This window comes from Pomacea canaliculata, linkage group LG3, assembly GCF_003073045.1.
Source record: "Pomacea canaliculata isolate SZHN2017 linkage group LG3, ASM307304v1, whole genome shotgun sequence".
Classification (NCBI taxonomy): Eukaryota; Metazoa; Mollusca; class Gastropoda; order Architaenioglossa; family Ampullariidae; genus Pomacea; species Pomacea canaliculata.
In genome coordinates this window covers 26,623,592-26,911,949 of record NC_037592.1, presented here as the reverse complement: position 1 = coordinate 26,911,949, position 288,358 = coordinate 26,623,592, and the positions used below count along the sequence as shown (strand labels likewise).

At 40.8% G+C, this 288,358-nt stretch overlaps 17 protein-coding genes and 2 long non-coding RNA genes across 29 annotated transcripts in view; 10 read left to right on the top strand and 9 right to left on the bottom strand.

Moving 5' to 3' along the window:
• LOC112560860 (putative eggshell protein) overlaps positions 1–621 on the bottom strand; it is a 1,736-nt gene extending 1,115 nt beyond the window's left edge. Inside the window, exons 1-2 of one of the 2 annotated variants that reach the window (XM_025232954.1) lie at positions 546–621; positions 28–102 (exon numbers count right to left, since the gene is read on the bottom strand). In XM_025232954.1, coding sequence (XP_025088739.1) covers positions 28–102; positions 546–548 — 78 coding nt within the window. In that variant the 5' untranslated portion in view covers positions 549–621. The remainder of the gene's footprint in view (positions 1–27; positions 103–545) is intronic. The other variant, XM_025232953.1, reaches the window with a different exon arrangement.
• A 2,334-nt stretch (positions 622–2,955) lies between these two features.
• On the bottom strand, positions 2,956–5,194 carry LOC112560852. 3 transcript variants are annotated; one of them, XM_025232946.1, is made up of 4 exons: positions 4,780–5,194; positions 4,264–4,338; positions 3,522–3,827; positions 2,956–3,086 (listed from the first exon to the last, which is right to left on the bottom strand). In XM_025232946.1, exons 1-3 carry the CDS (start codon positions 4,780–4,782, stop codon positions 3,549–3,551), a joined length of 357 nt encoding a protein of 118 aa, XP_025088731.1. In that variant the 5' UTR covers positions 4,783–5,194; the 3' UTR covers positions 2,956–3,086; positions 3,522–3,548. The 3 variants fall into 3 exon arrangements, with proteins under 3 accessions (XP_025088731.1, XP_025088730.1, XP_025088729.1); XM_025232945.1 differs by having other exon boundaries at positions 2,956–3,089; positions 4,780–5,190; XM_025232944.1 differs by having other exon boundaries at positions 2,956–3,827; positions 4,780–5,187.
• A 7,737-nt stretch (positions 5,195–12,931) lies between these two features.
• LOC112560562 (calcium-binding and coiled-coil domain-containing protein 2-like) lies at positions 12,932–15,535 on the bottom strand. Of its 2 annotated transcripts, XM_025232484.1 has the most exons (3): positions 15,380–15,535; positions 13,869–14,316; positions 12,932–13,838 (listed from the first exon to the last, which is right to left on the bottom strand). In XM_025232484.1, exons 1-3 carry the CDS (start codon positions 15,380–15,382, stop codon positions 13,579–13,581), a joined length of 711 nt encoding a protein of 236 aa, XP_025088269.1. In that variant the 5' UTR covers positions 15,383–15,535; the 3' UTR covers positions 12,932–13,578. The 2 variants fall into 2 exon arrangements, with proteins under 2 accessions (XP_025088269.1, XP_025088268.1); XM_025232483.1 differs by having other exon boundaries at positions 12,932–14,316.
• Positions 15,536–20,637: 5,102 nt separating this feature from the next.
• LOC112560630 lies at positions 20,638–23,926 on the bottom strand. The gene is given in 3 exon segments (XM_025232575.1): positions 20,638–22,482; positions 22,484–23,191; positions 23,788–23,926. Coding segments are annotated over 3 exon segments (2,247 nt in total). The 5' UTR covers positions 23,794–23,926; the 3' UTR covers positions 20,638–20,949.
• Positions 23,927–30,312: 6,386 nt separating this feature from the next.
• LOC112560121 (fibroin heavy chain-like) lies at positions 30,313–34,361 on the bottom strand. The gene is made up of 4 exons (XM_025231709.1): positions 34,205–34,361; positions 33,112–33,360; positions 32,573–32,718; positions 30,313–32,346 (listed from the first exon to the last, which is right to left on the bottom strand). The coding sequence occupies exons 1-4, from the start codon at positions 34,208–34,210 to the stop codon at positions 31,413–31,415; spliced, it is 1,335 nt and encodes a 444-aa protein (XP_025087494.1). The 5' UTR covers positions 34,211–34,361; the 3' UTR covers positions 30,313–31,412.
• Positions 34,362–51,005: 16,644 nt separating this feature from the next.
• On the top strand, positions 51,006–99,264 carry LOC112560423. The gene is made up of 6 exons (XM_025232280.1): positions 51,006–51,958; positions 72,652–73,046; positions 75,392–75,735; positions 98,154–98,325; positions 98,657–98,716; positions 99,086–99,264. The coding sequence occupies exons 3-6, from the start codon at positions 75,505–75,507 to the stop codon at positions 99,262–99,264; spliced, it is 642 nt and encodes a 213-aa protein (XP_025088065.1). The 5' UTR covers positions 51,006–51,958; positions 72,652–73,046; positions 75,392–75,504.
• Positions 99,265–112,508: 13,244 nt separating this feature from the next.
• Positions 112,509–131,924, top strand: LOC112560867. 2 transcript variants are annotated; one of them, XM_025232962.1, is made up of 19 exons: positions 112,509–112,556; positions 113,356–113,576; positions 113,791–113,934; positions 116,560–116,630; positions 117,313–117,499; positions 118,044–118,118; positions 118,685–118,776; positions 119,317–119,390; positions 119,761–119,822; positions 122,397–122,480; positions 124,892–124,956; positions 125,191–125,268; positions 126,230–126,290; positions 126,469–126,613; positions 127,003–127,155; positions 127,451–128,127; positions 128,366–128,416; positions 128,742–128,831; positions 129,854–131,924. In XM_025232962.1, exons 2-19 carry the CDS (start codon positions 113,469–113,471, stop codon positions 130,019–130,021), a joined length of 2,385 nt encoding a protein of 794 aa, XP_025088747.1. In that variant the 5' UTR covers positions 112,509–112,556; positions 113,356–113,468; the 3' UTR covers positions 130,022–131,924. The 2 variants fall into 2 exon arrangements, with proteins under 2 accessions (XP_025088747.1, XP_025088748.1); XM_025232963.1 differs by lacking the exons at positions 112,509–112,556; positions 113,356–113,576; positions 113,791–113,934 and adding an exon at positions 115,662–116,371.
• Positions 131,925–132,072: 148 nt separating this feature from the next.
• Positions 132,073–144,320, bottom strand: LOC112560868 (serine/threonine-protein phosphatase 6 regulatory ankyrin repeat subunit C-like). Of its 5 annotated transcripts, none has more exons than XM_025232967.1 (8): positions 144,239–144,257; positions 137,194–137,362; positions 136,608–136,702; positions 135,588–135,705; positions 134,930–135,125; positions 134,398–134,505; positions 133,714–133,880; positions 132,073–133,081 (listed from the first exon to the last, which is right to left on the bottom strand). In XM_025232967.1, the coding sequence occupies exons 3-8, from the start codon at positions 136,629–136,631 to the stop codon at positions 132,372–132,374; spliced, it is 1,323 nt and encodes a 440-aa protein (XP_025088752.1). In that variant the 5' UTR covers positions 136,632–136,702; positions 137,194–137,362; positions 144,239–144,257; the 3' UTR covers positions 132,073–132,371. The 5 variants fall into 5 exon arrangements, with proteins under 5 accessions (XP_025088752.1, XP_025088751.1, XP_025088750.1 ...); XM_025232966.1 differs by lacking the exon at positions 144,239–144,257 and adding an exon at positions 137,928–138,118; XM_025232965.1 differs by lacking the exon at positions 144,239–144,257 and adding an exon at positions 137,940–138,118.
• LOC112560871 (carbonyl reductase [NADPH] 1-like) lies at positions 138,144–144,501 on the top strand. Of its 2 annotated transcripts, none has more exons than XM_025232974.1 (9): positions 138,144–138,162; positions 140,339–140,388; positions 140,914–140,995; positions 141,364–141,542; positions 142,366–142,478; positions 143,326–143,454; positions 143,567–143,702; positions 143,922–143,985; positions 144,253–144,501. In XM_025232974.1, the coding sequence occupies exons 2-9, from the start codon at positions 140,368–140,370 to the stop codon at positions 144,348–144,350; spliced, it is 822 nt and encodes a 273-aa protein (XP_025088759.1). In that variant the 5' UTR covers positions 138,144–138,162; positions 140,339–140,367; the 3' UTR covers positions 144,351–144,501. The 2 variants fall into 2 exon arrangements, with proteins under 2 accessions (XP_025088759.1, XP_025088757.1); XM_025232972.1 differs by lacking the exon at positions 138,144–138,162 and adding an exon at positions 138,411–138,792.
• A 3,175-nt stretch (positions 144,502–147,676) lies between these two features.
• Positions 147,677–151,434, bottom strand: LOC112560874. The gene is made up of 2 exons (XR_003098613.1): positions 151,305–151,434; positions 147,677–147,932 (listed from the first exon to the last, which is right to left on the bottom strand). It is a non-coding gene; the product is annotated as an uncharacterized LOC112560874 (long non-coding RNA).
• On the top strand, positions 150,627–151,460 carry LOC112560872 (carbonyl reductase [NADPH] 1-like). The gene is made up of 3 exons (XM_025232975.1): positions 150,627–150,768; positions 150,989–151,052; positions 151,319–151,460. Exons 1-3 carry the CDS (start codon positions 150,661–150,663, stop codon positions 151,414–151,416), a joined length of 270 nt encoding a protein of 89 aa, XP_025088760.1. The 5' UTR covers positions 150,627–150,660; the 3' UTR covers positions 151,417–151,460.
• A 447-nt stretch (positions 151,461–151,907) lies between these two features.
• On the top strand, positions 151,908–159,111 carry LOC112560870 (carbonyl reductase [NADPH] 1-like). The gene is given in 10 exon segments (XM_025232971.1): positions 151,908–152,061; positions 153,622–153,671; positions 154,157–154,238; positions 154,601–154,779; positions 155,536–155,648; positions 157,229–157,305; positions 157,308–157,356; positions 157,467–157,602; positions 157,823–157,886; positions 158,150–159,111. Coding segments are annotated over 9 exon segments (819 nt in total). The 5' UTR covers positions 151,908–152,061; positions 153,622–153,650; the 3' UTR covers positions 158,248–159,111.
• A 5,143-nt stretch (positions 159,112–164,254) lies between these two features.
• On the top strand, positions 164,255–228,344 carry LOC112560873 (inverted formin-2-like). The gene is given in 19 exon segments (XM_025232976.1): positions 164,255–164,455; positions 198,696–198,811; positions 203,800–204,946; positions 217,102–217,217; positions 217,799–217,961; positions 218,398–218,576; positions 219,809–219,888; positions 220,100–220,628; positions 220,631–220,853; positions 221,677–221,819; positions 222,145–222,309; positions 222,554–222,673; positions 223,177–223,314; positions 223,844–224,025; positions 224,142–224,262; positions 224,415–224,579; positions 224,766–224,850; positions 225,583–225,654; positions 226,969–228,344. Coding segments are annotated over 17 exon segments (3,462 nt in total). The 5' UTR covers positions 164,255–164,455; positions 198,696–198,811; positions 203,800–204,282; the 3' UTR covers positions 227,286–228,344.
• Positions 178,116–184,091, bottom strand: LOC112560869. The gene is made up of 6 exons (XM_025232970.1): positions 183,881–184,091; positions 182,163–182,267; positions 181,511–181,737; positions 180,655–180,872; positions 180,239–180,461; positions 178,116–179,864 (listed from the first exon to the last, which is right to left on the bottom strand). Exons 2-6 carry the CDS (start codon positions 182,248–182,250, stop codon positions 179,547–179,549), a joined length of 1,074 nt encoding a protein of 357 aa, XP_025088755.1. The 5' UTR covers positions 182,251–182,267; positions 183,881–184,091; the 3' UTR covers positions 178,116–179,546.
• Positions 228,345–234,099: 5,755 nt separating the features above from the next.
• LOC112560117 (inverted formin-2-like) lies at positions 234,100–256,428 on the top strand. The gene is given in 17 exon segments (XM_025231704.1): positions 234,100–234,369; positions 236,556–237,088; positions 246,449–246,564; positions 246,994–247,153; positions 247,834–248,012; positions 248,164–248,243; positions 248,783–249,005; positions 249,442–249,570; positions 249,573–249,811; positions 250,159–250,312; positions 250,703–250,867; positions 251,223–251,480; positions 251,838–252,019; positions 252,229–252,349; positions 252,584–252,747; positions 253,239–253,320; positions 253,651–256,428. Coding segments are annotated over 14 exon segments (2,391 nt in total). The 5' UTR covers positions 234,100–234,369; positions 236,556–236,751; the 3' UTR covers positions 252,632–252,747; positions 253,239–253,320; positions 253,651–256,428.
• Positions 256,429–259,129: 2,701 nt separating this feature from the next.
• Positions 259,130–261,500, top strand: LOC112559590 (anti-sigma-I factor RsgI2-like). The gene is made up of 2 exons (XM_025230922.1): positions 259,130–259,291; positions 260,172–261,500. Exon 2 carries the CDS (start codon positions 260,211–260,213, stop codon positions 261,498–261,500), a length of 1,290 nt encoding a protein of 429 aa, XP_025086707.1. The 5' UTR covers positions 259,130–259,291; positions 260,172–260,210.
• On the top strand, positions 261,349–266,521 carry LOC112558876 (FH2 domain-containing protein 1-like). The gene is made up of 8 exons (XM_025229608.1): positions 261,349–261,678; positions 262,002–262,125; positions 262,441–262,602; positions 262,759–263,010; positions 263,639–263,822; positions 264,193–264,644; positions 265,470–265,503; positions 265,930–266,521. Exons 2-5 carry the CDS (start codon positions 262,030–262,032, stop codon positions 263,807–263,809), a joined length of 681 nt encoding a protein of 226 aa, XP_025085393.1. The 5' UTR covers positions 261,349–261,678; positions 262,002–262,029; the 3' UTR covers positions 263,810–263,822; positions 264,193–264,644; positions 265,470–265,503; positions 265,930–266,521.
• On the bottom strand, positions 266,375–267,882 carry LOC112558877. Its single transcript, XR_003098244.1, has 2 exons — positions 267,744–267,882; positions 266,375–267,186 (listed from the first exon to the last, which is right to left on the bottom strand). It is a non-coding gene; the product is annotated as an uncharacterized LOC112558877 (long non-coding RNA).
• Positions 267,883–267,998: 116 nt separating this feature from the next.
• Positions 267,999–288,101, top strand: LOC112558875 (H(+)/Cl(-) exchange transporter 3-like). The gene is given in 22 exon segments (XM_025229607.1): positions 267,999–268,499; positions 275,686–275,904; positions 276,229–276,377; positions 277,003–277,161; positions 278,324–278,530; positions 278,924–279,004; positions 279,232–279,318; positions 279,320–279,415; positions 280,234–280,323; positions 280,461–280,516; positions 280,981–281,049; positions 281,667–281,808; positions 282,258–282,343; positions 282,718–282,839; positions 283,223–283,337; positions 283,575–283,670; positions 283,976–283,987; positions 284,965–285,023; positions 285,758–285,865; positions 286,161–286,282; positions 286,466–286,560; positions 287,124–288,101. Coding segments are annotated over 22 exon segments (2,412 nt in total). The 5' UTR covers positions 267,999–268,348; the 3' UTR covers positions 287,215–288,101.
• Positions 288,102–288,358: the final 257 nt, after the last annotated feature.

The window sequence follows — 288,358 nt, the reverse complement described above, 5'->3', positions numbered from 1 at the left end:
CTATAATTACATTTATGTTGGGCTTACCTTCAAAGTGAGGTAGGGCACTTGAGCGAAGGCGAAGTGCAGCAGGCAACATAACAAGACACAAGCGGCAGACAACTGAAAAAGAAACAGCGGACAGTGTGATGTTGGTAGCAGCCCTTGCACTGCTTTAGTGGCTGTTTACTGTGATGTTTACTTATTTCTCGCAAAAAGTAACATTCTTCAGCTCAGTTGTTTAAAGCTGTCAAAACTTTAACCGGGAAACTTACTGATAATTTTCAGGCTGTACAGAATTATTTCTTAGTGACGTAATGGTAGGCTTGATGTAGAATTTTCTAATAATTGTTATTGTCCATCATTTTACTGAGTCTTGGAAATAACAATGAATTTATGATGCTGTCAATGGATAAAAATAAAGATAAAGTACGATCAAAATTAGTACAATTAACAGAATCTGAGTGACTGCTGGATGTGAGAGCTGATTGTTTTAAAGTGTGGGTTAACACAGGTACCATGCATACCCGGCCAAGACCAGTGCATGGACTAAGCTTATCACTCACCATTATGGATGATGAACTGTCTCAAGCTCTCCGATGTGTATGGCTCAGATTCCTTCTGTAGATGTTAGCTTTCGTCTCTTCTTTTATAGAACTTGAAGGCGACTACGAGTTTAAACTACCAGTTAATAGTCTGATTTGTTTAGCATTTTCTTTCCTGAATTATCCAAACTTTAACCCCCTTTTGTAAAAGTCACTTAATTAAAGTCAAGATCCACTACGATTAAAAGAAAAGACACCAAAGTAGTAAGACTAGGTATTGGCATTAAATTTCTGAAGAAAGAGGGTCAAAGTTTTATATCGTCACGAAGATGCCGTCTATTGGCAGGAGACAAGAACCTTTATTCACCTGAAAATATAATTTTAAAAAAAATACATTTCGACTACTCTAAAGCCTTGTCATTCCCGTTGGAAGAAAGGGTCTTTAATTGTGAGCATTATATCCAACCTATAAGAATATCTTTTAACATTATATGATGATACAGATCATAAAAGCATCATATTAGTCTGCTAAAGCCTCGATCGGGTTTTTGAAAATCTCAGTTGTTAACAGACTCATTCTAGCAAAGTCTCACAAATTTATTCTGAATATTAAGTTATAAATTGTTATTTAAATAATAATAGTAATAATAACAACAATAATAACGGAGTTGATATAGTGCACTTCCCTTTTTAATAGAATGCTCTCGCCACTGGGAAAACTCAGCAAAATAAAAAGTTGAGTTTGAGAAAGGATGTTAAATCTGATTCAAATTTTCGGGTTTGAGGTAGCTCACGGAATAAGCAGAAAATAAGTAGTCATTGTACTTAAGAACCCAAGACTACAAGTGTATGATTCTGTGTGTGTTCGTGGGTGTTCGTGCATGTGTACGTGCGCAGGCACGCATTTAACCTGTTTGATGAAATCTTGGTTTCTTTTTTCTTGTGTGCAGCCAAATTATGGGCCAATGAAAGACTGCCCAAAACTTTGGCACACCTTTCTCTCACCTTTTACGTGAAAAAAATCCTTACATGTGAATAAATGTACCCACATATATTCTGTGGCCTCTATAGTTTAAAAATCAGAGCCAACTTTCGGTAAAGTATTGTGGCCCATAATTTAATGGCAAAATAACCCCGCAAAAATATTTTGCTCATTTCTTTCTCACCATTTAATATCAGGTCAAAATCATAAATTTACCTGCAGTAAGAACCTTAAAATAACTGACAACACGAACCTTTATGTACGTTGTATAATTTTAGAAGTACATCAAATAGAACTTTAATTCGACCAGTCTAATGTGGACTACATGCAAGCAGAAAAGGCAAATAAGATAATTGTGGGATGGAGGGGTAATGACAAGATTCCAGGTAAAGGAAGCTCAAAAGAAATCCGAACTTTATGTCCCAGAAGTGTATAGAAGAGTTTTTAGCATGTTTGCTAGTTGTCTTTGTCAATATCTAAAAGAAGTTATAATATAAAAGACAATAGTAGTTTGGGGAGGAATTGGGGTAGACAGATAATACTGCTGACAGGCGGTGAATAAGAAAAAAGGGACTCACTGGAGGCAGGCAGGCAGACGAGAGGACAGAGAAGAGTATACAGTATAGACACTTTAAAAAAGATTAAGATTTGTCTTGTAAATCTCATCGTGAAGAAAACAAAAGCAACAAAAAGAAGTGGTAAAGAAAGAGTTCTCGTGTTTTATAGTTTGTGGCTTTATAATTGTTTGTTTATTTGTTTAATTTCTTTTTGTCTTTGTTTTACTGGCAGGTTTCTCACACTGATTAGAGAATATCCGCGTTTTACGTAAAGCACTGTATAACGTTTATGGGTGACAGAAGAAAATTAAACATCTAGTAATTTTCCCACGTGTACATTTGTTGGATATCTGCGTATATTTGTGACCTTCTTCTTCTATACACAGCAAATAGTACAAATATGTGATGCAAGAGGGGAGAGCTAGAGACGAAGATAATTACATAGGGAGAGCAGGTGGACGAGAGAGACAGATAAATAGTCCTCGTGTCAGATAACAGCTTTGATCAATTAAAAAAATTACTCTGCTGCCAAGAGATTGGTTAGTCTGCATTTATGTTCAGTATTTGTTGAACAATCCTACAATTTGAATTCTTAATGACAAAGAAACATACATTTAAAGACATGATCACAGAAATGTCCTAGACATAGACCGGAGTGGAAACCAAACTGTTTTAAAGTCAGGTGCTACATCTGTTGGCGTTCATTAACGATAACATTATGTTTTTTGTGTTTTCTTTCTAATTAAAGATGGTCTTACAAAGATACTAATTTTCCCACTTTGCTGTGTTAGTGGCTTCCAGTTTATTTTCACACTCACACATGCATCATGCAAACACAAAATCTGAGACAGCCAGCTGCAGAAATTTAAAAATAAAGTTCTGACGATTCGTCTTCGAAACATGAACACTGTTTATTAATTATAACACAGTTTCTTATTAGCCCAACAAAAGAATGACATTTTGTTAATAGTCTAGGTGTCCTTTAATGATCCAGATGCTCACGGCAGGGTGACAGGAAGAAATAATCTGCGATCACACATAATTAATACTAAGAGAAAAATCACAACAATAACAATTTGGAAGAAAACCTAGCTTCTGAAATCTCCATCCACATGGCAAAGATTTACTGAATATTTTTTTAAAGATAGGTAGCTATTGTATGAGGAACGATATCTCGTCTTTGGGACGATAAAAAAGCCGCATTTAAGTATATAAGCATCCTTTTAGAAAGATGGTCATAATATATGGGCTTACAATAATACTTCAGAAAGCATCCGTTATCGTATTAGTCGTTTTTCTTATCCTCTTTTGGAGGGTACGCGCTTACTGCATCCTTTTTATTGTTGTAGCTATATCCATCGTTGTCATCTCAAAAGAGCTTGTAACTATAGTTCTCGTCGTTAGGCTTGTAGTCATTCTTACAGCAAGAAAAAAGACTGTTGTCATTCTGATAGATACCTGATAGATAGGCTAGCTGTCATTCTGTTAGCCAGAGGGGTCAGAATTGTCATCATTTTGGTAGCCAGAGGGGTCAGGTGTGTTGTCATTCTGGTACCCAGAGGGGTCAGGTGTGTTGTCATTCTGGTACCCAGAGGGGTCAGGTGTGTTGTCATTCTGGTTGACAGAGACGTCAGTGGCGCCAGGTGTGATGTCATTCTGGTTGACAGAGACGCCAGGTGTGATGTCATTCTGGTTGACAGAGACGTCAGTAGCGTCAGGTGTGGCGTCATTCTGGTAGCCATCGCCATCGGGATTGTCACCGACCTGTAAAATACGGATATAGAGCAACAGATCATGCAGAAAGTAAAGCATTGAGTGAAAGATAATAAGGGAGGCCCTTCGCAAATGTTTCTTTAACGAGGTACAACGGAAGAAAGAAGAGTCTACAGCACACGAATGAAGCTAGTAGTACTAATAACTACCACTGTACTTGAAACAACGACAACAGAAGTCTGGGGAGAAGCGAAAGAGCTTACAAATCTCATAATCACAGAAAAGGTTGTTTTTTTTTAAGCACAGGCTCTGTGACCGAATCACTACATCACCTCTGCCATTGTCATCGCTCTCGGCGTCGACTGTATTTTCATTCCTTGGCATCCTTTTCTTTTCAGTTTTTTCTGCTATTCTGCTCCTCTAAAGGATTACGAATCACATTTGTATGATAAGCATTCGTTTTCGCTACCTTTAGGGGTAAACTCACCGTGTATGGAGTGTTAGAATCTTGAGCGATTACAATCTGCACCAGACAACATAACAAGACCCAAGTGGAAGGAGACTGAAAGAAAACAATAGACAATGTGTCGTTCATAGCAATTTACCGCCCAGCCTTAGCTATAAGTCTACTTTGAAGTGAATTTTACCATTCTACTATCTAATATTTGAAGCGGTCTTAACCGTTAAATTTACTGACATTTTGCACTTTATGTAGATAATAACTTATCAGTGGTTTGATGTTAAGCGTGAGGCACATACTTTGTAAGTGTCAATGAGTAGCATTGGACTCAGAACAGTGAAGTCGAGGTGGCAACAATAAAATCATTTTTATGATGTTGTAAATGAATGGAAATAAAAGTCAAGAGTAAACAAAGTGAGAACTATTAACAATATCTAAATGATCTTTTTAAAGACGATTGTCTAAAAGCTTTGGGAAGCAACTGTACAGACTACGCATTGGTAGCCATTATCAACGCAAGGAGTATCCTAATGATTCACTCACCATTTTGGATCAAGAACTTTCTCAAGCTCCGATGGTTCAGCTACCTTCTGTACATTGATTAACTTTATTCTCTCCTTTTATAGGATTTAAAACGTCATCATTCTTATGTAGATAAAAATACTTTCATAACTTTTATTTTTCAACTCTTCCTGTACTGAATTTTCGAACTTATACCCTTTTAAAAATCACCTAATGTCATAAAATTAACAAATCCTACTGGACGTACTACGCATCTGGCATAAAAAAAAGGTTAAGAAGGGGAGTTAAAGTTTTACATCGTCACGAAGATACGGTTCACAGACCTTTGAGAAGGAAACTACTTTATATTGCAAGTGTTATAAAATAATATTCTAGAGACTGCCAATCCTCAGGAAGTTAATTGTAGCTGACTGCTAGGCGTTATCCATCTACCTGGAGACGTGAGGCGAAATGTGCATCCGGGCTCTGAGTGTTTCTCGTAGGCAAAAGGGGAATAACTCGGTCAACAAAGAGTTGTCGATTAATGGCGTGAAAGGCAGTCGGGTTCTCTCATCCGCTTGTAATGTTTATTTTAAAAGTGAATTTCAGTTTTTTTTAAGATACACTAAATAATTTCAATAATATGGGAGAGAGAAGGCGATGATGCGAAGAGATACTAAATCCTAAATCTCGCTTACTTCGTTCCTAAAAGTTTTTTTTTTTTTTTTAATGTAGATAATTTATTCTTAGGTAAGACTTTGTGAGAAAAGTGGGAGTGAAATTAAGTTTTGCTTTTATCCAATTTTGTTGAAAGAGGTACCAGAATCTATAAAGAGAAAACTGATACTCGAAAATGTGGACCCAGCAAAACTAATAATTGGTAAATATTTTTGTAGCCCGATTAAAATCAATTCAAACATTGTTTATATAAATACACTTAAACTTAATACGATCACAGTATCGTCATATTCAATCATTAAATCTATATGTGGGACCAAGCTGTATTGATATATTATGCTTTGATTTTCAATGTTTAGTGTCTTGCTATAATATCTATCACACTACAAAAATAGCTTTTAAAGAAGAAAAAAAACCAGCTTTGTTTCATTACCTTTTGCAGTAAGATTGTTCAAAAATTGGCTGTTCGTAAAATGTATATGCACACTCGATATTGTTTTGTGGTGCGAAACGAATTTCTTTGGTGAATAATGAAAATCCTAGCAGGTCATTCTACCTCGTTAAAACCAGTGTGGCCCACACCTGTACCAGATGTGACTCATATCTAGCCCTTGCTCGATGCAAAGACAAACGAAAGAGAAAAAGGAAATCAAGAAATAATTAATACTTTCACTTTTTACTTTTAACACGATGAAGTACAGCTATCCGCGTCTGCTTTTCTCACCGCCCACCCTAAGAAAATTATTTTTAGTGGTCTGACAAACCACAAAAATACGCTCTCTCTCTCTGTCTCCACACACACACACACACACACACACACACACACACACACACACACACACACACACACACACACACACACACACACACACGCACACGCACACGCACACGCAATTTTAATAACATTCAAACCAACCTGATTAGCCATTTATGCCATCCTGTCAACTTAAGTTTTCAGTGTCGTGTTTCTCTTCAACAAGTTTTATAGTTTGCCGACAGTTTTTAGGATATCACATTACAGATTCTGTTGGCCCAAAAACGTTTCATAATTTTCCTGTCATGATTAATACACTGGTCTTCCCTACTTGCGTGAAAAAGTTAATAAGCCCCGACTTCTAACGCATTTCCTTCCACATTAACGGTTTTCGCCAAAGGTCGCGTAGTCTCCTAAAACTTTGGCCTCGCAAACCTCCAATATTTAAATTCTGCAGAACTTAAAATGTCATAAAATTCCTTGTTATCTGAATATAAAAAGAAAGAAGTGCGTCACTAGTTTAATAGCAATGGCTTACTCCTACGTGTCCTCTGTCCTACTCTTCCTCCGTAGAATTCTTAATAAACAAGCGGAGACCACTGAGTCACACGTTTTGTTGTATTATGTCACATATACACAATCTCTCATGTACGCATGTACACTTTGACAGACAGACAGACAGACAGACAGACAGACAGACAGACAGACATATAAAGTTAGTGTAGCAAAAAAGGAAGGTAGCTCCACCTACAAGTGCGCATGAAAATTTTCATGGCTGACATACGCTCAACATGGGACCAGGTGACATTTACAGTTTTTCCCCTTAATTTTCATTATTCATGAACTGCTCTGGTTCGATGTCTTTGTTTTGTTCTTTTTGTTGTTGTTTTGTTTTGTTTTTTTTGGCTGCTGCTGCTGGACTCCTCTGTCAGCACGCTCCATTGCGCCAATGGTGACTCCTGTCGCGCGGCCGTCGTATTTCTGTAAGTCTTGCCTCTTGTCTGGCCTGGTCCTGGAATTCGAACTTTTAACTGTTCATAGGGTACATACTCTATGAATTTCAGTCCTTATTGCAACCAGCGCTGCGAGTAAAGTAAGGATAAATATAGAGAGCTGAACACTGATTAGGTAGTTTATAAAGTGCGACATACGCCGGTAGATTAAACGACACAAACTGACAAATAAAATTTATAAATAATGCTAATTGCCAAACTTTTAATCCACAAAAATCAGATAGTTTATAACGTAATTGTTATTTTTCGCTGTAAGGAGTGACTTATTCAGTTTGCAAAACTTTTCAAAGAACAACTGATTATTTTGTCATTTGCTACACGTAAATGTTAACAATATTTTTCAAAGTGTTTGTTTTATCAGATAGTGCTATAAGATTCAGGTAAGACAAAATGCAAACTTGTATAATACACTGCAAAAGTATTTACAGTACAGAGAAATTAGGAAGCAAGTCACATTTATAGATGATAATACACAAAGCCACATAGAACAACACTAAACACCCATTGAAGGAACTGGCGGAATTGTCCTCAAAGAACATGCACAGCTTTCCGTATAGTTGTCACAACTTTCGACAATGATTACATGTTACAGAGAGTCTGAAGGTCACTTAAATCCAGAATCTGTGAACCAAAACAAACAAGTGAAAGAGAATATAAACCTCTATATCTTTAGGACCTTACAAAAGATTTTTTATTTAAACTTTTTCATGAATTCCACTATTAAATAATTAGTAGTAATTGTTAGGTAGCCTACACTATTATTGAGAGTATTTGCAGGGTGAGTTCGATATCTCTTACCTTCATTTCCGAAGACGTGAGAGACTTGGACTGACGGTTAGAAAGAAAGTGGGATAGATTAAATTGTAAAGGACATTGTTTTAATGAGACCAACGAGACATCCCACGGTCATGTCAAGGTCCTGTTTCCGCAGGGGCACTGGGCGCCAATAGCAAAACATGGAAGACTGTGCGTGATTTATGGCTTTCTAATTGTTATCGAAACAGTTCATGTTATTTTTATGATACCCCTTCGGACTTTTTCATTGTTGATATACTGTGGTGATCCCCGAAGGTGTGTTCCGGTACCCATGACTCCGTACTGGGTATTTAAAACGAACAAAGGTTGATGACTTAAAGTTGATGACATCCTCTGTTGTATCTACATAAGAGACTCAGGGAGGTCACACAGTCAAAAGAATTAATGTTTAAACTAAAACTCATACCAGCAATGAAATTAAGCTTTTTGTCGAAATTTTCTTCGCCTCGCAAATAGTTGCGTGATGATGATGATATGATGAGGATGCGGAGCAGTAGGAGGAGGATTATTGAAAGCAGATTTATATAGTGCATTTCTTAACCACAGAGTCAACTCACTTCACTTTACAAAACAAGTAGCTTTAAAATACAGATTTTACACTTTCAATCACGGAGTAGACTTCTAACCAAACAATTATACAGACAACATAAAAAAGTAATCATCATAAGTCGGGATTTATATAGCGCAATATCTCAGCCGAAGGCAAACTCATTGCGATGAACAAGGTCACGAAATAATTACAAAGATGAAGAACGAAGAACAATGCAATGACTCGCTGTGGAGTGGAATGCAACCAACAAATCCAAACTATTATCACGTCCACATAACATTAGATACAGTCCAGTTGCAAAACAGAAGAAAGGAAAAAACGCAACAGAAGCACTGGTAAACATGAAGGTCCAACACTTTTATCTAAATTGAGGTATGACCACAACACAGAAACAAAGTCAAGAAAAACAGATCCCCTCAGCTTGTTAGACGAAGGGACATAACTTTCATCATAGTATATCTCATCGTATATCAAATACAATATACAAAAAGAAAATGCTGCGTGCAAGTGAACATATTATCAAAAGGACAACAGCAATAAAGTCGCGGCGATACGAAGTCTACCGGTGTGTGTGTGTGTGTGAGATAAACCATCGATGAAGCAAGATGGCAAATTTCTCAGAAAATTTTTAAGGGATCAACGTGTGATACTTCTAGTTTTTTTTTTTCTTCTGTATCCATGTTGACAGGCAGACACACAGACAGGTCAGCCAGTCAGTCAGACACTGAGATAAAACTTTTACGCATTTCTGAACAGATTTATCGGACGTATATAAAACTTAGCAATAATTTGTTGGAAGAAAAGACTATTACATTAAGTAATTATATAGCGCAAAAGACCTTGTCAGAGTTTACTGAGATTTTAGACCTGAAATATACCCAAACAGTCAACAACGAACAAACAGACGTTCATAACGACATAACAAAATAAAGTCGCAGATGTACTTTTGTTTGGCAGTTGATATCTATTATATATCCCGTACGTTAGGCTCAAATTGTTTTGGTGTTTATGTGTGTATATACGTGTATGTTCACATATGTAAGACATGTGTGTGTGTGTAGCTTTGTGGGTGTCTAGGTTCGTCAGAGCACTATAAATATTCATTGCTTCCTCGTTGTCAAGGAATTATCACGATTTTATTTCAGGCATTCACGATCTCTACGTCCTCGCGAAGATTCGAGAAAACTCGTAACAGCAGGAGCGACGACTGTCACCCGGAAACTGTGAAGTCTATGAATGAAGTGTTTAAAACTGCTGTGCACATCCATACCTGAGGGTTGACAGAAAAAAATGGTTGTTTTATCACGCACTCTGTAACCTGATGAAAACCCATCTGTATGTCCATCTAACACATGGAGGACAGATGAGTTAAGAAAATGACTTGTAGAGTCGTCCCTGCCGACTGGTTCCTTAATAAATTTTCCATTTTCGCCGCCGTTGGTTCTGAACTTCTTAGAAAGGCAGCATGTGACACTATCTTAGAAAACCTTTTGTTCTCTGAGGAAGAATTCTCTCTCATAAAAATTTCTGTACTTTTTAACATAACCGTTTGGCTTTTAGGAGCATAATCAATTAAAATTTTAATAAGTATAAACGTATAATTACCTTTTCGTTAAGTTCAATTACATATTACAATTGTAAACATTTAAATACAGGTAAAGATTTTTAAAACACTGTAATATTCAAGTCATGATTTTTTTAATAGAGAAAAATCGAATATATTTAAATGCGGAAAGGAAGAAAGGTTTGTAAGAATAGAGAGTTAGATAATGAAGTCTTAGCTACGTTAGTTTTATTTTTAGTCATTGTCACACTATGAAAATTTCCCAATTGATACAAGTGGATGATGGTGTCCGGTCACTTAATCCCCAGACACTTCATCCCCGACACTTCATCCCCGACACTTCATCCCCGAGACTTTTAATCCCCAGACACTTCATCCCCAGACACTTCATCCCCGACACTTCATCCCCGACACTCAAGAACAATTTTCATATCATATTGTTGAAGAACATTAAATTTACTAGCTTATATGAACTTTAACTAATGTTGTAGATGTTCAAATGACGTTGAAGTTAATAGCGTGATTTTAATTTGAATTTCAATTAAATTTTTCGCTGACTTCATAATTTTTATAGTTAAGGATATAGTTTAGGGATTAAGTGTCTGGGGATGAAGTGTCTGGGGATTAAAAGTCTAGGGGATGAAGTGTCGGGGATGAAGTGTCGGGGATGAAGTGTCTGGGGATTAAGTGACTGGGAACCGTGGATGATAGACTCGAAGTTTGCTACGAGGATCAGGCAAACTTACTAGATATCATGACATCACGTTTGGACTGCAGAACTAAATAAATTGTTATAACTGTGAACAGCACTGAATGTTGTTGTCCGAGGCATTTTCCTTCTCCCTCGCTTCCATTCTCTTACGCACTCAATAGCACTACGTCATTCTCATTTTACGTAAGGTGTTATGCTCAAAACCCGTCACTGGCAGACAAACTACGTCATTTTCATGTTTACATGACGCGTTATGCTCAAGGCCGGCTCGTGCCCGTGTACTTGTCGCACTCATAATAGTAGATGCACTTGAGGACAGGGTCAGCGTAACAATTCATCTTCACCACCACAACTGCTACACCGCCAGTATACGTCATCACCAGCAATAACTCCAGCAGCACTAGCAGCAAATGTAGTAAAACAAACCCAAAAAAGGAAATAAAATGTTTATGCCCTCTTAGTCCTGAAGCTATTGGACACTTGCCTTGGCGTCAGAACATTCCCTTCTTGTCCCTTACGCAGTAAATTGCTGTAATTTATATATTTTATATATATATATATAAATGGCCTTGTCCCTAATACACGACTTTCCTCTCATTACATGATGAGAAAAGCAATACCGAGCTTTAAATTCCAGCCTAACTTATATATAATACACGTGCTTCTGCACCATTTGTTTTTATGATGATTGTTAGGACAGAAACTTCTTGTAAACAATGTTGAGAGGGCAGATAACGAGAGAAAGAAGTTTTGTCCATACCAGACGTGCACCAGCAGCCAGTTGAGATATTGTTAGAATGATGCACTCTCGTCTAACAGTGAATATAGAAGCTGTGTGGTATTATTTTATTTTGTTTTTGTTTCTTTTTGCCTACGATCTGTTCTGATTTTATTGATTTCATTTTGCTTTCATTTTACTATAAAATGAAACATGTCCTCTTCATCGATGCGATACTTAAGGCGTGTCATGCTTATATTATTGTCAAAATATCGTAAGGCATGTCCTAATGGCTGCAAATTCCAAATCGAAGTATCTCCTATTAACGTCTTGTAAGTCTATTAATATCTAACTTGAAATACATCTCCCGTGTGGGCGCAGAATGTATTGACTTATAAAAGGTAAATCTGTCACTGCTATTGATGATAATTATAATTCCACTCTCGCAATTGACAATTAATAATCCTTTATTTGAAAAGTTTGATAAACAGTTTTCAAAAAGTCATTTTTCTGAGTACGAAATAGAGTTACAGATAAAGATATGCAATTTGTATTTACTGACATGAAAACGATTGTAATTAGTTCTATATAAACAGCATGTGAAACAGAAACTTTAGCGCTATTGTCCATAATGAAGAAGGAATGTCGCCCTCTCACATCTCCCATGATGTATTCCCCAAATTTTAACCGTTTGTGAAAACAAACTTAAACTTAATATAGTGTGACCGACTTTTACACAAATAATATTTTCTGAAAGATTTACCCAAAATCATGCTAGAACTTAAAAGAAAATATTTTGTGCCAGTAGTCTGTTTGAATACAGTAGCCGTGACTCATGTTTTTGTGTCTCTTGTTGCCTGTTTCTGATTTATTATATGAAAGGTACTCATTTTATTCAACCTCTGGATATGTAATTTTTCCTCTTGGTTTTTATGCTATATTTTTATCATATTTGATTAACCCTTCTGTAACTCATGGTGGTGCGTGTGTGTGAGAGAGAAAGAAAGACGCCATTACGCTTACAGGGTTTTTATTAAACCCTTGTACCCTGGCCTCAGTTTGAGTGCATTTTGGAAAATCCTTCAGATTTCGACGCATTGATAGAAACTTGTGCTGCCCACAACTCTACGAAACGTGGACAGTCTGCCGGACAACTATTTGCGTTCCCTGGGTAGGTAATTTTACTAGTTAAAGAAAGAAAGAAAGAGAAGAAAGAAAGAAAAAAGAAAAGAAGAAAGAAAGACGGAAAAAAGAGACAGACAGAGAGACAAACATAAGTACAAAAGGCAGCCAGAAAGAAAGAAGAACGCCAATACAAGATGACAAAATACAAAATGACTTAAAAGAACTTAAAGAAAAAAGTTATATATACAAGGAAATCAGGCCAAGTATTGAAATAAACATCAACATTTATTTGAGACAAAAAAATAAATCCATCACGTAGAATACAGGAATATCGATAAACAATTTATTTTGACAAGGTTGAAAGCTGGTTTTCTGTTCTTATAGTTCTTACTGTGTTGTCTCCCCGCTTTTTCAGTAAGAGACAACGGATATAAGCACCACGACATCATTGATTTGTGTCCTACTAAAACTGTCCTCACGTTGGTTTCCCATATTTGACGTCTAAGCAATAAATATATTCAGAAATTGCCATGAGAACATAAATAGCCCATTTCACTGGCCTGCGGTAAATTAAGTGCAAAATAATTAGCTAAGAGAAACATTTTGTCGTCCAGACTAAAAATACAACCTCCCTTGAGTCTTTGTTTTGGGTTGGCTTTGAAGACATTCGAATTAACCTTGTATACTTTTCCAGAAGTATTTATTTTTTTATCTCATTAAATCTTTATTTAGTCAACCTTAGTTAACTCACTGTTCGCATTGTATAGGTATAATGTATTACAAACACTGAGCCGGAATAACAGCTCCTTTCGAGTGCCTCACTTACAAATCATTCTATTTTCTCTCTGTCCTTTGTAAGGTTAGTATTTTTAAGGAATGCTTTCATTTGGTTTTTCTCCTTCCCTTGCTTTCTAGTCTTTCTTCCATAGTTTGTTTTGCCACTGCCCCTCTTTCCATGGATCATCTTTCCACTGATCGGCTTTCCATTGGTCGCCTTTCCAAACATCGCCGTTCCACTGCTCGCCTTTCCATTGGTTGCCGTTTACTTCACCTTTCCATGGCTCAACTTGCTTTTTCTCGTCTTTCCATGGTCCAATTATCGACTGCTGGCCATTCCACGGTTCACCGTTCCATTGCTCGCCTTTCCATTGTTCACCTTTCCATGGTTCGGCTTTCCAAGGACCGGTTTTTGATTGCTCGCCTTTCCAAGGATTGCCTTTCCAAGGTTTGCCTTGCCATGGTTTCTGGTTGCCATCCCATGGTTTCTTGTCGCCGTCCCATGGTTTCTTGTCGCCGTCCCATGGTTTCTTGTCGCCATCCCATGGTTTCTTGTCGCCATCCCACGGTTTCTGGTCGCCATTCCATGGTTTCTGATCGCCCTTCCATGGCTTCTGGTCGCCATCCCATGGTTTCTGATCGCCCTTCCATGGCTTCTGGTCGCCATCCCATGGTTTCTTGTCGCCATCCCACGGTTTCTGGTCGCCTTTCCATGGTTTCTGATCGCCTTTCCATACATTTCCATTCCATGGATCTTTATCCCCTTTCCATGGATCTTGCCAAGGATTTACCCCCTCGCCTTCCCATGGTGGTTTGGGTAGGGATCCTAAAGCGGAAGATGTTGCCAGCGCGGCAACGAGGAGTACACGTAGCTGGAATTAAAAATCAACACATTTATTTTAAACGACTTCTAAACCATTAAATGATGGTCGACATTACGTAAAGTCAAGAAAATAGCAATATTTATATATATATATCAGTACGAAACAATTGACCTCTATATTCACTATTACCGTACTGTAATATTGCCTACAATTCCTCATATGTTATTAATAATACGAATACACGTAAAATATTAAATCGCACATAGACTTCTTTTAGACTTTTTTCCTAGTATTACTCACTAAGTGCAGCACTACTGACATATTTTGTTTTAAAATATTTTGGTACTATTGCCTCGTGAGTATTTCTACACAAAAATTTGCACGAAAGTTGAAAGTTTTCGTGCTTTTTGAACAAAAAATAATAATAAATAAATAAATAAAGAAGAGAAGGAAGCGTACCACAAATGCATTGTTTAAAAACAAGGTCGAGGTAATTTATCACTTCTACGTTCACTATCGTAGATGCTTATATCATTTTGACCAGCGGTACAGTGAGCCAAAGTTTGCAACATTGCGAACCAGTCACGTTTATGAGCCGAAACATGTGACTACCACTAGCCAATCACGTTCAAGCTGTTAGTTAACCTTTCTTTTTTTTTTTTTTTTTTGCTTGACTTGGTGTCAGAAAAGTAGCGCCGTTTCTTATGGTACACGGTCATTCCGGTGGTTTATTGCATTAATTAACATTGATAGTGTTGACTTTATTCGTCAGTTTTATTTAATGCAATCCCCAAAACATAACATTTATCCTATTTGTCCGACAGATTATCTTCCCAATACGTGCTGAATAATTCAGGACGAGTTATCTTTATAACTTGCCCCTGAGGATCTTCGCTCCCATCGAAAAACTGATTTACGATAATAGAGAAATATATAGCAACTGTCACGGCTTACCCTCCTGGTCTCCAACACATTCGAAATTTCATTTGCTAAATTCTTACAGAAGAAGAAGAAGCAGTGACTAAAAGCATCGACGGCTCTTCCCACTCAAAAGCTCTGATTGAATAACTGTCAACACAAATGAACGTATAAACTCAAAAGTCTGTCTTACCATTGCTGAAGGCGATCGAGAAGCCCACGAGATGAAGTAAGGAGAGGGGCAGATGGGTCTTGATCGTAATGTGGATGATCACTGGTGTGGATTTATATAGGATGGTCAGACCCGCCACCCACCAATGATCACGTTTGTCCTCCTACAGTTCACCACGGGCAAAGTATTAAAACCAGTAATGTCAGGACAAGATGACCCAGGCCGGCCACAAACTGGGGCACCCTCCTCTCTCACCATTGAATGCGACACCGACAGTATTAATGACTTGACAGAACAAAAAATTTCTTTGTAAATATTTGATAGCATTAAAAAGTCTCTGTGTTCTATAGTTTTAGAAAAATATCAAACTGAACTTTCATGGGGGTCAGTTGAGTTCACTTTGATCTGGTAAAATGGTGGAGGAGGGTAGGGGTGGTGGTTGAGAGAGAGAAAAGGTACGAGATGAAAGATAAAGCATATCTCAAAATAACAGGAATAAATTATATCTTTAATCTCCAGGAAGACAATCCCACCCCGGTGGTTAGCACTATCTGCCCTGTCTGACGTCTTTCCTGTCTCGTAAAGAAGTTAAAAATAGACAGTGGATGACTAGGAGGATACGGATGACAGGTAGAGAATGGAAGGGGGGATGGAAAGCAGGCAGACGACGGGTTACCGTATATTTGCAATCACTAAGAGCCTTCGTAAAGCGAGTGAAACAATAAGCCATGTAGAAACAAAAAGAGAAATAGTTTCAAAGTACTACTGTCGGCTAAGAGTAAGCTGTTAGACGTTTGTTATTAGTGTAAGCTGTTAGAGTGCTTTGGTGAAAAAAAAAGAAAGATAACGGTCATATTAATGTTAAGAAAGATGTACAAACAGTCCGTCGTCCAGGGAGCAAATGGAAGCAAGTACGGTACTGCTTCAATTGTCTAAGATCTTTTCCGATGAAGACACTTGTATCATTCAAAAGTCTCTATTTCTTCACATCAGCTTTTAAAAAAAGGCATAGACCACTTTAAAGTCAAGCCTGATCCTGCAATGTCATCCAAAAGAAGATACATAGGTAAGAAGAGATGAGAAGGCAACATGCAGGAAGAGTGTTTCCATTTAATTTTTACATCCCAGAGAATCGAGCACACATTCCTCGAAGTTAAGAGGGAAACTGCGAAATTCTTATCTCTAACATCTACTACATATTACCACGCCCTGTTCTCCTTTTTCAAAAAAAAAAAAAAAAAAAAAAAAAACGAAAAAAGAGAAAAAAAGTTAAGAAGTCTCCCTCTCTCTACATTAATGCACAAATGATTTTTTTCTTTGAAAGTAAGAAAAAAAAACGTTATCTAACATGATAATTAAAAGCGTGCATCTCATTTTCTTTCACTGTTTGGGACCAAAAATGTACATTTCTGTGGTTCAACACTGGTTCTACACTCTTTGTGTCGTCAAGTGGGATGATATCGACGTCGTCGTCAACGACAAAAGTATTGGCCTGCAGGGTCTACAAACTTTAATGACGACAGAGTTGAGAATGCCGTAAAATGTCTTTTCCTCAATATACTTTCAAGGAAGAATCGCATCGTTGGTTTTATTGCCAAGATTTGTCTATTCGACATCACGCAAGCCCTCCTTTAAAGACAGTTTTGAAATAGGACGAAATGTCTGGGTTAGCTGTATATAAAGGACGTTTTGTTACATTCTGTTACATATATACACAGTCTGAAGCACGAGTCTACATTTACACTTGGAGAGGTGAGGCAGGCTGACATGCAGTCAGACACGCAGAGAAACAAATTGAAGGAAGAAAAGAAGAGAAAGCGAAAAAATTGTCAACTCTTCAATAAAATATACATTGCTGACAAACTGACAGATGATAGAAAAGTAAAGTTAGTTTAAAGCAAACACAAGTGGTCGGTCACAACACCGAAAAGCTCACGACACTCAGAACAGAAATGTTTTCATGTCTGACACAAACTGCACATAAAACAACATCAAGATTCCAGGTTGTCCTTTTATATTTTCATTATTTATAAACATCAGGAACAATGCATATTGTTAGCCACTTACATGAGTAATAACAAGAAAATAAATATCCATAGAGATTCCAGCCATTTTATTCGTCATGGACCATCTCGAAACATGTAGTCGTTACCGAAGTAAAAGTCGAGAGACACCATGTCTGTCTAATCCTGAGTTTTCTGTGGGATTCTTCTTTCTCTCTGGTTCATATTTTAAGAATTTTTGTGTTTTGCAACTACACAAATACACAGATCGTTCATACATAAACAGCAATAATTATTTATAATTTAGTAAGCGATGACAGTAAAAAAGTAATCTTTCCTGAGACCATACTAACTGTGGGTAAGTTTATACCATTTCTAAAACCACAATATGTTGTGGGGCAATATGTGGCATCTATTAATAGCACACAAATACCTTCTTGGAAACAGTGACTCCCATTTAATCAAAGGACTTCTTAAATAACGGAACTATTTGTAATGAAACTTTTTCCTAAATTGTATTAAATGTATTATCATATTTGCTAGTCTGTTATGTATATTATGTTGCTTGTGTATGTGTAAGTGGCTTAAATCTTGAAATAGTTCTATGTATTATTGCATGTGTTGTACATGTACGTATCGTGAAAAAATGGGAGGAGGGGAATCCGCTTCCCGCCAAGTGGAAGAGAAAAGTATTCTCAAAAGATCGACTTTCTTCTCTTTCTCTCGACGCGCGTGCTTCATTCTCTTCACATTTAGTCTATAAAAAATACACGTTCTTACTGATAACTCTGCAAACTGTGTTTTTGTATATTCTTTGTATTTTTGTATAACATTGTATTTTTGCACCTATCGTTTGATAAATAGAGAAAAGCATGCATGACAGTTTTTTTTCACCGCTTCAGATCACTGTAAGTGGATACAAAATTCCAACAACATGAGAAAAACGAGAGAAACGTGCTTTCAGCATCACAGGTTACTGACCTGTCGACGGGAGGTGAGATTTAATCACCCACCACACTCTGTCCCTGTCACACACCTCCAGTATTCCAGTCACGACACTGGAGGACAAGCCTGGTGGTCTCAGCAGGAATCTGAGTTCATGGAGAGGTCATGCGTACGACCACCTTCTAAAGTTTCTATTAAAAATTACTTTGGTTTCCTGAACATTACCTGTGGAGTTCTCGATCCATCAAAAATATCTGAATGTTGATAGTAACAGTCTTCTTCGTGGAAAAAGACTTGCACTTACAGAGGTATAGACCAATCTATTCGGACATGTAAATAATTACATTTGTTAAATACAATTAGGATATTGTACTAAGACAATATTTTACTATTATGTCAGTTGAGTTCTCGACATTTGTTTCCAGCCCTTATTGATTATGGATGGATTTCTCTTCTTTTCAACAGTTCTTTTTTTTTTTTTTTGTTTTTTATTTATTTTTTTTTTTTTTTTTTGTTTGTTGAACACAAGTACAAGATCAAATGCATATCTTTCTCTGCATCCATTTTTGCTTGCATGAGAGAGTGTGTGTGTGTATCTGGGTATGCGAGTTTGTGTGCTGGGCATATGAACGTGCATGAGAATGTATGTATTATACTTCTAGCTGTTAGTATCGTTTTTCCCAAAAATAAACAGTACTGAAAGAAAAGGAAGACCGGTAAGAAAAGGAAGGAGAATCAGAATTCAAGGCTACGTGACGGCAAGAAGAAAAAAATAAGAAAACACGAAAACAATCAGCCAAATAAAAAAAATTAAAAAGAGATTAAAAATTTAAGGAATAATTGACGCAGTAGGATAAATTATTAGTGACCTTTTTGCTGCTCAAAACTCTCACAAATGGACAGGTGGCAAACCCAAGATGAAGAAACGACGGAAAAAAAGATAATTGTCATATTCGTAGGTATTTCTAAGCTGAATTTTTGAAATAAAGATAATAAGCAAATATAATAGACAAATATTTTTAAATCTTGATTTCAACTATACCAAGCTTTCTTCTAGATTTTAAATAGGTTTCTAGTAATTAAGTTTTCTTTTTTTCACTTTTTAATTTTGAGTAATTTTATACTTGAAACTGAAAAGGAATAGAACATTTGAGGCTTGGACAACGACAACCCAAAAACAGAAAGTACCGGTTAAGTACGCCGACAGCGAAACCCTCTGTGCGACGATACCTGATGTTGATGTGCACGTGAGCTTTATCAAAGCAATACAACAAAACATGAAATAATGTTAGAATTTAGAACTATAATAAAAAAATGAACTTACAAAAATAAAATGTGCTTTTACTGGGTACTTTTAATTTACTTCCCTAAGCCGGACAGAGCCGCAACGTAAGGATGCAAGAGCCGTGGGTTGCCGACCACTGAACAAAACCATTTAATAGGAAAAAATATTATTTTCTGTTCATGTAGTGGAAAAATGCGATAACAGAAACGCACAGCATGTTGAAAAGTGAGTGATTTTTCAAGAAGCTACATAATATTCACAGCAGCTCTATCAGTTTGAAGCAACTAGTATTAGCTTAAAGAAACATTCACCTTGTCAACCTTCATCAGCCAGGTGTTCAAGTAGTTGTTTCCTTTAATTCATTCGCTGCTTTGACTCTACCAGCGTTTGGCGGTAGGTTTTTTTTTTTAAAGAACACGTTTGAGATGAAAAGACTACATTTATAATGAACAGTGTACAGAAAAAGCACACTTAATGAGAAGTGCAGGATGAGGATTGCTTGACCACTAAGAGTTCTAAGTATATCAAGTTTAAAAAGAAAACTAAAATTTAAAAGAATTACTCGCACGAGTCTCTCCCTTACACACACCAAGAGAGAGAGAGGAGTTTAGACATGTTTGCTTGTTTGTGCGTGTGATTTTTTTTTAACCGAAATTAATTACTCTTTGTTACGAAATCTTGTTTTAAAAAAAGAAATTTTTAACAAGATTTTAGTTCTTCTTATTAAAGTACACTTTTGTTTGATAATTGCTTAAAAAAAGATATAGGAACAGTCGCTTGGACACGACAGACTAGTGATGCAGACATTTATATTCTTGTCAAGACAGAGAAGGATGTGATTTGCAAGTTCGTCCATTTTTTTTGGTCATACTTCCTTCTGCATAATTATAAGTTGTTTTTTTTTTCGTTTCTTCTTCGTCTTCTTTTTCTGCTACTGTTGACATACAACGACCACTACCACTTCCACAACACCAGGATAGACTCGGCCACATCAAACATAAAAAAGATGTTTAAAATCTTACCATTCTCTCTCATGTAAAGACAAGTTTGCAAAGTAATTGAACTGTTTATTGGGACGCTTAATCAAATATTCATAATTTGATTATTATGTACAACGACTTCCTATAAAACATCTTTTCTTAAATTCATTTTGAATTATGTTAACACATCGCAAGGTATTTCTGCTTAAGACCTGCCTGAAAGAACACCTTAAGTGCAAGCGAAAAAGAGAAAATTGTCCGTCATTTGGATCTTGATAATGGAATCTTAAAGTGTTTCTGGCATGTCACCCAAAGTCTTCAAAGTACATATTTGAAGTAATTTTATCTTCACGATGTCTGAAAAGTTTACTAAAATGTTCAATATAATTTGTTGCCGTTTCCGTAAGCACTGTAAGAGTTCGACAAGTAGGACCCGCCGACCTTGCCAGCTGAAGACGAGGCCAAGGCGCCAGGGTAATTGTACCCAGCGCCGCCAGGGTAATTGAGCCCAGCGCCGCCATTAAACGGAAGCTGGAGACCTAGCGACGGCCAGCCGCTACTGAAGCTAGGATAACCACTTGCTGTCTTGCTGCTAGGCAACGGGGAGTAAGTCGGGTTTTGAGCAGGAGACGGGTATGAATATGAGCTAGGGTAGGCCTTTGAGGCGGGTAAGGGGTAGCTACTGGAAAGCTGAGAGGCAGAAGACGGGTAGCTGCCGAAGGTCTTCTGCAAAGTGGCAGAGGGATAGCCGCTGAAGACCGGAGGGGCGGGGTTGTAGCTTGGCTTGTAAGAGTTAGTGCCCCGCCAAAGGTCGTCGCCGTTGCCATAGTTGCCGGATGACGAAGGGTAGCTGACTGCGACGGGCTTTATTTCCTGGCTGAGGTGATCTGCAGAGGCCTTGTCGTTGAGGTTCTGATATTTGCCGTACGAGCCGGACTGACTGTCGTCCTTGTAGGCCTGGTAAGCAGCCTTGTCAGAGCCATCAGAGGCCGAAAGGGCGCGTGCCGAGTCCTGCGCCTTCTGCTGTTCAAATCCGTTGGCATAGAGGGTCTTGGCAGCGTTCTCCTTTTGCCCGCTGTTGCGACTATCGGCGTAGTCATCGAGCTTGAGGGACTTAGCCGCGGCCTTGGAGTCGTCCTTCAGGTAGTCGTACTTGTTCTGCGATGCCGTGCTGCCATCTTGGGCATTTCCAAACTGTGCGGCGTTCTTCACGTGATCAAACTTCAGGATTTCGTCGGTATTTCCTGCTTCCTTTTTGTTGTTGTAGAAATTTTTCTTCTGGGTTACTGTCTCGCTGTCTACTGATTCTTTCAAGCTGTCGAGCTCTCGATCTTTCAAGTACTCGGAATTACTCTTTTGACTGTCTGCCACGGCGGATGCTGACTTTGCTGCTTGATTTTTTTGGTCAAGATCATAGACATGTTTGACAGCTTCGGCGTTCTTGCCGGCGTAGCCATTCCCGGAGGCGTCTTTCACGTCCTGCGCGAATCCGCCTTCGTTGTAGTCCTTCAGTCCTTTGATCTCGTTGTAGTCCTGTTTTGCTTTGTTTCGGTTATACTCGTTCAGCGCATCCGAAGAACTCAAGGCTTTATCTAATGCCTGTTCGCCAGCCTTCTGGTGTTGTGCCGCGTTCTCTTTGAAACCTGAACCATACACACCACCCGCGGCCTCTCCAGGCCAAGCTGAGTAGCTCCCGACTCCAGCTCCCCCACCGTAGAATTTATTGTCTGCAGCGTTGCGGTTGGCGTCAGCGGAAACTGCAGCATCTTTTTCATATCCAGCCGCGTGCTCGGCGATATCCTTGGCCAGACGAACGGCCTGGTCCTTGCCGGCCTCCTCGTCCAGATAACGTGAGTCCTTGCGAGCGTAGTCGATCAAACGTCCATCGGACGTCTTGCCGGCCTGGTCCAAGACTGCGGTCATTGAAACCATACTTGCCGTCCTGGGCCTGCTTCTGAGCCGCGTCAGACTTGCTCACAGCCTCCTTGGCTGCCTGCTCCTCGCTCTTCTGGGCATGTGACGCAGACGCATCCTTGCGATCGAGGATGTAATCCTTCTCCTTCGTTTTCACGGTGTCCGTACGACGGTTGACGCGCGCGTCCTCTGTCTCATAACCGCCGTTCTCGCTGGAAGACGTGTCGTACTTCTTCTTGTACGCCCCGTTAATGTTTTCTTGGAGCTTGTCACCGGTGTTAAATCCCCACTGATTGGCTTTGGTGGCGTCACCTCCAGCGGCCGCTTTGTAGTCGGTGTACTTGGACCTCTCGTCCTCGTTCAGTGCCTTTTGGTTCCTGCGTGCTTCGTCAGCAATAAGCTTGGCGGCGTTGTTGAAGGACTCGCCATTGAGACCAAATTTCTGATCGGATGCCTGCGATTTCTCTTTCTGTTGTTGTGCGTTCTGCTGTTGGGCGCTCCCTGACAGAACGTTCTGACCCGCCCAGAGTGACTGCTGCCCTGTGGCCCCGCCATATTTCATGAAGTCTTGACTCTTAAAGACCTGGTCCTGGGACCCGAACCTGGCCAGTCCGAAGGGTACGTAGTTCTCTTCACTCCAGGGATTCCAGTTGTCAACGGCACCCGCCACTGCTATCAGTACAGCAAGCCAGGCAAACGTTGTGTGCTGAAATATAATCGACAAAATTAATTGAAGATATAATGCAATGAAACAGTCTGCAGAGAATTACAGAACCTAAACTAATGAATGAAACAATTTATTTAGTGACGGAAGCCAAATATTAAACCACACAAACATAGAACTTTGAAAATACTTTTGAGGCCAAATGCAAAATAAATTGGCATGTGGGTAGAAGAATCATGGTAGTTGTCTTAGGATTAAAATGTAGTGAATTATTATCCTCTTTATTAAAGTCACAACACTTGGCAAAATGAATTTTTTTCTCAAAAATATTACTTTCTGCTTTTTCTGAAAAATTCTAGTTAAATCATGATACTTATTTCGTTCTCAGTCAAGAAGGAGTTTGAACAAAATTTCCAACAAAAGCTCCTTATTATTGTCATAATCAATTTAATTAAATTTTTCAGAATTTTTTGTCATATAAAAGTGCAATAACATCAGACAAGATCAAAAAGCATGTTTTCTTTTATTTCCCTATGATCGGTTGTATCGTGATTTTTTAATCAAACTTGCACATGAATTCTGCTATAAAAATTGTTAGGTTGTCTACTCTTTTTTTAAACACTACTTCGATCTCTCACCTTCATTCTGGAGATGATCTGGCTGTTGTTTACTGGTAACGAAAACCTGAGCGGCTCAGCTTGTTTCGATTGAGAGTAAAGCCGAGTCCTTTATATAAGGGATAGAAATCAGGAAATGTACTTCAAAGCCGGATTGAGGATACTGGATAAGACTCCAGTTTAACGAGGGTTGGACTAAAGGACATGTTTCAGTAGGGGCGCAGGGCGCAGCAGAGAACATGGGGCTCTTAGCGTGTGATTTATGGCTTTCTAATTGTGATTGGAGCTATAAATGCTATTTCAGGATGCCACTTCGTATTTAAACATTTTTCATTGCTTTCATACGAGAGTGATGACCACAAGACTGGGTTTGATTGGCGTCGCATGCTTCTTGAGAGCGCTGCTGGTGTTCCCACTGTTCATGAGACGACTGTGTCGTGGTTGGCGTGGAACGTGAACAACGATTGGTTCCTTGACGTTAACGTCTTGAACATTTGCATTTACGTGACTACGGGATGTCACACAGTCTGGGTCCCTTCTACATGCTTTATTCTTCTACCACTCCTTGCAACACTTTAAAACAACTTTATTGCCAAAATTTTCTTCATGGTAACCATTTCATGTCTGACATTTTTAGGATAGTGATTTTCTGAGAATAGAGAAAAGTGACATTTTTTTGTTTAGTTCTTTTAACTGCATACGTGAAGCAATCAGAAATAAATACTGTCAGACACAGAAATAAGACTTCAATACATTCTGTATCGAAAAAAATTTAATTCATTGATTATACCAAATAAAAATCTCGTTCAAGATGATTAATTCTTTTGGAGCTAGTATGTAGAGATAAATAATACCTCATCAATATGAATTTCAGCTGAAAAAAATATTATAAACAAAATAACTTCAGGGATAAACTTTTGTTTCTAATACTAAATTTGTATCATTATTGAGTTGTTTTGCTGTGTTTGTGATGGAGGGAGGAGGGGGAAATCTCGTGGTGTCTAAATTTTTCCCAACGGTATAAATATTAATCGCTTACTCGTCTTCAATCAAAATTTGATCACGATTTTATTTCAGGTTTTCTCAATCTTTTCGTCCTCGTCAAGATTAAAAAAAAAATGCTCCTAACAGCAGGCGACACAACCGTCATCCGGAAACTGTGAAACCTGTGAAGCGTTGTGCCCATCCCTCCTAGATTCCTGTGGGTTCACAGAAAAATCCGTTATTTTATCCCGCGCTGTATAACCTGACTCAAGCCCACCTGTATGTTGTCTGTCGCCCACAGGACAGGTCAGTCATCTTTATTACAGCAGCGTCTGGATGTTTTGGGGGGACGTTTCTTCAGTTTTTCAGTCTTCATTTTTGTTGCCTCGTTTTGGAAAGGCAGAAGTCGACTTTTTCAAACTATTTGTTTTTGTTGTAGTCTAGAGAATGATATCCTTTGTTCTGTGTGTCAAGATGTCCTTTCCGGGTCCCACTTTTTCATTTGTTGTACCTGTTTACACAAGTAAACTAGTTTTCCTAGCTGCTAACATTTAAATTTAAATTCCCTATAAACTGTCCTTATTAGAAAAATTTATTTGTTTTCAGAGAAAGAAAGAATAGGGGAAATAGCAAGGAGGAAAATGAATGAAAGACGAAAGGACAACAAAAGAATTAAATTAAACAAGGTTCAATTAAAATTTTTTAAACTTTAACCATTGTTTTCCCAACAAAACTTCTGAAACGAATTTTTATTCTGACTTGTTTGTACTAGCTCTGAAGTAACTGTCGTTTGTGTCGGTAACTTAGTCACTAACCTCAGTTCAGATGGAAAAGACTAAAGACACCGCGATCTTTTAAAAATCTCAGAGACTTTCAGAAAATGTCAAACAATTAAACTCACAGCAGACTGTCTGGGAGAAACAATATTTGGTAGAAGTATCAACAATAGGAATAAAAGTGTGTTTATGTTTTTATAAGTGCATATCTATGTGAGCGTGTATTATATTTGTGTCTAAGAGAGAAAAATAGAGAAGGGTGAAAAGCACACAACCATCATTCCTAAAAGTTGATGGACGTGAAGTAGGTATTCTATAATAATTCATCTTACCCTTTGATACTACAGCCTCTTAGCCTAAACACCCCAACAGGAAGTGTGCTTTCGTATTTATTGTAATTCCTACTTAGACCATTCTCTCTCTCTCTCTGAAGCATCTTCAGTCTCGAGCATCTGCTAACGAAAAAAAGTCTCATTTGTCTTGTATGTCATGTGCTGACTTACAAAATTGCGACTCATTACATATACTATGGCTGTATCATTGTCCTCCTTATCTTTACAATCTTCATTTCGAGTAACATGTACTTCGAGTTTGTGTGCGCAAGTGTGTGTGTGGTACAGAGAGAATTTATGCGTGTGTGTGTGTGTTTTTTTTCGTTATTGTCCATAGGTGGCTAAATTTCGCTGATAAACTTTATTGTTTTCTAGTTTATGAGTAACGGTAACGAGAATACTAGTAAGGAGCGTGCTCAAGTTGGCGTCTCCGACATTTTCAATACTTATTCATAATCTTGAGAACTCACGCATGAAGCTTGTTGTGTTTTAGAAAGTTCCGAAAATTACAGATGCACAATGTCTCTTACGTAGGCACGAATGGCAGGTGACAGATTTGATATCCTGCACCGTACAGGCACGTGGAATATAAGGTAGCTAAACAATAATAACGACATTTTTGAAGGTCTTGTAAATAATATGTAAGTCTTTTGGATTTAAACTGATGATAACTAACAATAACATCATTAAATGTATAATCATGTGAAAAAAGTTCAATTCACTTAAAGGTGTTAAGAACACAAGAGGCCAACGCACACTCATCAAGAAAAATTTAAACACTGCTACACTATTCTGTAAAGCCATCATTTCACAAACTAGCATTCAGTATAATTATTAAAGGTAAATATCGAGCGTTCAGTGATCAATCGTCACGCCTGAAGGACAAGTTCTTGCCCTGGGCAGGGATGCATAAGATCCACTTGCATGAAACCAAGGGTGTGTACATGAGTCCTTTGGAGAGCAGGTCATCGAGTTCACGCCACTCTGATTCGACTACAGTATGTTGTACAATCGTCTTTGGAACAGAAAATTCGAGTCCACGTCCTAGTTACCCTTCCCCTACTGTAAGTAGGATTCACTTTTATGCAGTTTGGATGCAAAGGGCACTCTTACCCACCTCTGACCAATTCTTGATCACAGTTATCAATTGGAGTAAAGGGAGGTCAAGCCAGAGACTTTTATTCTCATTCTATAATGATGGTCTTAAATCACAAGAATGAAAGAAGTCAGTCAGTCGTCCCTTGACCGGCACCTGTCATTGGGGGAGGACGTGGACAGACTCAGCAGCTGACATGTCCACCACTCTTGCCTTTTGTGGGCGATAGTCAGCAGGTCCTGTACAGGACGACCAGTCCAGTCTTTGACTTTTCGCAAGACAGTTCTTCGTCTGGCCACCGCTACGTCGGCTTCCTTCCAATGTGCCTTGTAGGATAGTCTTATACAGGGTTCGTGGTTTGGCTACCGTGCCTCGCACAAAGAAGTAGCTGGTTCTGTGTTGTTTGTATGAGATCCGAAGCAGTCTTCACAGGCACTTGTTCTCGAATGCCTCTATTATCTTTCCCGTTTCGGCGAGCAAAGTTCACGTTCGGATAGGTACAGCAGGATCGATACTATAAGGATCTGTTTTGTACAGATTGTACTTTGTAGTAAGCCTAATGTTATAGCTATGACTGATCCTATCCAACTTATCACAAACTGGACAGCCAACATGGAAACTAATGATTTTTTTTTAAAAGAAATGGTCACATCCTGAGTCAGTGTAGTTTAGTAACACTCGTCTGTAACAGTAACCTCATCGTCACTCATTTGCTGTAGTGTTTATTAACTACCTTGCTATGGCGGTAATATAGTATGAGTTTAACTAGTTTAAAATATTTCCTCTATACCTGTTGTAAAGGAGAATAATTCATGCCTGAACCTCTCTATCTAGATTTCCTTTTTTTTTTCACAGCCAGTTTGGTTCAGTAAGGGTAAGTCTATTTCAGTTTGCGACCGAAAAAGCATAGTGTAATATTTATTAAATAAATATTTATCAGTGATCAAAAATCATCATTGTGAAAGGTATTTTTTCTCCTTCTTTCCTTCCCATTTTCTCTCTCCATGTTTATTTACTATGTGTCAGCGCGTGCTCATGCTTGCATACACCAATGCATCCACGGTAGCTAAAACATAGATTTATAAAACAAAGAAACATAGTGAGACCATCTATAGCTTCTACTTCTGTTCCCTTATCTGGCAACTGAGGTACGAGTTGTAGGGGAGACACGATAGGACGAAGTGTAGTAGGGCCGGTCTTCCGTAATGTGAAAAGGTCCTCCAGTGGACAGCCGATCCACCAGACTCCTTAGTCACCCAGCCTTTCTTCTGTATGTCCCGGCTTCGTCAGTCTTCTACGTATCATTGGAAAACCGTCTTTGGCAAGGTGTCATGTCCGACGACATGTCCGAATCCACCAACTTCGTCTCTTGACGGTAGCAAGACCCATGGACCCAACAAACAGGTGGCTAGGATGCAGAAGAAGTTGTTCGTATCTTGCTCCCTGCAGGAGAACTACAGAAGACCTGGATCAACCGCTCCGATTCCATGAACAGTTGTCCATGTCTCGCAGTCCTACACATGATGGGAACAACAACCGTGAAACCTGATTTTGGTGTGAATACAGATATTTCTGGTATCAGATACTCCTAAAGTCTGGCCATCGCCGCTGTTGCTGCAGTGATCCTGAGACATCATTTGAAATGACTGTGTCCAGGTACTTCAAAGAATGCACCTCTTCCAGTTCTACACGTTTATCCGGTTTTCCGCTTTGCAATCCAGTGATGCTTACCATGACTTTGCTCTTGAGCATGCTGATCTCCATCCCGAATGCGCTCGTGATGTTAGCGAAGCTTGTCGGTGAGGATCTGTAACTCTCTGTTGCTGCTGACATCAGATTGACGTCGTCGGCAAAGCCTCAGCTTCCTCCCTCCGATAAAGGTCCATTGCGCACGATTTTCTTCAAGTAGATGTTAAACAGCATTGAGCACAGACGGTGCACACCTACAGTCGTTAGAAAGAACTAAGAACAAAGAACAATGAACTCCAGGAGCCGGTGTACGGTTCTTGATAGTGAGTACAAGGCCATCTACTACGGGGAATGCCCGTAGCATATTCCATACCCTTCGTGTCATACTCTATCGAAAGCCTTCCTGAAGTCAAAAAAAGTTATGGTAGATATACCATGTCATGCTGCCTGTTCTTTTCAACGAGGACTCGGCTGCTGAAGATTCATTCAACAGTGTTCTTGTGGGTCCGGAATCCCGCCTGTTCCTCAGGAGCACATGGAAGGCAAAAAACATTAGTGCTGAGGCGGTTTTGGTAACACCTTACTTGGATCAGAATCTTAAGATGACCAAAACCATCAGTAACAAGCTTGATCGTTCTTCGCACCAGATGCCTCAGACCTAACTCTTTTGGTAGAAGGGTGACCTGAGATTGTCTTCCCTCCCGTGGCCACTGCTTGGATGATCAGATCTTTTGATACAGTGTGACACATTGCGTTAACTAGTAAGATAATTTTTTAATCCCCTATTTCCTCAAATGTTTGTCATAAGCTGCACATCTGTAACACGCAAAAATGTGTTGTGTAGTTAAGGTGAAGGCATATATTGCAAGTATTGCATTCGACCTCAGTTATCATGTTAAACACAGTTTTCTTTAAATCTTTTCAATAAAACTGTGCATTTTATTGAGAAAAACCGATACTGTATTTGTTTCTTCGGGCTTTCAATTTATTCTATCGCTGACGTAAGTTTCTGTTTAGATTGTCCTTTATTGGAGAAATTATATAACAGTGAATCAGATTTTTTTTCCTTCCTTTTCTTTTTTCTGTTTTTTTTTTTTTTTCAGGTGTGCAGGGGTCAGCAAGGACGTTTCTTTTGTGCACCTCACTTTCTTCACGAAACTCGCCATGTTTCACGAATCAAGGAAGGCCACAACACGCATTTGCGACTACTGTATATTTATCAGGTGCCTTGTCAGTTGCCTGCTCACTGGTTCTTGTTTCTGCAGGTTCATAAAGAGAAACATATTTTTGAGAGTGTTTACATGTCAGAGTCGGTCTCTGCAGTGCGGCAAACATTTGGCATTGTTTTCAGTGTTGCTAGCGTGTACTGTTCATATCGAATTTGTTTGCTTTGTCGTTGTCTTTGTCATCTTTGGCTTTGCTTTTTTAAATCATCTTTCATTTTTTTTCTCCTGCTTTCTTCCTTGTTCCACTTTTTTTCTTGTTCTTTGACAAGCTTATAACAAAACTTGAGTTCGAGGTGGATTCTCTTTCGATTATTTTCGTTAGCCATGCACGCATCAATTGCATAACCCAAGTACACATTCAGAAAAACAAATTTTTTAAGCTCTCTCGCAAACAAACATACTCTTACAAACATATATTGTAAGCAAAAACAGAAGATTTGTAGTAATGTTTACATCCAACTCCCCTTTATTAAATTCGTGGTGATCTCTTGACATCAAGCATATTGCTGAGGTATTTACACGATCAAACTTACGACAGACTGGGGAAAAAAGCGAGAGGGCTAGTTGTCTAAGACCTTTGAGTACATCAGTCATACTAATGTCTAAAGTTGCGCTGCTCGCACTCCTAAGAAAAAGAATTAAAGAGTTCCCAAAATTTTTATTTTCTGACAAGGAAAGACTCAGGACGTTTTCAATTTACTGGGCGCTTTAATAGCCGCCTTTGTAGGGGCCAGCGGCGAAGCCACCATATCCCCCAAGGCCACCACCATAGACACCGCCAAAACCTCCTCCGACGCCGCCGAGTCCTCCGGAGCCGAATCCACCGACAAGACCATCGCCAGCACCAGCACCAGCGGCTGCAGCACCACCGAGGACACCACCAAATCCAGCACCAGTGCCTGTACCAGCGCCAGCACCGGACCTGTTAGCAGCACGATCTGCAGCGCGGGCAGACTTGACGGCGGCATCGTTGCTGGACTGGATTTTGTCGCCCTTCCAGGCCTCGTTGGTGTAACCGTCGTGTCTGGCACCAGCGCTGTCCTTGGCTGCGGCGTTAGCATTCTGGAAGCCGGATTTGTCCTTGACCCAGTGGGCGTTGCTGGCGTCCTTTGCAGCCTCGCGGGCGTTAGCGAGTGCGGCCTGGCGGCGTTGGCATCGTAACCCTCGTTCCAGTTGTTAGCGCTCTTCTTGGAGGCCCAGTCCTGGTTGAAGGCATTGTTGAAGCCGAAGACATCGTCCTTCTGGTCGCGGTCAAAGTTGAGGCGCTCCCAGTTGTCACCGCCCTTGCGTTTGTTGTTGTAGTACTTCTTGATGATTTTCTTCTTCTCGTCGCGGTCTTGGAGGTTCTTCTTGGCGTTCTCCTTTGCCCAGACGTCCTCGTTGAAGTCGTTGCGTCCCTGATCTTTGGCCCATTTGCTGGCGGCATCAGCTCTCTTAACATCAAAACCGGAAGCAGCGTTGTCGGACTTGCGAGCCCAGTCAGAGAAACCAGCATCCTTGGCATCAGCTTTGTTGTTCTTGTCGAAGGCCTGGTCGCGGTGGCTCAGCCAGTTGTCCTTGCTGAAGGTGTTCTGGTTACGCTTCTCATAAGCTGAAGCATCGCTGTTGCGCAGTTTGGAGGCGGAAGTCTGGTCCCAGGCAGCAGCCTGATCATTGGAGCCAGCGGCTTTAGCGACTTGACCATCGGCGTATCCGGCAGCAGGGCCCACAGCGACAGGGGCAACACCAGCAACGCGATGCCAACACCGCCAAGGGCGACAGGACCAGCAGCATAGGCGGCACCAGGTCCGACGAGGACAGGGCGGGCAGCGTAGCCTCCAATACCTGCAATACCATAAGCAACAACACCTTCACCCTGACGGACTCCTTTGCCTCCAAAGACTTTGTTGTTACGGCCATAGCTGCTGTCGGCGAGGGCGAGGTCCTTGTAGATGTCGCTGGCGGATCTGCGGGTGTCGGTGAACAGACCGCTGGATCCCTCGCTGGTGTCGAGCTTCTGGGCCCAGTCCTTGTTGCGTCCGTTGGCTGCGTTAGCACTGCTGGCACTGCGGGCAAAGTTGTCCCAGTTGGAGTCGGAGTTGGAAGCTCTACGTCCGGCGGCGGCTTTGCGGTCAGCGCTTTGAGCATCAGCAGCGGAGGCCCAGGCTGCGTTCTTGTCGATGTTCCTGTCGTAGGAAGCGCTCTTGTCAGCATAGTCATCCAGGGCGTGTGCGCTGGCTGCCTCGTCCACCTCGTAGCCACCGTTCTCGGAGTCCCTCAGATCGAAGCTCTTGTCGTAAGCGTAGTCGATGTTGTCCTTGTTGCGGCGGCCATTGTAGAATTGATCTCCCTTCTTCCACAGCTGAGCGGCATCAGCAAAGTTCTTGTCGTTGCGCTCTCCCCATTTGTTCTGAGCGATGTCGGAGAAGGCAGCCTTATTAGCGGCACGACTTCCAGCGTTGGCAGTGTTGTGCCAGTCGCCAGATTTGGCCCCAAATCTGTGAAGTGAAATACATTATTCTCTTTAAACGAAACAGTCATAAAGTTTCGATATTTTTTCGAAGTCTTCTTAGTGATATGCTTTTTTTTTTAACGTTCATTCCTTTCTCCGATTGATAAGATGGTCAGTCTAGTTTCTAATTATTTCCTATAAAATCACAAAATACCGTTAACTTTTATTTGTAATGAAATAAGAAATATAATTATATAACCCGCCATACGTACCCACTGCTGGCAGCCTGAGCCTTGTCACCAGAGCGGGAAGCCCGGTCACCGTATGCACCGTTGGTACGTCCGTAGTCGGAGGCTGCGTTGTTCCAGGTGTTGGCGCCGTAGGCTTTGCGGAGGGAGTCGCGAAGAGCTCCTGCAGACTGCAGACAGAAAGAGGAGAACAACGTGTAACAGCGTCAGTCAGTTGAGGGCAGATCACCCTCTGGGTATTCTTGACATAGCATGGTAAGTCTTTACAAAATGAATATCCAATATTTTTCTCAAAGAAATGCTAAAAATTGGAAATTAAATCATTACACGAACATTTCCATTCACTGTTACAAAATTGTAGTCGTTGTCAACACATTCTGGTTCTTTTTGTCCTTTTTTATCTGTGTGTGTCCGTATGTGTGAGGATTAGCGGAAAGATGTGCAGGTGAGTGCGTGAGTGAGTTTTCATGCTTGGGAGAGAAGATAGCAGGTCTGGCAATGAGAATGATGCGAGTAGTAATTAATCAGCATGAGTGTGATTTTTTTGCTGCGCATCCTCTTACTCTTGCAGCGGCTCCAGAGGCGGCTCCGCCACCGACGCTACTGGCTCCAGCGCCGACACCGTTTCCACCTCCCACAGCGTTTGCTGCTCCAGTTCCGAGGATGCCAGAGCCTCCTAGGACTCCCACAGGTGCAACAACTCCTCCGACGAGTCCCCCGACAGGGGCAACCACTCCTCCGTAACCACCATAGGGACCCAGGTATCCACCCAGGCATCCCGCCACCATGGACAAGCAGACGACTAGAAACAACTGCAAAAGAGACAAGCCTTGTGTGCTATGATGTCAAACATTCCGATGATTTGATTTGCTCTCATGTGAAGGGTATGAAATAAGTATTGCGGTTTTCTTCAAATCTTTTTCCCTCGACTGACCGACACTGTTTTGCTTGCAACAAACAGTTAAACAAACAGAATTACGCAGTTAGTTCCTGAACCGGAATAGCCATCAGAATAGCATTTTTAGCTTTTGTTAGTCCTCTTCAAATACCTTTTCCTAGTAAATTGCATTTAAAGAACTCAAATAAAATTATTTTTCGTATAGTTTTCTAACTACTACCTCGCATTATTTCCTTAGTTTCAAACTGAAAACTGCAGAAAGAAAATTATGTCTCCAGAATTTTGTTCAAGATTTAGTGATCGCCATGTCGGTTATTGACCTAAAATATCATGCCTCCCACGAAATAAAGCAATGTAAGCTCTAAATTTAGGTAGGAAAATCTAACTGATTACCTGAAAACAACACTCATTTTACTGTCATATGGCTAGCATATGGTAAGAAAGGCTAACCTCAAAAAAGTGACGGAAGACTTCTGGCAAAGGTAAAATACAGAGAAAAACCTATCTGTATTCTTAAAAAAAATAAAACTTTTGTCTTTTATAATTTTACAGTTATGAAAAATAAAAAACATTTTTGCAACAAATAAGTTATCAGTAAACCAAACAAATTGCCTTGTCGGAAAAAAAGTCGAAAGAAACTACGGTTTTCTCAATAAGACGATGAACTGAAAGATTACAAGATTGAAAGCGTAGAAAGAGTTTGAAAGATAAACTGTTAGCCAACAGATTAGGCACAAAGAAGGGAAAAGAGCTCAAACCTTCATGGTGTCTGTTTGACTGGCTTCAACCACTCAAGGACTGAGACTTGGCTGAGCTTACCGCTCTGCAACTGTTGGCCGAGGGTCTTATAAGGCAAGCAGCCTCCAATAAAGTTTACGAGCAGAAGACATAAAATTCTCTACATCTGACGATTGCTCACATAACCTCATGAGCGTAACAAGTGAAAATAGCTTGGCCATGCGTAAATTGGGCTGGAGAGGGGTTTCACAGTTATTTTTCTGTGGAAGAGGGTAGAAGACAGTTATCGTAAAAAAGAAGTAAAGCTGGAAGAGATTGAATAACACAAAAGGATGATAAGACTGTCAGAAGCTTGGACAAGCCAAGGTATTGCTGATCTGCACAAAACGAGTGAAGGCAAATTATCATATTTAATACGCCTTAAACTTCTGTTGTCCTTTAGGCATCCTTCTCATTATTCGTGAGCGAAGAGTTAAAACAGGATTTTAAGACTCTGGCTTTGCAACGAGAAGGGAAGATGTCAGAGAACATTATCGCGTGAAGATGCGAGAGTTGGCGGTCTCAAGCAACTTTGTTAGGGAAGTTTACTTAAGATAATCCTTCAAAGAAACTTAGGATTAGTTGCTTGACGAAACTTCAATTACACAAGTCCTTCGTTTAATTTTGCTAAACTGTAACTTAAATTTCCTTTTTTCAAATACATTAATTTCACACTATGAAGAGTAGAGATGTGCTTTTTTTTTTCTTCGTTAGATTGAGCAAACAAAAAGCGTTCTCGGGTCATTATCTTTTTATGGTTTGCTGACCAAGCAGTGTCCCTTAATTACATCTTCAAAGCAAATATGTGGGTGCAAAATGCGCCCCAGATTCCCCTGACATCTAGACAGAGATGATAAATAATTATGCGTTTTTTGTAGAACGATGTCGTGTTTTATATAAGAACATCGTGGATACAGGACAGGCTTTCTTGAAACTCTGACCAGAATGTTAGCGGTAGGAGGATGAGGTGGGGTTGGGGAAAACGAGCATTGGACTCTGTCTTCTTGTCTGTAGTGAGAAACGATAGCAGATGGTCTGTAACCGTAGACAACCTGAGCTCCTCTCTTCTACAGTTTGCTCGGCTGTAGTCGACATTCGCTGATGGCGTGAAGACCATCTTTGAAAATTGGAAAAAACGCTTATCGTCCTCCCGAGCTGGTACTGCAAAGTCACTCCAGGTACTGATAGCAACTTCCGGACGATATTTTGGATTCGGACTAAGACTTCTGAGTTTCATTTGGACATTGTTTCTCAACCTCGTTTGTGAAGGCTCCTTTCCTCTACATGTTTTCGGTTTGTAAGTTCCCTGTCAGTTATAAATGTACTTTGTCAGACTCTAAATTTCATTTTGTGATTAATGAATACGCGGATTTCCCGTGATAAATTAAATGAACTGTTTCATCAAATTCTCAATATTAATTCTTCTGAAATAGCAGCATAATGAACAGCTCATTTCAGTAGCTGCTCTCAATCTCCCTGATTGCATTTATTGTACATTAATTTTTTTAATCTTAAATGCTTTATATTATTTTCAAAAAAATGATTCTGACACCATTTTATTTTTGTCTTTGTGTGTTTTGCAACTCAGTAAAAGAGAGAAATAGATGTTGCCTATTGAGATGTTTGTCGTGACGTCATCAAAAGATGTGTAGAGGACAGCAAGCCACTGCTCGCTCAGCTCGCCGTTACGGAACTATCACGATGAAATAACTATAACCATGCTAATTACTTCGCTGTTTTTTCATGCATGGACACTAAAGCATGTGGGCTCACCCGACCCACACCCTATTTACATTCACCGTAGCATGCGCACACAGAAATAACAACGAGTTTATTCCACGCGTGCATACGAACACAAATAATTGGCCGCTGTTAACAGAGTTTCCTTTGAAAAAGTCTATTAATATTCCATACACAATTTTCATAATAAATTTAGCTTTACTGACACGTATTCTAAACAAAGTCACATTTACGTTGTTGAAATTGAGCACGTCCACCAAAGTAATACATCTTTTGATCACAGAACACTTTACTTACAGATAGCTGTTGTCAATTAACAGGACACAGTAAGTTCTAGAGTACAAATGTAAAAGATCATGTACACATCGGAAAACTTTGAGGATGACCCAGTTAGCTGAAATCAGAAAGTTATGACTTTTATTTTAAGGGTAAAATTATTCAATGCAAAAGAATTGACTCCCAAAGAAAATAAAAATATCACAAAGACAACTTTGCAAGTTAAATAGTCAATGTGATATTGGCGGAATTCTGAATAATTTTCGTTGTGAAGACTTTGTAGATTTAAGTTTATGTGTCCCTTGTTTTCTGCTTGTAGTTGTGTGTGTGTGTGTGCGCGCGCGCGTTCATGAGCATTCTAGTAATAGGAAACAGTCTCAGTGACACACATCTCTCTCTATATATATATATACAAAGAAGCGAAGCATAATCAAATAATAAAAAACCATTAAGAAAGAAAAAGTAATAAAATGTGTAATAATGCTTTCACGACATAGGGTTATAAAGGGAAAGATTGATGTAAGAGACAGACGCACACACTCACACGAGCGAACACACATGCAGACACGCGTCACAAGGCAACAAACACACTTTCTGACATCAAAAGAGCACAACTTGCAAAAATATGTTCAACCCACATGCATCAATATGTTCAAGCATGCACACTCATGCACACATAGAAAATACAAACACCAATATTTCTGTAATTAATAAGGCCGTTGGTCCAGATCAAGAAAATAAATTGTCACTAGGATGCTCGAAAAAAAAATCCCCCAAAACAGTATTACAGTTTTGATGCTTCCCCCAATCACACAGCTTTCCACAACACACCCATCGGTCATACACAATTTTTTACACAAAATTGTTATTTTATAACATTTAATAGACTTGCTGACCGCATTTAACCCCTACAGAAATTCATTCTTTACATATATATATATATGTAGACAGTAGGCACTACACTTACATATATATCCATCTCATGTATAGAAAGGACATTAAAAAAAGAGAAAATGCATGTGGACTCTCTCTCTCTTTCTTTCTCTCTGTCTCGCAAACACCCAAACATTCACCCAAACATTTTCTGCAACCATAGCCTGCTATGCAAAGTTAAGCCAAACCTCCATTTTATTAAGAATTAAAAATACATTATAAAAAAACTGCATTATTATCTTTTCAGATCACATAACCACGATTAAGTATTGTTCATACCTATCTCTCAAGTCATGATAAAGAGGACAAAAATATAAGTATTTTACCCTCCAGTTTTCTAAGCAAATAGACAATGCCTTGCTACTAAAGAAAACGGTTCTTGTGGCAATAAATTTATGAATCACCAATTGTAAAACGAGCCTAGGCCTTTCTTATGTAAATCTTGCTTATAATGTCAACATATAATTCTCGCTGCAAGAATATTTTAGAACTTTTAGTTACATCAGAGCGGGAAATACTTTCCAGTGTCCATTATCCAGTGTAATGACCTGCGCTCGTCATCCGGATAATCAAAAATAGTTTTAGAAGTTTGCAAATGTTAGAATTGGTGAATTATCATGCACTGTTTGACTTCCGATGAAAGATTAGCAACTGATTCTCTACCTTCTGCACCTTCAACAATTTGTAGAAATTAATATAACAACTTTGTTTCTTTTCACTCCCACACCGGACCCCGACATCTCGGCAAAAATTTTCTCACCTCGAGGTGCGGAGACCAACTCAGAACGAGGTGTCGCCTTCACGGACCGTGCGACCCACACACAATCTTTTCCAAGAAAAACCTTGAAGCAAAAGACAAATGTCAAAACTTCTTGACGAATGGCAGTCATCAAGGGAGGAGAGTGTTAGGAACGAGTCCTCTGCATCGGATGAAGTCTGATGGTTTTTCACAGCAAGTGGATCGTCTGACTGGTGCACAGATGCTATGCTTTCAATCCTTTTAGAATAATTCTCAGAAACCCATCGACAAAGAAAACTTAAGCAGTGACAAATGTAGTGTACATTCCTGTAGTCGAAATTCTTGGTAGCAAAGTCTTGGCGGTCTTGTGATGTCTGACAGTTTTTTAGTTTGTTTTGTTTTAACCGATCCCGGATACCGAATGCACGGTTAATCGAAGACTCGATAATCGAAGTTCTACTGTACTTATTAATGACTACAAGTGATTTACATCTTTAATACATTCTGTTGATACAATTATTCATCAAAGAACAGCTTAGATACTGATACATAGGTTTTGCTGTGAGAAAATGTTCCATCTCACATACGAATGGTCATAAAGAAATCCAACTCGTTACATGCTCGTAGAAGGTAACAAAGGTAACAACTAAAGGAATTAATAACGGCATTGTCAGAGGGACAATGAAGGCCATTTGGTATTAGAAACCTTGAACACATCACCAATTGCCTATACAATCATTTTCACTAGAAGTTTTATTAACATCACTGTGATTTATGAAAAGTATTTATCATGCGGTTTCTCGGGGTGTAGAAGGCAGTCCTGTCACTGAGGAAATGGTGGTGTGGACGTGGAACTAGTCTTTTACTCCAGGTCAGCAGCTAAGGCTTTAGCACGGCAAAACAGCCGACCCAGTAAACATGCTACACATGCTGAGAAAGTAATGTTTGCGTCGAACGAGATCTGAACACACGACACCAAATCCTTGTGTAACATTCTATCACTGAGATTCAATTCGAGATATATATATATATAATACAATAGTTTGTGTGGAAAACAACTAAATTGTTACCTAACAATACATTCTCTTTTTCAGTTTAAAAGAATATTTCTGAAACGCGCACAGTAAGAATATCATATAAAGATATTTGAAAATGGGAGCACACGCTTAGTTACATCATGACATACCCATGAACGGATGGATAAGTTCTATGCATCTACATACCCACTTAGTATAGGTATGAATGGACACGGTGATCATTCATAATTGGTGCTTCATAATCCGGACATTTTATTTCCAAATTTAAGTAAACAGTTTATATGTATATTGATATTTTTTACCATGTCGGTCAAATTTACTAATATTTGACTATTTGAAGACTGAGTCGCTGGCAACAAAGTGGACAAGTCTTTTATTTCATTTACTCTTCTCTCTCACACACACACACCAAGGGGAGAAAGAAATAAATATTTTACACCGATCCAGCAACTAAGGCCTTATAAACAATTGCCACGTGTGGACAGAAAACAGTCTGTAGAGACGAGATCGTAACCCAGGACAACCATTCCTTGCTAACCGGACCGCCTCACCGGATACACCAACACAGACAAAGAGTAGAAAGATAACGAATGAACAACATTTTTTTATTGCTTAGTTCATGTGGCCTCAATATTGCAGGCAGTGAGCACAGCTCACACAATTTTAAGGATAAAATATTGCTATTCAAATAAAAAAATCTTAATACATGTTTGAATAAACAATTCCATCAAAAGAGAATAAAAATAACAATAAGGAAATATTCGTTTAGGATCTGACAGTTTTTACGTCTTTTACAATAGTAGTAAAATAATTAGGCTTGGCAGGTAATATATGGTGTATCATTGATCAAAGTTGAGAAGGTGCAAACAGATTGGGGAGATGAATATTCCGAAGGCAGGAATCTACATCTGAAGCTTTTAAGGTGAGTGCATTGAAAAAGTAAGTGTATTTCATTGTCTTATGAAGGTGTGGCAAAGAGAACATTCCAAATTTGGCCTTAGGGCTGTTATTTACCTTTATTTGTGGACCTTTAGAGAAGAGATTACCATTTGAAATCTGATTAGAGCAGGGATGCCCAACCATATCCGGCCCGCGACGCGGCGCCATCCGGCCCGCGAAACTATGCCCACTGTGCAGGAAATCGGCATGTTAGTAATAATAATATAAAAAACCGAAAAAAACGAAAAAAGGGAAGAAGAAGTATTTATCCCCACGTAGGGGCGTTTCCCAATCTTTTTTTCGATGGACGAACATTTCGATTCAGTTCTCCGACTTGGTGTCTCTACGATGCAGCCGGACATTCAGAAGTTGGTTTCGGGAAAACAACTTCAAATATCCCACTAATTAGTACATAATTAATGATAAGTACAACTTGTTTCTAATAAAAAAAATGGTATCTGCTCTATTTTTTTTTTCTTTTTTGCATTTTTGCGGTGAAGTGGCCCGCGACACGGCTGTCCGAAATAGATATGGCCCGCGACACGGCTGTCCGAAATAGATATGGCCCGCAGGCCGAAAAAGGTTGGGCATCACTGGATTAGAGCATCTCTCAAAGCTTTGTTGTTGACAGTATAAATAAGGTTCCACCTGCAATTCCGACTTAAAGTTCGCATAGAATTAAACTTAGAGCTGTCTGTAACATGCCAATACCAGTCTTGTTTATATGACAGTCAACAAGACACACAGAGAACTTTGTCAATATTTTGAACACCTTGATTCTTCCAGACATAGGCCAAGCCATACCTGTACAGAGTGCTCAACCAGCGTGTTACACGTTTTACGGGGAAGTCTGCTGGAGTCAAACCCCTTCAGGTGTAATCAGTAGCGGATGCACGAGGCTTTGGAATACAGTCAAATCTCCCTACTATGCCACCTACCGGGACCGAGCAAAAGTGGCATAGTAGCGAGAGTGGCATAGTAGCGAGGGTTCGTAAAAACGCTTTATTTGTTCAAGTTACCCGTCAGTCCAAGCAGGGTGGGCAATTAATTTTCCCAAGGGGCCGCATGAGAAATTGGATGGTTTTAGAGGGCGGACTAATATATTAACTCAGTTTTACCTAATACTGTATGTATAGTATATATACTGGCGGGCGGGTGGGCGGGCCGGTCAGAGACAGGAGGCTTTGCCCAGGTCTGGTCCAAGCTCTCAAGAATCGTCGGCTTCGCTAGCTGTCTCCTCTCATTCTCCCCTCACCTCTTCATCCTCCACCCCTCCCAACCACATCCGCGCACCTGCATCCTGTCGCTAGTCGACCCCCTCACACCTTCCCTCTGTCACGTGGCTGTCACCGGCCAGCGCACCACCCCACATTGCAGCTCCACCTCCCTGTGTGCGTGCTATGTTCCATCACCTAACTGCAATGTCCCACACTACCATAGAGTATAGTAATCGAGCCTGCGCGAATTTCACAACTTGTGTCTTTTAACAGTCACAAAAAAGTGGCATAGTAGGGAGAGTAGGGGTGGCATAGTAAATTTTTTTTTACATTGAATTTATAGTCGGGACCGAGCAAAAGTGGCATAATACTGAGAGTGGCATAGTAGAGGGGTGGCATAGTAGGGAGATTTGACTGTAGAGGGGAAATGTACCTGTCACCTAGACTATATCGTTTGGGGTTCTGGAGCTGACATCCAGACATTTTTTAAAATATAAAAGTATGCACCATTTCTACTGGGATATTACTTTTAATCCCCATATTTCTGAACGCAGCATTGTTATCTGGCTATCAAAAAGTACAAGATCAGGTGTGAAGTCTTGGATTTTCCAAATAATTTGAACAATCCCTACTTTCGTTCTTGATGTCAGATGAAAATGACAGTAGTGAAAAATAAGCCAAGATATTCATAGGAGTTTACTTTCACTATGTTATCATTGTATGTTTCTTGCTAAGTAATTATATTAGAATTCTCAAGGTAAGGTCTATAGTGCTTAAGCTAGATCCACGTGAAGGCATACGACTGTGCATACAGACTATCCTATGCAACCTGATTTTATCACTGTCTCCATCAGCTGCCCTACTTATAATTCACTACTAGCCTCATCTCTCCCTTTACCTCAACACCCATTGTGCTTGGACACTTCCCTGTGTCGTCCTTAGCAACAGGGATGTGCACTGTTTACTCACCACTACCTCCATCACCACCACCACCACCACCACCACCACCACCACCACCACCACCACCACCAGTCGGTATGGCGTTCGTTGTGGGGCAGTGTAAAAACATAGTCGCACTAAAAATAGTTGCAAAAACGCAAAGAGACTGCACCCTGGTTGTCTGTGTCCACACCCTGATATTATGTGACATCATATATTCGCGACTCCCGTGTCGTAAACAGTTCACTGTCTTAAAAGTGGGAGCGCTTTCTCTCTTCCCACTGTTCGTCCGGTTTATTGTTGCCCTCTGCTCTTTCCCCTTTATTCTTCCAATGTTTGTGTCCCTGCTGTTTCTTCCATAAGACTTGTTGCTTTTCCAGTGCTCTATATATATATATGAATAGTTTTATGCATATTGTTATAAAAGCCGTCACTTGTTGTTCAATGTCAGATGGCGCCGCCCCCTGCACCTTTCATCATCTCACTTATGGCTTTCTCGCGACTACATTTCCATAAGAAAACGTCTATTGTTCTAAATGTTTGTGCATTTCGTGTTTCCCCATCTCTCCCTGCCTCCCTTTCTTTTTCTCTGTCTCTCCATCTGTCACACACAGTAGGACACCTCACCGTCCGTGTGTCCGTATTTTTCTGTGCGGGTGGTGGCGATAGTAGTAGAAGTGTGTGTGTTGTGTTTATATTCATGCTTGTTTTTGTTTTGTTTTTTGTTTGTTTTCGTTTTGTTTTTTTTTTGTTTTTGGTTTGGTTTTTTTTTGTTTTTTTTGGGGGGTTTTCTATAGCTTGTTGTAATCTCTCTCAAACGTTACTCCTTTATTGTGCTTTTTATTTTTACTTTTTTACTTTTATATTTTCCTTGATTTTTTTTCTTGTATATTTATTATAAATGTGCATGTCTTTGTTTTATATGTTACACAGAGTATGTAGTCAGTTTTTATTGTAGATGTGCATATCCTTATTTTTTAGAACACACAGAGCGCACATTTATCTTTGGTCTCTAGTGCAGCCAAGTCGACCCGATAAGAGCAACGGCCTCTCCCATTTCGATGACAAGGAGTAAGAAAGAGAGGGAGCTGTTACATAATCGCACTCAGTCGGGAGGCCGGTGACCGTGAACGATCTCGCCCCATGATGAGAAAGGACAGCTGTGACAGGCGTCGTATGTCTACGTCAGCCATTGTGAGGACAACAGATCTCATCTTGATGTTTCATATTATTAAAATCGTATTCTGAAAATCGTGAGTGTTTGCGTGATATCCCAAGCTCCTAAGCAACATCCCGGATGTCCTAAAGAAAAGGGATACGCTGTAGACTCTTTAATTCGACAAGGTTATTATTGTTGTTACTGTTGTTACTGTTGTTATTGATCATCTGACTATATGTAGAAAGCTATTCTTGGCTCTGTATATCATCCATGACCCAAAAATCCGACGATTGAAAGGTCAGGAGCTTAAGATCTCAAATCCCCCTAAATTATCTGTATCATTTTTTTTTTTTTTTTTTTTTTTACCCGCAGAGATGCATCTTTCTTCGCAGAGCTGCGATTTCAACAGACAGCATCGTAAGAAACTGTTCATAATAAATCACAATTGATGTTGTGCTATTATGTCCATGTTTGTCTTTTCTTGTTTTGTTTGTTTATTGTCTAGGGATTTCTTACTGCTATGTGTTGGTCTGTCAGTATGCTGGGTCTATCAATCGTATATTTGCATTGTTTTTGTAAAACAAATTGTATCGTATGTTCAGAAAGCTATATAAATTCACTATATCCACTTTTTTATCATCATCATCATCATCATCATCATCATCATTATTTAAAATACATTTTATCTATTCTCAAGTGCTCATAAACAAACTTGCTCACATGCATTAAACCTGTAAATTTTTGTCTTAGGTTTTTGGTGGTGGCAAAATTCACTGCTTAGAGAACGCCTTCTAGCGAAAGGTCGGCAAAATAAATCAAGTCTTTTTTATCCAAAAATGTTGTGGATGGGAATTTTCTGTTACATGCAATAAATTTACAATAAACTTTTGAGATGTTCCCAGATTGAAAAACATCAGAGTGTGTTCGTGAGAAATGTTTGCCATAAGTTTTGTCTTATTTATTGCTTTTTTCTGGTAAAATGTATTTAGTTTCAATTTAATGAATCCCGTGAAAAAGAATTGTAGTAACTTATGTTTTATAACTCGTCGACATAGACTGGTGTAATGAACTTACTTTACTGCAAACACTTGTATTGCATTTCTTCCTGCTTTACACACATATACACAAAATATAAAACACCCACACACATACACAAAATAAAAACACACACGCACAAAATACAAAATACAAAATACAAAACACACACATATATATATATCACAACACATACACACAGGAGATAAAGAAAGATGATAAAAAGGAGACGAAAACATGCCTTAAGTCCCTCAATCTAAAAAGACAAAGTTTCAGTTGACATTCGGTTTATTTAGATACGTTTTGCTCGACATTTTGTATATTTTGTTATTGAGACAATGTAGACTTCTTTTGTTCCTACAATGTCAAAGTAACACTAAAACAACCTAACACTCTACATCTCTATGTTTTGCTGAGTATTTTTGAACGCTCCAGACTAGTCCTATGTACGAGTGCAATGGGTATTTTTGTTTCAGGTAATAATCTTGTCTCATTGCTGCCTGTACTTAAATTTTATGTCTTACATTCAGCAGGGTGCAGGAAGACATAAACAAGTCTGCTTGGGAAAAGTATACGCAAGACTGCCCAACTTAAACCAACCCTTCAAAAAATAATTACGATACGAAAATGTTTTGCACATTCAAAAATGGTTGTTTTTCTGACACATGGAAAAGTTGATGATCACAAAAATGGTGATCATCACAAGGATGCTGAAACAGACATAAACTGCCAACATGTCTGCCTCATGCACAGATAACTTTATAAGGATACATGCGAAAAAAGGAAAATAAAAGCAATTACTCTTGCAGATTCGCAATGAGCTAATGCAAGTTGTTTGTCAGTATCTGGGAATATAAAAATGACAATGAATGTAAAACGTTGGTAAATCATATTTTGCACTTAAAACAAAGGAAATTAAGCAGCTTTATGTATACAATAGACGTGTGTTTATTATTAAAGCCGACAAGTAATTTACACCGAGTTTTATGCCCATTATTTTTTAATAAAGGAACAAAGAATGAATTGATCGATACAAATTAAAGGAATATGGAAGGGAAGAAGGCATGATGGAGAGAAGAAAGCATTAATTAAAGAGGAGAAGAAACTTAGACACCATATTGTATTAGACAAAGCAGGATGCAGATGTGGTGTGTTGTGAGGAGCGCAGATGCAGCAAAGAACAGACCCTAGGTCCAAATCGGCAAGAAAACTGTTAGAAGTAGCTTCTTGTCATTGCAAATTTATATACAAATCGCTGTCAACTGTTTTCACATCTACAGTCATTTTAATCCTTGGTCCATCTACTTCAGTGGTGACAGGCTTTGTGATTTAAAAATAGAGAGACTAAAGGCTCCACGGTGCAAGGGGAATAACTCTGTTTTGTCAACAGTGCTTTTTTCTTACTGGAGTTGATGAACTTTGTGACTTCGTGTCTCCTCTGACATTCACTTTTTTTTTTCTTTGTCTCCTCAGTCGGCTTTTATATTTCTCAGTTTCATTGATTTTCTTTTTTATTATATTTTTGTTCGTTTACCGTTCTTGTGGCTAAATGTCACGAATACTCTCCAGCGCAACATTCACTCACACCTTGATATTTGCGTGTTGTTCTGTTGTAACAAACGGCATCTGTCTCTTGCAGGCCTTGTCTACTTGAAAAGGCTTACAGGAGATACATTATCCAAAGAAAATACACAAACTAAAATACCTTTACGCTCCAACACACGCGCGTGCACACGCAAGCACACAGACACACACACTGCATCTCCAAGTTAACTAAGAAAGACAAATTTCAGTCTAATGGCAACTCTACAATGCAAAAAAAGTCACATAGGAATTACAAATCTAAGAAAAAAATAATCCTTCTGAGTTTCAGTTAAAAAGCAGGACTGGGTTTTCTTTAATGGAATAAACAACTGGACCCCTAGGAAGAAAAACTTAATGATGTTTTGGACATATACACACGAACTAACCACAGTCGTTAAAGGTTAATAGACACAGGTAAAGACAGTTGGTGCAGATGCACGAACGAAGCTTTGACGGTTTGGGTTTGTACTGGACGCTCTGATATAGGTTTCTTCGAGGTGCCATGTCTGTCGGACCAAAGTAAGTCTCACACCGATTCTCAGTCCAGCGGTCCTTCTATGTCGCAAACGAAGCTAGAACCTTCTCGGGTGTAGCTTTAAGTCTGACGACACTAATACTGTACTTATTTTTAAAACAAATTTATAATATTTTTAGAAAGAGGTCTGTATCAAAGACCTTATTTTGCAATTCTAACTGCAACTCTTCCAAACCGAAAAACGAACAAGGTGTCAAGATTTTTACTGAACCTTGCAAGGAAGGCAGAGCTCCACTCCCTATTCGTAGCTCGTCAGTGGGAATCTGTGTCTCGATGGAGAAAATTTAGGTATTACGTATCCGGTTACCCCTTCTAGAAGCTTCTAAGTATTTATTTTTTAAAAAGACTTCAGACTCCTCTTTCAACAATCTCTCGTTTAGCAGGTGTGGCTCGACCCTCCACACAATAGCCACACAGCTTTCACACTAAAATAACCCTTGTGTCCATTGTCCGTGATTTTAACGTATTTCCACGTCGTTGTTACGTTGACTGAAACTAGCCATGACTTGCCTTGTTATTTTGGCAGAACAAAAGAAAACAATGAAAGAATCCAGTCCTAGAAATTCTTGCAGACAATATATTATTTTGTAGTTTTTGTCTTGCGCTAACATTATCGCTGACACCAAAGCCCAGAGACACATTAAACTCACCCAACACTGCCTGCTACAAAATGTCGTTGCAGGAATCTTAGCCAATATCATTGCGCCGTATCATGTAGCCTCGCCAAAAGTCGGGTAGATGACTTTTTAGAGTGCCTCAGAGATGGTAAGATGGATCTAGCACTTGAAATCTGAGTTGTTGTAAATTAACAACTGGTGGGAACTGGCAGGAAAGAAGACAAAATGTTGGCATTATGCAGTTTCTCTGGCTCTCTACCTATCTGTCTCTCTGTCTATCTGAATACCTGACTCTGTGTCTGACTGACCAACCCTCTCCTCTCTTTCTTTCTCACTTTCTCTCCTCTCCACCTTCGCTCCTGCAGCTCACCCTGGTAACTTTGGAGCTTGTTTTTTCTGTCTTCCCCTGGTAATATAGCTCTGGAAATCCGACACCACTTCCCTCTCCATTTCCTGCTCTTAGGCGTGTGTCCTTCTACGACTCGCTGTTCTTAGTTGGCAGGAAGAAATAGGATAGGTAGGGCAGGGTAGGATGAAGTTTGCAGTTATAGACAATTTTTATTTCTCAACTTTGGAACCACCAGACTCTTAGACTTGTGGTTTATTGTGCTCTGCAAACATATTCGTATACAAAGTCACAACACATATGGAGACAGATTTGCAGACGCACTTACATATATATATATACACATAAACAAACACATATATTTATTTAGAAATATATGCACATATTTATATCTGTAAGTAGAAAAGAGCAAACATTGACATGTTAAAGCAAATCGGCATTAGCGCAATCATTCATAGGAATACACTTACAAACGCCTTCATATAATATATATACACACACATGAGCAACCAATCACGCAAACAAAATATATGGTGGAAAATCAGTTCAAGATGTTGCCTGTTATCAGATTTTTACATCCTTCTTTTATATTCTTAATTTCTGTCTGCATTTATAAGTGTAAGGACTATCGCCTCCTCTGTTGAGCTTCTGTCTAAAGAGTTTGTCACACCTGTCGTTGTACCACGTGCCACGTAGTCTGTCAACCTTTGTTAGAAGGAGTATACAAAAATATCCACTCTTAGAGTTTTGAGAGATTACTATTTAGTTATACCTGAATGGAGATCAAAGTATTCTCTTGATGTGGAAAAAGGCAAGATTAGGAGTTTTCATGTCTGCAACGTTTGTTGATCAAGCGAAGCACCCCTATATAAGAGTTATTGTTTATATATATATACGAGGATATTTTTTCTTAAAATAGCTGTTATTTTGTCGTCTGACCTTATCACAGCTTTCAAACACATGGAAGCATCAAAATTAAGCATAGGTTTCTGCATAAGAGGAAAAGTCGACTAAGACTGTTTATTTCCGGTGAGCGAGTTTCCAGAAAATTGAAATCTTGAAACTTCAGAAAAGTTTTTTTTTCTTATAAAAGTAAAGGATGCTTATTGCTCCCACGAAGGATAAACAGCTGGAAAAAGATATATTTGTGTGTTGTCGAAGAACATAGTAACGTGGTTGATCATTACTTCGACACACTAGAGCTTGTCACAGTTTGAGACAGACGCAGCGGTTGACAAAACTCGTCCGTTTGACCTGTCATGGGTGGTTGTGAGCAGATCTTGCATTGAATGACCAGTCTACTCCTTCACGCTGACAAGACACTGGCGAGATAGGAAATGAAAAAGCCGACAGGACATATTTTAAGTGAAATTTGATGGAATAACTACTCGGACTCTTGAGAACTTCCTCTTGCCCTACATTAACAGTTATTTCATTCAGACTCTAACTTCTGTGTGTTTGTCTGCGTGCTCGTGCGACAACCCGTTAGCACTTGTATATGAGCTCGTAGGTGAAGCAGGAACTGCAATTCTGAAAAAGGGAGATAACTAAAGTAGTAAATTTGAAATTACAAAAGTTGCACTGCGCTTGGAACTGAATGACACCAGTAAGATACTTAAAGACCAACCTGAATGGTTTGCGGTTTTTTCCAGATATCAGTAGATATAGGCAATATAAAACTAACCTGTAAAATTCAGCCTCCAAAACCCATCCGTTAATTCATTATCTGCTACGATTAAAAAAAAATAAACTTTGCCACATAGACTTCACGTGGCCGAAAAATACTTACGCTGTCTCTTCAGTGAAATTCTCTGATATTTTGCCTTTAATATCATTGTTTAACTTTTTTAAGCATCGTATGCCGTTCTGGATTAGGACATTCCAAGACGAACTTGGGCATTATGTAATCTTATTTTTTCTATAGAATGTCTTTAAAACAATGTACAGCTTTATTGCAGGATGATTTCTTGATTTCAGTCTCAGCGGGTGTCTTCATAACCTCTGGAGTTCCATACTCGCTTCTTTAAAGCCTGTTGGCAAGCGAAGTTTTGGCATTACTATCCAGCGCATGGTGTTTGGTTTCAATTCATCTCTCTTTCGCTGGTATTCCAGCCTGCTGTCTGCAGAGAATTAAAGACCAACCTGAATGGTTTGGGTTATCTATTGCGCACACTGAAGAGTAATATTACAACCTTTGAACGCAGAGCAAATTGAAAAACATCGTAATTTTCAAGAGTACCTCATGAAAGAAACCGAAAAAGATAGCTAAACGAGTGAGCAAGTGAGTCTTCTATATATATATAATTGTCATTTACAAACAATTATATATTTGTATATGACAATTACAACAATTATATGACCATCCTCTCATATTTGTCATCGGGAGGAATAACTGGACAAACGGACTGACTGAGAAGGCTCGCCCCTAGGGCTTATCTTGAGAGGGGTATACAAACCCTGCATGGTATGGCAAGTCCATATTATATTAACCAGTCAGTTGTTTTTCTCCGTCCACCTTGGCATCGACCACCCTCCAAGGTACTTTGAAGAACGGTCTTCACAAAGTGTCGTGGCGCACCAGACCAAATTCAGCAACGTTGCCGTTGCCAGGACAAATTTTCCAGAGCCCATGAGGGTAGACACATACATTTGTTGGTCGTCCATTATATGCAGAAATTTAGGAATAGTCTCTTCAAGCACTTGTCATAAATGAAAGATTACATATTAAGGTTGTATCAGCCGTTTGTTCTTCCATCTCTACTTGTGTGTTTACGTGCTTGCGTGCGTGAGTGTGCGTGTGTGTGTGTGTGTGAGGGGGGGGGTAACCTTTGGTAGGCTAACTTTCCTTTTAATATTATTTATTTAGTTTGCTGCTATGTCTCGTGGCGAAATTTATTTTAACATGTTTCTGTAAATACATCAAAGATGAGCACATAATTGACTTTAATGTCGCTAACATCTCTATGCCCATCAAAACTACTTTATAAACCTCCTCAGATTGATAAACTTGTCTTCAGAATAACAGTGGCGATGTCTCTGAGACACATTTCTCAAGAGCAGTGAATGCGTCTAAGGACTTCATTACTGGAAAAGCAAGCGGCTGCCGCATGAACATCAAAACGAAAAAAATGAACACATAAAACATAGCCACGTATAGAAAGATGAGATCATTACAGTTTCAGACAACTATTTTACCTCAGTCGCCTTTTTAGTTTTGTTTAAAATGTGTCTACGTTCAGAGATTTTGTTTGTTTGTTTTGTTTGTTTGTTTGTTTGTTTGTTTGTTTGTTTGTTTGTTTGTTTGTTTGTTCCCAATAAGTCTTCTAATTTGTAAAATTCTTCTGCTCCTTTCGCAATTCCTCATCATTGATCATCTACATTGCTCATGTTTGCACGATGTCTGTTGTTGCCTGATTTACCATGTAGTTCATTTTGTAGTCCTTTGTCTGTGTACTGTTGCTTGTTTAGATGCACAGTCAACGCTCTTTTCCCCCTTTTTACAAAGACAGGTATTCAGCAAAAACATGTTTCTCCAATGCCGTGAAACTATTAAAACATATGTTTGTTAAAACAACTGAATTCGACTGCACTAAGCTATTTCCATATTTTTTAAAGAGAAACTATTTTAGAACGCCATCTGCACAGCATTGTGGGTTTTTTTTTAAAAGAGTAGCACTGATTATTGACACTGTAGAACCGTAGAACTGTAGAAAAATACACAGAAAGTGTGGAGCTACCTACCTAGACATACACCACACATACGTACGTACACACATCTGTATCATCTAGCTGGACTGTCCGTCACCACGTTGCCTGTTGTTTCCCAATGACAAGGTCCTCAGCACATCCCTTCCTCTCGCATCCTTCAAATCTGTGGAATGAAACCCTGATGAAGCTGCAGCCCTAACCGTCAGTTTTCGTCGCCGTCATGTAGACCACTTTCAGTCAAGCATCTTCCCTGCAAACCCTCGCCAGTTCTCATCGATCACAAGAACCTTTACATCAACCTCAATACATTTTTGAAGGAGAAAAACCAAGACAGTGTGCTTTATGTGCAAATGCATCGTCTTTCACTCTTCTCCTTGCTTCACCTCGTCTCGAAAAGTTTCGCAAGAGTCTTTGTTGGTCAGCGAGGCTTAAGAAGGAAAGGAGGGGGGAAGGGGAGGATGACAGTTATGTAGTTTAGCCGCCAACAGGGAGGGACATGACAGGGCGTTTGGGGAGGGAGAGTAGACTGCATCTAGTCATGCCAAGCGAGAATCACTTCTCCCAGTAGCCCTGGTCTCAGCATCAGCAACTGAGCTCTCTCCTGACACCTCCGCAATCATTCACCCTCCCTGTCTCATCCACTCCCCACCGCCAAAGGTGTGCAGAGGTCTGAGCCTCTGTCTCCGTGTGTCCCCGCCTCTCCCAGCTATGTTTTTGTGCACCGTTGTCACCATCACTAGTCCGTGCCCACGCAATCACCTTCCTACCTCCCCTTGGAGCAGCTCTCACGACAAGGAGGACGGAGAGCAGCGACACCAACAGTCTGCCGTGCGTCGTGCGCCGTGCGTGTCTACGGTGCTGCGCGGCTCCTCGGCGCCGGTTACGTTTCTTCTCCGCGGGGGCCTTTGAGCTGGTGCCGCCTGACTCACAGGTAAGGTGCAACACTTAGTCGCCTGACTGTCGCAATCCTTTGCTCTTCCTTTCTTCTCCATTCTCGTGTGTTGGTTTGCGCTTGAGTTCCTTGCCGAGTGTTGTTCTCACTTTCAGCAATTCCACTTCAACTTTTCCTGTCCGCCCTTCTCAACTTCCTCCATAAATACTTCATGCTTCAAATTTCTTGCACTCCGGAAATTTTGAGAAAACGTGTGTTTAAATTCTTTAATTTTTTTAATATTTTTTTAAATAACAAATTAAGCTTAGTATGCATTCGTTTAAGATTATGTTTAATTCTACTGCTTATTTCAAACAAAAAATTTAAATTAAACAAGGAATAAACTTAAGAGCCAATGACTCAAGTCCCTTGTTCCTTATTGACTTATTAAATCTTGTTTATCCATATGTTTATTCTTTGTTTAGTTGTAGTGCATGATGACGCATGATATCTCCTTTCTCTCCTTGTAAGATGTTTAAAAGGTTTGGTAAAAGTCAAAAACTTATTGTAACTCAAACAGATCACTGCCATTTGTATTCACTTCTGCCACAGACCACAAGTTTCACACAGTGTGTTCTCTTACAAATAAACTAAACACTTTTTTGCAAGCGCGTGCACGAACACTTTATGTCTGTGCTACAAGAAAGTAAAGGGAAATTATTTCCACTCCGATGGAAGCAGCAGGCAAGGAACCCTGATTCTGGAGTCTGCTGCCTATGGAGTCAGAGGACATAAAATGAAGACGTAGAACACAGTAGTTGCCGCCTGCCTCACAGACCCACATTTTCCATCGGGAACAAGGGACATTCAAAGGTCGTTCAGAAGGCGATCAAGTCTGGTTTCGATCGCCTCTATGCAAAGTATCGGCAGGGCCTTGATAAATTCCTACACCACGTTGTTTTTCAAACTTGCTTCTGTTCGGAGGCCACAACTCTAGTGTTTGTGGAAGGTTCTTTTGGGTGTTCTGGAGTGAGTACAGTGTAGGCGCCGTTGACAAAGCTCCAGAACAGATTACAGATTTTTAGGTGAAATTTGCTCAAGAGTAAGTGATCTTGTATGCTTTACAGCAACAAAAAAAAAAAAAAAAACAACAAAAAATGTTATTAGAAAGATTTCTGTCACAACCGCGAAAAGAAAAAGTTCCTCAGTGTCACGGGTGTGTTCAGTCCTTGTCACAAACGTTCTCCACAAATATCACGTGTTGTTTACTTTTAACGCTCTTAAAAAATTTAAAAAAGAAGGAATTTATTTTCATGTGCATTAAGAAACAGCTGTTGTCTAATAAGAAAACTTGATATTAATATTAATAATAACTAATCTTTTTTCTTGTTGAGAACTAACGTGGTGAATGTAGGAAACCATGCTTAACATGCCAGTGTCATGACATTTTGTTTTTTTCTTGTAAGAAGATGTCAGTCAGCGTGAGATTGAGAAAACTCGTGGGGTTCTTGTACCTTCAGCGGCCAAGCGACTGCAATAAAGAATTTCCCCAAGTCAGAGGAGCGATCAGACCAAGCTCAACTAAGATTGATTTTTAATTACTCGTTTGCATATATTTATTCTATGAAGGAAGAAAAACCACATTCAGTGTGACCTAAAATGAGAATAGCATTCTGTGCCACCCACCACCAACCGTGTGTAATGACAGATTGTTTATAACCTGCTGTTTGTTAATTCTCTGATGTCAGGGATGCTTTTATATTATTTGTTATGATTTCTTTTCCTGGTTTTGTGTGCATGCGTGCGCGTAAATGCTTTGTGTTCTCTTCTGTTTTGTTTTTTTGGGGGGCATTAATTTTTTTTTTTCCACCAAACTCGCAATAATGTGACATGTGTGATATAGTGAATGTCATCAAACTCTGTATAATGTGGCATGTATGATACAATGTAGGCGTGCGGTAGACGTGCGCGGTTATGAAAGGTTGGAGGAATGACATTACCATTTCCTGCTGCAGTCCACCGAATGCATGAGGTGTGCAGACATCATGGCAACTGCGCAGTTTTACCCATTTCTCCACCACAATCTCTTTCTGTTTCCTCATCTGCGTAATTAGATTTTTGTGGAGCTGATCAAATATCACTCTACCTTCAGACCTCGGTGCTCCAGCTGTTTGACATACGTACCCCCTTGCCAACCTCCCTAATCTGTTTTTCTCCAAGGCGATCGTTGGGAAGCAATTCATTTTTTTTTTCGTGCTCCCCAATATGCACTTAATCAGTTTTATGAATACTAGTCAGGTGTCCTGGAAACTGGAATTCCACCTAGCTACCTCAGAGCGCGTTGTCCTCTTTGACGCCTGCCGGAACTGTCTTTTGTGTAGCTCTTCTCATCATTCCTTGCTCTTCACTTTCCAGTCCTCAAAACTGTCGTTTGTCAAGTCGTTTTCGGAGTTTAAAAGGGGATGAAGTATTGTTTACTGAAGAAAAGGCGCCGAGTGGTGATCGTCAATGAAGCGTGGAATCCAATCAGATCACATTCCCTGATACCATCTGAGGCGGTACAATGTCCTCCGGGATCTCTCTTCGTGTCCAAGCGTTCAGAACTGTACTTATCTGACCTCGTTGAGCACATGTCGAAACAAAGCATAATGCAGCTGAACAATGTAGAAATATTTTTTTGCATGTGAGAAAGAGAAGGAAGGCAGCAAACTCAGGACTCGTTGTCACAAGCTGCTTACCACTTGACAGTGACAAGACGAAAGGACGCACAAAGCTTCTTCCAAAGACAGGGAATCGCATCACTTGTCTCCATGTAGGTGGACAGGTCAGTGAGTATGATCTGTCTCACAATCGATGATCGGATCTGCGCCATTCAAAAATAAACAGAAAGGCGCGGATCACAGATGTTTGTCCTGAACCTTGTCATTTCCTCTTCTGTCAAGATGTTCATGCCATGTTGTCCACCAGCGAGTGCTTCAGTAGCGATTTGATGGAAACATTGCGTGATCCCAACAGAAAACAGACAAAACGTGTTGGTCAGGGTAATTAATTTATAATTAAACAGACCGATCTGTTTGGGGGATTTAAAAACATTGTAGATGGTAAAAATTTGAATCACACCTTTACTTGATGTATTTACTTTGAAGAAGCAAAATAAACTAAGGTCGCAGTAAAATAACTGAAGAACAAAGAACAGAAAAGGATGAAAGAGGAAAAGAAAAGAAGGTGTTTTAGAATGTGACTCAGATCGATGATACAACCTAATCAAAGCATTTACTATGCATTGTAAGGCCGTATCTTATCAGCTCAGGGCATTTGCTTGGCTTTGCTGTGTTCTGCTCAGAGCTGGTTTGGGTTAACGATGGATGAAAAAGATGTTTTGCAATTATAAAAGGATAAGAAATGTAGACTTCATTCTTTTATTCATTCATTTATTCGTCCCTTTGACTAATTCGGTCGTTGTGGGGGAGCACATGGGTAGTTTTGGCAGCTTAATAGATTCATTGTTGTCAAGTAGGGTGATGTCCTGTGAGTGTGGCAACCGTGCTTCGTACAGAGTTATTGTCCTCATGTTCCCTGGATCCGCTTTCTCGGGTACTTATTCTCGATACCTGGATTTTCACCTACAATACCTACGTCATTGTGTTCTCCTGTCACCTTATTTTCAAAGCACATTGACTTGTCCAGACTTGTACAGCTAGTACTTCTTTGCGATCCTGATGTTTTCCAGGGTACATGGGGCATCCTTCACACACCCATTGTCGTGTGAAAGAAAGCTCGTAGAACTCTTAGAACCGTTTCTATGACTTGGATTCGATCCTCTTTGATGCTGAATTTTTGTCTTACATGCTATAACTCAAAATCCATTTTAAAGTCGATGAAATTGGGATAGAGGTCCAGTTGATGTGATAACTGTTGTTTGTTTTTTTTATCAGAATGCGATAGTTGAAGATCTACTCAACTGTGCCTCTGAAGCCAGCCTCTTCTTCTTCTGTTGCTGGCAGGTTCTTGGTGCGATTCTTTATTACTTTCAGCAAGATTTTGTTTGGGTGGTTGATTAGGAGGATTGTGTCTTAGTTTTGACACTGATTGCTGTCTTTGGTTTGGATAGGGTGTAACTAGTGTCTGCTTCTATTCTTGATGTTCTTTTGCGTTCCCAGATTTTCTGTCACAGAGCAGTGAAGACCTTTGTTGTTTTATCCCCAAACCACTTGAGCAGCTCAGCGAGGACATTGTAAACATCAGGACACATTCCTCCCTGTTAGACTGCTGACTTCTTTTGTACTCTTTCCCGTAGTGGTAGCTTTGTAAGTTCTCTAATTCTAATATAGTTCTGTTAAGAATGTTAGCTCTTTTCTTTAGTCGGCAGTTGTGCAAGAAAGAAGGCGGCCTTTGCTACGATGAGATCTTATGTTACCTCTCTCGGTAGGATGTATTTAATAGTTGGTAGGCCTGTTTACTGTCCTCCCTTGCAATTCCCTTAACGTCCGGAACTGGCCCTCCATCCAGTTCTCCTAGCTGACTTCATTCTTTCTGATGCGCAATTCACTTCTTTGTACTTGCAAGCTGCTCCTGGTTTGCTTTCCCTTCTCTCTTTTAGTGCCTTTAGTATTCACTGAAATCTGGGATGTCGTTCGTGACCTGTCGACTTAATAATTGTTTCTTATCAAACCGTATGAAAATTATTGAGCTTTACAGATCAAGTAAAGAGTTAGTCTGCAATACAAAGTAAAATCTCATTGTCTGGATTATGAATAATGATTTGATAATGGCTTATCAAATACAAAACTTGGACATCACGTATAACCTAATTTGTTTTTTCTATCAGTGGCAAAAACATTACTTTATAATAACCTTTTATGTGAAGATTTAAAATTAGGAAAATGTAAGTGGGCGGAGCCTAGACACGAGTGGAATCCACTCACAGACCTGTACTTTCGAGAATTAAATTAAATTTAAACTTTGCCCGAAAGCAAGTATCCTGACTACGGGTGAATGTCACGGATTTTCAGTGTAAATCGTAATGTAGCTGCTACACGAACACGAGCACAGCAAATACCAACAGGTGGGACCGGGAGACATTAATTTCAATTATAAGTCGACATGGCTTCCTCCCATATGGTGTGTCTGTGTGTGTGTGTGTTGTGTTTGTGTGTGTGTGTGTGTGTGAGAGAGAGATAGCATAGACAACTAAGAAAGAATTAATTTCAAATATTTCCGTGGGAGACGAGAGGTGACTAGGAGTATGGAGGAGAAAGGGAGATGTGTGTGATAATGAAAGGATAACCGAGTTTTCACATGCATATACTTGTTAGTGGGCGCTATCCAAATGATATGATCATGTTTTCTTACAAGAAACAACTCTTACATTTTATGGATTATTGGATTGTTTACATCTTCAATGACTCCTTTATTAATTTCTGTTTGAAGAAGTGATTGTTGATTATACTTACTATACAATATCATGTATATCCATTGTTGCTACTCAATTATATTGTCAACAATGGTCATCGTCAGTCCCAAGAGATTTTCTCTCATTTCCCTTGTCCTGGTCCTGTTGAACGCCATAGGTCTTCACAGTTGGGCTGTCTGGAGGGTGAGTTCTGGGGTTTGCCACAGGGGCATTGGTCAGCGAGACAACACCAGATATGTCAAGATTCATCAGTGGCCAGTACATGGTCTGAATACAGGGACCAGAAGACATGGGAGGGCACCGATGTCTGCACCTTGTCGTTCTCTCCAGGATTTATTTTGCCTAATGGAAGGGGGGAGTGGTCTGGATGTTTAAAGTTTTGCCTTTTTTAATGACCCGGATAATTTTCATCTTGTTTGTTTATTACTGTGTTTTCCATGGGATTGTTGAACGGATATGGGGAATTGTAGGGTTAAAGAATTCATCCATTTACAATTGCAAAACCATGATGGGTTAATATCGCGCCCAGGTTTATTCTCATCATTTCTCATTCTCTTTTGCGAATGTAGTTATCTCCTCGTGTCTGTGGGTGCGTGTGGGTTGGGGTGGGTGGCTGTGTAGTTGCTACTCCGTCTTTGTCTCTCTTTTAATGTCATCCTCTCTTGGATTTTTAACTGATGATATTTCTCCTCTCTCTCTCTGTCTCTTTTGTCCCTTAGGTGTATCGGTTTGTCCTTTCTGTTTTTCAATAATCTAATCAGTCTCTCTGTACCTCCCCTTCTCCACTTTATTTCGCTTTTCCTCTCAGTCTCGAAAGAAACAATCCCTGGCTCGACAAACAACAAGTTCACCAAGTTCACCCAGTGCCCAAGCTCCTCGTGTCTCTCCATCTGGCGTGAGTCTGCATCCTTCCTGTCGGCTCATTCCTGCCTTTACGAAAGCCGACTCCGACTCCGGACAAATCTTTTTGACAGCCGGCAACTAGTTCTGCCAGAGTTGCGTGCTGCAGATCTTTTCATCCGAAAGAAGATGATAATAATGATGTGTATCTAGCAGGAGTCTTTTGTGAAGGCATTTATTTTTTTCCCCCACTTAAACATACAATTTCTATTAACATGATGTTAGCGGCGGTCACGTGACTGCCATAATTACCTTTCAAGGATTGATGATATGTCCACTGGCTACGCATGCGCCGTGAACTGGCCGGGCTAGACGGACCCCCAAGCTTGACAGATTGCCTCCAAGGAGGAGTCCGAGGGTGTGAGGGAGACTTGGGCGGAGATGGACTGCCATGCAAACCACTTTCTTCCGTCGGCTGCTGAGACCTTTCCTTCATTGCCCGTCCGACAAACGCCGAAATATCAGCTTTCCTTTGTCTTCTCCTGAACTTGTGTTTCCATGTCATGCATCCCCACTCCACCCCTTTAACCTCTGGGGAGTCACTTCAGTTCTAATATCCCTCGCAGTCGTCCTCCATCAGATACTGATGTCCAATCAAGGATTCTTCGTTACAAGGGAAGCAATTAGCTGTGTGCGGCTCGGCTCAGGTGACGTTAAGATCAGGTGTACGTCACTCCATCTTAACTGATCCCTGATGCTGACAGTTACGTTTCCTGCAGGACCAGATAAATTCCAGACAGATGGCCAGAATCTCTAATTAATTCAAGCTCTTGTATCATGTTCTAGTAACATTTCTAACAGACAACCATACTCCCTGTTGTGAAGTCTAATCCCGGTTGCCATGACAGTGACGGGATGGCGATAATGAAGCCCTAGAACTCCTCTGTCGGATTCTGCTTTAATTTTACTCAAAGTGCCCTACCAATCTAAGCCCCACCGTCGATGCCATGCACGCCTGCAGAGTTGGTCAGTAGGGACTTTGACTGATTTAAAGCTGTTCGTAAGACTCGTGCTGTCGGAATAAATCGCGGGAAGAAAGATGGACACCCGCCACACAATTCCCAGCACTGAGCTTAACGTGCATCATAAACCAGACCGAGTGTTGCAGACTGTAATGGGATGCTCACCGCTGGACCCCGATGTCTGCTTACTTCTCCCTGGCGAGGCTTCTACGTGTCTGCGTGTTGTAGTGCTTATCAATTGCGAAAAGAAATGTGTTTGGAGAGTTTGAAGGAGTAAATATTATGGACACTTGTTTATACAGGGTTCGATGTTTACGTGTTCTATTTGCATGTCTTTGAATAAATATATTTACATGACATAGTATTTTGTGTCACGTGTACAAAATTACCAACCGCATCGCTCAGTAGTAACAAATCAACAGTTGGCTGTGAATAAACGGTCATTGTATGTATCTCAGAGAAATCACAGCCACAATTATTACCTCGAAGGCTGTTTACAAGAGAAAAATACAGAGTCTGTATGTCTAAAATATACTCAAGCATTATTAAACATATTAATGTAAGTCTTTGGAGCAAACGGCGTCCTAACCCGGTATCAGCTCTGTATTGTCTTCTTTTTATTCAATGACTGAGAGGAAAATTAAATAAAGATGATAATGACATTATCTCCTCCTCCCTCTTTCAATAGATATGCCTGACGTTACTTGTATTACGAACTCTCTTTCAGAGAAAAAGGTGGTTCAGACTTAAAATCTCAAAAAAAAAATAGTGACATTTGGTTTTGAATTTTACATATGGGCAGGGTTTCCTAACTAACATGTATATTGTCTTTCAATATAAGTTTCCAGTCGTTAATTAAAGTCTTTTTTATTGCAACAATGTCAAAAAGTAAACTATAGCTTTCTGTACATCATACTTTAATTTCGATCGTCCATAATAGGTAAGTTCTGGAACTCGATGGAGAGTTGGAAGAAAGGTTACAATTTCCCTCGCTGTAAACAAACACAACCTCCTACACACGTGACATAGTGGGTAGAGCGATAATCTTGTGTGCCCTTAATGACCTTTTGTGGCTCGGGAGAAATTTATGAGATCAGTTTATGCAAAAGTAAGCAACATGCCGCACACAAATAGCTAGTTGCCACCTAACAGCCTGGCATTGTCGTTGTCTATGTTGCCTCACATCTCCTCTTCTGAGAGCTAAATCGATGAGGAGCTTGTATATCAACTGCAGTTCAATTTATAAATCGCATATTAACGTCCACGTGAGGCCGGACACATGTCTGTCTGTGTGCGTGGGCGCTTGTTCTTACCTAGACAGCTGGACAAAGAGTATGTCCAATATGCACGATAAAAAGATCTGAATACCTCTGATGTAGGTTTTTTGAGTTCTGATTATTCAGTCAGCACCTGACACAGCTGACGGAGGACGGGAAAAGTATTCAAAATAATTATTAAATTTTAGACGAGAAGTAATTCAACTTTTACATGTATGTACCTCAAATTTTACCCAATGATGGCACAGGATAGTTTTATGTGGGAAGAAATGTTTCAGTTAATGTTTACAGATTTTTATTTTTATTTTTATTTATTTAACAATTTATTTATTTATTTTTGTTGTCAACCTCGATTTTTTGCAGCAATTACAGAGTTCTTTTTGTCGTCTAAATATTTGTGTTTGCTCGCGCTCTCATGAAAGAGTGAGAGAGAGAAAGATGAAGACAGAGAAAATGGACGAAAAGAAGGAGAAAGGATGCGAACCTGTGCGAGTATAAAGGTGTGTGTATAATTGAATCAATCAGTCCCTATATTTCACCTCCCGTCTATGTTCCGTGCCCCGGAAATGTACCGCTAATGGCCCAATCAGCACTGTGGACTTCAGTGGTCATGGAGAACAGTCGCTGGCCGACAGACCCTCCCTCCTGTCTGGACACGTCGCCATAGCGCCAACGCACTCGCATCATTAGGCTCGACCTCTCGGCTGAAAGCATCCTTTGACGGCGAGGACAAGTCCGTGGCGGCACTTCAAAGACAAGGGTGGTTATGCGGCTAACAGAGATGCAATTGCCACAGCGGTGGGAGGGCAAGCAGCCTGAGATAAGAGAGGAAAATGATCTCCAGACCATGTTCACGAACACCATGGAAACAATAATAAAACTATCTTGGTCTTCGTAGCATGGCAGGCATGATCGTCGGCGTGTCTCTTGTTTCTTACTTTATGGAGGACAAGAATAGGAGTGTCTTGGGTAATTGTTTGGCTTCCCAAGGCCTTCACCTTTTCTACTAGGGAATATCTTTGTGGAATATCTTTCATCTGATCCGAGGCGCAGAAAGTGGGGGTAACACAAGTAGTCCAAACAGATTGACTGGGTGTAAGGGTGTGGATAAAACAGGTGTACCGAGGCGAGGTAATGAAGACACTGTGTTGGTCTTTTAATTAATACCAGCTCGGACAGGCAGTCAGTAAAGCTCGTGGAGGAAGGTGAATGATGCTCTGCTTTTCGCAGAAAGACTATGAGAAGGGTATTATTATCATCTCTTTGACATCTGTCCAGTAAGTGGTTAGGAGAATCGACGAATAGAGAGCTGCAGTAATCCACCCGGGACAACAAAGCAAACATGAGATTTTGATATCAGAAACTGACAGGAAAGGTAAGATGAGACTGATTTTTTTTTCAGAACAATGGACTTAAGACTCAATGATGTGAGATTCATGAGACAAAGATGAGATGTGTTGATATTTACACTGAGATTCCTGATGGTCTGGGAAATCTAGATGTCCACCCCAAAGAAAGTAAAAGTAATAGAGGAAGGCGTTCATTTCCTTTATCTACAGAAGCTTTTGTATTGACATCAGTTTTGTAATCATTCATACTCAGCTTGTTGGTGGACATCTACAGGGTCCATCGTTTGCTGTGTGGTGGTGCGGACCTGATGGCATGTATGGATATTAAAGGTTAAAATGGCAGATAACAGGATCAAGTAATTGGATGTCCACAGGAATAAAAGAGTTCCAAGAACAGAGCTTTGCGAAACCCTGTCAAAGTAGCAGCCAAGATGTATTGCCTTCAGTCACCACACACTAGATGCAGTCAGTCAGGTAGACATGGAACCGACTCAAAAGTTCGACGAAGCTTTTACTCTTTGTATTTTCACCTCAGGGGTGAGTCATAGGGTAGAGGGGCAGTTAGTAATGGAAATAGGAGTATACCTGTCCAATTCAGCAGCTAGTCTCAGATTGTAGACAGACACCAAGACATACGAGATGTCCCTGACCATCTTGAAGACATCAGCTCAGGAAGACGGCGAGATCAATGAAGGCAAACTTTCAGGAGGCTACAACATGTTTTGTCTGCCCAGACCATCCAGACTGATCAACATTCGAAAACGGTCCACTAGTGCTCGGACACAGAAAGATCAGGGCAAAGCAGGCCTTGTCTTCACGCACAATCAATCTGTCGATGACATGATGGTGCTGTACCATGCTGTACTGTTCTAGAAGTAATTTTAGATGCTTTCAGTAATGAATGGAAGGGAGAATCGAACTGAACATTTCAGTCGCCGATGAGTACACGGTTGGTATTCGCAAGCTGCGAGGTAATCCAGGATTTGGAATGATTTAGGGAGAAATTCAGAGTGCAGAAGATTGTTCTTTCCATTAGGACACAGACCAGAGACACAAGTCAATGCTGGTCATTTTTGCCTTTCAGATTTCAAAGGTGTTGAAGTCGCTGTTGGACGATGATGCACTCTTTCAATGATTGCAGTTCAATCGGCGGGGTACTGGCACAGGCATGAAGATAACCTCGGGAAGAAATGTTCCGGAGCTTGACCTCTGCCAAATTTTTTGTTCACGTGACAAACGATGAATATTTTCTCTTGAATATAAATTTCTTCATTCCAGGCAATTCATAGACCAGGAAGTGCTAGTTTTGAACCAGAAGTCTCTATTTTCTTTAACACTTTAGAGACTGTTGGTAGCCTTCCCATCCACCCCAGAATTCCTCTAAGCCATATTGCAGCCTTCGGGTAGCAGTTTTTTCTCTCTTCTTAAACCTTACCTACGGCCTATAAGTAGTCCCTGAATCTTTATATCTAGTTCAAATATTACTTCCCTCAGATAGAAATAAATACCTCCGAGATATCCTCCTGCTTCCATTATTTCTGGTTCGTAGCTGCATCTGAGGCTCTACTACCTCCGGTTCATACCAATAGCATCCTCAGAAATTCGAAAGTACGAACCAAAAAGCGATGTGATACAAAAAAAATCAGACCAGTTAGCCGACTAGCGGTCGTCTTGTGATAAATCATCTCGGGTCTTCCAAAAGAAAGATGAAGCCAGATTCTCGAATACCGTCGATCGATGGAATATTTCTTTCTTTGTCTCCAGCCAGCTGCACCCACGCAGGACCATCGCTTGATGTAATAAATTCAGTGTTGAGCCGCCTTCTGAAAAAAGTGTTGGTAGGGAGGCTGGAGGATGAGAAGTGCTCAGGGTGGCTGTCATGCTGAAAGCCTCGTAATGCGCTCCAACGGACCTTCAAATGCCATTTTGGTCTTATTCTTTTTAACAATATATGTAATACATAGTTTTTAAGCATCTTTGTGGATGATCTTTCGAACCTCCAATGTCTGTACCTTTCAGAACATTGTCAGCATAAGAAAGAGCTATTAAGATGTTGTTTACTTGATATATTTTTACTGATAGAGGACTCGTGTTTCATTATGTTTGCATTTAAAAAAAAACTAGTTTGTGATTTTTGGGGGGAATTTTTCAGAAACGTGTTTGATTTGTTTTATCAGTTTTGAACTTTAAACTTTTAGAGAGAAGAGATTTTAAATTATTTTTGTATTACACTTGCAGTGTCACGCAAATCGTGGTGCGATTAGGTGAGATATTGTTGTATATTGGGATGGATGGAATTTAAGTGTGTTAATATGTACAGTACTCCTGAGGAGTAATGAAATAGTAAAGAACTCAGAATGCATGTGAAGGACAGTGATAGAAAGATAACAAAAGCATGTTTATCCTTTGTTTGCGTGTGTTCTCATACTTTAATTTACTTGACTACACACGCGGGTATACATGAGGAGGATGGAAGAAGGAAAGATTGAATGGATGATGAAACTAATTAGTTTGTTTCCTTTTTTTTCCTTTTTCCTTTTCTGTTGTTGCTGTTGCTGATGCTGCTGCTGCTTCTGATGGTTTTTTTTAAATTAGCTGCCATAAACCCACCCATAAGTGTGTGTGTGTGTGTGTGTGAATAATAGATACTATTGATAAAGATAGGAATGTGTGTGAACATGTATGGATATATATTTTTAATATTTCAATACCCCTTAGTGCGTGACAGAATAAAGAATCTTGAAAACTAGATATAGAGACACATAAGCCAAAGAGAAGGAAGAGGATGGTAGGATGATACAAGAGGAATACATGATTCATGGGTCGTCGGTGAGTACCCTGTGGGAAATCACAGACCCTGTGACTGATGTGTGGGTTGTCTGTCGTCTTACTTACAAGGAGTCCATGAAGAATTGGTTTCAGGGCTTTGGCTTACATTCCATTTCACACCAGAAATGTCTCACCCGAGCTGTGAGGGCAGAAAAAAAGAATGAGAAAAGCAATGAGTTCTTCTAGATTATGGCCCAGCACAAGCAAAGTTCGTGTTACAGATGTATCTGAGCCTTACTAGCCTTATGATCCTAACATTGACATGTGATGTATTCATTTGATAGTTTTTGCGTTTTTCTCGGCTCCGGAGTGTAATTAATTTAAACTGGCTGCTATACATTTTGAGGGAAATTTCCATAGACCTCTCCAAAAAAATTCTTAACCAATAACAGAGTCTTTTCCTGCCTCTGTGAAACTTCATGTTGGATTAAAAACCTCTGCGTGATCTACAGATGAAGGATTTTTTAAAGAAGGAAATAAATACTCTAAGTTATTAAGCGCCAAGTCGGTTTTTGTTGCCCGAGGAGTTTTTTTGGATGACATTTCCATTTTTCTTGCGGTTCTCATCGTCTTGAATAAAGTCTGAGCATCTGAAATAGGATTTCGAGGTATTATTTTTCTATCACATCTATGGAAGTGAAATTCATCAACGGTGCTTGCTTCGTCAGATTAAAAACATGTTTAAGAGCTGACGGCGTTCTCGGGCGCTCCAGGGAAAATTTCATCATTAATTAAAATACTAGAGGGGAGCGAAGTACCTCAAAACTTTATTCACAATAGAAAAATGTATGATCTGACTGAAATACATTTGAAAAGGACTTATTACCCTGTTATATGTCCACGCTCATTTTGAAGAACAGCAATTTAAATGGTTTTGTGGCGACGTATTTCCCGATCAGTATGTATGATGGATAGATGGGTGTGAGGGAAGACTGGAAAACTTTTTCTGCACAAAAACATAGAATACTGTGGTTGGATGACATTTCCCCCACACCTACCCTCGGGAAAAGTATGTTTGAGGGGATTAAAGTAGGACTGACCTATCCACAAACTCAAGGATTCAGCTCCTTGATATCTCCATCTTAACATCTCCTTTTGTCTAAAGACATGATTAAGCCTGGAAAGGATCATGGCATGAATGTTGAAAGACGAATAAAAATGGATGCTGTTCAACAATAAAATGAGGTACACTCGTCTGTGCCTATATTTCTGGCACTACAAGAGGAACAGACCTGATGGTGAATTCTGAGATCTTGTGAAAGCATTTTACCGCAAAAGTAATATGTGTAGGGGAACCATTAATAATATTTAACTCACGATCTGTAGATTTCTCATGAGCTGAAGTATGGTGTCATTATGCCCGTAATGTCAGTCACAATACTATTACTGCTTTGTCAGAAACGGGTAGTGAAGAAATAACTAAATGAAGACCCATCTTTCTTTCCCTCTACATACTGAACACCTGTTCATTGCCTTTTCCTTTCCCTCTCTGACCGCTTCTGCTTCCACCACTCTCTCAATCACCATTAGTTCAGGTAGCTTGTTCGAATTTAAATGTAAAAAACTTACTTGGTTTATTTAAGCGGTAAAGAAATAAGTTTCTTTGTACAATACACTTAAAATAACTCAAACTTTAAAATCAATCACTTGAGGGCGAAAGAACGATTTTTCAATTGGCTTTTGCTCTAAGAACATATATCAACAGATGAAAGATAATACTAAATGGACAAAAAAAAAAGATTTCATATTCCAGTACAAAATGTCTTAGCATCTTTGAAGTGAGAGAAGAACCGTCCATCTGATCTGTTTGCTGTCATCCGCTCGCTACCCTTTGTTGTTCTGTAACGCTTCGCCCCCGTTGTTCAGTAACGCACCTCGGGATCCAAGCCCTGCCATCTGTGGACCGCATGTCCGCCGCCATCAGTCTTCGACAATCGATGAAAGCCAGGGGAGGTGAGGTGAGGTGAGGGAAGGGGAGGGGAGGCCACACACAGGTGCAAAAATAGACGCCGGCCTTTGACGGAAGGAAAGGGCAAAGAGTGGGAAGTCAACTGCATTGACTGCGGCCGTCGAGCCAAAGTCATTAAGTCAGGTGATTTGCTCGTGATTAGCAGATTTAATGTGTCCCCTTGCTTTCGTCTTGAAAATATTTAGAAAAAGGAAAGACGTGCACTATTCCCAAAAAATGACTGGCTAATGTAAGGAAGAACTATGTTGCTATAAGAGGCATACCCGCCTCTCCGATCTCAAACAGGTTTGCTAAAAAAAAACCTACTTAAGTTGTATATTTTTAGATGTTCAGACACAGAAGAAAATTAGTTTTCTAGCTGTTGTCTCTTCGTGTTGGATGGAGTAAGGTGGCGGTGGTGGATGGTAACATTTTATTTTTAGGTATAAATGTTCACTAAACAAATGAATCAAATTAGAACAAACAAACGAACTTGATTAGGCCATCGACCAATTTCAAGGGGCAAGAGGGTTGCAGGTACACAAAGACATAAGCTCTTAAATTGTTTGTAGAATCACTAGTGAAGACGAATAACAACGGCCAACAATTACTTTAACACTATCTTATGATATATTAGACACTTCTGTCGTGCAAGAAACATCCATGCGAATTCTGAAATCCTTAAAAACAAATAACGATAGTTTGGAGAAGATATTAACGTGTGTAGTGCTAAATAACAAAACTTGAACCGCCCTCTGAAAGGCCCTCTACAAAACTAAATGGATATGAATTTTTCTCAAAGACTAGCACAGGTGGACAAACAGAAAATGCAGCTCTGACTCTTCGGTGTCATGACATAATGGACAGTTACGATCCATAGCAACAGGACTAATTACATGTCTATGGCATGTCTTGGCGTGACACGTGGTCTAAATCTCGTCAGGGTGCTTGTAACACCATCATTACATTGACTGGAAGCAAGATTTTAAATATTGAAAGTGTTAAAGGTCTTCTTTGGACCTAACATATGATCGTTAATCATGTTGATAACACCCAAAGCCCCTTTTTTAAAAACCTCTTGTCACTGCCCAGCATGTTCAAAAACATTAAATAAATAACAGAAAGCATACTAAAAAAATAGATTTTTGTAACTGGCATTTTTGGATGGGTTTCCCACAATCAACAAGATTTCCAAACCCTGAACGGGATAGTGCAGAGAGGAAGACAAAAGAAGACAATGTCCTGACAGCAGTTCAGAGAGGACATGTTGGCTGTTCAGCTCATTCCGTACAATGGCAGGGAACCGAGAGAGTCCCTTCCTTCATCTGGCGGCTGAGGAACTGATGACGATAACTATGTCGATGAATCAATTATTTCATTCATACTATGCTTAAAAATTGCTGTCGGTGTATAAATACAATTCAACTCTATATTTATAGAATTGATTCTATTCTACAATTAATTTGTAAACAAAAATTATGTAATTAAATTCTACTTTTATTGTTATAAAATAAACTGTATAGCTATAGAATGCGTAATTGTGTAACTAAAGAGTGAACGATACACAATTATTTGTCTTCTTGGAACACTCAAACCTGGAGCCGTTTGTTCAGGTTGCGGTCTGTTCCCGCCTTCTTGGTTCCTGGGACTGTCTTAGTCTACACATTTGTTACATTCTTATTTTCACCCTCGTGCCGCGTGGCAGGCCCGCTGTACGGTCTGCTGCCTGAATTATCCCAGCAAGGCGCCCAGTCACGTCCACAAAGTGGCTCACAATTCACACAACCTCAGTGCGCATGCTCCAATTCCGCCGCGCTGACCGTCGCCACTTGCCTTCTGACGTGTTCAACAGACGCTCGCGCCACCAGCGCTAGACGATCACAGCATTCTGCTCTTGTGTTGTTGCTGTTGCTGTTGTAGTCGTAGTCGTTGTTGTTGTTAGAAAAGGTTTTCATAAGCCGGAATTTCGTGCCTAGAAAATTTAAAGCGAGGAGCTTTATAATAAAGATACGTATTAGCACAGATAGCTATATAAAAGATGAGGAGGAGGAGGAGAAAGAAGAAGAGGAGGAGGAGGAAAAAGTCATTTTCAGTGCATTCTAACTTGACATTGAGATCAGTGCTCTTGACCATAAGCAGCACGAAAAACAATAGTAATACCGTTCACAAACTACAAATTATACGCCAAACAAATAACAGGGGAGGAAGGAGAGAAACTGGAGGTATTAACGAAAGAGGAGAGTCTTAAAAGTCGGGGGAACCAGTTAGCCAAGTGGTTATAGCGCAGGCGTCCAAACTGAAAGGCGTATCGGTTCGATACCTGTGTAGCGCAGCTCATTTTTCCCAATCGACCCAGTTGGCGGGGAATGGTATTTGATTCCAAAGAATGCTGGAGAAGGTAAGGCAGTTAGGGAGAGGAGAAGGACAACACCTCATTTCCTAACTATCTTAAAAAAGTAATGGGACTACATTTACTTTGAAGGAGCCACTCTTGCCTATTGTGGGCGATATTCAGCAGGTCTTTGATGCTCCTCCTCTATCAACCAGTCCTGGTATCCATTCTGTATGCATTTGAACTGTCACTCAGTCTGTTGGTGAGGTCTTGTAGTTCTCTGATAGTGCCTGGTAACAGGTCTATGTCGTCTGCAAAGAGTAGGCTGCAGGTCGGTCTTCCTCCAATTGAAGTGGAGGTATGATAGTCGTGGAGAGTTTCGAGGATTTCAATTTGATAATGGTGACATTGTAGGGGCTTAGCTAAGACACGTATGGATACGGGTGTACAACTGAGGACTGCTCCTGCCACCTTGCTGTGTTCGAGGAAGCCTACGCCATACTGTCTGACGTCCTCTCCACTGTACCACTGTTTGTACCCGTCTTCCGTTGTTGTTTCCCCAAATCCTGTCCACCTGACCTCCGCAAACCCATGGTCCTAATATTGAACTTTATACAATTGGTAACGACCAACTCCTCTCCAAGTGAACCACAGCCGGTAGTCGGCCTGGTCATGAACTGGACCCTGGCCGCTACTTTCATCGGGAAAAGTACTGATGCCGTGTGAGCATCAAGATTTTCTGTAGGAGTTTACTCCCTCAGCCTTTATCTTTCCCAAGATTTCCCCTAAGGCAGTGGGGCCATTTTCCTTGGCTAGGATTGTAGTATAAAAATGGTGATGGGGCGTCTGTGTCGGTCGCTTCCCTTGCCGGTTAATAGGAAAATGGCGGTAGTGGCGACCACGTGGTGTTTTAAACTAGCCAATCAGGGCATAAAGCGTTAAGCTCATGGTCCTATGCAAGCCTCAGAGTGGTTTGAACATGCTTCGCTCTTCAGCATTGTACAAAAGATAAAACATTTACAATGATGTATAAAATAATATAAGATGAACCCCCATTTAAGACGTCTGTGTCGGTTGCTTCCCTTGCCGGCTGATGCCGAGGTATAGGAGACTGAAAGTATGGCTTGATAAGTTTTTAGCTGATCAGCTAATAGTGCATGACATTGTGCGCAAGTTTTTAAAGTGTACAATAATATTGCAAATTGGGGCTTTGCATTAGCAAGCTAATGGATATTCACTTATTTTTAGCTATTACGGAAAGATTGCGTTTTCTTTACTTAAAACATTTGAATTTTTCAAACTGTGGAGTTTAAGGACAGGTTCGCTTCTTATGCTTGAAATTATTAGAGATTTTAGAATGTGTTTTTGTTTTCCTTTAACCAACATTTTGGGAGGGTTAAAGTTACTGAAGTGAATAACACTTGCTAAAGGCTTCAGTTGTTTTTAGGTTTGTTTGTTGTTTTGTTTTTAGACAGAATAACTAAAGAGGGATACAAGCAGTGTTCGTGGCGCTTGTCCCCCCCCCACACCTATACCCCACACCTCCACCTACCACACACATCCCTACACCCCACACCCGCACACCTCTACAGGCCTACGACGGAGGGATGCGACATGAAGAGACGTCAGGGGATTTGGGGAAAGGTGGTAGGGGAAGCAAATGATGGCCGAAGACGATAGTAGCAACCCTTAGTTCGTCACGTGATAGTCGCTCGAGCAAAGAACGACGAATTGTGTGTATTTGATTCTTTTTTTAAGATTTCGTGGCGTTTAAATAAATGTCACATGAACCATTTTTTTAAAAGTTACCTTTTTTGTTTAGAGTTAAACACCACAATAAACATGCGAGCGCTGGCAGGAATGTTCTCGCTGACACCTACGTGTCATCATAGATGTACAGACTCATCGTTTCTCACATGCACGCACACAGACACACATACATCTACAACAAACCTGCTCTCCTGCATTGATATGGGTTGCATTTCAGTTCATTTTAGCGCACAACAAGCCAGTAACATCAAAGACCATATATTTTTGTCAAGGGGTGGGCGGGGTGAGAACTGGAGCGCTTGGCAGGAAGCTCTGGCATCGGACCCTCGCCAGACGCAGACGAGACGTAAACACGTTATCTTGAGGAGTCAGAACTTTATCTACCCGAGTCCTCTGATGAGGTCTTACTCACAGTAAGCTGACCCTATGCGCCAGGCAGCTAGAGGCAACACTAGCCAGGGGTACACACCAGACTGGACACAATCAGGAAACTGGAGTACCCGAGCGTCAGGATCACACCCTCGCGGTTACAATTTGCCATCATCGCCGCCCAAGTCGAATTTCGAACCTGACAGCTGGTGCAGAGTTGTCTGTGCGTAAGTGCCATTGCTTTTAGCGAGTAATATAATCAGCTGTTCTTTGTAGAGAACTGGTAATAAATACTAATTAAAAATATTTCAGTTCTCCTTGTTTTTCGAGACTTCCTTGGCTCACATGTAAATTCTAGCAAACGTCTTGTCATTGCTGCTGATAGCTGAGCGCTGTTGCCGTTAGTAAAATAATTTATAATTTATAATTGTAGTGGTAGTGGTGGATTGAGTAGTTCTAGAAACAGTAGTAGGTTTAATAACACAACTTAATTTTAAAAAATTGGAAATTACACCTAAGTCAAAAATACCGAAAACGTAAAATTATATCAAGGTGCCTGACTTATGTCTGCTTTTGTGCTTACGTGTGATGTCTCTCTCGAGATATATGTATATATGTGTGTGCACGTGTATACATCTAAAAACATGTGTATGCATATATTCATGAGCTGGTGTCCAAGTATGTTTATCTTTCGTTGAATTTAATTATTAAGATTTCGTATTTTTATTTTTATGAGATTTGTTGTAGAGGGTGTCCCATCCGCTATAGTGTTTGTTTTATGATAGGTTCCCCCAACTTCCTCCCCCAGATATCAGAAACACGAACACTCGAGATTGTAAGATGAAGAGAAAGTGGAATGGCCAAAATGACCGGTGTGAATCGCTCAGGGGGAGAGGAAGGCTTGGCGTTGCCATGGAGAATCGATGGCAAATCAGCGGCGGCGTCCTTAGAAAAAGAACCCGCCCAAAGTGACAAGCTCGCCCCACCTTATATCTCTATCATTTCGCAACTTAGCTCGCTATATTTATCTGAGAGGTCGACATAAAACAGCTATTTAACACCGACAACAACACAAGAGGCCGGAGGATAAGAACCCGGTGCGAAGACCTTGGAGTTGAGGGGTTGTTTATTCCAATGTGGACATTTCATCAGAAGTAAGCAGTTTTCCTAGAAGCAGGTTGGTCGGTTTGTTTAAAATGAATTTATTCCACCGTGTGTTTTTCAGTCGTATTGGCACTGTTTTCAATATTTTTTTATCGAAAAAGTCATTGCTTAAGCATACGGAGGGGGAGGAGAAATGCGAAAAACAACCTCAATCCAAAATTGTCATCAACAGCCGGTCGTTTCTTGTGTGCAAAATCTACGATGTTTTCTTCCCATTAAAAGCCACAGATAGCTATCATTATCCCAAAATAGAAATGTAAATTGTCTCGTGAATTTTCCGTCAACCATTGGATGCTTCCCTCCAGAAAAAAACGTTTATGATCCTAAGAGTGATGCGGACTTTTAAGAGTTTTCTAAATGAATAGTCTAAGCCCAGTGGCATCCATTACCACCTGTATACTTTACAGTCCTAATGGCTTCTTTTCGTCTCTCTGTTTCAGCTTCCTGTCGACATTGCCGGACTGTTGAGGGAGTTAAAATGGTCAAGATGGGAGCGTTTTTCAGCCCCGTGCGCGAGACGGCAAAGAAATGGCGAAACATTTCCCCAACCCTCGAGGTTTAACGCGTTTCCAGAAATAGACTACACTCCTGGTGCTGACTGCTACTCCATAGAAAAAAAAAAAAGAGAAAGTGAACAGGAAGCAGCGAACCCTGACCTCTAGAAGCTTGTTGGTGTTGTCTGTGGTTAGCTCGGGCTGCAAGTCATTATCCCGTCATGAGAAGAATGGTGGGCAGGGACGGCAACTGTCTGGACACTGAGCACCTTGTCGACCTGAAACACGAGCGGAAAGAACGGGCGACATTACCCTCGGCGAATTACATCTCATTTTAAAAGGCAAGTGCACTGCCGATGCTTTTTCTAATTCAAAACTCATCTGAGATTGCGGAGTTACATGGATTCTAGAATGTCTGATAATGAGAGAAAGAGTAAGTAAAAACAGAGTGAGATCCTGCGTAGCATTGTTTGTGTTTGTGTTGTGTGTGTCTTTATGTGTTTGTGTTTATATGTATGTGCGTTTGTGTGTGGGTTTGTGTGTGTGTGTGTGTCTTTATGTATTTGTGCGTTTGGGTGTGTGTTTGTATTTGTGTGTGTGCGTTTGTGTTTGCGTTTATATGTGTGTGTTCATGTTATGTGTGTGCTTGTGTTTATGTGTTTGTGTTTATAAGTGTGCGCATTTCTGTGTGTGTGTTTGTGCGTGTGTTTGAGTGTGTTTGCATTTGTGTGTGTGTGTTTGCGTTTATATGTGTGTGTGTTCATGTTATGTGTGTGCTTGTGTTTATGTGTTTGTGTTTATAAGTGTGCGCATTTCTCTGTGTGTGTTTGTGCTTGTGTTTGAGTGTGTTTGTGTTTATGTGTGTGTTTGTGTGTGTGTTTATGTCTTTATGTGTTTGTGCGTTTGTCCGTTTGTTTCTGTTATATGTGTGTGCGTTTGTGTGTGTTTGTGTGTGTTTGTGTTTGTGTTAGTGTGTGTGTTTGTTTGTGTGTTCGTGCGTGGTTTTGTGTTTATGTCTTTGTGCTTTGTGTCTTGTGTACGTGTGTGTGCGTGTGTGTGTGTGTGTGTGTGCGGTAAAGTATGCAGCGAAATCGTTTCCTATGTTCACTGAGATCGATAGAAGTGACACATCACACTCCTACTGACGTGCCTGCTTTCTTCACAAATGCGCGCGTGTGTTTGTCAGCATAATGACAGTCACTTTTATTGGCTCTCTGTCAACTTTTGCCTCACTTTCGCGAGGAGCTATTACGCAGCTGTAGAGGGCTCTCAAATCTCGATAGATGGAGAGAAAAAAAACCGCGATATCCCTCTCAGTCTTAATCTGATTTTGTTTTTGTTTAATAACACTGCTCAAAATCTGTTTACAAAAATCATGTTACTGGAATAAAATTAGTCATTTCTTCTTATCAGTTTGTGTGTGCTCAACACGACTATAACAATAAAATGCCAAATTGGCTTTCGTTTTGTTTTGTTTTTGTTTTGTTGTAATCTGCAATAATTATTGTGTACAGCAGACAATGCATGCTGATACTAATTGACCTGTAGTTAATACCTGTACAAAATCAAGTCATAGACTATCTTACATTTCTTTGTCTGTGTCTTGTACAGCTGTTTTGAAACATCTCTAGGAGTGTCCGGCAGTAGAAAGTCAGAATGTTAACGGACCATTTTCCCTGGTATCTTTTTCCCACTGTTGAAATATCTTGATGAAAACGTTCGCCATGATCATCACTAACTATGCCACAATTATCAAAAAATAAAAAAAAAAAAAATCCAGATAGGGAATGAAGGAAGTGGATCTTTAGAGACATATTGCAACCCAGATTTTGATACTGTATTAACATGTCTTCTACCTTGTAGTTTTCTGCCCTGACATTCCCGAGAAGGTCAAGGCTCAGACTGCTGGTGGTGCTTTCGATATGAATGAAGTAATCGTGATGTCGTCTTCTAGAAGATTCTATTGTTGGAGCCTTGAACCTAGCAATTCTGCCTTATTCTTGGATAAGTCCAAATCACGAAAAGTTCATTTAGTTCTTCGTGTGCTATTCTGAGATGGGTTGATGAATGCATCGTAGTGAAAACCTGGATCGCTGCATGCTGACTGAACAGCAGAAGAACAGGTCAGCTCACCTTCATCAGCAAAATCCAGAGAATATTCTTCTGGAGGTTCTGAAATACAAAGTCCCTCACCATATGAAACTGGTCTCGATGCAGAAGATCGTTTATTCCGTTAGCTCTGTGTTTTTTGGTGTTTTTTTTACAGAACTCTAATATTGAAATGGTAAGATAAAACACACACACCCACACACAAGCGAGAGCTTACTTACATTTAATTCACAAATTTATATAAAGAGAACATGCTCATGATTGTGTGTATGCGTGCCCACGTGCACATACACACATACGTATGTGTCAGTGCTTGTTTAGAAATCAGTTGTAAGTCTGAAATGGTGAGAAGCACTCAGCTAGAATATCAGAGAAACACAGACAACCTAAAGAGATTCAATTAGAGTATCATCTCTCTTTTCTCTCTAAAATACTTTCTGGTGACTAATGCACGGCTTCTACGCCATCTCCATTTCCTTACAATCCAGGACTTATTTATGTCAGAATGTATATTCTTTTTCATAAACTCGTATCTTGCCTACAATGATATTATGTCTCTTCTGTCAATCTGTTGTAGCGTTCACTACCACGGGAATACTCGGGTTCGGTGTGAAAGGCCTTGCGCCCAAAGGACGTATTCATTACAAAGACTGGGTTCCTTGTCTTGACCGCCAGCTGTGACCAGACAAAATGTTTGTGAGGAAGGGAACCACAGTACGTCGAGGCCGCAGGTCCGTCAAACGACCACGACCACCGCCTGGCGCGTCGTCAACTGGTCCGCCAGTGGGGAGACACAGCCTGACCCTTGACCCTGAGGCTGGGAGTGACAGTCGCAAGGCGACTCCCGGAGAGGCTGGTGAGCATCGTCCCTCGACCAGCACCATCCTGACCAGCTCCGGCAGTCTGACCAGTTCCCTCCCGGTGGGTGGAGCATATCAGGAAGTCTCACTTCCTCCTCTTTCTCTCTTCAGTTTTTTTAATAGTTTCTTTCCTTTTTCTTTCTCCTTTCTCGCTCGCACTCTCTCTCTCTCTCTCATTTATCAGTAACTCTCCTCTTCATCGCTCACTCAATCAGGGTAAGATATTCATCGCTTGTTCTTTTTTTCGTTGTGACATAGTTTATACTTTAACCGCCTTATTTCAGTATGATAGCATTTACGAAACGACTGTCTGGTGTAGTTAGTTGTAATTCTTTGTTCTTTAGAACATTATCTGTAATACGGACAATATGTTTTCTGTAACTGCATAAAATATTATTTCGTTTGCATAATTGATCTCTTTCAAAGGGGCGGGGGGTGTGGGGACAATTCAAAGTTCTTCGCATTGTAGCTTCACTAAAGTAAAGAATAATAAAGACAGAGTGAACTTACATAAATTCAGTATCTGCATTAGAAACTTAATGAAACAGTAAGTCTTAAATAGGAAAAAAGTCGTCTGTTTGCTGTAATGGCGAGGTTCTTCTCCTGGTCGTTTTACCTGTTTGTTGTTTTGATGAATCCACTCTTTTGAAGTGGGTTTCAAACTAGACAGGAAAGGTGCTCTACTGTAATAAAAGGTATTTCGGGCTCAATAGATGTCAACAAATAAACTAGCAAAGCTTTCAACCACTCATCCCTTACCTCGACTTGCTTTTTGTGTCTGTTTATCTTTTGGGTGTTCAAAGATGCTTTGATGTGATGATATGTTGTTACTTTGTTATAATAATTACAGTAAACCTTAGTCTCATCTATCTCTGTCGTGGCCTGTTAACAAAGAAATTATCATACTAAATATTTTTAAAATACGCAAAAAGCACGAAGACAAGGAAAATAGAGAAAATAACATGATATCTAAAGAAGATCAGATTTAAAGAGATGAGATGGCTAAACGAGGACCAGTTCCGAACCACAGAATAAGGAATGGCACTAATAAAAATCCCTATTAACCCTGAAGACGGCAATAGCATCCTCTTGGGGAGGCAACATTAAAAGGGTGTGTGAGCTGAGCTTAGCTCCTAACTCAGATGATTTAATTGAAATGTGCTTATTTTTTGCTAAATATTTTCACGCCGTTCTTGCCCGAAATCGCTTCAGATTTGTTAATCACTTTTAGTGCCAGATGGGAAGAGGTATAAAAATGAGAAACCCAGGGCAATGAGTGGTTAGAGTGTTGGGTTTAGGAACGATCGGCGCACACCAATCTCTCCGTTTATCGTGTAATAAACACATTGATTATAAATCATGTTTAACAGACGGTTTTAGTCGTGTTAGTCGTATGCAACACAGTGCGACTGAGGTAAACAAACAGTTTTGTATGTCTAAAACACACGATTCATCATTTGTAAACACTTGTTATCACGGGTAAACGCGGATAAACGAGATTTATTTGTAATCGTTCGCGTTTTCACACGTGGCTTAAGTCATCACAATGCGGAGCCAAATAAACGATTGGTCTCCTGAAATTTTTATCTTTCTACTTCCCAAAGCTCTACAGTGGGCTCTGGGACTTTCCAATTTCATAATTTGCAGCCTGCGGCTCCTGAACACAAGAAATGTAGCTCGGGGCTCTTGTCGATTGGCGGGGTAGAAGAAGACCCGTTGCCTCCAGCGATGCTGGGGCAAGATTCCCTCTCCCATCCCCTATTCTCCTCCCTTCTTTCATCATCCACACGGAGTCAAGGTCGATCATTTTGTTTAATTTAGCTTCCCGTTTTGGGAACAGAATGTGCCCAGAACTGCCGCGTGTTAAAACTGCTTTGAAAGGAAGGAGGAATAAGGCCTTTCCTCATGCAAATTATATTGCTCATGGCAGATGAACTAGCTCCGACAGCAGATTGAACAACCTGTGTTTCTAAGCTTCATTGAGAACGCAGTGAACTAATGCATTCACAAAAGAAGTAAAGGCTTGTAAAGTGTTTTGAAAAGTGGGTTAGTTTTGAAATCCATTTTTAAGCGGTCGTTTCCAAATTTGATGAATATTATCAGCGCTAATAGCAATATAGGAGGAATGCGAGCATATGCAAAATGCTGGAACAACTTAGAAGATCCTTTAAAACAATGTGCATGCTGGCAGCTAATGTTGTGCCCTTTGAGTAGATTGATGTCTGAAGCAATATCGCAACATTCTAATGAATATGGCAGGTTTTTTTGTTTCAATTTTCAAGCAACAATTTCAGCTTTAAAATATCCATTTTCTTAGTAAGAGGAGAGTATGAGGGCGGTTGTTTGTTTCATGTAAAGAAAAAACGAATAATAACATCACCTACACACACGCGCACGCATACACACACAAGCACGCACTCGCGTGCACACACACACCAACACACACACAACCACGCACGCACACTCTGACAAACATTGTTATTGTCATGATAACAAAATAAAATCAATACTTACTCTCAAGTTCGTTATTTTCAAGATCTCTCGGCAGCTACCTCGCTATCATTTCGTAACCAAGGTGATAACAATGTCTGCGCGTGAAGTGTGTCGGACATACAACAGTCTTGATCGTCTGTCACCGCCAGCCTGGAGGTTCCTGTGTCTGGAAGAAATGCGTTCCCGGGGTGCTGACTCTGGTCCTTATAGCTTATTATTCCTATCTCAACCCCTACAAAAAAGGTCAAAGGATGACAGGAACTGATGTCATCCGGGAAGGGGTCAACCTTTTAAGGAGCAGTACAAGGGAAATGTCAAAGGCAGCAAATGAGATCCAGACCCATCTCACACCAACCATCAGAACACTGGTGTGATTCCCAGCCTCATTGGAAATGTCAGTTGGAATCGTTTTTATTTCAAATCGAATTCACTGAAATGTCAAGCGTTTATTCTTTGTGTTTGTTGGGTGATTGGAGAGGGCAGTAACTGGGACTTGAGGTACAGTTCACTTTTTATTTTTCTTAGTGACTGGAGCTGTAAGGTCCGCTGTCTCGCGGTTAACGCCCTCAATGACTTCCAAGTAGATATAGTCGGTTCAAGCTCGGTGATTGAAATACTTCTTTTATCCGCCAACAGTTGCGGTCAATGATTTGCCAGGGAGAAAAGGTAAACCCCACCTTTGACTATTCCGATCGCTACTAGGCATTTTATCTTCCTTTCTACAGTAAAACCAGATAATACATTTTCAGATCGGTTTATAAATTAAGGTGAAATCTAAATTTTCTATTAATTTACAGTGCGGAAACGATAGCAAGCACTGTCTATAAATACCAAGCCATGGATAATGCATCTTTCCAGAAACCAATTAACAAAGACAGAAATAGCGGAAGAAAGATGTCTAAATCAAACAAATGGACAAAAAAATAAAGAAACAGGAAAGGAAAAAGAAGAAAATAACAGAATTAATTAGTTCACATTTTTTTACCATTTTATCTTCTTGAACTACATGTGTGATTTAAAGTGGTTAAAAAAAGAAATTAACAAAGTTCAATTTTAGCAGCGTAAGTCGCGTTTGCTAGCTTCAATTTTTTTTTTTTCATTCCATCAGATGAATAATATCCGGGTACTCTTATTTTACAACATTTGAACTTAATTACTTTTAGCTTCCGATGGCCGTTTATTTTGAAATTTGCCCATATGTCTGGAATAAGCCTGGAGGAAGCAAAAATACTTTACACCGGCTAACAGAGGAAAAGATTGTTCCAGCTGATATTCATTTTTCACCCAGCGGCATTTTCCATCCTGAATTGAACGCGACCTTTCTTAAAAGTTAACTAGAGGTTATTTTTTGCCACTGTCAGAGGCTGACAGATCCGATCCATTCAGTTGGCTACGTCTGTCTTCTAACAGCTTGCCTTAAGCCCAGCTTGGATAAAGGATCCCACCTGTAATACTTCAAAGGATTGTTGGACACGTTTCCGTGTCACTCACGATTCATCTACCGCCGCTGATTAGCTGAAAGTGTTTCACACGGTTGCCGCGGGTTCTGATCCACGCGATGTGGAGTCGACGCGACTCGCGTTAAACGGTTTATAATGGCGACCACTACTTGTCCGTCTGATGGCCCGTGCGATTACCTGCTGGAGCTCAACTCAAAATAAACCACTTTCAAGCTTAGCAGGACGAGGGAAAGGCTCAGGTGATCCTGTAAGCTTTTGCAAGGTCTGAACGCACGCGAAAGCTCTCACTCATGTCTTTGTCCTTGTCAACAAATGATTTCCTACTAGAGTGTTTTCATCTTCGACCATGTCCGTTGTTTGTGATTCTTCTTCCGACGGTTTTGTATCTTTGTCTCGGCTTGTGTTAGCATTTATGGTATCCATTTCGTCTGTTACCTTTATATTGGTTTATCGCTTTTGCTCAATTTGCTGAGTAATGACCACGATAGGACGAGGATTTGAATGGAAACACGTTTTAGCGAGAAAACAGTGGTGAGAGGTGAAATGTGACAAAAATGAGTTAGAATTTACTACTAGTTTATTTTAAAGTCTCGAAGGCTTGCAATTATTTTGTTCTCATTTTTGCGGTTGGAGTCATTTTTCGTTCTCGTATCTGAGAAATCGTGTTCAACAACAACATTACACCACGCACGAGCGGGGTCACCGGTTTGCCAAAAACATCTGAAGTGTAACATTACAACGCATGTGTCTTGACCCCGACCCTCTATATCCCTTCAATCTTCTATGTCTACAAAACCCACAGCTCATGACCCTCCCACATGCATTCACCTCCCTCCTCCCGAGAACCTTACCAGACTGTCACACACGCAATCCTATAGCAAACGACGACACATTCATTTCCAGCCTTCGAGGTCGCCGTATAGAGAAGGCAGCATTCCATCCTAACACTTCCGGTGACCTTGCTTCACACCGCACGTTCTCTCACGTCAAGAACCACACGCATCACCATGACAACAGGTCGTTCGTCATGACCATTCCGTATATCCTAACCCTCCGCTAACATTCACATCCACAAGGCGGATTTCCGAGCAAAAAGACAAAATATAGTGGGGCTCAAAAAAGAATGACCCCGCCGTTCCTCACACCTCATACTCCTTTATCTAAGACCTCTTTGACTCAACCTCTCAGGCTTAAGCCTCAGGGAAATGCCTGCCATCCAAAGCTAATCCCTCGCGCGGATTCATCCAAAGCCACCCCACGCAGAAAAGCTGTTTCACTACCTTTCAGAGATGGGATTCACTGGTCTAAGGACTCCAAGCGCCAAGTTCTAGTTTGGTTCTTTATCCAGGAGCTAAAACAATCGAGGTCTGTGACACCTGCTGGCTGGACCTGCATCTCCCTCCTCATATATCTCTCCAACTGGTCCCTTTCCTCAATCAAGCCCTTAAAAAAATCTTAAATGTTTGAAATCATATTGGCACTATAAAATTCTGGCATGAAAGGAAGAGGATTTGAACGTTCACAGCCGTTGCCTCGTTTTCGCTAAACGAACGGGACAAGCTGCAAGTGTTAACTAAACTGATCGAGATCCTTGGACACAAGTGCCTCAGAAGTTCAACTTCACTAACTTTGATACAGACACTGAGGAATGCACTCTTGCTGTGGTTTCAACTTTTTATTTTTTAAAAATCTGTCGGAAAACTGTTCGACGAAAGAAAAAAAAATATCAGTTAATAGCTTTTCCTAGAAGTTAAAAGTTCTTTCTAAATGCTAAGGAAATACGGGGATGCATGTATGGCAAGAAATATGTGACAACTTGAAAGTTCGCAAGTGTGTGAATTGAGAATGTGTATATTTGAGTTTTAGTATTTACTTTTATTTTTTTTTTTTTTTTTTTACTGATTTCAGGCTTATGCAAAGATTAGATTTTGTGAACGGTCTTATGGTACGTCTGTTACTGAAAAATTGTTTTTAACAGTGTGGGATTGATTTAAGAGACACCAATACCATTTTAAATATAACATTTGCACTGCAAATGATGTAGTTTTTCTAACAAATTTTCTTTGCCATCAAGTCAGATTATCGTCATCCATAGGGTATCATTTAAATGGATGAGCATATTCCTGAAAATATTGTTCATGCTTCCCTCTTAACATATAGTAAACGGCTAAAACTGCTTGTTCTGTACGACTATGATGTTAATCCCTTGCCCGATTTTTGCCGTCAAATTCAAAGTCCAAGCAATAATGTTAACTTGCACACTTTTTCTTGAATGCTCCACCATCAAAGCACTTTAATTCTCTTCCTGAGAAGCAATGTATAGCTTCTGAATAGACTTCTTATGCGCACATAAATGGAGGACAGTGTTGTGTTGCTAGGCAGGCATTACAGCCAAACAAATAATTGTTGCCTGCTCTATCTTTCGCCTATGTTGGAAAGTCTTTCTCTTTTTACAGTTAATCGTTTAGAATCTTACAAAATATATAATTAAAGATAAGAAAAACAGAAAGAAATTACGTCGTTTGTAGTTTTTTTTTTTTTTTTTAATAATATCTCTAACTCATGCAGTGGGTTCAGAGGCGACCTTCCTCAGAGAACGCGAAATATTCAAGGGAATGCACTCGTCTACTACTCCACGAAGACAAAGAAGTAGTTATCTCCCTTTTCCCATCGACTGCACCTGTGCGGTAACTGTTGATTCTTGCGGGTTTGTTTATGGACGCGCTCGCTCTCTCTCTTACCTCACTTCTTATTCTAATATGTCGTACAAATTGCGCAAAATTGGTGTTTGTATCAACAATCATCGTTACTTTTAACTTTTAATTATTGTAATTCAAGTTGTATACTAACGATCCGAAACTAATATTATTAATTATTGTTAATAAACCGTTTGAAGCTGATCGATATGCCGCCACTTTGGTTCTCGTAAGGCGATATTGTCCAGCACTAAGAATACACTGCCAATGTGATGTCCATTGCCAATGTGATTTTGGAAAATGTCGACCTTTTTTTTAAATGTGTGTGAGAGATAGAGTGTGTGTGTTCTTAGATTTTGTGTGTGTTCTTAGATACAGAATTCTTGATTTCAAAAATGAGGAGAAAGATGTCACTCTGTTCGTGCTTCATGCTGGTTTAAATGGCACTACAAGTAGTAAGACGCTGTACATAGTGGACTCTATTAAAGTGAGCTCGCCGGGACTATTTAGTAGTTTCAGATCAGCTTGTTTTATGTCGTTTTGCTTGTAGTCTCCCTGATAACAGCCTCTGGCCATCAGTAATCTCTCTCTTTCTCATTCTCCACACACACACGCACACCTCATTCTCATCTTGACATTTCATACTGAATTGTCGACGACGACGACGACGACGACGACAACGATGATGATGAGGAGGAGGATTGATGGTGATTGATGATGATGGATGATGGTGATGGATGGTGATCTACAAAGTGTGGCTGCTAAAAAAGCAAAAGAAAAAACACTGAGCTTTCTCTATAAACAAAACCAGTCTCATCGCCTCTCTCATCTCTCAATTTTCCCTAAGTGGAGCTCACTCAACTCTCTCGCTGCACGGCACATGAACGTGACAAAATCAATAAGAACCACTTTCTTCTCTCAGTCATTTACCCTATTAAGGCACGACATCGCGACTTAATAACGCTTTGCGTCAACCATTAGACTAAACACGGAGGTAGGTGCACACGTTTCAAGAATTGAAAAACTTAACCTCCGCAAAATGGCAGGTGGGCGATTTCTGATGACGTCGCTTCTATATTTAGAAGCTTTGCACTGCGCTCGGTTAACGCCAGTAAATTTGGGCGTCAGCTAACATGTTCACAGCTTCCTACCTTTAGAACAAAGCATAAGAACAGTCCTTATCATGTGCAGCTATAGATAGAGATGAGTTGTTATTTATCGTTTGTCTGACGAACGCGCGCGCGTTAGTGACCTATGACCTCAATCGTTGCCGGTCTGTGTACACGTCAAACATTGCCGTTCCCGGCGGCGCTCGGCTGCAGCAGCCTGCAGGGCGTCAACTGCAACATCTGTCAAGAATCTGCTTTGTGTCAGATGGTCTGTGAGAGCTTTTCTCTGATGATTGCGTACACTGATTTCACACTCGACCAGTGTGTGCCTGTGTGCGTTTGTTCGTTCGTGCGTGCGTGAGTTCGTGCGTTCGTGTGAGAGAGAGAGAGACCACAGGTGTTACAACAACAGTAATTTCACTCCCATTTCTTCTAAAACTTGGAAGTAGCCGACATTGGGTAGTCGACATGTACGCCGAGAGTCCATTTTGAATAGTCGGGTCAACCTTTTCTTTGGGTGTGTTTGTTTGATAGCCTCCTTGCATGTTGTTCTGCATCGACCAGATTAATCTTTGAGGTTTTTTTTCATTTTAAAACCGAAACTGATATAGCTGTTTAATTACGTAACATGGGGATATATTTTTTCACGCAAACAGCCGTGGTTATGGATTAACTTAGATGACTTCCTCAATTCCCCTCTCCCTATAAAGAAGTCAATTTTTTAATGAACACATGGGCTATATGAAAGATACTTTGCTGATTAATTAAATTTCTTTCTCTTTAATTATTTGAAGAGGTTCTAAAAGCTTACTACTGCCTGTTTTATTATACTTTATACTGTTTTCTCTCTAATTCTGTACCTTCACAATTTTTGTACCAGATATTTGACCGCGAGAACTAAGGGCTAATACAAGTAATATACCTTCAAGAATACCAAGATCGTGCATGACTCAGATCATGCAACTGCAATCTATAAATAGAATAAGCAGGTTATTGTCACGATTCTATTACTTATACATGCGCTCGTGAGTTTCGGTGACTGAAGAAAATATCACTAGTGCAAAGCATAACTAGATAAATAAGACATGAACACTCATGGGCTTGCAGATACCTCTTTTTTTTCTTTGGCAAAGTACAGCCGCAGATTTTATTACCCAGCTCAATGTGAGACACACGGACAGTTGTTGAGCATAAATAAATATACTTTTACAAAGTGTAAAGTGCATCTGTCGGCTCTCTCACATCAAAGGACACCTTTATATATCATGAGGGTAAAAAAAAAATGTGACACTTTATGGTCAGTCTATTAGGCAATGCTAATGTATGCTTTTAGTGACAATCACGTTTTACCTGCGCGTGCATTTTTATGTGATGTAAGTAGCCCTGTAATAATCGTGGAACAAGGTTGCCTCGTAAAATAGAACAAGTCTGTTCTGTTCGGCCTTCTCAATGTCTTGTTATTGGTGCTACGACCTTCGTGGCGCAATTGTTGTTTGTTGTTTTATTGCTATTTTTTAACTTCTGATTTTTCTTTTACTTGTGAGATTGGTTTTGTTTGCAGGGTTAACTAGGACGGACGTGCAATGAGTGTATTTCACACGCTTTTCAGTGAAGTTGTTCTGATTCTTAAGGTCCTACTTGGGTTTTTTTTTCTGTAAGCTCGTAACTGTCTTTATTTACTACACCTAAGACAAAGAATGGACAAATAACCTCAGAACCTGAAACTTTTATAACCTGATGACACGATCAACAAGGTGAGAAAGGGCGAGGGAGAAAGACAGAAATAAACCAATTGTGATGTAAAACACCGGTTTCGCAAAACATAATTAGAAGTGAATGTAAAAAGAGATTTTCTTTACTAGCAACAGACATCCGTTTAACTATTCTGTCTTGTTAAAATTGCTCAATGCCGATACTGTATTTAGATTTTATTGACACGACAAAAGGCTGAGTGGGAGGGAGAGAAAGAACGTAGGAGCCACCGGTAAGCCAGCAGTCTGAACACCGAGATCTCCAAGCAATACTATATTTCGCAACATCCTGTTTTCTTCTTTTTTCTGTATGAACTCTTCTGGCTATTCTTTCTCCACTTACTCCTCTTTTTTGGTAAACATGTGTGTTGATATGTGAGCACGTATCTAAGCAAGCGTGTGCGTGCATTTGGTTCTCAATGCATTAAAGAGGGAAAGAAAGGAAGGAAGGAACGGAAAGGAAGAGAAAGAAAGAAAAAGGAAGAAAAAAAGGAAGTAAGAATGGAAAAAAGAAAGAGAGAGAGCGGGTGAATATTCTCTCACAGAATCGATATCGTTACTGGTCTTGAATTTGTTGTTTTCCACAGCGCAGGAAGCACAACATTGTCCTTGTGCGACGTTGCAGTCATCATGCCCTCTGTTCAACTTTTTCTAAACAGAGTTTGATAATGATGCATTTCAACTGGCTTATACGATTTTTAAAATATTCAAGCAATTCATAAATTTTTTTTGATTATGGGTATCCCTTTCCCTCTATATCTTTCATTTGTCTTGTCCAAAAAAGAAAAATGTTATCAAAGTAGTGGAGAAAGATATTGCTGTCGTTGTTACGAGAGCCTTCTGGGATTGTCCGTATGAAAACGTCTCCCGAGTTTTGAAAAAAAAAGAAAAAGACTCCTAATTGGTTGTCTGCCGTTGTCTCCAAAAAGAAGACAACTGGTATCCAGGGTTACGGGCGCTGCGAGCACAGCACATGTAGCACGACAGTGGACTTGGAGGTGTCAGGTGTATTGTTCACTTATTTCCCTCGTCGTTTGACTGCCGCTGCTGTTGGCTGCAATGACCATGTATGTGCTGCAGGTCGGACGCATTGTCTGGTCTGTGTGCCGCACAGCTCACTGCTGCTACAGGATTCTCTCCTTCCCACCCTACCCCTCACCCCTCCCACCGCCGCGTGGCACCAGAAGACCAGAACGCAAGAACTGGAACACATGCGCCAAACCACGTGATGTGATCATGGCTGAAGCCAGGACTGAGGAACATTTGTAGACTTGCAGGAGTCCAGGGGAAAATATAAAAGAAACAGAGAAATATGGTGTCAAGAATTAATTCGTAACATCACATCGGTGAAGGAGACAAATGATATTTCCTGGACAACCATTTAAATTAGAATTTTTTTCCTGAAAGCTAAGATCATCGAGTCTACAGTGTCTACATTCACTGAGATATTTTGTGAGAAGAGCAGGTGTTTGATATCTTATTTAATCTGTTTCATTCTTCTACATCCCATTATTCACGGAAAATCCTCTTCTGTAATTTAGTTCTCGACAAGAATTTATTTTTCCTGAAGAGATCGCAGGATGTTCAATCTGCTCCTTTGCATGTTACTATTTTGCATAATGGTTTAGCGTTTAGTGTTCAAGAAAGCACATCGTGGTGCATCAACTCTTCACCAAACTAACACAGCTTCAAACCAGTTTGAACTTCTAGTCACTTGCTGATAAAGCCAAGCGAACTTGTTCTCGGTTAGTCTCAAATAAATGTCGTGAAACATGAAGGGGATTGGAGGTCGAGCATCTTTTTTGCGCGTGCATGGACAGCAAGAGAGTGTCTTCCATAGCCAGCTCTCCCCCGTGTCTCCAACCGATGGTCATAGGTCACTGTCAAGCTGCAGCTCACAGGTAACACTTTCTGTCCTTTAAAAAAAAATTGCTGTTTTTTAGTCCATCTTGAAGACGTGTTTGTAACTTGTTGTCTTGAGCTGTTTTTGTTTGTGTTCTGTTCGCTTTCCAATACTTGCCTGTTCTGTTGTCCTCTGGTATGGCTGTTACTGCTGACACGGTGTAAACGACAGCCAACCTGTCCTATTGTCGGTTGACTGTGAGGTGATGAACGGTCAGACCAGTAACTATGGGTATTTGTGCTGTTAAGAATAGCATACGTGCTTGATAGCCTGTTTCCTTGTGTTTGTGTGTCTGTCTGTGTCTTAGTACTAATGTCTACTTGTCTTCGTGCTTGAGAGATGAATAATTCTAATCCACTTTGTGCCATCTTTACCATCTTCGTAAACTGCTCATTTCTAAACTCATGCACGAAAAAGTATGAAGTAATTATTTTTTTTATAAAGATTCATGCAATAGTTAAAACTTATGCGTTCACCTCAATTATTTTTTCCGCACCTTCGGCAATAATCAGATAATATAATCTGAAGGCATTTATGCATTGCTCAGCCATTCTGTCTTTAATTATGTGTCTGTCATTACCTCTTTTTTCGATGAAGAGACTTATAGTGTGTGTCTGGAGGTGGAGTCTCGTCCATCAATCAAAGCAAACAAAATGATCAAGTATCCCGCGCGTGTTCAAACGGAACTGCTTGCGTGTGCTTCGACAGTTTCCCACGTTTTCCACATTAAAAAAAAACTATATTACTCGACAAAAAATAATTAATAGTATTACGTGAGAGGCAAAAGCAATAATGATAAGTGCACGAGAAATATTTTTTGCTTCAGTCAGGGGTCGCGTGATCGCAGATGAGGGCTATTAGCACAGATACCCAGCGGGGCCCGTAGTCATGGAGCGAGGGTAGTCTGTGTTCCGGGTATATCAAGGATAAACACCTTGTCTCCGTAGTTAAGAAGCGGTGTCCACATTTTTGCAAATGTTGTCTGATCCTCTGGATCATAGTTATAAAGCAGTGGCAATGATTCCCTAGGTAGATGTAACATAACATTTACAAGGTTTGGACATCCCTCGTTACTACAAAGACATAAGCTTTTGCTCATGGGTAAAACTTACTTTCCCTTTATGAATACGGCACCTAGTTGCTAATGGATGGATTACACATAGAAGTCAGCAGCTAAAATATAAAACAGAAGCAGTTTAGATGATTAGTTCCAATCGTCAGGGAAGTGGCATGAACCTGTCTCCTGACGGCATGAGGTCAATGGAGAGAGAACCAAACTCTCGTCATGTATTTTCAGCTTCTGGTATTGGCAACAGGTGCTGGTGCCATCTTCAACATGTTGTCTGGCAGACTGTGACTAGTAGTCAGAATCAAGCAGTCTAGTCTGCATACTGGTTATTCATCAATACACGGAAACCTGTCCAGAGAAATCAATCGACTTTAAGGAGGGAATGAGCGGAAGTGACGTCGAACTTGAGACGTTAGTTCTCCTCAACGTTTTCAGGGCTGAATGGTTTTTATCGGGATGACCCAGACACTAGGTTTGAAATGACGAATAGAGAAGTTCTTCATATGCTGGAGCTTCACACTCCTCTACATGTATGTGCGTCTGTGTGTGCGTGTGTGTGCAACCATGATACGAGCTTGACATATTCATTGCTGTGCGGCACGAGAGCACTTAAGGGGAGAGAACCAACACGTCCTTTCAGTAACCTTTGTCCGAAAGACTTTAAAACAAAGTGTCAAAGTGTGACAGAAGAGCAAAGCATTCATTTCTGTCGGGGAAGTGGAGGAAGTGGAGGAGGGAGCTTTCTTTCCAATCTCGCTCTAGACCTGTTCTTTTTTTTTTTTTTCTTGTTTGTCTCTCTCTCATTCGTTTTTGGATTTTTTAAAAATTTTGCGCAGCACTGCTGTGTCCTTCCTGTGGACAACATTCATTAGACGGAAGCAGGTTCCTTGTCAGAAACGTTCGTCACTAAATCAACCCTCATCTAGCTTCTCCCTGAAAATGTCAGTTTGAAGAATTTCATAGACGAAATGACACCTCTCTACCGCACGTTCTTAGTCACATAAGGGGTACATCACATCCGTCAACCTTTATGTACATAGAATATCATACTAAGGGCAAAGGTCGTGATATCATAGATGCAGGTAGCTATGAAGGATGTAGATGAGATATTTGGCTTTTACTAGTGTTTAATACGAGAAACAGAACATACTGAAGTGTAACTATCATGCAGAGGATTCTTCGAACTAATTTCAAAGTACGGCTTCTCTCTTTTTTTTAATCTGTCGCAGAAAAAATGCAGTAATGGCTTTAACAAGCTTTTCCACGTGCAAAATCGCAGGCTCAGTCAAAGTACTGTTAGTTTTATTGGCGGGGAGGGACAGACACATGGTGTGTGTAATCTAAACACCTGGAGTATGGCCCCGTCGATACCCAGCTGCTGTGTTCGTCCTCTCTGTTCGTGTCGATTGGCAGTTTAAGTAAGATGCAGGGAGACAAGTGATGACAGACAACACAAGAGGAGCCAACTCTCCTACGGTGAAGACAATTGTGTTGAAAGAGTCGATTCAGCATCGTCCCGGGGCAGGTAAACGCTAGGTCTAGTAAACTGCAGTCTTAATGATTGCTTAAAACTCAGGGTACGACACTATTTCCACAAATAAACCCTCCATGCAATTATTTATGAAGATACACACCTACAAACATCACTAAGCGCAGGAAAAGGTCAAACTCGTAGCCACGTTTGTACACATAGTCCTTATTAGTTTATATTCTCAAGAAATGTTTAAAATTAATTTAGGCTTCCAACTTTATCTGGCTGTAGTTTTGACAAAATTAAATGTATCCATGTGCAGTCTTGATGTCTGTGTCGTTGACCTCTCTCTAATGAAAGGGAAAGATATTCACCAATATTTGGGAAATAGCCGTTTGGTAGTCATTTAACCAGTCATTAAATCCGATATTGCACCCCACTAAACCTTTAACCCCTCCATGGCTACGCATCCAATGTTGCGAGTTAAGCAAGTAAACTAAGTCAACGGGACAGGTTTCGTGCTACACCTGAACAACAGACATCTGAAGCAAAGCTCAGTGCTTTGAGAAAACTCTTTGCCTTATGGTCAGACACCAGAGGCAGTAGTCATGAAGCAAGGGTAAGTCGTTGCCCTGGGGAACACAAGGACAAGCATCTTGTCTCCGAGTTAGAAAGTGGTATCTGGACAAGAAAATATTGTTTTTACCCCTAGAGCAGTAGTTCAAAAGATGTCCCGAAGTAAATAAACATGAAGCAATGAAAGAGGGATCTGGACACCGCTTTATAACTTCGGAAACAAGACGCATTGAGATCGCGATTTTTTTCCCTGCGAAAACGATTTACTCTCGCTTCATGACTGCGACCCCAGGGATGTAACCTATGACGCAGGACAATTTTGCCGGACGACAGAAAAGTGTCATGTGACTAGCGAGCAATCCGTGTGACATGAAGCATGCGCCTCTATTCGTTCTTCTCGGATTTCAGCAAATACGAAAAACATGCTAGTCCTGTATCATGTTTCAGAATATTTTACATATTCCCCTGGCCATAGTGCTTTACGCGTATGACTCCAGGTGTGTTTAATGCATCCAGGTGTGTTTAGTACATCCAGGTGTGTTTAATGAGTGCAGCGTTGTGCTAAATGTGCGAGGTTAACAGTCGCTAGGATTGAGTTTAAAGAATCCTTCCTATCTGCCAGACTCTGAATAACTACTCCCTCAACCACCACAAACAAGTAGACCAGCATCGTCGCCAGTTTTCGTCACGATTGTCCATGTACTAATCGTATAGTTCCAACTCTCCTGTTACTGCAGCCTCGACAACCTGTGTGTCCGTTGGTATTTTCATAACGTCCCTGGATTTGTTTTTAATCTTCCTAGTGATGTTTCTTGAGAATAAGGGTGTGGATGGGAAATGGAATTCAAAAAGATTTTGGGAAAGTTCAATTTGAACTAAACTCAGCCAAACTCTTTTACTGAAGTTGAGTAAAATATTCGCATAAGCCTTGAAACTCTCTCACACAGTACTAAGGTCTTGTTAGAGCGTTGAGCTCAGACTTCAGGCCTGTGTGCAGTTGACTTTCAACTCACACCTATGTCCGAGCTGTAAAAAAAAAAAAACACTCAATGCATGTATAAAAAGGTTTTATTGAATGCAAATTCAGAATTTTTGTTTGTGCTTTTTTTTTTTTTGCTCACAATAAGACTTATCTACAACATTCTGTGTGTGTGTGTGTGCATATATATATTTTCTCATTCAGTTCACATCTTTTTAACTTCTCCTATTTTGCCACTTAAAGATAAAATGGAGTTATCGTCAAAAAAAAAAAAGCGGAAGAAATAGTCGGTTGTCCCCCCTTATCGATGCGGCAGCTGGCTTTGTGACGGCCCTTGTCACATGTTAGACTAGTCGATAAAACCCCCCTCTCCCCTTCTCCCTCCCTCTCCCTCCCTCTCTCTCTCTCTAGTGTTTACAGGTGTACACAGGACGTACACTTACAACGCTTGTTAATGCCACGACCACGCGCATACCACGTGACACGGATGACTTGCACGCGACCTTGGAATTTATTTCTTCCCCACATGTTCACCTTCCATAATGCGACTTCACGTGAAACAAGTGAGAACCAAACGTGCAGAGACATTTTTTTCCGTTTTCTTTCCTTTCTGCCAATTTCCCAAATGTAAGGTCTACACACAGTAACCCTGCTTGAGAACAGAAGGTTGGGACAACAAGAACACAGAGATCGACTGACGAACAACCTCCTTCTCTCCATCCATCTAACTTTTGCCGTCCACTGCATGCTCGGCTGACTTTTCTGTCGACGTGTGGTTGGCATTTCAGTCGTCACGCCCGTGAGATGACATTAACATCAAGCAGCAGATAGGATTGGTGAGACATGTGGCTGACAGTCTCCACCAAGACACCGAGCAGGTGACGTACGCTCGATCTCAGCAGCTGGGTGACGTGCGATCGATTTCACCACAGCGGTGACGTGTCCCTTCTCCTCATTAATTGGGATCGCAACACGATGACTACAATGTAATGATGTGGTGCTCTCTTTGACAACGACGATGAGCGGCGACAATGCGAACGGAAGGGAAATCTACTCCAGCACCTGAAGTGGCCAGCGGTCGGCCTCCCTTGAGAGTGAGTTTTCCTCCATAACGGTTTGTTTTTGATTTTCGCCTTTCTTAAGGCCTGCGGTTATTTTTGCTTTATTTCTCTTTCACTGTCGATCCCTGCCATTGTGCCTCTTTTCATGTTCTCGTGTTACTGCCTTGGCCTTGTCATCTGGGGACAGAGTCTCGTTACCTGTGCATCTTTCTTTTTCCCATGATGTCCATCAGCCGTTTCTGTCCGTGAGCAATAGGTTGGACTGGTTACTCATCCATGTTTATAGAGCTAGTAGGGTGCCATTTTTTTTATTTCTGGCTAAGCTCAGTGCAAGATGCTGTTGACCGAAATCGTAGTGAAGCCAATGAGAGGACTGGTGTCATATGGTACAATCGTGACGTCAAGTTGTGACTGTTCTGTTCATGGAGATGTAGAGTTTGTAGGCATGTATTTCGAGAACGGAATCGTCGTACTCATCTAGCTCTTTGTAAAGAGTAAGCTGCATAGTTTTACCCAGTCCTTACAAAAAATATTGCACACCACTATACATTTAAGGCGACGTGTAACCATCTCAAAGTGGCTTGTAAAATTATTTTTCCTCTTTGACCAGTTTTGTAACACGAATTTTGTTCTCTTTAAACTATTACTTAGAATGACCCAAAAGTGTAGACAAGTCCATCTAGGTAAACGTTACAACGACTTTTTTAGCAGAATGTTTTCGTGTAACCGGCGACGCGCACGTGACAGTGCATTTGCTCAGAGCAGATCAAAATAAAATGGAGGCATACACAGGTTTTGGAATGAAGTGAGAGATACAAATTACGGTGGTGCCTTCCTCCATACAAATCCCTCATTGACACAATCACAGAAAATAAACATTAAGAATAAGCATGCTGCAGGGCAAAGTACACCGACCAAAACACAGTCCATGACCAAATGACAGACGAGACAAACATGTTGCTGGCAAATGTCAGGAGGCGACGACAAAGGACGAGGACTGATGGCCCCGCCAGCTTGACCCACACACAACACCACACTCTGCTTTATTTGTAAGATGGCCACTCATGTTTAAAATGTAATAAAGGTTAATTAAAAAACAGTAAGTACTTCAGTTATTTTAAACAGTAGGAAATTATTTTGCGGTAATCTTGTTTCCGTTATAAAAGTTGTTTTATTTTGACTCCCCGGAACATACAAAAAAGCGTTAAACAGTGGATGTTTTTTTTTTTAAGATGCAGCCTGTCCTCTAAATATGACCCTGTGAGGACTTGACAATAAAAAATGGAGTTATAGATGTCAATAAAAATGGGGATTGGTAGATAACATGTTTCAATTTTAGACAGTAAGTACTCTGAGTTATTTTAAACACTAGTAAAGGGAATACTCGGTTAAGAATAAAGATAGCTCGCTACATCGTGTTTCGCACTGATAAAGGTAGACAGGCCGTATATCGGAACCTGCAGTCTAGATACCTCGGATATAACTTATACATCCTCGGTCACTGGGTATCATGTTAATAGCTCTTCCCAGTCCCTTGATACTCGTCCTCGGTCTCTGGCTGAGTGCACTTAGGTACTTGCAAAGAAATTATTTTGCTATGAATGTTCTCTGGTGTCGTATTCATGTTTTATTTTAAAGTGCGTCAGATTCTCTAGTCAAAGACTATTAGTCCACACTATTACCATTTCCTCGTTTTGTTTATTTTGTTGACTTATTTCTCGCCTAAAATAACAAGTGACTGAAGACACAAGCCTGGGATGAACCAGGGGTGAGTATAGGCTACATCGTATCAAGGCGTCTCTGACATTAATGTCTCTTTTTTTTCCTGTTAGCAACATTTTGACTTACACACCAATAAACTTTCAAAATCTACAGCACAAGCCTTTCGAAAAATAAAAATTCAACACCGATAACTGGTCTTCTCTACACCTTCCATGACAGTAGATGTCGCTCGTAGAACATTAAAGCGATGTGAAGGTCTCGGTCCGTCTGCAACCTTTGTTATTAGTGTACAGAGCTATTCTCCGGGTGTGCCCTGCCTTATCACCGACAGTGCACACACCCTTGTTCACAGCGGGTACCCAGGGAAGCCTCGTATTGATTGTCAAGCTACAGTCTGGGGTCAGCAGCACTGACATTCATCCTGGACCACCCCGGGGTCGGGGACTGGGGCAAAGTTTAGCATGGTGACTGCCAGAACTAAGAGATGAAAGTCCCATACTGCTACAGAATCGTACAGCTAAAACATAACTTCGGTTTGGATGAAAGACTATTGAGTCTCGGGAACATAAATATATGCCAGAACGAATATGAGGCTATTAACCCTGGTCTGAAGTTTAAAAAAAAAAGAAAGAAAGAAATGGTGATGCGACCTTTTACAGAATGATTTTTGATGAACACAAGCACCACTCCACATCTTGTTAATTCTTCCAAAAAAGGTACTGAAATGATGTTGACTATTACATCTTATTGATAGGTGTGTGAGTGTGAGATGTGTTAGAGAGAGAGAGCATGCACAGTGTGAGTGTGTGTGCCTGCGTGCGTGCGTGCCTTACACGGGGAATCTCCCCAGACTTGGTCCCTCGACAGCTCCTGAGACCGCTAGACCCATCACACATAGAACTTTTAATACGATAATAGAGACTGATCTTCGAAGAATGTTCGTTTGGGGACAACAAAAACCCTCAGTCCAACTTTCTACATTATTTCTGCTTGTCTGACCTCTCGTGTGCTTGTGCGTGCGTGCGCGCGCGTACGTGTGCATGTTTATGTTTTATCCACTGATCTCTATTTCTCTCACTCACACACTCTCTCTCTCTCACTCATGCACGCTCACGCTCACGCGCACATGGAAACACATGCACAAAGTAACAAAATTATGCACGTGCACATTTCTCATCTTCGTGCATTCGTCCTCATAAAGGTGAAGGTCTCTCGTCTTTCCTACTTCGTTCAACTTTCTTTCTTCTTTCGACCTATATCTCGTTCTTGCCGTTGCAAAAAAAAATATAATAAATTCTCGGAATTTTAAACGAGAAGGCGTGGTAGACTTCAGAGCCGAGCAGCTGTGAGAAGGATGCTCTGTCAAGGCAGGGAACCGACGCCTCCTCTGAGGCTCCTGGCGGCCAGCAAAACGATAAATGTCAGATATCGCACAGATGAGCAATGGGACCTGACCTCTTTTTGATCAACTTTGTTACATTATTCTTATCACAGAAATGCACACACTACAGACAATTGTTTTATTCACTGGATACACGCCATGATTACGACAGGCAACACTCGATCTTCGTTAGCTTTTTATTTTTTTTTTAATTGGTAGTAGATAAATGAGATTGCCAACACATGGTCCTAGCATTTGACAATAGACAATATGGGTTTATTATTTGTTAATATTGCTGTAAAAATTGTCTGTATAGCTATATAATGATTGTCTACTACATAACATTTGTCTACCAAAGTTCGTTGTCGTTCACTGGGCTTGTCCACGTCTTAAAGGACTTTTTATCGTTGTTATAGGGGTGGGGAAGGTGGGAAGGAATATTGCTGGAAATATCGCTTTTTGTCCTTAATGCACTTACCCTTCTTTGTTCCTCCTCAATCGTCTCTCATTTCTTCCTGCAGCTGTTCATTATTCACGGAAAAAGTCTAAACTTCTCCTGTTTACTGTGCATAGCACCAGTAACACTGCCATTATTTTGTCAGAATTTGATTAAATATTATTTGCCTTTATTGGGGTAATTTTCTTAACAGCTCCGATTAGACAGAAAAGAGGAGGTTTTTTTTTTTGTTGAATTGTTGGAATTGTTGTTGGAACGAGCATCCTTACTTCGCCTACATGACCAGAATTTACTTCACACGGCGGTTGAAAATCTGTGCCTGCCATGATAATCATTCGATTGTTGATGTAAATCAGACAAATAAAAATAAAAGTTCAGTCGCATGCATATAAAAGTCGCGTGCACATAATAAGACTTGATCGTGAAATTCGTGCCGCAGCAACATTTTGCTTTCTGAATCACTAAAGACCGAATCAGCGATATAGATATACGATAATGTCTGATGGGAAACTGGTGTCACAGTCCACACAACTGTCGGTTATCAGCGACAGTCGTCGCCTGAGCCGGTTTATCGGTGATAACAGATGTCACGTCAAAGTCGATGCTGAGCGATAACGGCTGGGGTAAGGCTCTTGAAGTATTTATCTGCGGTTACAGACATCTGACGATAGGAGATAATTCCCATGGGGCGAACATTTCAGACAAAACTGGAAAACTAGACAGACGAAAGGAGACAGTTGAGAGACGATTCCGTGGTTATCGCATCACGGCAGACCTCGTGCCTCCAGGATGCCTGCAACTTTGACAGACGGCGCGAACCAACAGGAAGCAGCTGATAGGGCCAGCAATCCCTGAATGCATGACAGAAGATGAAAATCTGAAAAAGAGACGAATGATCACTGCCTGCAGCTGATAAAATTTAACCCAACAAAACCTGCAACGATCCGCGTTGACCGGCCCCGAATTTGGGGGGACACCCGTAGGACACGGGGCTACAACAGGGGGGAGAGGTTCCTGCATCACAATTATCACACATCATCGTGATGATAGTCCAGTCAGGGCTACCTGCAACTTATTGTAGTTAGCATAGAGTTTGCAATTATTGCAGTTTACATGGAATTTGCATTTATTGTAGTTAGCATAGAGTTTGCAATTATTGTAGCTAAAATGGAGTTTGCAATTATTGTAGTTAGCATGGAGTTTGCAATTATTGTAGTTAGCATGGAGTTTGCACTTATAGTAGCTAGCATGGAGTTTGCAATTATTGTAGTTAGCATGGAGTTTGCAATTATTGTAGCTAAAATGGAGTTTCCAACAGTAGATTTGCCCCGTCTGGTAGCATGTATCTTACTGTAGCCTCCAAGGAGAAACGCCGGGTATTTTCGCGCTAGTCAAATCGTTTTGCTTTTCTTGTAGTTATCGAACGGATAAACATCAGTCTGCCTGGTATCTAGGTTGTTGAGAAATTTCATGTTGTCATTGAATGGAGAGATGATGATTTAGCGGGACCTTTAGCTTGGGAAAGGCGAGTCAGGCTATGAAATTGCAGAAATGGCGGAAGTCTGTGTAACGATGATCGATTGCGATTGGAGGGCAACGGTGTTGCGGCATGTGACCAGGAGAGGTTTGTTTTCATCTGTGTTGTATTCGGATACACAAGAGCTGTGAGAGGATGGCTACAGGTCAAGGCCTTTCTACTCAATTGTCACCGCCTCATGAGTGGATGAGTGTGTGTGGTGAGCGCGTGCGTGCGTCAGAGATAACTCTCTGCATCATGTGCTGAGGTAAGTACATGAGAATAAACTGTGGTCAGAAATAGGATTACAAATATTCAATAAAACAAAGTGCGATCATTATTTTTTTTTTTCGTTCACTTTCTCTCTCCCTCTTTCTCTGCCTCTGCCGGATCATGGCGCTGCTAGGAGAGCTTTTTTCAGCCAATTTTTTAGCTTGCGTCTGCTTCAGTTAACTCGGACCACCTGGGAATACTTCGTTATTCCAATGTTTTTTTTTTGGGACCTGAGAGCTGGAATGCAGAAGCGCTGATCAGAGGATATCTCAACATGATGCAGACGCCATTCTTTGACAGGGTTCGCTGTGATCCAATAGAATGCCATCTGGACAGAGGTGGATAACATCGTCATGTGATCTCAGGACTTCCGGTGTAATAAATGGTTTTTCACTTCAAGAGAAATGATATTGATGATAATGGGAATTTTTTTGTACTTTTGGCAGTAACATTGGCCAGTATGAACACTTAATTGAAACAATGACTTTTTTCTATTTTGAATGTGAATTTATGTGTATGCCTGCTTGCGCGCTTGTGCGTGCATGCCTTCTTGTGATCCCAGATAGTGGACGATGAGCGCAGCCTGTGTCGCAGCACTAGCGGACTGTCGGATGACAAGTTCCAGCAGACCGTGTCCTATGGTTCCATCCTCTACCAGCTGAAAGAAGTACAGGATGAGGCGGTTGATGTCTGTGACTTCCTCCAGAGGTTCTTCGAGATCACGTGGAACTCGCGTCAGTAGTTTGCCCTGGCCTCCTCCTCCTCCTTGTCTTTTCGTGTCTTCCTTTCAATGGATTAGGATATAAATGAATGAGAAGACAGACAGACAGATGCACGGGCGGAAGGACAGAGACTGACGGAAAACACGACGCAATGATTAGCCAATAGGATTGAGGATAGATGGAGAAATGAGTGTATAGGTACAAACTTGTATACATTACGTGGAATGTATAACACGTAAACAATTCGTAGCGAAACATTCTAGACATAACATTCATAAATAAATACATACATAGTATGATCACGGGATGATCAGTGATGATGACTTTAACATCTCTGTTTCAGTAACATTGACTGTGTTCATGTTATTGCTGTTGGGACTGCCTATCGCCATGATAGCTGTAGGTAAGTTGTTGTTTACCGCTACAGACGAACAGGCTACAAAATTTGTTTTTGTATTGTATTTTAATATATTCACACCACTGGCTTATTATTGTAGTCTAGAAAACAACGGTGCCGTTGGCTTGCCTAGTAAGCCTTGTAAGATGCATAATCTGATAGAGACCAGTAGACAATGGGTTGGGGATGTAGAGAATCCTTTAATAGTTTACTCCAGTTCTCACCTTGTCTTTTTCACCCTTCGTCTTATTTATTCCAGCCACGTTTTGTATGTATTTCCCTTTCGTTTTATATCTTTCGGTCTTATTCTTGTTTCAGCCCTTATCTTGTTCATTGCCTACCTCCTAATCGCTTTCCTTCTTCTTGTCGTTGCAGGCAGCTCGTACGATCACGAGTGTCCACGAGAGCCTCGCATTCCCATCTACCTGCTAGTGGGCGGGGCTTTGGGGCCATTGAGATCGTCATCATCTTGTGGCAGCAGAAGAAATCTCGGGACTTCACCTGCTCGGGCGATGACATTACCGAGGACGACGACGACTTCGACGACGGCATGATGTCCCGGAGCTGCCGATTCACTGGCTACATGCTGACGGCCTTCCTGGCAGTGTGGTTCGTGCTGGGCAACGTGTGGGTTCTGGCCATCTGGAAGCCCAACTTCCAGCAGCCTCTTCACGACCCACAGAACTGGTGCAACGAAATCGTTTTCTTCTTCGCCTTCTACCAGCTGGTGGCGGTGCATGGTCTGGTGGCCTTGGTTCTTCTCATACTCACCACTACGCTCATCGTCTTTACGTTAAAAAGACGTTTTCGACAATAGGACGTGATAGCCAAGACCTAACTAGGCTTCACCAAGACTCGTGGCAAAGACAAGAGCCTTACGAAAAGAAACTTTAAAGACAACCACTAAACAAGATCATTGACATTCCACTGAATGGAATAAGTTATGATGTTATGTTTATTTATCATATATTTTATATATTTCTCTAGCTTGGCACATTTTGCTCATAAAGCTCTGACCATAAGTGATATATATATAAACAGTTTTAAATCGTTAGTTCGCCACCCTTTTCCCACTCACCTCCTTTTCGCCTCACTTCCCTCAATGGCACCATTGTTATGGCTCATGAACCCTCTTTACATCGCCTCCCGCAACTCTTGCCCAACATTCGTGGAAGAGTAATGGCAAGATGAGTCGGGATTTTATTGTGTGCTGAATAGATTTTTCTGGAAAAACTTAACGAATTTTAGAATTAAGAATTTTAATTTGCGTTGCAATATAATTTTAGTGACTTCGAAGTGTTTTTGTCAGAAAGACACAAAGAATAGTGACATAGAAGGATCAAGATCTGGTAGTGGGATCTTTTCGATCCATTGGGTAGATAAATGATCAGAATAGCATATCTGGACATTTGAACTCTGACATCCGAACTGTCTGAAAGGAAAAAGTGATTTTATCGTTTGCATGGGGGTTGTGTAAATGCAGAAGTCGATGTTTAATCGTTTTCTCCATCCTTGTACGCATATCATGTTAAAACAAAATATCTACTTGACGCTGAGTAAAAATCAAAAGGATCATGTGACATATTGTTATACTTCAGTGTTGTACTCCTGTCTGTGTCCACTACTACAAAGTGACATCATGTTTTAAGGCAGGTAGCAGTGGGGTAGTGAGAGGCGATCGTACTAGCGGGTACCCGTGTAGTGCAGGGTATTTCTCCCAGTTTACAGTTTTTTCATAGTTATTGTGCAGGTACCTGACTTCGTTTGACGGTTGAGGCAGAAAAGACTTGGAGATGAACATGAACATCACCGTCAGGCAAACAAACGTGGCCCTAGATAAGTTTCTGCCCCTCACTTACCAAAGACCGAAAGGTAATGAGCCTACCTTACCTTTAACTTTTTTACTAACTCTAGCTTATGAATTCTCAGATTAGCTAGCTTTGTCATTTTCTGGTTAAGTGTAACAAACCATGTCATCAGAAGATGCCTGTACCAAAGTATTTTATTTATGAGAGTCAGGGCTTCACAAAATTATAAACTGTTTCAGTAAGTCGTATCACCAACATGTAGAGGTGGATTATACCATTGTACCTGCCCGGAGAATCGAAAAAAAGCTCACATCAAAACATTTGACACTTGCACAGTGGCATCCTCAACAGTATAAACCATCCTCTGACTGTTTATTTATTGTTGTTACTCTCGCAGACTCTGCTGACATAGCCGTTCGCTAAATCGGAAGGTGTTCTGTCATTAGCCTCGTTTTAGGATTTAATCGAAAAACTAAGATACAGATTCATGTTTGTACATAGCATTCTCGTTTTTTCTTTTTTTCTTAGCATTTTCTAGGCTACTTCGTCATTTCTTCCTCGGTTCCAGAACTAAGGTTCATTTGCCCCTTGTGATATCTTGTTTTATTTACATTATATACGTGTCAGTTTTGTAAAGTACTTTTGAGTCTGGCTGGATGGTGGGGTAAGGCATTATATATGAATCATGGTCATCACCACATCATCATCATCCATCATCAGTTTAGGACATTTCACCTTATATTAAAGGTTTGATGTTGACATGTTGAAATCATCTATTTACAGAGCTGCCCAGAGAAATAATTTTCGTTGAACTGTTTCAATGAATTTTCACATCTGTGTTTCTGGCAGATTAAGCTGACAATGTCCATAACAACAGCTGGTTACAGCTGTGTGGTGTTTGTCTTTTGATGGTAGCAGCTTGTCCCTATCTGAGTGAGGCACACAGTTCGAATAAAAGTGCTGAACAAGGAATATATATGATGAGGACGTCTACCAAAAGGGTCTCTATGGTGCAGAACTACTTTTTCTAATTATATTACTAAAAAAACGCGGAGCTAAATTATTTTAATTTCGGTTTTCCTTCGGTGAATGTGTGTGTGTGTGTGCGCGCGCGTGATAAGCTGCTAATGCATCATGTGTGTGTATATTTGTACATATGCGTATAAATATGTCTGTCAACCTGATTGTGATATATTTCATCTGAACTATGTGACAGAATGTTGTGCTAAAATCCGTGTTCAGTGGATCATATTGGTCATTGTTGATTTTGGTGCTGTCTCCCCCTAATTACCGTAAGCACGAAGCCGAATCACTGTTATTGGTGGTGGGGATAATGGAAAGGTGGGGCATGTTTCCAATTCTTGACAGTTGTGTGATGTCATGGTAACACGAGGTCAACTATTTACCTGACAATCACGGGACATTGTTGGAGCTCGTTTACAGAGCATCTCAAACCTAAACCTTCGCCGATAACCTGTCCTGCGTCTCCAAAGTCTCGAATGGTAGACTGTCAGGACTCGGAGAGTCCTTTGAAAGCCGATATCCAAAATCAGCATGGTGAGAACAGATCCTACCGTTTCTTTGATATTAACAGTATACTTCCTATAAGTAGAGTATTTAGTTACTTTATTCATTCTTTGGTCAAGTCCTTGACCCACAGGATCGGTTACTATGGCCTTAGTTGCTGGGTTGGTGAAAAATCCATTCCCACCCTTCCACTTTACACCCTCCTCCAGCTTAGAGCCAATAAACCGAAAATACAACAGACCGATAGCTTTAAAATTTTGTACCATCGTCAACACAAAATTTTGCTTCGTCTGCTGTTCTTATTATTATTTATAACAAAGCTGTAAGCACATGTGCACAGCACTCGTTTTTAGGAGTGCACGCGGACTATTCACGTGCCAGCAGTCCAAACTGTATAATGTGCAGTGTATATATTATATGTGGGCGGAACAATGGGGGTTCGTGAACAGAACACGTTATTGGCTTGATAGGTCTGTAAGTAGGTTGCACAGGTTTGACATGAGCTCATCCCCAGGTCGACACGATCCGCCACAAGCTGCGACTATCTCTACGATTCTTATCCTTGCGATAGTAAGTGTGAGTGTTGTAACCCGGGGTACAGTGGTTGCTTTAAGACTTGTTGTCCTCGGTATAGATAGGTAACTCTAATCTGCCTGGCTTAGGGCTATAGCAGTTTGGTGTGTACATGTCTGATGCCCTCCAGCATTCAAAAAGTGCGTGTGTGTGTGTTTGTGTGTGTGTGTGTGTTCCCTTTGTCTGTCTGACGCTGCTGTAATTACTTAGGAATCAAGTGAACGCAAACATCCGAACCGGTGTATACCGTTTAGAGAGAACTTAAAAGTGTAAGTGTGAGTAATGTTTGTGTATAATAATCTAACGTGCTGTAAGCTTTAAGTTCACTCAATTTTTTTTTCTATTGCTTAGAATTTTATTTATATCTCTAACACTTGAACTCTTTTGTATATAGGTTCTTATGCTGTTCTCTGTGTGATACTATATCTATTAATTTTTCTCACACGTTTGTTTGAAAAGTAAGTTAGATTTGTTCTGTTTTTTTGGTTTTGGTTTTGTTTTGTTTTTGTTGTTTTTCAGTGGTTTTTTTTTGTCTGTTATGTATAATGATAAACGTTTCTTTATCGTCTTACGTTGTGGTTCTGGTATGTTATGAATTTTTTTATGTTTATAACGCTATGTTTTTTCCAGTATACAATTGGTCGTTCGTCTGTCTGTGTAGCTATTTTTGTCATGTATAATTGGTAGTTTTCTATTTTTAAGATATTGGTAATCTTTGCTTGTCACTGCTCTGTATTAATTTTAAATTTGCTGCTAATAAACGCAATCTGCTGCTCAGTTAATTTTTTCTACACACTTTGTCTGTTGCTTGGGATTGTGTCTTTTTTAAGTAAGGTCGCCACCTTTTCTTTATTTTGTTTGGATGATGTTTAATAATATAATTCATTTTTATTTGATCTTCTTCTGTCTTTATTAGTCTGCATTCTGGTGAAGGCGGCATATTTATCGACTACCTTCTTTGCCTCTTTTTCTCTCTTGGTGCCTTACTTTACACAACTGTCTTGTTAGGACCAATTTTCTTGACAGTGTGACGAATGAAAGTTGGTCGCTGCGCGCGCATGGGTTCTGAAACTTGGTAAGCTTCTTTGTGGGTTTTCATAAGCACTCGTTATTCGCGTTCCACTTTCTCAAGTTTGTTTTAAGTCGGAAAGAGATAACGTATTGATGTAGCTTAATAATTCTGAATATTTAATTACCTCAAAATCTTCTTTTCCTGTTTTCCAATTGTTTTGGTTTGTTATGCTTTTATCCGTTGTGCTATAGGATGGTGGGGGAAAATGTTTCAATAGGAATGATTAACAAGCTATTACCTTTATTTAAAAGTTCAGTTTTACAACTTTCTCCTTCGAAAGTAATTTTTCTCTCAAAATATTATCTTCTCTTCTGCCGATCAGAAGCATCATGAAAATTAGTCCAGAGGCGATGACTTACGCCTGTCTTTTCGCAGACGGAACATTTACGAACTTAGCCATTGGCGAAATTCTGTATGGAGCAGGACATAAGAACACGATAAAAGATCGAAGGTTTAGGAGACAATAAAGTTAACTATTTGGCAAGTCTGTTTCTAAACCAAAATGCAATAGTCATACTCACACGGAAAATATTTCTTCAGAGAAAAAGATTTATTTCAGTCAAAAAAAATGCACTCTTATAATGAACAATGACCACATTGGGAACGATTTCACATTCTGAACACAAACCAACTAAACCATTTACGTTTTTCTCTCCTGTAGACATTCAAAATGTAAAACACAGTCTAGCCGAAACTTACATACAAGTCATAGAACTACATTTCTCCACTTGTTAGGGATTGTGTCTGTCTGGTGTTGTAATCGGTGTGTTTAAGGATTATATTGTTTACTAACTCGATTTCGTTTGAGGCTAGTTCTGTGTGCTTTTAGTCTGTGCATATATGTAAGAAGTTTGGTATGTGCGAGCGATGCATTTTGAGATGATTATAAAACCTTGAGAGAGCTTATCATCAACATCAGAGTCGTGGGGTTGGTTGGTATATATTTAGAAGTCTGACGGTTAGTAATTCATTATTGCGTTTGTGGTATTTGTGTTTTGTGGTGTGTTGTGTTGGTGGGTTTTTCTTTGTGTGCTAGGTGTTTTTGTTTTGTTGTTTTGTCTCTTTCTTTTAGTTCCTAATAATTCAAACATTTTTCTTTTTTCATGGTAGGGACTTAATGAAGCAATGCTGGGTGGTTTTTGGAAGGGGGATGATCAGAGAATATAGTTGTGGTTTTTAGCAGTCGTGCAGACGATAATGGTTTTTAGTCTAATGGTTGTTGCTTCTATGCATGCTTGCTTGGCTCCATGTGCGTAGGTGTTGGGGTTGCTAGTCACATGTGAGTAATGATGTTTGATATACAGTTGTTATGGTAGTATCATGGAGGGTCCTAGGGGATGGCATGCCCTGCGTTGATAAGTGTGGTTCAGTCGTTTGTGTGAGTAGTACTGCAAATGGCTCAGGTTGGCAGTGATGTCTACATTCGTCTATAAATTTGTCGATCATTTAGGCGACTGAGGAAGGATAGAATGTCAGTATTTATCCTACAGGCGTTGGACTCTTGCCGTTCGTGTGGCGATCGCTGTTGCTTATATCTGTGTTTAAAGCTGAGGTTTGTAGGACTTAACCTTCCTACAACCGAGATGTTCAGCGAGTGCGGGATTTTCATCAACCAGTCGAGACGAGACATTTGTCGACAAGAAAATATATTCAAAGAAGCTATACATTTAATTCTTCGCTGCAGGGACATCTTTCGAAGTTTTAGTACCTGGTTGCTTTCTTTCAATGGTCTTGCGGATTTGAAAATGATAAATGTCAGAAGAAAAGACCAACATAACAGGTAGCTCCCCCGTGATAGGATTCTTCTGATCAGCTGAACACAGTTGCGATAACTTGGAGGGAGCTTGATAAGATTGAGCTACAATCTGCTGCGGGTACTACATAGGAAATGTTCTTTATCTGTGGCGCTTTTCAGATCCGGGAGGGCGGTCATGTGGTGGCAACGCGTTAGCATTTGTTACCAATCGGTTAGATTTGGTTGTCTGGGTTCGTTCGTCTCGGGCACGGTGTCTTCTCTGTGATGGTAATTGTTTGACTAGTGTGATTTCTTGCGCTTGAACCTTAGTTGTGGTTGGTGTAAAACCCATCCTACGCCTATCCTCAGATCGCATGCTGTTGTTAATCTATATTAATGTTGTAATGATTATACCCCTGCAAAGTTTCATTACACGGCCTAATCATTTTTAAATTTATTTTATTACGTTCAGTTTGAATCTTGAAAATGCTTGTGTTCTGAAGCGGTTTTTGGTGACATTTTTCTGAAGCATGAATCAGCAATACGCTGCATAGCTGTTTAAAACCACTTCATCTAGGAATTACTAGGTAGCGCGTGTTGAAGGCTGTTGATTGGTATATCAGTCACAATGTCAGTGTTAACAAAAGACTTCAAAAAAGTCAGTCAATCAAGCATCAATCAATTAGCGGAATAGAAGCCTATAATTAGCTCACCTGTCTAAAGGGATCATTGCAGCCGTTTATCTCATGAAGGGATATGGAACTCATTGCAAGATTTCACAGAGGTCGTCGTAGGTGCATGATCCTATTTGTCCAATGCTGGAATTTCAGCGTTTTTCTATTTTCTTGCCAGGTAAATGCCGTGTGATGTTTCAGCGAAAAAAAAGACAAGAAAAAAATTAAGTTAAACATTTTAGAAATGTTTCGTATTCCGCTCATCCCTTATTTATCTGACATATTGTGTATCATTTGCAACAAGTGACATCAGACAAGACCTTCAAAGGAGCATCCACGGTGCTCTTGGCAGTGACGCTGAAGGACACACCAAAGGATCCGGGAACACCAGGGGGTCGGGACTGAAAACGAGGCTGTTGACCACGCCGATCTCTTTACTGGGGTCCACGCAGTTCTTAAAGCTGAAGGCCTTCAGCTTTGATTTCTTGGGCTCCTGCAACATATTACCTCAGAGAATATGTTCTGCCACCTATAAAGCAAATGATATCAAAGATAATTGTTTCATAAACTTCAGCTAAACGTGTGGCGAGACAGATTGCGCGCTGCCATGAAATCCAGCAAAACAGTTGACATCAAACAGAAAAACAATGACATATAGCATCAAAGTTGTCGGTTCCTAGGTGTCCTTCATTAATTAATCTGCACAGTAAGCAAGTCTTAGATGCATCTCAGTTAACATACGCACTCATAATCACAGACGCTGGTCCATGCACACGAACATTCTCATATGCACACGCAACACACTATAAATTCTTCCATCTTGTGATTTTTTTAAGACTTAGATGTCTCGCTAGTTCTCTTGTATATTTAATGATAATAAATTTCCACGCATGCTTGTACGATCTACTTTGTAGGTAGTATTTGCGATTTCGCAGATGGCTCTACAATTCTTAAAAAACTGGGTGCCGAGCAAAGAGAATGAACCGCTGACGAAACAAGCAAAGATAAAGGTAGATCATGTATATCTTTTCTTTTTTTTTTTTTTACATTATCTACTCATAAAGCAATAGTATGTATCTATCTCAGTCCCTTCTATTCTTCTCCGGCAATCTGTCCGTCACACATGTCACAACATGACAATGAAAGGTCATCGTTTATAAATGATTGAAGGAATTGTTAGAGACAGGTAGCGGTTTCAGTAAACAAAAGAGATATAAACATACAGCTGTATACACACCGATTTGGAGCTGGAAAATACTCGAACATAAGGCACACAAAGGGCGCAGGTCATCAAGGTAACCAAGACGAGGACGACGGGACCTTCATTCTTGAGTCAAACAGTAAGAGTGTCCAGGTCACTCGACCCTTGCTTTTAAATATGAGGCTAGATCACGTGACGGCTTTTTATCATGTAGTCAAAGTCTTCCTTCCAGGATCAAAAGATGGAGTTATCCTACCGGTGAAAAGATGATGGGTGAAGAAAAGATATAAGTATGGTGCATCTGCACTGTCGTTAGTGTTGTACTATATAAAGAATGTGTTCCAAGGTTTGATCGTCGATAAGACCTCAAATGTTAACCCCACGTAATAAGTTTGTGGTTTAAAATGATTAAAAATCACACGAAATAAACCGATGTAGTAACCTTGCTAATACAGAATATAAACTTGTGAAGTCAATATGAGTTTCAAAACTTGCTTGTTGATATTTTTATAATCATGTCCTGCCTATATAATAATGTTCTTTATAAAATCCCGGCTGCAATTTGTGATACTGTGTCTACCTGAAGTAAAGGACTCCATTTGCTGTGTCTGTAATGTCTTTGGTCATCAACACTTTGGCGAACCTCTAAATATACTGACTTGTTTTATTATTATTTTGCCTCTGTGATTGGAGGACGTTTTCTAAGGAGGTCGGCACGTACTCAAGTTCCTAAACGGAGCGACTTATGTTGGAAGATAATATTATCAAGGACAGATAAGAGATAATAACTCGAAAATCAGGGTTATCATTCATGAGTCCACAAATGTCGGCCCTTGTTGACCCCACGGTACTCGAAGGCTGCCAATCTGTTATTCAAGCGAATTCTTCTTGATGTGAGAATATATATACATGTAAAACATTAATATCTTCAGACTTTAATTAATCAAAAGGACCAAAACGGTAAAATTTGTAACCCGACATAATCTACTTTCTCAGCACAACATTCCCATAAATCTGTGTTATAGGCTGGGCATGCGCACTACTCATATCTTTCTCGAATATAACTGTACCTGAGAGACTTAGTCTTCTAAGCTATTTACATTGCACTGAAAAAGGTGATAAACACTTTTAAAATTTTAAATAATAATGCTCGATGTGTTAGTGTTCTTGTGGTCTGTGGACTCTATATCTGCCCCTTTGTACGTAAGAAATGTCAGAGGTCAGATTTTAAAAGCTTATTAGGACCAAGAAACAATTCTACTGATAGTTCTGTAGAGGAGTCACAATCTCGTATGACTTAGGGAACACAACGTGACCTTAGACCACAAAAAATGGCGTGAGCCCTTAGTTTCATCCGACCACGTGACGGTGATCAGGCGTGAGAAAGAGAGACAAAAGAGATTTTCTCAGCTGAGGGGCATTCCGGTCTCTGTAAATAATTGAGCTGAAGCCCACAGGTCACAGGTTCCGGTGCGCCAAGTACGAGAAAAGTGCCAGAAGCATGAAGAGCCTAGGGACTTACAACCCGCGGTTCGTTAGCGACCTAACCTTCTAGGTGTGGTGGAAATGAACTCAGCCTGACCTTTCTTGATTTGTTGTCAATGTTATTGCTGTTCCCAAGCACCAGATGGAGGACGATCGTATGAGGCACAGGACGGAAAGGCGAGGGTTGAGAGCGTTGATTTGTGATGCAAATGAGAATGATGTGTAAGGTTGTGTGCGTGTACGCGTGTTCCAGGTGGTATGTGTGAATTACCATCATAGACTAAAAAAAAGGTAAAAAGAATATATTTGACTGCTTGTTTGTCCATAATATTTAATTATTCTTTATTTTTTAGCAAAATTGACTTCTGCTGTAGAGGATCACAGTTTCACAGGTCCCGTGATGCACTTAATTTATATTTATATTTTCAATTAAATATCTGTCAACTGTCTTACGGTACATTTGTAATTACATTCTCTTTTAATTGTATACTCAGCATGGTACTGGACGGCAGAATTTAGGAATACGACAGATAAAGCACGTGTATAGTTCTGTATGCAATAACAATACCAAAGTTAGCAGTGGCAAAGATAATGCAAGTATGCACGGGCATACAGACGAACGAATAAATATATCCGAGTCTGTCTAGTCGCTCGTTGTTCGCTAATTGCTGTAGCGAAGCGGACTCCAGTCTGTTGGCTGTGTTTCATAAAGCATTTATTTCATAGGGAGTGGTGTTGTCAACACAACATCGTGGCGCTGAAAGAAAATATAATTATGGTGATTCGTGTTCCTATCTGTCATCGCTTCTCTTCCGTTACCCCCACCGGAGTGTTTCAATTAACACGCTATCTAGAGGTCTATTGTGCAAATACTAAAAGGGTCTACAAGGACCGAGAAACAGTTTTGTTGACATTTCTGTAGAGGAGTTAATAAGCAGGACATTATTAGACAGTCTGCTGAAGTTATAACAAAGCCCTGTGGTGCAGGGTTTGCCAGTAGTTCAACAAGTAGTCTTTGCTTTACATTAAGCTACCTGTAATTCTGTAGCAGATCCCAGAGCAGATGACAAGGTCTCTGATGACTTTTAACCCTCCGACAGTCTTTCCCACTCAAGCATTTCCTTCTTGTCTCTGTTTGAACTGTTAAGTGCATACTAGTCCAGTAATACTCTCTACACCAGACCTGGGCAAGTGCCGGCCCGCCTCCTGTCTCTGACCGGCCCGCCCGCGGGGCCGCTCGCTGGCCCGCCCGCTAGTATATATACTATATATACAGTATTGGGTAAAACTGAGTTAACTATATTAGTCCGGCCCTCTAAAACCATCCGAATTTCTCATGCGGCCCCTTGGGAAAATTAATTGCCCACTCCTGCTCTACACGGACATGGACAGGTGGACAGCTGTCTGTCTGCCGAGACCAACGCTTAGCCTCTTGCAAAGTTCTCCGCTGTTAGTCTCGGCGAGCCTTAACAATAAATGTGACTCAACCGGAAGCTTTGTACACACCTGCCTCGTTTTAGTAGTTAACTGTAAAAAAATCGTCAGCCAGCAGTCCAATAATACAAGTTCGTGCTCTCTACTCTTGTATGTAGCTGAACAGCATTGCACTGAAGTGACTACACGAAAATAGCTGCAGAAGCTTTTAGCGTTTAACGGTATTTTTATGAGGTAGTCTGTGTGAGAGAGAGAGAAAGAGAGCGTGGGAGTAGAGAACAGAAAAGGTTTGAGTGAATGCACGTGTGGAGATTGTAATCCTCCGTCATATTATGCTAAGTATGATTTTTGCTTTGCCCTGCAGATTGTCCCCCGGGCGGATACTGTCCTCTTTCATTGCCTTTTTGCTCGCTTGTGGTGCACTTTTGCAGTTAAACGCCCGCGACGCAGACAAAGCTTGCACTAAGTCTCCAAAGTCTCATATTTCCGAGCACAACAATGCATTCCTTGCCAAAAGCTTAGTGCTAAATACTGCATTGCATAATGTTCGCGAACTATTACCTTACCTTTTACTCCCCTGAGTTATTCCAGGCTTTTATTTTTATGAGTCACCATGAAAAGGACGAAGGGATGGTTATTTTCCGAGCTCTTCTTTTGCCACCTTTGAAGATTATCTTCTTTCTGTCGACTGCATCGAGTGTTAGCAGATTTAGCTGGAAGGAAAATATTCCCAAGAGGTTGTACATTCTAACTGTCGGCAGACTTGATAGATGAGGCCGGTTGATTGGTAAAACCCTTGACAACCTGGCTTTTGACATTTTTTTCAAATGTAAGGAGTTGGAATTGGTGTCTCCAAACTTATCCCAATATTTGATTCCACAAGCTCACAATGATAATCGAAAGATGGCCGAGACTAATATAACTAGTATCACAGACTGAACTTTGATCTTGTCTCCAGACAGGTCTGTCATCCAGAACTTATAAAGACGGATAGAAAGAGGTGGAGGAATTGGGGCGTAACCCCTTGTCAGAGAACTTACTGGTACCTGCTCATAGTTATCTAGGTTTGTGATGATTCCACTGGCAACCAACCTCTGACCTTTCTTCTCTCATAACTTAATTGGTGCCTGTGGGTCGTGTTCATTATGTTCAGGGAGACCTACGCATCCGTTTCTTAACTTTCTGCAGAGCACAGGTGCATCTCAGTGTCCAAAGTTGCTGTGCGTTGATGAACAGGTAGCTCCAGCCTCGCGACGAAAGACCTCATCACAAAATCATATCACCAGCAGAGTTGACAGCCGAGAGATGAATGAGTGGTCCTGGAGGACCAGGTGATTCTCAAAAATATTTGGTGCCTCCGAAAGCATCGACAGACTGTTGCTACGTCGAAGAGGTGAGATATATGTCCACCAGTGTGAGCACCTGCTCTGCTGTTCTCACCTGCTGATATGACTATTTGTAAGTATGAATAGATGGACGGACATTACTTCTATTTTTCATGTATGCTATGTATGCCCCTACAAACTTAAATAGAAGTAAATAGACTGTTGATAGGTTTATGTATGGGTCTTTGTGTTTGTATCCCACTCAGCTGTGCATCGTACAGAAGACCATACTTTATGGATCGTCATGCTACTCTTAACTGCATCATAGCGACTTCCTATATATATAATTATATATTGCTGGTTATTACAAGGCATCAGAATGATGAATGGTTCGCTCTGTCGAAATAGCAGCATTCTCTATACATCGCAGGATTTTTACAGAACATTTGGAGAGGCTAATGATACCTCACACACACGCATCTGTACATAACCTTCTTCCTGATAAGTGTTTGTGTGTGTGTGTGTGTGTTTGTGTGTGTGTCCATGTTTTCCTGTACTGGTTCTGATCAGATTGTGCTGTACGTTTTTCGCATATACCTCTATATATATATACCAACTTCTCTCTCTCTCTTTCTTTCTTTCTTTCTTTCTCCTACCCTTCCTTGCTGTGTATAGATACATGACACGTTATTCCAGTGCCAACAACCTTCTTGTTTTCCTTTACTTCATAGAGGCAATGTTTTATTAGTTTCAGTGTCATTCCCGACATCGATTAGATTCCTCCAACATATCCTCCATGTGGCATCTTTAACGTCTACTGTTCTATTTACTTCTGTGATGCATGAATTTTTTAACACCAGTCATTGATTACAAACTTTCTTTCGAACACACTAAGTCTGCTATTTATGACAAGAGTAGCAGTTGCTAGAGATATCACGTTTTCTTTGTTTATAGAAGTAGCTGTGTGGAATCGTCGTCGTGGGTGAAGGCAACAATATTTCTTCATTCGTTGGTATGGTGATCTATATTTTTGTTGCACACAATGAATAAATTTATTGACAGCTACAAGCACACACATACAGAGTAGTCTGCTGATGATTGTTTGAACTCCCTTGTAGACAGGTTTCATGTTTTCTAGGACGTTTGTTTTTGTGTTTCTCTTTACTTTTATTTGTTCTTGTCCAAGCAGATGCAAGTATTGTTTGTTTCCAGACATTCTGAGTGTCGGTATGCTCTTTAATAGTTTAATTCGGCGGTCAATCTGCAACAAAAACAAAACTCTAGTGAGCTTGTTGAAGACTCTTTGTTTCCATTTATTCAAGTTAATTGTTGGTGTATATTTATACAACCATGGTCCATTCTTTATTTACTTAATTTCTCACTATCTGACTTCTACACATACTAGTGAGACTTTTCATTATTATGACTGAAGATTTCTGTTCACTCGGCTGTCGGGAAAACAAATCTGAGGCAGCAGGTCTTCATGGAGCATGTTCTACTCTCCTTTCTCCCCCGCCCCCAACACCACCACCACAGCAGCCATTTCACATACACACACACACAAAACCACAACATCTTTCTTTCTCCTCAGGTGCAGTGATGCACGAAAAACAAGCTCCCTTAAAGTTGATCAATACGTTTGAATACTTCCTCTTTATAAAGAAGGGCCGCAACTGTACTCACGGTTTATGATGAGGAATGAAACTCCGCTTAACACTTTGCAAACAGACTCCATTTTATGTAAGTGCTGCTTTATGTATAATGCATGTGATTGACTGGAGCGCTTCCTTGCTAGCACATGCCGTGTGCAGGTGACTGGTGTAGCAGGCGCAGAAAAAGAGACTGTCCTTGCCTTCCTGACGATCAGCATCGGTCTCCTTGTGCAATCCTGAAGTGGACCCTGTGATGGTCCGGACTGCTGGCCATGGCAACAATGTTTCCGATGGCATCCAAAGCCTTTCATCTGTCAGAAACTTCTAGCGATGCTGATTCTGACGATGAAACTGAGGTCATGCTGAAAAGAGCACTGTCGGTAAGAAACGGTCTTTTTGTCCGTATTGTGAGAGAGAGAAGGGGGAGAGAGATGTAAGCGTGAATGAAATTATTAATGTTCCATAACCCACATTGTCAACAAAATATGTAATGACAAAGGGTTCTGTGTGTCTTTGATGTCAAAAGACCACTTACAAGCATTCTGTTTCTTGCAGCTGACCACTCTATGTAAAGCAATTTTGTGTGTTCTGCAGCTGACCACTAAACACAGACTCAAGTCCATGATTGGTGAGGCCGTGCGGCTGACCAGGGGCAACACGACTGAGACACGAGACTTCACGGACGTCCAGGCTGCGAGACTTCTGTGCCTGGACAGGACTTACATCCAGGACACAGAGGTAGCCACTGTCTCTGCGTTACTTCGTGTCTGTGGTGATGTTCAATGTGCATGTGTGTATGTTTGTCTGTTTGCGATGTCCTTCTCTGTCACATGATGACATACCTACCGATGCATATAAAGCGCCTTGAGCTTGCTTCCGTGTAGAGGAATGCGCTAAATAAATCTTCTACTACTACCACCACCACCATCATCGTCGTCGTCGTCGTCGTCGTCGCCGTCGTCGTCATCATCATCATCGACATCATCTTCGACATCATCTTCGACATCATTATTATTTTTAAAGAGACTAAAGACAAGGTTGGTATCATACAAAATGTACACGCCACATATTTAACGACTGCAACCAGCTCAGACTTCTGATTTCTTAGCTTGCATCGGCAATGTCTGAGGCGACTTGATGTCTAATTCAATTGATTTTTTTTCTTTATCCAATACATCACTACCAAATTCAATTACCAGCGGTGTGTTTTTGTTTTCTTGTTTTCTTTCATTTTAACAAATATCCCGTAAACCTCTCAATCTCCTCTCGAGATTGCCTGCAGAAAATTATAATACGACGGTGTCGACAACAGCACACAGGTACAAATCTGATGAAAGAAACTTGATCATCGAACGGCGCTGGTTCTCAAGAGGCTCTTGTCTGTGTCGTACAGTAATCTCGCGAAGAGTTCACTGACAAAGGGAAGGATCGTTGCATGACAATGGCAACGGAAGGTCAATAAGTCTGTCTTATCTACCTGCCACTTGCCGCTATTGGGGAAGGAAATATGAATGTGCGTTACCCTCAGTCGGGGTGGGGTGGATTAGGGTGGGGTGGAGTGGGGTGGCGGTGGTGTTGGGTGGTGATAGGGTGGGGAGGAATAAGCTTAGCAGTGTAATGTAACAGCAGGGGAGTTGTAAGGACCTCCCTAGCGTGGAATACCCTCGCCTTGTTTTTGTATCTCTGCATGGTAAAACTGCAGGTGTGTTCAATGTTCTTCCTTGCACTCAGTGAATCAGTGAGGCATCACCGGCTTGATATCAGGTTTATCGTGCTCTAACGTATGACTCAACGAGGTCTCACATGTTCTATCCCTGCAGATGAATGAGTCCTCACAATGTTGCGACATATGACTCACACGAACTTCATTTAACGGGGACCATAGCTGCTTCTTAATCTTTGTTTTAACTTTGGACGTTCTAAAATTGCTTTAGATGGTAACATTACTCTATTGCTTCAGATGAAATACTTACAACTTTATGTCCGGTTTTTTTCTAGTTTAAGTGAGGTCTTTCCATTATCACTTTTTTACTAGACATTGGGCTATGAGAGTGCCACAATTTTTATATTGCATCCGTCGGTCATTGAAAACCATCCATCATGGCATTTCTACATAGTTTATGTACTAAAATAGAAATTATGTAATTAATATGTATTTGTATATATATACAAATATATATAAATAAGAGAGAGAGCATTTAACTCTGGTTTGAGTCTATCTATGCCTTGCTTATGTTAATGTCTACACTTCCCACTTCACCTGAAGTAGATACCTCCACAGATGAGGTAATACCTGTTCTTCGGGGTGGCACGCACTAACATGTCCCTGCCTGGTTTCCTCTGTAAGACACCCGACGTGTACGCGGGTATCTACGCATTTTTATCGACATGGACGGTCGCTGTGTCGAACAATAAGAGCACCGAGATATTTTTTCTGAAACCAAAGAGTGTCAGGTGTACGTATCTATAATTATATGTCGTAGTCGGGTGTATATATCTTAGCTGGGTGTGAGCTCCCACTGTTAATCCTGTGTGCTTGTTTGCACACTGAGTTGGCGTGACTTTCTGCTATAACCGTCTTGACCGTTTGGATCTTAGTGTCACTGAAGTGCTGGAGTCGTTGAGGGCATGACGGAACGACTGTGTTATGTACTCGAGACACCCTTGTTTTAGCTTTCAGTCATTCTTCTACTGACTGCTTCAAGACCCCTGGCAGGCTAACCTTGTTGTGAAGCTTACAGAAATGGAAGACAGAACAGAAGGTAGTCTCGGCTACTTTGTCGTCGAAAAACATTGGACATGTGATTCGATGACTTGAATTGGTACAGATCAGTGACTAGACAACAATTTATGATTAATTCCGAGAAGTGCTCAGAGTCTGACAGAGTGCATTCTTCATACTGTTGTCTTCACATCGTCGAGAATCTGAATAGTGCAGACGGAGAGGGTGAGAGAGTAAGAAGAGCGAGGAAAATTTAACCAAATTGGTGGCTAGGACATATGACAGCCTTCGCTTCCTGATACGGTGGATGTGTTTGTGACCAAAACTAAATTGAAATATTAGAACTCATGATGACCTCTGAGAAATCTTGCAAGTGGTTGGCTTCTCCTGTGGGATGCACACCCTAATTTTATGACATATTCCTGGAAAAAGAAAAAAATGCATTGGATAAGGGTATGTGCACAAAAAACGCTGCTATAAAATAATTGCTTTCTACGCTAATTTTCTTTCCCTTGTCTGTCTGTCTGTTTGCCTCTCTCTCTATCTCTCTCCAGTCAGTCTATCTATATACATATGCATCGCTCTGAAATTATCAATATCACACTTCACTACTATTGTCCTTCTATCCCTTTTGTTTGCAGCCAGCTTCTCGATTCCGCCGGATGTCTAGGGTGGTGCTGCTGTTGATCAAAGTGTGCAACATCTGCAAAGAGTGAGTAGACGATCGCAGAAAAGCGACAACAACATCCAAAAATGCTTAACAGGAGAGGCTGACATGATTTACGACTTGCAATAATTTCTGTTCCCAGTTGATATCGCTTAGTTTTTTCACCTGCACTTTTTTTTTTTGTAAAATGTTTTTGTCTGTCATTAGATCAGCTGCTGAACTATTTAAATTATGAACTCGAGGCTGACTGCTCTGCCCAGACATTTTACTAGTTTTCTTTTGAATATTTTACTCGTCGTGCACAGTTGTTTAAAAACAGCCTCACCTATGGGCTTGTACCATGCTCTCTTGATGGCTTCTCTGATTGAATACATACTATGTAACTTGGTGATATTTTATCGTATCAAGCATGATCAAAACAAAGCCACGTGTTCATCAAAATCAATCAGATTTAGAGAACATTTGCAGGCATTTGAATATTAGGCAGTTCTAGCTCGTTAATAGTTATTAATTCAATTGGCTTCAACTTCTATTGTTTCTGTGTTTATTATAAAAAAGCACAAAACGGAAGGAGTAATCTGTTCCACAGATAATTTCCCTCGAAGTCGGGTCATCGTTTGACATAGAAATCTGAGATTATAGTCCCACGCCGACTTGTATCTTTGTGTTCGTGTACTAATCTTTCCAGTTGTAGTACCATCTGAAATTGTATTCTTGAATTGTTCAGCACTCTGAGGCGCGGTCTGAGGAAGGAACCTTGGTACGCACTGATTGACACCACGGTTGCCACTAGCAACCTTCAGAAGAGACGGAAAGGTCCCCGTGCCTTTGTCACCTTCGTCCCCAACGATGCAAAAGAATTGATTCAACTGACGTTTGATGCGGCGGACTTCAGCCGTGACCACCGAACCGAAGTAAGCATTTCTTCCTCCGTCTTCTCTCATTCTTTTGTCTTCTTCTTTTATTTGAAGAAGAAGATTTGATTAGTCCATTCTTCAACGTGTGTGTGGGGGGGGGGGGGGGGACGGGGCTGTCCGTGCTTGATTGAATACGTTCGTCAGGTTGCTATGATACGTGTAGCAGATAGATTATTTTCATCCTACGATCCTTGCTGGCATGTCGATGTGAACTTGGAGAATAAAAACATGCATTGGATCTTTCTAAAAAAAAGTGTTCCCTTAAGAATGTAATGCGATATCACCATTCTAATAACGCGCCTTCACAAAGCCGCTAAAGCTCAACTTCATTAGGAACCGTAAACTGTCCTGGTTGTTTCCCCTTCCTAGTTATGTCCCTTTTCTCTCTCTTTTTTTTCTCTCTCTCTCTTTAACACCCACCCTTGTGGAAGCTATAAGCGGCAGATGAAAGGGGCTAACACTACGGAAAACAATATTTCCTTTTAAAGATTTATTTAATGACTCACGAAGGGTTTCTTTTTTTAATTCTCTGTCTTTCAAGTTTATCCTGACTGACAAGCTGCGTGAAATGATGTCGATCGTTCCCGGCCAACGACGACCAGAGCAGATCGCCGAGGTAAACGTCTCAAAGAACAACAACTCTCGTTTGGACATTAAGTCTCTCCTCACTCCACCTCTTACACTTAGATGAGTACTACTCGTCGTAACAAAGTCCGTGTCCATGGTTTCATCACAGTATTTATTTGACCATGTCGTATCCACTGCTTCGAGAAAATTGAAATGGATGCAGTAATGTGTGGATTACCTACATCGCAACATAATAATATGATAATATTATTGTTCCTGTACTTTGTCACCGTGGCTTAGCTCCTATGATAGTTGATGACCATTTATTCAGGACATTTACAGATTATAAGCTCAATATTTCAGCAGAACTATCAGCAATATATCAACTTGTCTGTTTGCTCGTCTTCTTATCAGCTTGGTCTTTGTTGCTTCCTAAGCTACTCTAGTAGCCTCTGTTTCCATGCTACTCTAGTAGCCACTGTTTCTAAACTACAGAGATTTAAGCTCATTTAACTGTCTTATCAAATCTGTCATTTCCCTTTTTGAGAAATTAGACATGACACAAGATACATACTTTTGTTAATAGTCTGATTATTTACATTTTTTTCTGTATAGATACTCCGTTGCCTCAAAACATTGTCTACTGACTTTGCCAGCTACACCCTTTCAACGCAAAAGCAAATATGTCAGAGGGCTTTCTATGACAAGTAAGACAAGCCGGTGACATTTTATAATTAACTCAAAGATGTTTTTAGGTTTATACAGCATTATAGAGAGTATTTGATTTTAAGTGCTATGTTTAATTAAAGTGTTTCTGGGATTGCGACGGGTTGAAACAAGGATGAGATTTTTCACAGAACACAAACGATGACAAAGGGACTTTAGAATAGTGACTATAAGGGCGCCTCTTACTTCTAATAAATAATTCTATTGATATTTTTTTGCTTTGTAACACTATGGACAAATCATACAAAATATGGCAAATCTGATGTCTTCCAAACCTTCATTTCAAACATATTGACAGTTATGTGAGTTTTTGGAAGAAATGTTGGTTTCCTATTTCGAGGTATTGAATCCAATAAAATGAAGGCTACGGAATGCTTTGCACGAAAGGACCATCACAAGAGCATTTTAAGAACATAATCATCAGGTATTGAAAGACTCTCATGAATCAGAAGACCAAACTGCTAAGTCGGTCTTATGTCACAGAGTGCATTCAAGTGTGTTTGTCTGTCTGTCTGTTGCAGGTATAGGTTTAACAGGGTGATCCTCAAGCAAGGTCACCCAGCCGATGGAATATACTTCGTGCTCTCCGGGCAATGTATGTATGTCTCAAAACCACGCCTAAAATAGTTTCACAGGACAGTGCACTATACCAGTCTTCTATTATTAAGTATTATATATTAACCAGTCTAATACCCGTTTAGTTATGAGTGAAAGTAGAAGAGTAAGCTGTGGCTTGTTCTCGTCGGTGACCTGACGACTCGTCTGCTGTCTTGTGAATACAGAAAATGGCGAGTAACCCCATCTGGTGTGGTCCATCAGCTATTACACCCGTTTAGATTCGAACGTCCGACGGTTGAGGCTGTTGGGCCGTTGTAGTACAATAGTGCAATTGATGCAAATAAGGTTACAGTGAGTGAAGTTATAGTTGCATTATTATCGTTGTTGTTTTTGTTTATTCATTCCAGTGATTGAAAAACACGAGAGCAAAAAGCACCCAAAGGAACTCCATGCGGGTGAAAAATTTGGGGTAAGCACAGCACGCAACTATTGTTTTAATATTCTCATTGGTGTTGTTTGTGTTTGAAATTAATTTGAAGTAACACAATTTTTTCTGTAATAATATATCATGTAATATCGCCACGACATCTGGACTTTCTATTCTTTGTAATATTAATTTCTTATTTGTCTTTAATCTTTCAGGACTGTCCATGTTAGCGCATTCGCACATTGTGAACATGCACATTTTAATACGTGTACAGTTAGAACACAAATTTATGAAACATACATATATATAAGAGAGAAGAAAATAGAGAGATAAGTAATTTAGTGTGGACTGCTTTTATTCTATAAATATTTCTCTCCTAAAGAAACACCTGAACGTTGCTATGTACTTTCAACAATCACCACTTTGACTAGTTCCTGTTTGGCAGTCCTCCATTTGATCTTACCTGTACCCGAAGCGCCAAGTACCTGCTACCAGTCGTTTAAAACCTCAAAGGCCGTAGTTATTATATTATTCTAAAGCTCAAGGCGGCGGATCGGGTTCACCAAGGCCCTCTACCTCCTCTGGCCTGTGTGTACATAGTCGTAGATTCGTTGCTTCAAAGAGCATGAAACAAAAACCAGTCTGGTACAGAACTTAAACTTGTTTGGGACGAAGTGGCACGGTAGTGAAGGGAGGGGCTGGGAATCGAGGGTCGGAGGGAAGGGGAGAATTTGAGTCACTATATCAGCATATCAAAACACCTTTGATCATGCTGTCACGTGCTACATTTTTTTTTTTTTTTTTTTTTTTTTGAGTAGGGCTATTGGGCATATAGAGGTGGGGTGCCCTGATATTCATTACAATTTATCGATTATTCTCGTTAGTCATTAGCTCTTCTTCGTGAGTTAATGATTTCCAAGTTCCAATGATGTGGCCAATAATTATTTTTCTTTGACAGCAACGCTGTGGAAATTTTCTGTCTTTATAGATCTGCTGACGTGGCTTTTGTAGTGGGTCTGCCGCGCGAAGCCATAAATAGAAACATTGACCATCAATACGTGCACATTTACGCGTGCGCAGGCTCGCGTACACATACACACACACAAGGAGTATAAAATCCACAGTGGTATTCAACAGCTGATTGATGGATCGGTCGTTAAAGAATGCATGTCTTCCGGTTGCTTCGTGCTCAGCCGAGCGATTGGTTCAGCCAGGCGACAATCATTATTTTGATTACGATCGCATTAAGAAGGGCACTGAGCTTAACCCCACACAGCTACAGTTTCAACGTTTCTACTTTATATATGGTAGACTATTCTGTCATAATTTTAAAATCCTACTTTGGTCAAGAAAGAAAATTTCTTTTCACTTTCATGACATTTCAGTCATAACCAGCATCCACAGTTTCTTGAAACATATTTTGAAATCTTGCCATACGTGTAGCTAATAATTTCCAGTGGACGGGTAAAAAAGTATGATAAATATCTTCTGCTCAACAAGCCTTAAAGGGCAACACAATCGCACAGCAAAAAGCGCTGGAAACAGCAAAACAAATATAAACAAAAAATATGCGGGTGGTATTTTGTGATGTAGAGGCACGATAAATATTCAATCATATCTGGATTTGTAGAGAAAACAGGAAGTGACGAAAGGATAATATTTCTAAAAATAGCGTCGTCTGCATAAGATGAATTCGAAAAGGAAAGATGCAATCCTCGGTCAAAGAAAACAGACCAGGACACAACGTGCTGTTGCTAAATGTTCTCTTCGACACTCTGATGAAGTTAGTTCTGTAAGGTAATGTCTACAATCACTAATGGTTTAAGTGTATCCAGAGATCTGTACACGGCAAGACGTTCTAAGCTCTGAAGTTTTGTGTAAGCTTGTAAAAGGCAGGCAGACCAGCCACAGAGCCGGCCATCAAATTACAAAAGGTAAAGCAACATTGAAGTGTTACACAGAAATAAGGGCCAGTACTACACTTGCTGCATTGATTGAAAGGTGTCAAGAAGAGAATTCGCCCCATGCAGGGTCTCAAAATCAAAAGAACCAATCAAATGCACGAAAATGTAAATGACAAAAAAGAAATGCAAAATAATGCTAAATAATGGAGAATAGTCAGAGAATAAAATAAGGTTTCTTATCAAGAAATATTTTTTTAAACGTTTTCAGCCGCTACGACTCGCAAAATAAACTCATTTTATGCGACTAAAAACGTAACGTTGTCTTGGCGAAGTGAATAAATAATTTATGACTCCGATTGGTCTAAGGTTGTGGTTCTGTACAGGAGGATTTCTCCTCTTGGTGCCATCAAAAAAGGCGAGAGAAATGCAAAGAGTGGAGCGATGGATGTTGTCGCCAACAGATCGAGGATTGGTTGTCGATCTCTTCCAGGGTACATTGTTGTTGTTTTGCTTAAAGGACCGGTTGAGGTTCCTTAGTTCTTTGGCTCGACGTATGACCCCATCCCACTCCCGACCTTTCGCTTTTGTCTTCAAGGAAACTCAGTGTTCCATAAACTGGACAAATGCACAAAAATAACCAGATTGCTAAAGCGTGTTGGGTAACCTCAAAGCACTTTGCCAGTGGAAGTGTTGATTGTTGCCTCTTTTGTAGGAAACAGACTTGCTTTGCTGCAGACGACGGCGCTACACGGTGGTGACGAAGACAAACACAGAACTGCTCTACCTGCACCGACAGGTGAGTATTGCAAAGGTGCTGCTTATCATGATAGACATATGTAACAGTGTTTTCTTCTGAATGTTTTTCTTCTAAGACGCTCATTTTCTAAGATGAATATAAATACTACATAAAAAAATAGAAATATTTCAAAGAAAATGCCAGTTGTAGGCCTCCTAAATACTAGGTTTAATACTGTAGTCATGCTCAGTGCTAAGTTTTGCTTTGTTCTCTTGTTAAATGTTAAGATTAATGCTATTTTCGTGTTCAATGTTTTGCAATGTCCGGCTTCTTGGTCCAACCTCTTACCGCTACACATCAATTCTGAAGTGTTATCAACAGCTTCTCTCAGCTCCTTTCACGAAGATTTCGTATCATTGCTGTGTCAACAAGCCTGGTCCGGTCAACAGATGCCTGGTCAATAAACAAAAACTAAAGATAGAAACACTAAAGCGAATGAGGAGTGTCGTTCCATTCTATCCATAGCAAACAAGCTTCAATAAAACGACTGACAGAGAGGAGTAAATATTTGTACCCGATCTTGCACTGTAGCATCTTGCAGCTTTATTTCGGAAGCTCTTTAACCAAAATACTCACAACTTGCTGTAAATTTCATCAATTGCACAGAAAATGTACGATGTGTTTCAGCAAAGTTGGACCAGAAGTATCCCCTCCTCGATGCTGCCGCTTAGAGCTTTCTCAACCTCCCTACGAAAGGTCCTCAGAAAAAAAAAGAACTTTAAGGAATCTTTCAAAACAGATAACTTTTGTCCTTTTGAACAAAAGAACGAACAAAGTTTGCGTTTGATAGTATATATAAACCTATATTTCCCTATGACGTTATGACCTTTGTTCGGGTCATTCATTCTTTTCCAGTAAGCTGTCCAGAAGCTACCTTTTTTATTTAATAGTCCCTGAAATGTTCAGTGTCAGGTAGTCATTGTAAACTTCTGGTATGGCAGTCCAAGCTGATCAACAGAGCATGACAGTGCTGCGTGACGTTATTAGCTGCTCAGCCGTCTGCCCTCGTGGTATATCTTTACACAAAAGTGTCTTTGACGATGCCATGCTTATCGCTCGAGAGCGCAAAAGGTCAAGCGAGTGCCCTTTGAGGTATAGCTGGTTACAATAGACCTCCCCACACGCAAACACAATCACACACACACTGTAGCACCTAAGATGTCCAGCGATCATCGATTGCTGAGATATTGTTAATAAGACTGTTGCCCGAGTCGCCCACCAACAGGAGAGCGCGGGGCTGAGACTGCGACCAGCAAGCGGCTCAGTCAGCAGAGCGCCGTGTGCTCAGCCATGCGTGACAGGCTGGCGGACTCACGTGAGCGCAAATCGTGGCAACAGTTTACCTGTCTGAACACCTCGCGAGAACACTGTGCAAACCTTTACTGTAACGAGACAAGCTGATTCGTTTTCACCGGATAGAAATCGTTACGTTCACTAGACCTGACTGGTAAGTAGCTACGTCACTGAAATAACATTAAACATATTATGGACCTTGCGGACTGTCCATCAAATTTATTTATTTGTTTATTAACGTAGGTAATCTGTTTTCTTTACATCATCGCTCTTGTCTTCGTTGTCATTCCACATTCGTCTCTTCTCAAACTGTATCTCTCTCTCTCTCACTCGCTCTTACGCCAGATGTTCTTGGTATCTGTCATTACTTTTACAGCTTGACTGTGGCAGCTATTAATTTCCGTGGATAGCGAGAGCCTAGGAGCGATTTATGAGCAAGTTTTTCTCCAGAGACATCGATTGGTGTTTGACCCACTGACATTGCGCCCTCGCCTCGCTTTCGTGTTGTTGGTGCCGATTGATTTCCTTATCTCTAGCCGGAGCTTTTGTTTTCTTAGAGGTGATGGCGCCTGTGTTTTATCGTCTGAACAGACTTCTGCTAATCCTGCTGTATAGTGTTTTTTAAAATATTTTGACATTATAGTTCGTGATTATTTCTGGATTATGGCCAAGTCTGAACTGTAGCCTATATATTGCCTTGAGCGGTATATGTCGTAAAGGGAGTGTCTCGTCCATCGCTGTTTCCTTAGACTACCCAGGGGACCTCTTCATGGAGTTTTGAATAGTCGCATGTGGCAACTCTACAGGAGATCCTGTTGCTGTCACACCCTGTCTTTTGAACAAGATTGTTACTTATGTATAGTTAACCTTTCGCCTTTTTCTCATAAGGTGTAGTAGAACATGCGAAAGTGTAGTCAGATCACGTGAACTCATCATCATCCAGCTGTGACCTTTGCAAAGACTCGAAACAATTCCGAAAAAATAGCACATGCCACAGAGACTACACTTTTACAGGCTTTTCAAAAATTGCCCTAAATTGAAGTGGAACAAAATATCTAGTGTGAAATACTGGCATTTCTAACTGATTATTTCATGTTCTGTTCTGTGCCTTGCTTCAGGATTACAAAGTCATCTTTGACATGGCTGATGACGCTAACAACCTCAAACATCTTGAAATATGCAAGTACGTCCACATAATATAAACATGTGTATTTTATTATATCATCGCCTACATAAAGTGGCGGTCAATGTTGACACTGATGATCTTGAACTGTTGGTGTAACAGTAGTCTGCCTACGCGATAACGATGACGACAAAACGGAATATGACAACGAAGAAAATGACAATGCCTCAGACGACGACAACGACAACGACGACGATGATGATTATTATTATTATTATTGTTTGTTTTTTTCAGGCAGCACGCTGTATTTCAACACTTCCCGATGCAGCGGCTGGTGGAAACACCCGGTGTATGGAGTGTCGTGAAGTACAAGTGGGTGATACAGTCTTGTCTTTGTAATACCAGGCCACATGCCATTCCACTTCTCAGTATTTGTTCAGCCTGAATGTTCCAGCGCATTTTATTGTATACTGTCGGTTAAACTGAAGAACAATTGAACGTTAATTGAACGGAATTCGAACTTCCCGTGCAAACTTTCCACAGGGGACGTAAGTTCAGCAAACCGGTGGAGCAGCCTGATGGACGAATCTGCCTTTCTATCCTCACGTGACTGCCAGTCTTAAATAAAGTAGTTAATTACTCACTATCTCCTCCACATCCAGCCTTTTACGCCGTCACTTCCGGTGTCATGGTCTCTCTTTTTTTTTTTAAATGAACTGACACCATCATGCTCTCGCGTTAGGAATTGATGAGGTTTGCTGTTGGTGTGATTGGACTATTCTGACTCACCTCGCCTTGCCGCCGCCTTTCGCACGGACATAGTAAAAGGCCGCAGTCATGAGATTAGTTTGTGGGCGAAGGTGAGACTAGGCCGATCTCAAGATACGTAACATGAAAAGCCACGTAAACTTAATTGCTCTGATGATGTGAACATTACACTAATGGTTATTGCAAGCTATGCGTGTAGCTCCTGACAAGATCGATAGTTGAGGACCATAATTAATTTAGTCCCAATAGAAATCCCCAATCAATATTAAAAGAAGAATATTTAAACCTCATTAAGTGCACCTACGAAGTTCAAGATGACCGTGAAGGCTGTGCCATAAAATCTCAGATGGATGCAAGGATGTGATGTTAGGACAAAACTGTGCATTGAAATCTGTATATTGACGGGTGTAGAAAGTTTATGAAGCAGCAGAGTGATGTTCGTAGAAAAAAACAATCCAAAGCTTTTTTAAAAAACGCACACTATGCGAAAGAATCAAAGGGAAACAATCTTCGTCAATAGTCTTATCAGAGACTAGGATATTTATGGTTTATTTTCATTTTCCAGATTCGGACAGTTGATTGCAAGGGACGCCAACAATGTTGACTGGATTTACGTGATTAAATCGGTAAACCATTGATATAAAATATTTTAGAGTTGTAAAAAAAACTGGTTCAAAATGTGTCTCGTCATCCATTCCTCCCTCTCCCTGTGTGTGTGTGTAAATGTAAATGTGTGTGCACATGTGTCTGTGTACACATGTGTGGATAAGAATTTGTGTGTTGATAAATATGTTTATTCTGCAGGGAGAGGCTCGTGTTCTGAAATATCTCGACCCATGCCATATCGACGTCCAAGCCAGACGACGCAAAATTCAGGCTTTTCTGAACAGTCAGTCGCCATTCTACAGAAAGAAACGCCTCTACGACTTCATACAAGACAGGGATTACAGTAGGAGCACTTATTTGTCCCTGATTGAGAATAGAAAGATTAAGCTGGCTTGTGTAAAGGTAATGATACAGTAAGATTAGCGTTTGCTTGTTTAGAGACCGATACCTTAAAGAACGCTAAAAACATTTTTCCATTTAACCATCACCCTTTACGGGAAAGAATTAACTAAATAAGGTCATTAAGTATTATGAGAATAATTAGAAGTAAACATAAAGTAAGGTATCACATGAGAGTGGAAGATGAAAATGTTCACAAGTGGTGGTTAAGAAAAGTATATATTTACAAGGTTTCCTGGAGTTGGGAGGTATCTCTAGAGACAAAAAGACAAGCACTCACGCACACCAACGAGCTAACAATCAGGTTAACTATGTGTTCTGTCCCTTCCGCAGTTAAATCGTCGTACAAGCCAGCCATCTACCATCCTCAAGTTGTCAACCGCGCCCTCGTCAAGTCAGCTCCTCCTTCGACATCGCGATGTCATGTGACTTCATCGAAAACACGAATTCTACAGTCCAGCGTCAGCCTACCTGTCACAAAACAAGGTACCTGTAGCAATCAGCTGTCACCGCAAACATCTCTACTCAGCCACAGGAAGCTGAATTGAATTTGACCATTACTCCATTGTTTGGCTGAATCACGGGTTAATGTCTATTTGTCGTGTAGTTAAAATATACTAGAGTTTTGCTTCTATACTTGTATATTTCCCATACTTAAAACCCCCACAAATTTCCAAAAAATTATCAGGTCATATTGTTGTTTTATGCATATAAAATTACTACCAGAATTAACCCCTGGACCAAAGTAATAACTCGTCATTTTCTCCATGTTCTGTCTGAGGACTAAGACAGGCCTTCATCACGCGACCATCAACAGAGGCTAGACAAGGGAGACCAATCAGGCAAGAGTTATCCCTTCCCAAGCTCGTCATCGACGCTGTGCCGGCCTGTGAGGAAGTGGTCACTGGCAGTGAGTTCGTCGACAAAATCCACGCAGATGTTGAGGAGGACATGATGGTGCAGGAGAGAGTCGAACAACTATCCGTACCGTCTGCATCTCCCCTTGAAGGTTCCTTGATTGTCCCTCGGAGAGATCTCAGCGAAGAGAGACCAGAAAGACCTGATCAAAGCATAACAGACAGTACCGGTTGTGGTGACGATGTGAGCTTTGGACAACTTACACACGATAATGTTCGCAACGATAGTCGCGATCACAATCAGGTGGTCAAACAATTTCTGGAAAAGAATGTGGTACCTGATGTGGCCGGCGATCACTGCCGAAAAACAGATCCAGTGCATGATGGGAAGACTCAAAGTCCAGAGGGAGGGACTGGCACTTCTCCAATGGCACGCGGGAGGTCGTCCAGCTTTCCTAACACTCCGCTGTCGGGAGTAGCGGCGCCTATCCGCTCGCTCAGTGGACGTAAGATCGATTCTCCTTCTCAGGTGATTCAGGTGGGCAGCCACACCTTGCCAGCTTTCGTGCAGATTGAAACGCTGTATCCAGGACAAGTTTTTGTGAGTGCAAATTTCCTGTGTGTGCTGTAGTCTCGTTGTTCATATTATCATCGTCGTAATCGTCATCATCATCGCAGTCTCACAACGTTGTTGATATTAGCAGCGGTGTCGTTTTCTGTATGATTCTGATTGTTCGTTCGATATTGCATTTGACATTTTATTGGTTTAGCATAGACTGAAAGTAGTTTGGAGTCGTCTGCTGCAGATGTCTCAATGTCTAAGGGGAACTTTGTTTCAGGGACTTAGAGCTTGCTTAGATCCCGAAGAAAGAGGACCCACAGTCAGTTTGGTAAGTAAAACAGTAAGGACAAATATACGCACGAGCTCCTCTTAGAGAGAGAGGCACCAAATGCTTATTTTTTGAAAATGTTTCGATATTGCTTTCTGGGATGATACATTCCGCTGACCACTGACTCCCAAATACGGATCAAGAAAGGGCGAGAATGAGTCTTTGTATTTATCAACCAGTTTATTTCCCCTTTGAGTAGCTTAATGTGTATAAACTATATGGAGTAAACTATAAGAAGTGGCATGTTAAGTTGTTGTTTTGTGTTGTTTTTTTGTTTTTTTTTTTTTTGGTTTTCTTTTTGACAAGATGAACGCTTTGTTGTCAGGTGAGTGGGGAGTGCGAGGTGTTACAGATCAACAGGAAGTTCTTTATGCGCCACTGCGACGATGCAATCTACGGTCTCATTAGGCTCAAGGTAAGTAGCACTTGTAATAAAATTGCGTTGACCATTACAGACAGGTTGGAAGCCATGGTTTTACCATTTCTTACAATATATAAAACAATCAGACACGTAGCAAGCAGAAAGTCCGCCACATTGCGTTTTGTAAACTGGTTTTCATGAAAAAGAAAATTGGTCAGTAAAGTTCAGTGATAGAACAGTTGTCAATGGGCTCTCCCATGGGTTGGAACCTTGAAGGGTAGTAGCAGCCTACGCACAATCCTGATGCTATTTTATCTTTTTTACACACTTAAAAAAAAACTGTCCTTGGAATTTTTTTGATTTATTTTTCACTCACTTCCTATTGTCTTCGAGGTCTTAAAATTTCATCACTTACTCATTTTTGGTGATCATTTTAAGTAGTCCATAAGTAGGAAAGTATTTTTTTTTAAATTTCAGTTTGCGTGAATATATGCTGAGTTAGGGAAGATAACTGCTGTTCTATGACTAGTAAACTCTAGGTTATCTCCCCTAATTCGGCCTTTCAGAAAGGAATAAAGTCAGAAAATAAAACAAAAACCAATTACAAAACTCGAAAAAGCTAAACAGATTAATATAAGTGTAAAAAAAAATTTTTTTTAAAAAAAAACAGTTTTTTTGAAATGCACTAAAAATGGTCAAATATTTTTTCCTAAGGTCTCAGGATTGTCTTCAAAATATAAAATTTAAAATATAAAATGGCGATGCCCCCAATTGTTCCAAGATTGCCCCTTAGACTTTTATATTTGAAGTTATATGTATTTTTTTTTAAATACTGAAACCTAAGGAAAAAAATATTTTACTATTTTTAGTGCAGTTTCAAATAAAAGTGTGTTTTTAAACATTTTTAATACCTATTTTATTCCTTCTGTGTATGGTGGTGTTCACTACACTTGTTCAGTAGTATTTTGTACTGAGCTCAGATCTCAACCTGTAATCTTGGAAAAATATATCGGACGCTTGTAGACCTTTAACTTGTACGAATATGTATCAGTGTTAAAGTGAGCGCCATTTTTCAGCACAAACCTTTCCCAAGCGAGGAGGATCTAATTGATCGGCTGGATGTCAACATGCGGTGGGAGGAGTACAAACAGCGAACTCTCTCCAGCATCCTGCCCCAAAGTCGCCCAGTCCACTCTACTTCACGTCTACGTCATCCCAACAGGCATGAGTATAGTAGGTATTGAGCAAACATGCTCACAGGAAGTTCGGGTTCAGATGAGTAATTGATAATGACGGGTTCAATCACTGGAAGATTATTAATTTTACGTCGTCTCTCTTACACACCACCTAAAATGGCCGGAAGAACGGAAGAATAAGGACTCCATCCTGCAATGACAGAATGATTTGACATTACATTGGCGTGGTGACTGAAGCGCTTTTAATGTTCACAATCTCGCTTGCTGGCGGAGAGCCTAGTTTCAGACTTCCATCTGTCCCAACTCTCTAAGTCCTGGACCTTTTAACGAACAGGCAGCAGAGTTTCCGTCAATCGTCTTCTCTCAGATCCTGCTGTCCCTGTTCAGGTTTCCCTCAAGGCTGCTGCTTGTCTCCACTACTGTTCATACTGTATACTAGCAGTTATAGAAGCACTACTGATGGGAGATTTCTTATAAAATTATAGAACTCTGCCTTGCTGTCTGTTTTGAAGACTGGCCGTGATCCTTGTACTAGCCTGATGTGACCTAAGGTCACCAACTGTATTTACTGGAATATATGTGTGTATGTGAGAGAGAGAGAGTTAACTTGTTTTCAACATGCATGCGTATGTATTATCTTGAATTGCCCTTGTGGATAAATAAAGCTGTAATGAAATACACATCAAGCTGTTAGTCATATCACAGGCGTGCGTGCACATACCCCACATATACACACATTGTATAAAAAAGTGAACAAATAGATAACAGTGTATTCAACTCTTGAATATGTAATATTACTCTGGCGTTCGATTACCTCACACCATAATACACACTCGTGCATACACGTATCAAAGCACAATGCTTCATAGAAAACATAACAGCTGAACAGCAGTAAAACAAATAAGAAAAAACTGGATATGTAAGGACAACTCTCCTGACCTGCTGACAAAAAGAAAACAACAGACTGTGCTGGCTTGCAACATTCTGTGGAATGAAAAAATGAAAGTGGAAAGAAACAGAAATTAAGCCGACAGGTCTTTTATGTGAATGCAGTGAGAGAGGAACTAACGGAACATGTAAGCAATCTTTGTTGTGAATGTTTGATACTAGCAACTATACAAGGCCCCTCTTGAAATGGACGGCAACATGCCACAGTGATCACAGAATAAAGGACGGGATAAGCTCTGTTTACACACAGCTCTTATTATAACATCTTGATTAAGATATACCATATAATGAGACCGTCGTGTCATTCTCGATCAATATATACGATTAGTCAAGGCAGTCATATAAAAGCTGAATAAATTATGCCATCTGTCAAAGCAATTGCAATAATCTAGATTAAGTAAACAGCATCCATATGGTCTGTTTAAGCTTTTGAAAAAAAAGTACAGTCCGGCAAGACACTCGGTGTACATGATATGTTTGAACACGTCGCAATAAGCACATCTATACCTGTGGTATCGTCTATCACGGCGTTTTGCGCTTATTGTGTTGGTATTGCACTTGCCTACATCCGCAATCGCGACACCAGACTTCGACGTCTGGTTCCAAACACTATGATTAATTTTCTTTTATAAATATTTTCTTTCATTGCACTTTCGCCATAAAAGAAATTTACATTATTTTTCATCGCTTTACCAGCAGGAAAAACATTTTGTGATGTGGTACATTGTTACATCAGAACTATATTGTGTCTACGAATGAGACATGCAGTCCCGTTAACTTCATCTTACTAATTCTTGTGAGTCTCTTGCCTCCTTCACCCTACTACGTGTGTTTAAGTATTGTAAGCTTTGGTCAATACGTACTGGCTGCGCCCCATCCTTCCTCATTCATCGTATTTTTTTTTTAAAACCACGCCTGGGTCTCACAACCATTTTATCGCATTTAAAGAACGGAACGTTGAAAGTGGAAACTTTTGTTCTAAAATTAAAACGCACAAAAAAAATTTTCATGGAACAGCACTCAGTCGTAAAAAACGTTTAGTAGCTCTCAGTAGAGAGTAATTTGTAATTTCTTCTGTTAAAAAAAAAACTTTTAAACCCTGCTTTCAATGCAGCTTTGGAATCTTAGGAAGGCGCCAGAGTGATCGCCGGTGACGACATACCACAGGTCGGACAGAAGCAGAAAGTCCTGCACAGACGACGGAACAGGGAGTTGAGCCACCAGCGGTGCCACCGAGCCGGCCGTTTGCCCGGCCAGCGATTCGCGCACTACCGCTCGGCACAGCCTCGTCAGGCACATGGGCCGCCTCAGCTGCCGGTGCATATAGTCCAGCTTGTCCTTTGACAGGTAGGCGCAGACCTGCAACTGGCAAAACATCTGCTGCAGTGTTGGCGAGAGCAGCGGCAGTGACGTCAGCAGCGTGGCGATAGAGCTGCAGGCTCCGATGGCTTCACGACAGGAACCGCTGAGAAGCGAGCGCAGCAAAGGCATGTCCAGCGTTGCCCCGTGGCACATCAGCAGACACGCAGCCTCCACTTTCCCCATCAGCACAGCGTAGTCCAGCGCTGAGTGCTTGAACGCGTCCTTGGCCTGCAGGAACGCGCCCGCACGAATTAGCATGTGATGGAGAGTAGAAGAGATGGACTTCCTGTCGTCGGAAAAACCTAGTGTTCCGCACATGTTCAAAAGCCCAGCTCCTACGTCTTCCCTGAAAGTGGAGCCCTTGGGGGACACCTCCGATAGCCCTTGGGAGTTCTTTCGCCGCAGAGAAATCAGAACGGAGGTCAGCATGGGAACAGTGATTGCTGTAACCGGTCCTTGCTCGGCATGGCTTCTGAAAGACGTTTCTGCGGCGGCCTGAAGTCCTGTCATCCTTTTCGAAGCAAACAGCCAGAGCCAGTGGGAGCAGCCCGGAGCTGGAAGGCCTGTTCACGTCTGCGCCGTTCTCCAAGAGCTCGTGGACGCAACTGACAAATCCTGACACGATAGCAACGACCAGCGGCGTCTGCCCGTGAAAGTTGCGGACGTTCACGTCCACTCCTTGTCCAGAACACAGAACGGAAATCATTTCCTTGTTCCCGCCACTCACAGCCACGTGAAGAGGAGAACCTTCTAGTCCCAAGATGTCTTGCTCTCTACACACCATGTTGACGTCAGCACCTGTGTGCCGCACAACAAACTCACTTGCGTAATATGTGCTTGACACTATCCCTTACATCTAAAAGGTATAATATTCAACAAAAAAAAAGTTCAAATTATCTCTTAAAGGGCTAGCGGGGTGGAAAAGTCGTTTCTAATGACTAGGTAAAGCTGAATGCAACATAATATTTACCAAAATCTGTTGAATACCTCCCCCTATTTCCGTCTACAAACATCATTTACAGAAAGATTTCAACAGCACAAACATCAGGGTTGTTTACTTATGCTGTGAAGGCCTCAGCCAGTGGGTAAACTGGGACCATGTGTTAATTATGCGTATCTGTATACAAACGTGACGTGATTTATGTGTATGGTAATCTTCGTAGGCGTTTATCTCAAAAACGGTAAATGGGGGGAGGCGATATATTCAGATTTATCTTGCACTAAGCTTTACCAAATCATTAAAAGAAAATTGAACTCCACTAGTACTTTAAACTGGTCGCATGCGATAACTCCCCTACACTCCACAGCTTGTTCTTCAACACTTTATTCATATTTACTTTCATAGCTGCAAATACCATTATCAAATCCAGTGTATTTAAGATTGTTATGTTAAAATGGTGCAGCCTCACTTACTTTTAAGAAGACCTTACCTGCAGCAATAAGACGTTGCACTATCTCAGGGTTGCCCTTCAGAACTGCCTCATGAATAGGAGTGGCAATAAATACGCTGCCAGCATTCACCAGGGCTCCTTTCTCCAGCAGCAGATTCACAAGAGGAAAGTTTTCATTTGTACATGCTGCATGCAATGCTGTCTTTCTGAAAGGATAAAAGAAATGAGTATTCAGTTATAAAAAAAATTCCTTTCCCAGTTGTGGGGAATAACTGCCAATCTGCTAAAAATATATACATGGGTATTGCGTACTATGAACAGATGTAGACCAGCCGGTGCCAGGCCAATAATTTATATTGGGCAATAAAGATAAGAATATCTTCAGATATGCGAAAACTTCCACTGCTTCGATTGTTCTGACAAATCAAATGGCGACAATCCTCACTGCTATTATGTTAGCCTAGCTGTGATCCTGAAATTTTTATTTAAGAAAGATAGCTCAGCCTATAGATGCATCGCTATTTCAATATTTGTAGACAAATAGTAGCACACATCATTGACCAGAATGATAGTTTCCCCTCTTAACACAGACCATCTCTGCACCATACCCCCCTACTCTTAGTTCGCCTAATGGTAGAACCGGCAATAGCAACTGCATATATACTGGCACACACACAGGCAAAAGTCATAAACCAAAAATATGAAAGTTGTAAAGTTCATTACCCCTTGCTGTTTCTTTTGTTGACATCTGCACCAGCTTTAATGAGAAGCTCTGCAATAGCCATATGGTTGTAATAGGCGGCAGCATATAGTGCAGAAGGAGAATCTATGCTGAAATAAGCCACCAAACCTTTTACAATCCTTCTCTCTGTCTGCTTGTCTTTTTTCTCATATGAAATCACCTTTTTTTCTCATGACTCAAGATGATGTATCAGTGATCATGCTGAATTTTTCTTGTTATCCCGATTTCATACACACCAAACTCAACAATAAAATAAGGCTTATCATTTTCTGTGATACAATGAAGGCTTTTAAATTTGATGGGGTATTTTTTTTTCTTGATGTTCATAGAACTATTCACTCACTGACTGACATGCTTATCAGTTTCTGCATAAAAAAAGTTCACACAAACCCTGACACAGTCTTCATCACCCAGTCATTTTCACATGTGCCCTGACTTGTACTTCAATTGTCCCTGGTGGAAGCATTTTTATTTCTTGCTAAATGAGCAACAGTTTTAGTGGTTAGAACAAACCTTTGCTCAGAACAGCTTGAAGATTTTATGTAGTACTGCAACAGTATCTTCACCACTTCAAGATGACCCTGACATACAGCCAGCCACAGTGGTGTATTCCCGTTTGAATTTAAAGCACATGGATTGGCCCCGTGTTTAAGCAAAATATTGACAACTTGGAGATTTCCTAAATCACATGCTGCATGAAGGAGGGAATCTGAAAACATCCATTAACAAAATGATAAAGATAATGCATGAAGCATGATATACCAAGAAATTGACATAGCAAAAATGTCTCGGTGATTACCTTATTAAAACTAGCTATGCATGTGATTTACTAGAGAATGACATGTTCAACAGAGTCTCGCTACCTATGTCAGAAAATTATTTCAATATTACCTTTAAATCATTAATAAAAGCAGGGTACACATCCTATTTCTTAAGCTTTTAGGAAATAAATAAAACTTTTTATGGGAGATACATTTAGATCAGTTTTAACTGGTACCCTGTATATGAAAAAAAGAAGTAACAAAACAAAATGAAGTCATAAAATTAAACTTTGCAATGAGACAGCCTTCTGTGTTATACTGCGTGCTGTTTGCATTCACAAGTGTATGTGCACATTGAAAAGTATGAGATTTTCGTATGCATCTGAACGAGTCATTTTAATAAAACTAACTTTGACTGGAACTCTGATTCGGCCTTGCACCATTAGACACAGGTATTTCTGTAACTTTTTTCTGTTCTTTTCTGATAGCCAGTTCTAGGGGCATCGTCTGCCAGAGATCAGCATTCACCTTTTTACCAAATAAAACACATTTAGTCAGCAAACAAACTACCCATTGCAAATAGCAATAAAATACACTCCTTAATTCTAATACCACCCACCTGACTACTACTACTTCTATTTTTTATTGGGATTGTACCATTAATGGATATATCATTTGCACTTGAAAGCAGATGAAATGACAAAGCAGGCTGTGGAATTAAGAGATCTAGATCTAGAATTCCGGATCAATCTGTGGCAGCCATAAACTGAAATAAGAAAGATGTAGATGAAATCAAAGTGGAAAAACAAGCTGTTTTATTAGAAGCACCAAGGAAAAATTATGCTAAAAAAATATTTACTTAATTTTTTTTTTAATCCTGAACACTCAATGTAACTTGATTCTTCTGTAAAAATGCAGTGTGTAAACTCCTACAAATGAACTCACATTCTTATTCAATCCTAAGTGGGTTTTTTACACTTTTTGAAAATTAACTGACATTTGGTATGCTTAAGTTATACAATTTTAGCCAGTCTTTTTGTTCACATTTTTTACCAGCAAATAAATTATGTACATAATGTAATTTACAATAAATAGTTTACCTTCAGAAATTTCCTATCACAAAGTTGTCATTTTCAAGCATACTGATATTTTTTGGAATAAAATTTCTAGAATCTAGGAGAAGCATCTTCTTTCATTGATACTATTGTTCATATGGTCTAACAATCAACAAAATATACAATGCAAAAAAAAGCCTTCAATATTTTTTTTAATTTATAACAAGCAAATTGTGTGCTTATCCATCAACCAGAAATGTGGGTATTTCCTTTTATAGCTTTTTCTACAGCACGTGTCTTTGATTATTTAGATCATGTAAAGAACTTAATACTATTATAATACTATGACCTTTGACAAAAAAACCTGTTTCTTACCCAGGCTGAGAGCATCTGACCCATGTTTTACACAAGTGGAGGAAGATCACAATAGTTTCATATTTAAATCCTTTTTGGTATTAGCTAAGCTTGATCTGAAAAATAAACAGATAAACTTTCAGAAGAGTAAGTTATGATTTGCAACGATACAATCTGACAAAATTAGCTGTTAATGAGCACTTCTGCACAATGTCAATGCCAAAAATTCTTAATAATAATGAATATATATATATACACACACACACAAGAAAGCTGTCGCATGTATTCAATTATAATCAATTTAGAAATAACACATTGCAGTATATAGACTATTGCACATCAGAGAGTAAAAACATCTAAAATCAAACAAATACTTAAGAACATCTGTTTTTATTAAGGGGTTCTCAAATAATGTATGAAAATTAGAGATCTCATTGTTCTCTCAGAGTTACTGTACATGCCTAAACAGATAAGGGATCATGACATTCACATACTAAATTCCATATCTGAAAAAATGAGAATCTACAAATGTACCACTTTTAACATACAAAATGTAAATCTTATACAAATGGCAGAAAACAGCCCCACATATATTTTTCTACTTCACCTAAAGAAGTCATGTTCATCACCAGAACTGTTGAGTACCATACAGGAACAGTGTTATAATTGAATATTGCAGGAATGTTGTATAGCTGAGAAGATTCTATTTTCCTGTCTTGAAGGGTTAGTAAACATGGTTCGACCAAAAACACTTAATGCATTGTTCCCTTTCATAGCTGTGAATTAAAAAAAAAACAATTGTCAGTTGTAAAAAAAAAAAAAAAGGCATATTATCTTGGGTTCTGAGTCATCAGAACTAATACATGTACTAAGTTATTGAAAACATCATTTATATAAAACCAAATTTATTCTTATTGAGACAAAAACTGTTTTCTAATATAGGTCCTCACCAATATTTCTGGATATAGTTTCTTATGCTTTCTTTTATTTCCCGTATATACACAAGTCCATCTAGTTGTATAAGGCGTTAGTAAACACAGTAACGATAAAACTTTGCTTTGGAAGTGTTCTGGACACCACGACACTTTTTACAAACTCAAGTGGGCAATGTGGGTTGGTGTTAATGATTAGGGATTTTCCCGTTTCAGGTGACAACCGATGTCAATGCATAATGAGCCCTCCCAACGCAAATTTGTTTCCAAGAAGGTATTTGAAACACGATGAAGTTTTCACAGAGCATGATATTAAGAATTTTGAATGATTCTCCACAGTCAGACGACGTTCTACAACTGAATTGCCTGTTTTTACTGATGAAATATTAAAATAGTTGTTGTCACTTACTAACTAACCTACCCTTAGTAGGATCCCAAAAAATAACAGAAAATCTTGATCACGGAGTTGTATCATTTATGCAAGTCGGTGTTTCTGACGAATAGTATGTCCTGGAAGGTCACAGCCGCTAAGCGAAAGTTGCATAGCAGCGGTTACCATCTGCTTGTGCGCGTCTTTTCTTAGGGGAGTGAACTCCCAATGTCTTTTAGATGAGGGAAATCACTCATTGCTTCTGTCGAAAGAAGTAAGGCAATACTAATTCTAAAATACTAAACAAAAGTTTTTATTTTTACTTGTAACTGACATGATGTTCAATTTATGGCGTTGTGCCAATACAAGACAAGAATATATTATTCTTGAGAGCAAACCATCGATCGGCCCCTAACGGGAGGTCGCTATCACTATGACTACGAACTTTTATTACTGGACTGCTGGCAGAAGATTTTTTTTTTTTTCCCCAGTTAACTGCTAAAACGAGGCATGTTTGTGCAAAGCTTCCGGTTTAGTCACATTCATTGTCAAGGCTCGCCGACATTAACAGCGGATCACTTCGCAAGAGGCTAAGCGTTGGTCTTGGCAGACAGACAGCAATCCACCTATATACACGTCCGTACTGTGACTGCACATTTCTAATGCATTGCAAACTATGACTTTGCACATTTCTAATACATTTACAAACGACGACTTTGCACATTTCTAATACATTTACAAACGATGACTTTGCACATTTCTAATACATTATATAAATCGGTTGATCATTGCTTCAGTCCTAAGAAGATATTGCATCGGTGTCACATATACAAGCAGGTGATATCCGGACAAAGTTCAGGTCCATTCTACCTTACGTGATCAAAAGCCACTGCTACTTAGTAAGGTAATGCTAATTTTAAAATACAAAAGTTGTTTTTTTACTTGTGACTGACATATATGATGTTCAATTTATGGCATTGTGCCAAGACAAGACAATATACTATTTCATTGTTAGAGCAGGCCATCGATCGGCCCCGTACGTAACGTACAGGAGCATGATATCACGACCGATGACTTTGCACATTTCTAATACATTACATAAATCTGTCATTGCTTCTGTCCTAAGAAGATTGCACCGGTATCAAATACAAGCAGGTGCATGACATCTGGACAAAGTTCAGGTTCCATTCTGCCTTTTGTGATCAAACGCCACTGCTAATTAGAAAAGTATATATAAATTTATATATACTTTAATATATGAATTTTAAAATACAAAACAAAATTTTCTTTTTATTTATGTCTTTTGACTTATGAATGATCCGTAAATTTCAGTCTGTTGAGCACACCAATATATAATCTGCACCCACTAATTTTTTTTTATAATTTAGACTTTTTTTAACAAATAAGCCGCACTGGTTTATAAGCCTTAAATACAACTTGAAAGATGCATCGTAAGTAGTTCATTTCGTTTTCGGCATGATGAGGGTGTGTGTTTCTGCAACTGATCTGAATGATTGAATATGATCGAGGCTTTGATTGATTTTAAAATGTGAACAGTTAATACTTATACGTACTTTCACACGGAGGTTATCGAAAAATTAATCAGAATCTGAAATGTCTGAATTGTTATAATTGCCCTTTGGGATTAATAAAGTTGGTCATTGGTCAATATTGTGAACTATCAAAGACATTGTATCACTTGTAATATATGTAAAACGCATAAGCAACCATACGTGTTGTATAACATTATATGCATATACTCCAGTGTTAAATGGCTTCAAAAAGTCTTTAATCCCAGGAATATTTCCGGCTTCCACCCATGAAACAAGATGCATGCAGGGTTTAAAAAAATAAGTCAGTTTCAGTATAAAATTTATGGTAGTTTTAAAATTTACTGCGTTCTGCAAATGATTTCATGTTTCTCATTGAAGTGTGGGTACTAAACCCAATATTTTACTACACACATTAGCAACAAAGTTGACATATAGTGGGACCAGCAGTCAACACTGCATTCAGCCAATGTAATGTAATATACCTCGCCAAAACTGGTCAAAGCTTCCACTTTATTCACATGACACTACAAGATCTAATTTTAACCAATGCTTAAAAAAAAGCTCAATATCCTGTTTTACTAAAGACACTTCATTAAGGGCACACAACCCCAACACCCAACTATTTTGAAAGCGATCATAGCCAATACCTCTGTACAAGCACATAATCTTTATCACTCAACTTTTCTACAAATGTTGTCCGTACATGTACTACACAAATCACAGATGTAACTATACTCATAAACAAATTTTACAACACCAGGTTATGGATCACACTAACTTATCCTTAGCCCAATATTGCAACTGTGGTGTAGGCCGAATGCACTTTTTGCTACTGGCTCCAAATTTCAGCCACACAGTAAGATTTTAAACATTAAACCATAAATATGACTGTTACAGGAATTAAGACATCAAAAACATCAAAGAACATGGCACCTCGAGTGGCTGTTGTAAGTCAATTTTCAACAATATATATTAATATAATTCCTATGAAAAGACATTACTACTCTTACTGCTGCCCTTCAAACTACCTTTTCCTTTTGTTGGGGTTAAATACTCTCCATACAATTCTCACCTGTGGACTTTGGTGGCTATAAATTGATACATTGAGTACAAGATCCCCTACTATACTATACTCTACTATTCTTAACCTTCATAGAGGTGAACATCTCTCTTTCCCAGGCTGCACAGAATCTGTTTTGAATTGATATATATATATCTATTGTACTTACACTGGCCAAACACTTTCTCTATAAGCATGACTTCAAATTCTCACCAAATCCCATTTAAGCAAACAGATCCAACAATGTTAACCTTGACACAAACACAATTCAACCACCTGGAGGGCTGAGCTATCTTTGAGTTAACGTTTATACAAGATCTGTGTAGTTCTGGGTCGATTTGTTCAATGATACACCCATCCACTGAAATGTTTACTTAGAGGAGATTTACAACAAAATGTCAATTTCTTTCAGGTTACTGGGTCTAATAAAGGCATTGGCTTTGCTATAGTCAGGGCCCTTTGTAAGGAGTTTAATGGAGATGTGTATCTTACAGGTGAGTATGACTTTTGAGAAAATCAACCCAAATAATTGCAAGTGCAAAAAACAGTTTTAATATTAAAAAACCTGGTGAATGGTGTGAGTGAAATATTTGTTAACATAGGCCTATAACAAAAATATTTCCATTTGTTTAAGAAGAGGACAACTGTTGCTGTATGCAAAATATAACAGTCAATGTTTGCCACCTAATTACCTATTAACCATTATTTTTGCACTTATTTCCAAGCCAGTCCTGTTGCTTTGCTTTCTTAATATGATCTAGGCATCAAATAGCTTTAAATGTATATTATGCAACATAATTATATTATTAGACATGGATATTGTGTGTATCATAACCCTTGAAAGTTCAATTCTTGTTATCAGCGAGAGATGAGAACCGTGGACAGGATGCAGTGAAGCAACTGAACAATGAGGGTCTTAGTCCCAAGTTTCATCAGCTCGATATTGACGACAATAGCAGCATTGAGCGTTTGCGAGACTTTCTGCAAGATACTTATGGTGGTTTAGATGTACTGGTGAACAATGCTGGCATTGCTTTCAAGGTACTGTATTATTCATGTCTTCTCAAATTTAGACAGTCACTGTCTGTTTAGATTTTTTTAAGTATATGTCAGTACTACCAAAGTGATGTTAAGTGACTTAATTATCTCATATAAAAGCCAACTTTGAAAGTAAAAACAAAAAAAATTATGCCTATAAATTAATGGAAAGCGAAATTGAGGCTACATTTGGGAGATGAGTGCAGTGGTAACATGAATGAGTTTGATTTTGCAATGACTGACACGTGCACACTTAAATCTGACACTTGCACAGTTAAATCTTGATTACCTGAAAGCTTATCAATTGTTTCGTTTTTTATGGCGACTGATTTCTCTCATTTTAGCATCAGCTTAATATCCATTTCACAAAAACCCCAGAAAAAGGCATTGACATGAATGATTTAGTTTAAAACATGTTGCCATTTCAGTTGTCTATCAGTCTTATGTATTACAGCATCATTAATTTTACATAAATTAGTGCCAGAATCAATACCACAAAAGATGTCGGGCATGCATGCATGTGTCTGTAGGGGAGAGAGTGTCAGATAACAGGGTGAGTGCAAAAAGGAAAAGCAATGAGTATCCATAGCACATGAAAGTATATGAGGTTTGGAACTCAACTGTTTCATATCAGTGGACAATATTTTTAATGTTTCAATTCATTGCCAAAGAAACCAATTGTTTCACATTAGTGGACAATATTTTTAATGTTTAAATTCATTGACAGAAACACTCAATCAACATCCTTAAATATTCTCCATGTATCATTTTTGTAGCAATTTCTAGAAGTAGAGTGGTAATTTTCTTTGCTTTGTTTTTTTTGAAGGTGGATTCAACAGCACCCTTCCCTGAACAGGCTGAAGTAACCATCAAAACTAATTTTTGGAGCACACTAAATGTTTGTGACAAACTGTTTCCAATACTGAAGCCCCATGCAAGGTAAAACTTGACATGTGTGTGTATGTAAATAATAATTACTTATTCAGCTTTTGATGCCACCCAGCCACATCTCCGTAACAAAACAACAGTGAGAGCTGTGCAGGTGTTATTAACAAGAGCAGGATATATTTTTTACATAAAGTGGTGTGTTTGCGGCAGACTAAAAGAGCAGAATGTATTTTACATAGTGTAGTGTATTTGTAGTACAGACTGTCCATGCTGTGTTTTAATTTCTTTGCTGTCACCTGCCCAGATTATATCTCTGAACTACTCTTCCCTTACATCCCAACTAGACAACTCCGCTCCTTGTCTGATTCTTCCTTTTCCTGTCACCAGAACAACAACATGTGAACACAGGATTTTTAGTTATTGTGCAGCGAAACAATGGTATTCTCTCCTTTTCCATCTCTGCCACCTACCCACTATTGAATCCTGTAAACGTGCCCTGAAAATGCAACTCTTCTGTAAACATTACTCCAAACACCGTTTTCCATAATGCTAGTCCTTTTTCACACCCTTCCCTGTTCATCTTCCTTTTGCAATATCATGCACCTCACAGCTCTTGTTCTTGTTATTTGGTTCCTGTTTACGTTTTTCTCTGTTTGATTTTATTCGTAAAGTTATTTGATTTATTCAAGTTATAGTAGGAGTTTGCAAAAGAAAACAGTTCTCCAAAATAGACACACATTTTCAAAGTACAAGTACCAAGTTCCTTAGAAATCATCTGGGGATACATTTTAAGAATAAAATCAACGTGGACATTTTATCCTTTTGTTACCTGCAGGTAGAGTTGTTTTTGCAAAATGTTTTTGCTTTCTACAGTTTGTTGTTTTTGTTCTTTGTCCAGGGTGTGTAATGTATCTAGCATGGGATCCCAAATGTCAATAGCAAAGTGTTCTCCTGAGCTGAAGGCAAAGTTCAAAGACCCAAAACTTACAATGGATGGACTTAAGAAACTAATGGAGGAATTTGTCAGGTATAAGTACCAACACAGTGTTTTCATGCATATGAGAAATAATTCCAAATAAGATTGTGTCTGTGTTCAGAAGTTGATGAAAACATCATATGGTTTAAAATGGCTTTTTCAGTTTGGCCAAGGAGAACAAACATGTGGCTGCAGGATGGCCTAACACAGCCTATGGTGTGAGCAAGATTGGTGTCACTGTCATGTCCTTCATCCAGCAGAAGGAGCTTGAAGGAAGAGAAGATATTATTGTTAATGCAGTATGTAATTTTTCTCTTCTTTTCTGCTCTCGTATGCTTACCAAAGAACTATACCTCTTTCTCATAGCAATATGTTACAGACAACAAGCTTGTATGAGCTGGCCATTCATTAATTTTACCTTACGTTTTTTTATAATTTTTATGTTGTCCAATGATGCAAATATGTTTAAGTTATGAAAGTTTGTGAAGCTGTAAAATTGTGTCATGTTCACTTTTCAGTGCTGCCCTGGTTATGTAGCCACAGACATGTCAAGCTTCAAAGGACCCAAAACAATTGACCAAGGTAATCTTTGAGATGATAATGTCTTCATTATAATGTCTTCAGGCTCACTCCTTGCTTTTACATTTTGTATATTTATTCCGTAATTTCAACATTCACTTAAAACAGTGGTGCTTGTCTTTCAGCTTAAAGAAATGACTCGTGGTTCGTGTTTTACTTAAAATACAGTATTAATGTTTTAGTCTTATTATTTTTACTTGTTAAAAAAAAAATCATGATTATATAATAGGTCCATGGTTACATTGTGTATGTTTACCTGTATCATTGTAGGTGCGGAGACTCCTGTGATGTTGGCCCTCATTCCTCCAGGTGCAGCCTCTCCTCGTGGAAAATACCTGTCAGAGAAGACGGTCCAAAACTGGGGCTAAAAAACTGTTTATGTCTGTTGTTTTTTAAAACTGTTTACAGACTTTCTTATGCACATTACAATACTAAACTCAGGATATGTCTTTTTTCTGCAATCTAGATTGCAATTCTCATATGCTCCTTTTAAGCAGGCTCTCGCAGCTGAAGTCAATATATTTTATGTTTTGGCAGTTTTATATCACATAGCTATACTATGGTTTGAAATGATCACAATAGGAACACTATGCATAATACTGTCCTATTCTTTACTGAAGTTTTGTCAGCCTTTTATTTTTTGATGAGTAAAACCAGATGGTATTTTCAAAAGTTGTTTTTCTCTCTTATTTGCATGGATGCCACATATGTATGGTATCTTTATTTCCCCACAGGGAAAACTGAACATTACTTTTCTTTTGATAGTGTTTTATTCCAGCTTTGTTATTAACTTTTTTTTCTATACCTGTACAATAATTTTGGTAATAAAATATTGTTTAAATGTGTTAAAGGTGGATTAGTGTATTAATTTAGTTTTACTTCAACTTGAACATTCTTATGAGTAAATTTGTTAGCTATAGCAGACACAGCACACTTCCATCGTATTCCATAAAATTTTGCATTTGGATAACATGATCTCCTTTGGGTGGTTGCAACAATTATTTTCTATGTACATAAAGACTGCTTGATTAGTAATAAAATCATAAAATGATAATAATAATAATAATAATAATAATAATAATATTTTTATAGTGCATTTCCCTACACAGCTGAAAAGTGCAGAGGCCTAGTACAACAGCACAAGTACATTTCAAGGTTATGTTGTGTGACCACTGTGTGGGATCCCAAATGGCAATTTTTTTTTTTGCAGTTTTCTACTATCAACACGAATTCAAGTTTGCACACCTTCTCCCTCAAAATCCAAGCATATCTTCTTATGCCACGTACTGTTGTGTAGTATAACTGATACAAGTGAAGCTTAATTTGCATTTTAATATAGCTGATATGTCATATAGCTGCAGAGATGATGTTACTTTCCTGTCTTCAACAGTTAGTAAATATATGGTTCCTCCAAAAACCCTGTTTCCTTTCAATTTATAGCTGTGGATTAAACAGAAAAATAGCGACGGTAGTCAAATATAAATGCATACAATCTTCGGTTCAGAATCATAAGGTCTAATACAAAATTCCAAAAACAGTTTTCATGCAAATTATAATTATTATTCTTTAAAAAAAGGAAAAACTTCTAATATCATGGTTCTTTACTTTTTACCATATGTACACACGTCCATCAGGATAGCTGTAGCCATAGAAATGCGGATGCACACCAGTCAGCTCAATAATGATTTAACTTTGTTTTGAATGGACATCACGGCACTTTTCACTGCAGTCGACCTCCCTCGCTATATAAGGCCAACACTTGCGGCCCCTATCGCCAAGTCAGTCCGTTCCTCTTTGGTGTTCCAGGGGAGAGGACAGAAGTTCCCAAGGAGAATTTTCCGATAACATTCTAGCTCTTGTTCGTTGGGTGCATTGTCTAATCGCTACCTCACGCTGTGTAATTCTTTTTATTTTCTTCATCCACTATACACACCCGCACTCAGCCGACCTTGGAATCCACACAAGACCCTGCTTTTCTTTCCCAACAAAAATGTGTCTTCTTCGGTGTGTCAATTCCACGGATCTTCATGTGTGTTCTATCTGCTGCTCTGTGTCACAACTACACGACAACACAAATATCCAGTGTTGTCCATAGGAATGGGAATCCCATGGGAAACGTCCCATGGGATGGGATGGGACGGGACAGCACACACTTGTATTTCCCATGGTAGTCGATACTTGATATTGCAAAATAAATTTACTGTTATTTCATTCATCAACAATTTAAATCTTTCCTCTGAATCATCTATTGTATGTGAAGTAGCAGGAATTATAGAACAAAAGCCGAAAAGTGGTTTTCAGTGTTGTCCATAGGATTGTTAATACCATGGGAATCCCATGGGAAACGTCCCGTGGGATGGGACGGGATGGGACAGGCATAAATTGCCATGGGACGGGATGGGATGGGATAGAAAAATATGTCCCATGGACAACCCTGCAAATATCTCTAGCGCTAGTGATACACGTTCACCTGATTCACACGACGAAGACATACAGAAGGTGACCAGACGTTTCGGGGGCGAAAGCGGGACACGTGCTGATGATGGTGTCGTCACCGTCAAAGAACGCCGAAAAAAGTGATTTTTAAAGACAAGCGGGACATTTGATGGACTTGCCAGAAAGCCAGAAAGCGTGACATTGGGCGTCCCGCCCGATATAGAGCAGGCGGGACAAGAGGTCAAAAGCGGGACTGTCCCGCCTAAAGCGGGACGTCTGGTCACCTTAACGACACGCTAGCATTCGTTCGGACGGACACGCTCACACAGGTAAATAAGTTCAAAGACATAGATTTATTAACATAATTTACACATACAACTACTATATCTATTCTAACCTACCTACTCTACTAAATCCTCACACCTATAACTCTGGTGTGGGGAAAGAGGAGGTTGAGTGATGTGAGCCGCTTTCCAGCGGGACCAAAGCACCCTGCGGCAGAATAGTACTTCTCAGGGTGGACAGAACTAAAGCTGTACTTAGCTAGAGGGGTGGTTTGAGTGACGCGAGCCGATTTCCATAGGGACCTTGCGGTAAAATAGTACTTCTCTCGTACTCAAACCCCAAGTTTTACAGCTTTTCCAAACAAGACCAGCCGCCTTTCGGTAAACAGGTGCAAGCACTGACGTTTGCCTGTTATTAATACTGGACAGTTTACCTAAGGTGTTATGTGACCGGCTGTTGTCGTCCGCCTCGCGCTGCGCCGCTCGCACGACCATCCAAAGAAGATGAGGGGTGAAGGGAGTAAGCCCTGTCAGCCGTACACGCTGCACTAAGCAAGAGCTCCCGCTACATTACAAACTTAGATCATGGACGTGTATCGGTGGATTACTGTCTGTCTGCCAAGAGAAACGTTTATAGCCTAGCAATTAAAAGTTCTTCGATCAATGTTAGTCTTACCGAGCAAACAATGTGACTAAGCCGTAAGCTTTGTAGTCTCATGCCTCGTTTTAGGAGTTAATATGAAATGTGAATAAACCGGAAGCTTTGTAGCCTAATTCTTCGTTTTAGGAGTTAACTGGAAAAAAAAATCGTCTGCCAGCAGTCCAGCAATACAAGTTCATGCTTAAATAGGGAAGGAGTTGTCAAGGTGAAAGTTACCCTTTTCGCTTCCATAACAACCAATGTGAATACATAATTGAACCATCCTAAAGCAAATTTGTTTCCATACGAAGGTATCTGAACCACTATAAAGTTGTTTTTTTTCCATGTTTGTTTATTCAAACATTAAAAACAAGGGGAAACAAAATATTTACAAGTATGCACAAGTGTCAATAACAAAGTTCCTTTCACATACAGGTAGTCCTCGGGTTACGACGGTCTCGAGTTACGTCGTTTCGTGGTTACGACGCTGTAAATGAAGCTCATTCCGAGTTGCGAGGTTTAGCGGCGTAAGTCGAACTGTACGTGCGCCTCATTCCATGTGCGGCGGAAGTCATAACTCATAAGGCAATCTGAGAAGGGGAAAACAGCAACAGAAATTTGCAGGTCATTAGGACTTAGTCGTTCGACTGTCGCTACGATTATCAAGGATAAAGATCGCATCCTTGAACACGTGACAAGATCTGCTCCTATGACAGCGACAGTGATAACAAAGCGTATTATACTGCACAATATTTTACTGTACTTATGTTTATTGATAATTATGTAGGGTACTGTGTTAGGATAGGTGTTTGGATAAGTTAAGTGTTGCAGTACTGTACTGTTATTATGGTACAGTACTGTATGTCATGAACGTAGGATCCGACTTGCGTCGAAATTCGGTTTACGACGCCGCGTTAAGAACGTATCCCCGTCGTAAGTCGAGGACTACCTGTATTCAAAATCTGGGAGATGGAAAGTCTTTGTTCATTCGTTGCTTTCACATTTTCTTCTTTCGAGTTGCGTGGGGAGGTGCGGAGAGGAGGATTTCCCCCTCTCGAACTGTTGCTTTCACATTAGCTTACCCCACAGATCGAGGTAGTGCTCTTCTGGCAAGGTGTCTTTGTCCTTCTTCAATCTTGCGTTGACCCTCGAGGTGAAGGCGTCTGCTATCTGAGGTGGTGATACAATGAGTCTGTGGAGGCGTGCTTTGTTTCTTAGTGTCCATATTGCTTGTTTGTACTCTGTGAGAACGATGGTTGCTGCTGTTTGGGATGCTGTTGATAGGGCGGGTGGGAGGGTGTTGAAGCGTATGCAGGCTAGTGTGGGTGCTGTGTTTGCGAGTTTGTTCAACAGTGTGGCTAGTTGCTTGTGTGTTTGCTGAAGGTGCGTGCAGTAGAAGAGGATGTGTTCTGTTGTTTCGCTTTTGTTCTGGCAGAAGGCGCACATCTTTTGTTTTGTTATGCCTCTGCGGTGTAGGGTGTCTGCGACTGGGAGGATGTCGTGTGCAATTTTGAAAGACGTGTCTAAGGTGCATGGGTCTACGTGTTTGTTGCTGAGGTGTTTGAATGTGTTTGCGAAGTTTATTCGTGGGAAGGCTTGGAGTACTCTTGGGGGTATAGTGCGTTTGGTTAGAAGTGCTTGATATAGAGTTTTCGTTTTCGTATCCGAGTTCAGACTGAAGTAGGGGTCTGCCGCGAGAAGGTTGTTGAGAGCTGTGCGGCAAGACTGGTAGAAAGGGGGTATGTCTTCGGTGCTGTGTGGATGCTTGTTGGTGAAGGGGTAGTTGCTGAACCTCCTCCTCAGGTCTAGCCCTAACCATAGGTGGCCGTAGTGTGTCCAGTCCTGTTCGTCATTGCCGAACAGTCCTGTCACCTGGGCCAGGATGTGGCTTTCCGTCTTGGAGGGTATGTTCAGCAGGCCTATCCCTCCTTCTTTGGGGTGCAGGTAGAGGGTCTTCCGCTTAATTGGTTCGTGACCATCGTTCCATAGAAAACGGAAGATGGCCCTTTCTATTTGTGTGGTGTAGTGTGGTGGTATTGGTAATACTGAGGATAGGTACCACAGTTTTGACAGGACTGTGGTGTTTATGATGTTGGCTTTTTCATATAGTGAGATGCGGCGGAGTCTGGAGAGATTCAGTGTTGCAGTTATCTTTGTCAGGACTGGGTGCCAAATGTCGTCTTGTGTGACGTCACCGAAAGGCACCCCGTATATTGTCAGTTTGTCCGTCCATGTAATGTCTGGGGGGTTGTCGGTGTCTCTCCTCCATTTTCCTATGAGCATGCCTTTTGTTTTTGTTATGTTTAGTTTGGCGCCTGAAGCCTTACTGTACTGGTGGAAGTGTGTTATCACCCTCCTGACTGACTGGTGGTTATTGAGAAAGAAGTTGCTGTCGTCTGCGTATGCAGACACTTTGCACTCTTCCGGTTTGCCCGGTATGGAGATCCCTTTAATGTGTTTGTCTTGCCTTATTTTGATGAGGACAGGTTCAAGGCATAGAATGTACAGCAAGGGAGAAAGGCTGCAGCCTTGTCTGACAGACCTGGTTATTGTGAAAGAGTCGGAGACGTGTTGGTTTACGATGACACTGCTGCGTATGTCTGTGTATATTGTGGATATCCAATGTAAGAAGTGTGTGTTGGAGCCGAAGGCTTGGAGGGTTTGCAGGAGGTATTGGTGTGAGAGACTCTGTCGAATGCTTTCTCCTGGTCTACTGATAAGATGAGATTGGAGTAGCCTCTATTGTTGCAGTATTCTATTATGTCTCTTATTAGGTGGCAGTTGTTTGTTATAGACCTACCTGGGATTCCGCATGTTTGGTTGCTGTGGATGACTTGGTGGAGGTGTGGTTTGATGCGATTGCAGAGTGTTTTGGTGAGTATTTTGTAATCTGTGTTGAGGAGTGATATGGGTCTGTAGTTTGTCATGTGTTGGGGGTTGTTGGGGTCTTTACAGATTAGAGTGATGTAAGATTCTTTTTGCGTTTTTGTCAGGTGGCCAGCCTCGTATGTTGCGGCGTATATTTTGATTAGTATGGGTCCAAGGTGTTTGAGGAAGGCTGAGTAGAATTCTTTTGGTAGGCCGTCAGAGTCTGGCGTTTTATTTGATTTCATGTCCTTGAGGGCATTTTCTATTTCTGATAAAGTTATTGGTGTGCCTAAGTTTTCTGTCGCCTCGCCGTCTAGTTGTGGGAGGTCTTGTAGAAGGTGTTTTTGGGTTTCGGGGTCTGTGGTCTCTGCTGTGTATAGTTGTGAATAGAAGGCCTTGAAAGAGTTGAGTATATCGCTCGGGTTTGTTCGAAGCTGCCCGTCCTGACCTATGATGTTGGCTATAGTTTTGCGTTTTGTGAGCAAGATTGGTGTCACTGTCATGTCCTTTATCCAGCAGAAGGAGCTTAAAGGAAGAGAAGATATTATTGTTAATGCAGTATGTAATTTTTCTCTTCTTTTCTGCTCTCGGATGCTTACCAAAGAACTATACCTCTTTCTCATAGCAGTATGTTACAGACAAGAAGCTTGTATGAGTTGGCCATTCATTAATTTTACCTTACGTTTTTTTATAAATTTTTATGTTGTCCAATGATGCAAATATGTTTAAGTTATGAAAGTTTGTGAAGCTGTAAAATTGTGTCATGTTCACTTTTCAGTGCTGCCCTGGTTATGTAGCCACAGACATGTCAAGCTTCAAAGGACCCAAAACAATTGACCAAGGTAATCTTTGAGATGATAATGTCTTCAATGCAGACAGCGCGCTCACTCCTTGCTTTTCAATTTTGTATATTTATTCCATAATTTCAACTTGCACTTAAAACAGTGGTGTTTGTCTTTCAGCTTAAAGAAATGACTCATGGATCGTGTTTTACTTAAAATACAGTATTAATGTTTTAGTCTTATTATTTTTACTTGTTAAAAAAAAAAATCATGATTATATAATAGGTCCATCATTACATTGTGTATGTTTACCTGTATCATTGTAGGTGCTGAGACTCCTGTGATGTTGGCCCTCATTCCTCCAGGTGCAGCCTCTCCTCGTGGAAAATTCCTGTCAGAGAAGACGGTCCAAAACTGGGGCTAAAAAACTGTTTATGTCTGTTGTTTTTTAAAACTGTTTACAGACTTTCTTATGCACATTACAATACTAAACTCAGGATATTTGTCTTTTTTCTGCAATCTAGATTGCAATTCTCATATGCTCCTTTTAAGCAGGCTCTCGCAGCTGAAGTCAATATATTTTTTTGTTTTATGATCTAAAATGCATATTTTGGCAGTTTTATATCACATAGCTATACTATAAAGTTTTCGTAATGCATGATTTATATTGGTAATTTTGAATGATTCTCCACAATCAGTCGAAATCCTACAATCTCAAATCCAGTTAAGATCGAACTGATGGAATTTAAATATATCTGGTGCTACTAACTTGACCCTTACAGGAATACTGAAAAACAAAAGAAATTCAGAGTAAGATGTATCATTTATACAAGTTAGCGTTTCTACTCAAAATATAACGTAAGTTGTATAGTAGTGGCACACAATATGCGTCGTCTTTTGTTTTTTTTTTTAAAGGAGAGTGAACTCCGAGGTCTTTTAGAGAAGGGAGATCACTCATTGCTTCTGTCCTGAGAAGATTGTCTCGGTGTCAAACACAAGCAGACGATATCCGGACAAAGTTCAGGTTCCATTCTGGCTTCCTGATTAAAAGCCACTGCTAATTAGTAAGGTAACACTACTTTTAAACTACAAAACAAAAGTTTTTTTTTTACTTGTGCCTGACATGATGTTCAATGTATGGCGTTGTACCAAGACAAGACAAGAATATTTTATATTCTAGAGCAGGAGGGGGATATCACTATGACTTTGCACATTTCTAATGCATTACAATGACTTTGCACATTTCTAATACATTATATGAATCGCACATTGCTTCTAGCTAAAAAGATTGCATCAGTGTCAAATACAAGCAGGTGATATCGGGACACGTTCTGGTTCCATTCTGCCTTATGTGATCAAAAGCCACTGCTTATTAGTAAGGTATATACGAATTTGAAAATACAAAAGTTTCTTTTTATTTGTTTATGTATTTTGACTTATGAATGACATACCGTAAATTTCGGTCTGTTGAGCACACCAGTATATAAACTGTGCCCACTAATTTTTTTTTTAAATTTAGATTTTTTTCACAAATAAGCCGCACTGGTTTATAAGCCTTAAATACAACTCAAAAGATACATCGTCAGTAGTTCGTTTCGTTTTCGGTATGATAAGGGTGTGTTTTTCCGCAACTGATCTGAATGCTTGAATTGTATGAGGCTTTGATTTTAAAATGTGAACAGTTAATACTGTACTTTCACACGGAGGTTATCGAAAAATTAATCGGAATCTCAAATGTCCGCAAAAATTGTTATAATTGCCCATTAGGATTAATAAAGTTGTTCATTTGTAAGTATTGTGAACTATCAAAGACATTGTATCACTTGTAATATGTATGTGAAAACAGTGAAATTTATATGCATGAAACTTATATGCATATACTCATATGTGTCATATAACATTATATTCTATATGATCTAGTGCTACGTGGCTCTCGAAAAGTCTTTAATCCCAGGAATGTTTCCGGCTTCCACCCATGAAACAACCTGCATTGCTGTTTTCGCGGAAGGGTTTAAAGTTGTTAGGAATAAAGTCAATTTTAGTATGAAATTTATGGTAGTTTTAAAATTTATTGCATTCTGCAAATGATTTCATGTTTCTCATATAAGTGTGTGTACTTAAGCCCAATATTTTTCTACATACATTAAAAACAAAGTTGACATATAGTGAGACCAGCAGTCAACACTCCATTCAGCCAATGTAATGTAATGTACCACACCAAAACTGGTCAAAGCTTCCACTTTATTCAAATGACACTACAAGGTCTAATATTACCCAATACTTAAGAAAAGCTCAATATCCTGGTTTACTAAAGACACTTCATTCAGGGCACACAACCCCAACACCCAACTATTTTGAAAGCGATCATAGCCAATACCTCTGTACAAGCACACAATCTTTATCACTCAACTTTTCCTTAAATGTCGTCGGTACATGTACTACACAAATCACAGATGAAACCACTCATAAACAATTTTACAACAGCAGGGGTTATGGATCACACTAACTTACATACCTTAGCCCAATATTGCAACTGTGGTGTAGGCCGAATGCACTTTTTGCTGCTGGCTCCAAATTTCACCCACAAAGTAAGATTTTAAACATTAAACCATAAATATGACTGTTACAGGAATTGAGACATCAAAAGCATCAAAGAACATGGCACCTCGAGTGGCTGTTGTAAGTCAATTTTCACAAATGTTTATTAATATAATTCTGATGAAAAGAAGTTACTACTATTACTGTACCCTTAAACCTTTACTTTCTGTGGGGTTAACATCTATTTGGAGCAAAGGGCCGCAACAACATCTCGCCAGTAGACCAGGTTTTGGGCAGCCCCCTTATACATAAAAATGACAAAACTTTTTTGATACTATTACATAATTACACAACGCTCTACTGCCATGTTACAAAAGAAAACTTAAGCTGTAGGCAGGGTTAGGTAGACAGATCCTTTCTTAAAAAAATGAGGCTCAACCCCATCTGTGGTGTCAGTACACTATAATCTTCTATGGATCAATCTGATCTTGGTAGGGGTTGAGCTGTCTTTTGGTTAAGGTTTATACAAAATCTGTGTAGTTCTGGGTCGATTTGTTCAATGACACACCCAACCACTGAAATGTTTACTTAGAGGACATCTACAACAAAATGTCAATTTCTTTCAGGTTACTGGGTCTAATAAAGGCATTGGCTTTGCTATAGTCAGGGCCCTTTGTAAGGAGTTTAAAGGAGATGTGTATCTTACAGGTGAGTATGACTTTTAAGGTCAAATTAATAATTGCAAGTGCAAAAAACAGTTTTAATATAAAAAAACCTGGTGAATGGTGTGAGTGAAATATTTGTTAACATAGGCCTCTAACAAAAGTATTTCCATTTATTTAAGAAGAGGACAACTGTTGCTGTATGCAAAAATAACAGTCAATGTTTGCCACCTAATTACCTATTAATCATTATTTTTGCACTTACTTCCAAGCCAGTCCTGTTGCTTGCTTTCTTTATATTTTCTTGGCATCAAATAGCTCTAAATGATTATTATGCAGTGTAATGATATTATCAGACATGGATATTGTGTGTATCATGACACTTGGAAGTTCAATTCTTGTTATCAGCAAGAGATGAGAACCGTGGACAGGATGCAGTGAAGCAGCTGAACAATGAGGGTCTGAGTCCCAAGTTTCATCAGCTCAATATTGACGACAATAGCAGCATTGAGCGTTTGCGAGACTTTCTGCAAGATACTTATGGTGGCTTAGATGTACTGGTGAACAACGCTGGCATTGCTTTCAAGGTACTGTATTATTCATGTCTTATCAAATTTAGTCACTTTTTGTTTAGATTTTTTAAATATGTCAGTACTACCACAGTGATTTTTTTAGTGACTTAATTAAGTTATATAAAAGCCAACTTTGAAAGTAAAAAACAACAGTTATACCTTTTAATTAATGGAAAACGAAATTGTGGCTATATTTGGGCGATGACTGGGTAACGTGAATGAGCATGATTTTGCAATTACTGAAACTTGCACAGTTAAATCTGACACTTGCACAGTTAAATCTTGATTACCTGAAAGCTTATCAATTGTTTGGTCTTTTATGCAGACTGATTTGTCTCATTTTCAGCTTCAGATTAATTTTCACACAAAAACCTAGAAAAAAGATATTTGCATGAATGATTCAGTTTAAACATGTTGCCATTTCTGTTGTCTATCAGTCTTATGTTGTACAGTATCATTAATTTTACATAAATTAGAGCCAGAATCAATGCCATAAAGATGGTGTGCATGCATGCATGTGTCTGTAGGGGAGAGGGTGTCAGATAACAGGGTGAGTGCAAAAAGGAAAAGGAGAATGTATTTGTGTCCATAGCACTGGAAAGTATATGAGGTTTGGAACCCAATTGTTTCACATTAGTGAATATTTTTAATGTTTAAATTCTTTGACAAAAACACTCAATCAACATCCTTAAATTTTCTACATGTATCATTTTTGTAGCAATTTCTAGAAGTAGAGTGGTAATTTTGCTTTGCTTTTCTTTTTTTATCAAGATGGATTCAACAGCACCCTTCTCTGAACAGGCTGAAGTAACCATCAAAACTAATTTTTGGAGCACACTAAATGTTTGTGACAAACTGTTTCCAATATTGAAGCCCCACGCAAGGTAAAACTTGACGTTTGTGTATGTAAATAATTATTGCTTATTCAGCTTTTGATGCCAGCCAGCCACATCTCAGTAATAAAATAACAATGAGAGCTGTGCAGGTGTTATTAACAAGAGCAGGATATATTTGTTACATAAGTGGTGTGTTTGCGGCAGACTAAAAGAGCAGAATGTATTTTACATGTTGTAGTGTATTTGTAGTACAAACTGTCCATGCTGTGTTTTAATTTCTTTGCTGTCACCTGCCCAGATTATATCTCTGAACTCCTCTTCCCTTACATCCTAGCTAGACAACTCCGCTCCTTGTCTGATTCTTCCTCTTCCTGTCACCAGAACAACAACATGTGAATACAGGATTTTTAGTTATTGTACAGCGATACAATGGAATTCTCTCCCTTCCCATATCTGCCATCTACCCACTATTGAATCCTTTAAACGCGAGTAAAAAGGCACCTTTTCCGTTAACATCCATCATGTTACTCTCAGTTCTTGTTCTTGTTATTTGGTTCCTGTTTACGTTTTTCTGTATTTAATTTGATTCTTTGTTAGTACTGTTGTTTATTCTTTTATAGTTCATATGTTTTTTGTTTGTTTTCCTGTCCCTTGTTTGCTGTCCATGTTTCTTTCTTGTTCTTAGGCGCTAAGAGCATATGCTCCTTAGGAGTGTGAGTATGGGCTTGAGAAATTTTGCATTTTTTGATATTATTGTTATTTGTGGCAGACTATAAGTATGTGGTATATGCCATCAGCATTGTGACCATTACACTGCTCAGACTCCTGGCTTACATGAAGTTTGTTAAACATAAAATACCATAGAGTGGGAAATGTTTACATCTTAGCAGACACAAAGCACAAAGCATATCTGTATTTGCAGTGTGATAATTAACTGGGTTAAGTATGACATGAGGTATGACATTAAGATTGACTCAGGATGGTAATCACAGTAATTATAAATAACGACAATGAATCATGCCAATTTTGATGACAACAATATTTTGTGGTCATAAACTGTGCATTTCCAACATATAATAAAACTTGTGTGTGCATGCATGCGTACAGACCTTAATGTAGTTATTCTTCCCAGGTTTAAATAGTTTGGTTTGTGCCCCACTTGACATTACACACAAAATTAAAAGCACAATAATAACTGGTTTTAGTAATATAATAATAGGATATGCATATCCCATTTCCCCAATGGAGGTGAGCTCTGTGCGCTTCACAAGAGACCAGGGAAAATAGGGACAGAGGCTGTGTAATGTAGACATCACAATTGAGTACAAAGTCAATGTACATATATACAAGAATGCACCAGTTAGCAATACGAGAACATGAAGGAATGCAGAGATAGGAGTGCAGGATAGAAAGGGCAAGTTATAGTAGGAGTTTGCAAAAGAAAACAATTCCTTCATAACAGACAAATAATTTCCAAACCAAGTACCAAGTTCCTTAGAAATTATCTGGGGATACATTTTAAGAATAAAATCAACGTGGACATATTATCCTTTTGTTATCTGCAGGTAGAGTTGTTTTTGCAAAATGTTTTTGCTTTCTACAGTTTGCTGTTTTTGTTCTTTGTCCAGGGTGTGTAATGTGTCTAGCTTGGTGTCTCAAATGGCAATAGGAAAGTGCTCTCCTGAGCTAAAGGCAAAGTTCAAAGACCCAAACTTACAATGGATGGACTTAAGAAACTAATGGAGGAATTTGTCAGGTATAAGTACCAACATAGTGTTTACATGTGTTTGAGAAATAATTTCAAATAAGATTGTGTCTTTTGTTCAGTTGGTTGAAACATTATATGGTTTAAAATGGCTTGTGCAGTTTGGCCAAGGAGAACAAACATGAGGCTGCAGGATGGCCTAACACAGCCTATGGTGTGAGCAAAATTGGTGTCACTGTCATGTCCTTCATCCAGCAGAAGGAGCTTGAAGGAAGAGAAGACATTATTGTTAATGCAGTATGTAGTTTTTCTCTTCTTTTCTGCTCTTGTATGCTTACCAAAGAACTGTACCTCTTTCTCACAGCAGTATGTTATAGACAACAAGCTTGTATGAGTTGGCCACACATTAATTTTATCTTAAATTTTCTTTTCATTTTTGTGTTGTGCAATGATACAAATATTTTTAAGTCATAAAAGTTTGTGAAGCTGTAAAATTGTTGTCATGATTACTTTTCAGTGTTGCCCTGGTTATGTAGCCACAGACATGTCAAGCTTCAAAGGACACAAAACAATTGACCAAGGTAATCTTTGAGAAGATAATGTTTTTAATGTAGACAGCATGCTCACTCCTTGCTTTTACATTTTGTATATTTATTCAGTAATTTCGACATGCACTTAAAAAATGGTGTTTGTTTTTCAGCTGAAAGAAATGACTCCTGTTTTTTGTTTTTCTTAAAATACAGTATTAATGTTTCAATCTTATTTGTATTTTTTTTTAAAATTCCATCATGATTATATAATAGGTCCATGGTTACATTGTGTATGTTTACCTGTATCATTGTAGGTGCTGAGACTCCTGTGATGTTGGCTCTCATTCCTCCAGGTGCAGCCTCTCCTCGTGGAAAATTCCTGTCAGAGAAGACGGTTCAAAACTGGGGCTAAATGCACTTGATTATTTTTACACTTAAGATTTTTAAAATGAAAGTTTTAGTATATAAATATAGTGGTAGGGGAGTGTATTTTTTCAGATGTGATTGCTTTTATTCTGGTCACATTATAACAGAAAAGAGAAATCCCTAATTATTTAAAAGACCAAATATGGTAGATATATTATGTAAAGTCTGCGAAAGGAATTTAAACTTTTTAAAGAATGTTTGCAAAGTTTGGTTTCTTTTACATGATAACCCTCAAGGACATGTGGACAGCATTATATCCGTCTGTGTTGAAGCTGTGTTGCTTTTCCTTGCTAGATCAAAATGTTTGTTTAAAATCTTTTTGGATGGCTCATAAATGTACTTTTTGTTATTAAGAGCTCATTATATAGTACATTAATCATGTTCCATGTCAAAATGTTTCACATGTTAAGGTGCTGTTACAGTTTTTACAATTAGTACTTTAAAAAATGTTTTTTCAAGTCAGATTTTCCACAACGGAAACAAATAATGGTTTAGAGTTCATGTGTATACAAACTGTTTATATCCATTGTTTTTATAACTGTTTACAGACTTTCTTATGCACATTACAACTAAAATCAGGGTATTTGTCTTTTCTCTGCAATTTGATTGCAACAGTCATATGCTTCTTTTAAGCAGGCTCTCGCAGCTGAAGTCAATATATTTTTTTGTTTTATGATCTAAAATGCATATTTTGGCAGTTTTATATTGCATAGCTAGACTATGGTTTGAGATGATCACCATAGGAACACTATGCATAATACTGTCTATTCTTTACTGAAGTTTTGTCAGCCTTTTATTTTTTGATGAGTAAAAACCAGATGACATTTTGAAAAGTTGTTTGATGGATGAATTTGGACCGTTTTTCTATCTTATTTGCCTGGATGCTACATATGTATGGTATCTTTATTTCCCCACTGGTACTTGCATCAGAAGTGAATATTACTTTTCTTTTGATAGTGTTTTATTCCAGCTTCATTATTAATATTTTGAGTTTCTTCCTATGCATCTACATCAATGTTGGTAACAAAATGTTGCCTGTGTTAAAGGTGTATGAGTGTATTCATTTAGTTTCACTTCAAATTGAATGTTGTAATACGGTAAATTCACTAGACAAGAATTCATGGCACACTTCCATAAAATTATGTTTGGATGACATCAGCTCTTTTGAGTCGTCAGTAATACTATTTTCGGTCATGCATATAGTTTTACTTGCAGTCTTTAAGACATTTTTCTGTCAGTTATAATGCAGTGGTGTAGGAAGATGCTCGGCTTTGAGGGGCAAAGCCCATGCTGATAGTGAAGAATTTGCATATTCTTGCCACCCCAGTTTCTTTTTTGATAACCTTCTTGCCTCCCTACCTACGCCACTGCAATGATAGCAAAAGAGAGAGAGAGGGGTGGGGACTAAGGGAAATAATCTTGTTGGGATATCTTGCTTTTTAACTGCCTCCCCTTTCTCGGCTCGGCGGGCAAAGCTGTGACTGTATCCAGAGTTTATATAGAGTGCATTACAGACATTTAAGGGGAAGAGGGTAGAATTTTTTAAAGAAACAAACATATATTTCCTGAAGACCGGTTGAGGTGGGTAAAGGGGAGTCGTCTATCTTTCCTTAACGCATTACCTGATAAACGGTCTTTTTATTCATGTGGATGTACATGTAAAGACTTAGATGATATAGAATACATGCTTTGTGGCTTCAAAGGTGTAATGAATAACTGGCCACATCTGTGAATAGTGATGAATTATGTGCTACTGCCATAGTCCCATCATCGTCAGCAATGGTTTCACATGGTCACATCAGTGTCAAAACTACATATTATCAATAAGGCCGTAAACGTGTGAGCGTACGTCAAAAGAGTTTTCTTATATCCTTACTTCCATTTCAGCTGTAGGATGTTGGAGGAAAAGGACTTTATGTGAAGGTCTCGGTCCGTAAAACTGATGCTAACGCTGCACACCACACGCCGCATCGTTTTAATGCGTGTTGACGCTCTTCTCCTCATTCAGCGTTTCCAGATGTGAGCACACCCCCTGTGTCTATTGACCAAAAAAGGTCCACCCTGCGCCGGGTTGTTGAAAATGTTTGTCGACAAACCTTTTTTTTTTTTTTAAAAGCGCTATTGAAACTCGGGGCCCTGGCCTGTCGCGTCTGTGGTGATGCAGAACCGAACGCTTTGTTGAGAGTCGCGCGACTAGATCAGCCAGCTGATGACACCAGTGTCATTATGGACAGGGATGAAAGTGTGGGCCGCCTTACTATAGTCAGCGTGATTGTTTGTAATGGTCCATGTCACCTACCAGTGAGGCGTGAGTGGCCAACGTGCACTGTTGTGATTATGTTCACAGAAGGACGTTTGAATATTTAGGGGAAGTTACCGTAAGTGTGAAGCTCTTGTAACCGTTTCTTCCCTTCTTTCTTTCTCACTTTGTACATTAACGATTAAGTTGTTTTTTTTGTGCCGAGTTTTTATCAGAAATAACTGATGTGTATACTGTACTTTGCACCTTATGACTACATTTAAGATAATCAGCGGTTCTTTTGGTTTCTTTGTTTAATGAAGTGCCATAAATTTATCAAATCTTAGTTTAAGAAACGTCGGTAAGAGTCTGAGGGTGTTGACTGTACAGATAGAACGCAGCAGGGTAAGTGAGTGGACAGTTGCCCGCACCTTTCCTGTGGATCCAGCTATCGACAAACTTCAAATGTTCTGTTAGGCCTTGTGAAATGACTTCTCGAGCACTAAATTAAGAAGGAATGAGGATCAGCGTCCCCCGCTGCAGTCTCTAATGCTTCCAAGACCTCTATGGAATAATAATGAAGAACTGGGTCCTCCATCATGAGGGCAGGAGAGGAAGCAGTAACTGGAACAGACGCGAGACTGTGTGTCACACAGAAATAAAGGCGGTCGTGGCTGTTTGTCTTGCGCAAAGCAACTCCTGGCCATTCACCTTCATCTCCTAGAGATGCAGTCAGCGCGAACGCTCAACGGTGCAACAGAAGAATGTTGCTTGAAAGTTTTCCGCCTCTCGCGCTGATTGCATAACTCAATGTCTCCCTCCTCCCACACCCCCAGACGCCCACGCCTGTTTTCACAATCCCAGTTAACCCGCGGGATGGGGCGGGGCGACTAAGTCTCCATCATCTTGGCCTAAATGTTAAGGTGAGGAGTGACGCCTACACTGGGGGTTTCCGCTTCGTCACCCTAACAACCGCCATGTGTGTCCAGTCCATTGGGTGAGCGACAGCTAGAATCTCCGGTAGTTCTGGTTGGTTTTCTCTTGTTAAGTGAAGGCGTTTGAAAAATCATCCGTTACAAGAGGAAGAGGAAAGAAACCGCTCCTCAATTTTCAATTTTGCTGTTAAAATTCTCATTCTCAGAAGGTGTTTGAACCACCTGTCCCTGGAACTCGGGTAAGTAAGAGTTAGGCTCTTGCAGACTTTTTTCCTGTGACTGGGATAAGAAAGAGGCGATGTCAATATTGTACTTGTGTAATATAAGTTAACATTAACTCGATATTAATTTCCCAGAAAACTCCTAAAAAGAGAAATGATTCGATTCAAAACTTGTTTGCCAGTGATAATCACGCAGAATTAATTAGGCAGGTTGTCTTATGCTTTACAGTATCATTTGTGACTGGATCATGACAGGAATCGTCAAGTGAATGATAGAAGCGTTGAAAATGTGTGCGTATAGGTAGGTGTTCGCGTGCGTGCGTTGCATTGGTATGAGGACGGGGCGAGCGCGTGCCTTGAATAAAAACAACGCCCTTTTTCTCTTTTTCAGAACATTTTTCTTGTTTATTGCTTCGTTTCACGTAACATTCTGAAGGATATTAAAGAGATCTAGTGGCAGTTCAGCTGAACCGTTATTGAGGTGGGAGAACCGGAAGAGTAAAGAAAAGTTGTGGTTGGTGTCAGTTTATTTGTGCAAGAGGCTATGACCGGGCATTTAGGCGATTTTTAATTAAAGTGACCATTTGGCTGAATTAATTAGAGGGGCTAATTCTAATGCCTTTCAAAACTTATGTATTTACATCAACAATCCTAAAATAATTTGGTGGTATCAGGGGAGCAACCTACAACTTCAAACGGCTGAAGTATGTTTACACTAGCTCAGAGCAGGTCATTGTTTCCCTTTAAGCGCAAAGGCATGCGGTCAGGGGCGGTAACCATGACAATAGGTGCACTGTGTCACCGAAAGCGTAAACTTCCGGAGGAAATCGGAATCACAGGGCAAACTATAAACTTCTAACACAGCACCGACACGTCATATGTGTGTGTGTCATGGTAGTGGATGGAATACATTCAACCACGGGTAAAATGGTTGATACAGAAACTTTTTTTTTCTTTTTTCAGGCATATTCGCCAGGTCCAGTACTCAGACTTTAAGAGGACCGTTACTCTGTAAAGTTTCACGTGTGTGTGTGTGTGAAATCGTCCGCATTTCGGCAGTTTGTGTAAAGCATTGATCATAGAAACAGTGCCAAGGTGCTGCTCTCAAAATTCCCCTTAATCTCAGATTTTAATAACGACCGCCTTTCAACTATCGAAGGCAGCTAAAAGAAAATGTGTGTGTTTTTCGAAGAAAGATGCAGAGATTAGTTAATTTTATAGCAGTCAATATAACTCAAGTTTGTCCTCACCCCCTTACCCCCTGCACTAACCATCTCCACACCATCACCACCACCCTATCTCATTTGTGTTGACGGCTGTGTGGGATGCAGCTGAGGGAGGAAGTGGACTAATGGTGATGCTCTTTTTAAGGAGTACGAGGAAACTGATGGACCTGAGAAGATGAGGCTTCGATTGAGAGGCGATATTTGTGGGATGCATGTTTTTTCTTGAAATCTCGCCTCTGAAAGTAATATCAAAGCTGTGTGAACGACCCATTGTAACAGAATGTCACGTGGTGCAGCCAACTGGAAGAGCACCACAAACAAGTTTCCTTTTAAACCACCTCTACGCCGTGGCACCTGTTTACATGACAGTCTGCTTTGCTGTGAAATAGTCTTAGATGATGGCTTGGCACCTAAAACACCAATCTCTTCCCCCGCCCATACACACACACACCTACCTTTAATACCACAAAGGGCACTACAGGGAGAAATGACACGAATATAGTCCAAGATCTGATGACAAGTTCCAACACCTACATTCTCCCAACAGACCACGGTCTTAATATAAAGTTGAAATGTCTCATTCGGCGCCTAGGTACTACCTTCCCTTCAGTTCCTAATTGACAATGTTATTAGGGCGGAAACCATGACAACGGTATACTGAGTCATGAAAAGCATAGGACTTCCTGGGGAAACAGTAATGAAAGTGAAGCAGTGTGACCACACCGAAACATGTATTTATGACCAATTTTCCAAACCTACTGGACGCAGCACACGCCCTGTGTGGAGATCCTCTTTATTCTGGTAGAGACAGTCGAGAGCTCCAGTCAACGTTCAAAGCACACCTAATCAGTAAAATAATTATATTGCAATGATTTTTCGCAGTTAGGAAAAGGAGCATATGTAAGTATGACATAATTTAAACAATGGCCGCCAGTTTAAGTAGTTTGACAATAAATACTCCAGTCGATGTAAAATGTAAAATTTGTAAAATGCAGCTCGAGAAAACTTCAGGCAGACGACTGACCTCTGGTGTTATTTGTTTCTTGATAGCAAACAGGTGGCACCGGCGAAGACAAGCACCGTGCCCTGGACTACAGTGCATGCCAGCTTCTTGTCTTGTACTTGGAGACGGAATTCTCGCTTCGCTCGGCGGGATTCCTTGCCAAGTTTCCAGACTCGTTCTGCGTGGCCAGAGTCGGCAGAAGGACCCGTAGGTTCATGAAAACCCAGCGCCAGTCTTAGTGACGCGAGTGAGTGAGTGAGCTTACCTCACCTACCAGACAAAAAAGTCTGCATGGTGAACGGCGGAAAGAAAAATTACAATAATTGGGTCAGAACGCTGGACCTGGGTGCCACAAAGAGAAGACTGAGAAGTCTTTGTGAAGCCAGTCTGGTAAAACAGAAAGTGTGACTTGCAGGATTTTAATATCAAGTGGGTGTGCAGTGAGGATAACAAAAAAAGAAGAAACCAGTCATGAAGATGCTGGAGCGATTTTCCTTTTCGCACCTTGACCCCTTGTCTGTGGGGGTCGGCGTCGGCCTTGGCGGCTTCCTATTTCTGTTGACGTGGCAGGTGAGTGACCTAGAAACTATCAGATTGTGTGTGCTCACCGCTGTACTTTCTGTCTAAAACTTCTCACACGCCCACACATATATGTATATTATTGAGCTGATCCTTGTACTAGCTGTAAATAAGGGATGCGTATCCAACACCTGTTCTTCTGATGATGCAACACCTGGCGGTGCACTATATCCTACCCACGCATCTTGATACCGTCCTCACGAACCTGAATGTGTGTCCTCCCCTCTCCGCTCTGTTTGTCGTCTCTGGCTGCAGTTAATTAATTCTGTCCTCGAGGGATTTGACATCCCAAGGCCCTGGCTGTCATAACGCTTACAATCTTACAATTATTCCAAAGAGTTATTTTGGTATAGAAGACATTATTTATTTATTTTCCTTTTCTGTCTTTGTCGTCTGGTTAACAGTACAATAAACCAATTTCTATGATTTGTACTTTTTCCCCTTTTTCGTGTTATTGACAAAAGGCGTGAAGAACTGACTAATCAAGACAGATTGTATGCTTACATAAGAAACATTGGAGTTATTTGATATCATACTCAATACACGTTCAACAGTTGCTCGGCAGCAGCTGACAGTGATGTGCCCTGTGTAACACACTTTACCGAAGGTCGGGAAGTGTATAAGCTTTTTATCATTGTGTTCTTGTACATATGTAACTAATTATAACATAGTTTACACATACACACACCCCAAGCATCAACGTGGCAGTGCAGAAACCTAGAGCAGATGAGCCACACACCGTAGCTGAAGCTGTCGCTGTTGCTGCCGCCTACGATCTCCTTGATACGCATGCCCACATCGCTGACAAACTGCAAACGATCACTGCGAGGGAGATTTTTATCTCCTAATGTTAGCTAGATGGTAAAAACAACCTAACTCCTGGGGTCGTAATTATGAACTACAAGTGTATCATCTCCGGGTTTTGCTTTATTTGCAGTCCTAGGACGCCCTCTGTAGTCTCTGTAGGTAATAAGCAAGAAGAGGATTGGGGGTGGGTGGGGAGGGTTTTAGACTAACAGCCGACCTGCTTGTTTACACCTGTTTCCAATTACTGTACAGGACTCGCAACATTTCCTGTTCATAGCTAACCCTGAGATAAATTTGCCTCTTTTCATGACAGCGGCCTAAGTGGAGTTGAGAATGTTTGTGTCATAGTTTCTTATTGCAGTGATTTTTGTTTGTTTATTTTAACGTTTTCCTCAGCTTTTTAACCAGCAGGAACGCGCTTCGCTGCCACATCCCAAATTTTCTGGAAAATTGAGAACAAAGTTTTTTCGGGTGGGGTGCATGACGTGTGTGTGTGTTTGAGAGAGAGAACTAGTTCATGAGGTATGTTTGCGGCAGTTCTTGTCATCCACATTCAATCACAATGTGCATGGACAGTGGCTCATATTTGCTCCAAGAAAGGTATTCTTGCCCACCTAAACCAATCCTGACATTTGTGTTACTGTTGTTGGAGAAACACGTTCGTCGGCTTTCCTCACCCCGCCATTTCTCCATGTCCCTCAGAGCCTTGACTACGAGTGGGATACATAGTAAAAGTACTTTCTTTGTTTCATCTAAGCATAATGTTCCTTGATGTTTGGTGCTGGAGATCAATCTTAGACACTCTTAGAAGAGAAACCATTTCATGTTGCAATATCTCATTCTCCTCTTCGGCTTAATGCGCTTTTCTGACTTCTGACATTTTTGTACCTGTCACATCGCTTCTTTTGCAATACCACTTTATAAGGACGATAAGAGGAGACAGAATGAAGAGAAGGAGTAGATGATGATGTTAGAGTGGACGCCCACAATGCACCTCAACAGTCGGCGTGGTTGAGTAAACTGAAGACTGTAAACACTTGAGAGCGTGAGCCAGTAACGGGACTCGCGAGTCATGCCGGGACTGCTTCAAACGGTCACGCCCCCTTGAGGTCATTGTTGGCAGTGAACAGTCCCACCCAACACACCGTCTGCGGAGGAAATATTACTGTGTTGATTAAGCATCTTTCAAACGCACGCAAGGGGCAGTAAGGAGACAGAGCATCTCCTTCATCAACGGTGGCCTGGCCCGTTACTGAGACAAACGTTTGTTTCGAAACTAGACAGAAGACACAGGGCAGCGCAAAATCCTCGATTAGGAGAGAGAGAAAAAAAAAAAACACCCAAACTTGCATCGACTAAACATTTTATGGCAGGAGACTGGGCAGAAATGTTATCTGTCATCTAACCTAACACAGCAAACAGGTTGCGATACCTTGTGAAGCAGAATATATTTTTTTTTAAAGCCGTGACACCAGCTGGTCTTAGTCGTGCCAGAGATGTTTTGTTCTCATGTGTGGGAGAAAGCTTTGAATCTCTCGCAGTAATAGATGTACTCAGTCATCATGATCAATTGCCCACGTGGTACCCGGGCTTTCGCGCAGCAGTCGTTTAGTAGAAGGTGCACCGGCGAGCTCGGGAGGAGACTACAACACTGAACTGTTGGTCGGAGGAAAGGTCAGCGCGAGGGTTGTAGTCACCAAGAGGACGGCCTGCACTTGCTGATGGTAGGAGTGGATCAGAGGTTTCATAATACAGCATATCGAATGGAATGGCATACCCACAATTTACCGGAGGAGTGGGGAAAAAAAGACAAAAAAACTTAGAGGCGTTGTGAGAAATGTAACACGCTTATCTAATATTAGTATGAACAAGCAACAGACTCGTGCCAGGGCTGACGGTGTTCAGACGGTAGAGTGGACTGGAGATAGTGGAGAAATGTTCAGTGTTGTAACAGAGGGAACAATGGGACATGGTTTGAAGTGAAACAGTGAAACAATAGCCAGTGATATAAATATTTTTTACTACAGCAAGTGCGCAACAGGAAAATGCTCGTGAACAGTTCTGAGAAAGTTCTGGAAATGAGTTACACAAAACTAAGACGTAAGACGATGCGTGAAAAGCTTAGAGTGGAACGTACAAGTACAGGTGATGTTTAGTGCAGTTTAGTGTAGAATACAGTGTAAAAACTGTAAAGAACAGAAAGTAGGAGAAGTCTGGAACAGTGTGTCACTCGACTCCAGTCAAGGCAGCAGTGGACCATCAAGAGACTGTCAATGGCAACGGCAGACGATGAACAGATGAGGTAAAGTTCGAAACGCGACACGTGAGCAGCTTCTTCTACTAGCTTGCTCGTGATGTTGTGGGTATTAAGACAGTGTGTGTAGATGTTGATGTTGCTGTTTTATACAAGCACTGGTTCGTGAACCGTTCCTCCTCATCAACATCCCACAATCCTCGGAGAGTACCAGGTACCATTACCATGAGAGGCTGGCTGTCTTCGTACGGGTCTGTTGATGGACTAAATGCTCGCCTGTTGAAGAGAGACAGCAAGACAGGATGCTGTGTAAGTCTTACAAACGTGTCTCGTTATGCATGCCTTGTCTTTTTATACCTTGTCTTTTTCAGTTGTAACAATGGCCTGCACCTTGCCCGCCCTTCCCCTCCTTCTGTTGACACCATCACGCATCATCACCCTCCCCTAACCACTGCCATGTAGGGATAACGGTCTCCTGGTCATCATTGATGATCTCGAACCTTGAACTCAAGACTGTTTAGTATTTACCTGTTGTAATTCCTTCATCCTTGTTTGGGTTTTTGCTGTTGATGCTATTCCTAAAGATAATGATAATTAGTAGTATTATTAAGATTAAAAGTTCATTTGGGTGGTAGTGGAGGGATATTTTGCCTCAGTGATTGTGGTTTGTGAATTATATTTTAATGGAAGTCAATACTCTGTTCTTTTCCTTCCTCTTAATTTTTCCCATGTTTGTTGTAAAAGTCTGGATTGTTTATAAACATATAAATTGTTCCTGTAACATTATGTTCGATTGGCTAATCTTTTATCTTTGTGAACGTGTACATGAAGACCTCCTAGCGGTTTTCTTTCAGTCTTTTCGATCGTATGAACACGATATCATACTTTTATAGAAAGCCAATGATCTGGTTGTTGGGAAAAAAAAACAGTCCCCAGCTGTTGCTGAACAGCGACGAAAAAAAGTCCTACTGATGCAGATTAGCTCTTTGTAACAGCTGAAAACTTGCTTTGTAGATATAAACAGTATTTGAGTATGTTGTTCTTGCCCCGGTGAATATTGATAAGTGCTGAGAGAGTCAGGTTTAGGTTAAGAATACGATCAGCTTACTGTTTATGAACAGAAATTTGATCCCTTTCACCAACATTGAAAGGAGGGCTTTATGTACCCCTTTAAAAACTGATGTTAACGGTTGCTTCAGGGACTCGAGCCATGTAGGCACCTTGCAAATAGTTTGCGACAATAATTAACGCATCAATTGAAAATGTTACAGAGCTGTTCTGCATTTTTCGAGACAAAGTCCTTTGTCCTTGTTCTCGAGACACGTGCTGTTCTGACCTGATGACAATGGCGGTCTGAGGACAACATCAACGTGTCTCGTCTGAGAGCTATCGATCGGCACCATTGTCTTCGCCGGTGAGGAAACGATAATGGGTCGGATGCAGATCTGTCCTCAATTTCCAGAACCTTCTCTGTAACATGAACATCGTGTTGTTTGTTTGCTCTCCTTTATTGTTTGGTCCTTTCTTTGGAAAATGAAGTTAGTGGCAGTTAATTGTGACTTCCTACTTCTCGATGTTAATAATCTTTAACATGGTATAGATGGAACCCGTTCACTGCTAGTATACAATATTCTAGATGCCAACTAAGGTGTCATCGCATGAGATGTAAGATATCTCATTATCGCATGCTGCAGACAACTGAAAGCAAATAATAGTGAATGAGAAGGGTTCATTGTCCCACCCCTCCCCTATTCGTTTTCAATCTTGTCTTCCAACAAACAGGTCGGTGAGCTTGCAAGACAGACTACAGCCATAAGAGCGAAAGGATTAATGAACAGTAAAGGGAGATAAATGATAGGCCTGTTCTTGAGTGTTCACGTGTTCAATCAACTGCTGTCAGAACATCGTACAGGGGAGATAATGGTCCTCGATGGTGAGGAGCAATGCTAAGGAAGCTAGCGTTAGAGTGTGGGGATGGTGCTGGTACTCATCAGACACGCCGACAGTAGCTCATTTCCGGACAGTCCGCTCGATGCCCCCGAGATAATGTCGTGCCTGGCTAACTCATTAGCTGACCGAGCCCACCTGCAGTCCCTGTTAAACCCGTTGCAAACCTCGCGGTGATTAAATTCGTCTCTGTGGTCGCCATTGCAGTCATGCGACAGCCTCATGTTGGGCACGTGACTATTATGTACAGACGGATTCTCGAGAAAAAAGTCCTCCTGTCCTTCATTTCCGCGCATTCTTTTCACTTAACCCATGGCACGCTCTTTCCCCGGGCCAGAAACTATTTATTTTTATATCTCCGTCTTTCTCTCAAATCCTGACAACATCGTTATCGTCTTCAATCTGTCTTTCTCAAGTCACGAAAACTGAAATTTACGTTTTCGTCAGCCAAATCTCAACACGTTGGTTTGTAAACATGATTCACATCACCTTCTTCATCAGACAGAGGCTCATGTTAACCACCACTCTCTTTGTCAACAACAGTTTAGCCTGCCACAGCTGTTGCCATCCAGACTAACACCACACGTTGTTCGCGGTCTTTGTAAAACTCAGCAGGAGATAACATTTTTTTTGCACAGTAAAACAGCAAAAAGAATAAACAGAAGAAGGGCTTAGCTGGAGGCAGAGTCATTGTTGACGTTACAAGTATTTGTATACAAGGAAAATATCAATAAATAAATAAATCAGTGTCCTTTATTTCTAAGTGCACGTGGACCGAAATATTTTCAGATGTCCCATAAAAAAGACACACAAATGAGTTGTTGGGTTTTTTTTTTTTTTTAAGTAAGAATGTTTGTTACTGACAGACCAGCATGGACCCTTCCAACGTCTGTATAACCTGCAAGTTGTGTATACACACTTCAAACATCTTATGAAAACAGCCTCCACAGATCACCTTGGTAACGCTCGTTTCCATCAAGGTACCGAACTCTCCACGTTCTCTGATGCTTTCTCTACCTGCAGAGACGACTTCTCCCCCTTACTTCAGTCCTTTACATCTGTCTTCTTCCTCCCCGAAATACAAAGAATTATTAATTTCTCTTATTTATAAATTTCTTACTCAACTGCTTCCTACAGGGTTCTTTACACTTTTCTGTTTCCGTTGGAGCCGAAATTTAGCGTCGTTGCCATGACAAAACAGAACGAAACTAACAAATACAGTATTTTTGTTATGTTGTCTTAAAAAAAAAAAAAAACTGGTGATTTTAGCTTTCTTAGAAACCTCCATGTATCCTCCACTCTTTGCCCGCAGAAGAAAATCGAACAGCATAAAAATTTCAAACATTCTTTCAACTCCTATTGCGAAGCCTGCTATAAAAGAGAAACTTAATGCCATAAAAACACATTTTCCCGGCAAATCGCGGGATTGGTGCTTCGCAGCTTTTCGTGGAGAGAAAATTTGACTGAATGGATGAAGCGAAGCCCACATTTCCCAATATTTTGCTCCTGGAAGCCGAGCCCGTGTCCTAATACCCGAGAGTGGAGGTTTCGTGAAATATTTAAGCGAGGGCCCTTCTCTTGCGGCTTAAATCGCATTTTACGAACATGTTACGCCGTTTTCTGCCCATCTCCAGAGAGAGAGGCCATCCTTCCGCTAGGGATGAAGATGGTAGACAGCGAGAAAAAAAAAAGAAGAAAGAAACAAAAACAAAAAATTGGGACTGGAGGATCGACAGCTCCAGGAGCCGCAGCCATTGCAGAAGATTGAAGGGAAGTGGAGTAAACATTCTGCCTTAGGAAATTAATCATTCAATCTGTCTCTTCGGGGCAGCCTCTTGCTGTTCTGATGTAGATACGTTTGTGGGTGTGTACACGCATGAGCGAAGAGGTATATATATATATGTGTGTGTGTGTGTGTGTGCGTGCTCGCTCGTGCTTTTTTACTTGCATTCGTGACAAGGTGAGATTGAGACAGCGTGTACACAGCATTTGATTGGAGTCTTCGTGAGGAGGTTCAATTTTTTAACATTCACGTTGCGTAGACGTTAATCTTTTTGTTTTCTTGCACAAATCAGTTTTCTTGTTAAGATTTTTTTTTCCTCCTTCTCCTTTTGAAGACATTTATCCCGCTCCCACTTCTGGAAAGAAATCATTAGTCGCCTTATTGAGGTTTCTCCAGTACTCGATAGACGAGTTCATCTAATGCTGCTTTCCTTACATCAGGGCTCACGTCGATTCGTGGTTGTCTGGAGAACGAAAGCCAGCATTTATATCTGACAGTTCCAGCTATGGACACTTGCATTATCCGGTTACCTTTAACATATGATGCAAAATGCTGTGCGATCATCCATGTCGGTCTTAGTCCTCACAAGTAATCGAAGCTTTCATCGTGTCAAGATAGAGGACGCGCTCAAAGCTTGTTACCTGCATGCAGCGATCTCATGCTATCGCGAATGCTTGTGTGTTTGCATGTCTGTGTGTGTGTGTGTGGATGCTGGAGGTACGTTGTGAAAGCAATGTATCACGACGTGTGTTAATGGCAGCTAGTGAATTAGTCACAGTGAAGGCTTCTTGATGAGGCTCGGGGAGGCTGGTGGGTATGTCGAGCACTGTCTACACTAAGTGCAGCTCACCGCGGGACAGACGGAGTGCAGGACGTAGAAGCTAGGAATTCTGGGACTAATGGCGAAAATAGCTGTGTAAAGTTATGGTCACACACACACAGAGACACACAGACACACACAGATTGTACAACAGGCGACCTTACGGTCCACAGGATGTCCTACCATTATTTCACACAAACGCACCACACGTACGACCTTTTACATCCGGGCTCTTGCGTCTTGTGAAGCATGCTATGGCTAAATGTGTTATTATTCCCGGTCTTCCGTTTCTAATTTCCTCTTGTTTAAGCCATACAGGTCTGTTCTAGCCTGGCACACTGGCCCAGTGGCCCCCACCCCACCAAAAAAATTTTTTTTAAGTGATAGCTATGTGTGTCCCCGTAACACCACCCCAGTACCCGGGCAATGTCCAGTAATATCCAGAGACTCGGCCCTGATCTGCACAACTCGAGTTGATCCCAGAATTTCGCTCAGCGTATAAACCCACATCGATCTGAGAAAGGAGAATATTGTGAGCGGGCTAGCTAATGAACAAACAGCTTACTTGTCAGTTCAAAGTCGTTTGTGTGAAAATTCTTTTCTGTCAGAATGATGCAGTGTTCTCAAGGGACAACAGACATTGTATGTTCTCTTTGCTAAACAAAGTTGTGTGGGACTTCTTTCTGCACGCGGAGACAGAGGGTAAAAACCTCGTCAAGAGATCGAGCGACAGCGCAAGATTTGTCTTCTATTTCGGATTAATTTTTTTGTTTCCAACTATGATGTTATTGGCAAATGTTGATCTATTGCTTCATTTGAGTCAAGCACAGTAAAAAACCAAAATCGTCTGTACCTTTTGATGATCCTTCACTAGTCTGACAGGTTGACATTTCACGTTCGACGTCGAGTGACAGTCAAAGTTTTGAGTGAAGCGGGTTGATAAAGATTGTTGTGGTGAAATATTCATGGACGTGTATAGGTGGACTGCTGTCTGTCTGCCAAGACCAACGCTTAGCCTCTTGCGATGTTCCTTTTGAAGTCTTGGCGAGCCTAAACAAAGAATATGACTAAACCGGAAGCTTTGTAGTCTCATGCTTTGTTTTAGAAGTTAACTGGAAAAAATTGTCTGCCAGCAGTCCACAATACAAGTATATAAGTATACAAGTATACAAGTGATATATCCGTCATGCAACTCTTTTATTAATTGTTATCCACCCATTAGTCACACTCTGATTAATAAATAAGACCTTGATAATTGTCGTCCATACCAAAAGGCTATATAGACAATTAAGACTATAAATTATATCGTCAGAGTTGTGTTCTACAGCGTGAATAAAATTTGTCTTCCAAACCTCAGCTCCAACCGTTTAGTGTGTGTCATATGTAATGCATGGGCTGCCTGGTAGTGGTGGCAGTAGTAATAACCGGAGCGGCTGCTCTAACATCAGAGCAATCACACTTATTGGGACAGTATTAGTTTAGCTCTCAGTGCTTACTGGAATGCCATGGTAGTCATGCTGCTACGCTGCTGGTGGTGGTAGTAGTAGTAGCAGCAACGAGCGTTGGGTTGGTGGTGTAGCGCCGACAGTCGTAATGCCATTGACGCGGCCGTGAGCTGCTCTGTTTCTTCATCTTCTTGTCCTCCGTGTATTGATTACTCAGTCCGGGGCCCAAGTTTCTCCTCTCCCCCCGACAAACCCCAAACCACCACCACCACCACAGCCGCCACCACCACAACCACCACCAACCGCTCCCATCCCCTGTCTGCGCGTGCATTCCTAACATCGCCATCGCTCGTGCAGCAGCGGACTGGAAGCGCAGCGCGCTAATATTTTTCCTCCAAGGGTCACTGGGCGCGCCATCCTCTCCACCCACCATCCCGCAACCTCCTGGCCACTACTCGAGGCTTTGCCACAGACAGTGGGGTTGCCGAGCGAGGAAAGGTGGAAGCTGTCAGTCGTTCAGTTGAGACAACAAAGAGACCCTGGTCACACAAGCGAAGCATCACTCTCTTCCTCTTGGCTCCCAAGGATGCGGTAGTCGTGTCTTGTACAAGAACCCAGGCCCTGGGCATACACACGACCTGGCTGTAGGTGACGGAAGGGGATAACAAGTGGAATCACCTTTGACTTCCGGCTGGAGGAGCTGGACTTTCGTTAGGTGTCAAAAGTGGGAATTCTCAGAAGACTGAGTTTTTGGCTGTGTGGGATATCTCACTAGCTGCACGTGTGAGTATGTCTCTTGAAAATTAATGATTCTACGAATGTGTTTGTTGTTGTTGTTGTTGTTGTTGTTGTTGTTGTTGTTGTTTGTTTGTTTGTTTGTTTTGTTTTGTTTTTTTTAATCTTGTAGGGTCATAGGCACAGTTCGCAGAAATTAGCGAGTCTCTCTTTTCCTTTTGTTTGTGTATGTGTGTGTGCGTACGTGTGTTTGTGTGTGATTATACTTTTTTATTCAATTTTTGAAAGGCCATCTGTCCCATATTAACATCAAATACTGATAGATACATCCATACCAATATTAGCACATAAGCTTAATTTCTTTTGTATGAATACAGTCTGCAGCATAATAATATCTGGGTATTATACACTAAGTAACCCCATCTGGTGTTTCTGGTCATGGAAATCTCAAATTTGTGTTATTCAGAGGACAACTTCAATAGCTACACCACCCTTTAGGTTCTTACACAGGAGGTGAGCTCTAACAGGGTGGCAGAATCTATAGAAGAAAAGCGGAATATATTTGTAAAGTAGGGAGGAATACTTAGAACATGTCAACAGGAAGTGATACAAGCCTTCCACGCTGCTATGGTTACACTGATGACATTTAGGATTAATACTAATTGGTTAAAACCAGTGATTCCGTTAAGGGGTAGACGATAACATTTTAAGTCACAAGACACCTTGGTGTTCGTATAATAATACTTGTTTTATATATATGGTTATAATCGCAATATTGAGGAAAAGACAGTAGGGAATCGTGTCATTTTTGACAGAAACAGTCCATAAATCTTTCTTTCATAGTGGATGTGGGTTGGGGCAATAGGCGATGGGGTGTACAAAGGTGGTAATATCAGCTATTAGATTATTTAAGCTTAGAGTAAAACAGTGCTGTTCATACGATGTAAGACAATTCCCAAAATAAATATATCACTTTCCTATTAAAAAATTTCTCTTTACATACTAACACACGCATGCTAACACATATTGAGCTGTAAAACTATGAAAGCATCCCTTCTAATAACGTGCATCCTCTCTCAGGATAATTCTTTTGATGTCATTATGCGCCGAAAAAGATGTATGGAGAGATGGTACGAGTGCCCTGCATCCGCTCGACCTTCTTCCCCGGCAGTTTAAACGTCCGCACGATCCATAAATGTGCTCGGCGACTGTCAGTACTCCTCGTCCCTCTTACTTTGTCAACCTCTGTCGGGTGGGCACGTGTAAACCTTCTGTGAATGTAACGCCGGGCACTATATGATACAATCCACGCTCATGGTCCAGTCTGTAGTGTTACATTCCTCTGCCACATCATGGAGGAAGCTTGATGCATGTCAAGCACCAAGCGCAAAAAAAACAACAAAAAATCACAATTATTAAAATAAAACAACTGTTCGTTGTTTCTTCTCTGTCCCTCCCCAGTCCAACAAAAATAATTCCCGTTGTCCTGTCTACACGGTTGCCAGACTGGCGTCACAACGTCCTCTGGGTCTCGTTGCCGTGCATGTCTGCTTCCTGTCGATGATGGCATCAACAGACCGTCCCTGTGTCAGCCTTGTCGTAGACAATACTTTCATGTTACTCTCAAAGGACAGTGCTTCCCAAATATTTCAGTTCCATAGCCATGCAAGGGACGCGCTAATGGAGCCGAGAATCGGATTGAAAATGTCAGACCACAAAATTCTCACTTGGTCAGGTTCTAACAGGATTGTTTTTACACAGAGATGCTGTCGGGTCGAATGTGTGTTAGAAAAAAATAATAATGAGACGTGATGCGTGTTCCTGTAGTCTTCAGAAGGGAATGTGAGCAAGGATAATGAGTTAAAAGACTCCAACTAGATACGCTATAGAGGTCTGATGGGTATCGATCCTTGGACCTTGTCCTGATGATAACATCGATAAAGACGATACTTGTACAGTATTTTGAGTTACTTATAAATGATTTACAGACGTGTGCATTCGAGCATTGATATATATATATATCTGTGTGTAAAATATATTTATATGTAAAATATATTTTAAACCACTACTTCAATTTGAGTTTTACGATGTCATCCTAGTCAGCTTCTTGCTGATAAATGTTCGTTATCTTTGTAATTATTCTGTAGCAAAGATTTAGGCCAATTTTCATTCACAATTCTTTGGAACTTTAAAATTGGCAGATTTGTTTTAAACCATTGTCATGTCGTCAGCTTGGCAGGGCTTTGCCAGTGATCCCTGTGTGTGTGTGTGTCCTACTCCTATCCACGTGCCTGAATAAATAATATAAAAATCCCAGAAGTAAATGCAAAGCATTAATGTTTGTCACATCTATTAATCCCCACATTTTACGAATGCATTTTATCGGTATTATCATCTTTGTTGATATTGCAGTTTGAAGTATGAGATGTATTTCCAACATAAACAATGGATCGGACTGTTTTGGAAATATTGTTTACATGTGACGAATAATGCCATGAGTCTAAAAATAACCCAAACCTCCAGGTTATCAGAGGCTGAAAGTGCGATATATACCAGAAAGCGATTGAGCCGATGATGTTATGGCCAGAATAAAACTTTCATTGAAGTATATCGAGCCTTTGTCTCTCTTGCATGAAGAAGTTTAATGCCCGAGGGTCATTTTTATGCAAACTCAATGAGCAGCTGGCGGCAAGCAGCTGCAACCTGATAAGGTAGGTAAAACTTATTTTTAAATGCAAGTTCCAAACAACTGTCATCTTAGTGTACACTTACACTAAGCCATTTTATTCCTGATTTTAGCCTGAAGGCTGCAGATGATCTGGCTGGACTGAAAACCGATGTGTATGCTTTCGCGTAGACCTGGGAAACAATGTCGGAAGCTGACAATGGATGGGCAGCAGTAGACTAATGAAGGAATATTCCTAGTCGTTGTGTTACAAGCTTCGGTCTGTCATCTGTGCCTAATTAATTCTAATTAATTACTGTAATCACTTTCGCCTATCCTTCTGCTAGAGGAGGAAGAGCAGAAAGACACGAAGAAAGGGAGAGACGGAGAGAACGGAGAAGGGAAGGATAAATGTGTTAAAATATTGCAGGAAACCGTCATGAAAGTCATATGTAAATACAGTAATATGTAAATATGTGAAGTCATATGTAAATACAGCTGCTTGTCCTGGAACACGTGGACTGACTTGCTCCCCAAGGGGGATCTTGCAATCTTGTTGGCGTCCCACGAGGGGGTTAACTACACGTTGGTTGGCATAATTCTGCTGTGCGCTCTTTGCACATCATTGTCTCCGCATTTCTGTATTGTGTCGACCGCCATTTTAAACTGCAACAGTCAGTTCGATGATGTTAATCGTTCTAACGGACGGTTCTGTGTATTTTTGATTGCGTTCTTGTGTGTAGATGTACGTGTGCGTGCTTGTGTGCACATATGCACGTCCTGGTGTACTAGGGTACAGATATAAACAGAGAGAGAGAGAGATGTACTACAGATTGTGGATTTTGTCGCTTTAAATTCAAAGTGAAATTTGATCGCGATGTGTACGTTACAAAGCTATAGCACACACACACACACACACACACACACACACACACACACACACACACACACACACACACACACACACACACACACACACACACACACACACACACACACACACACACACACACACACACACACAAGTTTTAGCATTGTTCTTTAATATAATTTCCTCTAAGATGGACTAAAAGATGAAATTACTTGCTACATTTTATGGAGTAAGCAAAAAATTCGAATTCTGTTGTGTCAGTGTTAGTACCATTTCTTTTCGCTTTCTCGTCACCTTCATTTACTTCAAAATTACTCTTCACGATTGAAAGTAGCAACCACTTTATTTTTTCAATAAAGTACAGCAGCGAGTGTTTTCAGGATGCAGCCACATTTGAAAATCCCCCTTTCTAAATTATTGCTACGAATAAAACAATTCTGATTCAGAAAGAAAAAAATCTCTTGAAGCTACTATAACATGACACGTCAGCAGTGAATTTACGGGGTATAAGGGGTGGCCCTGACACAGCTGTAGTCATACCCGTATGTTTTAGCCCTTCTTGTCAGTGGGAAGGTGGTACGATTCTTTGTGTCTAGCGCTCGAGCCAAAAGAAAGAGCTCATGGCTTCGCTTGGACTTTTGCAGTTTTGTTTTCTTTCTAAAGCCTTCAACAATGTGGACAGCTAGGTTGTCGATTGGTTTATCAACCTACCATCTGGCTGATTTTGAGAACCGTTATGCCTGTTGTGTACAGAATGGCCAAAAGTGAGATGTCGAAGGGTGTTTTGGAACTGAAGATTCGCTATAATTAAAGCAACAAAAAGAACAATAGTAAGAGATTGGCTTAGGCTAGCAAGAGCGCCAAATATAGCTAATGTGATTTTCACAGACTCTGCCAAATTTCCGACAAGAAAAACAAAATGAACCGCTGCTGTGAACAACTGAATTAGAATTGCTACAACACATGTAATTATAAAGAGGCATTTTCGATTTCCCCATTGAAGAGAATCCAATAATTTTGCAAAACTTTCATGAAAGTTCTGTAAATCGGGAAGTTCCCCACGTGACATATCATCGGGATTATTGTGCATCGAGGTGACAGTGTCATTGAAAGGTAAGCCAGTGGAGGTAACCTGCTGTCTGTTGGCTGAACTGATGACACATGAGTGATGTAACGGGGTAACAGTGTTACCGCTACGGAAGTCGATGGAAGTAATGTGCGTTTGGTTTGGCGGGTTGGCACTGGACAAGTCAGAGGGACTGCCGTGTAGAGGGATGACAATGTTACCGCTGAGGCCGGTAGAAGTCATCTGTGGTTGGTTGGAAGAGTTGGTACAAAAGAAACCGGTGGGATTTTCGTGCAACGGACCAACATTGCTACCGAGGGAAACAGTAGTGGAGGTGTTCGGCAGTCGGTTCGCTCCGGTGGATGACACGTCACCGACAGCAGTGTCAGAACACCCGATGGCAGGAAGACTAATGTATGTCACAGTGACAGGAGAATTATAAAATGACACAGCAGCTGAACCTCGCAGGTCTAGCTGATTACCAAAGTTTTCAGTCCTTGTTATTCCAGTCTCGTTTTCTATTTTGAAATCTTCTTCGGTATTGTGTACGTTTCTCTCCATTAAAGGCCGGGTATGGTTACCTGTCGGGATCGCTGTCATACCTGTATCGTTTTCTTCCAAACTGTCATTGCAGTATGGTAAACGTGACCGCCATCTCTCTAAATGTGTACAGTCCACGGGAGACACTGTCAACTGTTGTACGAGAGGTGGAACTGTCGCAAGAATAGCATCCACCGCCTTAGCAGCTGCTGCGCCTTCGAGAACAGTTTGGAGACACTGGTGGCGACTGGGAGCAAGCAGCTGGTGGACGTGGAAGGTTCGGAGGTCTGCAAAGCTTTTGGTGGCACCAACGTTTTGTCGGAGTCGCAGTCGGAGATGATGTCACTGACATCTCTTAGAGTGGAACTTGGGCTGTAAGATGTCACTGACTCCCTGTCTGACCCGGACAACGTGCTGCAAGGAGATATTTGCTGAGATATTCTCTTCTTCAGCTTTTCGAGAAAATCCTGTTGGACACACACAACTTGTGTCAGACAACAACAGCAAAGAAACGGTTGGTTGCACGCGCTCGTACAGCGCTTATCCATATTAAATAATGCCCATACATTTTTTTAATACATTTTTAAATTTTAATTTAAGACCATACTTGATTTAATTTTTGTTTTACATTTGCCACCAATGAAACAATGTTTTCAATACTCTCTGAAAACAAACATTAGATACATCAATCAGACCAAGAAAACCACAGCAAGCCATTTCCCAGATTTTACAAGCAACCCCTCATTAAGCATCATATTTCTAAAATATTAATGTTCTGGATTAAAATCCAGTCCATGTCGTCTAGCTAGGTCTCATTCAGCCATCATTTGAAATGTCAGACCTTGCCACGTGAGTTCTCACGAGAACGTTCTTTGCAGCAACACGGAAGGCCACGCAGTAGGATGTCCGACAAACTGTCGGGAACGTTTATATGTCGAGAAAGTCGTTGTCTCAGATCGCTCTCTGTCTCCTTCGCAGCTTGCGGCGACGGGGGTTTGCTTAGTGTCGAGAAAATCTTTGTCCATTTGTCTGAATTGCTGCTTGTTTCTTCTGAAATAAACATCCTACGGGAAGAAAAAAATAAATAAAGGAAAATAGTGTTTTCCATGCTGACAAATCATTTTATATTTTCTGCTCTCTCAAAGAGTAAGCCTCGCTGTCAGAGACTAACGACTTTCTGTTATGTATTAATTTCAAAATGCTTTTACATTAATGTCCGTTTACCTGGGCTCCTTTCTTCAAGTGACTGAGTCTTACCTGTATTCCTCGAAAGACATATAGTGGCGATGAAACAACATGTCTGCCAGCGCAGCCGGTCGTAAGCGATGTTTGATAATGTGACGTAAGCACAGCTCTGTGGTCGTCATGCCGTTACCTCTTAATGACGTCATCTCTGTACGCTGGTCGTCGTTGGTGATCCAGTATTTGCAGGGGATGATGTGGGTATATTTAGCGGTGCACAGAGCAGGTGCAACCTGCGGTTCAAGGTTCAAACAATAAAGAATTTTTAGTTAGTAATGCGGATCTCGTCAGGTATTTTGTAACTCCTGCCTTCTCTCTCTCTCTCCCCTCTCTCTCCCTCTCTCTCCCCACTCTCTCTCTCTGTCTTCTCTCTCTCGTGTGTCAGATAAACGCCATCATGGTTGTTCGTTAGTTTGATACGTTGGTTGGAAATTATTTTGAGAGCAAAGCTGTAATTTTAAGATCAGTTATAATGCTAATTATATAGCGCCATGTTCCAGCCTTATGGACAAGCTAGTGATGCTTTGCTGATTATTATTATTGTTATTATTATTGCTGTTGCTATTGCCATCATGAATTGAGTACACGCACGTGCTTGTTCATGCACGCATATGCACAAATACATTAGTGCAATACACTTCTATCCAGTTAATCAACCTAGCAAAGCTCATCTACATTCAAACAGCTGTAGCAGCTGGGGAGGAGTGTCACAATCAAGGCAAGTAGACATTGAAACAAAAAAAAGGTAGGTCAGACAAGGTAGGGAAAGAGCTGTGCCTTTGAGGTTTTCTTCTGAGAAGAGGAATGATAGATTAGAAATAGATGAAATGTGCAGTAACAGTTCCTTTACCTAGGTCACAGAAGCACCTACCATCGTCATGAACTCGTTCCACCTGTATTTCATGAGGGACACCGCAAGCTTGCGAGCCTGGTCCCGCCGTGTGACCACGTGCTTCCCGCACAGAGACTCGACATCACTCTCACTCAGCATGTCCTCGGCAAAGAGCTGGTCCATGAGCCCAGATTCACGAGGGTCCACTGTTCTCACAAAGGCCGGTAGGATGGCTCTCCAAAAGTCCTGCAGTTCATGGTCGTTACCTTTTTAAAAATATTTTTTAAATTATAAAAATAAATTTGTCCCATTGCATTTCACTCGTGGCATACGGAAATACAAGCATTTGCTGTTAAATAACAGAAGCGCTCACGGGTCAGTCTGAAAAATGTTTTACTCATCCGCTATTCTAGGGAAAGAATTCTGCATTTAAAAATAAACTAAATTCTCTATCCATTAACATACATTGCAGTTTGTTTCTTTATAACGTCAGGATTGACATCAGTATAAATAATATGTAAAATTATCTCTCAAGATTGTTTGAAGTCCATAATGTACAACAGTCATTTTTCGTGTGTTTATGGTGGATTTTCTCTCCCAGAGTTAACTCGACTCTGTTCAAACGAGATGCGCGAGACGTGTTAAGTCACGTGTGTGTGTGGATGCGACTGCTACAGCAAATCACACTTACGAATGTATAGATCGTCTGCTGACCGATTGTTGTTGTCTCTTTTGATGGCTTCGACTCCCTCCGCAGCTTCTGTTCTCTCGGACGCCATAGCGCAAGTGTCGGAACCTAATCAGCAAGACAAGTTTGTAACGGTGGTTGAAAATAACCTGATGCAAAAGTCTCAAACTTGCAAGAAAAACAAAACAGATTCGTGACGTCACGTTTGTGCAAAGCTACAGCTAAAAATTAACCTATGACCCCAGCTTTCCCACTGGCTGAAGTCTTTTCAACGTACAACCTCGACCTTTGTGATGTCGACCTCCTGTGATCGAAGTGTGGCCACATACATGCGTACATTCACACCCAGACACAGCCATGGGCAGTGTTCCAACCACCTCGGTGACCTCCATGTTGTTTGTGTTGCTGTTGTTGATCGTAAATCATTGATTGCGACATCAAGCGTTACGTTGATATAAAATAAATGACACTGCAAACTTGTTTATATCATGAGGTGCCACAACATAGATTAGGTCGCTACTTATCCCTTCTTAAACTTCTGACTTTTTATTTTATTTATTTTTATTAGTTTTTGGGGGGTTTTTTTGTTTTGTTTTTTTAGGGGAGGCAGGGTTACGTACTTACGGACTTGCAGTTGCATTGCTTTGTGTGTTCGATGGAGGTTGTAATAAGAAACCTTTAATCCCAAGCAGATTTTAAAATAAGTCATGCAGTAAGGATCAAAACTGAAGTGATTATCTTCTTCAGCTCGAGAGAACTTTGCTAACTCGACAAAACAAATACTACAACCACAACCACAACACAGTGTTGAGTCCCCTAAAGTGCTTCCACGTTGTTGTGTGGAAGTTATTTCGACAATATTTACTTAAAGAAACAAGTTATGCAATTAGTCTTTAAGGCTTACTGATTCCATGAAAACAGTTCAAGAAAAGTAACTAGACTTTAGTAACTTTACTTACTGACCTCTTGTATGGAGTGAGGTCGGGGAGGAGAAGGGAAAGATTACACATACGTGGATTAAGTACCTCAAGAAAGTGCTCGCATTGTTACTGGGAAGCTCGAATACCTGTGCAGCAGGTAGGATTTCTATGTAACCGCAGTTTCGTTGTTGCGACCCGTGATGACGACGTGATTGTCGCGTGGTTCTGTTCACCAGCGGAACGTGTGCACCGCGCGTGACGAAACTCTGAGCTGTCTCTATTTTTACTTACCCGGGACTTTTGGTGTTGTTAGCTAACAGGTGGTTTGCACCCTGCACATGTCGTAGATGTGTAGATATCGTTATATGTGCGCCTACCTAACACACGGTACTCATTCACAGACACGGATCAGCATGCGCGAACACATAAACACACACCAGAAAATCTGCAACCTTAACCTCCCACCCCACTAATCTTGTGCTGCAATATTGTACACACTCGTTAACGGTTAGTCCTTCACACACCTGAGTGTGCTGCGATAAACACCACCACCAGGAACATCGACATTACATCTACCACCATTACCAAACCTCGACGACGGTTTTTATCGCTATCGACAACTTCACGTTGCCTGAAGCTATACTTAGCATCTGCACACCCGCTGACGTGCACTTAAAATCCATCCTTCAGTCACTCAGATTTTTCTCCCACCCATCATCCCCTCCTCGCACGCTCGCCCACCCATCCCGATATCAACGCAGGCTAACGTATTTTGAAACATGATGGTCGAAACTTTCTTACCTGAGTTCGAGTCGTCTGCTTTCCCTTGATTACAAACCCTCCGACTGTGACAAAGCTGGACAAAATAATAGCTACACAACAAAGCGGGTGGCGGGGTGGCGGGGTGGCCTGTCGTCAGGCAACGTGGTGACGTAACTGAACGGCCATTGCCAGCGCGCCACGTATACTTCTGTTTACTTGATTTTTTCTTTTTAATAACAAAAGTAGGCCGAGACGGGCGAGCCGTGGGTGCTAGTGACCTGAACGTGGCTAAACTCCTCCGCTCGCGTGCTCAGACAGGGGAATTCCCTTATCCCCCATGTATCCGCTTGCAGCTGGTCATGGCCCCCGGTGGAAATGCGTTTGTGTGTGCATCATGTAGGTGTGTGTGTGCGTGCATCAAGTGCGCGTGTATGTATCATGTGCGTGTGTGTGTGTGCGAGTGCATGTGCATATGTGACTAGGTCTGTGAGTGTATTTTTTGCAATATAATCAACAAGCGGCTGTACGCCAAATATTTATGCACTGCTCAAGCATCGTCAGACCCATTGCTCAAGATGTAGACTACACTCACTACAGCATTACATTTTTTCATGTTTTTAAATATTTTAAACATTCCAGATCCTTCGGCAGCGCGTCTATATTTTCACCTGTTTCGCATCTGTACCCTGACAGCAGGTATTTCAAACCTGCTCTTACCTTGTGACAGGTGTGCAGGGTGACTGCTGACACCGTTGTAAACTGAAACTGAGGCTCAAGATGCTCACAACACTCTGTGTGTGCGTGTCAGAGAACAGAGGGAGGAATGGTATAACCTCATTTAGCTTCAGTTCAAGCGTGAAGAAAGAGTAAACAAAGACACACAACAGCTGCTTCTAATGATCACTGTAGTTATTGATGTTGGCTAATCGCTTAGAGTCGTTGATCTACTCAGCGCCCACGTTGTACCCTTGAAAGGGATTTTCAAGGCAAAATAAAAGTGTTTAGAATCTTATAAAGAGTACTAACATTTTTGAATCTCATCTATTTTCGTGTCTTTTTATATTCAAAATGTTCACAGTTATGTTGGGTGTTGTGTTTAAGTAGTGAAATTACACGGACTCCTTCGTTTATTCAACGAAGTTTTTGGCCCTTCACTCTGCAGATAGCCAGGTAGATGAAAAGCTGACCCTTGAACCCGGAGAATACATGTGTGGCAGAATAATCCCCTCCCCATTCGACAGGAATGGGGTACCTGATTCCATTAAAGGTGTGTAAGGTATGGCAGCGAGAGGAGAAAGGAGACGGGCACCCTCACAAAAGCTGGGTATCTAGCACCACAATCCCCAAACAATCGAAAGGATAGGGAACGAACTTTACCACCTTTACTTCACGTGGACTACATAATTCTATCTTCTATTCTCCCAGTGTTTGTTCCTCTATTGTTGCTGTCGCACTGAAGTCCCACCAAGTTTTTTGCCTGGTGTGTTAGTGGCTCTCGCTGTGTACCTGTGCTTTCTGTTGGACTGTGTGACGTGCTTCACCATCGTCTGTCTCGCTGCTGCGTCACCTGTACCTCACTGTTGTATTCACTTATCACCACGTGACTTACCTAAGCCTACCCACAGATGGGTGACTAATACAACCCGGGTCGGATGTTTGCATTTATTGTTGTATTTTTTCCATACCTCTCATATTTATAACACATTGAAACATTCCAGAATATTGATGTATTTTACCTGAATACTGTATGTGTGTGTGTCCCGGTGCTAATTTAAATGTTAACGTCTGGCAACGTGCACTAGGGATGCTGGGGGAGAAGGGAGGGGACGATAAAATAACAGCTGCAGGGACTAAGTGGATGAGAATAAAGACGAGCTGGCAGAGTGCAGAGCAGCGGAACAGGAGCCCCGGGTGCAGGTAAACAGGTGGGTGTCGCTGTTTAACCCCAACCCTGGCCCAGGGCGTGGACGGAGCCTCCTGCATGACGAAGTCAGTGGGGTGACCTGCTTGTGTGGCTGCACATGGAGGCTTGGGTTGACTGCTTTGACACGGTTTGAAACTCCTTTCACTGACAACATTTCTCTGACGTGAGGTGGTGTGGTGCTGGGCACAGGAGTCACGCTAATGTGATGTGTGAGGTCTGGTGTGACACAGTGTGATGGGGATTCCTGTGATGGGAGGAATGTGGTCCTAATGTTGATAGGGTGTAACGACGTGTGACGCGGATTCCGGATTTGACTTTATCGAGCTTATAAACAAATGTTGTTTTCAGCGATATCAATTCTTCAGAAGCTATGTCTCGCTTTCTCTCAGGACTTAATTGTTATCACTTCATAATACCATAAAGGGCTAACGACCATCAATCAGTTTCTTTCAAGTTTTGTTTTCTAAGAAGCTGTCAGACTTTTACCTACAACATATATTCCGAATCCTTCAACTGTGACCTGTACGTAACTGTGTGATAGGACACGTTCCCGTTGATCGGATCTGACAAAAAAAAAAATTTCTTCATTACCGTGACTCGTGTTGGACAAAACTAGAAATTGCGGCACGAAAAATTACGATCCAATTAATTACATAGAGTTAGATATTGAGTTAGTACTCCACATGTTCTTTAAACAACATCAGCGGCTATCACCTTTTATAATCAGTCAAATGTGATGTTAGTTCATCGGTTTCCCATGGGACTGATTTGAGGAACACTTCAGTAAGCCATTTTTAGTGATTTTTACGATGCGGTTTCAAAAACTGGAGTGATCAGCACAAGATGGATTGTACTGTGGGGCAGTAACGTAGATGGTGACGTAGTACACGACGTAACCTACTGTCACGTAGTAGAGTATCAAGACGTTAGGAAACGGAAACCTCTACAAGCTTTAATAACTCTCTAGCTGCAGAAATCAGCAAACAAACAAAACAGAACCGTTTAAAGATCGTTCTGAGCTCATATGTACAACCTTCTCTTGAAATGATAAAACTAGCCTGATGTGCTCTCACACTGACGTCACTTCCGATGTTTTGCTGAGTCTGGCGGCATGACGAGAGAAGCTGAAATTGTTAACAGAGAAGATGTTGCAAGTCTCGCACAAAGTCTGACCCTTCCTACGTGATTCACACACGTGCTTTCAAGACATGCTGTTATTAAGTGTCGTGGCGAATCATCTGTCACGAGATTCACACAGTTTAATTTATTGATGATCTCGAGTTTTTGGTGTGAATCATCATCTGCGTCACATTCTCAAGCCTGCAAGACGACGACGACGACCCCACACAGCGAATGAAGTTGATGGTGTAAACTGTGAAAAGCGATCGAGCAATGGCTGACCACGTGATAGTGCGGAGAGCTGAGTCCCCTTGCTGCCCCCGACCTGCCTGCCCCTGTTGCCTGGTAAATGCAGTAGATTCTTTATTTTCTTATTGCAGATTATAAGCCGCAATTTTGCAAATATCTTTATTTTGGAAGCTATGATCATTTATGATAGTGTCTAATACATGACACAAATCTGTCTGATTCTGATAAACCGTTACTACAAAAATATATGTTAGCTCTAAATGTCTAATAACGATGTTTGCTTTCCCTCTTGAAAGTACGGCAAATAAATACTAAAACGGGATAAATTTCTCTCAAAAATTGCAGAAAGGAATCTGATACTGTTTGGTATAAACAATAATTAAGTATGAATACTTTATGATCATACCAAAATACAAGAATAAATGTATTTTTCGAATAAACTAGTCATTTGTAAGTGGTCATTTTTCTTAGGTCCACGCACAAAAAATGCCATCATGCACACAATATTATCCCGATGCAAAAGCCTTGCCATAGATTAGCACTCGCGCTGACATCTAATACACACAGTGTAATTTTATGCCCTCGAGGGACAGCTGCCTCGCTTCTGGTTATTTAGAATCCTTCCATTTTGTAATAAAGTATTAAGGACACTCGGTGTTGCCCGGATGATGTCCTTCACTTGACAGGCTGTCTGTGCTCAATGTGCTCGCAGACCGGATCAAAGAGCAGCGGGGCACGCCGCCCACTTTTAGCGAAGAGGAGTTAGGAAGCTACGGACCGCTGCGGCTCTCTGTTTTTCTATCATGCCTTCTAACATGAAGTGATAGTCGAAGTTTCCTCTGCATAGTAGATTTTGGTTGTTTATTTTAATTTGGGGTCCCAATAGAAGTAAAATACACAGTAAAATAAAAAAAATAAAAATTTCAGAGCGAAATAGAGGTCTACAGTTCTCCTGTATTCAAAGGAGTAATCTTCAAAACTTTGTTGCAATCATCATCACTCACACACACACACATGCACTCTACCTTTGCTATATTAATAAAGCAAGTGACTCATAGCAGTAAAACTTTTAATAAAATGAAGCTAAAATCTCCAAGGATGTACAGATATTACGTGTACGTGTGGGAGGTGAAAATACTCTCCAGTGTATTTATTTACTTGCATGTCACTGCGATGAACCAGCTTTTAATCTACCATTTTCATTTTCTCTTTCAATTTAATTCTCTTTGATAATCTATCATTGTTATTTCCCTCTAGGCCTGTCGGTTCACTAGCTATGCTGCTTTGATGAAGACAGTAAAACAAAAAAAAAACTAAAGGTTTTGTTATAAACATCCACCCGGGTTGATTTTTTTCGCTATTTCTTCCAGCTCGTGTGGATTCAGTGCAGAAAGTATGAGAAAGTGAAATTCTTGTACTTCTTAATGTCCAGAGTGTATTGCAACCTGCGCAGTACCTTTCCACCTGCGACGGTAGTGAGCTTTGTGCACCTGTAGCTTACTTTCCGTCCGTGTGTGAGAGAGAGAGAGAAAGAAAACTAGAGAAAGAGCGTGCGTTGACGGCTGGGTGGGACAGTGTAAACAAAAAAATCTTGTGTCAATCTTCAATTCTTTCTGTTGCTACCTGGCATTGCAGACCTGGAACATCTAGGTAAAGATCCACGTTAACATCCATATAAAGGATTTATGTCCAGGTATGTAGTAACAATGTCTGGGGGAGGGTTTCCATGCTTACCCGTCGTTACAGCTTCGGATCTTTGCCGACAGACGAAAGCTGTGCCGCTTGTCCCCTTCGATCCGACATTTTCTGGGTTTGCTGCGGTAGAGCTCATCGACCTCCAGCTCTTGACTGACGTCTGGAAGATAACAGTGGTGCGAGAGGTGCTGACGTCGGCGCAAAACCTCAGGCGGCGGTTCGATCTGGGGCTTGTCTTGAACAAACTCCATGATAACGTGGGATGAATAAATAGAAATCCCCAAATCCATCGCGCATCCACTCCAACCCACCCGACAGCTGTTTCTCTGTCCCCATCAGTCGTCAGCATGGTTATCGAATGCTCACCTGGCGTGTAGATGTTTTCACCTTGTTAAACGAGCACCAACTTCTCTGCTTTCAACGAAAACGCGTACGAAACGAACAAACGTCAGAGATAATAATTCGCGTTGTTAACAGCAACCATCTTCATCGGTTTATTAAAATAACTCGCGACGAGCTCGTGCAGAAGTGACGGAGGGAGAAAGAAGACTGACAGATCAACTGGCATTGAACTGCTAGCGGAGAGAGAGAGAGGCAGAGATAGGGAGCGGGAGACAGAGACACATGCGTGGAGCGAGACTGCACGGGCATCGCGTGCCTCTCCTTCACTGACGCATGCGCATGGAAGCGGAGGCTGATGGAAAGAAATAGCGAGCGTCAGGGAGGACAGACCATCGTCTGCGCGCTGTTCCCAGAGATGCATGCCCGGCTACATTTTGTTTCCAATGGCTGAGAAAACAACGGGACTGTTTTCATTAGAGAGGGAGTTGGTTAAGGCCGGTCGCATCTGGAGTCCCTCTCGAGACATTTTTTTTTTTTACCTTCACTCCTGGAGCAGGACGGGACTCAGTTCTGAATGCTGATTACAGGAAAGGATTACGCGGTCGTCAGTGTGTAACCACCCGTACTTTACCTGTTACGGACAGGTGCCACTTGATTTGTGCACGCTTGGATTGCGGACAGTACCTGTCTCTTGGAAGGGACTGGCAGGCTGCTGACAGGTAGGACGGACTTTAAAGTCGTTTCTATCCCTGGAACAGTTTTTTTTCGATGGAAAATGGTACAAATAATTTTTAGAATTTTTAAGAATATTTTTAAGAGAAAGGTTGTGGTGTTTTGCTATTTTTGTTGGATTTTTGTTTCTCCCTAGCGAGTTATTGGGTTTCATGTTTGACCTGCCAACCCGTGGTTTTGATATGCCAAAATTACGAGCGTTGTAGACGAGGGCTAGAAATAAACCTAGGTAATGTCATCTGAGTGTCTAGAATCTAATATAGGTTCTCGTTAGTCTCTTCGATCGCAGTATTAATGCCTGTGAGACTCTCAGAACTGTAAGTCTACTTTAGGGTGTTCCTCTCACCTGTTCTGTTCAATAATTTTCGTGAAAACGTCATGTGTGAAACCGTCAACGACCATCACACTTCCATTTCTATTGTTGGAAGCCTGTCTACAGACAGATGGCATCGATCAGGCACTAAGAGAGAACTTGCAAGACCTTACCAACAGACTGACGGACAGTTCGAACGTATATATGGAGTGGAGCCCAGCACCGACGAAAGTAAAGTCAACGGCAAAGCATAATCTACATGAGTAGAAGTACGGCTCGAAGAAAGTAAGCAAAATAGGAAGCACCCTCTCCTAGGACGGCCACTCAACGACAGATATCGGCATCAGGAGCACAACAACAACAACAACGGCAAAGGCTAAGCTGGACAGAGTCTGGTGCAGACATAACATCAGGTTGACCACATACTACAATGTGCACGAGTCCCTTATAGTCCCCATCTTGTTTTATGATGTGAAACTTTGACTTTGCTTGCGGATTCGGAGAAAAGAATTCAGGAATTCGAGAACAAGTGGCTGAGGATCTCTTAAAGAAAACATAAAATTGATGTCTTTTTACGAAGCATGGCCTCCACACTCGTAGAACACCAGGAACATAAACTGCACCGACTCTAGCAGCATAAGTAAATACAAAGTACTAATTAACAAGAAACGCAATGTTCACATTGCCGTCAGCTGTGTCATTATTTTCTCTTTCTATTTTATATTCAATGTGTATTGGCGTGGCAGTCCCTGGAATTTCGCGGCCATGTGCAGGTGCACAATTTGCACATGCCTAAGGTCCCCCTCCCGTAACACCGGTACTAGTCAAGGGACGAATAATGAATGAATGAATGATGTTGGTGCCATTCTTTCGTTGCAGCTGTTTATGTCCGCTCTCCACGGCCAAGCTTGTTTTTGAGATTCATAAGCCAAGGGACATTGACGAAATTGCAGATAATTTTTGGGAGGTTGTTTATGATAGTTCGTTTGTTGTTTTCGGCATTTTATCTAAGGAATTTTAGATTGTCCCACATTAGGTACACCGCAGCCTTGAAATTATGGGCCACAAACATCCAGCGGACGTCCACGGTTTTCAGGCTATGGACGATCTCTTTGGATGATAACTGGACCTTCCGGCCCCTGTCCCTCCCCAGCGCCACCATTGGACGACAGCTGTTTCACGATGTAATGCTACCCGGCTACCCGTTCTCGTCCTGTGTGCTTCCGTTTAACCGCGTGTTCGCTCGACTCGAGAGGTGGAAGTGTGGCACCAACGCTATAGCCCCATTCCTAGTTATCTCACGACAGGCGAGAAGGTCGAGATGTTTTGACATGCGCAAATCTAGTCTTGTGTTCTGTGAGGCAGCTTTCTGCGCTTTCTCATGCCTCCGTCACCAACCCACCCACTCTTCCTGATGAAGAAAAGGAGGGATGGATGAATCAGCTGATGCTATGTGAATTTCCTAAACGGCTTGTGTAGCTTCTACACCTCCCCATCCCTTCCCTGGCTGTCCTCCTCCTCACGACATCGGCAGATTAATGCGGCCAATGTCAAGGAATCCGATCGGCTGAAATAATTACCGGATGGAAGCTACAGAGAGCGGGCAGGCGGTAAAAAGACCTCCGGACGTTTTACGACATTGGATGCTTTGCAGACGCGGAGTGCTCCACGCTATGCCATCTTTTAAAGTGAATGTTCGCTCAGCGCCATCTGGTAAAATGCAAAACTGTAACGGTTCTTGGGAGAAAAAAAACTGTACTGCGTGGTCGTCTCCTCTCAAGTATACTGTACATGCTAGCGAAGGCGAGACATACACACAAACATCGCGTGTCTTAGAGCAGCAAAGAAGTTGGCAACAACTAGACTCTGGAAACAACTAGACTCTAGCAGCACCACCAGCAGCCTATTCGCCGTTTTGAATATCACACAGAAAGGCATCGAAGCGTGACTAAACTCACACGCATGGCTGCGAAGGCATCTGCTGGCAGCAGGACGGTGAAATGACGGATGGACTGGTACACAGACGAGTTCATGGCCATACGAGCTGCAGGTTGTTTTATTTCTTTGTTGATTCTAAATGCATTATGACAGTTTTGTTTTGTTTTTTTCTTTTGTTTTGTTTTGTTTTGTTTTTTTGTTTTTGTTTTTGTTTTGTTTTTTTTTTTTTGTTGTTGTTGTTGTTTTTGTCTGTAGAGAGACAGATAGAACTCTACTGTTAAGGCATATTGCTTCAGAACATTGTTAGATTACACATCTGTCCTTAATAACTCTTTATTTTATTTTAATTTGCTTAATTCAGGAGGTGCCTTTGTTCCAGAACGTCCCCACAATTTATGGTATAGTTAGTGGCAGGGAGTTATAACATTTTGATTGTGATTTAAACCGAAAGGACACGCGCTTATAAACATTAATTACTTCCCTTTCAGTTCTTTCCTCTGAGTAATTTTCCCAGGAATACCATGTGTGTAGAATGTCTGTGTATGAACTGGACCAACAGATCATTGAGCACAGAGACGTTTTCACGGGGGACAAACTGCTATAACATTCGAATTAAGTTCTGTAGCTCATGATATTTACAGCCCATCGTAACGGTAGCTAATCATGGCAGTGAAATCCACTCACGCGATGACAAGCTGCAGAATATGTGCAGGAACCGAACTGTGAAGACTCGAGGTAGTTCAGGTGACCGTCCATTATTCAGCTTCCCGCTCGTTATTTTTATTGAGTTACGACTCCTGCCATTTTCAATGTAATTTCCTCAGGTAATAAATCACGATAATAAGCACTAGGAGGAGTTTGCGAATCATTCATGCCGTGCCTTTTATCCTTATTGCAGGTTGAGAACCTTCCGAAGAAAATACAAAAACTAGATAGTAATCTGCCTAGTAACAACAACACAAAGTTTCCCTCTTGCTAGAAAAAGGAGAGGGAAATTCATAATGGGAATGTCAGGACAATGAAAAAGTTGTTTCCCGGTATTTAAAACGTTATACCAGATGAGAGAAAAAATCCAGTGCACTAGAATAAAAGAAAATCACGTGATGTTGTAACTAGTCACCTTCTCTCTAGTCTTCATCATCAATCGAATCACATTTTCGTTCGTAACCTGAGATACCTTCTGACCAATAACTGTATGCTCCTGACAGCATCTATAGGCACTGTGGGTCAAGGTTACGACGGGCAGCAACTCGGCCGTCACAGCACCTTTAACGGTCTATTGGGTTGCATTTTTTGAATTAGTACAAGATTCTATTTCATCAAATCTGGGTGAATACCTGCCTTCCGACCTCTACGTACACACCTACAAACATCCTCATGCACAGAAAGAGTTCCACAACAGTGACGTCAGGATTGTGCATGAAAACGTTATGATCGGGAACACAAATGTTTACAGACGTGACGTCACGATTTGACCTCTTTCTGCGCATAGTGATGTTGGTAGTCTATGTGTATAGAAGGGTATATGGGTGGAAGGCGGGTATTCATTCATATTTGATGAAATAGAATCTTGTACTGAGCTTTGCTTGGAAAAAATAATCTGCTCCCAACCAGACCTTTAATGTCGTGATCTCTCTCCCTCTCTCTCTCTCTCTCAAAATATCAACCGCTCGCGCATGCGCAAGAAAACGTGGTTCCGTTTTGTTTGTGCGGGATTAATCGCGGCAATAAAAACATCGCAACATAGAGATTTCCTGTCTCAAGCATCTTGGATTCGCAGTCGAGGTTGTGTTCTCCACTTGCCGTGTACCCGACCCCACTAGCAGGTCAAGACTGAGGTGTGTGTCAACGCAGCTGGCGTAACACTGGACTTAACTTTTTTTTTTATCCTGCCCAATCATATCTTCTAACTTTACCCACTAACCGGCTCTCGGGCCCTCAGACGCATCACCCCTAGACGATCTTGAAGCTGTGTGCGTGTCTCCGTCAAACAGGTAGGCAGGCATTTCTTGTGATACTACTGAGGACATAAACTATTAAGGCATGTTTATAACTTTCATTTTACCTCCTCAAATGTCTGTCGTTGTTGACAGAGACATTCTAGACCCACGTTTGTTTGTTTGTTTGTTTGTTTGTTTGTTTGTTTGTTTGGTTGGTTGTTTGGTTGGTTGGTTTGTTGGTGTTGGTTGTTTGGTTTGGTTGGTTGTTGGTTGGTTGGTTGGTTTGCAACTTTCTTGCATTGCTTTAAGATGGTTACGTCAGGTTAGGTTTAGGGTTCAGTTTCCTCTCATGGACTCAGAGTGAGTTCAGAGTGCACTTCGAGGCCACAAAGGTCGTGGACCCTCGACAGGTCACATAACCGTCGATATTGCTTTCCCAGTTTTCAGGCAAACGTGCGCAGACGTTATCGCGAGAAATAAATCTCCATACAACGAGAGAGTCAATCCACCCGCGGGTATAATCAACTGTGTAGGCGGTGGACTTTGTGGGATCCTTTTTTGTCAGTTTTACACTATCTGATGTTGATCTTGTCGGGTGGTCAGGTTTCCACTTTTAAATGGTATTTCTGTTTCTCTTTATTCTCCTGTTGTCCTGGGTTCAGCTCTGGTCTCGGACACTCTATTTTTTTTCTTCATGTAGTATCTGTTTGCACGGCCTTGCCGTGATGTAGCTGTAGTTGCAGGCTTGGCGTACAACAACAACCTCCTCTCCCCTCGACTACCTATATTTTTGTGTAAGATACATTAACTGGCAACTTTGTACATTTTGTGTATAAAAGTGTGTGTGTGTCGTGTGTGTCGATGCTCATGATGATCGACCTCCTGCGTGGTTCTGGTTAATCGAAACATTGAGGAAGCTAGATAGCATCTTACTGTCCTCATCTCCTCCTGCCATGCGCTGTGGAGTAATTAAGACTTTCGTGTTCCCTGAACACCAGACTGCAGGCAAACTATAGCCTTATAGTCACTCTTTATCACAGCCGGCGACAGGCTTGAAGAAGGCGCCTTGAGGCAGTCCTGCTATCTCACGACGAGTCTCTCCCCCTCCAGCCTGGTTACCTGGGTGCAGGCCTGTTATCGCGGTCATCTGTGTTATCTGTCGAGAGAATAGCAAAGCTGTGGTGGTGGGGGTGGGACTGGTGGGAGGGGGGGACATGACACAAGAGTCCTTGCCCTACGGACACAATTTTCAGACACTGCTTGCCACTTGTGTTTTCTGACCTGCCGCTGTGACCCCATGTTTAGGTGAGCAGCTGGTGGAGGAGCCGTTGGAGGCAAGAGCAGAGACTGATAACAGGAATCGGAAGGTTATTTTTGCAGGATATATTTAACAATGATCGGGAAATGACCTAAGAGGATACTTGAAACTTCATCCTGAACGACGCATATTCCCAATTTGGGGGGAAAAGCGGAGGCTTATTCGCATCCTCTTTCTCTCCCTCCTCTTTGTTTCTCTCTGTGTGTGGTGCATTCTCGTGCGCTTTAGACTGCAGATTCTGGACACTTTGTGCATGGCTCTCATCCCAGATTGTCTCAAAAACTCACGTTCAAACTTCAGACCTCAGTGAAGACTATCGTGGTGTATATAGTCAGTCGCTGCCTGACGTTGCCGACATTGTGAAGAAATTGGAAACGAGGCATTCCCCGCAGTGAGTACATGGATCTCGGGATTGTCTGCTCGTCCTGGTCCGTTAGCCGCGTTGCTGGTCAGAAAAGATAGACCTCTGTTTGTCTGTCTGCTTATTATTTATCGATCTTTGTCTTACTGTTTCTCTGCTTGCATGCTTCTTTTCTTTCTCTCTCTCTTTCTCTCTATCCGCGTACCACATACACCACCTTTCTTATTTCCACTTGTATGCGCGCGCGCGAACGCACGTGTGCTTGTGTGTGCTTTTTATCTGTTTGTATTTTGTGTTGTGTTATTTTATTTGTTTATGGTGATAACCCTAAACAGTGGTCGCTAAAGATGATTTCCAGGATTGTGTTCGCCAGTGAGGGCTGATTATACTTTCATAAAACGCCGATGCTGAGTAAAACATAATTTTCTGTACTCAGTCTATAATATCAAATAAAACTGAATGCCTCGGCAAGACAACTCATTCCTATGGGGAACACAATGAGCTTGACGATGAGAGGAATTTGAAGGAACAATAAGACAAACCACGTAATGGGAGACAACCTTAGCTTCTTGATATTGTTATACAGGGTTAGCTGCCCGCTACGTACCAAGGTTGGCCGCATTTTTTTCTGGATAGAATGTTGTTTAGAATTTTATTTTAAGGGGGTGTATTTTGTTTTAATTTATGTATATTTTGGTAAATTATGGCCTTAAAAATGAAACTCAATACACTTGCGTCCTCTTAGTGTTCATATGAGCGGAGAGTTGGCTAGTCTTGTTTCGATGGCTTGAACGAACACACAAATAATTCTCTTTTGCATTTCAAAGAATTTTTCCAACTGTTTTGCTTTGCTAGAGATAACACAAATGACCTGTACGACAGGGATCTTTCGGGCATTAGTTGCTATGTCCAACATTCGCAGGAAATGTATAGTACCCATTCTGGTCACGCTAGAATAAAAACCTGGGGATGAGGGTGTGCAAACTGCGTGGGTGTGCGCAAGGATTTATTTTACCTGTGGTCCGTGACCCGTGCCGCCACAAGGTGTTTACAGAGCTTGCGGACATTATAGTGTCGCCAAACTGTGAGCAACAGCCAGGGGAATGCTAAACATGCAGGTTAACAGGTAGGCACTTCGCGGGGGAGGTTGACAAATGACAAATCTTTATTTACAAGGGTAACGGAATAAAAAAAAAGTTAAGCGTATATCGAGCTCTGAAGTAAGGAAACCGGGACACTACTTGACTATAAAACAAGAGCATTAAAGAAAAAAAATTAATCAAACAAATATTTTCAAAGATTGGGGTTGTCTAATTTGACAGGGATTTTTGACTAGTGAATAAGTAATGCATGGTTCGTGTACATTTTTTCATTGTTAGTAGGTGTTGAGAGAGAGAGGCTGAGACAGGGAGACAGCTGTTCATAAAAATAAAGGGTACTGCGCACACGATCGGGTGATTTTCTCGTTGCACATTTGCAAAAATTACAAAAACAATTGTCCCTTTGTCAGGTAAAGCATCATGTCATAACCCCGAGTCATCCTTAAACTTGTCACTGAACAAAAAAGCAAAAAAAAAAAGCAACTTTCTTGCTCTGTTCGTCACTTGCTGTCTTGTGTCCAGCTGCTTACAACACGTGTGTCTGCTGCGTAGCGGAAAAATGAAGCGGATGGATTCCAAGTAGAATCTCAAATCCCCTGGAAACAGCATAAACCAAATATTGCTGCTCCAACTGAAAGTGCATCGCACAACCCACCCATTACAGATCTTTGTCAAAGAGATGTACACTGAACAACCCACCCATTACCCAAAAAGCACTGTTATTAAGGGGATGTGCAGAAAGTGTTGCTTAAAATGATAGCTGGCTGGGAGCTATCCCTCCCTGTCTGTCACCTCACATTCCCCTCACTTTTTTTTTGGTAGAGCCGCCCATTATGTTCTGCCGTCAGTACAAAAGTGGGGCTGGCTGGCCATTACATCCATCTGGTCTTTAGCAAAAACCAGGCACAACAGTCCATTTTCTTCGCTAGAGAAACTGGTGAAATGCATGTCACAAGTTCATTTCCCTTGTTGGAACCCATCTCCGTTGTGCGTCTGTTGTCAAGCATGACAAGTAAACTGCGAGTGCAGATTGCTAGGGTCACCCCGGTCACACTCACATCAAACCTCCAGTTTTTAATTATTATTTTTTTCTCAGAATGACCAGTCTGCGGATGGCTTGGGAGTTTGCTACCGTCAATTGTTGTCTCGCTAGGCGTTGTGCGAATGTGGTTGTGCGTTGGCTGTGTGCATAAGTAGGACAGAGAATGGTGCGCTGTGCGTCTGTGTGAGTTCGTGTAGTGGCATGTGTTTGTGTGAGTGTGTGGCTGTGTATATGTGACTCATTTTCTCCCTCACCCCTTCACCCCATTTTCAGCTTGGGTTTTGTGTTTGTGCATGTCATTGATGACAAAATGGCGGTGTGCTACACATCGCTTCGTCTCGAAACCTTGCTGCTCTCAAAGTCACATCATGGCATTTTGTACATGTGGGAGGGGAGGAGACAGAAACTAGGTGAAGTTCCTATTTGTCCTTTTGTCCACGAAACAAAAAGGTCTAGACAAATGAAACTAGATCTGAAGATAATAGACAATTCAATAATACTTAATTAGAAAAACACAGCAAACATCAACGAACAACGAAAACAAAACCACAACTTGAATGCATGAACGCAGCTCACTCAAATGATATATTAAAACACGCAGCAGGTGACAAGCCAGACAACAGGAAAGGTATGGGCATCAGTGAGACAGCAATGCAAAAGATCAAAGCCTCGGTATAAGTGCATATGTAGTGTAGACCAGTGTAAGTGCAGCCAGCAGGAGAGAGACAAGGTAACAGCAGCCATCAGTCTAACCGTCAAACTCCTGCTTTTGTCTGTGCAGGCGTGTGGCACCATGTCAGGAGTCTTCAGGCGGATGTCCAACTTTGTCTTCCGCTTTAACCGGAAGTCTCGGTCAGCAGACGACAACGCCGCTGATGACAAAAGCAAGGATCGGAAGTAGGTTGTAGTTGTCGCTGTTCATGTGTGTGTATGTTGTGTGGTTTGTTTTTGCTTTTTTTATGTGTTTTTGTTCTTTTTATTCGATTTTGGGTCTGTTTTTGACTGTTTCGTTTTTAAGGTTTAGTGCTGTTTTTTTGGTTTTGATATTTGTGTATATTGCAGTCATAAAAAAATTGAAGGGAAAAAACCCTCTTCTACGCCACATCTCCTTCCCCCTTCCTATTAATTTACTCTCGCCACTTTCCATAATTCGTTTTTTACTTTTTCCAATCATACCGTATGTTTGACGGGGGATAAACATCAGACCCAGGCTATAATTTCTTATCGCTTCATTTGTATCAACTGTTCATTATTATTCGACCATTCCATTGTGCGCACTGCTGACTGCTCTTTGTTGTCACGGAGTCCCATTACTGTTCTTTATTAACCCCTAGGGTCGTCATTACGGTCATGACATTTTCATTGCACAAAATCTATCTTCCGTTGACTGCTTTTTTAACCTTCACTCCACCACCTCACCCACCCCATCCTTTTCATTTTCGAACCTCTGTGTTCCGCAAATAATAGAAGGATAATCTCGGTCCTCCGACGGCAGGACACAAAAATTTTTTTTGGCAATGACATGTGCATATGTCACTGGTCCATTTGATGCTGATGATGAAAGCTTGTATTGTCCTCTTTCGACATAAATGCCTTCTAGTGATCATTAGAGGCATTAGTGCAAGGCTCGAGCAATGAGGACAACTTCCCACTTCCGGTCGAAAGCCGCATGTCCTTCTCACATGCAGTGCGAGGCCAATTATAGACGATGACTACAGTCGTGCCTGTTGGAGTGTACACTCAATGACGCATGCGTGGTGGCCTCGCTTACATACGAACACACACAAAGCTTACAGGGAGGGAGGCAGGCTGTCAGGGAAGGGAGGATGGGAGCATAACAAACAGACGACACGAAGCAGAAAAAAGAAAATAAAACTGTTCAGATAAGACGCTTTGTGCTGGTGCGCAAGATATTCTCCTTCGTGGCGCGGTAAGAAGAGGAAGGGAACATTGAACCTCCTCCAGCTCGACAGTTTTACTACGAGGCCCCTCCCTTCCGCCTCCTCAGTCTCATCCAACGGGGAGGCATGTTGACTAACAAGTGACAGTGCTGTGGGCTTCACCTCTCGTTTGGGTGAGATCGTCAAGCGTTTGCACGCGTGACTGAGTCCTGTCCGCACTATCACCGATGCGGCTGGTGTGTAGGACAACTTGCCGTTCGTTATTACTGCATTCCGTTCATGTCAGACTGTACAAAGCGGTCTCTGTACATCGCCGGCCATACTTGCCCAGTAACGCTCTACCAGCCACCAGGGTCACCGGCACAAAATGGAGAAAAGAAGAAGCTCGGAAAGTAGAGGGCGGTCTTTGTCAACTATCTTTTGAATTTGTTTTCTCGGTAAGTAAGATGGAACTTTCCTTTGCTTGTGCTGGGGCGATAAAATGTATTTTTGTTGTTTTTAATCCTGAAACCGTGGTTTTGCTAGACAAGCGACCAGGTGTGAGGTTGGACAACCGCCTGAAAAAACCAGATGACTGTACATTATTCATTCTTTCTCTCACACATTCCTTCCTCCGAATAACCTGGTGACAATAATCTTTTTTTCAATTTTGCTAGTCAGTCCTGTCAGTCAGGCAGGCAGTGACAGTTTGGCTAGTCTGTTGGTCTGTTGGTCTGTGAGCTTACAGATTTGCTTACAGATATACACACCTAAAACTTGTCGAAATCTTAAACAGAAAACTAATAAGTTGGGAAGTTTAGAGGATTACAGACTTTTCCCTTCTACCTATGGAGCTATTAAAATATCAAGGCAGCTTTGTGTAGAAAGCAAGTTGGAGATGACCTTTGCTACATTGGGATTGGCGCTGAAGCATGTTTTCTAGGTCAGGTGAGGTCAGGGTTAGTCCGCTCCTGGTCAGCGTGCTCCCTCTGTGTCATCATTCTGAGGTCAGGGACAAACTAACAAACAATTTAACTTCTGTCCCCAGCCTTTCATTTACAAACTGGGAAAGTAAAATTAAAAAAAAAACACACGTAGTCATTAATTATTGTTTCAATGTGTCGGGTCTGGTTGCAGTGCGAGAGGCTAGAACAGAGAACTGTGCTGCATTGTTTGTTTGTTTGTCATTGTTGGTTTTGATTGTGTTGTTTGTGCATCGTAGTGTAAACGATGTGTTGTAGGAGTGTCCGTGACACATACAAGTTTGCAGCTTAGACAGAATGTCATTGGTTCAACAACTCTGTCACCTGAATCCGGGATCAGAAGAGTCACTTGGCACTCCCAAGTCATGTCAGAGACAACAAAGACGATGTTTATTCTTTACTGAGTGGAACTTACAGTCCTAGACCTTTGTTCCTCAGTCCATCTAAACACACAGATAGATAAATCTTTTCTTTTAATTCCTCTGAGCTTCTTCTGTTGACGAAAAAACGCAAAGCCTACAATTCAGCTCAACTTTTTTTTCTTCTCTATAAGGGTTTCAGTATTAAATTATGTTAGGAGGTTCGTGAGACTCAGGAGATTCTTTATAAAGCTTCAGTTTTTAGAGATTATTTTGAAATGAAATCTCTCAGGAGTAACCAGCTTCCTAGAACTCTGACATAAGAATGTTATTAATGAGTCTAATTAGTGCCATTCAAATGTGTCCGAGGGTATTTGTATTCTGATGTAACATTTGGGACAAGGAAAAAAAGGAAACGTTCTTCAAGTCCAGTCACGGTAAGCGCAGAGGACTGTAGGTGGTTCACTGTGTCTAATGTAAGGTGGGGTCACAACCCCTTCTATTGCTTGGTCCTCAGGTGGAATACCACAGTTCTTGTCACATGTGACTGTTGATTTCATAATGAAATTATGGTTAATGCGGTCCATGAGTAAATCTCTTCAGCTCAAGAATCTTAACTGAAAATACAAACTTTTACCACAAGAATTATAAGTAAACTATATCCTTCTTTCAACATTTGTCTTTTTTTTAAGTAACTTAAAAACATAGATACGTGTACCTCTAGCAGTAAATGCTGGTAAAGGGACACAGTAATCGTGCATCCGGACTTGCCAGAGGGAGTAGGTGGAAAAAGATTTCAACTAACTGCCAGGCATTTATTTACCTGCTGAAACTGGTTCTGCAACCTCAGTGCATCCTTCTCATTTACGTCTTCACACTTTGCCGCGTGATGACATACTGGGAACTAACAGTTAGTGTCACCAACCTTAACAGTCGACAAGAGCACGCAAATATTTCTTATTTTATATTTTTTTACTGACGCGGGAGAGGGTGTTCGTATTCAGCACATGACAATATTTTCTCAGGTCCATAAATCTGGATGAACAGCCCTTCATATCGAACTACACATTCAACCATGCTCAAGAAAAAAGTAAAAAAAAAAAAAAAAAATTAATAGCGCTAATCACAGACATATGTTGAGGTTGTAAAGATTGCAGTTCATGGGATAGCTAGGACCAGGCTAATTGATCCATTTGTTAATTATGCGGTTTGTAGGTCTTTCGTTGTACCAGTGGTGAGTCTGTGTGTGTACGTGTGAGCTTATGATTGTGTTCATAGCCTAGTATCCACCCGCAGAAATGGTGGGAGGTGACGGGGGATGGGATCATTGAATCGGATTTGGGGCGTGATGAGTTTATTTGACGTGCACACACACACAAACACATATGTAAACGTAGAGGCAAACATTTTTGGTGGTTCTGTTTTTGTAAACGGCATGAGTTCACCCGTCAGTGGCAGTGTCCTCATTATTGAATCGTATTTTGTGCTCAACAACAACAAGGAACAAATCTGCTCTCTTGTAAATATGTCAAGGCAAGCAATAGTCGCTAGACCTGCTTTTCCTGAATTTGAATGAAAGCTGCAAGCAGTTTGCTGTTTAACTAAAGGCTTTCTACCAAACTTTTTTTCCATTGTTGACTCGCTCCATCTGTTCAGTTATGACGCCCTGAAAATGTAAAAATTTCGGGGTTTTAATATCATATTAGGCGCAGAAAACTGATTTAAAAATAACTTTAATATGCGAGGTTTTTTCCAAATTTTGGATTCGTGGGGGAGGATAATCTCGTGACCCTTGTGACCAGCTGTTCTCGATAAAGTCTATAACGCAGGCAGGGAGATGGATTGTGACATAGAAGATGTGATTAGTGAGAAACTTTCACTTCTGGGGCTACCTTTTTTATTTTATTGTTTCTTTTTGTTTTTGTTTTTTTTTTTTTTTTTTTTTTTTTTTGAGAATCCAACCAAATGCTGTGGTTGATTGATGGACAAGCTTAGTATAAAAAGACTTTATCAGCAGAAGACACGTACAGTAGAAGAAAAAAGAGAACTTTGAATTCTCCCTCATGATAATAATGGCAGTGGATGAAGTCAGTGAAATCAAGTTTTCATTTCGACCACTCTGTAAATATTTTGAGACCCAAAAACTTTAGCATGTCAATAAACCTCAGCCTTCACGATAAAAGTTGATAAATTAGCCACAATCTGACAAAACTTCACATAAGGCGCAAATAAATTACCAGAAGATAGAAGGATGTTTCACAGAACTCGTATGAACACGTTAGAACGGTGTTGGATGACAATTGTAAAAAGACTTTGTTAGGTTTAATTAACATTGACATTCCGAAGAAGCAGCCAGAGTGGTTGAAATTTTAATCTTTGTATTATTATGTCTAGCTTTAGAGAAAGAGAGTGGTTTGATTGTGTGTGTGAGTGCGCGCGCGCTCGCGCTTCTTTAACGTGAACTTACCTTGACCATTGAACCTCGCCCACTCCTAAGTTATCACGGTCTCCTCAGCTCTCCACCCTCCACCCTCTCCTCTCTTGTAACCGTCATTTGGCAGGGTTCGTGTATTAGCTTAGAAGACAACGGAAACTGTCGCTTTTACATAATGCGACCATCCATTTGACAAATGCTAACAGTATTTATCTTTCACTCTCAACAGGGGTCGACGGAACAGGCCAAAGGCGGAGGAGGCCAAAAATGCCGAAAACGAGGCGGCGACACCTGCGCCGGCAGGAGTAACCGGTCCGGATGTTACCGAGACCACACGAGTGAAGGAGGTCGCGCGTGCCGGGGGTCCCGCAGAGGGCGCCACTCGCGCAGAGGTTCACATAGAGGGCGACACAGAGCGCCAGCCGCAGGAAGGCTCAGAGGCAGAGGATATCATGTCGGAGGATGCGAAAGGAAGAAAAAAGAAGCGAGGAAAGAAAGACAAAGGGAAGAAGAAGGGAAAAGATGGCGTTGGCAAGGAGAACAGTGTCAAGGACCAGACGAAGCCCTTGCAGGATGGAAAGAAAGACGGGAAACAGTCCAGACCTGCCGAGAATGAACATATCATCGCTGTCCCTGCAGCAGCAACGCAGCTGGCTCCGGAGGTTCCACCAACGTCCGCAGAGATAGTCAGGGTAGCGGGGAGGAGCTTGCGATGATAAAGGAAAACGAAGACCTCACGGAGGACAACACCAGCGACGTTTCTGGAAACCGCGAGAGCAGCAAGGAGGACGAGGTGTCCCGATTCGACACTCCGTTGCTTCTGAATGACATCGAGTCTCTGCTGAAGAAAAGGGAAAAGGAGGAGGAGATAGGCAGTCTCCGCAGCAGAGACAGCCAAGAACAACTGGATGCCGAGGCCTTGTTGGCCATCCAGGAGGACGCGGAGTCAACCAACTCGGTTGAATCCTTCGGGGCATCGGGGCCCGACCGTGACAGATCCGAAACCTCGGGCGTAGGGGTCCTGAAGAGGATCCTGCGACGGAAGATCAGCAAGACCCTCTTAAAGGTCGACCTGGAGCAGTGCGAGCCGGAGATCTGCGTGGCGCTGCTCAAGTTCCCCTCCGTGCAGACCTTCTCGGCATTGAAAAAGAAACTGAAGAGCAGTGGCATGGAGTGGATGCAGGGTTTCCTGGACAACGAGGGCTTGGAGGCGCTGCTCGACTGCATCGACTCCTTGGGCAGCCGGCGCGTGACGCAGCTGTCGGAAGCTTTGCTGCTGCTGGAGTGTATGTCGTGTGTCAAGTGTGTCATGAACTCTAAGCTGGGACTGGAGTCGTTGGTCCAGCGACCGGACTATATCTGCAGACTCGTCAAAGGTAAAACACTTCCCAAAATGATTTGGTCTTAGTTTCGTGGTACATGATTTCGTTTCTTCTTTTTTCTTTCATTCGTTATTGACCAACTTCCTTTCTCCTTACACTTTCTCGTTCTCTCCCACCTTCTTTCGTTCTTTTTTACCTTCTATTCTTTATTTCTTTCTTTTTATATGCTCTTTCTTTTTGGTACTGCGGGTGTATTTCTTTTTTCAGCCATTTATCAACTCCTTACCCCTCCCATTATTTGCCTTGCCAATAGCAATTGTTATTTTATTCTTATACTACTTTGAAAGTTACAGTTCTTTATCCTATCCTATTTACCCGCTTGACTGGTCTATTAAGTAATGTTACTAACTCTGTGACCTGTAATATGCACATTAAGTATAGTCTTAAAATTCTTCTAGTATTCAACACTAGGGATTTTCAAATTAAATACAGTTTGAAGAGTGTGTTTTCTAAAAGCATCTGGTATGATGCTCTGTTGTTTCTTTTCATTCGTATATCTGCAATTTCTGACTTGCGAGTGGAAATTTCTAGTCATGCGACTGATTATCACCACAGTTGCAGTCAGTGTTTAATAACGATGCGAGGCCGAACAAGAAAAATTATTGAGTGTCTAGCACCTGTCGTCGTGAAGGTTGATGAGGATGTTGAGAAATGGTTGGTTTGCGAACCGAGTGATGTAGCAAGTCCAGGCGAACTAGGGCTGCAGGACAGGCGCACGGCCCTCCCGAACAAATATGTCTGGTCGTCTACTTCAACGCAGACAAACACTGATTTGAAATAAAATTAGCGATTTCGCGGCAAATTGTATTCTGGGTCACAAAGGGAGAGGACCATGCACCACTCCCAGTGCAGCAGTGTGTAGGTGTGTGTGTGGGCAGAGTGTTTCCTATCGGGGTACGGTCAGAGACCAGTGTGTCTCGATCTGAATGGCTTTGTTGTTCCACATATTATTTAGAAAACGTGGACAGGACGTTTGCTATAATCACGTCCTTGTTGAACCCGACAATCCCTAGTTTTCTTCGCCCACAGACGATTTGTCTCCTTCCAGACGATGCCAACGGTCTTCGTCAGCTTCAGCTTGCTTTTCAAGCTCAGATTATTATCCATCGTTTTAAATATTTTTTACCTGTTGTTCCCTGAACTCATTTTCTTTCCTTGTCAACTGTATGGAGTCTGATGCCGCCTGAACAGACATCTGAATGTAAATATTTGCGAGGATAAGTTAATACATGATAGACCACATTCTGAATGACGAACTACTTCCTCCCTCCTCTCTACAGCATAACCAGACTTCAAAAAAAAAAAACCAACCTGTAATTTGTTCTTGCAAAGCCAGTTTTACAGCGAATCTGTTACTTGGTTTGTTTTGTTAAATCCTCGACGCCTTTGGTGGGATTACATGAAACGGAAATCTGCCTTTGGTTGTGAGCGCAAGTATGTACATCATCCTTCTTCATCTGTCTTCCGGGACAAAAGTCCCTAACATGCTTCAAACAAAGGTCTGATGAATGCCAGTATTCCCTGCTGGCTGATACACACGGTGCGGCTTGTTTTTGATTCTTCTAGTTTAGATAGAGTGGTAAGCAAAGGCGAGATCCTTACTTCAGTTTTCACGGGTTTTTGTTTTTTTTGTTGTTGTTGTTGTTTGTTTGTTTGTTTGGTTGTTTGTTTGTTTGTTTTGGGGGGGTTGTTTTCCTTTTTCTAACATGATGGACATGAAAAAGTACGACACAAAAATATTGGTGACTTTATCAATTTATTTATGTGTTACATCTCTGACAGTCTGTCTGTTTGTTTAGTTATCTATTTATTTCTCTATCTTTCATTCCCTTCCTTCCTCTTTCTGAAAAGGAAAATTCAATTTCTTTTACATTCTAAAAGCAGATTAAAGAAGGAAGAGGCATAATCGGAAATGAAATTTCAAGCCACTGGGGCTGTCTTGTGCATTAGGGAACGAATTAGTCCACACAGTTAATGGATGATAAGATCAGGTGATATAATCACGAAACGTTCAAAACCCTTAATGCGTGCGGACTTGCAACACAAAGGGTTAATACTGCCAGAGTAAGAAACATAACGGAAAAGCTGGACCAAATTTATTACCAGTATTCGGAAGAGGTAGGGGAAGAGTGGGGAGGGGTTGTACGACAGTTAACGGATGAAATGTACCGATCTCTAACAGGCAGACCAAAATCAAGAAGCAGCCATACTAGACGAAAACGTGCTGAGAGAATTGTAAGGGCCGAGCATAAAACCTTTTTTCTTTTGCCTGAATTTGTGGGCAGTGTTTTCAGTATTCTTTCTCCGTTATGGCTTGTTATATTTAGGGGGAGGAGCAGGCAGTTGTGAGGACCTTGTGGCTACCAAGTAACGGACGTGGCCAGGCGCTGTAGCTGAATAGCTAACACCAAACTGTCAGATAAAAGGCTTGATTTAGCTAACTGCTCCGTGCAGCGCCCCCTCGCGTCCTGTCGCTGAGATAAATGGAGGGAGGGGATGAAGCTGGTGATTTACTCTAATCCAGAAACAAATGCTGAATATATTACGGCAAAGCAGGCGGCTATGTAAACTTGTGTCACGAGCGGAGTAAAAAAAAAATTACAAGCCCGACACTAGAACTGAACCCACGGCAGCCGATCCGCACTGAACTATTGCTCCACCAGGCGGTGTAAAGAGATAAAGGGAGAGAATACGGTGGATATTGTGTGGTTAAGTGACCCTTCTCTTCACGTTTCTATCTACCTTACAGGCTAATCCGAGTGCAACGTTTTTCTTTATGATTGAAATAACTTTATTTTGAAATAATAATTTCCAAAATATTGGGAATATGTGAATATAATTATGTTACATTTTCAAGATATAAATAAGCCTTCAAACATCGGCATTCTCATGTTTAAGTAGCATTTGTAACAGTGAGTGGGGCTCAGTTCAGCAAATCTATTCATGGCTTCGAGTCAGACGAAGACACATCGCTCAGGTTGTGTTCAACTCTCCTCTTACCCTGAGGGTTCTAGTCAAGTGCCTGCTTGGCAATGGTGTCAGCAGGTTTGTGCAGGTGTGTCCACTTGCGTTTCTTGATGTCTTGGCTACTGGGATTTGGGGGTTTTTTGTTTTGTTTGTTTGTTTGTTTGTTTGTTTGTTTGTTTGTTTTGCCAGTTTCAGAACCATACAGTAGGACTGTCTAAGATAAACTCCTGTATTTTTTATTTTTCTATTTTATTTTTATTTTATCTTAAGGATTCCCTAATTGAGTACAAACTCCATGTGAGTGTCGAAGAAAACATTCAGCAACATTGTGTCCTGGTCTGTTTTCTTTTACCTAGCATTGCATCTTTCCTCGCCGAATTCAGCTCATATCAGACGACGCTATTTTTAGAAATAAGATCCTTACGTCACTTCCTGTTTTCTTGACAAATCCAGTTGTGATTAAAAATAATGTAATATTTCACGTGCCTCTTCGTTATAAGATACCACCGGAATGTGTTTTTGTGATACTTTATGCTCTTTTTCCAGCGAGTTTCACTAAGAACTCGTTAGCATTTAGTTTGTTTTGTTTGTTTGTTTTGTTTTTTGTTTTGTTTTGTTTTTGTCTACAATGAAGCATAGAGAGAGCTTTTATGTGAACATTAAATTTTTGAGGCAGCATGCTCTATAAATAGCAGACACGGTGTGGCTTTCCCCGCTTTCCCCCTTTTTTTTCAAAAGCTTTGATTACATCTGCTTCTTCCAATTCAACAACCGCGGCAATCAAATACATCCCTCGTAACATCCGCATGCACTTTGCGTGGAAGAATCCCTTCTCTAAGCTGCATCGTGTAATTTGATTTGATTCTTCAAACCAGAGCAGATCTTCATTTTTTTTTTTTTTTTCATTCCCTCAGTTCAAGAAACTCTGGCTTTCTGTTGTTCTCTGATGTTCTTAGTGCGAGTCTGCAAGATCGTGATGGTTCCTGGAGACAGCTACGTCAGACCTCAGTTTAGCCCGGGTGCCAGAGCTGACAGAATACAGCTTTCACGGCACAAAACCGTGTGACCAAACCATATTTAGCTTGATCAATACAGAACTTAGTCGCCTCCAACCACCATGGGCGTGTTCATTGAGTGGAGAGCTAGGCAACGGCAAGAAAAAATACTCCACCCGAGTCTTGCTTGCACTCGGTGACGCTCGGAAAACATTTTTAATAAATAAAACTCGGTTATGACTTCTTGCGATCGACTTTGAGGAATGTGAGCGTTGTCAATGTTTTTATCCAGAAACTTCCTGATACGTGAAACTAATTTTTTTTAATGTCTCTTCAAAAGCCGTTAGGTTCTAAACAATCTGATATATGACAAGGCGAAAATGTATAATTCAAATGTATTCAGATGTATAAACTTCAAAAAATAAGACTAAACAGAGGATGAAGTGTCTACTCGCTTGAATTATTCCGTCCCCATCTTTCGCTACAGAAATTGCTGCACAACCTTGGTTTGCAAGAAAAACGTTTATTCTCCCAAACAGAAAATGTCCAATGCCCGCTTCCGGGTGATTACAGCCTGTTATTATTTATTTCTTCTTGGAAGCGTTCAGAGCCTCACCATACGTGAGCACTGCTCTCTTCTTGTTTAATGATAAAGAAAGGGCGCTGGAATGGGGCGGTTTAAGTGAGACCAAGACCCTCTCCAGAAATTACAACAGATGGGGTGAAAAAAGTAATGGTCTGAAAATAAATTATAGCGTTGCTACTCCTGTCTGACACTTGTCTCTGGGTATGCAGTCTGCATAGTCCATCTTATTTTGTGAGACCTCAAATACTACATTAGTCTTGTTATGGTTAGCCTTCACACATCTCATTATTATTGTTATATTTAACACACACTAGATTATTCTTGTTATACTCAGTCTGCACACACTACATTATTCTTGCTATGGTTGGCTGCACAACCCTCCCGATTCTGTTTCTTCTCAGCCTGCAAAGCCCAATCTTCTTGTTATTCCGATCACAAAAGGGACATGTGCACCATCAACATGCCACATGCCTCAACGCGCCATGCAAACTAAAAAAAAAAAAAAAAGCAATGAAAGCACTTTTTTTTCAATGCCGTTGAGAGAAGAAGAGGAATGTATCTTCTAGAAAGTATTGTGAAGTGTCACGTGACGATCGCCCTCACGCCCTCTAGTCCCCGCTGTGGCCTGACACCAAAAAGCCAGCCACCATCTCGATCCTCCATTGCCAAGGGTCTGTAAGCTTAAAGCTGGGTGGGAGGTTGGTGTAAAGTCGATCACCCTCGTCTTGTCGAGACGTTTTCTCTTGTTTCTCCAAGTTCGACTAGAATGCTTTAGTGGGATGTTTTCAGCATCCCGTTCTTATGTCCATTACTGTGCTAAATTCACAAGAGCCTGTTTCTTGGACACCACTAAAGACGCAATAGTGAACAACAGCGAATGGATGATGATGGATGATATCTTAACATGGAAGTCGCTCCGAAAGACATTTTTAAAAGAAAAAAATATCAATAATGTGAGAAAGTCATAACTTGAGTATGACAGCCGTTACTGCAGCTATTGTTTGCAGCCAAACGATGATCTTTGCAGGTACTTTGATTGATGTATGTTTGGTTTTTTGAGGGTTTTTTTTTTTTGTTGTGAGTATGTAAATTGATTTTTCTTACATCCTGGAAGACACGGTGACTGCGTGTCTCTAAAATTCTCGACGGATTAAATATCATCAAACGACCAGATGCCGGTAACATTATACAGCATCCCCATGCGTCCATTCGAAGCTAATGGGTACAATGGACGGAATTTCCTGTTGAAGTTCCTCAATTTTATTTAATTTTTTTTTTTTTTTTTTGCTTGCTACCTAAGTTAATTTCTAGGTATTTTTGAATTAAGAAGAAAGCACCTGACTAGAATAGATTTAATCACCAACCGACTCCATCCCTCTCCCAAAACAATTAGCATTAAGTGAAGGGTTGTTCAAAGGCAGCCAGCTTTTGAAGCATTGTAGACTGGGCCTGGATTTTATTAACAGCTCGTCCTTTCTCTGGAACTGGGAGAATGATTGTCGCGAAACACGCTGGAATGATTGCCTCTTTGAACTGCAAGGCCTTCAGCCATTTTAACCCACATGTTAACTTTATCTTCCTAAAGTTTAGAGCAAGCACCGGATGTCATCCTTGTGATTGTCGGGTTCTGAAGCAAATTATGAACTGGAAAGGGCAACGGCAACAGGGCATCGTCTTAGCGTGACGGTTTGCCATCGAGTCCTACAGAACTGCAACAGTAGCAAGGAACTTTTTGTCCTCTGTGAGCGGACATCCGGCGACAAACAGCTAAAACCTGGAAACCGGTAGTCGATGGCTGCTCCAAGCACGCTGCCAGCATTTGAGGACTGGCATTATGACACAGACCACGGTCAGTAATGTCACTGGCACGCAAGCAGTAAAGAATGGACAAGAATTACAAGCCACTCGGAAGTCCCAGCCAGGAGAGCTTTGCCCGCTTTGTCGCGGAGGACGTGACAATGGAACTCCGATCGACCGTGATGTGCTGAAAAAAAAGAAAAAAATTCGAAAAGCTTTTTTGAATGTGTGGAAAATCCGAAAAGCATTTCTGAACAGGTTGCTAGCCCTGCGTAAAATTTATGTTGGGGGCTTAAAAGAAGATTTCGAAGTGACTCAATAAATTGGTTTAAACCTTGCCATAGTTCAATGAATACATTTTTATGGTTGTTATTTGATCTCCAATGTTTAACAATGCTAATCGAAAGTTTGCCTGTCAGATCTTTTTCAAAGAAAAAATATTGGTCAGGTTTTCAAAAAAATTTATACACCTTTGTACTTGTTCTAATATGTTATGACACGCGGCTCAACTTTCGCAGCTCCTCTCCGCTCTCTGGATTCGTTTCCCGACCAGAATCGTTGCCTTCGTTTCACGAGTCCCTGGAGGCGTGTCTACCTTGAGAGCTGATTAATTCTTTTTACTGGTTCGTGGTCAGTACAGACATGGATGTGTATAGGTGGATCGCTGTCTGTCTGCCAAGACCAACTCTTAGCCTCTTGCGAAGTTCTCCGCTGTTAGTTTCGGCGAGCCTAAACAAAGAATGTGACTAAACCGGAAGCTTAGTAGTCTCGTGCCTCGATTTAGTAGTTAATCTGAAATGTGAAAAAACCAGAAGCTTTGTAGTCTCATGCCTCATTTTAGTAGTTAATTGGAAAAAAATCATTTGCCATCAGTCCAGTAATATAAGTTCGTGGTACAGATGCCTCGGCGTTTTAAACGGGATTCTTTGCTGACGTCAGCGCTTAGTACCCTTGTCCTTTGCTGCTCGCTGCTTGTCGCCGTTGTTCGCCATTCACCAGAGAAGACAGAGCGCTTCTAGAAGGATCGATACGGCGAGAGAGTGTGTGTGTGTGTGCTGCCTTGGCTTCATTATTCATGAGCCTCTTTGCATTGTTCGCATCAAGGCTGCTAGCATCTTTACATGTCGCAGTCGATGTTGGAGCAGACACTTTCAGCTGGTGCCTTACTAACAGTCCCAGTTGCCATGGACAGGATTTATTTTCTGTAGTCACTTCTCCCTTGCAGGAGTTACTGCCGCAGGGTAAGGCTGTTCCAGAATCAGGTTGTCACGCCAAACGCAAAGCGTTGAGTGCAAATTCGATCCGTTCGTTGAATTAACGACTACATTTTCAAACTGTTCGAACTTTTGAAGAATGAGCAAAAATCAATCGACTTTGATGTAGAGGCTGCTCCTCCTAGAGGTTTACCATATGTCTCTGACAATCTTTGATGGAGGCTGGGCGATCGACTTGCAGACGTATCGTGAAGCCAGCGGTTATTCTGAGATGACACACACGACGCCCATGATGACAGCCTTGCTTTCACCTGTCAGGACCTTGAAGCGGCCTACACGAATCCACTCCGATGACAGCTGTGACATCAGCAGAAGGAGCAACTTCCACCTCTACTGCAGCAGGAGGATGCTAGTGGATGGCGACAGCGGAGGAGAACGTGACTCCGTGTTTGACGTGAACGGAGACGTCAACATGAAGTCTCTAACGTCTTCGGCGTCAGATTCCGACTTCCTGCTGTTGCCCACTGACCGGGTGGGAGGACGTCCGAGGTGTAACTCCGAGTCGCGCCTGGCCGACGTGGCCTACGACTGCTACCTGTCCAAATCGTGTGTCTTCCTCCTCCACCATCCCTCCGTTTTCAGCCTGTGTCGTCTGCGCAAGAAGCTGGGCAGCTCGGACAAGCGGTGGATGGAGGACTTCCTGGAGAATGGCGGTTTGGAACTGTTGTTCGAGTGTCTGGGTACCCTGGGTAGCCCGGGCGGAGGATTTCATGAGCTGGTCATGAGGCTAGAATGCATTTTGTGCATTCGCACGTGCTTCAATTCCTTTATCGGCCTCCAGTGCGTGGTTTCTAGCGGCACGTACGCGCCAAAGTTCGCTGTGGGTATGTTCTGCTCCTTCGGTTTTATTTCCCTTTATTTTTCTTACCAGTTTCAGTGTCAGCCATCCTCTGTGTGTGTGAGACACTTTGTTCGACACCTACGCACATGACTTTACAGGAAGAAATCTTCATGAAAGGGAAGATTATTACATCTACTGACAGTCCTAAACAGTCGATGTTCCGGCAAGTTAATTGTGCATCTTCCTCTTCCTCCTTTTCTTCTTAGTCCTCTCTTTCTTCTCTTTATTTCCTCTTACACACACACTTCCTGTCATGCACCTCTCCCAGACTCAACACATACAAATGATAATAATAGTAGTAATAGAACTTTGTATCTCCTCCTGAGTGAAGGCGAGCTCAATGTGATGATCACAAAAGATTTTAACCGAACCGACAGTTAACAATACAACAACAAACGGATGATACCGTGTTAAACATTAAGGTACGAAGACGGGCAATGGAGGAAGCGAACAGAAGAATCTTCTGGATTGTAGAAAGGTACTTACACAGTAGGTGGGTTTTCAAGCTGGACTGAAAAGCTTCAGATGCGTAGACACAGTACGGATCCCGTTAGTATTTCCTGCGAGACTTCTTTCTCTCGGTACAAGGAATCAATCAGCGCAAAACACTTTAGTCGCAGTCTCCCAACGAGAAAGCTGCTGGGTGTGGTGCACTCACCTCTGACCTACCACAAAAATAGTAACACTACTAAAAACCAAGAAAGGATACAAGGACTGCGTATTTTCGAGTACGAGTAATGCATGGTGGGAAACCAGTTATCTTGTTCAAAACTAAATATTTTCTGTTTTATTTCGGAGAGCCAGAAAGGATGCAAAGGAACGCACACTTTCCAGTAACAGCTTTTCTATCGTGGATGAGGAGTTGTAGCTGTCGAGATTCGATTTCGACTTCTGTAGAAAGCCAGCATTTATAAAGCCAGCACTTGTCGATATCGATGCTTGCAGATGCCAGCACTTGTAGTTGCCAGTGGTGGCGGCACTTCTTGACATCAGCAGCGTGCAGATACTGTAGAGATCGACACTTGCAGATGCTGAAACTTGTGGAGGCAACACGTGTAAATAAACACAACAAGTCGGCGATCGCAAATATCGAAATACTTTTAGAGACACTTGTAAGTGTCGGGACTTGCAGGTCAGCACTTGTCGAGGCCGGTACTTTCGTAATGTATAAAGCATGGAGGTACTTCTGTGTTATAAGTGATGCTGGGTACTTTGTCTCTCCTCCCCCTATCCCTCCTACCCCAATACCACCTCGACATAAGTGCTTTTGCTGCCTGTGGGGAGTGCCTTGGGGTAGAGGTTGGGTGGAAACTTATTCATCCTCAGATGCACAAAGGGAGACTGACTGTCAGAAACACGAATATAAAAAGGATGGTAGACAACAAAGATTGACAGCATCATTATTCTCTAGCTCCCTGGTGTTCTAGAAGACCAGTCGGGTAAATGTCTTTTTGATACAAAATATTTGGAGCGCTGCAAACTTCTCTCAAAATGTCGGGGAACAAGTTCGGTAACCTGGACAGCAAGATTCGGATTCTGCTTCATCGACTTAAAATAAATTTAGCTCAGGGCGTTAAAATATCAACATGTATATTAATAATACAAAAATAATATACAAAAAACCTAGGAGAACACAAAATAATGGAAATAATTGCATTGCTTTTTAACGACTTTATTCTGAGTTATTTTATTTATCATGAAAGGTCCAAGATTTTAGGATATATTTTTTCCCTGTTTCATAAATTTATATATTGCAAAAAAAGTTTGGAGTTTTGTGTATAATCGTAGCATTGTTCAGAATGTCTGTCAACATTATGCAGTACACGTCCTGAGCTGTCTGTCGCATTATCACTTGATGCTCAATTTTATCACACTGCTTCCTTTTCCATGGAGCCCCGACTTTTTGGGGCTGAAATATTGAAATATTGATTTGTCGTCACCTTCCTATAAAACCAGATTTATGATATGCAAAAACTGACCTTTCACGTGTTAGTGAATCTTCAAAGTTGATCAGACCGGTCAAAGTATGAACACCGTTTCGGGGGACAAATTTTTCCTTTGTGTGTCTGGGTTCTCCCGAGAGTTCAACACTTATTTCCTAAATTTCTTTAAATTTTATTATAAAGACATTAGAATTTTTTAAGTAGTTGACCTGTCAACTAAAATATTTGTAAGAAAATCCTAAGGTTCAAAACTGTTTTCCCTACAGTTTTTCAATAATCACATGAACAAAAGCGCTTGAGTTTATTTAATATGTAATTTTTATCATGATTTTGTGATACTACTCATGATAGGCTGCAATCTAAAAGAAATGTAGGTCCAGCTTCTTGTGTGTGTGTGGAAGGGAGTGAGTGCGAGAGAGAGAGAGAAAAGAGAAGCTCAAGCAAAATTCTTTTAAGCATGGATTTTCTCCTTAATTGATACAAATTCTATTTTCTTTGTCCTTTTTTATTGTCACTAATAATTGTGCGTGCTGATGCCTGTGCTGTGCAAATTTGAGAAAAACAGACGACTTGCCACACACTGGAGGAGCTGATCTGACTAGTCCTTGGGGGTGTTTCTAATCACAACCAGAGAAGCATTAAAGAAATTGCTTTTCCTTTCACCAAAATAACTCGCACACGGAAAGGGAGGTCCCCTAGAGTGATTTTTCACGGCATTGATTTTGGGTTTTGCTAAAACACAGGTTGTTATTGAGACTGCCTCAAATCCAGTTTGTTCTGTTTTGAAATATGGTTTCTTTTTGGGGGGAAAGAAATTATTGACGGTAAAAATAACTTGCCGGGGTCAATAGTGTAGGGCTCATTCAATCCATGTGAAAGAAGGCGGAGTTGAAGACTGGAAGCATTTCCGATAAAAATGAATGACATATGGTTTCCAAAACTCTAACCTCCCGCTCCGCCATTTGTGTCCACCCGGAGAAGGTTAACTGGACCCTCGGCAGGTGTCCCCCTGTATGTCAAGTCCCTTCCAAAACTTTAATAGTTCGATTCGAAAGCCGATTAAATCACCCAGCTTCACTTCACCTAATAAAGTCGGTAGTTCTACGCGGTAAGAAGATCCAGACGATCATGTGTGATAAGACAGTCTCTCACAATAATGCTGGTGACCATCATCTTCTTGTCTTGTGTCTCAGTCTTGTCCTTTGTGGCTTTTCGTTCACACCCTCGGCATCCTGCCAACCCATCTGCCATGTCTTTCTTTCGATGTCTGGCTCTAGCTTTGTGGGTTTGCTTTCATGGTGGTTTCAGTGGAGGATTTATGCGTCCCCAGGTGGCGGCACTATTGATGTGCTGTAGGTACTGGACGTCCATGGTGTTCTAATGTTTAGAAGACGTGTATAGCAACACTGGTCACGTGAAACAGTTTGTTATCACAGCTGTCCGCACGTGCTGGGAACGGTTCTGTTCCTCCATCTTCTCCACCATCACTACCACCACAACTCATCTTGGGATTTTCTTTAAATTCTTCCTCCTTTTTCTCTTTCCACGCGCTTTTTATGTGTAAAGAAAGAACACGAAAAGGTGAAATGCTCGAACACAGAATGACTGACAAAAGTACTTAAAAAAATTATTAATAGTACAGATTATTCGTGAGTTTTTTTATATAATAAGTTAATGTAAAAAAATGATAATAGAAACTATTAGTGTATCACGGAGAAGTGAGTGCATCCACCTTTTCTGTTGCAGCTCTGGACACGACCAACGTGATGGTGAAAAAGCAGGTGATTGAACTGCTCTCAGCTCTCTGCGTCTACTCGGCAGACGGTCATAGGCTGGCACTGGAGGCCCTGGAGACCTACAAGGTATCCACAATCTTCCTATGATTAGTTCACCTTCGGGTAGGTCGGTCTTTTCCACCTCAGCTACTGTACCCCTGCCTCGCGTGTCACGGACGGACGTCCGTTAAAACTCAGGAAAGGTCTGGGGAGGTGGGAGCAGGGAGGGAGCATCTTTGTGTACAGCCTGAATGCCGACACACAAACATTCGTGCATGTGCATGTTTCGCGAGCTATTAGCCAAAGTCGTTGGAAAAGTCCGTGAATGACGGGTGGAAGGTTCAGGGAGCCGGTACTGAAGTGCACGTGCCGTGGTTGGTCAGATGTGCCAAGTGTAAAACTTATGACTTGTCAGTATGTGAACTTTTAATCTATCGAGGTCAACTTTTAAAGATAAGCCAAATGCTAATTTTTTTAAAATGTACTCATTAATAAATGATATTTTCTTTAGAGACAAATTAATACAATAATAGTAACACAACTATTGGTTACATTTACCCAGAAACGCTTGAACCTCCGAATGTAATCCATTGTTGGTGTAAAGTCACAAAACTGGAACCTGGAGCTGTAGACATATTGACTGACATCTGTTTGTCTGTATTTATCAGACAATGAAGAGGCTGCGGTACAGATTCAGTCTGCTGGTAGCTGAACTCAAGACCACGGAGCTGGTGGCCTACAAGACGACACTGATGGCTTTCATCAACTGCATCCTCGTGTCTTGTGACGACGACCTGCAAGAACGCTGCCGCATCAGAAACGAGTTCATCGGTAAGTGTCCTCCTCTCCTCGCACCCTCCCCTCCCCTCCTCCGTTGTTGTCGTCCAGCGAAATGTCTGAAGGGGAAGTGCGTGTGTGGGGAGGGAGGCTGAGTCGTTTTCATTGGATTCTTGTTTGTATGAAGAGATTTTTGATGTATTATGTCATTGGACAACGAGAATGCGCTGATTACAAGATTCCCAGAATAGAAACTACAAGTGATTGTCCCATAAACGGTATGAATGCCTTGTCCTCCATTGTATCGATCTATAACCACTCTCTTTTGTTCAAAGGAAACTTTCAGGCCATGGAATTCACGTGCATTCATTATCGACCTGGCTAACAACAAATCTCGTTGGCTTTATTTTTTTAAAGAAAAGCTTCTTGTTTGTTGTTTGTATTTGTTTTGTTTTGGGTGGGATGTGTCTTGAGGAATTTTTTGTTACAGGCCTCAACTTGCTCGACATTATCCATAGCTTGCGTAACGAGGACGACGAGGACCTCATCATCCAGTGTGATGTGTTTGACGACGAGAAGACAGCCGACGACGAGGCCTTGTCTGCAGAGATGAATCTGGATGTGGACGTGACCAATCATCGAGCTCTTTTTGACGCCGTGTTCCAGAAGGTACGACGTGCGCGTGTTGCCATGCCAACCGCGCGGCTTTCTGTACTTGTCGTGATGTCAAGGTCGAAACTGGCGTCTGGTGTCACCAGAAAATTAAAATTGGAATTGTTTTGGCGGGATGTTTACAGTTCTGTAGAGAACAAATGGCTTTTGGTGGCACGCGAGACCGGAACTAATTTTAACCGATGCAACAAAAGAAAATGTTCTTTAGGTGTGAGTAGGGTTTATTCCTTAACTCCTAGTGCTCTCTCTCTCTCTTGCCCTCCCTCTCTCACCACTCCCTTACTCCCCCATTGCTCTCCACCCATATGGCTTGTCTGAAAAATTCTTAATGTCAAATTATAAACTAAGTATTACAGATGGTATCATCTGGCATAGTATTTATCTTGTTTATAGCTAATCTTATATTTGCGCGAGAAGAGGTAAATACTTATGAATGCACGTACACTCGTCTAAAGAATATAAAACGCTGTGCTTCTAGGAGTGGACTGAGATTTACAGGACAGAAATGATTTCAAGCATCCACGGGGAGTAAAGTGCTTCCATTGTACTCTTTGCCGGTAACTGTGGGACTGGCCTGGCCCCGCGGTGCTGTACACCTTTTTGCCGGTCCCTGGAATGCGCAATAGCTCACAGCGGACGGATCTGTGAGGTCAGGTCGAAGGTCAAGCGACTGGTGTAGGAATGCTTTTGGCAACGACTGGTGTCGCTTTACCGTACGTGCTGCACCGCACCGGGTGTACGTGGACAGGCCTGCTCGGCTTTGAAGAACATTCGCCATTTTCTCGAAAGCTGTGTGTGAACTCCGTGCAAGCACCATCTGTAGGACCGTGTGGTCACGATGACGTGTTTTAGCGGATGTTGCCGTAGCGCCAGTGAACCACTTACTCGTTGACCCACAATCCGCGGGAACTGCTTATGTTGGTTCATTAGTTGCGTAGCAAACCTGTGTGTCACCGTAATGTAAGACCATCAGGTAGTTTTTGCTTGTGAACAGTGTCCCTTATGTTCTACAAAGCTAACCTAAACAAAATTCCTTTCTTTCATCTTTCCTTTGTCTTTTTTTTCTGTCCTCTATTGGTTTTTCGCCTTAGTTTCTTTCTTGATTTTTTTAAAATGTTAATTTATCTGTCGAGACAAATGGATGTTCTACAGCCATGTAAATATGTGCGTTGTGCAATTTTAAATGTAGTTTTCTTATATTGATATTTTTTTCTTTATAATGTACTCAGGTCTACAATACTCCCGCCGCTGACATTTTCCTGCACATTCTTCAGTCGTTACTGCAGATAGAGCAGGATAACAACGTGAGGTAATTCCATCTTGTTACTTGCTCATACACCAAGATAGTATTAAGGCCGCTCGTCTGTGCAACAAATTATAATAAGCTGTTTGCTGTGGTTAAAAAAAGATGATAGAACAGGAGAACGACTATGTGATGAAAGCGGGTGAGAGGGTTGGGATGGCAAGTAATATTTTTGTCATTGTTGAATGACACTTTTGTTGAATCCGTTACATCGCAGCGACTACCAGTGGAACCTTCTGGAACTTGCCGCGCAGAAGGCTCTTCATCTGGACGCCGCGCGGCTAGAGAAGATCGACCAGGGCGCGCTGGACAAGTTGCTGGCGCCACCTGACGGTCGGCGGTTGGTCAGGCCCGTGGACAGCGCAGAGAAATGCATGCAGACAGAGGAGGCTGCGGACAGCGTGGTGTCACCCTCTACAGGGGAGCAAGTGGCCCTCTCTCCGCCAGTCTCAGAACTGTCTAACTGTGCTCCATCCACTCCACCACCTCCTCCAGGCGTGGGTGGAATTCCTCCACCGCCCCCACCGCCTCCACCTCCCCCTGGTATGGGCGGAATTCCTCCACCACCTCCACCTCCTCCACCTCCTCCTGGTATGGGTGGAGTCCCACCACCTCCACCTCCTCCTCCACCTCCTCCTGGTATGGGCGGAATTCCTCCACCACCTCCACCTCCTACTGGTATGGGAGGGGTCCCACCGCCTCCCCCTCCTCCTCCACCTCCTCCGGGTATGGGCGGAGTTCCTCCACCACCTCCACCTCCTCCTGGTATTGGTGGAGTTACGTTACCACCTCCGCCACCTCCTCCTGGCGGATTTCCTCCCCTCCTCCAGGGTCGAACGGGGTGCCGCGGCCCCCAAACCTGGCCTTCGGGAAGCCGGCGGTGTCCGCCCTCAGCCCCATCACCACGCCTCTACCCAAGCACAAGATGAAGACCTTCAACTGGTCCAAGCTTCCGGCCCAGGCGCTAAGCAGTACGTGGCTTTTATTCTTGATTGCGTGTTGGTCCTAGAAGCCTGAGCCAGGTGTACTGAATCATTCAGATTAAAATGTGAATTAAATATCCGCAGCTGAGATGAATGCTACGTTACCGCCTCCGTCTCTCACGATTGATTACAAAATATTCTCACGGGGAAGTGGATAACCCGAGAGTTTCGAGCACGAGTCAGAGGTGAATTACGCTGAGTATTTCCTTTTATCTGACCCCGGGGTATTGCATGAAAAATGGTTGGGAAAGGAAGGGCAGCGAGGGTTAGATGGGAGCTTCCTTCACAAAAGTACTATCCCTAGATTAGTTGGGAATCGAACACTTCAGTCCCCTACAACGGAAAGCTTATTGGTTGACTGGTGATTGTAGCCTTTATTTTTAGGATTTCCTAAATGAATACAAACTTCATTTGAGTGTCGAAGAGAACGTGAAGCAACAACCTGGTTTGTTTTCTTTTACAGAGGATTGCATCTTTCCTCTTCGAATTCAGCTCACGCAGACGACGCTATTTTTAGAAATAATTTCCTTTTGTCATTTCCTGTTTTCTTGACAAATCCAGGTGTGATTAAGAGAAAAACATTAATATTTCTCATGCCTATTCGTCATGAAATATCGCCGGAATAATTTTATGTCTATTTTCAGCGATTTTCGCTGTCCGCTGGTGTTGTTCCATTCACAGTAAGAAATGAGACGGACTGACTAGACCGACATGGCGCACACCGAGAAAGCTGGTTCGGGGAAGACTTATGAAGCTAAAGTTTTGTGTTCTGCATAGATTCTTGCTTTTAACCCTTAATTCTTCATTGCAGACGACGATAATGTGTGGAAGGAAGTTCTTGAGATGGGCGACCAGATCACTGTCAAGTACGACCTTATAGAAGAGCTCTTCTGTCAGAAGACAGCTCAAGCAGCCAAGCCGGAGGAGCAGCCAAAAGCTAAAGCCCCCACAGAGGTAATGAGTCCTTTTTACCGCACACACCTGCTAATTTAGAACGAGACATATTGTTTACATTGCATTTGTTAAAAACATGCCTCAGGCAGATTGTAACCGATTATCACATAAGGTGGGAATTTGTCTTTTTTAAAATTATTTTAAAATTATTCTTCTTCAGTTTTGTTGTATCAGGAAACATCCTTTTAAGGAATGCAAAGAATTATATTTTACACACAGACATCTTTTCTTTTTTGGGTTTGTTTACCCTATATTTAAAGATGAGAGATTAGAAGATCGTTGAAGCGGAGATGTTCTATGAGATTAATATTTGGGGTGATTGCAGGTGAATCTCCTTGACACCAAGCGCAGCATGAACGCCAACATCTTCCTCAAACAGTTCAAGGCGTCGAACGAAGAGGTTGTGCAGATGATCAAGGAGGGACAGCAGGTTCGCATTGGCGCCGAACGTCTGCGAGGCCTGCAGAAAATCCTGCCGGAGAAAGATGAGGTGCCGATGGCTAGTCAGTCAGGTTCTTAGCTCTCTTAACCTGGAGGTTCCTGTATGCTTTATTATTTATTTTTCTTTTGCCACACGAAGACAATAAAGGTAAAATATTCTTTAAGCATCAAATCAGCCAAGAACATGAAGTACGATTAAAAGCAGATTATTGATAAGTTTACAGGCAATTCAGCTGCAAACGGTGATGTAGAGAACAATGGCTTAGAGTTTAATTGTGTTGATTCTTCTCCAGGTGGACATGATCCAAGCTTACAATGGCGACAAGGACAAACTGGGCAACGCTGAAAAATTTTATCTGTTGCTGTCCCAGCTACCTGGATACAAGATGAGAGTGGAGGGCATGCTTCTTAAGGTGTTCATGGTTTTATCATGTTTGCACATTTGGAACACGATTTTATTCAGTTATTAGCTCATTAAGGGTTTGTTACCGATAAATATGTCATTATCATAGTAGCTTCTGCAAGATGAAGACTGTTTTGCCATGTGATGTTACCGATGCTTAGCTTTTGACAGGATCCAGACATTAAAACGACATTTTTTATTTGGACAAGACGGATCTCATCTGTCATGGAGAAGTAATTAGCAAAAAGATTTTGCCAATCTAACCTTATTTCTGTTAGGGCAGCAAGAGGGTTTTGACATTAAGATGCAGTTTGTGTTAGGTAAAATGTTTGTTTCTTGAAAATTTAATTGATGTTAGGACATGATGATTCTTCGAGTTCTTAAAACAAATGACTTCGGCGTCAAGATTTGGTAAAGATGACTTAGTCATTATGATGTAAAGTATAGGAGTAGGTGAAGATGTTACTTCTTGTGAAAGCTTTCCTTCATGACGAGATCTTTTGCTTTCTCCAGGAAGACTTCCGTGTGGCCATGGACACGCTGAAGCCAAACGTTGACGTCATCATCCGGGCAGCTGAGGGGCTGATGGACAGCGAGACGCTGAAGGCCTTCTTGCGCTTCGTGCTTCATGCGGGCAATTTCATCAACGCTGTAAGTGTGCATGCGCGCGTGCACACACATAGACACGCACGCGTGCACGCGAAACTGCTAGCTGTCGCTGTCTGCAGCCTAGAAAGTTTCGTACGCAGCAGAGAAAAATTCTGTAGACAAAGAAATCAAGATGGTTGTTACAAATTTTCCAGATCCGTTAAATTATCTGTCGCATGAACGAGGGCAAAAGGACTTGTGAGTTAAGAGTCGAGGCCACTAACAGCTGAAAACTTCATATGCTGAGCGCAAAGACAGTGACCTGGGTTAGAGTTCTTCGCCATTTGTCTTCTGACCTTAGTGACCTATGTCACTTGACATCTTGCATCGCATTTCGAGATAATGAAAGATTTGTCTTGGGTAGGGGGTAGAGGTTAACGACCTGTCCTGCTGTCCTTTTGTCAAGATGGTGAGTGATTTGTTCTGTTAGGGTGGCTAATGATTTGCCTTGGTATCTTGTGATCAGGCTGGTTATCGATTTGTCATTTTGTCAGGGTGATTAATGGTTTGTCTTGATGTCCTATGCTTTCAGGGTGGCTACGCAGGCAACGCACTGGGTTTTAAGATCACATCGCTGACCAAGTTGATGGACACCCGCGCCAACAAACCGCGAGTCACCTTGCTGCATCACCTGGTGGAGGAGGCGCAGAAAGAGGGGAAAGACGTTCTGGACTTTGCCAGCGACCTCCTACAACCCCTCACAGAGGCCAGCAGGTGCAACGCCTTATCTGATTTTTATTTGCCATTTTTGTCCTAGCTGCCAGTCAGTATTATAACAACTCACTTTTTAAAGCGAGTTTATTTAAAAGACACGATGTATTACTCTCCAGGCTGTTCCTGGACAACCTAACAGGGGAGTGGAAGCAGCTGGAAGCAAGCGTCCAGAAGCTGGAGCGTGAAGTTTCGTCAAGAGAACCGGAGGTTCAGAATCAGTTCGAGAAGTTCATTAAGGTGAAGCAGACTAGTGACTACGCAAGGCTGTTGTTCTCCTTTGTGATAATATTAATATGTTAAAACTAAATATGAGTGATGGTGAGACATGTAAGACTCCTCACACAGGTGTTCCCTTGTTTTTTCATTAAGTTTGTGTGTTGTGTCTATAGGGGGCCACAGAAGAACTTGCTGACGTCCAAGAAAAATTGGAGAAAGTGAAAGTACTTACTCACAAGCTTTGCGCCCATTTCTGTGAGAACGAAAAGGCGTTCAAATTAGAGGAATGTCTCAATGTCTTCAAGAACTTTTGCGAGAAGGTCGTCCAGTGCAAAAAAGTAAGTTTGAAAAGTAAACATGATTCTGTAAAGGGTCAGCAAAGTGTAGCTGCTACTGTATCAGTTTTAATTGCCCCCGTGTGACCATGACAGTGTTATCTTTTCTGCATATTATTATTATATAAAATAGTTGATTTTGGGGGAAAAAGGCTGCGGTGTGAGTGATCTTTGACCTGCTGTCGACAGGAAAACGAACAGCGGAAACTGCAGGAAGAGAGAGCAGAGAAACGACGCAAAGAACAAGAAGCCATGAAAGCCAAGAGCAAGGATGGTGAGTGGTCTCCCTTACACCTATCGTACCCACGTCGTCAAGTCCGTGATTCTCTGTGGCTTGCTTTCTGTTTATTGTGTGTCGAAATATGTTGGCAGCCTGCGCATAAAAGCATAACTGTAAAGATGCGTATTTGTACACGAGCTGCTGTAACTGCTAAACATTGCATAGCTACGCCAATAAAATTGAAGATGGTGGGGTGGATAGACTTATCCTTCAGATAAGCAACCTGTCTGTGAACAGACCTCCCTAAAAGAGACCTTCAATTGTAATTGAAACTTGTTTTGACTGAGATTATCTTAATTGGAGTGTTAATTACTATGTGGAAGCTAATGTTTATTATGTTGTAAACACACTGACTCTCTTGCATGCGAGTGGGTTGCTACTTACAACTCTCCCCACCCACCCCGCCGCCAGATTCCAGAAAATACTTTTGTCACCGACACGTGGCATGACATGAATGCTCTCATGTCTATGTTCTGTGACTAATGTCAGTATGTATAGATGCACTGTAAATATCGTTTTTCTGAAGCTCGTGCCTGACACTGAGATATGTTGTTACTTCTTGACTTCCATCTTTCTTGGTTACTCTGGCAGATGACATGAATCCACCGAGAAAAATATCTTCTGCACGACTTTCCAAATGACTGTGACTTTTGCTGATGGACTATAAATCTGACTGAATACGAATACTAAACATGCTTTTGCTCTTTCAACTCTCTTTCCTCGTAGACCGCAATGAAAGCTCCAAGGCGGGGACAAGGCAGTCAAGACCCGTTGCGCGATTGGCCATTGGAGATAAACGTATATTAACCTTGCGGACCTCCTCCTCCTCCTCTTTTGTTTCTTTTTGGCTTCTGTCGTGCATGTGCGAAATGTATTCTGGCATTTTTCATGCATCCTTCAGGCATGCCGAGCTGTAGACAGGCGTATCCTGGCTTTGGGTATGGCGAATTATTGCTGTAATGACTGTAATCTTTGTACCGAGGATAAGGTAGTCATTTTGGTGGTAATGTTGGGTTCTCTTTAGTTTCAGTTTTTAGCATGGGCAGAGTCCCTAGAATGTACTTCATTATATTCTATATGCTAACTTTGATCAGGCTGTACAAATATTTAAATGTTTCTTCTTCTCTCGGGGGTTTGTTTCGCCTTAGGTGAGCTTTCATAGAGATATAGTGAATGTGTGAAAGAGGATGAATGAGAGAACATGTTTATCAGCTTGGCAGCAAGATAGATGTAGAGGCTACTAACTTTTAGTATCATCTTTCTTTCATCACAATATTACATCGCCCTTAAAGCCTGAGGTTTTTCTAAGATTGATGATATAAATTTCTAACCCTATCGTCTTAAGTTTTATTATGCTTCCAAAATTTTAATGTGTGTGTATGCTCTGTGTGTGCGTACTTGAGTAATTTAACTGCTTATAAAATCTAATAGCATGCTCAAGAAATATTTCAGGATTTGCTACATTTCTTACCTGTCTAAACCTGTTTAGTACACGCAGCTGTACCCAAAGCCTAGTCATGTCTTCATCTTGTCCATCATCAACCTTCGCAGCTGATTAAAAACGAACAGGAAGAAAACCATGCGGAGTGTGTCCAAGAAGCTTTGCCTGCTACATCTCCAGCTTGTCTAACATGAGCATGATGCAGGACTGTCTCTTCTCTCAGTCGCAATGCTTGCATCTGCTTCTAGTTTTTATTTCTTGAAGACAGCAACAACGCTCTTCCAAAAAAAGAGCATCATAACATTTTTTTTTAATTTATCGTCTTTTCCCGAAAAAAATCTTCACTTATTTTTCTGCAAGTACTTCGCAAGACACAAGTGTTGCTGAAGAATTCATGGCTGGAAAAGCGTGAAGTTTGATCACTGGATCTTTAATATGTCTTTTTGCTGGACATTTTCGTTAAAAGAATACTTTTGCTGATAAATTGTTTCATCGAGGTCTCGATATTTTTTCAAGTTATACTGCTTTATCATAAATGTATTTGAATGCCAATGTTTTCAGTTTCCAATCAGTTGTAAGTCACTAAAATATTTGTATTCTGTTATTAGTAGTAAATCATCACCATCATCATCTTTCAGTTTCGTTATTAACTGATGACTGCTGTCTTTCAGGCAAAGATATCAAAGCTCCACGGGAGGACGACGGGTGTATTGTCGACCGGTTGCTGAGCGACATTCGCAAGGGCTATTCGCTCCGCAAGACCACACCACCAGGAGGCAGGAGAGATGCCCTGCCAAAGGGCAAGGTCCTGCCTTCTCCAGCCAAGGTTTCCGAAACTACAGCATCTCCGGAGGACAGTTCCAAAAGTGAAATGGTTAACGGGGACATGGTGACTGGTGCTGATCCCTCCAAGGAAGCGACTGAAGTCTCTTCCAAAACGGACAGTGATGGTTCCACCGTTCTTGTAAACAACGAATCAGCGTGTTGATAAGATTTGAATTTGTGCTGGTTAAATCCTAAGTGCGCATGCCTTGTAAATCTTGGATTTCTTTTCACTATGCTCATATCTACGAGGGAAGCTGTCCTCCAGTGATGCTTACTGACAGGTTGTTATGGATAAAAAGGGAGAAGCAGCGTGATTGAAAAATGGTGCGTGGAGAATCGTCCTACCTCTGGTAGGAGCTGTCATAAAACATCAGAAATTATTTGGAAGCCACTGAACTGGTGAGATTGGCGTCAGAAAAGAATATAAACAGGCAAAGAACTGAACTCTGTGAACAGTGGACATCAATTTCCCCACCCAGGACGATGTGACCCCTGAAAAAGGGTCAGGAAAGGTGTGTTCGTGTGTGTGTGTGAGAGTGAGAGAGAGGATGTCACGTGCGAGCAGGTGCGTGCCTACGCGCAACCAACGTGAGTTGCAAGACGAACGACGAGGAATGAATGATGCCCCACACAAGCCTGAGCAAGGGCAGAGCCTGGCTTTCCATCCTTCATCATTTTTTGCTGAAGCATCTTCCTTTCCTAACAGATATTTAAACATTTAGATTCTTCCACAAAATGTTGAGTGTCCAGAAAAATCTTAACAGAAACTTCTGGACATCCTGCAGTTGTGAAAAAAAGCTGTTAGTGGGTTCTGTTTGTTCGCTGTTTTCCCTTGAATGACTTTTTCTGTACTTAATCCCTCTCGTCTGAAGGTAAGTAGAGATGGTCTGTGCTTGTTGGGCGATTCTGAGGGACTTTCTGGACCTTTCTAGACACCTGCTCCTTTAGAGTGCTGTATATAATACTCCAGGGTTGATTACCCTACTGTTACACTGTTACAGCCTTTAAAGGCATTTAAATTTTAAAGCCATGATTCCCTTGCCACCTTTTCGAGAGAGTATGTCGTTACAAGAGACATTAAAGTGCTTAAAATAACATTTTTTTGGTTTTAGCATTTACACACGTTTTTATGTATTTTAAATTTTATTGTCCACATAGGATTGTTTTATGGAAAGAGTCCATTTTTTTCCAAGAAAGTTTATTAATAACTGTTTGCACTTTTGTTGCTTAGTTGGGATTTCTTGAGAAGGTTGTTACGTTTACAGCCAGGATGCTGTTGTATGAGTTGAAGGAAAAGGCCTTACACTTTGACATTCTTGCTGTCCACAAAACGTTTTAGCTCCTAATCTGTGATACATGGTCAATTTTAAAATATTTTTAAACCTTTATATTCTGCCAGTAGACTATACAAATGACACATGACTTGGCTATGAAGGAACATGCATACTTGCATTTTAAAGCTGGTCATGAACTGGTCTGGAAACTGATGATTTGTGGCATTGCAGTTCTTTGCCATCTTGATTACAATTTCCATAGCATCTCAACCAGTCTGGGAGAGCAGAATACTCCATAATCTATGAATTCCATATTTCACATTTAAATGCACATTGCTTCGCATAAAGCACACATTTATGGCAGCTGTAATCAAAAGTTGGTCTCAATATGTGTTGGTCTCAATAAAGTTGGTCTCAATATAAACACAAGCACGTGACACCGGTATTCTGAAAGTTCGCAGTGTTAATGAACCAGTGGAGCCATTTAACTCATCAGACGAGGCTCAACAGCCTGCTGCCAGCATTTTTTTTTTTCTCTGAAAACACAACCCCTGTGTAGCATTCAGGTTGAGAGTTGTGACTCCTGATCGAGATGTGAGCATCAAGGGCAAGTATCTTTGTATTTACGAAACGGTTTTCAAATCCCAAGGATATTAAAGTTGTGTTACTTTACCCTATGGAATATTTTTGTGTCCCACGTATCAGACTGGAGAGGTCTGGCCGTCGCTCTTTTTTCTTCCAGTCCCAATATTTGGAATGTCTTGTCTTTCCGTGTAGGGAAGACATTACATGCTTTTCCGGTGTGGACTTGAAACCTCTTTCGGAAATCCTGTAATAGGTTTACCCTGGGTATTACTTTCTCCATCTTTTGCTCTCTGTGTTTCTTCGTCTTCCTGGCAATGTTCACTGTGTGTAAGCTGTTTACTTGATGGTAATGCTCTTCTCTATCATACATCATCATTACCTACTGTCCCTTGTATCTTGTAAAGCTCATTGAGCTTGCTTCTAGAAGTGTGGAGAAACTCGGTACATAAATTATAATATTTGCCACTTGTTTCTAAGTACGGCACCGGGGGCAAAGAAACACTCCCATGTTGGTTGCCTGCTTTGCTTGCTTTGGCGGGAAAGTGCTTCCATCCAGAGATTTCGCACTAGAGAAGGAGGAGTAGTAGAAGCCGGAGGAAACTGGAGTAGCCGGAGAACAACTCCATCCATCCACGACGGCTGGACCTGCATACAGGCGCCACATACAAAGAGTACCCCGAGACGAGATATGAACCCGCAGGTTTATGACCACCGACACAAGGCGCTTACCTCTGAGTTCTCAATTTTGCCCCGAAGAAATGACCTACCCTCGCGTCATACCTACGAACTCACGTAACGGAAAGCAGGAACCGAACTCGTTGATGGACGCCATGATGACCGCAACAGTTGTTTAATATGAAGCATGGAGGACAGTGGTAGCGATCACACTCTGAGTAACGGCGATGTGAATCGGTCAACAAACAACACTATGCCGTATACTGTCCTCTCTTGTGGCTATGCCTTCTTGGTGGCCTTCCGTACTTCTACAGTAGTGGTTGACTTCAGTCAGATCCTTTTTCCTAGCACAGGTCTTAATTGTTCTATTTCTCTGTTTCACTTCCCTCCCTCCTCTCTCTATCTCTCATTCACTCGCTTCTTGGTCATCGATCAACTTGGTTGTTATTTTGTTCATTGTTGCAATTGTCAGGACGACACAGAACCTTTCTGAAGGAGCTGCCTGTGGAGGGAAGAGAGGGGTACGCCTCGAGTCTGGTTGTCAGTACGCCGCTAGCTGTAAGTTGAATGGCCAACGTGTGTTTCAAAATGCCTTCAAAGTATTGGCTAGCGGGGTAAAACACTTAAACACATCTGGCTTTAGATGCATCAACAGGCAACGTATAAGCCATAACCCAACTCTTGTTGCAGATGTCAATAAAGGAGAGCACTAACTTTGAAAACGCCTTCAGCTTAATAAAGACTACTCCCATGTGAATCCTTTCGTTCGTCCATGGTGTCTCTGCAGATGGAATACATTTTTTCCTACCCTCTCATTTATTTCCATTCGCTTAGGAATGAGTTTCGTATCTGTTTGGAAGGCTGAAAACATTTAATACTGTCCTGACTACCTCTTACGATCTCAAGCATCTCACTACGATGACACATCAGCCGATAGGTGATCAGAATAAAGTCACACAGGCTGACATCTCAGTGAACTGTAAAAATGCCTTTTTTCAACACAAAATGGGGGGACGGGGTATTTCTATTTCTACTTAAATGCTATTTATTTATAATCAAATCATATAAAAATAGGAAATCAGAAATATTGAACGCGAACATTTCAATGTACGTACTTCATCATAAAGTTTATTATTAAAAAATACATCGCCTGTTTATTCTAGGAAACCATTAATTGCTTTAGTTTTGTAAATGTTCATCTCTTACATTAAAAAAATTTGATATATAAAAACTTTTGGGTGAATTTGTTTCCTTCTTAGTTCCAATGTGTTTTAGATACTCTTTCCATTCAAGACCTTACAAGTTCAAGCAAAGAGTGCGCGCGCCTACCTGCGGATATAAACTGGAATAGATCCACCCTCGACAAAGTTTTTGTACAGAACCTGACCGATAAACTCAACACAAGCGCCAGTGTATACGATAAAGAAATCATCTAAGAGATCCGCCTAAACGGTGTCCAGACTGAGGAGATCTTTAAGTTCCTGGACGCAACAGTCTCGAAGGACGGTTGCTGTGCGGCGGACGTTCGTCGTAAGATCGCAGCAGCACGTGATGGCCACAAGATTCGGGACACCAAGAGGATCAGCTTTATGACCAAATTCACGCTATACACGGTGGTGGCGGTGGCGGTGGTGGTGGTGGTGGTGGTGGTGGTAATGGTGGTGCGTAACTTAAGTCGATCTCATACAACAAACACAACATGAATCTCTGTCGTCTTACCTCCCTGCGGTTTTTTACTCCTGTGCCAGTCGTCTAGTTTGTCCAGTTTATCAGTAGTGAGAAAGTTGTATGTTTGTTTCTACATATTTCTACACGTGGACGCACCACGACACAAACTCTCCTCACTTTGTCCCACCACGTGGGGCGCTACAATCAGATTTCACGTCCACGAAATGAGTCGACTGTCAGACTTCATTCAGCTCCTGTTGCCGAGAATGATGAGTGGCGATGGTTGTCAGCCCGCTTTTCACTTCAGGTGCTGAATTGCTCAGGTAAACTGCTTGCGGTCACTGACAAAAGTACGGGCATGCAAATGGGTTTTTTACATGTTCGTGTACAAGATAACCATACGGGGGTGCGGGGGATGTTTGATGTGTGGGTGTGGGCGAACAACTGTGACGTGTTATTTAAATAAGTAAATTAAACTGTGATTTTTTTATACTGTGATGTGGATTAGATTACAGTTAGTCTGTAAACATTGGTGTGTGAGAGAGACAGAGAAAAACGTTTCTAAGATTACGCAAGAGTTTACTTACACCCTGGTGTTAAGCTTTATCGTATCGTAGACCTTCACTATGCGAGCCCGAGGCAAAAGGTCTCTAAGGGAGGAGAAATGAGACCGAGAGAATGAGAGGTTGTCACACAGCTATCGACCATTTGGCTATTAATCACCATTGTGAATTCGAGGTAAAAAGTTGAATAGTCATGGCCACACAGTAATTTTTTTTAACGCACGTCCCTGATGTACGGGGTCAGCGTACATACTATCAATTACTACTCGAATATATGCTATACATTACTACTCAAATATATACTATAAATTTCTCCATGCAGCCTCCTCTGTCTGTGTCAGAGCCTCACAGAGAACCCGCAGACTTTTCATTTTTCTCATACTCCGTGTGTCCAGGTCCGCCGAGGGCCAGTCGGGCCCCGGGACAGACGACCTCTCCGAGCCCCTTGTAATTGTAATCGTAAATTATTTTTCCAGTATATAATAATATGCCTGGAAATACGATTCAATATCTGTGTTCTTTCCTCGGATCTTCCTTTAAAAGAAAAAAAAATGAAGAAGGGAAAAAAATCCACTGACCAAGACCGGGCCCCCTTCACAGCCTAGGGCCTGAGTACTGCCATGTCTTTTTCTGACTTAATCAATTCAAATCAGACTTTATTGTCTGTCAAGGAGACCCAAGACAGAAATTTTTCTTTGCTCACAAGGGCAGGCACACATACTCATACAGACATTTACACACACAAGAGTAAAGATATATTGTCATGGTAGGTTGGATCTCCAATTAACTTAATTAGTAAACTCGTCCATCTACCGAGGGAAACTGCTTGGTGAGTTGACCTGCCGGCGTTGTTTCTAGTTTTCTGTCTCTAAGTGCCTGTAGGGCGTGGCAGCAATATAAGAGTTCATGTGTCTATGTGCACGTGAGTGGGTGTGTGTTTATGAGTAGGCAAGATGAATAGATGTATGAGAACTGTGCATGAGTGGAGACTGTTTAACCGGTTCTTCCGCCGATCTGTGAGTCAGACTTCGACTGTAAAAGCCAACGATGAATACAAGAGAAAGAGAGGGAGAGGTGTCCTGATGATTCCGATTCTCGCTCTCTCCAGATATCGTGTACTGTTTGTCCTCCTCCTTCCAGTGCAGCACAACACACAGCAACAACGTGCTGCAGACTCCTGTGTGTTGTGCCGTGCAGCTGTCTGTGTAGCCTAAAGTGTGGGACTTTCTAGTCAAACTGACTTCGACCATCAAAACAGTAAACCTGCCATAATTGTCGTCGTACTTCATATTATTACACCATCTTCTTAGTCGTCGTCGTCTTTTTTTTTCCTTCATCATCCTATGGCCATCGTATTATTCTTGCTGGTTCTTCCACTGCTGAATCACCTTAAACAAACGTTTTTTTTAACAGAGAAAATGTTTGTAGCTCCATATTACAGACCATAATCTTTTTTTATTACCGTGTGTTGTTGTTGTTGTTGTTGTTGTTGTTGTTACTACTTCTATTGCCGAACTCAAGAACTCTAGTACAACTGAACTTTTTACACTAGGAATGAATACTATTACCGCTTCTCGCCATGCCCACCCTAAAATAACATCCTAGTGACCAAGCTTCAGACCTTGACAACAATGATGTACGAAGTCGTAATATAGAGAAGGTAACCATTGAAGTCTCATATCTCCACAATAAAATGGCTGACTAGACCCGGCGATCAACCCAACATGTTTATTCACCCCCTGCCAGCAGGTTGCTGTCTGCACTAAGCTAGAAGCTATTTCAATTCTGAGTTGTCACAATTAGAGTATTTACAGAAACAAGACTATCACCAACATATCAGTGGTTATTTTGGAGCGGTAGAAAATAAAATCTACACGAAGAAAGTAAAAGCAGACAACACCTGCAGCACCACAAAACAGAGACCCCTCTCCACACCTCCCACATACATACCTCCCTCACTTCCATCCCTTTATCCACACTCCACCAAGATCTCCATCACCCACAGTGCGAAATCACCTCAACGTATAAGCACTTTCTATTCTAAAAATCAACAAAACAACAAAAGCATCTCACCAGAAAAACAAAACACGTCGGCCTTGGACCTAACGTTTTTTACTTTAGTTCCGTGTGCGAGAGATAGAAAGAAAAGCTCCTCCCCCTCCGTATATTAAGTGTTGGGAGGAAGGGGGAGTGCACTGCGATATTTTTGTGCGCAAGGCAGGAGCGAGTTGCGGGCCTTGCGCGACTATTTTTATACCTCCAGCACGGCTCACCGTGTCAAGCCAGCCAAAGACTGGAGCTGATGTGTGAGTGGAGCTGCCATTGGGAGATACTCTCAAACTCCGCAGCATTCCTCAGACCTGGGATGTACGACTACAGTCTGGAGAGTTGAACTCGTTTCTTTTTCTCACCGGTCGTCTGCAAAAAGGTGCGAAGCAAGGACGGATGCTACAATGTCAACATGTTTTGATCGCACGTAAAGGTAGGTAAGGACGGAATGTCGTAGAAGCCCGGTAACTGGCTTTTCAAGTTTATGTGTCTGCGGTGGTGAAGTTTGTGTCAGGGACCGTGCCAGTTGAAAATGTTAAAATTTTGTCGAAAGAAAAGAAAATCTTTTTACCTTTAAACTGATAGAAGTTGTGAAAGGATGCAGCAGCGATACCTGTGTGACAGGACTAAAAACAAAATGAGTTGTTTGTTTGTTTTGGTATGTACTGACGTGTATTTTTCACTTCTATTACTGAATTACCTGCCACATGATGGAAACACACAGCCAGTGTGTAATGTTTAAAACGCTGAGACTTAATAACATTAAAAGCACACGTAAGTTCTGGAAACCGATGGGATTGTTATCGCTCCTGCTATTAAGAACAGCATCTTTAGATGATAGAGAAAGGGCATGCTCCAGACAGAAGAGCCCGTGCGAGTTCTAGTGGCCTGGTGCCTTACATGGACACGTGGGTGGAGGTGTAGCGGTGGGTGGGGTGGTGTAGTGCGTGCGTGCGTCAGTGGTTCAGCGAAAGTAAGAAAAGAAATGCCAAAGGGCGTACGCGCGCGAGAGGAAATGTTTTCGCTGTGGTCTGGTCTATGACTAACCATAACAGTCTAGTTCCTTGTCCCCACCTTTTCTCTGTCGTTTTTCGGGAGGGCAAGTTTACCCACGATATCTTTCTGTCGACCTCAATCAGCAAACAAGAAGTGAGCATATCGCTGAGACTGGAATCCTTTCAAACTTTGAGATACGCGCCACAATGCTCTGCTCTACTTTTATTCTTTCTGTTTGCTTTCCTCTTTCTGTAATTTTTCTCTTTTCTTGGTTGCTTTCTTTCTTCTCAGTTCTCTCTGTCATATGTACTTGATCTCTCCCTCACTCACTCATTTACCCCATCTCACATTTGGACTCGCGGTGTTGTAATGTTTGAGAAAGTCGACCTGCTGTGCAACAGACCTGTAACAAGTCAACACACGGCTAGACCAAAGAACATAGAAGAACAGGTGATAGCTGGCTAGACTGGAATATCAAAGAAGAACAGATGATAACCGTGTGTGTTTACCCTTATCTCGTAACTGGGTGTCGCCAACATACATCACACTGAAGCCACAAGCTTCGCAGCAACACGGATAGACTTGAAAAAATTATACTGCCATCTGCAAAGCTTTGACAAGATGAAAGAGGCCGTCAGCAGACAGTAGCAGCACACTGGAAGAATGATGCAGCACACAGTGAACAGCTTTCCGATCTGACCCTTTGCTGTCACGTGACGTCCATCTGGATGCTGCAAACCAACAACTCTCAGGCTTCTTTGTACACACTTTGGACTTTGTTTAAGGGAATGGGCGTTAACTGGTTTTGCTTTTATCATATATTTTATTTTGTATGGTTTTACTGTTTTATTTGTGTTGTTTTGTTTTGTCTTTGCTTTTTGTTTGTTTGTTTGTTTGTTTGTTTGTTGTTGTTGTTGTTTTTTACTTTGTTATCTTTTGTTGACTTCTACAAAGACGATCTCTGTCTCGTGTTTTTCTCCTTGTCCAGATAGGTGTCCTTGTTTTTACCTATAGCACTTTACACTCGAAATTCCCCTCTGGACTGTTTGTCCAATGATGTGACAGCATTTGTGTAGAAGCTGTTTCGTGAAGACCATGATTGACAGAAGGTAAATGTTGCATGGAATAAGTTCTCTTGCGCTCTAACATTTGGATTTAGCTGAGCTGGGGGTGGACTGGCCTTGGTACTATGAATATAAATATTAAAGCTAGTCTGTCCGTCATTCATCTTAACTTATCTGTCGTATTTCTCTCTTCTTCTTCTTCTTCTTCTTCTGTTGTGAGTGTAAAAAATGTGAGTTACTTGTGCCCACCTGTATACAAAGTGAATTCTCATCCATTTAATGAATTCCTCATTTATTCCAAATCACCCCCCAAGGATAGTGAAACCCTTCGCTAACTTTTTTGGGGGGAGAGAGCCGGGGGCTGTTGAAATATGGGAATGAACTATTTTACTTCCCTTTTAAAACTGCACGATTATCTCATTGCAAAAAAAAATCTCTTAACAATCTCAGTTAGGGTCTGTATCAAAAGATTAAGAGTAACCGTTCACGATGATAGCCTTCTACTCTCTTCATTTCCTGGACAGTGCGTGCACATACTAGTATCTTTCCTCTCTTCTAGGAACACCAGACTCAACTTAACCACCTGCAATGAGTTCCGTGGGGCAGGAGAATGGGTCCGAGTCTCCAGGACCGCAAAAGTCCACGCGCTTCGGGAAGCGCAAGCAGAAGCGGGGCAAGAGGGCGCGTTCCGACGGATTCGTCCTGGGGTGGTGGACATCGTGCTCTCGGATGAAGAAGGCGGTCCATCAGCGGACATGCGCAGAGGTAGCCTGGGGCCCGACCCGGGCGCCCTGAACTTTCTGTTGTGGATCCGCAACCCCACCCTGCAGAACCTGTCCAACCTGCGCAAGGCCATCATGTCAAACGACCGCGATTGGATGAAGGAGTTCCTGGAGTTCGACGGTCTTGGGCTGCTCTTCCAGTGTCTGAACAACCTCAGCAGCTACCACTCCAGGCACCTGACGGACATGGTGCTACGCATGGAGTGCGTTAGCTGCATCCGCGAGGTCGTCAACTCGCAGATCGGCCTCGACTGTCTGCTCAAACTCAAAGACAGGACGGACAATCTATTTGGCAGGAGATTTGCTTCAGGTAGGTTGAAGAAAATTTGTGTGTGTAGGGGGGGGGGTATCTTTACCTTTTCTTTACCTTTACCTTTTTACACAATTTTTGCCTCACCTCTTCTAGGGTGTCTGTCTGTCTTTCTGGCTTTCTGTCTGTGTCAGTGGATGTAGCTATGTTTTTGTGTATGTGCGTTTCAGCCACCGTAACTTTCAGCCTGTCGGTCAGTCTTGGCTGATAAACAGAAGAAAAGTGTATAAAAAGCTTGGATTATTTTGACTGTGCCAGGCGTCCAACTGGCGGTTGGAAAGGTTTCTGCTTCCAATTAAACGTGGAATGAGTGATCCGCAGTTTAGCCACCGACAGTCCTCTCTCACTCCCTCATTTACTCTCTCTTTCTCTCACACTTACTCATTTACTCTCTCTCACACACATTTACTCTCTCTCTGACTCACTCATTTACTCTCTCTCACACACACATTCATTTACTCACACAGACACAGACAGAATCATTCAGTTACTCGTTCCTTCCTGGAAGACAATGAGAGCACTGCTCGGCTATGACATTTATTTTATCAGCAAAGCTTTTGTTACTGAGTTTGTGGACATGCATAAAACTCTCAGTTTCAAAAGACTTTAGATTTCAGCAAGTGATTTTTTTCTCAATGCAAAAGTATTCACATTGGGATGTGCTCGCATGAAGCGCTGTACATTCACTTCGCATGAGGTTTGATGCACCACAAGGAACTTCTCCTCTGCTATTGAATAATCTTACCCAGGGGCTGGCTTGCTGACAGTCTAGTCCACCATCAACTTCTTCAAGCCCCCACCACCACCACCACTCTGTCACCGAGAAAAGTCCGATATCAAACAGGAAGAAAAGCTGAAATAGAGCCCAGAAAAGTGGGTGCTTCCTGACTGTAAACAACCGAGCTGCGATAGTGCGACATCTGACAGACATAAACTTGATAACCCAAATGTTACATTAAGAAAAAATGAAAACATTTCAAACTAAATCTTTTGGCAGTAAGAACGATAGCGGTGAGTGGATGAACACTAGTCACCTAACCCCTCCTACTCAAGTGAGGGAGGTAATGACACTCATTACCAGCAAACCACCTTGTGACACGTTGGCGAGGACAGGAAACAAGGCAAACAGCTTCATTATGCCGGGTAAAGTCGCGGTGGCGGGGTACACTGCTCGCCCACCTTCTACCTTCGGGAAAAGTCACAGCAAAATGTCGTCCAGCCAGGCAAGCAAATGTTAGAATTAGAAACTAGTGCAACATCACAGATGCAACGCCGACGACCTGACGACAACTGTCGGCCTCAGCAGTGGCAAGAGACCTCAGGTCAATCCGGGACCTTGCAGGTGATGACGAGATAAGATTCCAGCCTTCTGGAAGGAGGATATCATGCAGGTGTCAGACTCCGGCTAGAAAGGGCAAACAGATAGGGCACAAACCATTTGCTAGATATCATCAGGTGTTAACCCACTGCCAGTGATGGTTAACGATCTCGACGAAAACATAATCTTGGCAGGAGCTTTAGATAGCAATAATGTATGCTTGATCAGTTTAAGATTTAAAAAAATGCCCAAAGGAAAACCAACCCCTCCTCCCACACACACCAAGGTGGAAAAAAAAAACCCACAGGGGTCATGTGCGAATATAAACACCTGCAGACGGCATAACTGCCTGCGATAATCAAAACATTCTAGTGTAAATCAGTGTCACGTGTGCGTGTCCTTATGTGTAAACACGTGCATCAATTTAATGGGGAACTTGTGTGAAACACGTAAATATGTGTAGATTGTGTGATTTGAGTGGTAAATATGTAATTTATTCAAGACTATTGCAGTTATTTGTGAAGGAAATAGAGTGCCACTATCACACGCAGGTTAAAAATCTAGGAATTCGCTAATATACATAAAATGCAGATGAACAGCGATGCATCGGAGAATTGTATTTTTTAAAAATTTTGTTTGAACTACATTATAAATTAAAGTACCATGGTGGGCAACAGCCACAGGCGCGTTAATGAAGAGTGACAAATAGAAAACTTTAAAAATTCTCCCTCCGCCTTATAATTTTAATATTATTATTATTTAAGGTCACTTGTATGGTGCATCTCCTCAATAAACATTCTTGTTAAGGGGTAAGAAGATTTCATTACACCGTGTGATCTTTTGCTCGTGTGTAATAATCATATCGACTGTGGAGCCTCCCAAAAATATTCGTGTAGACTTTATTACGGTTCAGACAATATCAAAGGTGCTAGGGGACATGTCCACGTCTAATTAATCTGTCAGAATCTGTAATGCCTGTAATATCATGACTGTCAGATACTGTCCTGTAAAACCGCAGCTTCTCGTTGATGTTGTGTCAAGGTCATGGCCTGGACTGATCGTGACCTGTAAATGACGTCAGCAGGTCTTGACAACCTTGACCTGTTGTCCTGCCTTCGTGCATATAGCTAATTAAAATTTATTACAGGACATTGTCTTAAAATTTTAATTGGTAGCTCGATCACTTTTTAAATCAAATATCTTCTCTTGCTCGCCAATTTGACAACGTGTAGGTGGGTGTGACTACACTCACGCACTTCCTTTCTGTTGTAATGTGCGAGTGTGAACATCGTTCACTGTCAACCGTCCTCCCCAAAGCCCAACCCTACGCTAGTGTACCTGACTCCATAGAGCAGGGGTGTCAAACTCAATTGACCAGCGGGCCAAATCTCACATCACACACAAGGTGGCGGGCCGAAGGTTATTATTTAAGTCCGATAACTTTTTATTGAACACCAAAAATGAACTTTTTGTTATTAATTTTGTGTAAACAAAATCATACAAACCAAGGCTTAGCAGTTTTTCTTTTTAATTTATTTTGTCAGAAGTGGACGTTTCACATCTTTTCTTGGCAACAAGTTTGTTTATGTTTGGAGTAAGTTTCTGTGTTGTGGCGATTCTCAGGATGGACTGCAAGTGTACATCAGTAAGACGACTCCTGTGTGATGTTTTGTTGATCTTCATCACAGAGAAAAGTTGCTCACACAGATATGTGCTGCCAAACATGCTCAAGATTCGAGCCGCATGTAGACGAAGCTGGGGCATTGTTTGTGGGAGGGAATGAGTGAACTGTGCAGGCCCCACACAGTCGTACTTTGCCTTCAGTCACTCATTACACTTTCTTTAGCTTCTGTTTTGCATTCAGGCTTTTCAACTTGTTCTCATGTTTAGTCTCGTAGTGCCGTCTCAGATTGTATTCTGTGGTCACAGCTATTGTATCTCCACAAAGTAGACACTGGTTTATCGCTGATATTAGTAAACATGTATTCAGCCTCCCATTGGCTTTGAAAGACTGTTTTCAAAATCAGCTTTTCTCTTGGCCATTTTAACGGCTAGCTTTAATTTGAAATTTGATTGGTATTGAAATTACAAAAATCCCTTCACTTCACAGTGTAATGTTCTCGATCTTTATTAAGTAAATTAACAGTAAGTAAGTCTTTAGAAAAGTCACAACACGTGCTTAGCTCTGATCATCTGCCTTTGTTCCCCGACAGATGGCGCACCAATACGTACGACTAGCGTTAAGTTCGCACACTACACACAGCTTTCAATTAATTCTAATTAAACAATCGCGTGCTCTGCTCGGCTCTGTACTATTTGCTATGACATGTGATGTTATTGCATCAGTATATGTATGTAAAAGAAGATATAATTAGGTAAAAAGAGACAAATCATCAATACACAACCAGCAATTATTTCAACACCGTGGCTTGCTGTTTATACTCGGATACTAATCTTTTTGACGGCAGTCATCTACTCTTGACGACGCAGGAACTGGACAGTCAGTATTCCACAGTTGGCACTTATCATCCACAGTCCACGTGTATAATTCACAGTTCACACGTAGCATGCACAGTTCGCACATGTAATTCCAGATGGTAGATATATATAAGTCCTTGGAGAAGCTATACTCCCACCAACTTGATCTCCACAAGTTTGCTTCTCACAACTTAGAGTCAGACAGTGATGAGTTTCTACTAGTCTGAGGATGAGCTGCCTCATCATACACGTGGGTTGGCCCTAGTCACCCTTTGATCTCGGACCGATTCAGGGTACTAAAAATCTTCGACCCACGGCCCGTGTTTAGGCCAGGGTGTCGCGTGTCAAAGGTCAGATTTATGGGCCCCGCCTTCACCATCCCTTCAGGTCATCAACAGGAGCGGTGGTAACTTGACGAGTGCACTGTTGGTGGTCTGTACAAACTTCACTAAACTCATCCCATCTCTTGCTGTCCTCGACGGAAACTTTTCTGTTGTTTGCCTTCTACTTGTCGCCGGGCCATTAACAATGATTTACTAAGATTCATTCGCGGGCCAGGGAAAATTTCCTGGCGGGCCGGATCTGGCCCGCGGGCCGGGTGTTTGACACCCCTGCCATAGAGGGTTGGTAAGGCAGAGAGAGGAAGAGGAGAGGAGCACCACCCTCACATAAAGCTGGCCTCGACAAAATTGAGGTCTATAACACTTCACCCCCAACGACCCCAAAAAGGTTAAGGGACGACCTTTACTTTACCTTTACTAGAAAATGGAGGATTTAAAGATGAGAGGGTAAATGTGCTCACAAGAGCAGCTATACCTTATCTTACTGCCCATAAATGAAAGAAACAAAAATATACTTCCAGTTTTTATTACCTGTCAGCGTCAAACATCTTTCTCTCATTTTTTTTTCTTTCACCCTCTCTCCTATTTCGCTTCATTTGTCCGTGATTTGTATAAAGAGTGTTTTGTCAAGTATAGTGTTTCTGTAGACAAGTCAGACAAGCAAGAATGTATAAGCGGAGTGCACAGCAAAACAGCTCAGCTGGATGTTTATACAAGTACATGAATATTTTAACACGGTGGACGCACGAGTTAATGCTGAGCCTTGAAATACCTTCACTCCTCAACCTGACAACATTTACAGTCACGGTTGAGAAGCGAAACCATTTTATCTTCGACTGCAAAGTTCCTTCACTGTACTCGTCAGCGGCTTGAAACAGGCAGTGTCATTTTGTATAATATTCAGTTTTATTGTTATTAATATCCTCACCTGTACATATCTTAAACTATATTTTTAGTAGTGTTGGTCTAGTATCTTTTTTCTGTAGCAATAAACGTCCGTCCTGAATCAAGTTTCGCCTACATCGCAGTTGCATTTTATTACAGTTATTATGATAGTTTACTGTTGAATTTGCCTGTTATATTACTGATGTCAGTGTCATACTAGTGTGATGACTGTATTTAGAACAAAATAAACACTCTCATTTGCCTATTTCTAAGGTGTGCAGTAAAGTCTCTGTGTTGTACCGGTGATAAAATGTGGATTATTGAGGACAGTTGCATGAAGTCGTTATTTTCGAGTTAACCGTCACTGCATGGACGTTTATAGGGTGAGTGAGAAAGGTGTAGAAAGGTGAGAGAATAATTTCCCGTTCACTGCATTAGCTGACTAAATGGAAAGGTGTGGAGATGAAAGGTGAAAGGTTCAACCGTATTTGTGGGATTACAGAGACACCACTTGCGTCTTGTTGCCTTTAACCCTAGTCTTCATAGACTATCCACATAGACACAGCACGCTGTCTTCGTTTTGAAAGCAAATGAGTGTTAAGTTTGGACATAGGTGGCAAGAGAATCATAGTGTCGAAGGCTGATGGGTAATCCATTTCAAGTTGATGGGGTCGGGTAGGAGAAAGACCTCTGTCCATAGTCTTTGTCTTAGTGAGACTCGCAGAAGCTTGGTGTCAGAAGATGAGGTCGTGCGGGTTTTATAGATGGGAGTGAGTTCGGAGAGGTACCAAGGATCGGTGCCAGAAACGGTGGAATAAATCAAACTGGAAAGTTTACAAGCCATGCCATCCGTGACTGCCAGCCAGAGAGTGAAGGAGGTATGTATGATATGTATTCACATCGAGATGGTCTACAGATGAGGCGAGAAGCATTTTTCTAGATCCTTTGAAGTCAGAAGAAAGAGCATTACAAGAGTTAATCCTCCAGAGCACAAAGGCAGAGAGTAGAGTTTTATTTGCATCAGTGGTGAGATAATGACGAATGGTACTAATTCTACGAAGTTCAAGATGAGCATTTATGAGACATGAAGAATATGATGAAAAGTCAAACCCTGATCGCGAATGACAAGTAAATTGCGGACAGAGGTGGACAAAGGAATTGTTGAGCTGCTTATGGACAGAGACAGAGGAAGAGAATGATGACAGATATTTATTAGTGACAAGTCAGTGGCAATTTAGTCTTGTCATCATTCAGTTACAGTTGGAGCATCCAGGGCTTTACATCAGCTATTTATTCCTGTATCCGCGTCAGTAGTCCAGCAAGCTCAGCAAGTGGAGCTGACTGATAAAACTGTGTATCATTAACAAAACTCACATTTGACATGGCATGGCATGAAATAACATCAGACAAAGGGGACATACATAACACAAAATGTATTGGTCCCAAGACAAGGGTCTGTCTTACACTTACAACAAAAGATGGTTTTGTTCTAGCCTTTCTCTGTTTCTTCATGCCAAGTGTGAATCTCGTTAACTACTTCAACACGAGATCACATTTTCACCGATATCGGGATTGTTCTTGCTCTTAAACAACAACTCGTTTGTTGACGAGCGTCATATGCACCCTCCGGACTTTCGTTTTATGAAGGGTAGACTTTTGGAGATTGCAGCTGAGATGTAGATTGACTGCATTGTGTACCTGCTTGATACAGAAAAGCATTGTTCTGTGCCTCCTGCTATGGCACACCTACATTGTCACTCAAGTTTGTGGTCGAGTGAGTCACCGACCTACGTTAATCAAGTCGGGAGCAGAATGCACCACCTGCCAGATGATGAGAACTTTACGCATAACAAAATACAAACTTCTGGATAATTACAACTTAACATATAGAATATACATAAGCTCATGTGCCTCCTAGGTAGGTACTTTGATAGAGTGTCTCAAAATGGCGCTGAAAAGTTCATCTTTTCCACAATGTAGAACTAAAATAATAGTTCAATATCTTTGATATAAATGTTTCTCTCACTCTGTCTCCTTGTTGCCTTTCTTTGTGCCTCATCTGCCAGACTCTACCCCCGCCCTCTTAGCTCAACTTTACATTCCCAGCACTGTACTCTTCTGCACACTCTGGTCTCTCCAGCTGCCGCTCCGCCAGACTGCCTCTGTAAGGGATTCCAAGCAGCTGATTAGGAATCCCTCTTTAAAATATCTTTCAAACACTCCCCACTGCCTTGAACTATTTTGCTGGGATCGGCGCACCTTACAAGTCTCAAAAACTTAAGATAAATATTCATAATTAGCTTACAAACGTACTTCTACGGGACAGACCGGACACCTTATGTGACGGACAGGAGGTCAGTAGGTCAACAGTGTAATCGCGACCACGGACCTATATTCCCATAAATGGCTGTGACCGTTGCCTTTCAATGATTTTTGGACACAGAGAGTCCACCTACAATTTACAACCAGTGAATAACATTATAATGCGAATGAATGGTGTTAATAATAATAATTGTACTAATATGATTAATGTTATCTTTGTCTAAAACTGCATGCCTGCGTGAACTACTCTAGACTGTACAGTTTCAGTTATTCGTGCATAGGTGGCTTGGATTTAGATGAAAGATATTCAGACATTGAACAAAGTTACCAAGATCACTGCACACAACATTGTTAAGGTTTGGCGACGATGAGAGCGATGGCCGATGTAGACGAGTAGATGCCGAGAGAAAAACCAAGTACGTGACTACTGTCAGTTCTTATCATGAAAAACTTCGAAACGCAAAAGAAGATTCTAGGATGGGCGGATGCTATGCCAGTGGCGGGGGAGGAAGGACTGAGACGAGGGAGAGAGAGAAATCTGATGCCAGGAATTCCCCATCCTTTTGAGTTATCTCTCCTGCCACGTTTTCTTCCTGTCTAAAACTTACGGAGGAATGAAGAGTCCCAATGAAAATTCCACTCAAGTCCAACAACATCTTCAGGAGATGAGTCAGGCAAAATATCCCTCGACTACCTCCACTAGAACTACTCTCTTGAGAGTAGGTATAGTAGAGGACTGACATGGATTTTAGTGCAGGTGCAGTTCACTTCCTTTTGTTGTGTTTTGGAGCAGAAAGAACTTTTTTCATGATTGGAACGTGTATTGCAAAGAGAGCGTTTCTATGGCTGTAGTGTGATGTATGTATCATTAGTAGTCAGCTGCAGTGAGCAGACGATAAAACTCCCCACTCGCCCCCCCTCTCATGCCGCCAGGCACATCCTGGCTCAGGTGTGAGTCAGTGCTTTAAACTGCTCACCTGTGCAGGCCGTCCCGTTAGAAAGGCAGACGGTTAAAAGCACACCTGCGAAATATTTTTTTCTCTTTTTTAATCAGCCGAGTGAGCACATTCATCTTTCTTCATACGAGTATCGGTCGTTTCATTTCCCGGCCAGGCTGTCTATGATTGTTTTTGCTCTAATAATTTGACGTGCATGTATCCTGGCTAGAATAGACCAGAAGAGTATGAGCTCATGTATCCTGATTTTAAATGACCAAACTAATATAAACTCATGTAAACTACCCCGGTGGAGGAGGGCTAATTATTAAAACTAAGCTGGCACCCTGTTTCATGCCTGCATCTGTTTAAGCAAGAAATAAACAGTCACATGGGTGGATTGCATGAAATTGGTGCTAAAATGTCTATAAATTCACAAACAGAACGGGTGTGACACCTCTATATTCTGTATTAAGGACATACAATCGTGTTCAAGGGCTGAACCATGAAGTGCTGCTGTCCCGTGTATAAAAGTGTTATGAAAAGTCAGCAGCTTGCCTGGGGCCTGGTAGCCTTCATCTTGTCCAACTTTATTGCTGCAATATAGAGATAGTTATCGACTCACACACACACACTGTCACATCGTGCATCAGCTGCTGCATGACATCTTTGTCACTAGGACCTTTTCGTGCTGCCAAACACCAGTGCAGCTATGTGAAAACATTATTCAATATTTTCTCCAGTAAAAACAGAGAAGAGCTACCCTTTGATGTTTGTTTTGTGAATAATTCTGCTTCAATTTTCCTTTGTCTGTTTTATTACTGAAGTGAACAATATTCTCTACATTTGTTAAAATCCAGTTGTAACAGCATGCACATGAAGAAATGATTAAGATGTTATTCTTAACTCCTCCTTTTACAAGCATGTTGATTTTTTAAATTACTTTTGTAATTAAAGACTGCGCGCGCACTCACATATATATATAACCTCTCGTGGGTATGTTGGGAGGTAGCTGGTATACTAGCAGTCATTGTGTTTGAAGCACTAGAAATGATCCTGTGTGGTCATCTTGATGTTCCAGCTTTAGGTACAGATAACATGATGGTAAAGATGCAGATTTTCGAGTTGTTGTCGGCGCTCTGTGTCTACTCTAGAGACGGCTACTACCTCACGCTTGATGCCTTGGAGAAGTACAAGGTGAGAGCTTAACTTCCCTCCCAGTAGCTCCCCCATATTGTACACAATCTTTCAGTGAAACTTCTCTTAGAAGTCGTGTCCAGTGAATATTTCAGCACGAAGCAAGAACATTTTATGTTATTTCTTCTTAACTTTCTACTCCAATTATGACCTCATGACCGCATCAAGACATCAAGAAGACGAGAACATAGGACCGTTACTTATACAAATATAAACATGCAATTTAAAAATTTTTTATTTGAGTAAACAAGTGTTGTTTATCTGTTCATAATAATGCTTTTAATATTGAGTTAATGCAGGTTTTTTCATTTATCCATCTCTCTCTCTAGTGGTTCAAGTCATGCATTGCTGATCTCTTTGTGTAAAAGATTCAATAAAGTCGATTAATCCTTTGATGAAATGTATTTTGCATTTATCTTATTTTGCTAGACGTGGCAAAAGCAACCCTACCGCTTCAGCTTGCTGGTGAGAGAACTGGAGAAAGCCGACCTGCCGTCTTACCGCACTGCCGTCATGGCGCTCATCAACGCCGTCATCGTGGCCAACGAGAACATCCGAGACAGAGCGAGAATTCGCAATGAGTTCATTGGTAAGTAAGCAGTTACCTGGAAGCATAGCCCTCCTAAGAATAGAACAGAATTTATATGCGGGGGAGACTACAACCTCCTTTGTCTAGGGTGACTTACAGTGATGCAGATAACCTAGACATTCGTAAGCAGCGTATGCCTTTCTTACTTACCACTGGTGACTGCACTTTTTAAAGATGGCTTTTAGTTAATGAACTGATATTATTTTCTACTTGTTGATTGGTCGGTCAGTCAGGAAAGTGATCCACTTAGCAGTGATTCGATTTTGCACTATGAGAGAGAGGGGGAGGAGGAAGGTAGCTGGAGTAAATGTCCCCGAGAAAATCCCCGACGAGTAGTCCTGAGTGTGAACATTAAGTGTTCCGAGACGAGATCTGAACCCAGGGCTTCTCTCGGCATTGGTGACAAGCGAGTGATTTAATCACTACCCTATTGGGCGCCCCCAGTAAAGCATTTGTCTACTCCAGTGGTTCATATTTATTATATTTTATTTTAACTAAGTAAGCCGAATGTCATGTCAGTCGAGGTGTCTTGTAATGTACACTTCATCGCTGCTAATGCATTATTTCCACTCACTAAATATGACAGCATGCAGTAGGACGTCGATGACCTCTACGTTTCTGTCGTTGTGTGTTTGTGTGTGTATGTGTGTGTTTGTTGTGTGTGGTGTATGTGTGTGCAGCCCTGGGCATCCAGGAAATCATCAACGCGGTGCGCTATGACGAGGACCGTTGTCTTCAGGTGCAACTCGATGTCTTCGACGAAGAGCTGAGCGCCGACGCAGATGCCTTAGACGAGCTGAGTCGAGAATCCGTGGACGTGTCACGACCTGAAGACATTTTTGCCGCCCTGTATAAGAAAGTGAGGCTTATTTATTTTTTAATTTATTTATTTAATTAATTATTAATGTATGTGTTTCAGAAAGCATTCTGCAGTGGGTGTGACGTTCAAAAGTAAATAATTTGCACGAAACGTCCTCCAAGCTGTTTTAAAAACAAACTTTGTTTTGCAGGTGAGAGAAACTCCACTAGTCTCGTCTCTTCTGGGAATCCTGTACAATCTTTATCAAATTGACACTACGGGTTTGCACAGGTATGCATTGCATCTATTAATTTGAAAACGGTGGTCTGATTCTTTCTGCTCGTCGTAGATGTTTCCAAATTTAGATGAGTTGACAGTAACTAAAATTAAATATTAGAATGGAGTTAAGATTATTAAACTGCTAATGAACAAATATCACTAGTCAAAATATATGTAGTCAATTTGACACTCGGAAATAAGAGTTGAAAAGACTGAACACTTTTACCTTAACAACACGACTGCTACTTGTGTAGTTCAAACAACAGAAATAGATGAATTTTGTAATACCTTACCACTGTAGTCCCTTTTTGGTAAAGCATAATAAATTTATGGAAAAACGTATTTGGTTGCGCTTTATTTTATTTTTGGTGAGACAAAATAACGCGAAAACCTAGTTTCGAGAAAACGAAAGAAGCCAGGTGTGTGATAAAAGAAAAGTAGTATACACGCTATAATGATATGCATTGCCACATATGCAAACTTCTTCTGTGTTCTTTTTGAGGCAGCCTCGTGATATGAAATGACTTGTACACACATATCTTATTTGACAGTGAAAGTCTATGGAATCTGCTGGAACGACTGACGAGCCAGGCGGTGGAGAATATTCTGGAAGCTGAGAAGATGTGTGCGAAGACGAAGCTGTCAGTAAGGGAGGATAAAGCGGTGCAGGCCGGGGAGTCGGACCTCAGATCCTCCAGTTCGAGGCTCTTGAGGCGGTCGGGAGGATTCAGTGGCAAAACCGGAGGACATGGATCAGATGATGTCGGTGTAAAGGTACGGGAAAAAAAAGAAAATATTACCGTGGCTCTCATCTATGTAAAGCTAAGGGTTCTCACCAAATGGAAAACCTTTCTAGTAGACCAATTTTTTTTCTGTTCACTATGTACATTCAGAAAAGGTAAAAGTGAGAGCGTTTTGTCTCACGAGCATGCGAACATGTTTTATGTTTGTATTATCTGAGGTGAGCTTCTGATGGCATCATTATCTTGAAATCTTACTTCGTTTTTTCCTGCTTTTTCTTTTTTTTTAATCGTGTACTATCGGAGATTTGACAGAGGTAATGGCAACAGCTTAAGATAATCTTGAGATTTAATATCGTACTATTTTTTTGTTTGTTTGTTTATTTATTTATTTGCTTGCTTTCTTATTTTAAAATTAAGATTATTGTAGCGTTTTTGACAGATGGCGTCAAATCACGTGATCTTCTCAGTCTTCAGAAAACGCTGATAATGCAGCAAACATGCTGATGCCCCCTCCAGCACCACCGCCACCACCGTCTCCAGGGTTGGGAGCAGCTCCTCCACCTCCTCCGCCTCCTCCACCTCCATCACCAGGCGGTCCACCTCCACCTCCACCTCCTCCACTTCTGGGAGGCCCGACCACCCTCTGTCCACCCCCACCACCCCCACCGCCCCTCTCACCCGGAGCCCCGCCTCCTCCTCTTCCTCCTCCCTCACCTGGCGTGCAGCTGCGGCACGTGATGCCTCAGCAGCCGGAAGTCAAGCCCATCAAAACTCCCTCCCCGTCTGTCAAGATGAAGACGTTCACCTGGAACAAGATCCCTCCGACAGCAGTCCGACGTGAGCAGCTGCCTTCTCCATTTTCGCTTCCGCCAACTCACACACTCTCAAACTCATTTTTGAAACTCATTATGGTACTCATTTACCGGAGTACACTTTCAAACTCATTTATTTCCATACTTATACCTATATACTCAACCACTTCTATACTTTCCCACGTCCATACTCTCTTCCATAATCACTCGTTGTATTAAGTCGACGATTGTTTTTACAGACTACTAAATGAAACTTCATTAATTTAATAAAGAACTAACGTTTAATTATTCTTGTGTTCTATACTTTTATCAGAGATGTGAAAGAATAACTGATGAAACCGACTGGCATAAAGAGCTTTCTATTCACAACAGAAAACAGCGTGTGGGGAGAGGTGAACACTATGCCCACAGTGTGTCTGTGGAGTACCGGAAGCTGGAAGAGTTGTTTGCCCAAAAGTCTTCACACGACAGCGAAGATAAACATGAAGAAAACAAAGTTCTGAAGAGACAGTCAGCATTTGTTGAGGTCAGACCTTACTCCTCTCTTGTATTTCTTTGTCATTTGCTAATTGCGAAATCTTAAAAATCGGAACTTTTGCCTGCTTCGCTTTTTCCGATATTATTACACGAATTTTTGATAATATAGAATTTAGAGTCTTTTTGATTATTCGAATTATATAATGTTGTATGAAAACTGTCTATTTTTCATGCTATATATCCTACATTTATCCCCTCATCTTTTTGAGAGCCCTGATTTTGTTCATTTTAGAAATTCCCAGTCCTTATTTTTAAGTTGCTTTTGTTTTCTAAGCAACCATCTTGTGCCGTTCTGTAGGTTGTAGTATTTGTGCTAGTCTTAAACTGAGTAGTTGTCCTTCCCGGGCTTGTCAGTGTACTTGCCTCAATGGACGTGCAGGTGACCCTGCTGGACGCCAAACGTAGCATGAACATCAACATCTTCTTGAAGCAGTTCCGCAAAACCAACGAGGAGATCGTTGACCTCATCAGGAAGGGAGATCACCGCGCCTTCGGCGTGGAGAAAATCAAAGGACTCGTCAAGCTTCTACCGCAGCAAGATGAGGTGAAGGCGCTGTTGCTTTTTTTTTTTTTTGTTAATTATTTTGGTGTGTGATACTACAGTTTCGCCTTCAATTGAAATTTCTGTCTTATTGGACACTACCTCAGCTAGAGTTGTAGTCTAAATCTTTTGACCAAAGTTAGAACCATTCTTTCATAACAAACAATCAAGCTATAGTCAAGTGTTTAATCATCCTTTTCATTCGAGTTAGTTGAACCATGTGAGAGCATCTTAACCTTGACTAGTATCGGCATCATCCTTTGAAAGAAACTGTTACTATGAAAAAAAACAAAAACAACTTATTTAAAGTAAAATTTGGTCAGCTTTAAATACACTTTCTTACTCTCTCCTTTTGAAGGTTGAGCTTATTCAGAACTACGAAGGGGACCCTGAGAAGCTGGGTAGCGCAGAGAAGTTTTTCCAGACTCTGATGCAACTTCCGGCCTATCCCATAAGGCTGGACGCCATGCTTCTGCGTGCAGACTTACCCTCTCAGCTCTTCTCCATTCGTCCGCACATTTCTCTTGTAAATAGCCTCTGCAGGCGTCTCTATGACAACGCATCGTTGAAAAAGTTCCTTCGATTGGTGCTACACGCTGGAAACTTCATTAACAAGGTAATGAGCTTGCGAGGTGGATTGTGGGAAATGTGGAGGGAAAAGTCACAGTAGAAGATTACAACCGCCATTTTATTGTCCTTATAAACTACCAAACTGTTGATCTAGCAACCATCACTCGGGGTTCAAGTAAAGAAATGGGGACTTCTTTGTGTTTCATATTTAATTACATAATATTTTTATCCCATCATTATCCTTTTTTGCCATTTTTCCTCATTTCTTTCCCTGAAAGGATCAGTCTGAACAATCTTACTTCTCTCTCTATTCTATCTCTTACGCCTCTTACATATACACAAATACAATGGAGAACAGACTTTAGTGACCACCTGCGTGAACTCACCTGACATCAATCCACAGGGCAGCAGTGCAGGTGAGGCATGCGCGTTCCGCATCAGCTCCCTCAACAAACTGGTGATGACCAAGTCCAACAACCCGCGCCTGACGTTGCTGCACGTGCTGGTGGAGGAGGCGCAGCGCAAGGACCAGAGGGCGCTGGCGTTTGTAGACGACCTCCTCGAAGATCTTCAGAAGGCATCAAGGTCAGCCAATCTCCGAGAAAGAAAAAAATTGTTCATGCTCGTGAGCGTTCAGACATCATTCTGAGTATTGTTTTGCGTCTGTCGCACCTGCATATTGTTTCAGTAAAAGAAACTGGCAAATAACCGTATATACTGTTGTATTCAAGATTTTGACTCTAAAATCCTGTGCATTTGTTCTAAAACCTAATGAACCTTCTAATGATTTTCAGATCGTCAACAGAAGGTGTGAAATCCGAGTTCACTCAAGTCAAAAACAACGTGCGCAAACTGCAGCGACAACTGGAGAACGTCGACGAGGAGATCAAGAACCAATTCAAGAGCTTCCTGGAGGTCAGTGCTTTTTTGTGGTCTCTGCCTTGTCTGGTGAAGCACATAGACGAGACTAAAAATAATTTTCTTAAAAACTCACTCATTCCTTACAAATAATATGAAGTCCAGCATTAGGAAACTGTTGGTGAGTTTTGTTTTTGTGGTTGGTTGTGTCGCTTGCTGATGACTATTTGGGTGGAGGTAGACAACATCAGCCTGATTTCTGCTACACTCGGGACTATTTCTTTCACGTAGGAGGCGGAGGGGATATTGGCGACGTGGAGGAAGGGTTTGAGCGCCTGACAACACAGTGCAAACGACTGGCCACACACTTTTGTGAGAGTGAGACCAGCTTCAACATAGATGAATTCCTCGACTCGTTCAGAGAATTCTGCGAGAAGGTCAAGGCTTGTGAACAGGTCAGTCTCTTAAAGAGTTATGTTTGAGGAAATCTCAACTCAATGACTGTTAACGTAAGGGTATTACTTATATATAAACATGAGTACACACATGTATAATTGGCTGTATGATGTCCTTTGTGTACATGCGTCGTGAATGTTCCTGTGGACTTTTTTATGTATGTGCGAGTGTTGAGACATGCGTCATTGACTGAAATTTTCTTTCATTTGCCTTCAATATTATTGCATCTTAATTTTTCTCCCTCTTCTTTTTATTCTTGGTTTATTCTTCATAATGTGTTGTTGTTGGGGTTTCCTTTCTTTCACTACTTTTTTGTCTTCCTTATTTGTTTTTACTTAACTAATATCTACTTAGTTACATAAAGCAGTTTATGTAACCCGTATTATCTAGCTGCGTTGTATTAAAACTCGGATCCCGAAGTATACCCATGCTACCAGCGTTACAGAAAATATTCGTCAGTCTTAATATACAGTTTATGGATGATTTACAGGAACTGGAGTCTTGGAAGCAGCAGGCTGAGAAGGCTGACATGAGGCGTAAAGTTCAAGAACAGCTGATGGAAAAGAGGAAAAGTAAGAGGCGATGAGGCGTAGTTATGGTCAGATGCTGTTGTCGATGAAGTCGTTAGCAGCACTTGGTTTTTGGTGTTGCTTGAAATAATCAGCTCTAGTCTGTATTATTGGAGTCTTTATTGAATAATTTTGAATTGTTTTTTTCGCCTTCTGTCACTTTGGCACTCTGGTGCCACATGACACACACAGACACGCCGCTAAATTCTGTGCAATGTGCATGCGAACTTTTTTGGTAGAGGGAATTTATTTTCATTTCCACCAAACAAACTCTCTCTCCTCTCTCTCTCTTAGTTGTCTTTTCCAAGTCTTACCTAATCATGTACGTTGCAGGTGTCAGCAAGAACGGTCAGTCGCAGGATCAAACGCAAGGGCAAGGTCGGGACAGTAAGATCGTTGACAACCTGGTCAGCGAAATAAAAAGAGGAAACGTCCTCCGCCGTCTGTCCATGAAGCGCAAGACGAACGGACTGACGAAAAACACCGAAAGTGTTCGTTTGTAGCATCTGTGCTCGTGGAGACTTGGTGCCTTGGGGTTACACTTTGTTAATTTGTAGACTAGTAGTTAAGCTTTGTTACCACAAAATTGTATCTGGATCCCCAGTTTCCCCAACTTCCTGTTTTTGATCATTCCTCATTTTCTAAACTGTTTGTCTTGTGGGTACATTATTTTGAAAATCTACTGAGGAAAATCTACTTCAAGACACGTTAGTTTGTTTTCTCGAATATTCGTTCCAACGGGCACTTTGATTTTGCTGATTTCATGTTCTAACATGTGCACGTTCCCTATACATGACAACCGAAACGTTGTTTGCATCCTGCCGCTTCCAGAGGCTTCAGTGCAGGGCAAAGTGCAATTCTGCTGCAGCAGGGAAGGCAAGATAATATCTTAAGTTCACAGATCTCGTGAGTTAGTTTCTTATGTATTTTTGTTTGTTAATGATACTTTTGATGAAAATGTTCATCTTTCCTCGAGAAAAAAAATCGTAATAATCAAAGCACAAAAACCACAGGAAATTCTGAATCCAGCAACAAGGTACGGAACATGTCTGATACCGACTTCATCACAACAGGTGTCACTGCGGTGTGAATCAAACTGACAATAAGGACAGGGACAACCTGGTCAGTATTGTATCAGGCAGGTTTAGCAGAATCAGTAGCATTGACTATGTCATGGCACCCTTGGGTCTACAGTATGTCTATGTTCATACTGAATATTCACGCTGCCGAACCCACGACACCTGCCTTGACTATATTCACAGGGGCTGTGTAGCAAGCGTCGAGACAAAGCTTATAAACATCACAACAAGACTATAAATATTTGTTATCAGCTGCCTGTCCCCAGGCTTTAGAAGATGTCCGTTTCGGGACTGAGATGAAGACAGCAACTGTTCCACTCATTACTTTGAGTTATTTTCACAAAGCTTTAGGACAACTGTAGGTCTTCAGGGTCAGCAGCCATACTTTACAAGGGCATGTAACTCTTGACAGATGAGTGAGCAGCTTTGTGCGAGTTAATTCGAGGTTCCAGCCTTTTAACCTTTCGCAGCTAACGGTAGTTTGTTGTTTTTCATGCATGTAATGGGAGCTACAGCAGTTACACACTAATCAGAGGTAGGTGTAATTAGAGCGAGTGCAGTCTCCACAGTTTTTGTGTATTACACACTTGATGCTGTAACTCGCGTGGTTGTAACGGTTTTGCCATAGCACGGCTGTTTAAAGGAGAATCACGTGACCTGGTAAAATTATCAGTAGCGGCCATGGCTTAGCTTTAATGGTTACTGAAAACCAGAGAAGCCAAGTAATATGTGCATAGATTAAGAACTATCTTTAGCTGCGATCCCTTCTATAGCCGTATTAAGTCGGAGAAGTGTAAAGAATATTTTTTTTTAAACAAACTTGTCGAAAGACAGCCAGGGGAAACATATACAAGTATTCTTTACTACTATACCAAAAGAACTTTTGCACGAGTAGCACATGGTGCGAGAGAGAGTGTGTGTGTTTGTGTCAAATACGTTGCTAATGAGGTGAAGGAAATGAAGTGTAGAAGACCACTTGCATTTTGAAAAACAGACTTCATGTCCGTCCAACGGAGGAAGTTAACAAACACAACGCGCTGTTGTGATGTTTGCAGGTCTGCGAATTTTATTGATAATTTTGAACACGAAATATATTTTAATACATTTTGGGTTATATTGTTACTTCCCAACTTTAGTCTATAGGCAGATACTGCAATATTATTCACTGACAAAATGTTTTTACAAAAAGAAGTGTCTGTATGTGTATTTATAAGGGTGCGTTCCGACTAAGGAAACGATTTAAAGCACTAAAAGGCTATTTGTTGTATATCTCTGCTCTGTTATAACTTAGAGTGGCGACTGGAAAGTTGGACAGCACGTGTAAAAGGAAGCGACAACAAAACGGTCACGTGATACAAGTTTTAAAAAGAGAGAAAAATTCAAGGTTGTTGACTGACAACAATTCACAGGCAGTTGAGCAGAGTCGTGTCTGTCACGCTTCAATGCACACAGAGGCGATGATCCCGAACGAAACTAAGTCGTGATATGATAAACGATTATTGGATTATGGAAGGTATTTTACCATGAGATTTTAAACCAACCAGTCTTTTGCACGCGGGACATCGAATCAGCGATGACTTACATGCGGACGTATAATAAGCACACCACGGACGCTGCGATTGATCACGTGACTAGCTTTGCGTCGCCCTCGATTTTATGGACACAGGCAACAAAGCTATGCATGTTAACTGACAGTTTACTTGTATTTAGTATTTGTTAATCAAGTATACTTTTATCAGACCGCTTTCAAAGATTAAAATTCCTGCTGAAGTTCAATGGCGTAAATATGTTGACAATGATTTGTCGAACTGTTCATACTAACTGATTAGTTAACTGCCATAAAGTAGTGCTCTAGTCAATACAAATTTCTTCATGGATAAAACGTTCCTGTTATAATTTGTACGTTATCTGCCATGTCTTCCAGAATTTTAACGTGATGCATTCAAACTGTAAAATAACTGTACAAATTTTTATAGTTTTTTATTTGTGTATTTGATGTTTTGAGAATCTGAATTAAACGATCTTGTTTGAATTTTCTCACTTTTAAAGAAAACAAAAAAAAATGATTGGATGAATGGATGAATAAATGAACGTGCCCTTTCAAACTATCCATGAAATCCTCCCTTTCTAAGAGATGTTTGGTCCACCTTTAAGTTTAACCACTATGTAATAACAAAAAAAAAAAACAATGTGAAGCCGAGAGGCATTTCAAAGGTAACCCTTTCCCTCCAGACTCACATATACAAGCAGCTACCCTGGAGAAAGCGTGAGATCCAACTCGTACATGTCGTGTTTCATGAGTTTTACTACAGAATACAAGGCGTACAAACCATGGTAGTGCCGATCCTACTCTACGGATGTGACACGTGGACTCTACTCACTGACATGGAAAGGGAATCCAGGCAAGTGCTGAGGCTGCTCCGGATCTCATACCGTGATCCTGGAGGGCAGGGAAGCATGCTGTGGGTTTCCCTGAGAAGTGGCCCATTCAGGTCAGGTAGATGTGTTTGCCTCAATACTCCAGGCAGGTTGGGAAAAAGGTTCCAGATGGGGACAATCCCCATAAACTTATCAGCATGTTCAACATTGTTCAAAAACTAATAGCAGGTGAAATCTTTTCTCCTATTAAACTTACAGCTTCATACGAAACATAAACTGATTTTTTGTGGGAAATAATTTTAGTGAAGGGAAATTATTAAAACAGTTACTAGGTTAAGGCCAAAGGGAGATAATCTTTCACAACTGACATACAGGAGAAATGGTAACTTAAAGCATTATTATCTAATCCTGTACATGCATATGGTGCAAAAATAAAAAATACCATGTAGACTTTCCCTGGCTGTTTGTCCATCTCTGATTCTCTGTCCCCTCTCTCCCTGACCTTCTCCTGTCTCTTTTTTTTCTCAAACTATATATTATATACAATATATATATATTTGCTGTCAAATATATATTTGTCAAAACCATACCACTATATCTTTCTTTTTGTTTTTAACTCAGAAAATAAATTGACTGTTGGTCACAATGTCAGTGATGGGGGTGGGTGGTGCTTATAAACTGTTTTAGAAATGTCATTAAGATGCCAAAAGTGTAGGTAAAATTGTTGCGAATAATATGAAACATTGAAAGTAATAAATTTTACTTGTAAAATTCTTTCTTTAACACTTACCAGACGACTTGACTAAGCCAGCTGTTCCCTATAGCTGGGTTGGCTGGTAAAGTTAAAAAAAAAATTGTTTTTTCACATTCCTATGACTGTTATGTCCTGTTATTTCATACTGTTATTTCAACATAGTTGCAGAGCATTTAGTAAGAAGACCTATTTTCATTATAAAGAACAGTTCTTTACAGCAGATTGGAGCGTGTAAAGCTATGTCATTGCTGTTGGTGGTGGCACTGAATCACCATGGAACCCCGAGATACGGTCCTTGCTGCTTACGAGATCTTAAACATCATCCTTTGCTCACCGTTTCACCATCGTTGGAGATGGCTTTCGGGTGAACGAGCAGAATTAGAGCCAAAAGTTGATAATCCCCATGATGTCCTCAATTTCCTCCCTAGCCAGAAGGTGTCCAGCTGGTCTGAGCTGCAAGTTCTGAGTGCTGCCGTGTGGGACATAGCACGAGCATAGAACATTTCTCTTGACCAAGTTCACCAAGATGTGAGTACAGAAGGTAGCACAAGCCTGGGAAATCCGAGAAGAGCGGTGGTATGGTATCGTACTTATTTTATTTTTCTTTTACTATGTTCTATCGCCCTTCAGGCGCAGTTTTTTTATAATTTTTTTCAGGTTATATATGAATGGTGTGAGAAAGATCACACAAATGTGTGTGTGTGTGAAACATGCGCTTTGACTAAGCACACAGTTAAGGCAGTGAGCAGATAATTTCTACGCAGTTGTGAACTTCCACTCATTATGATTGTTCTATAAAAAGAACCAACAACAGAATGACTACAGTAAAAAAAAAATCAACTATTAAAAACAAGATAAGGTAATGAATGCACATGCGGCCGTAAGCACCTTAACAGTTTCTTGTTACTCGCTGGAGTCTACTCAGGATGAGCTAACGAGGTAAACAACCATCTCAGACAATCCACTTCGAGAAGCTTTCCGCGCTTTGTGCTGAAGTTAGCCGTGCTTCAAACAAAACCGCTGAAAACAACCTCTGGTTTTTTAGGGTTTTCTTTTTAACCTGTATTAAGGTACATCTATATATTTCAACTCGATTACTATTGGTATTAAATCAGGGAAATTTTCTGATAGAAAAGAGCCCTGGCTCGCTTAATAATTATTTCATCCATTTGTTTATTTTAAATATACAAAAGATAATGAGAGATGAAGCTTCTAAACTTAAAATGTGAAGTATACTAGTCACAACGAGGTTACCTGACTAGACCTGTGTTTTTGTCGCCAGTTTTCACTACACAATCTGTTCAAAAACGAAATTTCGGATATTCCCTAAACAATTTTTGGTGAAGATGCTCTTGGGAATTTCCTAGAAAAACGCACTACGTAAACATGAGCTGGTGTTGTCTGTTTTGCATCGTGCAAGTAGGCCAGCAGGTCATACAGGTTGCCGTTACATGTCCTATCTTAGTCTGCAAAAAAAAAAAAACAGTGGTGGTGACAGGAGGACAGTCTAAAAAAACCAAAACGTAGACGAGCAGAGTATTGACCACTTACTAGATCGGCGGATATCCCCAGTCGACTCTATGTTTAGGAGAAGGTGAGGTCACCTGAGTAGTTTGCTAACAGAAGGCTGATAGTATCAGCATTTGTAGATGTTTGTAGACGTGTGCTGAGCTCCGCAGTCGTTCTAGAAACTTGAAATCGCGTCAAGTGTGTCGCGTTACAGTTTGTAGATGTAGCCATCTTTGCTTTTAAAAGCTGAAAGGTAAGATTCACCTACATAATTTTATATATTACAGTATCTGCCCAAATGTTTAAAATGCTGCTTAAAGTGTGTCTGAAATTTGAGTAATAGTTTGACATACTGCTAAACTATGTCAAGTATACGCAAGATAAAAGGTATTTTAATATTAATACCGAAGACGGCCTAATACAGAACTAGATAAACAACGCAGCTCGACTACAAGAAACAAGACATGAGATTACATGTATTCTATTGTTGCTTTGAAATCTGTCAACGACCTTCAGCTACCGGATTTTTTCTTTTCAATCCGGACTCGCGCATTAAGACTAGTCTGAATTATAAACATTGCAACCAGTTTGTCATAAAGTATGTATACATAAATAAGCAAACCACGTCTTAAACGCAGCAAGAGATGGCGTCGAGGTAAACACCTCGACTGAAAGTAGATGAAGCCATCTATGCTGACTGTGATGCCAGTAATGACCACCAGATTTCTTTGTCTCGGTCAAACCGCTTGACCCCGACATTAGTCGGGCAGTCTGCACCTGACTGTGGGTTTTCACGTTTATTCACTACGCATCATGTACGCATGAGAGTCTACGCAGAATGCCGTGGCAATGATACTTAAATTTGTAAAGTGAAAGTGGTGTGTTTGCTTATTTATTCACAATATGGGTCTGTTAAAGTATATAGAAGTGATTGCATCAGTTTCTTTCCCAATTAAACATTCTTGTATATATATATTCTCATCATAAATTATCTTGTTTACATGTACGTACTCGCCGTACATTACCTGTATCGCCCACACACCACAGAGAGAAAGACTCCTAAGTGCAGAGGTAGAAGGTGAGAAAGGTTATTTATTTATTGCAGAGTTTGTTTGTTTTTTTTAATAATGCAGGTAATTCTCGGTGCAAAAGATAAAAACGCCGAATCAAAGATGCCACCTGTTGGAGCACACTTCAACTCTATCCAGCTGAGGCAAACAAAACTACCACCATCACCCACTGATGGGTCACCAGAAGAGGCTGGCGTCTCAGATGTGAATAAAAGGCCAGCACCAGTCAAACGTCCCCCCGCCACGTGGCCCAAGCCATCGTCCCATGCACGCCCAAAATGTATGCCTTCTGAGAATACAGCCTCTGAGAATACAGAAAGGAAACCGGAAGTTGGTACAAGCACCACACAACCTTCGTCAGCAGGCACAACGATGGTGGCATTTTTTGCGCCAGCAACGCCAGTGATGACTCCAGACATTGCAACAGCGTCAAAGATGACACCAGAAGTAACAGAAGCGCCAACGACGACGCCAGACGTGACAGCAGCTCCAGTGATGATGTCAGACATAAACATAGCGCCTACGATGACGCCAGACCTAACAGAAGCACCAAAGATGTCAGTAGAAGTAACAGAAGAGCCAGTCGTAACTTCAGTTCCAGTGATGACGCCTGACGTGACAGTAGTGCCAGTGATGACGCCAGAGGTGACAGTAGTGCCAGTGATAACGCCAGAGGTGACAGTAGTGCCAGACGTGACGCCAGAGGTGACAGTAGTGCCAGTCGTGACGCCAGACGTGACAGTAGTGCCAGTGATAACGCCAGAGGTGACAGTAGTGCCAGACCTGACGCCAGACGTGACAGTAGTGCCAGTCGTGACGCCAGACGTGACAGTAGTGCCAGTGATAACGCCAGAGGTGACAGTAGTGCCAGACGTGACGCCAGACGTGACAGTAGTGCCAGTGATAACGCCAGAGGTGACAGTAGTGCCAGACGTGACGCCAGACGTGACAGTAGTGCCAGTCGTGACGCCAGACGTGACAGTAGTGCCAGTCATGACGCCAGACCTGACAGTAGTGCCAGTCGTGGCGCCAGACGTGACAGTAGTGCCAGTGATAACGCCAGAGGTGACAGTAGTGCCAGACCTGACGCCAGACGTGACAGTAGTGCCAGTCGTGACGCCAGACCTGACAGTAGTGCCAGTCGTGACGCCAGACCTGACAGTAGTGCCAGTCGTGACGCCAGAGGTGACAGTAGTGCCAGTCATGACGCCAGACGTGACAGTAGTGCCAGTCGTGACGCCTGACGTGACAGTAGTGCCAGTCATGACGCCAGAAGTAGTAGCAGTGCCAGTAATGAAGCCATCAGGAACAGCTGCACCTTGTAACCTGGACGATTTATCGGTGTGTTCAACAGACGTCCAGACGTCCACACCACATCAGCATCGGCAATAATCTCGATTGATCACATGACTGTCACGTCTTCGCTGCCAGAAGCGCGAAATTCGATAATGTCAGATGAAACACCGCCACCACCATCACCACACACCACCGCCACCGCCACCGCCTCCCCCTCTAAAGGGCTCCGTCAGAAAGAAAAGTTTAAACGTAAATGAACTGTCGCAAGTCCCAGGTAGCACTATTCTCTTTCTCTACTCATAGTCGGCCATTGTTGTTCACTGCTCTCTTCCCTCTCGTTATCCTCATCTGCTTTGATGTATGTGTGTGTATGTGTGTGTTTTCGTCTCCGGCTCTCTCAATTTCTACAGACCGCTGCTTATCTTTATTTTATTTTTTAACGTAATTTGTTTCTACATATTTTGTGAATTAAAATAATCAGAAAAAGGAAATATTTAAGTTCTGTTAAAAAACTCGTTTTTATTTACTATACATATAAGTATAATAAAGCTGTGTGCTTTACTTAAGTTTTGCGAATATTTTTTTTGGCTTTCACAGAACTATCTGTGTGGAACGATATTAAAAAATGAGCCGTAAACCTCTAGACATCAACCATATGAAGAAATTTATCTCGGGCCACGACGAGTTAGATGCTCCCCATGACTTGTCTAACAGAATCCAGGTTTGCCTTATGATATGTTTATTACCTTTTTTTTTTTTTTTTTTTTTTTTTTTTTTTTTTTTGATATCAAGAAAACGTTAATCGAGCAGTTTTACGTGAAGCGGATGTCTACTGAAAAGTTCATTGATGTTTGTAGGTGATGCTTTTGAAAAACGCTTTCATGGATGATGGAGAACTTAAATTACTATCAGTTCTAAAACGTTATAATAAAATATCTTTTTCCATCTATTATCGAATGGGCCAACAAATCTGTTCTAAAAACGAGTTTAAGGCTGTGTCATTGCCTCTAATCATAATCTTCGCCTCTGTTTGCAGGAGCCGCTGATGGACAGTTGTAAGAGTATGAGAGTGGACTTGCTTCTCAGAAAGTTCTCCAAAGTGGATGACGTACTGATGTTCGTTAGGAATGTAAATCATGCAGCATTCACTAATGAACAGCTCAAAGAGCTGAGTGCACTTGCCCCAGATGAAAAACAGGTGTTTGTTTTTAAAGGCTTTGAAGAATATGAGATACGCTTCTTGCTTATTAAAAGTCCAAAGAGCGCGAGGGTTTTTGTTTTTGTTTTTGTTTTTTTCTATTATTGTCTCGATTAAGTTCATTATCTAACCCTAAATTTTGTCTGATTCTGACAGGCAAGACGGATAAAAACTCGTAGCGAAGACAGTTTGTCCGTCACCGAGAAGTTTCTGTACAAGTTGGTTCAAATCCCTCACTACGATCTGCGCATTCACATCATGTTCAGTCGCGCGACGTCTCCCCCACAGCTCCGCGAGCTCCGTGACAGACTTCGGAAATATCGAGATGCATGCCGGTACCTCTGTGACAACGAGTCCATCAAGGTGTTTCTTTGTTGGGTGCTGCAGGCTGTCAACGACATCAATAATGTAGGTTCTACCAGCTGCCAAGCTGGCCTCTGCTTCTCTTGTGTGTGTGGTGGTGGGGCGGGAGTAGGTGGGTGTCGTGGCGGCGGGGTAGTCTTCTGGCCGATAATGAAGATACCTGTCGATATTTTTGAAACTTAGTCTACTATTACCACCAACAAGCAAAAATGTTGTGTACATTGTCATTATATCTGTTCTTCACTTTAAAATTAGAAACAGTCATGTTGATATTCAGTGTTTGCAGTATCTAGTTAAATATTATGATAACTGTACCTTTACCTCCGTAGTCCGTTACTGTAGAATGTCGTTATTCTTGATTGTAATACTGTTTTACCATTGTTTTGTTATCTCCCCCTCTGTAAGGCAATGGCCCTAGAATCAATTTTTCAATCTCTCTCTCTTTTCTTCCACCTTTACAGGTAATTTCATTGATCGGGGTAAAATTGAATCGTATTTGTACATTTACTTTCTGTATTTATTCCTGGTTGGTTAACGATTGTTAGCTCAGGTACTTCCTCACAGGTAACTTTCAATGGGATAAAGAAGTGTAAGAATACCTGACAAGCGAACAATTGAAACTGCAAATCCATATATGGTTCGAATCTGACTTATAATTTCGTTCTGTACACAGGGGAACAAAGAAGATAAAGCTTTTGGACTAAGGATAGGGTCACTCAACACAATCCTCAGTACTAAGGCCAAGACACCGGAGCGCGCGACTCTTCTGCACGTGTTGGTAGAGGACATCCGGAAGAACGACCCCAGTGCTTTGACCTTTGCTACCACTTATCTACCAAACTGAAACGGGCTTTACAGTGCGTTTTCAATATTTTTTTTTTACTTTATTTTTAGTCCTTATTGTTGAAATTATTTTAAATGGGAAATTGTTATAAAGATATTTGACAAACATCAGTTATGTGTAAGCAGAAATAAGAAAATGTATTATAGTTTAAGATGTCAGTTCGTAAAGAACATGGAATGATGATGAAGGTAAATAAGACGGACATTTTCCCCAGTTTTGGTATCTTTGATTTAACACATTAATTTTTGAAACAACAGTTTACTTCCTACACAGGTGTGGTTCCGCGATAGCATGATTAAAGGAAAGAGGTAGGCAGACGTGAACAAACATGGGTCATTGACAGTTATTCTTAATGTGAAAAACTGATCTTTTGTTTGAATTAGGCATTCCTCCAAGAATCTCCGTGATGATTTTCAGAAGATCAAGGAAGACAAGGAAGTGCTGACAGCAGCTCAGCGCGATGTGGAGACATGCGAAGAAGTTGGCAGCCATCTCAAAGATTTCTTGAGTGTACGTGCATGGTGCCAATGTTACAAATATTTGTGCCGCTCGTGTATTGTTCACACCGTTTGATTAAATTTTGTGGGTAAACTTTGGCAGTACTCCCAGTCTTTGTACAAGGTGGTTTCGCATTGCTTATCACGACTGTATGTATACATCTATATATTTTTTTCAGGAGATCTGCCCGCTCATCCATGAAGTTGAGGAAGATTTCGAAGGGGTGGATGCTGACTTCAAGTCTGTCGCCGCGTACTATTGCGAAGACCGGAATTCCACCATTGACAATTTCTTTGGAATCTTCCTAAAGGTCTGCGAAGACGTGCAGTTTGAAGAGGTTAGACCACAGTTTAGGATGATAAATTATCAAATTTGTACACTTTTGCAAATACCGTTTCGACTTGTTGTCTCGCCACCATCCTCTAAATGTGGCATGTTTACAGGCCTTGCTGCCTTTCCGGATAGTCTTAGTTGCTTGCTCGGCGTAAAACACCTATTCCCCTACGCACACACACTCGCCATCATCTGTTCATGCTGGGCGAGAGGATAACGACCTAAAGACAGGATATTATCCATAACCGATAGAAATTCGGTCTACCACACAGTGTAGCATGAGGCGGATTTGGCAGATAACGATCTGAGACAATGTCAGTTAATATTATCGCCGCCACTGTCATCAAAGGGTGATGGTCTTTATCCCTTTTTCGTCTGTAGAAGTTGACAAGAATCTTTAGAACTGGGTATACTCGAGATTTTAAGATATTGTCTCATCGTGTGATAGTCGTCGCATAGCTTCGTCAAAAGTTTTAGACCAGAAAAGATCATTCTCCATACATAATTACAAAAAAGGGAAACAATTTTTTTCAGAATCGTTTGGTCAGAGAACAGGTGACATAATTATGTTTCTTGAATTAAGAAGCCGGTAGTATACTTGGGAAGTCCCGAAGATGGCCTTGTCCTAGTCTGGTGCTTCTGTCTGAGAACATTGAAGAGGGAATAAATCAGCACAACCCGCATGAACATCCAGACAGCGGGAAAGATGTGCATGATGGATACAACTTATCACTGAAGGGTATTCTATGTGTACAGCTTTTACTCTTTTATGTGTGTCTGCAGATGTCTTAATAAATGTATGACAGCATTTTTTTCCCTCTGCTTGCAGAATCGGGAGAACAACGAGTTACAAAATCGCAGAGGTATGAACACGTTTTACCACTTCTCATCATCTTCATAATACAAGTGACATAAGAGGAAAGTTTAAAATTGAGATTGTAAAAGCTTAAAGACCGAAGTATTATCTTTTAAAGGGTTTTGGAACAAATGTTGATTACCAGAGAAAATTTGTTTCTCGTTGGGTCGAAGTGAATGTGTGGAGGTGAAAAGGGATGGGTGTGCATGCACGCTGTTTGTCTACACATAATATAATATTATGTTCTCTCTTCCTTTCTCACACACACACACACACTTTTTGACAGGAATGCTGTTCTTACACTGGGTGTGCTTTTTACATTATTTGTAATGAATATTTCCAAAACACTCTAGTATGATCCTCGTACCGGATCAGAGAGTGAGACTTTCCTCGAGGCAGCTCCTGAACCGTAGCCACACTTTATGTGTTTCAGGTTCTGTAAGTTGTCTAGCGAGCACCGACCGTGAACACAGCGGTCACGCCACGACGCACGTGGCAAACAGTGACATCACCACTGTCAACGAGCTGTGAACATCCTGGAGCGACCTGTCTTGTGATCTGTCAGGGTTAGCACGCGCACTGTTACATCGAAATGGACTGCTGACAGGTCACGTGATCTTAAAGTCCGAGGGCTTGATTATCCCCATCCTTTATTTGTGATTGTGCAATGGTTGATCTGCCGTACTTTACTCGGATTCTTTTGTAGACGGATATTTCTTCAGTTGAAATTACTTTTTGTAAATGCTGATGAAAACAGTCTATTTAACCTAAACATTTGATGTGAATTTGGTAGATTGCTGTTGAGCATGTTCTCACCACAAACAGATGTGTTTATATTTGACCATACCAGTTAAAAGTATATAACTATACATATTTTCTAGAAATGTAAATGTGTCCGCAAAACATTCTGGTGTGGTTCACTTTCACACAAAATTCTTTACAATATTGCACTTTGAATTTGTTGATACATATCTTAATTTGAAGACTTTTTGTTCATGTATTATCAGTAAACTGTGAATATGTTACCAATTCTTGGTGTTTTATGTTATCAGTAACTTAGATAAGCTAGTGGCCATAAAGATACCCCCTTTAGATAGAAATCAGGTAAGCTGGAAGTGAGGTCTGGAGCCAAAACCCACAATCCTCACTGTGCTGGTGACAAGCCCTTCACAATCAGTCTGCAAGTGACTTATACAACATGCGGATGTGTATGTGCTCTGTGTATCTGCACAAGGCAGAAAATGGTAACTGAATATACAGGGTACAGGAAGAGGGAAAAATTAACTGGAAGAAGGAAAATGAGAGTGTGTGTGCCTGAGTGTGATCAGATCATGCATGCATAAAAATGAACCACATGTCAGGAATCATAGAATTGTAACCTTTATCATCAGAATTACATACATGAAATAGTTCTTTGTCATTATTTCCAGCTGACAGTTGAAAACCAGAAGATTTTTTTTAACTCTACTTTATTAGGATTGTGCACATGTGAAAAGAGTTGACAATTCAGTGGCACTCTGACACTGCAGAACACTTAACACCTACTTTGACAGCAGATTTCAATGCAATACACTACCCGCCATTTTTCAGGTGGTTTTTGTGGAAGATAGGTTGCAGTGTATAGGTTACAAGAGTACTTCACATTAGCAGTGGAGGTGGAGTGTAGCTGTCTGATGTCCAGCATACAACTCTGTACATCAAATATCAAAACCTCAATAAGTATTCATCATATAAAGAATTCTACTACTATACATCTAAGTGTGTGTTTAAAAGTATCTTTCCTCAGAGGAAAGAGAATAATTTTAGATTCACTAACCAACAATTAGATTACCCCATTGTTCATTCCATTTTTTTTTACTTCATCCTTTCAGAAACTGTACACCACTAGGTTCAGAAAAGTACTGCCATTATCATTGTTTGGACACAGATACAATGAGATAGGAGTGGGTAATAATCCTGTACACTGTTGACAATTTCCAAAATGCAGCAAACACTGAAACTGGTGTTTTGGGGTTTCCACTATACATTAAACTACATCATCATCTTGATGTGTGGCACTAAGTTCAATATGGGTTATTTCTAGGCTACATTAATTGCTACTTCTTCACCCAGACTTACCACCAGGAAGTGTCACAACAACCTAATGAACTAAATAAGGTAAACATCTTAATAATCCCGCTTAAATAACGAAAAAGCTGTATAACAGTCTGTGCAGATACACAGGAGCCTTACAAAATAACAACTTACTGTATATAGTGTACCACGGACTAACGAAGATTCACAAAGTCGAACGGCTAACCCAAACAATATTCCAGTTCACAATTCAAGGCTGTCTGCTTCACCGTGAACTCCAACTCCACCGACAGTGTCAGTGTGGTGTGTTTTCCGCCCAACCTCAAACCACTGACGTTGTCATGCTTCACTGTGCCCACGTGGGGAAGTGACTACCGCCACCAGCCACTCGAGACCGACAGAAACTTTTCAATCTCAATGTCGGCATGCTGGTTGGCAGAGGGCGGTTAGAACCAGTCGCTCCCCGCCAGTTGCGACTGAAGTACATAATCAAGAGGAGGAGCTATGAGGTAGACACACACTTACACCCTACACGAGCGGGTGGGTCCCAGGTGAGGAGGGGAACCAGTGTCAAGACCCTCATCGTTCACATACAGTCTTCACTTCGGTGTGTGCTGTTTACTGTCAACTCGTCGAACTGTCGTCTGCTACAGTATTGATCGTCTGCGGTGTACATAGTGACTATAGCGGCGTTCGACTGATTGACATCAAACAGAAAAAGAAAAGAAAAACTATAACTCCTCTGTGTAAAATATTATATGAAGGTCTGAAAGAGAGCGATGGAGCCGGAAAATATCGACTGTGATTATTTCAAGGTAGGCCCCGATCTAAGGGATATCTCGGACATTCATGCTGTTAATGGAGCACAGGCATCAAGCAATGCCAGGAAACCTAATGGAGTGAACCCAGGGGTGGATAGTACTGGGAATGGTGAGTAGAAGATTGGCACACTTGTCCAACAGTATTTCTTTCAGGTAACGCCAGTATATATTCTCTGTTGATCTTGTTCCTTTGAACTGTAGGTAAGGGAGTAGGGCTTGAAAACAAAAAAGTATTTATATATCCTCTTGCCGTGCTTTCGACTGTTGTCCCATTGTAATATATTTGTCAGTCATTGTCAGTACTACTTCAGTCGAAGTGTGTTTACAACTTGCTTATGACGAAGACTGATTTTTTTACAGGGTTGTAATGGTTTATAGATATATATAAACAGTTATAATGTCAGTGCCCATTTCTCTTACAAAGAAAGTCTGCTGTGTTGGTGTGTTCGTAGTGTGGAAAACGCACTATTGCAGTTTTAATTCGCTTATTTGCGTTCATAACAATATCTTTTTAATTCACATAGTCTTTCAGAGTTATAGAGAGATACATAATGTAAGACACATATAGTTATTCACCGCATGGCTAGAATGCAATCAAAGGTCGTCCCGCCAACATTTTGGTTTGAGTTGTTCGATGTGCGCAAGTAGCCGAGGTCAGGAGGTCATTCTAACCTCAACAAATGCTGCAGTCATCCGTGGAAACACGTAGCCGCGTGATGACGGTCACGTTTGAGTCTACCTGTAATTACTCCACCCTCCACCAGTCTCCGGCAGGGTGCCACGACGTAGTATTGAGCCTCGACGAGTGTTGCGTAGTCTCAATAATTACTCTCTAATTACCTGTCTCAAGACAGCTTCCACGGAGTAATCCGCTTCTTAAAACACTGAGCCGTCGTTTATGACGAGGTTGTAGTACAAGGAAACTGGACACGTGGTATGACGTAGCGTTTGCGTTTCGGGAAGAGTGGCGTGTGCAGAAGGTGGGCGGATCAGCCAAACGTTTGTTGTTGGCGAAACACGTGTAGTATATACCTGTTAAGCCCGTGCTCCGTTAGCTTTAGCCGGATGCGTGCAGACGACTGGCTGTGGTGTGTCTGGACCTGCGCGTGTCTCTAGGTAAAAGCTTTTTACCTGTGAGAAATTAGGACCGGAGATGCCTTGATTAACACACACACACTCCTGTGTATGCACGAGAACATGCGGATCCGCCCATCTTTCACTTTTTGGCGGTAATGTCTTCCTGTTCACAGAAGGTCCTGTCCGCGCACTTTCTTGTTATGCGTTGTTCCTTTCCCACCATCGAGTTTTGTGAGCTTCTTCCAGGTGGGATGTCGAGAATAAACAGAAATAGCAGCTAATGGGTGGTTTTCACGTGACGTCATCAGTTTTTGCGAGCTGCTTCAGCGGCCATTTTTCCTCCCCTCTTAAAGCAGTGGTTACTGAAGCTTGCTGGCAACTGATCGGTTATCATGGTCGTCTGCGGCATAAAAGGATGCGGAAACAAGCCCTGCAGTAAACGAAATGTTCCTCTAGATGTATCTTTTCATAAGATACCCAAATTATTTTGAACCAAGGCGACGAAACAAGAAAACTTACAGAAGAACGACGTCGTCTGCTTTACCGAGAGGATTTACAACAGAAGAGAAGTGGAACAAAATACTTATCTGTTCGAAACACTTTGTTGGCGGTAAGAAACCAGACGCTTTCCAAATTGCTAAAGTATTTAACGTTGTTCTGCATGTTGTACACATTGTGATAAATATTTTCTTCATTGTAGGTTGGTGACAGTTCACGTGATTTGAGTGAACATCAAACAAGACTTGAATTATGCATGACCACGACTAATAAACTATAGCTATAGAGAGAGAGGATAAAAAATGTTATTTCTACTCCATTATTTTTCTTTTTAGACGTGTATTTGGTTTATTTTGTTTCAGTGCTGATTATTATATTTTTTTTGTAGTTAATATCACAAAGATGTAATTCATGGGTTGTTTTATTCTTGTGTCTAGGAAAGCCAGCATATGTGAATTTCCGGAACAGCCCTTCCTGGCTTCCCACTCTACACTTGGGACATGAGCGATCAAGTACTTGCTCAGAAGCTGAGACTTCGAAAAACAGGTATTTGAGGCTTGTGTCTCGCAAAGAAGTAATGCATCCGTCCCTACTCTACATACTGCAAGCAAGAATGGAAAATCAATCAGCAGTGACACAAGCCCAGGAAGAAAATTATGTGAAAGTGATTTTGGTTGCTCAAGTGCTTGCGAAGAAAGTTTACATGGTGACATAGAAGATTCCTGTTCAAAATGATAAGAACACTCAAACAGATTTTGGTTGCTCAAGTGCTTGCAAAGAAAGTTTACATGGTGGCATAGAAGATTCATGTTCAAATGATCAGAACACTCAAACAGATTTGACTGGACTAAATATAGATGCTATCATGCAGGACTCTGAGACAGACTTCTTGATTCAGTTAAAAACAGACAACATTGTTCTATTTATGAAGACAGGTGTATGTTGAAGATGAAGCTAAAGTTCCATTCTACACAGGACTTCCTTCATTGGCAGTAATGGACCTTATTTTCAGAACGGTAGAGCCATACATGTCTAATCAAACACAGTCACTGTCCAAGAGCAAGAGTTTTTGCTGTGTTTAATTAAGATCAGACTGGACTACCAATTCCAGGATATAGGGTATCAGCTGAAAGTATCCGTGTCAACTGTGCAAAGGAGTTTTCATAGAACTCTTGATGTACTTGTAGCACGGTTGTCTTTTTTGTTGCACTGGCCTTCAAGAGAAGCTCTGAAACTGTCTATGCTATGTGCTTTAGAGAAAACTTTAAAGATAAAGTTGCTGTTATTGTTGACTGTTTTGAACTTGAAGCACAGAAACCATCGGGCCAAACCAAATCAGATCCAAGTTTATTCCAACTATAAAAAATATCATTCTGCCAAATATCTGATTGGGATCACGCCACAAGGTTCAATCAGCTACATTTCAGATGCATTTGGTGGCAGGGCTTCAGACAAAACACATCATTGAAAATACTTCTTTGTTGTCCAACTTGTTACCAGGAGATATAATTATGGCCGACAGAGGTTTCAACATTGAAGATGAAGTTCTTTTTTATCAAGCTAAATTAATAATTCCAGATTTTACCCATGGGAAAAAGCAACTTCACCCACTACAAGTTGAAAATTCGAGAAAAATAGCCTCTGTACGAATTCATGTTGAGAGAGTTATAGGCTTTGTTCGCAGAAAGTTTGGAATTTTGCAGTCTAAAGTGCCTATTGACCTGATGGCAACAAAGCCTGGTGATGATAATCCAGTCATAGACAAAATAGTTCGGCTTTGTTGCTGCATTGTAAATTTACATAAATCCACAGTGCCTATTGAGTAGCTATAGTGCAATTTTTTAGTTTGAAATCAGCATTTATTTTCAGAATGCATGCTTGCAATCTGTATATGTTTACATTACCAGAGAAGTTATTCTCAGATATAAAATGCACAATTACCTTACTGTACTTCGTGTTCTTTCGCACTTTATTTATAATAGCATGATGATATCAACTGATCAGATAAGTTACTTGGTAAGTTGATGTGAAACTGTGAACAATATAGAATTTGTTCTTTGCTGGAGATGTCATGCTTTGTATGATGTTGATCAAAATATTTGCTGTTGACAGAATATTGTTAATATTTTTTGCTTATTAACAGGCTACTCAAACATGTATAATTGAATCAAATGTTATTGTCATTTGAATGCAAATGCCGTTTGCTTCCTCAGAAGCTAATTCAGAGCAATATTGATGCCAGAGCTTCTTTGTGGATTTTAGATTACCTAACCAATAGTTCTTAGTAATCCATATCAGTGATGTTATTTAGATTGGGATTTTGATATGTTCCTTCTTACCCTGTAATGATTTTTTTATGTTATAGAACACAAAAATTTTCTGAAAAGAATTAATAAATATGCATTTGAATGTGCAAAAGTTCTTGTTTGATGTTAAAGAAGAAAGAAAGAAAAGGTGTGACTGGAGAGGGAGAGATTGGGGTAGCAAGCAATGAGTGAGAGGAGGTGAAACTGGACACTTAATGAAGGGGAGGAGGATTGTGTTTTCTTATTGAAGGGAGAAGCCACTGCCGGACAGTGTGTTTTAATAGGGAGAAGAGAAAAGGATTCCGAGAGAGGTGGACGCTTGTTTAAGAGTAGAGAGCCATTTGCTAGACAGTGTGTCTCACTAGTGTGTAAGAGATCGAGTACATTTTAGTTTGGAGGTTGTGTTAGTCGAAGTGTGATTGCCAAGACAGTGAGTTTTAATAGTAGATTCCGTGGATTTTGTGATTGTGCTAGAAGAGCCATTGCCAAGACAGCGTGCTCATAATGTGTAGAAGATTCCGTGGATTTTTGTGATTGTGTTTAGAAGAACCATTGCCAAGACAGTGAGTTTGAATAGTAATAGATACAGGAATTTGTGTTGATTGTGTTAGAGGAGACATTGCCAAGACAGTGAGTTTTAATAGTGTGCAAGGAGTTCGGTGGACTTGGTAAATGTGTTTTGACGAAAGGAAGAGCCATTGTTATAGTGACTGTGTTTTCATAGGGTTTTTTATTTATTTATTTTTTTTTTATCAATAAACATAGGCAGACGCGTATAGGCAAAATCGTTTTTGTTTATTTTGAGTGAAAGAGCACGCAATTGTCCGACTCCGCTGGTGTGCTCGAGAGACGCTAGCGGTGTCGTGACACAAGCCGATATAGAGCCGCTGAAGAAACGCGAAGCGTTAGGGAAGGAAGATGGCGGACAGTGCCTCGTTGCTAACGTGTGTATCACGTGAGTGAAAACGACCCATTAAAGCGGAGTATTCTAGGCCTTTTTTCTCGCATGACCGAAGCTTTTAATGACAGCTCACCCTAAATAACCGTCATCGGTTTCAAACCACTTGCACCTGGCCTGCCTCGTACCTATGTCTCTGCATCTTCAGCGATATGCTTCGTGGAGGTTAAACGCGGGGGGAAAAATGAACACACGAGCAAACTACAGTGACATGTACATCGGGAAACGCTCCAGCTTGTCATTTCAAACCTTACACGCCCCCATTTCATAAATATTTAAGATGTAGACACGTTCTCGCTCACATTTCCAAAGGGTTGTGTGAATGGGGTCGTGAAGGTTCACTGCGTACCTGATGTAGCGGAGTTGTTGTGTAATCGCTACCTCACGTTGCCATGGTGACAGCTTCGTGCTTAAAGATATTTTAAGCTGCAGACTGTCCATAAAACCACGAAGGGGAAACAAATTTTTTGCTTTGTCACGGCTTATGTCACCCCTACCCTCACCCCGCCCTTACACACTTCACTCAGCCGTCATCATCACTAACAATAGTTTCAGGTAAGAAGCCCGTAAAGCAGGGAGGGAGGTTTACGGTTATGTCTTTCGTCGTATGTCTTTCCTGCTTTTCTCAACTTTATTGGCTATACACAAATTTGATGTGCTAATATCCGTGTCACCGTATGTATAACTAGATCCGTGTTTACTGACGAGACGACTCATCTCCTTTTGCTGCTTTTGCGTCCTTTCTCGAAAGGGGGAGGGATGTACATGGAAAAAACATGCTTTTGCTTATTCACTCCATTGGTATTATGTTTTGTATAGTAACAGAGGCGAGTGACCATGGCTCAAATGCTTTCTTGTCATTCCTTTTTATTCTTTTATTTTCCAGACAGAGTGTGCCATTTTTTTCCCCCATCTGCCAGCTAATTTCGTCCTGCAAATATTTTTCGCAGAAAAATGTGTGACTCCTGTGATAATTTCACTGCTCGTTGTCTCAGCACCACGTGACTCGCCTTAGAACGGGTTCCAGGGTCGGGTTATAATTTGTGAAAAGTTTTTTGTCGAGCCGGCAAGTGACAGTATAAACTCAAAGTAGACGGTGGGAAATAACAGTTTCAGTAGACCTGCCTGTTGGAAACAGCACAAATTATATAATTCTTGCGGAAATTCTTTCGCTTTAAATATGGATGTCACGCTTGAGTGGCTCGTCCTCAGCGGTGAGAAATAGTCCGTGTTGTGTATCAGACTAAGAGAGCAGTAGTTCTATATCTATAGAAAAGGATAGAAGAGAAGGATGAACATAACAGAACAACACAGACCTCCGGGTTGTACATAAATATGTTTACGATGTAAAGGCCTCAGCCACGTCATGCTCATGATTTTGACCTCTTTCCGTGTGTGGTGACGGTTGTAGGCGTGTATTCTAAGAAGGGGTTCACTCAAATTAGGGCTATGCTCTTAGCTTTACTAGACATTAGAAAAAATGACACTCCTCTAAACCTCTAAATATTGGCTTAGACTTGTTACTATGGTAGATGATAGTCTCCTCCAAAACCTATAATATTCTGTTCCATGTCTGTGCATACGCACTGGTAAGAAAATAGCAATGAACACCCTAGACAGGATGTGGCAGTGTGGTACTATCAGGTTTGCTTCCATCTACTAACTGTACAAGTACCTCATAAGTTTCAATCCTACTGTATTATTGCGAAACGTGGAACCTGCTTGCCGAGACAGAGAGGAAAATACAGACATTCGACACCAACTCTCGTACAGAGGGCGCAAGACCAATGACTTTCTACGAAACACTTCTTATCATGCATTTTTTCTTTATTTATTGAGTTTGATAAAAGTGCTATTTTTGTGATGATAGGGATTAAATGGTTTCCTTGCTGCGAGCTTCCATAAGTATTAAAGTAAACAAAAATTAAGTCACACTCAACCGCTCATCAACGATTGTCAGAGGCATGAAAGTTAGTATTACTGGTTACGGATAAGAAAACTGAGGTTCATTTGCCAGTCTTGTTAGAGAGGGCTATCGCACTGGGCAAAAAAGGACTTGAGGGAAGCACTCTTGATGACCAGATGTCCCCACCTGATATATGATGTTAGCCATACACATTATTATTTATTTGTTTTCGTTAACGACTTAGTGTTGTTTCTGTATACTCAAAACTTACCTCTTGATGTCAGCTAAATGAAGTGGTCAAATGTCAAGGGTCTCTGCTTTCTACACGTGAGCACGTTTGTATGGGTGCGTGATTGAGAAATCTTATCTATTTTATATATAAATATGTGTTCACGTGTGTGTGTGTGTGTGTAACACACATATGAGTATTTAAGTTTCAGTCTTGTCCAATTTCTACTTATCTTTGATCAAAGCCATCGACACTGCTTATAGGTTAAGTGGCAAACGTTGAATGAAAACATTAATAAAATGCTCCACTTGTATTGTCAAGGTACTATCCACCTTCCAGATACTCTGGAAGAGCTGCCGCCGGGTATCGGCAAGTACGACGACTTCCACACAATCGACTGGTTGCGCGAAATCGCTCGTGACCGCATGCGACATCGCCACATCGTCAAGAAGAGGCAGGAAGGCTGGTTCGAGAAGCTGAAGAGCGCTCACGACGCTTGGTCTGGATGGCTCTGTGTCCTCCTTGTCGGCCTGGCTGCCGGTAAGGGGGTGCTCCTACGTTTATTGTGTGGAGAATAGGGGTGTTAGGGTTGATGGTGGGTAGGTAAGTGCTTGAGATGTGATAACGGTGTAGATATCACAGTTACTCCCACCCTCCTTCCACACACACGCCAGGGAAGTGTGCCCAAAAAAAAAATGGGACGGGGAGTAGATGTAAAACACTTGATGGTTCCTTGGTACCTGCTAATTTTTAAAATAGACTTCTTCGAGTGTAACTGTCCTGCAAAACTCCTGATCTTAGAGGACAACTGAAGAAGCTTATTAAAAAAAAAATTAATTTAATATGTGTTGGCAACGCCGCCAGGTTCCTGTGCTGGTATGATTGATATCGGAGCACGGTGGATGTCGGACCTGAAGGAGGGGGTTTGTGTGGAGGCATTCTGGTTCAACAAAGAGCAGTGCTGCTGGTCGGGAGACTCGACCACTTTTGATGAAGAGGGAGATTGTGATCAGGTGTGGTATATGGCCCAGTGTTTGCTTTTGAGTAAGAGATATCACTTGCGTACCAGTCCGTGCTGTCATCTCAGAGCGTCTCCAGATACTAAAAAAGTAATTCCTAACAGCTGTCACAGCTTGCAACAAGAGCAAATGCGTCAGATAAATAGAATACTTACCGGTATTATGGAACTCATTATATTTCGCTGGAGTGCGTCTTTACGCAGTTTCTTTCCTCTCTCTCTACTTTGCTCTCTCCGTGCGTTTGCGCGCGCGGGTGTATGTGTGTAATTGAAATAATTATGTGTGTGTGTGTGTGGCCAAGTTTATTATAATTAACAGTCAATATAAAGTATAAAGTTATACAGACCCATCAAAATCTGCTAATGACTTTTTTTTCTACTTTCTGCAAACTGGAAGGCCAAATCCCAAAATCGAGAAAAGATCGGACATTGGCCAGTCAATTTACAGCCATTTCCCACTTTTGCCGACTCCGGGCTTTGGCCGAAACTCACGTGTGTGTGTGTGAAAGAAAGAGAGAGACAATCGGGATGTATATACATGACTTATTTGCATAGTTTGGTAGTATTTATCAACAGATAAGACATCTTTTTTAACCGGATACTTGCTGTTCTACTACTAGTGGTACAGTTGGCCTGAACTGCTGAGCACACCATCAGGAACACTGACATATGTTGCTGGCTATGTCTTCTACGTTTCCTGGGCACTGGCGTTTGCGTTTCTCGCTGGACTGTTTGTTCGAGTCTTTGCACCGTATGCAAGTGGTTCTGGCATTCCAGAGGTAAGAGACTTCGTCACTGCACACTGCATGCATGCTTCTTCACAATACTCTCTCAATCTAAAGCAGGCATTTGTTCCAGCAATAATCAATACCACACTGTATTTTCACAACATATGTTCGTTTCGTTTTGACTGTTAGTTTAGTCCTTAAGTAACAATTCTTACTCCTTGAAGAGCATATAGGGTCGCAACACCACCTCACCAGCGGACCCGGTTTAGGGCAGCACCCCATCAGTTGGGTCCATGTGGTTCCGATGTTCTTTGCCTCGCTCTCTACTGTTCTTTTCCAAGTCTGCTTTGGTCGTTTTGACTGTTGTGTTTGTAAAATTTGGCATAAACAAGACCAGGACATTGTGCAGTAGGTGGCAGGTGGTTGGGTAGAGGGATCTATTCCTGTGAAGAAAATACTTGTAAATAAATTTACTTTTCGAATCTCCTTTCCTTTGTATGGTCGTGTGGGTGTCTATTTTTATTTCAAAGAGCCAATTGTCACTGAGATCTTCAAAGTGCATGCCGCGTATTAGGCAGTTTAGAGATTTAGTTTAAGTGACAAGAGGGTGGTTTTGGTTATTCTCTTTTGCCGTATTCACCCGGCAGAGTTATTTGAATGCGGTTGTTAATTCTTTTATGTACTTTACCTGGGGGTCAGCGTGCATTGTTCATGGTTTTCCTGAAGGGTTTCGTATTGCGGGATGATGCATGCATCCACAAACACATAAGGTATTGGTGTTAGTGTAGTTTCTGCCATTCATTCAATAACAACGTGTTGAAGAAGTCATTTTTTGACTCTGTTGAACATCAGATTTATCTTTCATTTAACTTTATATTTTACCATAATGACTACTTCTATAAACTGTCATATGATGCCATCTTTCATTACTTTCTGTTATGCTGAGATCCTTTTTACTTTATTCAGAACTTATTTTAGACTATTATCCTAATTCGGTATGTTGTTCTGACTAATTTTTCCCTTCTTTCCCATTCTTTTGCTAAGAATTTAGTAAAGTGATATGCTTTGGATCTGTAAATGGGGAAAAGCATTTTCTCAAATTTTAACTACTACAGATTTTACATGCCTAAACAATGCATAACATTTTTAGAAGTTAACCATGGTTTGTTTGTTGCAATTATTATAGTGTGATACCCACTATCTGTATTTTAAGATCAAAACCATCTTGAGTGGTTTTATTATCCGTGGATACTTGGGCAAGTGGACACTACTGATCAAATCTGTGGGTATGATGATGTCTGATGCTGCTGGGCTCACTCTGGGCAAAGAGGGACCATCAGTTCATATGGCTTGCTGCTGTGGTAACATCTTCTCTTACCTGTTTCCCAAGTACAGTCGAAATGAGGCTAAAAAGAGAGAAGTAAGTGTTGCAGTTAAAGTTGATGGGAGGGGAGTGCTTAGAAGTCACCCAAGCACACATATACATTCTTATCTATATATACAGACCATAAACATACACAAACAAAGCTACGATTGACCTTTACCTCCAATAAACAGATGAAATTTAGCATGGGGGAAAAATATATAATATAAAAATATACTATATACACACATGCTAATATTGTTCACATGTTTATTATATATATATGTGTGTGTGTACGTGAGGCTTATAATCTTTGCAGTTTAAAAAATTAAGCTGATGAACTGTATACTGTTTTCACCGGGAGATAGCCCTAGTTGCTGACAAGATGTAAAATTCCAATTAGCTAACAATGGCATCCTTTACTCAAAATGTGTTGGATGGTCTTTTTAGATTCTCTCAGCAGCTGCAGCAGCTGGAGTAGGGGTGGCTTTTGGTGCACCTATAGGTGGTGTGCTTTTCAGTCTTGAAGAGGTAAGCTTGGGTGTCTCACATTATCTATGATGTAAATGTTGATGTTGACAGCATTTAAACTAAGCAATTTTGTATGAAAATGTTGATGTCATATACACCTGTACAGCCATGAGACATGCTTAATCTGTCACTAATAGTTTACTTATCTGTCATTTAATTGTTTTTAAACCAGTCTTAAACATTATTTTGAAGTATATATCATAGTGTATGCTTCTTTATGTTGACAGGTCAGCTATTATTTTCCTCTAAAGACATTGTGGCGGTCATTCTTCTGTGCACTTATTGCTGTGTTTGTTGTGCACTCCATCAATCCTTTTCGGCAGTGAACACCTTGCACTCTTGCATATTGACTATGATCAGCAGTGGGCAATGCAGGAACTTGTTCCCTTTGTGTTTCTGGGTGCACTTGGGGTAAGTCAAAATAGCATTATTTTGAGTATCTTTCACATTTTGAACAGTTTGTTTTCTTCTATTGTTTATTGACTGACTTTAATGCTGCTTATGGTGCATCAGTTTTTATAGATCCATGTATTGCATCAGCCATTTTGTGATTATCTGTCCAGGATAGTTATCACATGTATTTCAACTTTCATTCTTCCATTTTGTCATCTTTTTCAGGCTTTAATTTTGCAGAATAAAATTGAGCACCACAATGCTTAACATTTCACATGTGAAATTTAAGTACTGAAAGCAGTTTGTTGAGGTTGATGCAACTTTCTAAATATAAAGCATATTTTGCCTGGTAGTAGAGAAGGTTCCTCTTTTTCATCTCACTCTGCTATCGCTTACTATTCATTAACAATAAGATTTCTCTTTCTGTATATCACTTGATAAGTCTAGGTTTGTTATGTTCCTTCCTGTCTCATAATTTGCTGGGAGTCCTATAATGGTTGTTAATTACTAGTAAAAGACGTACTTGTATTTGAACCTGTGTTGCACATAATTATTCTTTGTGTTTTATCTCACCATTTTCTATTGAAAATATGCACCATGAGGTACCTACATACGTAATTAAGGAAACACAATTTCTTGCCTTCCCCAACCTCCCTTGCTTTCTCCTCAATTTATTCTCACCTATCATAAACTTGTCTCATCTGTTATTTTCCTCTAGTTCTTTATTTTGTAATTTACAATAAATTTATGATGACATTAAAATGATGTATAATTTGTATGGCTTCTTGTATGAAAACCAATATTAACCCTTCAGCTACTCATTATTTGTTGTGTAGGGCATTATTGGGAAGATATTCATCAAATTTAACATCATGTGGTGCAGATTCCGAAAAAATTCATCTCTGGGCAGCTACCCCATTGCAGAGGTATTCTTTTTTGTTTATGTGACTGTCTCAAAATCTCTTTTAGTGTGAAAGTGTGTATGTGTATGCGAGTGTGGTACTGTATACGTATGCTTATTGTACAAGTGTTTTTGGTTAAGCCTGACTGCCTTCTGATTTAGGTGCTCATTGTCACCTTCATCACTGCTCTGCTGGGCTACCTCAACCCCTACACACGGTAAGAAAGACTTGCTGACAGTGACTTTCAGATTTTATTTTGTTATTACAACCAACTTCTTTTTTTTAAGGGGGGGAGGGTCTTTAGTATGAGTCTGGACAATGGAAGTTTAAAATCATTAGTGAAAGTAAGTTATATATCTTTTCTAGTTCATTAATGAGCTACAAGATCTTGAAAACGATCATAAGCATGAGCATGAGGAAAAGTCAGAAGAATTTCGCCACCTCAGATCGCCCACTTTGAATTTTGGATGTTGTGTAATATTGCATGTCTTCTAAATTTAGCTTTGTCTTAGCAGACTTAAAAATTCTTTTCTATACTACTTTAAAAGTACATATATATGTCATGCTGTTTAATGTACATGCATTATATAGGATTGTTGTGAACCCTTGAAGTTCCTTTGGTATTTATACTGAAAATTTGAACATTTTTTGTTTGTTTGTTTTTTGGGTTTTTTTTAACAGCATGAATTCTTCTGAACTTATTCCACTTCTTGTAAGTCGATGCGGCCCAGAAAATGAAATTGAACTGTGGTTAGTAAATTTCTCATTTCTTATTACTCTTGTGTGTGTCTGCGCGCGCGTGAGACAGAAAGAGAGAAGTAAAGCAGATGTGATATAAAACCACACATACGCTCACTTTTTTTCATGATGGATTGTATGTGTAAATTTACATGCATTGTTTGCTATATGGAAGACATTACTTGAGAGTACTTGTTCTTTATTTTAATTATATGGATTTTTTAAATGCAGACAATGATATAATAAAACTTGTATATTGCCTAGTAAGATTTCTTTCATTTATAGTTATGCAGTTGTTTATGTGTCACATGTTGCATTGGCAGAATAGGTAAAATCTGCCTCATCACTCTATCATGGATATTTTATGGGCAGAGATAAACCAAGCTTATAGCAAAGAAATTTTGTTTTAACATAGGATTTTAATTTGATATATATAGAGAGTAAATGTCTCATGAATCTATTACACTTATAAACACATTCTATTTAATCAAGGATAGTTCATACAGGAATTATGATAGTTCATATAATGTTTTCATGCTGAAAATTGATTAGCTTTTAGTGTTACAAATTTAGATTTACAAAATTGTCGTATATCATTTTACTTAATTTAGTGCTTATACAATGTTCAGTGACTATGAACGCAACGTCACCTCACAGTTTGCCTTTTGGAGCAGTGCAGTAGCTCATCCTGGAGTTCATGCGGCTTTGTGGAAACTTTTTCTTGCCCTTATTTTCAAAATTATCATGATGATCTTCACCATTGGAATAAGGGTCAGTTTATAATGCATTTCATCCAAGATGACAGAATAAAATGTCTTTTGCAAGGTTTTCTTTACAAATTCTGAACAGATGCATGCAAGTAAATAAAGTAAACCAGCATTATGTGTAATTATAATTAGGTTCTGGTTGTTTTGTAAAACTTTCTTTGTAAGTGACCTTGACAGCCCATAGCTAGTGTATGTAATGTGTGTGCAAATCCATACGAAGAATGCACATAGGATAGATGGAACAATTTTGCCAAGATATATCTAAACGATAGGAAATTTTTTCTTGGAACTAACTGCCCTCTGTACACAGACTGAAGGGAGAACAATAAAAAGCAGACAAAAAAAGCAACCCTCTTATAAAATTTGAGGCTTGTTTTTTAAGATCAGTGAAAGTATTAATTGCCACATAATGCCACTACATTTGATGCAGTACTCTTGTGTCTCCTGTTGCAGATTCCTGCTGGTCTTTTTGTTCCCAGCTTAGCAATAGGAGCTCTAGCTGGACGCATAGTTGGAATTGGCATGGAGCAACTAGTCATGTGAGTGAAATCTTGTTTTGCACCTTCAAAAAAGATATCACCATGAAACAAGTCAAAATTGTTACTATGGGATACAGTTCAGGAGATGCTGACTAAAGCAAAATACTAGATGCTTCCTGATGGGCCCTAAAATGTTGTGACTTCAAACAGCAATAAGATTTTCACAAAGTACTTTAAAAAGCACTAAAAGAAAAGTGTTTTAAAAATTCGACAATCACTAAAAAATTCAAGGTTGCCACATGACATAACACTTTTTCAAATCTGAAACATACAAAACATAACCTTTCATTAGCAATTTTCCATGATAATTCTGATGTAGAAATATAAGGTGAGGAAAAAGAATAGAGAAATTATCACTGCATGAAATATTTCAGAGCAAATCGATCAAACCCTTTCTTTACCAACATGTGTCAGCAAGATGTGTGCAAAGTTACTCCTGGACTCTATGCTGTTGTAGGGGCTGCAGCAGTCCTTGGTGGAGTTACACGAATGACAGGTCAGTGCAAGTGTCATAGTTTGACATAAAGTGAAAGAATTGTGAGAGGTTAGAAAACAATGTTTAATAAGCGCACAACACTTTAACCTCTTTGTTGATATGTTGAGGCATGTCGATCCTCTAAATACTGGAGACCGGGTTTCTGCTGTATATTTTAATTCTTTAACTATAAACCTTGTTGTATATTTTGTTGACCTTACTATAGTTCTCATATTTGCATAGGTGTTTGTAGACAAATGGCCAAGAAGGCTATTGCATAAAATGTGTGTGTGCGTGCGCAGTTTCATATGTGTGCATGCATTATACATTTGTGATATTATATGAATTATGGATGTATAATCAGGAACTGTGCAAAATCGCATTTGTTTGGCCACAAATTTCAGTGGCTCTTGTGGTCATAATGTTTGAGCTAACTGGTGGCCTAGAATACATTCTACCTCTTATGGCTGCTGCCATGACTAGTAAATGGGTTGGTGATGCCCTTGGAAAAGAAGGAATGTATCCTTGATTTGCACAATTTAAGTGCATTTCATTGCTTTAAATGTGTCAAATAATGTTTATCATGAATGCTTCTTGCAAAACAGATCATGAAATGTATTGATGAATAGATTAATAGATATATTATCAAAAGTGAAATTGTATGCAGTGACAAACTATCTAGGATGCATGTTTTGTATATGGTTCCACATAAAGTCTATGTCAAAGCCAACCAAATTTCCCTTGACTATTTTAAAGTTATGATGCACATATAGCTCTTAATGGATATCCATTTCTGGACAGTAAAGAGGAGTTCACTCACACAACCCTTGCAACAGATGTCATGCGACCAAGGTATTTCAAAGATCTTTTAGACTGTTAAAAAAAAATAAGATATTGTGATGGATTAGTGAATAAAGTGTAAATGATGATATTGGTTACCATAAGCTCAGGGTAGATTTAACTGATAACGATGCTGGTTTTTATGCATCGATCATGTATAAAATTAGGAGCATATTGACTCCCCTTTAAGATTTTCTTTAAATTTAGATATTTTTTATGTATTTGTACCATTTTTCTTACACACATGATGTGGCTGCATTTAAAACTGCAGTTTCATATACAAAGCTTCAAGGCTTGTTTATTTTCTTTTTGGTCAGAATGGACTGGAGGTAAAAGTAACATAATGAAGTGGGCAATTTAGAATAACCCTACTAAATACAACATGATCACTAACATTCATACTGTTTCAATTTTTTTAGAAATGAGTTTGGCTTTTAAAAAAATCCAACTAAAATCTAATTGACATTTCTGTTTTTGCCTGTTTTCTGTTTGAAATCTGTCTGCACACAATACACAGACATAGACATCTATGAATGTATTGTGCACTTACTTTAAGTTCTGTATTATTTGGTGGACTGAATTATCCTACTAAATATAAGTGAAGCCCAAATAATAAATTTCTTTAGCATTTTTAATCTTTCATCACAACTGGGTCCAAATGTTTATACATGCAGAAGAAAGTAGAAAGTAACCAATTTGTCTTCTTATGCATACCAACCCTAAAGTTTCCTGTCATAGACTTCCTCATCAAAAAGGCTTCAGTTCAGATTGTCCTGTACCTGACTGCCAAATAGCTTTCAGCCTCTAAACTATTCTACTCAGAAACCTGCATGCTTAGTGAAGTCATAAGTGGAATGGAAAAGCTAATTAATCAACATGTGATTCAAAGCTCACACATTGCCTCTAGCTTATCATGGTGTACATGAATGCCATCATTTCTGCTTTGTCTTGAGTCATATAAATTTGTTATGTGCATTTCAGAAAACAAAGTGATAAAAAAAAATTAATAGCAAATAAACTGTGCACTTAATTTGTTACAGTTTAGTAGAAGCCAGTGACAACAATGCATTTTTACTTGCCTGTCAGAGCATTGAGTTTAGTTTAACTAGGGTTAGTGTTTCAAGTAGATTAATCTGAGTTCAGTATAAATGATAGGGATAACAGATAACTTTGTTGCTGGTTGCATTTAATATTTATGTTATCAGCCAATGTTTTAAAACAAAAGCATATGCAGTTCTTCATGTATCTGTGTTGAAAACAACATACATAAAGACAGCCAGTTTGTAATTTTTTTTTTTTTTTTTAGGCGTAATGACGCACCTCTAAGTGTCATCACTCAAGACTCAATGACTGTTGATGAAGTTGGTACGTTTTCATGTTGATGTTTGTAGGTGTTTTAATGTGTAATTTTTTATTGACAGGATTTTATTCATTATTATATGCCAATTCAAAAAATAAACATAAAAACCCCAACTTTTGTTTATGAGATTCAAGCTTTCAAACATTTAAAAAAACAATTTACAAAAAGAAGCATTTAGCAAAATTGCTTTTTACCTGTGGGTGGAAAGAGATAAAAACTGTGATATTGCAATGTGGAAACATCAATATATATCTTATACTTCCAATCTTTGACAATGACAGCATAGCCTTTTTAATTTAATTGTATCCAGGTGATGTTGTGTCACTCACATCTCTTTTTTTGCATACCTATGTTTCAATGCTTGTACCTTATGAAATGTGTATTGGTCTTTAACATCCAACCAAACCCAGTCATTCAACAAAATAAGAAATTCATTTGGGTTGGGCGACATATATCAGATTTACAAAATTATTAGTGGTCAACTTATTATTCTTAAGGAATCTTTAACACTGTCCTTGAAAATAACCCTGATGTAAAATGCACAATACTTTTGCAGCACTATGCCAGTTTAATATGTTAATGTTGAATTTTAATAGAGATAATTATAATTTTATACTTACCCACAAGCAATGCACCTGCACAATCACCTAACTACATTATTTTTTATGAAAAATAATTTTTTTATAATTTTTTTGTGGCATGCCATTTCAGTTATTGACAATTATCTGATCACTTTTAGAATTTCTTCTGAATAACACAAGTCACAATGGTTTCCCTGTGGTGGTGTCTCGTGAGTCTCAGTACCTGGTTGGATTTGTACTTCGTCGGGATGTTTTATTGGCTATTGGTGAGTTCTCTCTTTGATATCAAGTTCAAAGGTGTGCATAACAGTCATGAAGCAATAAATTAGTGACAATCGATTATTTTTAAATGTAGTTTGGGAACATCTAGTTTATAAAATCATTTGAATTCAAACTCTGCAAATTTATAATAATAAATTGGTAAGGGAACACAAATTAAACCAGATTTAATAGTATATCCAACACTTCATGGACATATTTCTATTAACCTCTGTGTACACTTATAAGATATATATTATCATACATCTTTTGAAGTAAATTATTTTGTGCTTTATTCTGAAGCCAATGCACGGAAAACCTTAGAGGGCATCGTAGGCAGCTCCATTGTTTATTTCACACTTCATGTACCAGCACCAAATCTCAATGAGCCTGTGCCTCTGAAACTACGTAAAATTCTTGATTTGGTAAGTGTGCTGTCTGAATTAAAATGAATTATCTTTATTCCTGTTTTTAACTCTTCCTTCTACTTCTTCTTAATGGCTAAGGCAAATTTCAAAGCACAATCAGAAAGAAAAAATCATTGGTACACTGTGTGAGTACTTCTTGATCAAACAGCTAAAGCAATGTCATTGTCCATGTGCTGCCAGGCACCTATCACTATCACTGATGAAACACCTATGGAGACAGTGGTTGAGATGTTTCGCAAACTGGGACTAAGGCAGACTTTGGTAACCCACAATGGGTATGTCAGATTTTGTTGCTTTCATCACATGCTACATATAGTTAAAATCTTTTTGTGTCATTGCCCTTTTTTTTTTTTTTTTTTTTTTAATGCATTCGGAACGTTTAAACCTGCATAATAAATGTTCAGAATGAAAAAGCCATTTTACCGACATTGTAAAAGCACGCTAAACAAATTTTTTTTTAAACATTTTAATTTTGTTTACAAATGTTTAAAATTAATTCAGTGTATTCCAAGATGTAAAATTCTATAAATCAGATAAATTAATTAACAGATCCATATACCCATGTTTATGCAAAGATTTAATTTTTTTATGTGATTCTACATTGATTTACTGGCTTTTGACAATACTGTTATCAAAATCTTCTAAAGAAGTTGTAATTTCAAATTGTCTTTCATTTCTGTTTATTTCTAATTATAATAATTCATGGGAACTTTTTATGGCTTTCCGTCTTATAACAAAATACAATGAAAAGTAAAAAGGCCTAAATTGTGGTGTGCTTTTATATGAATATTGCTCTTCTTTTCTATTTTATGTAGATTGAATTTTCTGTCATTTTTAGACGCTTGCTGGGAATCATCACGAAGAAGGATGTCCTCCGTCACATAGCTCAGCTGCACAATCAGGACCCAGATTCCATTCTTTTCAACTAAGTACCTTGTTGGCTGTATCAGCTTGGTGGTGTCTGGTGAATGACTCAGTTAATGATTTGTCTAGTCATTTACAATAGGCATGGTTCCCATGTTCTTCTTCAGAGACCACCCAGTAAATTGAAATGAGACAGCACCAAGCAAGCTAAGTATCCTCATGCAAGACTACGGTAAACTTGGACGTGGATCATGTGCAGCAAAATTAAGAATACGGGTGAATCTAACTAAACACATGCCATGGCATCCCTTTCTTCATAAGTGTTTTTACTGGTCATTTGACTTGTTCTCAAGAAAGATTTGTTCTATAGTTCTCTTTGTAACTGCATCAAAATCCTTGCAATGTCCCATCTACAGTTCAGGCAAATAGCATGGCTTTGAAAGCAGGACTTCAAGTGTGAGAAAGTATATTAATATACTTTTTACAATGCACAAATTTAAGTAACAGAAAAGTTTCATGGGAAAGTTGAACTTGCAGAACTGCACTATGAGCAGCAGAGCATGGAATCCAGCTGCTTTATAATTCTGTCTTGTTTGAGAAGAAAGTTTAGTGCAGAAGCAAGCTTATATGATTGCGAATTGGAAGACATAATTGGATTTGGAAAAACTAGCTGTTGCATGGTGAACACAGAATTCAGCAAGGCTTTGTTGAAGTAACAAACATTTTGGCATATTTTATGACCACTTCACATATTATTTTCTGTAAGTATTGTAACAATTATTTTTGTAGAATATTCTTAACTGTATTTAAAGGGGTAACTGAAGAGAATGCTTAATTTCTAACCTAAATCTGTGAAAATGAAGATGTGATTCGGTGTTTAATGTGTGAAAGATATTTAACTGATGAACTGGCTCTATGAAAAATAAAAATAAAATGCACTGTTTTATATTAGTATGTTTCAGTATGTTCTCGTTTTCATTTTCTGTGGTAACTGATGAACTGGCTCTATGAATAAATAAAAATAAAATGCACTGTTTTATATTAGTATGTTTCTGTATGTTCTCGTTTTCATTTTCTGTGGAAAAGATACATTTTTCATTAATAAAAAATGCAGTTAATTAGTCTGTGACTGCATGATAAACACTTTGGCAAGAAAACTGCGGGAATTAAAGAGAGCCACTTTTTATTATAAGTTTCTTATAGGTATCA

Coding starts and splice junctions, on each gene's coding strand:
- LOC112560852 (XM_025232946.1), bottom strand. Junction 3,828..4,263: donor ATTCTAACACTCCATACACG/GTGAGTTTACCC, acceptor CGTATTTTACAG/GTCGGTGACAATCCCGATGG.
- LOC112560121 (XM_025231709.1), bottom strand. Junction 32,719..33,111: donor CCTCTGGAGCCGCTGCAAGA/GTAAGAGGATGC, acceptor TTCTGTCTGCAG/TCTGCAGGAGCTCTTCGCGA. Junction 32,347..32,572: donor GCTCAGGCTGCCAGCAGTGG/GTACGTATGGCG, acceptor TTCACTTCACAG/ATTTGGGGCCAAATCTGGCG.
- LOC112560423 (XM_025232280.1), top strand. CDS start 75,505: ATGTTTGTGAGGAAGGGAACCACAGTACGTCGAGGCCGCAGGTCCGTC. Junction 75,736..98,153: donor GTCTGACCAGTTCCCTCCCG/GTGGGTGGAGCA, acceptor TTGTGATCCCAG/ATAGTGGACGATGAGCGCAG. Junction 98,717..99,085: donor TATCGCCATGATAGCTGTAG/GTAAGTTGTTGT, acceptor TTGTCGTTGCAG/GCAGCTCGTACGATCACGAG.
- LOC112560867 (XM_025232962.1), top strand. CDS start 113,469: ATGGCAACAATGTTTCCGATGGCATCCAAAGCCTTTCATCTGTCAGAA. Junction 126,614..127,002: donor CATACAAGACAGGGATTACA/GTAGGAGCACTT, acceptor TCCCTTCCGCAG/TTAAATCGTCGTACAAGCCA. Junction 127,156..127,450: donor CCTACCTGTCACAAAACAAG/GTACCTGTAGCA, acceptor GTTCTGTCTGAG/GACTAAGACAGGCCTTCATC.
- LOC112560868 (XM_025232969.1), bottom strand. CDS start 136,631: ATGGGTCAGATGCTCTCAGCCTGG. Junction 135,706..136,607: donor GTCAGATGCTCTCAGCCTGG/GTAAGAAACAGG, acceptor TTTGGTAAAAAG/GTGAATGCTGATCTCTGGCA. Junction 134,506..134,929: donor TCAAGCTGTTCTGAGCAAAG/GTTTGTTCTAAC, acceptor GGCTTATTTCAG/CATAGATTCTCCTTCTGCAC.
- LOC112560871 (XM_025232974.1), top strand. CDS start 140,368: ATGGCACCTCGAGTGGCTGTT. Junction 140,389..140,913: donor TGGCACCTCGAGTGGCTGTT/GTAAGTCAATTT, acceptor AATTTCTTTCAG/GTTACTGGGTCTAATAAAGG. Junction 143,986..144,252: donor ACCCAAAACAATTGACCAAG/GTAATCTTTGAG, acceptor GTATCATTGTAG/GTGCGGAGACTCCTGTGATG.
- LOC112560872 (XM_025232975.1), top strand. CDS start 150,661: ATGATGTTGGCTATAGTTTTGCGTTTTGTGAGCAAGATTGGTGTCACT. Junction 150,769..150,988: donor AAGATATTATTGTTAATGCA/GTATGTAATTTT, acceptor TTCACTTTTCAG/TGCTGCCCTGGTTATGTAGC. Junction 151,053..151,318: donor ACCCAAAACAATTGACCAAG/GTAATCTTTGAG, acceptor GTATCATTGTAG/GTGCTGAGACTCCTGTGATG.
- LOC112560869 (XM_025232970.1), bottom strand. CDS start 182,250: ATGGCGTCCGAGAGAACAGAAGCTGCGGAGGGAGTCGAAGCCATCAAA. Junction 181,738..182,162: donor AGCAGACGATCTATACATTC/GTAAGTGTGATT, acceptor ATTTTTAAAAAG/GTAACGACCATGAACTGCAG. Junction 180,462..180,654: donor ATGTCTTTCGAGGAATACAG/GTAAGACTCAGT, acceptor TTCTTCCCGTAG/GATGTTTATTTCAGAAGAAA.
- LOC112559590 (XM_025230922.1), top strand. CDS start 260,211: ATGCCACCTGTTGGAGCACACTTCAACTCTATCCAGCTGAGGCAAACA.
- LOC112558876 (XM_025229608.1), top strand. CDS start 262,030: ATGAGCCGTAAACCTCTAGACATCAACCATATGAAGAAATTTATCTCG. Junction 262,126..262,440: donor ACTTGTCTAACAGAATCCAG/GTTTGCCTTATG, acceptor CTCTGTTTGCAG/GAGCCGCTGATGGACAGTTG. Junction 262,603..262,758: donor TTGCCCCAGATGAAAAACAG/GTGTTTGTTTTT, acceptor TGATTCTGACAG/GCAAGACGGATAAAAACTCG.